Source organism: Lontra canadensis, unplaced genomic scaffold (assembly GCF_010015895.1).
Source record: "Lontra canadensis isolate GAN:19392208 unplaced genomic scaffold, GSC_riverotter_1.0 scaffold72, whole genome shotgun sequence".
NCBI classification, from domain to species: domain Eukaryota; kingdom Metazoa; phylum Chordata; class Mammalia; order Carnivora; family Mustelidae; genus Lontra; species Lontra canadensis.
Genome location: NW_022631066.1, coordinates 1966519 through 2254855, shown reverse-complemented (window position 1 = coordinate 2254855; position 288337 = coordinate 1966519). Strand labels below are relative to the sequence as shown.

Here is a 288337-nt window from a genome sequence, read left to right as displayed (position 1 = left end):
ACTTTATTAATACATATAAGAGAGAAATACAGAAAGAGAGATCAATAGGATAGAGGCTTCCAGAATAAAAAGTGCAATTACAGAAAAAAAATGCAATTATTTATTCCTTTAAGGATTAGGATGAGAGAGAAAACTTAATTGTTTGATGAGATGAGATTTTCATTATGCAGTTATTTTCTCTAGCCAAACGAAACAATAATAAAATAAAAAATAAAAAGGAAGCTAAGGATTGCCAGAGATGGACGTCACTGCCCCCACTCAGAAGTAATAATATGGAAATCACCCTAGCTGGCTTTAAGGATCAGCACAAAATTTAGCAAAAGGAAAGCCCTCTCCATGCTGGGAGCCACGATTACTAGCTACACAGACATTATTGGTGAGTTAAAAACATTTATAGGATAATTCAAATGCTCCCTTCTCGCTCATGTTCTTTACTAAATGAGTACCCTGGGACTCAGGATTGCCATGTGCCACTGCTACACCAACACATTCAGAGAATATGCTCATGAATATGAAATCCCATAGAAAGCCAATGAAGAAATGAGGAAGCCTTTGGTTTCTCTCTTAAATACCTACCATCTGATTCCTTTTATGCTTAGTTTTAGCTTCACCATTACATTATTGGCATAGTCCCGAAGGCCTGGGCTAGATTGGGAATGATGTCTGGCTGGGAATCTAGTCCAGAGCTATAAAGTAAATCACTCCAGGAAAGAAAGCAAGTCTTGCCTTCGGCCTGTCACTGGCCAAGCTTCAGAGCCTGGGAGAGGATGCTCAGAGAGTAGCTTCCCCAAAGACATGTTCTATTATCATTTTTCATGTACAGTTGGCATCTCTGTCAAAGACACCATGTAGAAAGAACACAACAACCTACAGAGGTCAGCTATGAACTAGAAATTTCCACAGGCAAGGTCAGAGTAGGTCGTTAGCAAGTGTTCCAAAGTGTTCTTTTAGCTCAGGTTTCAATGTCAAAGGTTAAGTGTGGATGTTAAGACATTAATCCAAGCAGAGATTTGCAAGTAACTGTTCTTCAAAGTTTTTTGAAAAAAAGAACCAAACTTTTTTTTTTTTTTAAGTAGGCTTTACAGCCAGCATGGGGCTTGAGCTCACAACCCCAAGATCATGAGTTGCATGGTCTGCCAACTGTGCCAGCCCAGCTTCCCCCCCCATCAATTTTTTTTAATGAGTGTATTCATTCCTATAAAAAGACAATTTAAAAATATATGAAATAAATTGTCTAAGAAACTTGAGATGCATGCTGCTCTGAATGCCTTGGTTGCAAGATGCCATTGGCTTTAAAATTTTGTTACTCCAGTTCCGTTGGCTGATGACAGGGTTCACACACTATTCCAAAATCTGGCAACTTGACAAAATTTTTAGCTGAAGGAATTTTAGAAATGCAAGGTACAGGAAGATTTCCCTGACTTTCCCTGCATCCCCCAAAACAGGATGCAGGGAATCCTCCACATGAGATCCTCATGTGAGAGGTGCCCTCTCTATGCCCAGAGCAAAGGAACAGCCCAACTCTGAGATTGAAGGGCTCTGAGAGGAATTTGAACGAGGAGGATTTGCTAAATTTCCTCCAACATTACAACAATTAACTCATATCTTTGTCCTCATGTGTTGTCCATGACTTTCACTTTTCATCAAACCTAGTATACAAACACACAGGTTTCACCTTTCTGGGGGGTCTTCATTTTCTTATGAAGGCTCCTGTGTCATGTAAAACTTATATTAAGTAAATTTGCATGCTTTTCTCTTGTTATGAGAATTTTGTCCATTCAATCTACGGAACTCCAGCCAGAGAACCTAAGAAGGTAGGTAGAAAAAGACCTTCTCTCCTCCCCTGCACTGAAGAGGACAGGCTTGAACTGGTTGGCCCAACTCCTTGTCTTTTTAGATTCATACCATTGAGATACTCAATCATTAAAATCCTTGGGCCTTGAGAATATTCAGACGATGAGTTCCCATTGGGCGCCAGTACCCGCTGGTATGCTAGTTCTATTCTTGGGACTTGGGTATGTGGTTTCCATAGAGAGTATATTTGTACTCTCCCTTTCCAAGCAATGGAATCACGCAGTCCCCAGTCTCCTAATTACGCATGTAAATTGTGAGCACACTATAATTAGCATAATGCCTAGAAAGGTATCTCATTATAATCTTTAAAACTTTTATGCACAGCTGTAAGCAAAATTTGAAATGACCATGGGCAAATACCATGGTGGGAGATTTGAGTCTGCTTATCAGGTGAAGGCCAGGTTCATAGCCTGGGTCAGCTACTCACTGAACGCAAGGTCTTGGGTGAGTGACTCTGGCTCTCACTTTCTTCACCCAGAAAATGGCAGTGACAATGCTCCCTTCTCATCGGGTTATTATGAGACTCGAACTGATGAATAAACGCAAAGCTGTTATAGATGGTGCCTGGCACAGAGAACGAATCCAGCAAATGTTCACTTTCCTAAGCCCATTCACACCACGTCCCGAGCCCCAGATTTTCAGACATGATCCACATAAAGGGGAATCTGGGGGTTGAAACAACCCATAGCCTCTTTCCATTTGATAAGGGTCACACTGGATGTAAGAACAGTGGAGCCAGCCACCTCCCTGACCACACCAGAAATCCTCTCTCCTCTCTCCCTGCGGTTTGGAAGAGTGAGTTGGGGTGAAGATAGCTCAGCCCTCCCACGTTTGCATCTAAAAACACAAGACCAGGAAAATCTGCCCGAATGGTTGCTGACAGCCCTAGAAGGATGATAAAAGGCTTCTTTTTTCTTAAAAGAAAAATCACTTTTAATCACTCAGTGTCAGGAGTCAGGACTTTTTGCTGTGAAACTTCCAGAGTTCCAGCTTCCTTTGCTCCCCCTGCAGAGCCAGGCGGGAGGCGGCAAGGGCATCCGGGCCAAGCCCTTGAAACTCAAGGGCAGGGAGGACTGGGGAAGTCCAGTGTTTCCTGATCTCCAGGGCTCCAGACAACAGCTGGGCTTTCCAGGAATTCGGTGCTGCAAAGCAGGGCGCGTCTTCATGTCTGTGCTTGAGACTCCCAGCGTGCTGTGTCGGCAGGTGCGCCCCGGCAAACCCTTTGGTGGCCAAGCCTGGCTTCCCAGCCCACTTTCCATCCTCTTTTCCCAACACACCCCACCCCCACAAGCCCCCACACACCCTCAGGCTTTTCAGAGCCCGCTCTCTGGTGGCCTATCAATTCCAAAGACTTCTTTCTAGAATGATGAACTCTTGCGAATCTGTATTTTAAAGATATAAACAACGGGAAGTTGAATTCATTAGTTTGTTTGTAAGAAATACATGCTTATTGCAGACAGTACAGAAAATAAGGCAAAGAAGTTTTCCAGGAACCACAGAGTATTTGTGTTTTGATAGATTTCTTTCCAGCCTCTTCATATGTACTTTTTTAAAAAACTTAATGACCTGCTAAGAAGCAGATTTTGTTCCTATCCAATGTGGATCACATTTATTTAGGAAGGATGCTGGGGGGAGAAGAGAAGATCAAGAGTGGAACAAGAGAGATCCTCCTGGCGTCCAGAAGTCATGCGACAGTCAGCAGCTCCCCTTTCTGGACACGTGCCACTGTCCCTCCCCTCGCTCAAGGGAAAGCCCAGCAATAAGCCAAGTGGGGAGAAAAGAACTTGGCCATGGTACATTTCCTACCTCCTCTTCCTGTGCTTGGAGTCCCTGGACCTTTCTCAAAGGCCTTGGCTTTGTGGAATAGCAGCCACAACCCGTGACAAGCCGGGTGATAAATAGGATATTGATGGGCAATTACCTGACACCAAATAGCTCCATAAATCAACGTGCTAGAAGCTGGTACCACAGTCAAGGGCAGCTCTCAGCAAATGCAGGCCCCACAGCCATGCAAGGTGAGGACGGGGAGCAGAGGCGGCCCCTCGGAGCACCATCAGAGAATAGGAGTTCTCCTAAGTGGGGAGCCACGCTGTGGCCGCCACAGTCCGGGTTTGTGGAGCCTCAGGAGGAGATGTAGCCCAAACGAGGTTGGTCTCTGGCTTTGATGCCTTCCTGTTATTATCAGCTCCGTGACACCTTGTGACCTCCTCCTGCATGGCGGGTGGGTGGGTTAAAATAGTGCTTTAGGATTCTGTGGGTAATACAGCCTCATTGTAGAGAGTTTTTTAAATGTTACGCAAACATATAAAGAGGCAGCTCTCACTCACAGTCCCAAAACCAGAGGTGACTAACCACTGTTAACATTTTGTCCCCTTTCTGGTGTAAAAAAAGGGCATACCCATAATCCCCGGTGCGGATAAAAGCGGTGCATTTTCATCCTCTGCCCCCATCATCACCCATTCAAGGACAGAGCTACCCTGCTCTTCACACCACCACTGGGGGGCCAGTTCGTCTTCCCCTCGTTCAAAAGACAGGGAGCTCAAATGATGGGCAACTGCTTACTTGTCAAAAGATGGTTCCAGAAGCTTCGAGCTGCCCTGATGCCTTACATGCCAAATCCTCCCTGCTCGGTCTGAATTCACACGCTACAAAGAGGTGTCCTCCCATCCACAAAATCTCAACCCAGACAGGAAAAATATCCCACTACAAAAACAAAAAACAAACAAAAAACAAAAAAACAACAACAACAAAAAAAAAAAACAAAAAAGCAATAAGGAAAACAAAACAAAAACCTTGGAAATCTGGTACACATTTTCGGCCTCCAAGCAGAACCATTTGCCCAAGAGCGTGGCTACCATCATCCTGAATGTCACCAGGGAAAACCTTCACAGACTTCTCTCCAGTGGGGCTCCTTCCTGGGAGGGAAGACCGAACAAAGGCTTGATTCCCTCACTCCTATGGGAGTCATTCTTAGAAATAATAAATGAAGTCAGATTGCGAGACTTAATAAAGTCCTCTAATACAGTTATTTTGCAGATAATGACTGAAGCTTTCTTTAAAGCCCCTTTGCAACATTTTAAATTCATACAAAGCAGGAATTGCTTTAAACGAACAGTCCTTGATTCCTCGTCCTCCAGCCAGCAGATGCAGCCCAGGACAGGGCGCAGATATTGTTTTTTTTTACTTGCTGTGGGGATATAGCTCATCTCTCATAAGGCTCCTTATCAATTACGTCCTACATGGAATTTGCCAGAAGCGTGTCTAAATGAAAAACACACCTTCTAGGGCCCTCTAACAAAATCAGTTCCTCAGCAGGAGAGTGAAAGCTTGTCTAGATCTTGCATTGAAATGCACATTTGCATGCTAATTACCCAGAAAGCTCCTCTAATTCGCTGAGGTGTTATGGAAATGCTAAATCAGAATTCTAGGAGCCCAGCAAGTGAGTGGCTTAGATGGAAACAACTGGAATACAATTTATGTTTAAAGTCATTTCTAGAATCCACTTGAGCTGGATTAGCCGTGTCCAGATTAACCAGAGAATGCTTTCTTGAAGTCCCTCGGACTGCGGATGGAAGCAAACTGATCGCTTTTTTTTTTTTTTTTTCTGTGCCATTTACAGCTGAAGGATGCCTTTTCACACAGGTTCGAAAGTCTGTGTGCCTGAATAGAGAAAATACAAACATCACAACTCCCAGACTCAATCTCAGCCCCCAAAGTTCCTAAAACGCGTTGTTTGCAAATAGGGTTATAATTGAAAAGAATTATTTCCCGATTGAATAAAATGAGGCTGCATCCATTCAGCAAAATCAGTCTGCGAATACAATTTGAAAACTGCTTTCTGCCACTGGAAACAACAAAGTATTCATACATATAAATGAAAAGCAAAAAGCTTTTTGGCTTTCTTAATGCTCTCCACTCTCCTTGGCTGCGGTACGTGGGAAACATTTTTCCCTTTCCCTTTGCAGAAAGATGCTCTGTTTCTTCTAGTTGGCCATTTTTCTCTTCTGCTTCTGAAAGGGTTTGAAGCCCCGAGAATGCCACGTAGAAATGGACATTTTTCTGAGTCTCCACTGTTCTAAGTCTTCGGTGGTGGTTTATGCTCAGGTTTCTTTTCCCACTTGGGCTGACCTTTCTCCTGAGTGTTCTCTAACATACCAGTGGTCAGTGGTTCTGTGCACCTCCGACCAGCTTTCCCCCATTACCAAAAACTCCTGAAGGGCAGGACCATTGTGTCTGCCTTCTTATCCCCATTGAATCCAGCCAGCCCTATCCCAGCCCCTAGAGCAGCCTGGATGTTGTCCTCTTAGTTCAAAATCACTCTCTCAAAACTGTTTGCATTTTTAAATCTTGGATTAAAATAGACCCAGAAGACTTGTTCTCCTTTTTGAACTGTTCTACAGACAGTAGCATTGAACCCCCAGAACCAAGGATCCTGAGTGTCCAGTGGGGTCAGAGCTGTAACGAAGAGGGAGGGGCTAGAAGCATGCGTTGCAGACAATGTGATAGGTGTCTATGCTGAGAAATTTACTTAGCACATTCCGAACACTAGTCAATAGTACCCAGGGTTATTAAAACTTCTTTCTGTGCAAAATGACGGGATTGTGAAAAATCCAAGAAATATTCCAGCAGAACTCTTTTCCTGGGAAACATCATGTAATGGCAGCTCTTTTCACGGAGACATAGATGGTGGACTCAGAAGTAGTTTCTCCCCATCTCATGTAATCCAAGATACCGAACTCCACTGCAAATCCTACATGATCCTCCCCTCCTCTATCATTTAATTTATTTGTAAAGTCACTATGAAGAACCCATTATCTGATAATTGTACTAAAAAATCACCTAAAAGGACTTTCACTATCCTAGATAATGGATTATTTGTTCCCACTGACCAAGATTCTCTCCTTGACCAAACTTTACGCAGTCTCCCCTGAGGTTCCTTTTCAACTAGGTCTCATCCTCGGACCTTGTCTTGGACCTGCCTCGTCCAGTTGTAGCAAAAATCCTGCCAAGTCAGTTTGGTAAGAATTCCCCCACCTTTACTATCTTGCCTCCAACGAGCATCCTGTTGTATGGGTTTAGCAAGAATCTCTTGTTAAAAACAAGACAACAGGTCCAAAATGGAGTTGCTTGTGCTAAGACCCAGGTCACCAAACCAAGACTTAACTACAGTTTTGGCTTTCCTGGAAATGGAATCTGAAACCGATCAGGAATTTCCTGACCAGCCCCAGTTGGGCAATCTGCCTGACAGATCCTTGTCATCCCCTGTAAGGAAAGTGAGCTTGCAATAACCACGTGCTTTTTTGCCTAGAACAACTTCCTTGTTCCTGCTCCCGTCTCCTTGGAGCTTCTTTCTGTCCGCTAGATTGGATGCTAGGTGATTCATGAATCATTGTGTAAAGCCAAAAAGACCTTTAAAATGTACTCAGTTGAATTTTGCTTTTTACCAACCCCCACCGTTGATGTCTCCACTTAGTGATTTTTTCATTGACCCTCCACTCTGCTCCTGGGCTATAAATTCCTAGCTGTCTTCTTCTTCTTCTTCCTCCTCCTCCTTCTCCTTCTCCTCCTCCTCCTCCTCCTCCTCCTCCTCCTCCTTCTTCTTTCTTCTTCTTCTTCTTCTTCTTCTTCTTCTTCTTCTTCTTCTTCTTCTTCTTCTTCAGATTTATTTATTTTAGAGAGAGAGAAAGCATGAGCAGGAAGGGCAGAGGGAGAGGAGAGAGAAATTCAGGAGACTCTGACCTAACTGTGGAGCCTGACATGGGGCTCGATCTCATGACCCTGAGATCAGAACCTGAACCAAAACCAAGAGTTGGGCTCTTAACTGACTGTGCCACCCAGGAGTCCCAATCCCTAGCTGTCTTTATTGCATTTGGAATTAAGCCTGATTCCTCTCCCCTACAGCAACAGGCAATCCAGCAATGCCTATTGCAATAGTCCTCAATACAGCCTTCCTTATCCCTCTAACAAATGTCAGAATAATTTTTCCTGGCACCCCAAAAATCCCACTACTTAAAACTTATTTAGAGCTTACCTATATGAATTGTCCACTGATATTTTGTTTTTACTTTTTCTTTCTTTAAAAAAAAAAGATTTTATTTAATCATTTGAGAGAAAGAGAATGCAAGCAGTAGAGGGAGAGGAAGAAGCAGGCTCCCTACTGAGCAGAGAGCCCAACATGGGACTCGATCCCAAGACCCTGGGATAGCAGCCTGAGCCCAAGGCAGACACTGAACCAAATGAGCCACCGAGGGCATCCCTGTTTTCACTTTTTCTGAAAGAACTTTTGTGTATTATCTTCCCTTTGCACAAATACCACCATTAAAGATGGAAAAGACAAGTCATAGCATGTTTAAGGCAGCCAAAGCATCCCGGAGAAAATGTGTATTTCAAATCTACAGTTAATAAAACAAAAGCGGCTGCCCTAGACTCAGTAATATTCTCAAAATAGTGATTTAAAGCTTAAAGAATTCCTAGAGACCCTCTTGTTCAACCTTCTTATTTTACAGCAGGGAAAAACTGAGACCCAGAGAAACCAAGTGATTGGCTCAGGGTTCTTAATCAGTTCCTGGCAACACTAGTTCTGAATACAGATCTCTGTACTCCCAGGGAATTTGTCTTTCCACTCCAGAAGGAGGTATAAAATGGGACCAGCTCGATCCTCAAAAGCAAAGAAAGTGACTTTTTTTCCGTGGCCTCCACTAGAGCCTGTCTCCACCTCCCTAGACCCCTCCCCCAAGAGTTAGCACAGCCCTGGGTGCCAAGGGAGTGTGGAATGCATCATGAGTACAGAGGTGAGTGCTGGGGCCAAGTGCAAGGGTGAGGCTCTGGGTTAAGCGTGATAGAGGATAAAAGGGCTGGACAGGACCGGGGCTTTCTGGTTGATTAAGCACTGCCACACGGGGGGACACGGGATGGCCACAGAGACCTGGGAGACAGCAGGTGCTGCTTATGCCCATACACACCCAGGAGAAGCCATGTTGGGGAGGCTGTCACCTGCCCTGTTTTTAGGTAATCACTGGTGCCAGGAGCACACCAGGAATCTAGAGGCAGCCCGAACTCCAAACCACTTGCTCCTTCCTCTGTCCCATGCCTCTGCCATTCGTGGTAATTCCAAACAGATGGTAGAGGACGAAGGGCAGGGCAAGGAGGAAGAGAGGAAGAAAAGGAAGTCAGATTTTTGGCTCTGTGCATACATACACATTTCTACATCTTTTTTCTAGGACGATTCATGGCAAACCCTCTTTATTTCATCATAGGTACAGTTAAAAAAATAATTCCTAGTGATCGTAGACTCCTGGTATTATGTTCACATTATAGATTTTCCCAAAGAGGTCAAATAATCCGGAAATCATGGCAGCCGACTCCTGGCCCTCAGCAGTAACCCCAGCACCCGACCTCGTCCTGGGACCCCACCTCCTCTACAACTTTGTTGGAATTCTCCCACAGTCTGGCCAAATCAGACACTGGCTAAGGAGCTCTCCTGACGTGGGGAAAGAGAGCAATTCCTCTCGGCCCGGAGTGTGTAAAACATGAACAACGTAGCATAGAGCAGCTCTTAAATCATTTATATTTTCCCTTTTTATGATGCCATTGCAAATTAGCTATTTTTTGCATTTGTAATTAGAGGCTGGAGCAGATGGGGAGGCCGTAGTTCAGGGAGATAAATTTGCAGGCGTGCCGTGGCTGCTCAGTGTCCCTCGCTGTAAGTCATCCAAATGCCTCCCGGGAAGCCAAGGCACCAGGACCGGGGCCATGTTCACACCCCCCACCTCCAGCAACCTTTTACCCATTTGGGAAGACTCCTGCTTGCCATTTAAAACTCCTTCCTAATTACCGAGGGGGGAAGGAAGCCTCAAGAGTAGAAACTACATTTCCCACAAATCCCTTCGGCCCTCAACGGTCTTGGGAACAAATCGCGAGAACTCTACCCAAGACACTTGAACCCTGGGCTTGGGTTTGAAAGTCACAAAACACTATGTTTTCAAACTAGATCTGATCCTAAGTCCAGCAGCACTGCGTGTGTAGGGAAGTAAGGAGTTCTGCTAATCATCAAACATCTCATTTTGCCTGCAAAACTATTTCCGAAGAAATAACTGACAAATGGGTCATGAGCTCCCAGCAGGATGTCCACCACTTGCTTAACAAATACTTGGGGATGGTGCCTAACTGGGGAGAATAAAATATACAGGAGCTGAGAAGTCATTTGGTTGTATGAGGCTCTTCCTGGAGAATCCAACCAGCCCCGGGATTCTTCCCGGTCGGGCGGAGCCTCTGGGCCCTGCAGGCGGCTGAGCTGGGACACAGAGGCAGGGCACGCAGTGTCTGGAAGGTTCCAGGTCTTGTTGCCCCAGCCAGCCTGTATGATGGACACCCTCCACTTTCCCAGAGCATCTCCACTGCTCTGAGAGCACACCCAGCTACAACCAAGACGTTGGAAGTCCTCAAAAAAAGAAAAAGAAGAAAAAAAAAAAGGAAAGAAAGAAAGAAAGATAAACTTGCCAAAGGGTTCAGCTCCTTTTTCATCCCCCAGGAAGAGGTTTACGGGTGGGGGGTATTGGATAGCCGTTGGGGCCCAGTTAGCACATCACTATGGCCACAAATCACCCCGTTGCCTTCTCAGATGACATTGGCCCAATAAACTCTGCGAGGCGCTGCTCTTTTGCTGAAATGTAAAACGAGGTGAGGAAACTGGATCCAGGACCTGGGCATGAGAATCGGGAACGGCTCTGAAATCCGCTCCGAGGCCTGCTTCTGTTCTCTCTGCCGTGAAAATACAGTTTCGGTTACATAACATCTGGATAATTCCGTGCGGCCCTCCCTTACAATTGTTCCTGTCCAACTTAACCCAGCCCGCAAAGAGCTGCTGACAGGCAACAGCTGAAGGAAGACATTTGAACTGGTCCTGGCCAGCAGATGTTGGTGTGCTGACGTCTCAGATGGGTCGTGGCATTTGAGGAGCTCTTTGTAAACGAAAACCTTAACATTTGTTACCATTTGAGAAAACAACATGATAAAGAATGAGGTTCTAAGGAAGAGCAAACCACGCTCAGGAACGGGTTTAAACTTTGCAAGAGCACTGGCCATAATACCCAGAGTGGTGAGGGAACCCCTTAGATGAGCCACTTGCCATTTGATGCTGCTTTGGGAGGGAGGGGGGGAGGTGACCCAGCATCTTTCAGGGGATGCTTGATGTGGCAGGTTTTCCTTGCGCATCGCCTCCCACCCCATTCCTCCCTGCGATGATGTCTGGGTGGGCAGAGGTCTGCAGAGCCCCACTGGGTCGGATAGACCATGGACGGAGAACCGCTGGTCCCTGACCTGGCTTTCAGGGAGGAGGGACCATTGTACTGACACCAAAGCCCCAGCCCTTTGTCTCTGGCCACAAATTCCACCTGTTCTCTGGCTTCTCTGTTCTAACACTGGGCTTCCATCAGGCCATTGACCCCTTTAAGCCTCTTTCCTGGAGCACACAGTAATTTCTAGATTCCCCACAAATGCTCTAAAGACTGGGGAAAGCCAGAAGCACTGAGTGCCATGACCACCAGCCCAGACACCTGTCCAACCTCTATGATCGCTCCCCTGCACAGTGTTAAGCAAAATGTAGGCATCTTGTGGAGGCTCACAGCCTCCCCCATGCTAACCCAGGAAAATGGGCCACTGGTTCCCGAAGTTCTCAGGTTTTCCAAAATCGACAGAATGTCTCTTGCCTTCCCCATCCGTATACTCAAGAACAAAGAAAGAACAAGAAGGTTGGCACCTGACTTTCTCAGCTTACTTCTTTTCTGACTCTCCACATTCCACCAGTAGAGGGAAAGGGCTTTTCTCTTACTATCACGTCCGCCTTCTTCCTTACTCCAGCCAGATGATGAGCTGGTGTATGACTTAGCTATTGCTGTGTAACAAACAACTATAAATCCTAGTGCCGTATAACTTTTAGCATTTATTTAGCTTACATGTTTGTGGGTATGCTAGAGATTGGCTGATCTAGGTGGGCCTTCACTGGGATGGTTCTGCTGCTTGTCTCTCATCCGCCTTCTCAGATCAGAGAGTCTGCCTAAGCCTGTTCTTCTCAGGGGAATGGCTAAAATCTCAACAGCAGAGGTGAAAACCCACTAGTCCCCTCAAGACCTGGGTTCAGAACTTGCACACTCACTTGTAGCCTGTTCTTTGGCCACAACAAGTCATGTGGCCAAGCACAAGGTCAAAGGGTTGGACAATATACTCTGCCCCTTTGGTGGGAAAAACTGCAAAGTCACAAGGAAAGAGGAGTGAATATAGAGAGGGGGAAAGATCTGGGGACAACGATATGCTCGATCACAGTATGTGTGCAGGGAGAGAGAGATTGGTTTGTTAATATGGAATATTTGGGAATTCACTAAAAAATAGTAGATCTATTATGTTCATCCCTATCCTGGTGCCAAAAGGCATGCTTACTTGCTCTAGTAGGTAGACGAATGGACCCTTGGGAAACCTGTTTGCTCTTTCCTCATCTTACGGGCAGGTAATGAGCAGGAATCTTCAGCAGCCTGCCAAGGGGTACGGATCGTTTATGGAAGGTGCTCCTACTCCCCTGGCATCATCCCTACTGAATGAACACCTTACAAAGAAGACGGCTTCTTTGTACAGTAGAGACCTCCTGCCCTCTGCTGCTTGCATCCCACACTTAGATGATTTCCAGCCTCCAGAGTTTGAAGAAAGCTGCTCAGAGAGCTATGGGCCAGATCAAGCTCCGCTAACTTGTCCATTTAATGCGCAGTGCATTCAGTGCCACCCAACTGCCAACCTCTTTCCTTTACCCAGAGATGATATATTATACTCTCACGGAAATGTAACAGATTAACAGTAGGAAGTTTTCTCTACCCAACCTGAGGATCCACAACACCTACATCTTTATCAGAATCTCTTAGTGTGGGAAGAAAACCACAAATGATAATAGATAGAATAGAAATCATGATTTTCTGAGATTGAACTATACCAGGATGGATGTTATCTCTGTCTCCAGAATTACCTGATTATTTAAGATTACACATGACAACATACAATAGATACTAAAGCCAAAGGGGACATATGATTGAATAAGGGATATAAACGGTACAAAAAATCATTCTAAATGGTAAGCATAATAACATTGAATACTTACTTTTCAGGTACTATTCAAAGTCTTTGCACACATTACTCATTTAATTATCTCTAATCCTTTGAAGATACAATTATTATTTTCCCTTTGAGCGATGAAACCTGAAGCTGGGAATTTGGATGACTTGCCCAAACCCAGGGTTCCTTGGATAATGAATGCTAGGGCCTTGATTCCATCTAGAAATATGTGGTCAAGAGTCCCTCCCTTTCCCCTCCAGGTCTGGGCTCAACTTTGAGGTATCCCACCCCGATTTTGTAGGAATTTTAAAATTGCTACAATTTAAGGTTACTGTTTTAGTTTCTGGAAGGCACAATGTCTGGCAGATATAGTCTTTCTAGCAGGCTAGAACAATGTATAAAAATACTCACAGTGGTTCTCTCTTAGGTGGTGGGTTTGCAGGTGGTTTTTGTTTGTTTTTAGAGAGAGGAGGAGTGCATGTGTGAGCTGTGGAGAAGGGCAGGGGGAGAGAGAGAATCTTAAGCAGGCTCCATGCTCAGCATGGAGCTCAATGTGGGACTCGATCTCACAACCCTGAGATCATGACCAGAGCTGAAATCAAGAGTTGGACACTTAACTGACTGAGCCCCCCCAGGTGCCCCTAAGGTGACTTTTGTTTTTTCTTTTCATCATGCTTTTCTGTATCAAATAATACCACATTTATATTGAGCAGAAAGTTGAAACCTCTTCTCCTCATTAATTTTTTTCTTATTTTGGAAAGTAGTTCTTTTTCATAAAAATGTATTGCTTGTTAACCTGGAATGGGTTTATTGCTGTGATTTTTAATGAATTAATAGATATTTAAATTTCTCAGTTTTCCTTTCTAATACAATCATAATAGATCTGTCCTACAGAAGCAATATTCTTCAGGGTCTTCAATAAGGGGTCCTGAGACAGAAGCATTTGAGAACAATGATGTAAGGCACACAACAGGATTTGAAGGTGGAGGTTCTGAATTCGAGTCCCAGTTTTGTCACTTAACTGAATCTTATTTTAGGAAGGACAATTAAGTGCAGTACAAGTCAGGCTGTCTGGGGCCACGATGTGGCCCCACTTTGTGCTGGCTGCGTGACTTTGGCCGAGTCATTTTACCTTGCTAAACAGAGACAACTAAAATACTCCTTCATCAGTGGCTGTGAGGATTAAACGGCTCGGGTCCTTTACACCTGTTCCTTGAGCATAGTAAGAGTGTTTACACTTGTTCCTCGAGCATAGTAAGAGCCCCAAACTATTTTTAGCCTGAAACATTTTGCAAGAGGACAAGCTCCTTCCTGTTTCATTATCTCCCAGTTCAAAATCGTCCATCACAACCACCTGGGAATTCTAAAAGGCCAGAAGCCATTACAAAACTGGCCTTCTCCGTCTTTGCCTCCTGTTTCCATCAGGCAGATCCTGAAGTTAAAATGGATCATTGCTGTTTTCCAGAAAGAGGATGTGAGGAAGACGCGGGACTCTAAAACAAGAGAAAAAATCATGGAGGTTGTGGTTGACACAGGGGACTGGGGGGACTTGAATGACCCAGACAGCCAGGCCCACAGGACGCCCACGACCTTCTGTGCCTGGAGACATTCTTCTCCCCCAATCAAGGCCAAACCAGGCTCCTTCCCTAACCCCACCACTGCCCCTCCATTTGCTCCGCAAAAACACCATATCCCAATGTCTCTGGAGCTCCCCAATCCCACAAAAAGCAGCCTCTCTTCCCTCTCCCTCCTGTCCTGCAACCCTCACCAGCTCACCAGTTACCACTTCCTTCTCCCTGGTCCCCCTCCTCACCCTCCCGTCCGGGGGCTGGCGGTGCTCTTCTCTGTCAAACCCATTAACGGACAGATGAAGGTCTTCCAGGAACAGTTCCAGAGCCTCCGGGAGTCGGAGGCATCCCAAGACCAGGGTTGGCCGCCTGCCCTCTGTGTGCCGAAAGGCGAGCTATTCTGAGGCGCCGGGCGCCCCCTAGCGACCCTTCCTCGCGTGCACAGCACAAACACCGTCCCCTCCTCATCCCCAGCGGGAAATGCCTGTTCCTCGGGAGGACGCCGGTTAGGAGGGTAATGAATGATTCTGTTCTAATGATACCGCAGCACCGTGGAGACCTTCTCAGCTCCCTCACTCTCCAAAAACGGCTTCCTAAGAAGACAGAAGGAGGAAAAAGAAAGCCGTGAAGCCAAGAGCTGCTGCACTCTGCCCCGATGTTGCCTGCGGCCCGAGCTCCCAGGGAGACCCTCCAACAGGAAAACAGAGCGAAACGCTGGGGGTAACCAGGGATGCTGAGATGCGACTGGAAGAAGCCAAGGGCTGGAGACATGTGGGTCCGGCAGTAGCTGAGGCTCGACCCGCGGGCACTTGGAGCCTGCTGGTTTCCACCCGAACGTAAGTGAAGTTCACGGGCTTGAATGCCCTTTGGGGCGCCGTGCAAGCAAGATGGGGCGTGTTGGCTCGGCCTCCCTCTTCTCTCCCTGCGGTCGCCCTCCGCAGCAGGCAGGAAGCGAGCCCCCCCACCTCCACTAATAGAGCACATTCCCCTGTTCTGAGCTTCACAGGGGTCCTTGGAAGAAGCACACTGTGCCAGGCTACTACCCGACTACCTTGGGAGGCCCTGAAGGACTCCCCCAGGCACAGATTCTGCTCCTTCCCGTGCCCAGACCCCATTCTCTTTCAAGAGCAGATGGTTCCAACTGAAAAATCTCTCCTATACACTTAGCCCAGGATGACAGCAGATGGCTCTAACTTGTAACTTTTCAAGTCAGATTGTCCTCACCTAGAACTCTGGGAAACATCATGGTGAAATCACAGAGCTTGTGTTTATCCAAGGGAGAGGTTCTTGTATCCATCATTTGTGCAACCCCATGCAAAGACAATTTTAACAGATGTTAGTTCATCTATAAGAAGGGAGAACGTCTCCATTCATAACTGTCTGCTTGTTCAGGAAGATTGGAGAGACCTTTCCTCAGCTATAGGCTCAAGTTCACGTTAGGCTGGGAATGGTATTTCCATTTAGGCATTTTTAGGGTAACGTTAGTAGTGACTTGGAAGTTCCTGACAAATGGCAGAACATAAATATATGGCCAGGGTGATTGGTTTTTTTTTACAGGGTTCATGCAGGCTGTGATTACTCCTCGGTCTTATTTGAGACGTGCTAATTCCTACCTTGTTCAAACGGATTTGATTTGAGGCCCCTGGGTATCATAGTGATACCTTAGTGAAGCCAAGAGGAGTAGTTCTTTCCTGAGAAAGAACAATTCCCACTTGTGTCCCAGAGGAAGAGCAGGACATGGTGGGGGTATGGTGGCGGTGGCTGCTTGAGGCAGAGAGAAACCGAGGACGCGTGGGCAGGGACTATTATATTCTGGCCCCAAATGATTTCCTTTGCAGTTGCCTATCTCATTAATCACAGGCAGCTCGAAGAAAGGGAAAGACTTTTTCTCGCTCAGGCTGAGTATACATTCTCTCTTGGCTATTTCTGGAGGTTAAGGTCCAGAAAGATCTATCAGGAATGCCAATGCCAGCAGTTCTCTTTTTAATTGTACACTCTGATATAAAGTTCTTGTCACAGTTTTATGGAAACCGTTGTAAAACGCAGAACTGGACATATATTTAAAATGAGGGCCATAGAAAAAAGGACATGGAAAAATAGGAGACAAGGATCAGTGATTCAAGGGCTAAAACACTTCTGTCTGAGGTATCTGTTCATTGCCGTTCAAGAAATAATGCACCCTGCAAAATATGGTCGTTTCTCTCTGATATGCCCTTGGTCAAGGTTGGGTAATCAGCTGTGGGCTGTGCAGGATCAAGCGTCTCTCCAGAAGATTGGAAGCTAACTACCCAATTTGTTGACATCATTGTCTAATTGTAAACAGTTAAGTAATTACACCATTAACTGAGGCTAAGCAGTTACGACCCCAAAGCCACAAGCCACTTTAAAAGAGAAGCTGTCCTTTTATGTTCCCTTCATTAACTCCTATGTTGCATTAGCTAAAGCAGGGTATACACTCTGATACAAGAAGCTGAAGTGTGTTCACTGCTCTCAGAGTGAGATTGTATTCAAGGCTTTGTTCTCACGCTAGATTGAGAGAGCAGTGGTCTCAAACTCCAGTGGGCATTAGAATCTCCTGTATTCTGCTCAGTACTGGGCCCCACTCTCAGAGGTCCTGATTCAGGAGGTCTGGGGTAACACCTGAGAATCCGCATGTGCAGCAAGCTCCCGGATTATCCTGACTCTGCTGGTCTGGGGCTACCCTTTGAGAACCACTGACCTAAAATCTGAAGAAATCTCCACTTAGGCTAGCTGTCCTTTCCCAGTGTTTGTGTACCAAGAAACATGGCAGATACGACTCCTTCCTGAAGAGGTAACCACCATCTTGGTTTATAACTAAAGGACATGGGCAGTTTCGAGAATTTCTAAAGTCTCTTCATTAATAAACTACAAAATTTCCATTTTAGCCTTCTTCATGCGCTAGAGAGGTTATCACTAGAAGTAAGGAAAGCACTACATTCAGAAATGGGTCAACCTCCAATAACAGCTGTCACCACCTTGAGGGTCTTTGGGCCCAAAAAAGTTACACTCGACTGTTTTTTTCTCTTACTGTGTACACTGAATATATTGGAAGTCAGCAGAATCTCTAAGATGTCTGGGACAAAGAATGAAAAGCAAAGAGTTAAGATCTAAATGCAATACTTCAAAAGCAAGGAAGGAGATTGCCCACCTGATAGCTCAGGATTTTTAAATTGGGAAAGAGAGAGCAAATTCCACCGTATCTTTATCAAAAGGACTCGCCATTGACTCACTGACCCCAAGCCCCGCAGATTTGTAGGTTGATAATACAAATGAGCTAATGTGTAATTATATGTGTAATTCATGTGTAATTATGTGCTCAGAGTACAGTTTTGGCTAAATCCTTTGTGCCAGAAAGATGCCATCCACCATGAACATCACAGTCTTGAAGATTTGACATCCTCAGCAAAGAGCTCAGCCCCAGTCCATGTTCATTCAGGGATTATTTTCCCTTGTCATAGTTCATGACAGTGATGAGAAAACAAGGACCAGCTCTATAGCTGCCTGAGTAGGACTCTCAGTGATGACACTGGTGAAAAAAAAAAAAAAAAAGACAGAATAAACACATCCAAATTCCATGGTAGGCTTGTAAATTTTCAGTTGTAAATTTCGGTGTCTTTTAAAAGTTGTGTCATGTGGTTTCTCAAGTAAACTTTACATGGTTCAGCATATTTAATTACATCATGTGCTTTATTTTTATTTTTTTTATTTTTTGAGAGAGAGAGTGTGTGAGCAGGGAGGGGTAGAGAGAGAGGGAGAGAGAGAATCTTAAGGCTCCATGACCAGTGCAGAGAGTGATTTGGAACTCGATCTCACAACCTTAAGATCAGGGGCTGAGCCAAAATCAAGAGTTGGACACCCGGGTGCCCGCATGTGCTTTATTTATACGTGATGGTGAGACTGGGGTTTTACAGAGTGATGGCCACGTTTTCCCTGAGTTTCAAGATTGTATGTGTCCTGGTCTAATGAGATTACGAAGTACGGGTGCAGATCTTCCGCACAGAGAGCAGGAAGAAGAAAGAATGAATTTTAGGATTCCAGGAAGGAGGAGGAGAAGGGAGCTCTGGGCTGCGCGTTCTCACTGAGCACAGACTGGGCGGGACCTGTGACCTGGGGCGGAACTGGGGGCAGAAGAATGGCCCGGCAAGGCAATCAGCAGACAAAGCAGCTGTAGGACCACGGGGCTTCCTTCCCCAAATAGGTTGGTTATTTGGCAAGTCCAAACTTACGCCTCTTCCGGGTGGGAATTTCTTCGGTATTAAAGACAAAGACACATGCTTCCCATGGGAACGTGAAGAACTTGAACCATCTCTTGGCAGCCCACATACGGCAGCCCTGTGCTCACGGCCCACCATAAAAAAAAAAAAAAAAAACAAAAAACCAGTTGTTATAATGAAATGTTTGTCAGGAACTCTTGCTTGAATGCTTTGCAATGTCCCTGTGTATACAGCTTGTTATTCGCCCAAGCAGAGGTAGAAAGACAGATCTAGTTAGGCGTTGTTGTGTAGAATGATGGTTCTGCCTCTGGAACCAGAAAGCCGTCGGATGTCACATACTTGCTTTTTTTGGTTTATATATTTATATCCCACCTTGTCCTACAAATAATTTGAAAAAGCTTATAATATATACGCCACTTTAAAATAAGGAAATGTGAGTTATAAGTCAGGGTGAGGAATTACACAGAGGGAATGGGAAAATAGGACCAGAAGTTCTCATGTGATTTCCAAAATTGGAGACCAGGCCAGGCTTTTCAGCATCCAAAGGAAAATAGGAGAAATGCAAAATTCATGTTGTCTAGCAAAGGAAAATATAGCAAGTCATCAAAAGAAAGGCTTTCCTCGATTTTTATCGATTTTCCTCGATTATCATCCTCTCCGGTTGAAAGAATTTTCCTGCACATCAGTTCCTATGGGAGATGGCCTGGCCATGTTGGATTCACCTCCACTCGAGCCCAACAGGAAAAGAATCCTGGAGTTGGAGTCACAAGACCTGTATTTGAATGGTGGTTCCGGTTAGATGATCTTGGGCTAGTCACTTGCTTATGAAAAGTAACAAAACAGGGGTGCCTGGGTGGCTAAGTCTGTTAAAGCATCTGACTTTGGGGTTTGGTTCAGGTCAGGATCTCAGGGTCATGAGATCGAGCCCTGTGTCATGTTCTCAGCTCAGGATGAAATCTGCTTAAGATTCTCTCTCTCTCCCTCTGCCCCTCCCCCTGCTCTCGTCCTCTCTCTCTTTCTCTCTCTAAAAATAAATAAATAAAATCTTTTTTTAAAAAGTAGCAAAACGTATTCCATAGCTGGCTTGAAAATTAAGATGAGAGAAACAAAGACTGCGAAGCGTTGTTCAAAGGTAGGGCATTTTAAAATCATGTTTTCTTTATTATTGCTTTAGCTCTCCTTCCCAGAAAGGTCATGCATGCCCTCCCACATGTCCTCCTGAATCTGTGGGTCCACAGGGACACTCAACATCTCATGTTCAAAACCAGCCTATGTCCTGGAGAGCTGATCGACCTCAGGATCTGACTCTCAGTTATCAGTAATTGTGAACAGTCCCCCAATTTATTCCAGGCTTTCTCTGGCCTTGATCAGCAAACAGAGATTAATCTGAAAAGCCCATTCATGTGTTCATCTGTCCCAATTTCTACTTCTTGCCCAGCTCACTCCAGCATCCTTCTTCTCCACCCCTTCTCTATGCACAGCCCAACATAAAACCCAGGAAGGTTTTGCACACCCAGCAAAGCCTAGGGAGGAGCTCTGGCAATGAATGTAATTTTATTTTGTATACTCATTTTTTAAAAAGTCATCATATTTCATTCCTAATGCCATGCAGAGAGGATATCAAGTGCTTATCTTAAAAGGTTCTGTATAATAAAAGAGTGTTTCTAATACCAAATACTAAAAAGTGTCACAAAGCCAAGGTGAAAATTTTAGCAAATGACCATCAAAAGCAGAGGTACAGATTTGTATTCTACATATTAACATGACAGGAATTTGTTGATTTTCACTCTGGTCTTGGTGGTGGGGACGGGGCTGCTTACATAGATCTTGTAATGAAAACAAAGGAACTCATACAAAACAAAAGAAGAATGGGTTATCCATCCTTTGTTCTGTAATTTTTTTTTTCTTTTTAAGTAGGCTCCACAATGCGGTATCTGAACTCACGTCCCTGAGACCGAGACCTGAGCTGAGATCAAGAGCTGGGCGCTGAGCCACCCAGGCGCCACTTTTGTCCTGTAGTTTTTCACTAGCTCTACTTCCTACTCTCGTGACACATGGGGACAAGTCTTCCAGGTGAGAGGTCTTCCTGGCTCAAGTTTGCTAGATATGTGAGTGCATTTCATTCTGAGGTCTCCATCTGGAAAAACTGCTATTCCAGTTAAGAATATAAGTGGGTCGCTGAGTGGGTTGAAGCCTCTGCCTTCAGCTCAGGTCATGATCCCAGGGTCCTGGGATCGAGCCCCACATCGGGCTCTCTGCTCAGCAGGGAGCCTTCTTCCCCCGTCTCTCTGCCTGCCTCTCTGCCTGCTTGTGATCTCTGTCTGTCAAATAAATAAATAAAATCTTTAAAAAAAAAGAATATAAGTGATATCTTCTTCATACTCAAAGAGATAAGATGTCTTCTATTTAAAGAATTCCTTCCACTAATGACAATATCCATCTCCGATTACAGTAATTTCCCTCCATTTTTTAAGACAATGGATGAAATAGGAAGTATACTAACACTTAATATATAATCTGAAAAAAAACCTAGCAACTCATAAATTAATTTTCTAGATAGCTTGCTTCTTTAAACTCTCAAACTTAGAAATAAAAACCCAGCCACCTTGGATGGTAATCTTTCTACAATGAACCAAATAGGTAACTGCTTTATCACAGAATTTCAATTCTTTAAGAATATAGATATTATTTTCCCCCAACCACAGCTTTCGGTGAGTCCCTTCTCCTAATGATAGCTCAGGCAGAATCCATAACTTCTGGTTACTTTCAATTATTAAAACATGGTCAACTCAATTCAAAGTTCCTTCTGTCCCTGATACAGGCTACGTTTGGGGGCCAAGGGCTTGGAGTGGGTTCTGGGTCATGGTTTGCACGTCCATTCTTTCTCCCATCCCAGCATGTTGGGTTTGGCTGGGGGCTGGAGAGAGCTGCGGTCCCCACTTTGCTGGAGCTCTGCTCTCTGCTGGGAATGGAGGGGAAGGATAGGCAAGTACCATTGTGGGGTTGTGCTTGGAGTACTGTGCTCACAGTACTGCCTATGTAGCCATTGTTATGATAATGAAATGCTTTCCAGGAACCGCTCTGACTGTCTTGCAGTAACTCTGCATGCCGCTGGATGTTCAAGTGCAAGGGAACAGATGAATTTGACACACTGTTTCATAGAGCTCAGAATGACAGCTCTCCTGCTTGCCTTGGGTGTGGTCTAATAGTGAGAGACCTGGGGGGGGGCGGGGGGTAGACTCCACGTAGGTGCTATTGTTCCCTTTGGTTGGGTGGTGTCTGGCTTCATCCCAACCTCCTCTGTCACCAGAGTCCCCTCAGAGCGATAATCTCATCTGTCCTCTCCGGCAGTCCACACTCCCAGCCTTCTTCCAGAATGGAGCACCCCGTCATTTGGCTTGGTGACCTCCTCGGAAGCCCCCCCAGCTCTTACCCTTTCTCTAGGCTTCATTCTCCTTTGTGTGGAGCCATCGGAATGATTAGATTACTTTTCCCATCTCTTGAGGAGTGCAGGGAAGTTGGTTGGGGTGGGACTGTACCCCATGTCTTCCCAGGCTACTCTCATGGTTCAAGACTGGCCAGTACAGAGCACCTGGCTGGACACCAGGCCAAAAATTGGCAACATCCCTCAGGGTCTTGCATGCCCCCAGTTGCAGACAATGCATGTTATGTGTTGCTGAGAAGTCTCTCACTGCTCTTTGTTCCTACTTGTTAAGGCTCCCATGAGGGGATCAGAGAGAAATCTTCGACGGGCATGGCAATTTCTATGAGTGATTATCTTAGAAAAAAAGGAGAAAATTAAGGTAAAGAAAATTGGGTGGGGAGCAGAATTTGCTTATGTCCAATTCTGGAAACTCAGCAAGAAGTGGAGTAGAACAAAAGCCCTCAGGGAAAGAACTAGTGGTGTTGTTTCACTTCTCTCAGAGTTAACTCCTAAAAAGTTCACTTGGAAGAAGAAAAGGAGACCCACTGGTACGGGGAACCTTCCAGATTTCCATTGTTTATGAGGGTGTAAGTGCTGTGGTTTTCTTTTTCATTGTTTGGGAACCTTGCTATCTCTTAGCTTATAAAAGAGAGTTCCTTATGCATCTTGTCCTACAACACAGGAAAATATTACTTCATGGTTCAAAGAGAACTTTCAACCAGCTTGACTTGTCAGGCATTAGTATGTTAAGATTGATGGAGTGTTCCTCGGGGAGAAATTAATGAATATGCATGCATGACTAGAGCTTTTCATTAGTGCTCCCTCTCCCTCTCTCTCCCTCTCTCTCTGTCTCTCTCTCTCTCTCTGTGGTGAGTTAAAAACTTTGACTTACATAGTTTGGTCAATGACTGAAGTCTAGTTAGAAAATTAAATAACAGAAATTTCCATTGGAGAGATAGCCTGACACATCAGAATTAATGCAAACATTTTCCATCAACTATTAAATGTAAATATTGGTTTAAGCACCATGTGGCGCCCAGAAAATGTTACTGACTTATTATTCATTACACGGATACTCTTATGGGGTACCCTTTCCAATAGAAAAAGTCTCCTTACTCTTGCCTATAATAAGTACTAGGAATATTTTGGTTCTATGAGTAAATATCCACAATTTTGAAGGATTAAAGCATTAACCAATCTGTTGTTGTTCAGAGACTAATTAAATACTGGTTTCTATGGTGATATTATGTGCTGAGAGTCTCATTATCCTCAGATACCCCTCTGAATGTTCAGAGTTAACACACACGCACGCACACACACACACACGACACATCTACAAAACATAGGTAGACATTCAGATGGCATCGCATCTCAGGGTTCACTTTTTACCATAATAGGATAAAGCTGAACAGCAGAGTCCTTTTAAAGGCAAATCAGACTCGGGCGGCAAGGCGTTCTGACATTTCAGCAGAAATGATTTTCAGCACCTATTATCTGAGATGTAAATCTGTACATGAAACTAGAAATGTAATGCCAGCCAAAGTACTTGTCACACAGCAGGTGACACCCCGGGACTCAGTGCGTGTTTTCCTTCAGACCTCTAACGCCCGTCACTCCTTCTGGTTGACTTCCTGAAAACCTGTTTCATGTCTCACCTCTCTGTGATCATGGTTAGAAGTTGAAAATGAGAAGCTCTAGTAATCACGGCTGTGACAAGAGTTTACCTACAATGAGAGAGTCATCTTCAAAGGATGCAGGTCACAGAGCAGGCTGAGGCTGGAGACCGCAGTGAGACCAATCCAAGGAAGCCCACTCTGAGTGGACACGGAAATAGAGTATTGAGTGGGCGTGAGTCTTTGCGGCCTTGTGGTTTGCAGGCCAAGGGAGAGCAGCAAGCCTGACGCTATTTGCAAAACACTCCACTGGAATCAGTCCCACAGTCTCACACAGTCGGTAAGAAGAGAGAAAAACCCTGGGCTGTGGTCAGCCCTGAGTCCCTCGTAGAAGGCGGATTGGAGTACAGGGGTGAGCTCCCAGGCCATGGGGACAGGCATCTGGATATCAGATTCTGCTACCTGATCCCTGACACTCTTGGCTGAGGTGACTGCCTTGCATCCCTTCCCCCTGGGAACTTCAATTTCCTTGTCTGTGAAAGAGGGGCAGGAACGATATCTATTTTCTACCGAAGTCAGTTGACAACCAAAGCCTTGTGGTTGGGGGAACTAGATAGGATCATGTGTGTCCAGGGATAGGTTGAGTGCCTGGATTTCAAGAAATGTCACACATTGTTGGTTCTTCACTCCCTCAACCACTGTAGTCCCCACAGATAGCCTCCTCCCTTTCTTTATTCCTGTTGGCTGAGCTAATCTCACTTTGGGTGCTTTATTCCCCCCCCCTCAGCTTCACAAATTCTCTTTCCATACGTACAATCATTCTCACATCTGTAACACTACCCCTAACTCACCCGGCTCAGCCACAAGGATCTTTCCATTCCTGTGGGTCAACATCTTGACTGCCCCGCTTGGTGAGAGGCATCATGAAGACGGAAATAATAGCATGTTCTTTATTTGATGGATTTTATAAGCCCCGACTGAATACTCATGGAATTAAGTCCCTACCTGAGAGAGCAGCTAAAACGCTGACAGGTTAGAGATGATGTCTCTTTTTTTTTTAAGATTTTATTTATTTATTTGACAGAGAACACAAGTGGGCAGAGAAGCAGGCAGAGAGGGGGGGGGGACCAAGCTCCTTGCTGAAGCAGAGAGCCCAATGCAGGGCTCGATCCCAGGACCCTGGGATCATGACCTGAGCCGAAGGCAGAGGCTTTAACCCGCTGAGCCACCCAGGCACCCTGAGATGTTGTCTCTTTAGATCATACTTTGAACCTACTAAAGTTCTGTAAAATAAGGAATAATAAATAATCGAGAAGCAAGTGATTTTTATTCAAGGGAAGATTATTTACAAAGGCACAAAAATAGGTGATAACCTGTGCAGAGAATTACTGGATTTATGTGAACTTGGTTTTCAGAGAAATGGTGTGTGATGCTGGGTTTTTCTTGTTGCAATCCAGTCATCCAAAAGCCCACGCAGATCTGGGTAAGTGAAGACAAGTGAGGTAAAATGTCATCGAAACAGGCTGCAACAGACTGCTTACTCAGCTGTTAAAACATGCAAACCGATACTTTGAAATAAAATATATGCACTTGTCATCACAAAAACAATATGTTTAATTAGAACATGGGCTCTAAAGAAGCAATGAACCAAGAATTAAGAAAGTTAGAATGCACCAATATATTCAAGATAAACCAGATAGGATCATTTTTGCTATTTCTGCTTCATCCGGGTCCTCCTACAGAGTTCTCCAGTGACTAGAATGGATTGAAAAACAGATCTATTAGGGACTAGGGAATTGGGACAAGGGAATCTCACATTTGTGTTGTGAAGCATAAAGAATCCCCGCTAATGGTTAGAAATGGTTCTGATCCTTTAGATGTGTGAAATCAAGGACAACATTAGACTCTCTGGACCTCACTTGGCTAAGATGAAAGTGAAGAGGTCAAACCTGGTGAAATTCCACTCTTACGCTCAACACAAACCTTGCACGATATTGGGATTCTGGTATGTGCTCAAGTTCTTACTTCCGAATGTTAAGATTATGGCATTGTCAAAACATTATTTCATGAACTGTAATGGGCTGACTACTCTCTAGCTGGGTGGCTGGGGTTGGATAGGTTTGAGAGTGGGATTTCACTTGGACCATGATTAAATTCAGAGTTTGGACCATAAACATCTTGCTATTTGCTTGGGATCAAGGCACTTTCCTAGACTAGAAAATTAATTGGAAGGTTCTGGGAAGTCAGGAAGCTTGAATTGGTTGGTATCCCTCAGCCTTGTCTAAGAAAAAAAGTGAGGGTTTTGTGACCACTCTTAAATAGTGAGAAATCAGAGTGTGTACATATGGACATGAACACGAAACTAGGAGGGGAAGAAAGGCAAGCAAGTTTCCCGCTAGCTCTGTTCAGCTCAGCTTTGTAAACCTAGATGTTTATACGCGCCTCATATACATCAGTCCCCCTCTGATTTCTCTTAAGTAAAATTCTAGTAGATGCAGATTTACTGGTGTATAAAACTTTTCTGTAGCTGCCAAAACTCCAGTTTGTGTATGAGCAAACCTCAAGTCAGTCCTATTAAAGAGAATTTGAAAAAGAAGGGATGGGATATAGAGAAGAGGAAAGAGGGGAAAAAGGGAAAAGGATTAGAAATCTTTCCAGTGCCACCTTAGGAAGATGAATGACCAAATGCAAATATAGTACTCCTTCCCCCAAATGTGAAGGTTTATATTTCTTTTTTTTTTTTCAAAGATTTTATTTATTTGACAGAGGGAGAGAGATCACAAGTAGGCAGAGAGGCAGGCAGAGAGAAAGGAAGGGAAGCAGGCTCCCTGCTGAGCAGAGAGCCCGATGCGGGGCTCGATCCCAGAACCCTGGGATCACGACCCGAGCCGAAGGGAGAGGCTTTAACCCACTGAGCCACCCAGGCGCCCCAAGGTTTATATTTCTAAAAACCCTTGAGCTGACTTTTGGTTCTGGTCCCGGTGAAGTAACAAGTACCAGAGTCACCTTCCTAACGTGAAAGCTATAAACCCAAACACAGTACGTGCAGCTGTTTTAGGCAGTGGAAAACGGACGCCACAAGGTTGTGATCTTTGAAAGAAAGGAAACTGTGCATTCACCCTGCGATCTGCCTGATGGCACTTTCCAAACTAGGATGCAGGAAATGGAGGCCCAAGAGACAAGGCTGAGGAAGCAGAGGTCAGGTTCAAGGGTGTTAAAGTGGAGGTAGGAGGATAAAATGTTATAGAAGGAGGAGCTTCACGGAGACGTAGCTCCAGAGACCTTGGATTTCCAATGGGTCCTCTTGAGTCTTCACAGTGGTCTAAGCTGTGCACGTGCAAGGTGAGACCTTGTGGGGCTGAGACCCTGTCTGAGCAGGACCGAGTCACCCTCGGCCATGCAGGGCTGGACAGTGTTGGAGTTCCCACCACCCAGGGGGAAGAGAACCTGTCAAACCCCTCAGGCACTGAGCTGAGAGCTCAGAAAGGCTACATCTAGAGCAAGGACAGACCGTCATCTGCCCTAGCAAAGCCTAGAACAGCTCTCAGCAGGAGCCAACTAGTCCCTCCATAAATCAACCGAGTGCCAGAAGCAAACCCAACACCTTTTAAAGAAAGACATCAAAATGCAGCACAAAGTAGCCTTTTCAAAGTATATAATAAAAAAAAAATTACTAGATGCGATGCAGCAGAGAAAAGTGACCCATCACTGGGAGGAATGAGAATGAATAGGAATAGATCCAAGGATGACACCTACTGGAATTATTAGAATAGATGTGAGAAATGGGCTCAAGGATTTAAAGGAAAAGATGAATATGAAATTCAGATATGGACTCTCAGCCTAGAAATGAAAAATATAATAAAAAGAAAATGAATGGAAATTATAGATCTGAAAAATAAAATATTTAAATTTAAATATAATGTAATTATATAAAATATAATATATTAATGTATAATAATATGATTTATAATATAAATTTTACTATATTGGTTTAATAGCAGATTACACACTGCATGACAAAAAGCCCATGACCTTGAATATAGGACAATAGAAACTTTCAAAGCAGAAGCACAGAGAGAAAAAAGGACTTTTTCAGTTAACTTTAACAGAGCCTCAGTGACCTGTGGGACTGCGTCAAGTAATCTAATCTACCCATAATAAGGGTCACAGAAGCAGAGGAGAGAGACAGATTGAGACCGGAAAAAAACATTTGAAGACATAATGGCTGAAACATTTCTGATCTTGTGGAAATATTTCGACCTGAAGATTCAAGAATCTCAACAAACCTCAAACAACACAGGATAAACACAGTGATAAAGACATCCAGGCATATCATAGTTGAAATGCTAAAAATTGAACCTTAAAAAGTCAGCTAGTGTGTATGCTATGCATGTGGTAAGATAAGGGTGTATATGGTAATCTCTAGGGCAACCACTGAAAAATAAAACAGAAGTGGGGCACCTGGCTGGCTCGGTCAGAGGAATATGTGATTCTTGATCTCAGGGTCGTGGGTTTGAGCCCCACGTTGGATGTAGAGATTACTTAAATAAATAAATCTTAAAAAAATAAAAACAGAGAGGTATAACCTAAAAAGCCTACTTAGGGAGAAAAATCAGATACCAAAGAAACAAAAAAAATGTTTTTAAAAAATCAGGGAAGGAGATTAAAAAAAGAAGCAAAAAGCACAGTTGGACAACTGGAAAACAAATAGCAAATAACTCCATATCCCCCTCCCCCAAACAAATGTTATGGTCCTAGGTAGGGGTAGCTCAGTTCCTGTGGGAAAAACCCTTACAAAGATTGTTATATTCACGAAATCATGTAAAGATGGACACAAAATCAAGAATAATACCTACTATAATTTACATATTCATATTAATTCTAATTAATTAATTCTAATATTAAATTAGTATGAGTGGGTTTTTAATAATCCCATTGACTCTCTTGTATGCCCCCCAAATTTTAGGACCTTCTTTCCTAGCAGTTTGAAGAAGCAGCTTGGGAATCTGCCTTGCCTCCAGTAAAATACATCTTAAGACTAAGATCTAGTTCCCCAGTGACCGAGGTATTTCTGATTCTGTGTCTGGGAGTTCCACTTTGTTTGCTAGAGACAAAAAGCTCTGGTTGTCACCTTTTACTTAAGTTGCTTGGCTTAATGATTCCGATGCTTTATCTGGCTGCAGGAGGTGATGGAAAGTATTAAACTCGGAGCCTACCGACCTGCCATTAGGGTGTCGAATAGTCCTCTAGATCACCCAGCAGCTGGGCTGCAGAGAAAGACAAAGAGCAGGTGCAAATGTCCTCAGCGGATGGGACAGAGTGACCTGAAGTTTGACAGATGGAGGGACTGAGGGACAGGTCATGGGTATTGTAGACACAAGTAACCCAAGCCTCAAAGCAGGAGGTTGTTTATGGTGGAAGGAGTTACAGAGGGCACACTGGAAGGGAAGCCGGGGGAAGAAGAGTTTGGGCACAGTGAAACCAGCTAGGGGAGAGAAGAAGCAAATGGAAGAACTTGATTCTGTTTGTTTTCTTTGACTTTCCTTCTGCACTGACTCCTGTTCTTTAGAAATTGACATTCGGCCTGGGCTCTGCTAAGAGGGAATCCAGTAGATTCTTCCATTGTTATTGTTGTTGGCAGCATAGGACACTGGACGTTGTCCGACGGGAGAGGATAGAGACCCAGGTGTGGACCCTCCCTATTCAGTCTGGAGATATCCTTCTACAGCTCTTCTCTGCTGACACAACAGAGGGCTCCGAGTTTCACGTATTAAGGCAAGTCCTTCCCTCACAGATAATGTCTTGGATTTAATTCCACCACTGCCATTGTAATGTGAACACAAGCAGTGTAACCTTCATGTACTTTGTTATCTTCATCTATAAACTGTGCAACGGGAGATTTACAATGCACCCAACTGGTGGGGAGTCTCCTGAGACAAAGTCATTACAGAGACTTTTATGTCATGTGTGATAAAATGGAATTAGGATTCCATTTCTCCAGCTTTTAAAAGCAATGTGTAATGAAGTCAATGCACCATTTTACAGTGACTAATAAAATCTAATTTAAATACAAACTTTAGTAATTTATAAAATAGAAAGAAATGCCAATGACTTACTGAGTTTTTTTTTACTTTATTCAAAACATATGAACACTAGTTTCTTGTTCTTTCATGACCTCTTGACAATCATGAAAGCCAAGATATTACCCACATCAAAAATGTTGTAAGTCTATTACAGATTTTGAAAGTGGTTATTCACTCCGCCATCTTGGTAGCACTTCTAACGAGGCATTGAGCACAAGGACTAGACTCTCATCTACTTGGTGACTGATTTCCTTGCTTTTCTAGCGGAATTTAGAAAGCTTTGCTTTTTAAACCTCACAGCGGCTACCAAAGGAAGGAAAAACGTTAACTCCTGATCTTTCTTGGGGTAGAAATTCCGTCCTAGAGTATAAATCGGACTCTCTTGGCTTGCGGGAGGTGGTGTCCAAGGCATTGAGATTTCCATTGTGGAGTTGTCCCAATAACGAGCTCTAGAGACATCTCGACTCAGATGGCCTCAGACCAATTAGGAGGCATAGGCCATTCCAGTTCTGTGATTATTTCCCAAATCCAGTGTTTCGATGCTTTCATTTTACTTTTAAATGTGGCCAAATCCAGACGTCTCTGAGCTCATGAGCAAAATTAAAACAGATACACACACTGGTGCAGAGCGGCAGACAGCCTCTCTCACAGTCAGACATAACACAACTCAATGAGACTCAGCTGTCTGCGTGGCAAGGGTCCGAAAAGAAAGGCTTCACACAAAGCTTCTGAGGTTGGGAAACCCAGGGCTATGCGGAATAATTTGTTCTTAGTTTGTTTTTTTCCTTCCCCCTGGTTCTGATTCTTTAAGTGTAGGGGATTACCCATTGCCTGTAGCTCATTAATCACAGGAGCTTTTGATTATGGAAAGTGGAATCCAAGAGATGGTACTTTGAGGACTTGGCAGTGAGGTTCTAAGCCTATCCCTTAAATGTGCCAGAACACCCTGCACTCTGCCAACTACGATTACACTTGGCATTAATTGAAGATGCCGAGAGCTATAAGCCTTCCTGAATTTCGCCACCTGGAGCAGATTAAAACCTGGGTCCTGCCGGTGAGGAGGTCTGAGGGATTGGGAATACAAGGCTGTTTTAATCTTTTCCAAGTCAGGCTGTTTAGAAATATCCATACATCAAATGTGCATGGATCTCATACAATTTCCTTCTCTGGGGAGAATTCAATTACCAGTAACATGAAGTGGGATTAGCTTGTTGTGGTGAGCCATCTGGAGAGAGGACATTCACCATCACTGGGAAATACGTTCAGAGATTTGCCACCATGATTTTGAAGGGGTTGCTGAAGGTGCTCTAAGGCACAGTGATGTTTCCTATGAAAGCCTTGCTCAGTTGACCCAGTGAAATTAAAATGCAATGAGAGGAAAATCTAGACCTCCCTCCGTGCTGAAATAGTCCTCTGCCCCAGGAGGGCGATATATGGGTTTTAAGGACTGGCTTGAGTCTTGTAAAGCTATGACCAAAAACAAACAAACAAACAAACAAACAAACAAAAAAACAACCACCAGGGAAAATTGTCCTGAAATTGTAACGTATAAAGATAAACAGAAAGGCTCATGAAAAGGAAAGGGAGTGAAGGGAGGGACTAACGGGGAAATCACTCTAAGTCAGAACTCCACTCTCTGGATCATTCTAGAATGTCAGATGATGGCTGACTCCCTTGAAGAGCATAGAAACAATTTAGATTAAGCAAAAAGCAGAAGACTCAGAGGAGCACAGAAGGCAAAGAAAGCCTTCATACTTTAAAGGAAAACCAATCAGTGTAGTGTACAGATAGAGACAAGATGGTGTGGGAGATCACAGGCCAACCCAAAGTTTCCTGGGCCAGTTCAGGTCAACTGAAATGATGTCAGTCTTCAGAACGGTATGTCAGTCCACTGGAGGGAGAACTGAACCTCAATGAAAAAGTAAGTGCCAGCCACACCAATCTGGCCAGAAAATGTCCGTGACAGAACCAGATAGATCAAGAAAATGACAACTTGTTTTAAACTTGATTTTATCAATTATTTACCATTCTCACAATTAAAATTAGTGACAAACTACACATCACATCTTCTTCAATTTGCAAATAAATTATGATAATCCAAATAAGGTGGAGCCATTAAAATTATGACTTAGCTACATCAATTAATTTTAAGCAGCAGACATAAAACCTCTAGACTCACTTGGTGAGACTAGCGTAAGATTGCATATTAAAACCAGCCAGTAGTACCATGAGGAAGGAAGACAACAAAGGAAACTCAATTTTAAATATAAATGTGAAAATCCTAAATAAAATATTGGCAAACTATCTGAAAAATGTGTAAAAAATAAATCGTGACCAAGTTGGGTTGATTTCAAAATTTCAACGATGGCTTACCAGTAGTAGAAAATCTATTACTCTAATGTACTACATTAACATAGTAAAAAAGAAAGGCCATATATGATCATGTCACTAGATACAAGAAAGCCAACAAATAAAAGTCTATACTCACTCATGACAAAAACTTCGTGTACTAGGAATAGAGAGGAATATCTCTATCCTAGTAAAGATTACCAAAAATTTACAACACACATCATGTATATTGGAGAAATGTTAGAAGCATTTCTGTTAAGAGTCAGAACAAAACAAAGTTTCCTGCTATCCATCTATCTGTTCAAGACCTACTTCAGGTCCAATAAGAAATTAAAGATATAAGGATTGGAAAGAAAAAAAATATAATTCAGCAATAAGATTGTTTTTATAGAAAATTCAAGAAACTCCTCAAGACAAACCACTGAATATAAGAAGACAGTTTGGAAAGACTATTAGATAAAATATCAATATGCCAAAATTGCATTCAGATACACAATAAATCAGAAATTGGAATATGTAATTAAACACACATAATAGCAACAAAAGTTACAAAGTTTCTATAAATAAATATAACAAAATATGGGCAACCCCACTGGAAAAATACAAAAGGAAAACTAAATAAATGAAGACCTACATTACCTTTATCAATATTATGAAAAATAGCAATTGTCTACCCCTTAGTTTATAAATTCAATGCAATTCCAACCAATGGCCCAATAAGAGTTATTTTCATGCAACTAAATATATGGAAGGTGCTTTTGTATTTAGGATGGATAAATGAAAAGCCAAGGATAGCCAATACATTTTTGAAGAAGGGAGATTTATATTTGTTAAGTATTAAAGCTTTATATAAAATTATAGCATTGAAACAGTGTGGTACTGGTACAGGGATAAACACATAGGGCAATGGAACAGAATAGACTCTTTGATAGATGGTTTAGTAAATAAGTAGTTCTGACAATTGGCTCTCCGTGTAGAAAAAGACAAAAGTAGACCCTTACCTCATACTATACACAAAAATTAATTTCAATTGGACTAAAAAAGTAAAATGTGTGAAATAAAACTAGAAGCTTTAGAAGGTAACATTAAAGAATGTCTATTACATAAGAGCCATTCAAATAAATTAGAGATTCTTTTAAATCCATACAGGTAAAATTTTAAAACAAAATATTAAGAAAAGCAAGCTGGAGAAGGGTACACACAGTCTGATGACAATAGTGTGTACTGTTTGTGGAATATGATACCCATCACATATGGGAATAAATAGTTAAAGAGCATAAACAGATTGTAAAGGTAAAGGTAGATAGATTTGACTATTTAAAGGTAAAAATTCCATACGAAAGATATCGAGAGCAAAGTAAAAATCCAATTCACATTATAGGAGATAGCAATTGAAACACGTATACTCACCAAAAAATTGATATGCGTAATAATAAAAAAATTCTAACAAGCTGTAAAACAAAGAGAAACAATCTAAAAGAAAAGGAGACAAGGAGAGCCTGGGTGGCTCAGTGGGTTAAAGTCTCTCCCTTCGGCTCAGGTCATGATCCCAGCGTTCTGGGCTCTCTGCTCAGCAGGGAGTCTGCTCCCTGTCCCCCCCTGCCTCTTTGCCTACTTGTGATCTCTGTCTGTCAAATAAATAAATAAAATCTTTAAAAGAAAAGGAGACAAGAATGCACACAATTCACAGACGGAAAACCTTACTTGGTAGTAAATGTCTGAAAAGGTTCTCAATCTCATTAACAATCAGGGAAATGAAAATTAGAGACCAACGAAACCCCATTTTGTATCATCGTATTGGTAAAAACTAGTGGATCTCATAACATGAAATACTGACAGTGTGGGGAAACAGGGAGTGGTGCATGTTGTTGGTACCACCACTTTGAAGAGAAATAAGAAAGGCCTGGGAAAGCTGAAGATGTTTATTTGTTTGTTTGATCTAACAGTTCCACTTCTAGAGGTGTACTCTAGAGAAATCCGGCATGAACAAGGTTTGTTTACAGTTACGCCTTCATAGCATGGTTTGCAAGAGCTGAACAATGAAAACGTCCCACTGTCTCTAAGTAGAATAATGAATATCTTCTGGCTTATCGCACCAACATAGTCCATACAGCAGTTAAACGAATGAATGAAATCTGTATTTGTCTATATATAAAATACTGAATGATAAAATCAAGTTGTAAAAAAGCATACCAACAGTATGATACCTCTTACGTGGGGCTTAAAAACACCCTAAACAATAGTTTAAAGTGTTTTAAGATACAGTTATTTGTATCCCATGATGGTACCCAACCGAGGGTGAATTTGCCCCCAAGGGACATTTGACAACATCACAACTGGAGGAGGATCCTCTCGGTGTCTAGTGGGTAGAGCCCAGGAATGCTGCTAGATACCCTACAGTGCATTCATTGTACAACAGCTTCCTTCCCTCCCTCCAACACACATCAAAGGATTATTTGTCCTCAAATGTCTAAAGTTCTGAGGTTGAGAAACCTTGCTCTAGATCCTTCCTACTCAAATCGCATAGCTGAGAATGGGGGTTGGGGGTGTGGTTACCTGGGTGGGGCAAGAGTTCATTCTTTAAAGAAAAATCAGAGTAGAGGTCAAGGAGAAGGGTAAGTATTTAAAACATATCAACCATAGTATATATGAAAAAGGCCTCAAGAAGATATCCCAAAAATAGGATCAGTTAAGGATTTTTGAGACAGAGCTCAAGAATTTTTTTGCATACTTCTACTTTCTGATTTATCCAAAGGGAACATGAGCATTTGTGAAATTTAAAAGAAAATACTTGGAAAGTACAAAAAATGTGTCTTTTCACCAAAAAATATTTTCTCCAAGATTTTATGCTTCAGAACAGATTAGTTTCACCCAGCACACATTTAGGTGTTTTCATTCTTGGTATTACCTATTTTGTTTTCGACTTTTCCCCTCGACATTAGTTCATATAGATCATTCCATAAATCCAAATAATCTTCATATTGGATGTTTTAATGGTTTTATAGTGCTTCACTGTATTACTATGGCAAGATTTACTTAGCCACTTCCCGTCTGTTAAAGATTTTAGATTCTTCCACCATTATGAAAGGCACAGCTATAAACATCTTTGCAAAAATTGGGCATTTCCTTTTACTGAGCTCTCTCCTTAGGATTTGCTCTCCAAAGCAGATTTGCCAAATCAAAGGATAGGGTGAGTTCATTGATCCTTTGGTATATATTGTCAGATTTCTTTCTAGAAAAATGAAGTTACCATTTCTACAATCAATGTATGAGTATATCTGTGTCCCCAAAGGTACTATTAACTCTGGTTAAAAAACTGTCATCAATAATTTAATATATATAAAACAGTATATTGGGCTATTTTAACTTGCAATTCTTTAATTATTAGGGAAGTTAAACATTTTCCCCAGCATTTGTTCTCTATTTGTATTTTCCCTTGTGCAAACCATCTACTCATACCCTTTTACCATCTGTCCACTCAGATCTGAGTTTGCCCATATAGATAATATTAATTTCCCTTATATTTTAATAGTAAATGTTTATACATTATTACAATGCTCCCCTGTTGTTTTCCTTTTTTCTTTTCCAATATGGGACTGTGGTGGTTCATTTTATGTGTCAGTCGGACTGGGCCATGGGATACCCAGATAACTAGTTAAACATTGTTTCTGGGTGTGTCTGTGAGGGCGACTCTAGGGGATTCATGTTTGAATTGGTGGGCTGAGTGAAGCTGGTGGCCCTCCCCAGCATGAGCCAGCATCCAATCACTGAAGACAGAGGAAGGTTGAATCACTCTCTGCTTGAAGGCTTGAAATGGGTCATCAGTCTCCTCCTGACCTCAACTCACTTGCTTCTGAACATTCCATCTCTCAGGACTTGAACTACAACCTGACTTCCTGGGTCTCCAGCTTGTAAACTTCTCAATCTCCGTAATCATGTGTGCCAACTCCTTACAATAAATTTCTCTATATTATATACACTTCCCATTGGTTCTGTGTCTCTGGCCAACCCTAATCAAGGACTAATCATTTTTTGTTCTGTATTTTGTGGTCAGCATGTATGCATTTTAACTTTCCTGAACCTGAACCTGTCCATCCTTGCATTGGTTCATGGCCAATTCCTTCTGCTGCTTCTGTTGCCCAAAAATCCTTTTTCTTTCCAAATGGGTTTGTGTAGCCTTGTTTTAGTGAGATTAGATAGGTACATATGTATACACACATATATATGACACTAAATTTAACTCAAAAATTACTACTTTCGCTTGATGTAAGTTATCACTCTAAGCCTTAGACTCTGAACTTACTTTCTTGTCTTGATAGTAACCTTCCCCCAAAACACACATTGAATGATTTTATCTCTCATTGTTTGTAGTAAATTAAATATATATTGATTTGGGGAATCTCTATTTGCCTCCCAGACCTGATTTTTGGTTAGCCCATTTTTGATAAATACTGTTTCCTGGGGCACCTGGGTGGCTCAGTCGTTAAGCAGCTGCCTTCGGCTCAGGTCATGATCCCAGGGTCCTGGGACTGAGCCCCACATCAGACTCCCTGCTCCTTGGAGAGCCTGCTTCTCTCTCTCCTACTCGCCCTGCTTGTGTTCCCTCTCTTGCTGTGTCTCTGTCAAATAAATAAATAAAAAGTCTTTTAAAAAATACTATTTTCTAATAATGAACTTAAATATATGGTATAGCCAGGATTATCTTTATTACAAAAGTATTCTTTTTTTCTGCACTTATTTTAGTTATTTTGTCAATTTTGATAAAGTAACTCATTGAAATTATAAATGATATTGCTTAAATCTATACATTAACTTGAATATTATTTTAATCTTCACTATTTCAGCTCTCTAGTCAGAAGAAGAGTATAACTCTCCATTTTTCACAAAAAGTCATGATTACAGACTTATGAGAGTTCAGATGTCATTTAATTTCTAGTTCTAGACCATCCCACTCTGTACTTACCCCATTTTACAGAAAATCAAACCAAGCCCCCCAAACCTATATCTGGTTAGGGAATATCTGAAAATAGACCTCTCTCATTTGGCACTTCTTCTATCACACCATTTTGTCTTCATTCACTTCTTTTAATGCTTTAACGATGTTGGGGTCCCCCGGTGGCTTGGTTGATTGAGCATCCAACTCTTGATTTCAGGTCAGGTCATGATCTCAGGGTCATGAGATTGAGCCCTGGGATGGGCCCATGACAGGCCCATGACAGACCCATGACAGGCCAACATTGGGCTCCAAGCACAGTGGGGAGACAGCTTGAGATTCTTTCCCTCTGCCCCTCGCTCCACAGGTCTCTCTTTCTCTATCTCTCTCTCAAAAAAAAATAAATCTTAAAAACATAAAATGTTTACAGATGTTAGGCATATCCCCGTTGGTTCATTTCTAGGACTTTTTTAGATTGCCATAGAAAATAAGAACATTGATACTGAACTTCAGGTATGTGCTTTCTTCGGTGGGGAGAAAATGCACACAGCTTCTTCTAAAAAATTTTTTTTTGGTTGGGAAAAGCTAAATAGATTTTGAACTGATCTCCCATTTTTTGGGTCACTCTTATCTTTTTAAGGATTTTATTATGAACAGTAGTTTCTTATGTACTACAGTCTGCAGGGAAGTATGTTAGATACACAAAGAGATAAAGTTACAGAATCTTGCCTTTCTGAGAGATTCTCACAATCAAATTCCAAACACTAGATATAGAGTATCAGTTTCAAACAAGAGAAAACTCCAAATAACAGTGCTTTAAAGAAAATACAGACTAGTCCACGTAATGAGAAATCTGAAGGTAGGCAATCCATTACATTGGTTACACAGTGTCATTAGAGACCCAGGCCAACTTCCTGACTTCTACTTTGATATCAGGGTGTGGGGCTCACGATCATGTATATCTGATGACTGCTAGTGCTCTAGCCATTGTGACTAATGTCCAGGGCCAAGAAAGAGCAATAGGCCAGTAACTAAGTAAGTCAGATCTTCCTTAACTTGTTTTCCTGGAAGCTTCTAGGTGATGTCTGCTTTTGTCATTGTCCAGAACTGTCTCAAATGACCATCACTAGCCACAAGGGAGCTGGTAGGTAGGTGAAACATGTTTAGCTAGCCACACTGTTACCCTCAATAAACTCAAAGCTCTCTTTGTAAATAAAGACAGGAGAATGGATATTGACGAGGCAGCTTACAGTCTCTATCACTCAGCATTGCAATAAAACATAAACAAGGGTTTTCTTTAGACCAAGACCAGTTGTTAATCAGAGATTGGCACATGGTCTTCATGGTTAAGTTGGACTTAGACAAATGGTGGTGGGCAATAGTTTAGGGATAAGGAAATTGACTATTTGGCCAAGATCATACATCTTATAAGATACCCTGAGTTGGGTCTTAGGCCAGACTCCATGGTTTTTCACAATGTCACAAGGTTAAATTTTTTTCTGGGGAATAAAGTTATTTATTGGGATTGGGAGAGATAAAGATGAGTGGGATACACTTCTGCTACTTCTTGATAGTTTTTAAAATCCAAAATTTAGGGGGACTCTACAAACTCTTCAACCAAGTAGCAGTGTGATCAAGGACAAGCCACTTAATCTGACTGGATCTGAATCAAATACGAAACCAGTCAGACATTACAAGAAAAGAATGCTACAGACTGCAATCCCTCATGAACCTGGATGCAAAAAATCTAACAAAATTTCTAATAAAATTAGAAGAATAAAAAATTTTAAAAGTGCAATCTAACTATATGTTCTGATCTAGCATACATATACATGTGTGTTTAGCTCTATGTCTTTATAAATCCTGGATTCATTCTTTTATTTATTTTTTATAACTTTTGAAGATCTGCCTAGGAGGTTCTCAATAGTGAGCTAAACACTATACATTGTTGAAGAAGAATGAGCAAGGTTGTAGCTTGCAGTATTGGGCTAGGGAAAATTAAAAAAAAACAAAACCCTTCAAGTACGTTTGTCTGGCTTCTTGGTTTTGCCACCATTTCTGAACTGAAATTGTGCAGCAAAAGCTAAAAAAAGATGCATAACTTTATTGGAAGCCTCATCTATCAAAATTCAAAAGAGGGGAAGGGGAAGTGGCAGGAGTGATCTCAGAGGCAGATACAAAAAGCTGTTACATTCAGAGTAAAGCACACATTAAACAGAACATCCAAATTCTGCAGGTATAAACTGGAGCATGGGAGATGCTTGGTGCCGAGTGTCCCTTCCAGAAGAGATGTTGTACCTTTCAAGTGGAAAGTGTAAGAAGTAGGAATTTTTGGCACTGGGAGAGGGCTGTGTGTGTGTGTGTGTGTGTGTGTGTGTGTGTGTGTGTTTATCTAGATCTGTATCAAGAGGGCACCTTGGTAGCTCAATGGGTTGAGCCTCTGTCTTCAGCTCAGGTCATGATCTCAGGGTCCTGGGATCGAGCCCCGCATCGGGCTTTCTGCTCAGCGGGGAGCCTACATCCCCCCCCCCACCACCCCTCCTCTCTGCCCACTTGTGATCTATGTCTGTCAAATAAATAAATAAAATCTTTAAAGGGGCACCTGGGTGGCTCAGTGGGTTAAAGCCTCTGCCTTCGGCTCCGGTCATGATCTCAGGGTCCTGGGATCGAGCCCCGCACCGGGCTTTCTGCTCAGCAGGGAGCCTTCTTCCTCCTCTCTCTCTCTCTCTGCCTGCCTCTCTGCCTACCTGAATCTCTGCTGTCGAATAAATAAATAAAATATTTTAAAAAAAATAAAAAAGTAAAAATAAATTAAAAAAGAAAGAAAGAAAGAAAATCTCAAGAACATCCTTCTGACTTCTCTTCTTGTCTTCTGCTTGGTGACACTTTCATTTATCTCTGTAAAAAAATAGTGTTGCCCTGGCTTTGGGAAGCCACACTTCTGATCCTGATTCCTGCATACTGGTTGGTTGTGTGATGTTGATAAACCACTAGCTACACTGACCCCATCTCCCCATGAACCACATAAAGTAGGTGAGCAAATGATCTTGCAGGTACCTTCTAGCTCTAAACAAAATGTATGGCTCAGGTAAGTGATCTCTGCCACTCCAATCCCAAGCACACAGCATGCTTAAGGTAATCCCACTATTTTAATATGAATTCTACACATACAACTTTAGGACATGGCATGCAAACACTGGAAAAATTACACCACCGGAATCATCCAAAATGAGGTTGATTACTTAACATTGCAGAGCTGTGACATCTTTGATAATACTATTTACCCAAGAGAAAAGGAAGCACATATGCATACAAAGATTTGTACAGGAATGTTCCTAGTAGCTTTATTTCTAATAAGGGAAAGTTGGAAATAATGTCGATCAATAGATGACTAGATACATACATTTGGTATATCCATAAATGGAATACTACTCAGCATGAACAAAGATTCCGTTTATATGTACCTCAAGAAAATGCAAAAATAATCTATAGTTCTACAATACATACAATTCTACCAACTGCTAACAAAGTAAAACAGATCAGTGTTTGGGCTGGGGCGGGGGGTGGGAAATGGAGTGGGGGGGGTGGTGGAGGGATGGGCGGAGGGAGAAGCCTGGGGAGGTGGTAGGCACGCCAGAGCACGCAGGTGGACAAGGGAGAGGGGCTAGGGAGGGTCAAGGGGAGGCCCGTAGGGGTAGGCGCGGGAAAGGGGTAGGAGGAGCTGGGTAGTGGCAGGACTTGGGAGAGGGGAGGCAGGGATCCTAGAAGCAGTGGGAGGAGAGAAGCAGGAAGAGAAGCAAGGGTAGGCGGGGCGCGCGGGGAGGTAGGCGGGGCGCGCGGGGAGGTAGGCGGGGCGCGCGGGGAGGGAGGCGGGGCGCGCGGGGAGGGAGGCGGGGCGCGCGGGTACGGCGTGCGTCCGCTCTGCGGGGCTCCCACGCGCGGCGTCATGGCGTTCTTGCTCCGTGTGCTCTGGGGTTTGCCCTTTCGAGGGGCGCCCCTGCGGGCCGTGAGGGGCCTAGCCGGCACTGGTGGCTCGGGGGCCGATCCCGAGGACCCAGGTAGGACGCAGACCGCGCAAGCCCCTCCGCCGCCTCCTGGCTTTCGATTTTACTTCACCTGTCTGGACTAAGGGGCCCGAGCGCTGGTTCCGCACCTGGCGCTTCCTTCTCTAGAAACTTCTTGGTGCGCCCGTGCCCGCCCCTCCTTGCCGTCCAGGACGGTGGGTTGTACATTTTGAGGGGTGTGGGTGGTTGTCACTGACTTCCATCCCCTGTAAAAATGTCGGGCTCAGGAGCCCCTGGTGTTTATACCCGGACTCCAGGCGAACAATCGCGGTGGTTAGGGCAGCGACCCGACACCGTGCGCTCCCTCCTGTAATGGCCCGTGGTCTCTTAACACTGTATTCCTCTTAAATTCTGCGTGCTTCTTTTCCCGGGTGAGAAGCAAGCAGTTCAGGGTTTGGATTCCTGTTGATTTGCTTCCTGCCCTTACGTTTCTATGGGTGTGTCCCGGCCCTAGGGAGACGTGTGGACTATTAACTGATAGTCTTAACGTAACTGATAGTCTTTGTTCGTCAATGGCTGAGACAGGGAAAAGTGTGTGTGTGTTTCTTCGAAATGCCTTTGGCTCCTATGTGGATTACATTTGCGTTTCACCTTTTAGTATGGAGTCGCCTGTGGACACCTGTATCAATGGCACTATGTTTCAGATACATTTCAGGATAATTTAGTGTTCCCTGTGCATTGGCTTCATGGGCAACTGCCCAGCTGTCCCATCTCTGAATCTGATTGTTATGTGTCCATTGAAGAAATTTAAAGATACCTATCTTCTCTGAAAATGTATCCAGTCAACTTAGAATTCTTTTCATCCCCTGAAGTTTTCAAAATGTAGTTTTAAATAAATAAAAGCACAGACAGTGTGTAGGAGTGGCTGATCCAACATAACTTCCAGTCATGGCCTTCAGCACCTCTTGGTGTCCTAGCCAGCCAACCTGATGATATTTGTTGCATACCTACTGTGTGTCTAGCATTGTTTTGTTTTGTTTCTGAGAACCACAGGCAAAGGAAACATCATACTTGTGGGCTGGAGCTCTCCTCATTCGCCTTTATAGGACAGTGGTTTCAGTGGAAGCTTGTCCTTTATGTTTGTACTGGTGTTGTCAGAAAAATCCTAATGAATTGCCTTAGGAACTTAAGTTCTTCAGCAGCATTTAAAATTCGGCCAGACTCTAATACATAACAGGAGCTGTATAACTTATCAGACACCCCCTCCCGGGAGGGTGTCTCCCTTCCTTATTCTAAGGAAATAATTCAAAAGAACAAAGCTATGTGTACAAAGATGTTTTTAACAGCACCACTCTTAAGAACCAGAAACTGTCTATAACCCAAATGTCTATCAGTTAAGGAATGCTTGAGTAAACCAGAAAAGTTCAATTCAGCAAACCATTAGGCACCCATTAAAAATTATAGATAGGTAATAGTTTGGTGGCTAAGGGCTTTGGTGTTGATAGTACCACTTCCTGGCTATATGTCTTTGGGCACGTCCTGAACTTGGTAAGCTTAAATCTGGTTTTTTTCTTCTATAGAATAAGGATAATGATAATAGTAGGGTTGTACAGAATACATGAAAAAAAATTAAAATGCTTCATCACAATGATTGGCATTTAGTAAGCACACAATAAATGTTAATTATAATTACATTAATAAATGGAAAGAACAAAAGTGTAGCTACATTTAGCCTATGTTATAGACTTAGGGAAGGTTGAGAGAGAAACGGGAAGATGTTGATAGTAATGGAGGACAGTTCTACAGCGCTAAGATTCCTGATATGCAAGAGGCATAACCTCTGTGATTTTGTTGTTGAGACTGACCAGAGCAAAGTCTCTCAGTTGAGACCGAAAGAGGAAAGTAAGTAAGAAGTATCGTGGAGAAAACTGTTGTTTCAGGAAAACACTCTAGAAATACTCTGCTAGGAAACCATCCTGAGCATTGCTTAAACCAGTTCAGTCATTGAGTTGGGAAAGAAAACTAGTCTGCAAATTAGAGTGGGCTGGGGATTCTCTCTGTACCAGTTGTAATAGATTCCCTTAGTCTCAGCAAGTATTTATTGAAACAAGGCTTGTTTGTTTGTGACATTTGGCAGTATAGCAGCTAGGTGACCATATGACCAAGAGAGGGTATTCTTTAAGATTTCTTGTATTTATTTGACAGAGAGAGAGATAGCGAGAGAGGGAATACAAGCAGGGGGAGTGAGAGAGGGAGAAGCAGGCTTCCCACTGAGCAGGGAGCCTGATGCAGGGCTTGATCCTGGGACCCTGGGATTGTGACCTGAGCTAAAGGCAGACACTTCTCCAAATGAGCCACCCAGGCGCCCCAAGAGGGTGTTCTTTAAAGATGAGAGAATATGTAAGCCCACCTCAGGAAATATATGACCAAGAAGACAGACAAACTATGCTAATCACAGCACAAAGAGAGAAAGGAACCCAGAAGAATCTGAATTTATCAAAACATAGTTCAAAGAAAAGCTGTATAGCTGTCCAGTACAATAGCGAGAGCAACCAAGTCTTTTCATAGTGAAGATAGCAAGAGGATACAGAGGGAATCTGGAGGACATCCTGCCCCAAAAGGACCAACTCAAGGTACAGGTGATGTGGGCTGAGGATGGAAAACACCCCAGTTGTACACAGAAGAATGCAAAGACCAATGCTGAGCGCTCTCTGGCTACTGGTGGCCAAGTGACCTTACTCACGTCTAAATTCTCACTTGTTGTATGTTGTATGTACAGGTACCAAATTGTTGATTGGTAAAACCATCAGAATTTACACATAATGCAATTTTCCTTCAGAATTTAGTTGTTTCCTAAAGCATAGTATGTTAGTCGGCTGGAACAGACACAACAAAATACCACAGGCTAAAAGGTTGAAACACAGACATTTTTTTCTTATCATTCTGGAGGCTGGAAGTTCAAGATCAAAGTACCAGCAGGGTTGGTTTCTCCTGCATTCTGTCTGGTTTGCAGTTGGCTGTTTCTCTGCTCATGCACCGCTAGAGTCTCTTCTTCTTCATATAAGGATACTGGTCAGATTGGGCCCATCCTTACACCCTCATGCTAACATAATCATCTCTTTAAAGGCCCCGTCTCCAAAATATAGCCATATAGATTAGGACCCACCCATGTGACCTCGTTTGACCTTACTTACCTCTCTAAAGGCCATGTCACCAAATATAGTTGCATTCTGAAGTACTGAGCATTGGGACTTCAACATATGAATTTTGGGAGGACGCAGTTCAACCCATAACACTGTGGTTACAGAACCCTCTGTAAATGCAGACCACATATACGCTGACCCGAGAGCCCCTAGCTGACCACAGGTCATTTTGCTATCAAGGCAGAGTTTCTCTTCTCTTGACAGAGTCTTCCAGGCTGGCAGATTTACAGTTAAATTTGCATAATTGGTGCTCCAAGAGCAACTAGTCTGGACATTGTTACCCACCTATGAAGCCTTTCATACACATCGTGTAAAAGGTACGTACTGATGAGGATTAGTGGAGCCATGAGAAATGTACTTTCTGATCTAAATGAAGGAGTGATTCTTCCATCTAACAATTTAAATATTAGTTTTAAATTTTAAGCTAAAAAAAAAGAGAAGGGTATCAAAAACTAGTCAGTCTAATACATGTAGTAAAATACAGAACAATTGGAAAGGGAGCTGGGGTTCATCTGGGACTCAGACTTTAGGTTAAAGCTGAAGTGTGGGAGTCCTGCTGAATTTCCCCCTTCTTGAATTCCCACTCTCTGCTGTCAACTATAGTACTGCATGTGGAAAGACACTAAGGACCAGGCTTCCAGGAGACAATCCTTTTTTTTTCTCTCTAATCCATTCTACTTTTTCCCCAAAAGGAGAAGGGAAGATAATAGCAGCTTTCCAGATTATAATTCCCAATCTTAGTACCAAGAGTCAGTTTTCCTCTTAGAAATCCGTAGAAATAATGCAAGATCTTTGCCAAAGCCAAGAGCAGCATGGCAGGACAGGCACTCGAAGGGTAAAGAAAGTGTTTTATCACGGTCCTCTGTTACTCCTTTTCCTTAACAGGTGTCACTGATAGCCAGGGTTCAGGTTACACACATTCCCTCAAGACCAGTTAGATTCTGGGAGGAGGAATCATATCCTATTTGCAAATCTTGCTCTTGCCTTCATTGTTTTTCCACTGTTTGAGGTGGCCTTTGTGTGACCAATCCCAGTTAGGTCATGCCGACACATTGGCACTGGCCACATTTTAGATCTTGCCCTTTGTCGAAGGCTTACAAAATATACACACATCTCTCTGTCTTTTAAACTTCCTAAAATGGAATGCCTTCCATTTCCCTTATGATTCAACACATAGTTACATCCATTAAAACAGTTCTAATCCTACTTGTCGTGGAGCCCAATGCAGGGCTTGATCTCACCACCCTGCAACTGAGACCCAGAGTCTGACCCACTGAGCCACCCAGGTGCCCCTCCCACTTGCTGTTAGAACAGTAAAAACACCTTTTCCTGATAAGCCAGCCAGAAAAGATTTCACAGTGTTTCCACCACTCAGTTGGTGGTTAAGCTGGCATTGCTTTGTAAAACTCTTTTATTGTTACCTTGAATAGTTATCTCAGACTTACACAGTCCATAAAATTTTTACAATTTAACTGGTCTCCCATATTTCATCTACCCAAGGTCAAGCTCAAGAACAGCTCCACAGCTCTCGCCTTTTTCTCCTAAATGATCAATTTATCCTCTTCTCGGGATCATTCCCAACAGCGTACTAGAATACTGTGAACTTTCTCATCCGAAAAAATGCTCTTGACCTCACTTCCCCTTCCAGCTACCTCCAGAACTCCTGAAAGGACTTACCTCTTTGCACTGTCTCCTTTTCTTCCTCCTATTCTATATCAAATCTATTGCAATCAGATTCATACACACATACACACACACACTCTCTCTCCTCCACCTAAACTGCTTTTTCAGGCCACTGCTGACCACTACATTGCTAAACCCAATAGCTACTTATTAGTCATCTTTGTCCAGGACACCACATTCTTGCAGTTTCCTTCCCACCTCTCTGTCTGCTTGTCCCCATCTCCTCAACCTGTGTATCTTGGAGTGTCTCCAAGTCCAGCCTGTGGGCCTCTTTGTTCTCTCAACAGTCACTGACTTGGGAATCTTCCAGGCTCATGGCTTTAAATAACACTTACGCCGAGGAGTCCCAGATTTACATTTCCACCTTGGACTTCTCCCCAGTTTCTAAATCTATATATCCAACTGCCTACTTGATATCTCCATTTGAATAATACTGATCCAAATATTGAATTTTGAAAATACTGAATTTTTATTAACAAGGCTCCAAACCTGTTCCTCCCATAGGCTTCCCCAGCTTTTACTGCTCAGACCAAGAAACTTGGAGTAGTGCCCCTTGACCGTGTTCTTTCTTGTACATCAGCAAATCCCCCAGCTCTGCTAGCAGAATACATCTGGTGTGTGACCCCTCTGACTACGGCCACCACCCTGACGTGGGACTCTTCCATCTCTCAACCATCTTATTAAAATGTCCTCTGTCCTGGGTGCCCTGCTGCAACCTTTGTCCTCCTTCAACTTCTTTTAGTGTATCAGCCAGTAATCCTTTTAAATACAGAAGGTCATGTCATTCCTCTGCTTGCCTTCCAATGACTTCTACACTCAGAGTAAAAGCGTAGCCTTCAAGACTCTCGTTGGTCTGCCCCCTTCCCATTAGCTTTCTGCTGTGAATTCTACTAACTTTCCTGCTCACTCCACCCATTCCCCCGGCTTTCCTGCTATTCACCAAACACGCCAAGCACCCCCAACTAGTTTTTTTCTCTTGCCTACATTCTCCTCTCCTAGGTATTCACATGGCATATTTTCTCATCTCAGTGTGACAGCACTGAACAGTTTGGGGCAGTGAGAAAAAAGAAGTGGTGCAAATAGGGGAGAGCATACAAATTAGGAGACTTTTGTGATCGTCAATACTGGAGAGAATAATGGTGGCCTGATCCATGGTAGTGTCAGAGGGGTGAGAAGGAGCAGATCCTGGAGTTACTTAGGAGGTAGAACCAACATGGCGTGGTGCAAGGAAAAGGGAAGAGTCTTGTGTTGATGGTCTGGCATTCTGGTTTGAAGCATGGGGTCAGTGAGCTAGAACACCTGAGAGGAGGGGCAGATTTGGGTTGGGGCAGGAGAGGTACACGAAGTCCTTCTGTGTGTGGTGTTTGAAATGGGACATCCTCGTTGAGATATCCAGGTATGTTTATAAATGGATCTGGAATTCTGCAGAGATCTAGAATGGAGGGTAAAAGAGATTAGGGAGTCTTATCATGTGGATGGTACTGTAAGCTACTCAATGGATAACATCACTCAAGGGGCAGGTGTGGTGTGGTGATAGAAGCAAGCCTAGGGCAATAGATTCATCTGAAGAACACCAGTGTTTGGAGATGGCTAGAGGGAGTGCGGCTGAGGGAGGATGCTGACAAGGAATAACAGGAGAGACAAGAGTATTGGGTGCCATGGAAGCCAAGGGAAATAAAAGCTACCACAGGAGAATTTCAAGTGTCAGTACTACAGAGAAATGAGAGAGAAGGACGCCGTGTTCTAGGTTTTACTGAGAAGTCCTCAGTGGGCTCTCTGAGAATGGCTGCAGTGCAGGGGTGCAGGACGGGGGGGGGTGCTTGTCTTCAGTGCGTCACACATGGAGGCACACGATGTTGGCTTGCCCGCTGTTGGTGATGCTAACGTGGCTTACTTGGTTAAGGTGATGACTTGTTCATTTTTCATTGTAAAGGTACCTTTTCTTCCTTTGCAATTAATATTTTGAAAACATGTAACTCTTCCATTCTTCAACAGTCTCCCACCCAGGGTTGTAGAATCCCCTAATGATTCTTACTTGTCTTAGTTATTATTTTAGTGATTATAAAGATTTTTTAAAAGGTTTATCATACCAGGCACCTGGGTAGCTCAGTAGGTTAAGCGTCTGCCTTTGGCTCAGGTCATGATCCCAGGGTCCTGAGATGGAGTCCCAAGTTGAGCTCTCTGCTTGGCGGGGAGCCTGCTTCTCCTGCACCCTCTGCCATTCCCCTCCCCCACCTTGTGCTCTCTGGCTCTCTCTTTCAAATAAATAAAACCTTCAAATAAAAATAAAAGATTTATCATTCCTTGTCCATTTATTACTTGGCATTCTGCCTGGTACCTCTGAAAGGGACTGAGCAGCAATAATTGTCACATAAATGCATTTTGCTTTGCTCCCTAAGAAATGAGTTCCAGAAAAATTGTGTGTACCCGAGCTATATTTTCATAGGCAATTTCAGAGGTGTATTTCTAGAGTAAACAAGAAATTCCCATAGCCTTGTAAGAAGTCCTTAAGAAAGGACAACTTTTAATATAGTTAACAGATTAAAAACCTTTTAATAAAATATAAACAACCATCAGCAATCAATAATATACAATACTGAAAATACCATATTGTATAGTATTATGAGCTAGCAGTGAAGAGAGAAGTTTTTTCTTACCTAAAAGATAATTTAGGACCTTCTCTTGGTAACCAAAAATGAATTTCAAATACAATTTTTCAGACACGTTTCATATTTCATGGTGATACCACAAGTGTCTAACCTTTCATCTTTGTTGCTGTGATCAGCTTACTAAGCCTCCAGCCCTCTTATTTTCTCATTTGTAAGTCGATGTGGACAGATTATAAAATCCTTTCCAATTTTTAGTGTTGGATGATTTGAAGCATTGATTCTATAAGTCAGGCTTCCCACTCCCCTTTGGCTAAAAAGAGTATTGTCCCAGTTGCTTTGTTCACACTCACTGGAGTAAGGGGAGTAAGATCGAGGCATTGGAATAGATTCTGGTCTGTCCCCATTTCCTTTTAGGGGCATCAGCTCTAGGAGTCTCCCCTTTGTTCCACACAAGAAGATTTTTTAATAAAGACCTCCGTCGACAAACAAAATCAGAGAGATTTTTCTAAACCGGCCAAGGAGAAGAGTTTAATATCCCACTAGCTCAGGGTTCTTTCCTCTCCATCACTCAGCTCCTCCCAGCCATATCCCGACAGGAAATACTCCTCTGAGCGCAGTAATAGAAGGAGGATCAATTTCTACCCCCGGGTACCTGAGGGGAATTTAGTCTGCATTATTCCATATTTCGACCGCCTCTTTAGCTTCTGGGCCCCAGCGGGACCGGAAACTGCCTGTCTGCTTGCTGCTTCTCTCTTGTGAAACTAATGATTCCATTGAAGCATTTTGTACTGGAGTTTTCTGGCCCCTGTGAACTGGGAGAGAAGGGCGCTGCCTTGTGCTGCCCATGGCCATGCATGTCAGGAGAGAAGCTAAAGAAAAAACGTCACTGTGTCTTTTTGTTTTAATTTTTAAAAATTCCTCTTGCATAACACAGGTTCTCTCACAAAGCATGAGCCGTCCCTCAGCAAGGGCGAATGGCGGAGGAAGCTGACTCCAGAGCAGTTCTATGTCACTCGAGAGAAAGGGACCGAACCGGTAAGCTCCCCGATGATAGTGTCGTGGCTGGGGGGGCTTGGAGGGGACCGGAGGGCGGGTTGGGATAGATGCAGCTGCAGAAGCCCACTCCCCTGCTTCCCCTCCTCCACTCTGGCCCTCCTGGTCTCCCTCTCAGGCACCGGGCTCCATCGCTTGTAGGAGACCCCGATGCCTCTTCTGCCTCCTCCGTAACCCTCCAGCTGCTCTGCTCCTCTCCCCTCTCGCTGTGGGGTGACCAAGGAGGGGCCCCTGGATGACTCAGGCAGTTCAGGGGTGAGGTGTTTGCCTTTGGCTCAGGTCATGATCCCGGGATCCTGGGCTCCCCCGTTTTGTGCCCTGTGTGCTCTCGCTCTCTCTTTCTCTCTTTCTGGGTCACGAAAGTAAAATCTTAGAAAAAAAAGGCAGAAGAGATCTAAAAAACACAAATCCAGCCACATCCCCCCATTGCTAACAATCCCTCAGGGGCTTCCCACACTTCCAAGGTAAAGAAGAAAGTTTACAAATGGCTTATTAGGCCCTGTAGGCTCTGCCCCCTGCCTTCTGCCCCTATCCTCAGTCTGGCTGTTTTTCTTTTTCTTCCCCACAGTTGGAGCATGCTGCCCTTCTTTCAGCTCTCAAACGCCCTGGGCTCCCTCCTCCCTAAGGCCCTCACCCCTGTGTCCTTCTTCTCTCCTCTCACCTCTCCCCTCAGTCCCAATCCCATGGGCTCAGGGAAGCCTTTTCTTGGCCCCGAGCTGGGCTTGCTTTTCCCAGCACTTTCCCTTCAGAGCACTTGCCGTTGCAGGGACGGCTCTGGCACCGCGCATGGTGCCCTGCTAGAGCCGGCGCGCAGAGAGGACGTTTCTGTGGATACTGAGTGAGGGCCGGCTGGGAGGCGCAAACGATATTTAAACGCCATTCAAGAAGCTCAGCTTCCGTTCCTTTCTAGAGGGAATTGCCCTGAGTGGTTCCTCATTTTAGTTCTGTTTTCCTAGCGCAGCTTCTTCACAAGTCATCTGTCTTAGACCCAAATATAACCATTGGAATGGAGCCGCTGAGCGCTGTTACTAGACGTTCTGCTTGGTGAAGCGGGCCCCATGCAGTGGGCCACAGCGGTTTGGCAAAGCTGTAGAGAATTTATCTTTTCTTTCGCAGTCCCCGCAAAGTTCAGACCGTGTGCACGTGGCCCTGTCATCACGGCGCACCCTCAGCTTCTCTGATGCTAACGTTAGGCCGGCAGATCCCCCAGATTCTTGAAAAGGACTGGTCTTTTTCCAAACCTCCCGTGGGTTGGATTTTCATGACGCTTCATAGGGAAAGAGACACAGTCACTACCGCAGGTGGTTGGGGGCCACGTGTGAGGCTCCGTGTGCAGTACACAGAGTACCCCCAGCAGATTTAAACCAGCCCCTTCCCAGGGACACAACCCGGCGGGGTTTGGTATATGTACAGAGCCTGGAGATGAGCTGACAGATGTTGAGGAGAATAAGTCTGTGGGATTCTCAAACAGATGGTGCAGTGCACTCTGCGTGTTTGCCATCTTACAGAATGAGCATCATCCGTTATTTTAAGTAATGTTATAATCCCTTTTCAGTTGGTCCGTGTCCACATGTAACTTTCTAGAATGGTGCCGAACCCACTGTAAGCCTGGCTACCATAAGGGGAGTAACACATCTCAGTTTTCTATTTGGTAACTCAACCTTGAGAATTCAGTTGCACACGTTTTGGTCAGGCAGCATGCGCACTCTGCTAGACACCACAAAGGCGTTTATAGCCTCGCTGCGCAACAGCTCAAAGTCACGTATCGGTAGAAGGCAGGTTTCCTGCAGGCCTTCCTCTGTGCGCCCCACAGATCTGCTCTCCACATGCTTCGCTCTGCTCTGGGCTCCGGGAAGAATAACATGCCCCCTTCCCTCTGACTACTGCTCGAGCTTGGCCAGAGGATGATGTTAGCACGGTCAGAGGACACGGCAGGGAAATTGGGACCCAGGGTCCTCTAGTGCAGGCTGTAGCTCCCGCCGGCCGACAGGCTCTGGTAACTGCCCCTCTCTTCGTCCCACGGGCCTCGTAGGTGGGTGTTCTCAGAGCCCCTGGCCCTCCCAGTGCTTCGTCCTCCCTTGCCCTGTCCGCACCTTTGTAAATCGTTCTGTATGAAATTATCTGCAAATCACCTCTTTGAGTGTACCGTCTGTTTCCAGCAGGTACGTTGTACTGACTGGGTCAGAGGAGGGAGAAGCCCCATTGGTCCAGGCAGACTGCCTTTGGGCCACTGTAGCCCGACGGAAGGGCTTAAACAGCAGACGTTTATGTATAACTACATACATATATTTCTCACAGTTCTGGAGGCTGAGAAGTCTAAAATTAAGGTGCTGGCCAGTTCACTTCTGGTTTCTCCCCCGACCTCTGTAACATTAGCTCCCAGACCAGCACTGGGTACGTACTAGGTTTTCAAGTAAATATGAGAATGAACAATTGAGATAGAAGTTGAGTTTGGCTCTAAACAAATGACAGGACTTCCACAGAACTGAGGGAGGAGGAGGGAGACATTAGGAAATTAGGAGGCCGTGAAAAGATGTCACTTCATGAAATTCCTCAGCTAAGGATTACTTTTTATTTATTTATTTTTTTACTGTGATACCTGTCGCCTATTACTTCCTCTGTCCGTCCGTCCCCTGCAATGACCAAATTATATTTTGAGTTTTGTCAGACTGTCTGCATCCTAGGAGTAGACTTTCCAGACCAGCTTCAGGACGGGTAGCCCTTTGACACATGAGTCCCGTTAGCCCAGGTTCCCACCTGGGAACTGGTGGAACTTTGTGGTGGATGCCGATTTGTGCCAAGGTTGGAAGGCGCCATCAAGGAAACAAGCCATAAAAAGACCAGCTTACACTGTTCAGATTTCTGCAGCTAAGTTTAGAGTCTTTAAAGAGGGAAAACGTCCAAGTGTGCCCAGATGGTAGGCTCAGTGGGTTATTTTGAAATTGTCCATTATACGGCTCACTGAAAATGTGCTGTTAATATTACCACAGGGAATGTGAATGTTTGACCTGTGAATCTGTTGAGTTGGGAAATCTAGAAAGGTCAGAAGAGTCCAGCTCATTCCTTAAGTCAGTTCTGTGACTTGGTGACCCATTCTGTGCCTTGGCTTCTCTTTCATCCCCTAAAATGGGATAGGGCTTGCCAGCAGGTTGTGGATCTTCTGTGGGTGGCTTGTATCAGAGGTTTGTTGCTGTTGAGGGGTTTTGTTTTTTTTTTCCTTTTAATTTACTTTAACAGAAGGAATTGGGCAAGAAGGTCTCTGTTTCTTTCTTTCTTTCTTTTTTTTTTTTTTTAACAATGAAATCCAGGGCGCCTGGGTGGCTCAGTGGGTTAAAGCCGCTGCCTTCGGCTCAGGTCATGATCTCAGGGTCCTGGGATCGAGCCCCGCATCAGACTCTCTGCTCAGCAGGAAGCCTGCTTCCCCCTCTCTCTCTGCCTGCCTCTCTGCCTACTTGTGATCGCTGCCTGTCAAATAAATAAAATAAAATAAATCTTAAAAAGAAAAAACAATGAAATCCAGTGTTCAGGATAGCATTTTGAAAGGTATTGACTTGGCAGATTCATTGCTTCAAGTCTCCTGTGTTTTTTGGGGAGACCTTTGAAAACTTACAAACTCTTTAAGCCACAGTTAATGAGATAATTTCATCTAAGTAGTAGCTTCAGTACTGGGATAATCTAACTAATTATTTAAACATTTATTAACTATGTCGTGGCACGTTAAAGGCACAACCGTGAGCCCACAGAGCTATCCATTTTATGTATTTATATTCTATCTTTAATTGGAGATTTCACAGTGTTTTAGACAGTGGACTGGATTCCTATTGTATTAACTCCTTTGAGATGAGGACTGAAATTTTACACAATCCAGAGGAGTGTTCTCTCACTTTTCCATGGACTTTGATGTTCTTGGATGAAAGGTGCTATATAAATGCAAAGCATTAGTAATGTCATAATTTGAATTTTTGGCCCCATAAAGGCTGGGTTGTGATAAGCCTGCAAGGCTGCTTCATTGGGCGGGTTATAATTTCCTCTCCAGTGATATTTGGACTTTGTCAAATTAGTACAAAAATTCCTTTATTTGGGGACCGAATCTTGGATTTAAATCTGCCGTATCATCTCCTGCTGGTGTTATGAGAAGCCTACACCTGATCTGTCTAATTTACTTTCAGCCTTTCAGTGGAGCCTATCTGAATAACAAGGAGTCAGGAATGTATCACTGTGTATGCTGTGACAGCCCACTCTTCAGGTAAGGCTCGAGAGAGGTACTGGAGGAGAAGAGACCTCCAGATTTCTTACAGCTCTGTCTCATTCAAAGCCTTGGATAAATACACACCCGTGTTATTTTTAATTGCCCTCCGCATTTGGCATGGTTGCTCTAAGGAGAGCTATTTCTATAAAGTTCTTGCCCCTCTTGATTATTTCCAGCATTTAGAGCAGTTGAGACTTCTTAGCCTATATTCTTTCTTCCTGTTTCCCCGAGAAATAGCAAACAAATAAAACTTCATAAGCACCTTAAGATAATGCTATTAGAATATTTTCCTGGGAAAGTATTTAAAGAAATCTAAACCATGATTGTATTTGCTTGGCCATGTGATTAAAACTATATCTCTCTGAGGGAAAATGGGTTTATAATTTAATTTGGGAAATGTAGAATTTTATGAGGATAGATTCCCCACAGTGCTTGACAGTAGTGAATACCATGCCCTCTTCTGTATAGCTAAAAGTAAATTTAATTGTCCCTTGATTTCAAAGCCTCTTTTAAGTCAATCAGGATCTGAAATCTCTCAACAAAGGCTTTTTTGTTTAGACATGCAGGAAACAGTCTAAAAAATGTAGATTCGATGAAGAAGAAAGGAAAACATCTTTGAAGTCCTGTTTTCAGAACTTCAAAGATATTTTCCTTTCTTCTGCATCAACTCTAAATTGGTTTAGAATAAAATATAAATCAAGCCAGCTCTGTGAATCTTCCATTAGGCAGTGCTTCATTATGTCCTCTGGGCTTTGAGCAGACCGGGCTTTCTTGGGCTGCTGGCCGCTAATGGAGGCCGAATTTGGAAAACCAGACCCCACCTGCAAGGATGGGAAACAATTAGGATTGATTTCCCCTCGTGCCTAAGGAAGGGCAGGTCTTTGGTCAGATTCATTCACTGTATCAGTGGCTGGTGTGGAGACATCTAAGATAGCTGTTGGCCCAGGATGGCCTGGGGAAAACTAAGAGAAGCAGCTTAATCTTAACATAGTAAAATGTGGGACACATATTTCTGAGACATTAGCTATTCCTTGGCCTTTGGTTCTGTTGAGGAGGAGAAACAGGACCTTGAGATGGCCAACCTGCTTTTTGTCAAAAAAAGGCGTATAATGTGAAGATGTAAAGGACCGCCTTGTCACACTGTGGTAACCAGACAGATGTTCTTTCCTATCTTTGGACTGTGAAAACAGAAGATGAGAAGTCATTCTTGTAAGAGCATCCTTCTACTTAGCATTCTTCATTTTTCCACGTCGTTGGTGTTCTGGTTTCTACACTGGCAAAGTTGAGACCTTTTCCTACCCAGTGCCCACCATCCCCTCACCACAGCGGCCAGTCATGGAATCACAGAATGTTGGAGCAGGGTGGGACCTGAGACCAGAGCACAAAGCTCTGTCCAGTGGAAATTTCTATGATCATGGAAATGTTCTATATCTGCTCTATCCAATATGGTAGCCACATGTGGCTCTTGAGCACTCAAAATGTTGCTTGAAGGTGAATCTTTAATTTTACCTAATTTTAACTAATTTGAACCCAAAAGCCCACATGTGACCAGTGGCTACTGTATTAGCACAAGGCTAGTCCAAAGTAAGGAAATTGAGTGACCATCCGCAGGTCACTGAGATAGTGAAGCAGTCAAGACTAACAGGAGAACCAGCCGATTCTCCAAAAGTCGACTAAAGACCGGTATACTGAGCTGCCAGTTCACCAGCCTTATTTGTTTCTTTTTTTAATCATTTAGTTTCAGTTGAAAAGTTTCTATTTTCTTTTCTTAGGGACTGTGGTATAAGTTTCTGTTCCATTTTCCTGCTGCTACTGCTGCTGCTCTGAGACTGGGAGATATAAGAATATATTTATAAGAATCTTCTATGTCCCAGAACAAACTCTTCTTAAAGATGCATTTGTTTATAGGACAGACAATATAGTAGAGTGGCTAGGGTGCTTGGGTGTACCTGGCCCCATTGCTGTGTGACCTTGGGCAAGTCTCTTAACCGGTCCATGACTTGATTTCCTCACCTGGAACGTGGCAGTATGGTAGCAGTACTGACTTCAGCAGGCTGTTGAGAGGATCAGCCAAGTTCTGAGGTAACACGTGCAGAAGCACCCGAGCCGGTCCTGGCACATGCCAAGCACTCAGTACATGAGAGCAACCATTCTTAGAGGGAGAGCCTTCTTTGGGCCATCTGTATGAATCAGTCTTTGATAATGAGGAATTCTTGCGAATATGTGCCAGTTAATGAGAATCTGTAAGTGGAGATTATATTCCTGAGCATGCTTCCCATTCAAGAGGGTAGTCTTAGGAATATTTTCCTGTTTTGCCTCTCATTTCCCATCCCCTCCCACCCATCCCCAGTGTCCAGCCTTAATAATAGCGAGCAGGGGTGGAAAAAAAAAATAAACATCCCTACAAATGCTTGTATAGGTAGAGTCAAAATGAGGCGAAAAGTTGGTCAACCAAGAGTCTAATAGATGTGGGACCACTGCCTCTGGGCTGTTAGGCCCCCTGCTGCGCCCAACGACGCTGCCTTCACAACAGGACCACCATGGTGCGTGTTCCGGGAGACACGCCTCCTCTCCACACCAGAGGCCTCTGAGCCAAGGTTTCAGGACAGGAACACTCGTAGGATGTCATCACTCCCCTGGGGACTCCAGACTGTTGCTTTACTAACCTTGGAATCATGTGGCTTTGCCCCTGCTTCCTGTGTTCCCCCTTTCTTCTCCCCCCCCCACCCCTGTATACCAGCTCTGGAAGTATTTATTAAAATCGACTGTGGGTCCACATCTTTCATGCTCCTGCCTGTCTTTAGAATAGAGGGGATCTGAGAGCCTGATGATGTTCCTCGCCTTTTACATAACCCCTGGCTGTCCCACATGTTATAAGAAACCAAGTAATATCGGTGAGAAACTTCTTCTGTGTTCCCATTCCTCCAAATGAATGGAAATTCTTCTAAGACGTTAGAGGTGTCAGGTCTCACCAGGTGCCTGTGTTGTTGGTTCAGGGGCTGTGGAATTTCCAGAAATGAAGCAAAACCAAAGCAAATAACCATAGAACAAACATGCAAACACATAACACAAATACACGTAACAAAAAAACTAAAAAAATACCTTTCTGAAAAGAGATGATGCAGTATGGTTTTAGTTTTTCAAGGGAGAGCCTTATAATCTGCTAATCATTTAAATATTTATATTAGAACTTCAAACTGGCCTGAAAGTTAGATCTCCACTCTTGAATTGTGTGATGGGCCTCTCATATTACCTGGTAAAATCTCCATATTCTGTATATTACATCAATAAAGATTTATTGTTTCCCATAAACATTTTAGATGACTTTTTATTAGTCTTAGATTCATTCATTAAAAAATTTATTCATAATTCTCCATCAAAATGCCTTTAATCATCACTAGCTACATGTAACATTAAGGGGTGGAAAGGCTGTGATTAAAAGATACTTAAAATGTTTTTCCCTGGGCTAGGGTGGCTCAGATGAATAGTTTTGAACTCTTTCAAAAAGGTTCCAAAAAAATTGGACCCACAGCTGCTCAAATTTCATGGATATCTGTTATTAATAGTAATGATTTTTTAAAAAAATGTAGCTACTGACTTACATACCATACGTCTGACACTGCTAAGTGTACCATACCTAGAAAGTTTGTCAGGTAATCCTCTGAGCAGACTTGTAAGGTAATAAGGCCATTAATGTTCTATCCATTAGCGCACTGAGGCTTTAAAAGATTAAATAACTTGCCCAGGTCACACGGATGTATCAGAGCCTGGAGTCATGCCCCAGCCTTTCAGAAGTCAAGGCCCTTACTCCTCCAAGTTCTAAAATCCTGGTCTGGGACCCCGGGAGTTCCTGGGACCTTTCTAGGGGATCTACAAGGCCCTCTCTTTTCTAAGTGGGTGCCTGTGAGGCCACGTCCTCTTTCTATACTTGAATCAAAATAAGATTGCAGCAGACTGAATGCAGAAGCACATATGAAGTCAGTTGTCTTTTCTTTTTTAAGCTAGGCGTTACAGAGATTTGCAGAATTGTAAAACAATGCAACTCTTCGTTTTGAAAAAAATAATTTACCAGGTAATGAATTTATTATTTTTTAAAAATAACAACATGGAAATATTTTTAAATTGTTATAATTTCTAATTTGTTAAGCATTGATCTACATAATTCATGTAAAGGAAAGAAGTCCTCAGTAATTTTTTTAGTGTACAGCAGTCTTGAGATGAAAATGTTTGAGAATGACTGCATCACACTAGACTTTCTGCTGGGATTTGTGCTCTAAATCAGGCTTTCTTCTGTGTTCTTAGCCTCTGGATTTGAGTATTTGCTACTCTTCCTTCTCTTTGCCCAGCTTTTTGGAGGTTTTTTTTGGGGGGGGTTGTTTTTTTGTTTTTGTTTTTGCAGAGTTTACAATGCATTTCTCTCCGTCTTCCTTAGAGAAAGAACTGTCTCCCTGCCATTAAAAAGCTTTCACTCTTTTTTCCTAGTGCCTTTTAAGGGAGCTCCCCTTCAGAGCACTTGGAGAGTAGGTCTGTGGCGAGTGGATTCGCTTGTTGCTCTTCCACTCCTCCTGTCGGCCCCCCTGGCCCTCTCCCACCTCAGCATCATGAGCTCCTGTGGGACTTGCCCAGAAGGGTCCCTGCACTGCCGCGACTGGCTCAGATGCCCCGGCTTCTTGACTAAGGATCATTGTGCACGTTCACGGGCACTTACCTTGTGCCCACAGAGTATCTCTGTAAATCCTCAAGACATCTCCCTAACATGGGTCCTTTCAGCCCCGTGCTACAGATGAGGCCTGGAGCGGATACAGAGCTTGCCCAGTGTCGCCCAGCTAAGAAAAGGCAGAGGCAGCTTTGGAATCCCCGCAGGCAGGCAGGTAGCCCGAAAGGCCCACTGCTGACAGGGGGCGTTTCATCAGGCCTCCCGCTGCTGGGCCCAGACCTTCATGCCCTCCTGTGACCACGAGTGTCACATTTCCGTTTCCCCCTTTCCTACGTGTGGAGCCCTTGGATTTGATCTGGGTTTCCTAACATGCATCACAGGTCACAAAGACCCTAGTGTTTCTCGGTCCCTGTCAGACATGGAGAGAGAAGCCTTCAGCATCAAAGGAACAAGAGGTCCTTTGACGACGGTGAAACGTGTTTGGTCGTGAAAGTGCAGTGGACACAGTTCCCATGAACGGACCGCTGCTGTGACTGGCCTGGAGACCTGGCAGAGGAGACAGGGGAGCAGACCCTGCTGGGTGGAAAAAGGAGCTGGGGCATAAAATGCTCTTTGTGTGTTAATCACGTCTCGGCAGCTGCAGGGTCCGAATGTCTTCCACAGTTCCGACCGCAAGTACTGCTCCGGCTCCGGGTGGCCTGCGTTTTCCGAGGCGCACGGGGCGTCTGGCTCTGATGAAAGGGACGCGAGCATCCTGAGGCGTGTGGACACCTCGTTAGGATTAACTCGCACCGAGGTTGTGTGCAAGCAGGTGGGGGTTTTTTGTGTTGTTTTGTCTGTTTGGTTTTTCCCAGTGCTGCCCCGGCCCAGGCGTCACAGAGAGCCTATGTGGTTAAAACATGGGAGTACCTTTGTCACTCCCAACACGCCGGGTTTCTGCGCTTGCTGCTTCTGACCCCTCTCTCCGTGATTCTGGGCACTGTCAGGAAGAGAAAGAACCTTCCGGAGCCACTGTGAGGTAGCCTCTCCCAGTTCTAGCCTAGGAATTGTATTAATGCTTTACATGCATCGTATCAAGGAATCATCACAACTGCTTTATTAAGTAGTGTAATTGTTAGTTCCCATGTTATAGATGAATAAATCAAGGCCTAAGTTAAATACCTTGCTCGCGTTCTCACTGATAGCTATTTACCGCTATCATGCCTTGAATTCTCTCACTTCTTTTTTTTAAAGATGTATTTATTTATTTGAGAGAGAGAATGTACACTCGCCTGACAGTGAGAGTGGAGAGAGGGAAAGAATCCCAAGCAGACTCACCACTGAGTGGGGAGCCGACGTGGGGCTTGGTCTTGGGACCCATGTGATCATGACCTGAGCCAGAACTGAGTTGGGCACTCAACCGACTGAGCCACCAGGCGCCCCTGCATTCTTTCCTTTCCTACGTGCATTCTGCTGGGATGGACTTTTCCCCACACAGACACCGGACTGGGGCGGCCACGTGGGGTTCACCTGTCTAGTTTCACATAAAGAACTTTGTCTTGGTGGAGAAATGACAGAGGCTTCTCTCCTTTGCAGTGCGAAGCCCACCTTGGCCACGTGTTTCCTGACGGACCTGGGCCTAATGGTCAGAGGTTTTGCATCAACAGTGTGGCCCTGAAGTTCAAACCAAGGAGACACTGACCGTCTCCAAGAATCCCTTTCTGTCACCACTGCTTCATTTACACCCTCAATTTTCAGTTTATGTTGAATGACTTGTTTTATTTACTACCAAAGTAGTAAATAAGCTGGCACCAAGCAAGTCCCCACTTCTGTAATTGATTAGCCTGGAATCAACCCAACCCCAATTTCAGCTTGGAGGGTGGAATTCCATAGAATGACCGAGGGGCATCCATTTCCATCCAGTTGACTTCTGTCGGCTTTGCCTGGGACCAAAGGGCATGACTCTTTGGGGACAGTAAGAAACTAATGGACTACAAACCAGAAATTCCTACAAAACTACCCAGAACTTTCCATGCGCTAAGTCCTTTGTGGACATATGTAGGTGAGGGATCAAGAGAAAAGAGGAAGGAAATACGGGATTAGAATAATCAACAATCCCAGCATTGAAAGAAGTACCGAGGACTCGGACTGTGGAAGAGCGGCATTTGGGAGGCATACATGGTGATCAATGGGATGCGTGGTTCTTCTTCAAAATTTTAGAATGTCTTGAACATTCTGATTCATCCTTTCTACTGGCAAATAAGTTCCAAGGAGAATTTGTTAGATTTCAGTGATAACAAGTAAAAGTAGCTACAAAGTTAAGCTTGAACATGTTCAAATAAAATATTTAGTAAAATTTTATGTGTGCTTTTTGTCTGAGTCTGTGAAGTTGCTCTTTTATAAAAACAACACTGTGGGGTGCCTGGGTGGCTCAGTTGGTTAAGTGTCTGCCTTCAGCTCAGGTCATGATCCTAGCATCCTAGGATCTAGTCCTGCATTGTTCTCCCTCTTTCTTTGCCCTGCTCCTGCTCACTCTATCTTGTTCTCTCTCAAATAAATAAAATCTTTTAAAACCTGGAATTTTTTTTTTAAGATTTTTATTTATTTGACAGAGATCACAAGTAGGCAGAGCGGCAGGCAGAGAGAGAGAGAGCAGGAAACAGGCTCCCTGCTGAGCAGAGGTCCTGATGCAGGGCTCGATCCCAGGACCTTGAGATCATGACCTGAGCTGAAGGCAGAGGCTTAACCCACTGAGCCACACAGGCACCCCAAAACCTGGAATATTTTTTAAAAATATAAAGCAAATACCAAAAAAAAAAAAATTAGATTACATGGCAGTAGGCATTTAGTTATACCAACACTAGTAAGAACTCAACTGTTTCACAGATTGAGAGTCTTGAATAATTTGTTATTGAAAGTGTCTAAATTATTTGAGACATAATAGAAAGGAAACTTAATTATTCCATTTTTTTCTCCTTACTAGCTTGTCATGCATTATGCAGCTCTTCTTTTAGTGGTTACCTTGGAAATAACAACATGCCTCCCAAACCTGTCACCGTCGTATAAAAATTATCACTTTTTGCTACTTCTCCAAAGATGCTAATCTCAGAACACTTTAACCCCATTAACAGCCTTCCATATTTTGTGTTACTATCCCTATGTATTTAATTTTACACATGTCTTAGTCCCCACAACTCATTATTAATTTATATGTCAATATTTATTTATATTTACCTACATTTTTGCCCTTTTTGTTCTTCCGTATTTCTTCCTGAAATCCTATGTTTCCCTGTGGGATTATTTTCTTCTGCTTGAAGAACTCCTTTTTGTTTTAGTTCATGATTCCTAGTGATGGATCTTCTGGTTTTTGTTGGCTGAGAAATATATTTATTCTCCTTTGAAATGTTTAACGCTTTGTTGAGGAAAAGTTGACATACAAAAAGTTGCACATATTTAATGTATACATTTTGATGAGTTTTGTCTCCTTTCATTTTAGAAGTGTTATTTTCCCTAGGTACAGAATTCTAACTTAGGGAACTTTTTTTTTTTTTTTTTTAAAGCAAAAATCAAACAAAGCTTCATTTCACGCCAAGCATCAAAATCAAACTGACCGGTCAGGGCTGTCTCTTATAACTTAGGAAACTTTTATTTCAGCATTTTTTTAAAGTTGTGTTCCATTGTCTTTGGCTTCTATCATTTTGTCTGAGAAATCAGTTCTAAGTGCTGTTGTTGCTCCTTTGAAAGCAGCTAAACCCAAACCCCAGCTATTTTTATGAATTTCTCTTTTGATTTTCAGCAGTTTACGTTGTGCCCTGTTGTGGTTGTCTTTATATTTATTGTGCTTGGGGTTCACAGAGTTCTTTGAATCTTAGCTTGATACGTTTCATTAGTTTTGGAAAATTCGATTATTCTCTCTTCACTGTTGCTTTTTCCCCTGACCTCAAATTATAGACCATTTATTGCATTCCCACATAGCTCTAAGATTCTTTACTGAATTTTCCCATTCTTTTAAATTTCTGTACTTCAGTTTGGATATTTTTTGTCAACATACTCTCTAACTTACCAGTCTTATCCTAGCAAAAACTCATCTAGTCTGCTTTCATTTATTATTTATTTATTTGTATTTGTTTGTTTGTTTGAGAGAGAGAGCCCATGAGTGGGGCAGGGGGATGTGAAGGGGAGAGGGAGAGAGAGAATTCCAAGTAGACTCCCTAGTACCGAGTGCAGAGCCTGACACGGAGCTTGATCGGATGACCCTGAGATCATGACCTGGACCAAAATCAAGAGTTAGACGCTCAAGCCACCCAGGTGCCCCATCTACTTTTAAACACATCTTATGAGGTCTTAATTTTAAGTGTTACACCTTTTTTAGTCCTAAAATAACAATTTCTTTTTTATGCATTCCAATTCTCTGTTGAAGTTCTTTGACTTCAACAGAGAAGAGTAGGTGTATTTCCCCCCATATTTTTAGTCTTTGTTCTTGAACACATTAAGCATAATTTTAAAAGCCCTTGTTAGTCAACTTCACTCTCTGGATCACTCATGGGTATATTCTTTTTCTTTGGATTTTTAGTCATATGTTCTTGCCTTTTGAAATGTCTGGTAGTGGGCTCTCATTCATCTCAGAATCAATCCTCCAGACTTAAGAGGGTGGAGAAAAGGGCCATTCAGAAATACTGACTAATCAGAAAGGTTCCTTTGTCCCATTTAGTGACCACCTCTATAGCAATTCTTGCCATGGTAGTATGCCTGATTTCAGGAGGGCTTGCCACAAAAGCCATTAAGTTTTCACTCTAACCATGTTTTCATTCAAGAAAGACCTCCACTTTCTGGAGGCTTCTGCCATTTCAACCAAGTACCAATTATGTAAGCACTCTTTCACTGAGGCACTGAAAATGCACATGGAGGAATAATAGGTATTTAATAGAATATGATTTTCATCTACTTTCCAAACATGGTTTTCTTTGGCCACAGAAGAGAATATTAATAATTTTTTACTGGATTGGCAATTTTATAGATTAACCTCATATGCTATAATTGTAGTTCTACCTCTCACCATCAAATTAGCACCCGTACACACAGGGTTAAAAAAAAAAAAAAGCTATAGTCAGAAGTTGAAACCAATGACTTGGTTGAGTAGAGTCATGGCTGATGAAATGATCACTAGATTATATGTTGGTGGGTTGCTTACACCTCTGTTCCTCTATCTTAGCGGCAACAAGAAAAAGCCCAGAACATTCCACAAGTGACTGGTTTGACTTACATCTTAAGATGGAAAGAATATCAAATTACTGGAGCAAAATGATTAAATTGTAGTCTTGTGTTAAAAAATGAAATATTAAGTAATGTATTAACTACAGCGCCACAATGCAATTCTGATGCTAACCACCCAGGGTGTGGGGCACAGTCCCCAACAAGGCTCCTCTTGTGCCCATTGTCAGCTGCAAGTTTAAGGGTCCCTAGGTTACTTGCACTTCTGACCAACTAGCTACAAATTCAGAGGTCTCCTATGACCTCCTTCAGGTTCAGTAATTCACTAAAATGACTCACAAAACTCAGGAAAGTGCTATACTTATTAGTACAGTTTTATTCTAAAGGATACAAATCAAGACCAGTCAGTGAAGAAACACCTAGCATGAGGTTCCAGCACGGAGATTCTGTGCCCTCTCCCTTGGAATCGGGTTGCATCACCCCCACAGCAAATGGATAGGCTCAGCAACCGGGATGCTCACCAGAGCTTCAGTGCTCAGTTTTTACTGGAATTTCATTACATTTGCAAGGTTGATTGAATCATGTGCATGAACTCAATTCCCATTCCTGCTTCCCTACCCAGAGGTAGGGAGGTCGGGATGATATCACAGGGCTCAAAGCCACAATCCTTTAATTGTGTGGTTGGTCTTACCATCATGGCCAGCCCCCATCCAGGTCATCTGCTTAGCATAAACTTGGGTATGATCCAGTGGTCCTTCACGAATAAGAAAGAGAGTCTTACCACTAAGGAGTGTCCAAGGGTTTAAAAGCACTATTTCAGAGACCCAGAATAAGAATGACAAATTCACTATTATATATGACATTTAAGAAATAACAATACATATCAAATAGTATAGGATATTGTTAATACTATATGCATAGCCTTAAATGCTTTTCTTTTTTATAAAAGAAAGTAAGTGAAGTAAAAGATTCATTAAAAGAAGTTAGACCTGGGTGGTTCAGTGGGTTAAAGCCTCAGCCTTCGGCTCAGGTCATGATCCCAGTGTCCTGGGATTGAGGCCCAAGTCGGGCTCTCCGCTCAGTGGGGAGCCTGCTTCCTCCTCTCTCTCTGCCTGCCTCTCTGCTTACTTGTGATCTCTGTTTGTCAAATAAATAAATAAAATCTTAAAAAAAAGAAGTTAGAAAAAAGAATAAGGTAATCTTAATAGATACCTTAACAGGATAAAGAAATGACAAATTAAGAGGAGATAATGAATTAGGAGAGAACTAAAACATCAGACAATAGAGTCTCTGAAAAACAACAATATAGAACAAACTTCTAGTAGCTTTAAACAAGAAGAAAGAATAATCCATCTGAACTAAAATAGAAATAACGGGTATAAAAACAGATACAGGAAATTTTTAAATTGTTAACATATGCTCTGTAGAGTTCAACTGAGAAATACAGATGAAACGTGTGGATTTTTTTTTTCATTGAAATATAGTTGATGTACACGATTAACATCACTTCAGGAATATAGCAGTGGTTTGACAATCGCATACGTTACAAAATGCTCACCAAGGTTAAGTGCAGTTACCATCTGCCACGATACAAAATTATTACAGTACTATTGACTATCTTCCCCACGCTGAACTTTCCATCCCTGTGACTGACTTATAAACGGAAATGTACAGTTCTTAATCCCCTTCACCTCTTATGCTCATCCTCCCATCCCCCTCTGCTCTGGCAACCCCCCACTTGTTCTCTATTTTTATGAGTCCGTTTCTGGTTTTTGCTTGTCTGTTCATTTGTTTTGTTTCTTAGATTCCACAGGTAAGTGAGACCATATGGTGTTTGTCTTTATCTGACTTACTTCATTTGGGCGTAATACCTTCTAGTTCCGTGCATGCTGTTGTGAATGACAAGATGCCATTCTTTTTTTATGGCTAAGTTATACTCCTGTGTGTGTGTGTGTGTGTGTGTGTGTGTGTGTGTCCCCACCACACCTTTATTCATTTATATGTCAGTGGACACTTGGGCTGCTTCCATATCTTGGCTATTGTAAATTATGCTGCAATAAACATAGGGGTGCATGTATTTTTTTAAAAAGATTTTATTTACTTATTTGACAGAGATCACAAGTAGTCAGAGAGGCAGGCGGGGGCGGGGTGGGGGGTAGCAGGCTCCCTGCTGAGCAGAGAGCCCGATGCGGGGCTTGATCCCAAGATCCCGAGATCATGACCTGAGCCAAAGGCAGAGGCTTTAACCCACTGAGCCACCCAGGTGCCCCGTATGTATCTTTTTAAATTAGTTTTTTTCATTTTCTTCAGGTAAATACCCAGAAATGGAATTACTGGATTGTATGATATTTCCATTTTTAACTTTTGAGCAACTTGCATACTGTTTTCCCTAGGGCTGCACCAATTTACATTCCTTTCAAGAGTGCACAAGGATTCCTTTTTCTCCACATCCTTCCCAACACTTGTCTTTTTGATACCAGCCATTCTGATTGGTGTGAGGTGGTATCTCATTGTGGTTTTGATTTGCATTTCCCTGATGATGAGTGATGAGTATCTTTTCATGTGTCTGTTGGCCATCTGGATGTCTTCTTTGGAAAAATGTCTATTTAGGTCCTCTGCCCATTTTTAATTGGATTATATATATTTTTGGTGTTGAGTTGTATGAGTTATTTATATATTTTGGATATTAATCCCTTATTTGGATAAATGATTTGCAAATATCTTCTCCCATTCATTAGGCTGCCTTTTTGTTGAAATGTATGATTTCTGTAGAAAATATTAAATTATCAAAATTGCTATAAGAAGATATTTTTTAAAAAATAATTTATTTTTAAAAGTAATCTCCACACCCAACATGGGGCTCAAACTTACAACTCTGAGATCAAGAGTTGCATGCTTTACTGACTGAGCCAGCCAGGCACCCCAAGAAGATCTTAGTATCTGAATAGACTAGTATGCATAGAGAAAATTAGAAATTATACATAGTTGCATCTCAAAAATAACTCTGGACCTGGGTTGTTGCATGAATGAATATGCCCTCAGATCTCCAACAATTCATAAGCCATATACATAGTAGATTTAGTATTTGCCAAACTAACACAACAGTGACATTAAATTCTGTCAAAGGTAGAGGATTACATAAAGGAAGGAAATATATAAACCAATTTCACCTAAGAAAATATATGGGGGGGTGCACCTGGGTGGCTCAGTGGGTTAAAGCCTCTGCTTTCGGCTCAGGTCATGATCTCAGGGTCCTAGGATCGAGCCCCGCATTAGGCTCTCTGCTCAGCAGGGAGCCTGCTTCCCCCTCTCTCTCTGCCTGCCTCTCTGCCTACTTGTGATCTCTGTCTGTCAAATAAAAAAAATATTAAAAAAATATATATGGAGGAACATTAAATTTCTACCAAAATGAATTTAATAGGATAGTAAAAGAATAAAATTTGGTTTTCACTTTCATCAGTATGAAAAATCAAATTCTTTGAAGGTCCCTCCAGTTCAAGACAAAACAGAACCTGCCTGAAACACACTGATTTTTTTTTTTAAGATTTTTCTTTATTCGACAGACAGAGATCACAAGTAGGCAGAGAGGCATGTCCGTGGGGGGAAGCAGGCTCCCTGCTGTGTGGAGAGCCCAATGCGGGGCTTGATCCAGGATCCTGAGATCATGACCTGAGCCGAAGGCAGAGGCTTTAACCCACTGAGACACCCAGGCGCCCTGAAACATACTGATTTTTTTAGTTACATTGCTAACCTACAAGACATAAGAAAAATCTTCAAGACATGTTGAGGGTGGTGAGGGCAGGACTCTAACAGGAAGGGAGGGCCCTAAGCATTCAGAAAAGCTAGGCTGCCCAGGTGTGGGGAGTCGTTAAGCCAGCATCACTCATCCGTTCAAATATTTAAGGGGTACTTGCTGTTTGCTGGGCTCTTTTCCAGGTACCACGGACATAACCATCAACAACACAGTGAAATCTCTGAGCTCCTGCCCTCATTTGGAGCTGTAAGAGTCTGTAGTAGAGGAGATAGGCAATAGGGTAAATCAATAAGTATAATAAAGTTTTAGGTGGTGCTAAGTGCTATGGAGAAAAATCATCCACCGAAGAGGACAGGGTATGTTGGATGGGCTATGATTTTAGCTCCGGTAGTTGGGGGAATGCCTCACTGAGAAGACTGGCAGAGGAGGAAAGAGCATTTGGGCAGAGAGAAACACACACTATGAAGTTCATGTGGAGGGAATATTCTTTATGAACAGGGAGGAGACCAGTATGGCTGGAGGAATAAGTGAGGAAAAGAATAATACACAGGGATCTCTGTTTTTCTCCAAAATGATGAATTAAATGTAGATATATTGAGAACAGCAAAATTTGGGGAAAATAATTAGAATCATAAAATAAAATTAAAATAATAATTAGAATTAGAAATTACAGTGAAGCCAAGGGAGCCGGGCTGCTTTTTGTAGGAAGAGCTCCTCCTCGCCCTTCTCTGATTTTCTGCTTAGTTTGTGTGTGTTCCTGTGAAGCATGTGTTCCTTCACGCTGATCAAAGAGTCTGAGCGGTTAGGTTGGCTGTAATGGTATTTAGGAGAGGAAAGAGATGCCTGGGTGGCTCAGTTGGTTGAACATCTCAGATCCTGAACCTGGGGTCCTGGGATCGAGCCCCTCATTGGGCTCCCTGCTCAGCGGGGAGTCTGCTTCTCCCTCAACTTCCTCTCCCTGCTTGTGTGGGCGCTCGCGTGCGCGCTCGCTCTCTCTGTTTCTCTCTCAAATAAATAAAAATTAAAAAGAAAGGAAAGGATGGAACAAACACATGGCACTTCGCCACCAGCACACACATCCTGTCCTGAATCATGAAGTTAGGGTTAACTTAAAAACAGAGTTGAGGGGCACCTGGGTGGCTCAGTGGGTTAAGCCTCTGCCTTCAGCTCAGGTCATGATCCCAGGGTCTTGGGATCGAGCCCCGCTTCGGGCTCCCTGCTCATCGGGGAGCCTGCTTCCTCCTCTCTCTCTCTCTGCCTGCCTCTCTGCCTACTTGTCAGCTCTCTCTCTCTCTCTCTGTCAAATAAATAAAACCTTATTTAAAAAAAAAAGAAAAAACGGAATTGAAAACGTGCCCAGGTAGGCACTCACACAATCACAAGGTGTAGAGATCAGTCTGAAGGCTGATGCCTCGGAAGGTGAGGGCAGTACACACTCACCAGTGGTCTAAGGGGTGTTAGCGGCCTGTTCCTTACAGTGTATTGAATCATATTGTATATCCAAAACTCATGTAATACTGTATATGAACTATACTTGGATTAAAAAAAAAGAAAGCCCAAGGATGTTTCTCAGAAGTTATCAGTTGTGGCTCGATCCCGCCCTGGCACAAGCCATAAACAGCATTATCCCTTCCGCCGTTGTAAGGGTGATTTGAACACATCACATTACCAGTGACCTCCAGAATCCCAGCTCTACTGACCCACTGGCATTGTAAGGTGGCCTGAGAGACACCCCCGGGGCTTGAGGACTTCAGGAAAAGACCATTTTCTCAAGACACCAGCAACTGAGGAATTCTTCAAAGACTGGGTCGTCCACTTGCTGGCTCCCTACATCTGTCCAGTCTCTTCTCCTCGTGCTCTCTGAGCTTTGTCCCATCTTAGGACGCCCTCACTGAGGCTGCTCCGGGGAGCAGGGGCCGGAGGGCAGCCCTTGTGGCCGGCCAGCTGCGAGGCTTCTGCTCACTTCACAGGTGAAGAGGGGGCATTCCTCGGGGCTGTGTGAGGGAGGGGGGATGGTAGCTGTGAGGTCATCCAAGACCAGGTCCTGGACTGTTGGAACAGGATATCCTCCTCCCAGAGAGTTCTGAACAAAAGAATAATTCCCGTTACATTTAGATGCCGATTATCAGGGGAGGGGGAGTGAGAGATGAGACAAGGGTGGAGGGAACATTCCTAGTAATCGGAGTATTTGGCTGATTGGTAACTGTTTACAGCTTGTTTCTTTCTAGTGCTTACCCCTTGAAATCATTTTCTTTGTAAATGTTAAAAGCCACAGGAAAAAAAAAAAACCTTGATTACTCTTCTTTGTATTTCAATCAGCAGCGTGTCAGCCTTTGAATAAACTGTAATTCCTTCACCGTGCCTGTTGAGAACATTTAGACCACATTTAAGGAAAAAAATACCTTGGTAGGGGTCTCAAGAACAATTAGCAATTAAAATAATCTATTTTCGACGCTTCCATATCAACACGGCCGCTTGATGGAATTCGCAATCTGAGCCTCGTCTTGCCAGATTCCGAGCTGCCGAATTCCCTGGAGGCATCTGACGTCTTGGGACACAGCACCCGGGGCTCCCAGATCTCTGAGTGTGTCCTTCTCTTCAACAGTTCGGATGTGATCCTGATTTCAGGCAGAGGAGTTCCCTCGAGGACTTCTCAAGGCCAAGATCAGGCCTGAGAGTCTGCGAGTTCCCGAAGATGGGGCAGGGCCCCATGCAAGTGGGTAGTCATCCTGCATGGCCTCCTTGCCGCCCTCCACAACCTTCCCGGAGCCGCGATGCCGAGGCCTGCAGCAGGGACAGCTGAGGGGGGACGGGCAGCACCTCACGGGTCAGGAGGCGCCGGCTGTCACCCCCACCGGCAGCTGAGGCTGAGATTTTGCAGCTCGAGTGCCTGTCTTGCCTGACCCTTGTCCCTGCAAGTACTCCAACCGGTGCAGGACCAGGGGCTGCCAATGGCAAGGGGCAGGGTGACCTGGGCCAGGGGACTGACCCTGAGAAGAATCAGCAAAACAAGGTGGAGCAGAGAAGAAACATCCCCAATGGGAACTAAGCCATTGCACCTGGGCCCTGGGCCCCGGGTCAGGATGGAAGAGACGGTCCCCTTGGAGAGCCCCTTGGGTGACCATTTCCACTTGCCTAAGACATTCGTTGTCCCTGGAGTCGAGGCTAAGCTGCCATTCCAGGATCAGAGCAATGACTGCATGGACAGAAGCCCTGCCCCCAGGGGCCTCCTCCCTTGGGCAATCTAGAAGCAGGCAGGACTGGGGGGAACAGACGGAGGCACCCCGTTGCCGACACACATCGAGCCATGGTTACCACAAGACCCTCTCCAAAATGTCTTCGGTGGGCTGGTGAGGCCTGGACTAAATTCAGGGACACTTCCAGAACGTCCGAGCTAAACCTCACCAGGCTTTGCCATGAACACAAGCCCTCAGAGCCCAGGGATCCCCCCAACCACCACCAATCAGGAAGCACTTACCGGAAGTGGCTCAGGGTCATTCTAAAATGAATAGGTTGATAGTTAATGACGCAGAATGACCAATTAATGAAACTGATAGTAAAAAAGCAATAAATAGCAAAAAACAAAAACAAAAACCACCAACAACCTTTTGTAAGCCTTTAAGCATTTTTTCACTTATATGATTTTTTTTTTAAATGTATGAATGCTTTGAAACAGGCTGAGGGTTGCTGGGGGAGCGGGGGTCGGGAGACAGTGGTGGGGTTATGGACATTGGGGAGGGTATGTGCTATGGTGAGTGCTGTGAAGTGTGTAAACCTGGCGATTCACAGACCTGTACCCCTGGGGATAAAAATACATTATATGTTTATAAAAATTTTTTAAAAAAATTAATTATAAAATGAATACATACAGTTAAAAAATGTATGAGTGCTTGCATGAGAATTGTAATATTTATGAGTCCTAGGACTATTTTATGAATTTATGTATTTTTTCTTTTTTTTAGAAAATTGTTTCCAAAGTGGGGCATTTTTTCCTGATTATTTCTATCATTATGCTTACTCTGCTTAACAGTGCTTTCTGTGAATTTAAAATTTCCTCTTTGGTTCTAAGTAAATCTCTGAAAGAATATTGATCAAAACTAATCTTTCCTGTCACTAGTCTCTGTACCATTAATGTGTGCACGCCAGGATTATTTGTGTATAAATGCATCTCATAATATTGTCCACTCCCTCGGTTCTTTTTGCCTTTTAAACTGACACGAGTTAATTTTCAGTGAGCAATTCCTGCTTCACTGTTATGAATATGAGTCAGCTAATTGGGCGTTCTGCCTGAGTGCCGGTGAGATGGGAGGTCATGGCCAGGGGAGGGGACATGGGGGGCTAAGCCAATGGGGGCCGTGTAACTCATGTTCCCGTACTTGCCTGCGCTCCTGGGTGGGGGGCTTCAACCATCCAGGGAAGGAACCATTTTCATGAACATCTCAGTAAGATTCTAGAAAAGCAGACTGAGCTCTGCAGGAGATTCTAGAAGAGAATGGCACAAGATGGGGGCCAGAGGATGGGAGACAGGATAGCACAGTGGTGGGGACAGCCACCACTTCAGACATCCTAGCCCCATCCTGCCACCTCCAGGGATGGTGGCTGGGCTGTGGTCCGTGCTGTTGCCCTCGTAGCCAGCACCCATCCAGAAACAGCGACATATCATGGCCGCCAGTAGGGACCCTTGCACTAGGAGAAGGGGGCCAGCACCCAGCTGTGGGGACTGCCACTGATAGCCTGGTTGGTGCTGCCTTCAAGGTCCCCTTTGGATACTCCCCCCAATAACCAGAGATATAGGGATTGCTACGTCCCCTTTAAAGTTATGTTTAGGGAACATCAAACTATTGTAATCTGGGCATTAAAAATGAATGGCGGGGGCGGGGTGCCTGGGTGGCTCAGTCAGTTAAGCATCTGTCTCTTGCTTTCAGCTCAGGTCATGATCTCAGGGTTGTGAGATCAAGCTCTGCATCAGGCTCCATGCTGGGTGTGGATCTGCTGAAGATTTTCTCTTTCCCTCTCCCTCTGCACCCTACCACCTTCTCTCTCCCTCTAAAAAAAAAAAAAGTGGGACTTCATATTGTAGCCACACGCTGGAAGCCTGGAAGTACCCTGGAAACCTATGATGATTGTAATGCTAAATTAAAGGGAAGATGAGCCAGACAAAACATTTCTTCCCTTTTTATTCTAATTTTGATAGTAAATACTGACCTTAAAAATTAATTCAGTTAGGGTTTCCTGGGTGGCTCAGTTGGTTAAGCGTCTGCCTTCAGCTTGGGTCATGATCCTGGGATCCTGGGATTGAGCCCCGCATTGAGCTCCCCACTCAGCTTCTCCCTCTCCCTCTGCGCTCACTTTTGCTCTCAAGTAAATGAATAAAATCTTCAAAAAAATTAATTCAGTGAAAACTCCACTGAGATATTTCTCACCTATGAAATTGGCAAAAGCCCAAAAATTTGCTGACATTCTCTGTTGGGGAATCAATGGAGAAACAGGTCTCCTGATACAGAACGCCACAACCAATTTAAGGGCAATTTGACAGTATCTACCAGAAAACCTACAGTCACCCTTTGGCCCGACCATGTCATTCCTAGGAATTGATCCCAAAGTTACATTGGCAAGACTGAGCAAGGGTGTTCGGACAGCACCATTAGTGAAAGCAAGGCTGGAAACAATCCACATCTTCATCAGCGGAGTGATGGTTGAATGAACTACACTCGGGCACACAGTGGAGTAGTACCCAATTGTAAAAAGAAACGAAGGGGCGCCTGGATGGCTCAGTGGGTTGAGCCTCTGCCTTGGGCTCAGGTCATGATCTCAGGGTCCTGGGATTGAGCCCTGCATCGGGCTCCTGCTCAGCAGGGAGCCTGCTTCCCGCTCTCTCTCTGCCTGCTGCTCTGCCTACTTGTGATCGCTCTCTCAAATAACGAAATAATATCTTAAAAAAAAATAAAAAGAAATGAAGACTATCTCTATGCGGTATTCTAGAGCGATCTTCAGGATATATTGTTAAGTGAGAAAAAGCACAGTGGAGAAAAGTGTGGGGAGTATCCTACTATTTGTCTAATAAAGAGGGAGACTTCTCCAAATGAGCCTTCCTTTGTAGATTTGCATTGGAAACCATGATAATATTTTACTTCATTCCAAAACAAATTAAATTTTTAAAAATTTTTTTTTAAGATTTTATTTATTTATTTGACAGATAGAGATTACAAGTAGGCAAGAGAGGCAGGCAGGGAGAGGAGGAAGCAGGCTCCCCACTGAGCACAGAGCCGGATTCCGGGCTCGATCCCAGGACCCTGGGATCATGATCTGAGCCAAAAGCAGAGGCTTTAACCCACTGAGCCACCCAGGTGCCCCCAAAACAAGTTAAATTTTAAAAAGCAATCCCTGGGGGCGCCTGCTTGGCTCAGTCAGTTAAGTGTCTGATTCTTGATTTCAGCTCAGGTCATAGTCTCGGGATCATGAGATCGAGTCCCATGTGGGGCTATGTGCTGGGTGTGGAGCCTGCTTGAGATTCTCTCTCTCCCTCTCCCACTGCCTCCCCCACCGCCTCCCCTCATCTCCCCACTTATGCACAAGTGTGCATTCACTCCCTCTTTCTCTCTTAATAAATAAATAACCAATCCCCAAATGATCAAGACCAAAGTGAAACAGTGCCCCCAACTGCATCATCTTAGTGGCATAACTACAGAAAGACAGTTTTAGGTAATTCTCAAACATGATAATTTGACGTATATTCATGATGGGCTATTCCTAGGATTAAAAAGAACCGTGAAAGAAAAAAATGAAACTATTTCCAGTTCGTATTTTTGGCATATGAGTACTTACGTTGGTGTCATTGGGAACTGGGATTTTCAGGATGGAAGAAAGGAGAAACCAATGTAAGACCCTATGGTTGGGTAAAGACCCTATGGTTCTCAATCTTTTGGGGAAATAGCAGCATGTAATCATAGTGAACTCATTACCTTTTTATCTTTATCCTAACTCAGTCTTTCTGGATAGAGTTAGGAAATTATTTTTTTATTTCCTAAATCGGCATGAAGAGGCCTAAAAACAAGGAGCATTCCTGGGGCAGGAAGCAGTTTGTGGTCCCTAAATATTTCCCACTGAAGGAACCCAGGCTTCTTGAAAAAGCAGATGACTCCAAAGTGTAAGACGAACCTGGAGTTCTTTGTCATAAGCGTATGGCAATGAGGCTTGCAAACACGAAGCCACGATCATGTCAAAAGCACTCAAGGCCCAGCTTGAGAGACCCACAGTCTGAAGATGGATAGTCCGAGGGTCAGTACGATTGGTGTCCACAAGAGAGTTAAACTCTTCAAGTATATGTAAATCTTGCGTTCCTAATGGTAAAAATAAAACATCCATTGGTCTGGGTGGCTCAGTTGATAAGCCTCTGCCTTCAGCTCAGGTCATGATCTCAGGGTCCTGGGATCGATCCCTGCATCTGGCTCCCCACTTTGCAGAAAGCCTGCTTCTCCCTCTCCCTCCGCCTCCACTCCCCCTGCTTATGCTCCCTCTCTGTGTGTCAAATAAATAAATGAAGTCTTAAAAAAAAAAATCCATCAGTCTGCTTTTGAAGGTATTAGGTAACCAAATAATTATTTTGAAAAGTGCCTGCTTTATAGCCAGAATGTTCGTGTCCTCCCAAAATTCAAGTGTTGGAACCTAGCGCCCACTGTGCTGGCATTTGGGGGCAGGGCCTTGGACAGTCCTTTCGCCGTGAGGGTGGAGCAATTATGTCCTGAATGGAACTGGTGCCCTTCTCAGAGACTCCAAGAAGCTCCCCTCCTGCTTCGCCAAGATGGCCGTCTGCCATCCAGAAATGGGCCTTCCCAGATGTGGAATCTTCCAGCACCTGGATCTTGGAATTCCCAGTCTCCAGCACCATGAGAAATACATTTCTGTTGTTCGTAAACTAGCCGGTGTACTGTATTCTGTTGTAGCAGTCCCCGTGGACTACGAGACCGGCAAGTAAAAGGAAGGTCTCAAGCACCAGTCCTGCCTTTCCTGTAGGACTGTATTTGGGGACAGTCAAATCCTTGATTTTGGAGAGGTTTGTTGTTAAAGAGGTGACCTGGGCGATCCACAGATAGATCACGCCACACTCCCATTTAGCAGTCCCCCAGGTCATCACCGTCCAAAAAAGAGAAACAAGCAGACATTTGAAGTAATCGCACCCCCAGATGGCACACTGAATCTGATGATGTTCTGACAGCTGACCTAGTGTCCTTGGTCCTGCCTCCGGGCAGAAGAGCGGTGGGGGTTCCTGTGCGCCCTCCTTCCAGGGTTTCTTAAGATGTGTAAGCCGAGCTAGAATGGCTGGTTGAAGGGTGTCCATATGTCAGCGTGCCAGGGTAACTTCCAAAGCGGTTTTGCTGACATACACCAAACCCCCCAGCCCCCCCCCCCCCCCCCCCCCCCCCCCCCCACCCCACCGCCAGCAGGAGATAAACGTCTCCACTTCCACGCTTCTCATCAGTGCTTGTATTGTCATTCTGCTTCTGTGGTTGCCAATCTAGTGGGCTAGAATCTGCCTTTCCCTCTGTTTCATTATCCTTCTTCCCGTGATCGCCTGTGAATCTAAGCCACGTGGTGTTCTGGGTAACTGCCCTGTGCACCTAATGTATCTTGAACACCTCCTCAACATACACACTCTCACACATAACTCAAAAGCATCGTGTTCTGTACGCTGATGCCGCTGTTTCTGTAGCAAATGGCCCATCGGACATTCACACTGAACATTCCCGAGTTTGCTGTTAGAAACGGCACCCAGGAGCCCTTCCTGCAGAGTAGTGGAGGGGGCAGTCTTCACAGTCAGACAAAACCTGACGTTGCCTCCGGGACCCACCATTTGCCAGTCATGCAGCCCTGAGCCCGTCCCTTGGAAGGAACCAGAGCACCACGGCCCCTCTCATAGCCCCAGCTACGGTCTCAATCACGAGTCTACCATTTACTAACTATGCACCAGGGAAAGTTCTCCCAACTCCTCTCTCCGTGCCTCAGTATCGTGTGTGTGAAATTGGACATGAGAGGAACAGGACCCAGCTCGGAGGGTCATGGAAGGAGGAGACGACATAATGGAGGGTGGTTTTAGCCCAGCTTGGCATATAAGAATATCAGCATTCTTGAGGTGCCCACGATTCAATCGAACTGGAATAAAATAGAATCGGCCCACAAAGGATCATCAAGGCCACATCTCATTTGCCCAGATGGAGACAGAAGCTCAGAGGAATTCGCGATTGGCCCAAGGTGGCACAGCGTGCTGCTGTCAGATCAATTTGTGGAAACACAAGGAGAGGGCGGCCCCCCGGGGTGCTTTCTCCGGCCCCTCAAGCGGAGTCACAAGAGGAAAGCCGGACTGCCAAGAGTCTGTAAGGTCTCATTCCTTCCACGTGTTCCCTCCGTGGAGTCCCAGGACGGCTCTCTGAGGGATGGCCCTGCGGCCACTCTGGGGCTGCAGATCGGCTCCAGGGCACAGCAAGGTGGGTTTAGTTAACCTGACCTTCTGAGCACCTTGTCACCAAGCCGGGGGACGCCGGAGCAGGGGAGGTACAAAGCTCCGTGTTCCGCTCACTGCCAGGAAACGGGAGCCTGATCAGGGACTGTGGCAACTAATAAATCAAAAGCTCTAATTATCTGTCAGAGAACCCCCCGGGGGAGTGGAGGGTGGGCACGGGCTAAGATACACAAGTTGCCGGGCAGCGTGTAATTCTTCACGACCTCAAACATCTTGTTGCTGTTCCTGTGATCTGTTCTCTCACCCAGAGCTGGCTGGGGCACATCTCCCCTCCTGGCTGCTCTGTCTGGGCCAGGCCAGACAGCAGGGGTGACAGGCAGGGGACCGGAGGGGGACACTGCCACATCCTGGACACCAAGAACCACAGCTGGAGGCCTTTACTCTCTCTCCCTCTCTCTTTCTCTGTCGCCTCCCAGAGTAAGTCGGGCTCGGATCACTGAAGTGCATGACAGGGACATTTCCAAAAAGCAATAAATACCATTTTTCCTTCCGGGGTAAATCACTTGGGTATCAAGATTATCCAAACGTAGGAATATGACCAACGAGATTTCTGGAGATTCTTTTCAATCCTACGTCTAGGATATCTAGGAAGGTGTTCTAAAACTTTCCAAACCACTAGACATCTCAGTCTCTGTCAGTGCTTTACTCCATGGTCACATGGACAAGCGCTGGGACTCTTACTTTGATTAAGTTGAAAAAGTCTCTCCCTTTCAGGATCCTTCTAGAAGAAAAAAGAATGTATACATATAGAATATATAATCAATTTTGTGTATAGATTCTATTATATATGTTTGTGTATATAGGTATGTATATTTATGTATGTATTTATCTAATTGTTTCATTAAAAACATCTCTGGATTCGAAAGCAACCTTATAATTCAGGGTGATTGCTAAAAATACATTAAAAACCGAAACACTTTTTGTGCCAACCCTTCAGTCTGTAATACTTTCTAAGATGGTCCAGTTGAGAGCTGCATCCCAAGCCACAGAGTAGGGAAGCTTGCAAACAGGGCAAGTGGCCATGGCGCTGGGGCCCAGTCCTGGGGAGGCCAGAGAGGACCTCGATGCAGAGGTCGGGGAGAGGCTGGCCCTGGTGAGGAGGAAGGAAGGAGCAAGGTGACCGTCCTATGGGAAGCTTGTCTCCAGGGACCAGGAGGCTAAAACAGCTAAGTCAATGACCTCAAATTTTCTTCCTGTAGAGACTGAGCTGCGTTCTGGCCCCTCTGCCCCATAGCTGTGTGAGGGAGAAGAAGGAAGCTTCCAGACACATGTGACCAGGCTTTGGGAAAGTACTGGGCAGTGCAGGAAAAAAATCCTCTGTTCCTTCTTCCACGCAGAGAGATTTTGATTGTCCCTCCAGTGGCTCTGAGCCGGCCTCAGTGACAGTGTGGCCCATGGAGTGTGGCACAGGTGACATCACATAACATCTGAGGGTCCATCAGAAGATGTGTGCCTCAGTGTTCTTGATGGCTCCGCTCTGGGGGACGCCAGCTGCTACAGGAGACATGCCACCCCCTGAGACTGCCACACTGGAGAGGCCCCACTGAGGGTCTCAACCATCCCCACCAAGGTACCAGCTAGATGGGTGAAGCCATGTGGGTCCCTCCAGACCATGTGGTGGTTACACCTACATGACTTTGGAGAGAACTGCCCCTCGAAGCTGGCCTGAATTCATGGCCCCCAAAATAGAAACAATAGAAGAGCCATTTCATAAACCACTAAGGTCGGTTTCACGTTGTTAAGCAGCCGTAGATCACCAGAACAAGTAATGCCATTAAGGCTAAACATACCCACATCCTAGCAGTTCCACTCCTGGAGAAATAGCTAACCACATCTACCTTGATTCACGCCACAAGACAAATACAAGAAGGTCAGAGCAGTCCCAACACAGTCCCAAACCAGAAAGAACCCAAAAAGGCAAGATGAGAATTACCCATCCGCTGGACCGGGCTGGATGGAGCCAGAAAGGAGCAAAGAGAAGCTGTGGCTGGGGAAGCCGGGGTGCGGGGCTGTGAGCTGAACAGGGGAACTCCAAGTTAGATACGTTTTATTTGTTCAGGTAAGCTCTACACCCAAGATGGGGCTTGAACTCACGACCCAGAGATCAACAAGAGTCACACGCTCTACCCACAGAGCCTGCCAGGAATTGAGCCACTGGACCAGGCACCCCTGCCTCCCCCATCACCACTTGTCTGCCAGCCCTTTGCAGAACCAAGTCCCTCTTCTTTACGTGTCTTCCTTCTCATTGTCACAGACTGGCAGGGTACAGGGCCTTGCACCTGATGATAGGACAGAAGAAAGGACAGAAACGGGTGCGGGGTGAGGGGAAGGAGGGAAAAAGGAATAACTAGAACTCTTTGATTTCAGAAACAGGCGTGTAAACAGAGAATGAGAACCCAGCCAGCCGGTAGGCGCTGCACTGTGCTGGCGGCTGTGCTTCACCTGCCTACACCACCCGTCTCCCACACCCCTACGGGGAAGAACTCCTCCCGGCCTGGGCTGCACGTTACTGACGTTTCCATTTCCACAGTGTCCAACGCAGGGCCTGGTGCCTAAAAGGAGCTTCGAACCGTTTTTTCAAAAACCAAAGAGGGGAAGTAAGCCAGAGCTGGTTGGGTTTCTGAGGCTCCCCATGAGGTCACAAGGAGCTGCGGTGAGCCCTCCTCCCAATCAGGTTAGAGGAGACGGGGCTGGGGCTGATGGAACTTGTGAGAAACTAGCCGCTGATGCGCTCTCCGGCCATGGACAGAAGCCGAGGTCTATGGACAGCCTTCAAAGACGGACGCCCCTTCCCCAGTGGCCCGTGCCTCTGCCACACTGATGAGCTCCAGGCCCAACAGGCCGGTCCAGTAATGCAGCATCATAAGAAGACAGGGGGTCAAGGGGGTCAAGGTGGAGTCTTGGAGGCTGAGGAAGGAGTTCAGTGGACCCCACAGGTAGAAGGAAATAGGCAGTAGATGGGTGGAGTCTTACTGGACCTATTACTGGGCCTGCTTTTGTGCTCGGGAGACAGGTCCTCTGGGCCCTAGCGAGCCAGGGCGCCCTGAGTCTGGGCAGAGCTGAGCTGGGAAGCCCCTCGTCTGCTTCCACGGCAAGGGCACACAAACCTGTGACCCCATCCCCCTGACCAGCTGTAATTTAGAAGAAATTGTGTGTGGTTTAGAAAGTGTATGTGTACACATACACACACAGACACACGCGTGAGCGCGGTTAATAGATGCAAATTGTTCCCTGGAATCATTGATCTTAATGATAATGAAGTGTCTTTTATTAGATAAAAGATTAGAAATTTAAAAAAATAGTTACAATTAGAAATGTGTAACATATCGTGTGTGTGATTTTGGAGGGGGTGGATCCTGTAACTTTCAAAGTCTCAGAAACCTAGCCTAGTGTCCGCGTAGACACTGAGAATTCCAAACGAAGAGGAAAAATTTCACGTGTGGGACTTCTCCATGCCAATAGAGGGCGCCCGTTACCCTTACAAGCGACGAACACTTTCGGTGTTTTTTGTTTTTTTGTTTTTGTTTTTGTTTTTCTGGAGAGGGTAGGCAAGACCCTGAATATTTAATGTTGTTTTGTTTTGCTTTGCTGTAGACTAGGGTATTGGGCGTGTGTGGGGGTGGTAACAAATGGATATTGCCAAAATGCCAAATCCCTTTTGGGTAAATAGAGTTTAATCAACTTTATCTCCCCACTTAATCCCTGGGTCTGCCTAGATTGACCTAAAGTCCTTAGGCCATTCTCCCACCCTTGGCACAGAGACAAGAGTTTAGGTTAAGACTGGGTCGTTGTATCTTTCCATTTTCCACACAAGTGTGCGTTTTTGTGACCCGCTAACACGCGAGGGAACCAGTAATTCTATAAATTCCCACTAGAGGGAGCCAAATGACTGCTTTAGAACCGTTCATGCAGGGTTCCTCTTTGGGGAAAGGGTTTGGTAACATCCATCGACCCTACCCTCCCTCCTCCTCTTCGCTTCCCTTCCTGGGACATTTAACAACTCAAAAGTAATCTTAGCACTAGGCATGCATATTCTGTATTTTGTTACTTAACAACTCACACACTTTAAACAAAAAAATAATTGCGCTGCGGTAAAGCATTTAACAGTTTGAAGATTCTCTGCCCTCTTAATAGGGAGTAGAATCATTAAAGAAATCTTCCCTTAGGAAGAAAATTAAATTTTGGATGCATAGTGAGGAATAAATCCAGTCAGGTATATTGGTGGGCTAGGGGTGGAGGGCGGATGGGAAAATGATTTATGATTATAAACAATTTACCCAAGTGAGTTGATCGCTTCTCATGTATTCTCAACTAAGAGCATTTTACACATCTGTTTTATTGTTTTATTATTGTTGTTGGGGTAGAGTTGGGATACAGCGTTGCATTAATATCAGGTGTACAACAGAGGTATTTGACAATTCTGTACATTACACTATGCCCACCACAGCTAAGTGTAGTCGGCATCTGTCACCAACAACGTTATTACGCTATTATTGACTATTGAAGCATCTGTTTTAGAGAGGACTTGACCGTGAATTTTTCTTCTTAGACTGCGATAAGGTTAGCTCTGCATTAGGAACCACCAAGACACATGCATCTTTCCACATCTGTCCTGCTTTAGACCTAGAAGACTGTCCTTTGAGATCAACAGCTTTCTCCCATTGGCATTGCCTGCAGCTGGGCACTCAGCATGCCAGGAATGGCTGGGAAATGGGGTATCTGAATACCAACCAAGTTCTTTTAAAATTGTCTCCCTCCTTCTTGGTACTGACCCTAACCTTTCTATCCAGAGCCTGGGGCTAATGGGTCCTTCTTCTGAGATCCCCACACACTGTTGCCTGTTGTGGCTCCAATTCCATTATGTAGTTATTTACATCTGACTTCCTTCTTAAGCTGTCAGCTCCCTCAGGAAAGAATCTGTTCTTGATTTTCTCCGTAGCACCAGAACCCAGCAGAGTGCAAAGCACCTCCTAGGACTTCATCAGTGTTTGTAGAATAAAAATACCTTTATGAACAGAGTTTAACATGATAACAAAGAGGAAATGGGTATTTACTGTGTTTTAGCCTGGGTCTAAGCATTAGATACATGTTAAGTCATTTAATCTCCAGAAATGCCTTATGAAATAGGTATTACTATTTTTTTTAAAGATTTTATTTATTTATTTTGAGAGAGAGAGAGAGAGGTAGTGAGAGACAGAGAGAGAGAGCCCAAGTGGGAAGGAGAAGCAGGCTTCCCACTGAGCAGGAAGTCGGAAGTGAGACTCGATCCCAGAACCCCAGGGACATGACCCAAGCCTGGCAGACACTTAACTGACTGAGCCACCCAGGCGCCCCACGGGTACTATTATCTGCATTTTAAAATTGAGAATACTGAGGTGATTGATGAAGATAAAGTAACTTGTCCAGGGTCATAAGTGGTATAAATTGTGGTTTGAACCCAGAAGGCCAATGTCAGAGCCAGCACGCTCCACCACAGTACCATAAAGAGCTATAGCCGGGAATGACAGAGAAGGTGGCCTCCCAGATCCTTCCCTGCTTCCTGCCCACACAGGAAGGGAGCTGATCAGATCACCATCACAAAAAACCTGGAGTAGAGCCACATGAAACTTACCGTAAGCCTTAGGTGGGGCTGAAGGCCATGGGGCTATAATGAGGTCCCCTTCCCTCAGAAGAAATACAATGGCTACAAGAGAAGAAAGCCATTTGTTTCTGACTCCTATAATAGTCTGGAATGAGTGTTCAGGGCCAGCGGGCAGCTCTACCCCATGTGGTCATCTAGAGACCAAGGCTCTTCTGTCCTGGGGCCCTGCCATTCCCAAAAGCCTTGTCTTCTGGGTGGCTGGGATGCAGCCACACTGCATCCAGGTCACACCCAGCAGAAAGGTGGAAGAGAGCATGGGGGAGGCACATTCCCTGTCTCAGATGCCCCATCTTTGGGGAGAACTTGGTCACAGAGCCACATGTAACAGCTGGGAAATGAGGTCTCCCTGGGCGGCCGTGCACATGACTCCCAGGCCATTACCATGGAGAAAGACAAGGGGGATCTTGGTCAGAATTTAGCTCTCGCTGTCACACTCAGTACTCAAGCCTTTGTTGGCCAACCTTATTCACTTTCATAAAGATAAACATTGCTCATTAAAGTAGAAGATAACAGTACATGGAAAAGAAAAATATATATATTGAATGACATGAGGATTTTCTTTTTTTTAATCCTAACTGTAGGCAATGGTTTCTTAGATATGACACCAAAACCATAAGCAACGCGATAAGGAAGAAAAACCTAGAGGGCGCCTGGGTGACTCAATTGGTTAAGCCTTCAGCTCAGGTCATGATCCCAGGATCCTGGGATCAAGTCCCACGTTGCGTTCCTTGCTCACCGGGGAGCCTGCTTCTCCCTCTGCCTGCTGTTCCCCCTGCTTGTGCTCTCTCTCTAATAAACAAAATCTAAAAATAAAATAAAAGATTTTTTAAAAACTGGGCATCATCAAAATTAAAAACTGTCCTCTTTCTGAGGACACCTTCAGGCAAGTGAAAAGAAAACCCATGGACTGGGAGAAAAATCTTTGCAAATTATACATCGGAAAAGGGACTTGCATCTAGAATATGCAAAGAATTACTACAGCTCCCGTACAAAAAGACAACCCCATTTTTTAAACGTGGCAATCTGATTAGTTATTTCTGTAAAGAAGACGTACAAATGGCCAATGAGCACATGAGAAGCGCCCACCTCATAAGTGACCATGTACTTGCAAATCAAAAAACCAAAACAAGATACGCAGCTCCATATCCGCTCGTACAGCTGTATTAGAAGATGGATAACAGAGAGCACTGGGGAGGATGTGGGGAAACTGGGAGCCTCGTACCCCGCTGGCGGCAAGGTCATATGGAACGGCCACTTTGGAAAACAGTGAGACACAGAGTTACCATATTCTACCTCAAGTATACAGCCAACAAGAATACGGACACAGGTCTACGCAAAAACCTGTGCACAAACGTTCACAGCAGGATTGCTCATCACGGCCAAAATGTGAAAACACCCCAAATGTCCATCCACTGACGTGTGATGCCTGTATAAGGGAATAGTATTTGGGAAGGGATAGGACTAAATTCGGGACACACCGCTGATATGCACGAACCTCAGAAACGTGATGCCCAGTGAAAGAAGCCGGTCACACTGGAGCACATATTGCACGAGACCAACTCTACGGCATGTCCAGCTCAGGGAAATCCATAGGGACAGAGAGTAGATTCGTGGGAGCCTGGAGCTGGATGATGGGGAAGTTGGAAGGAGAGAGCTAAGGGGTCTGGGGTCATTTGGGGGGATAATGGAAATGTTCACCATGGACGGTACCTTACTTGGGATGGCTCAACTTACAATTTGGGGACTTTCTGATGGTGCAAAAGCAATACACATTCAGTAGAAACTGCACTTTGCTTTTTGAATTCTGATTTTTTTTTCCTGGCTGGCGGTAGGCAGCGTGATCCTCTCCCATGATGCTGGGCAGCGAGTCCCAGCCCCGGGGGCCCGAGGCACAACCATTCTGCCACCACCCCGCCATTCTGTTTTTCACTCTCGGCACAGCATCCAATAAATTACATGAGATATTCAACACTTGGTTATAAAATAGGCCTTGGATTCGATGATTTTACCCAACTGTAAGCTAATGTACGTGTTCTGAGCCCATGTTAGGCGAAGCTACGATGTTAGGTGTATTAAATGCATTCTGGTTGACAATATTTTCAACTTATGATAGGTTTATTGAGATGTAACCACACTGTAAGTTGAGGGAGATCTGTGTACTGAACACCACTGAACCGTAAACTTTAAATAGGGGCCGTGTCTACGGAATATTCACAATTCCTCAATAAAGCTGTTAGCCATCAGAAGCAGCTGGAACAAAGGGCTTACACCAACAAGATGAAATTCATCATGGCTCCAAGTAACATCCAGCTCCTAGTCACTGAAAACCCACTGCACGAGGGCCAGGTGGAGGAGACGTGGCTTGACAGTGACCCCAGGGAAAGGGGGTCAAGGTTTCAGCAACTCCCAAGCTCATTTTGAACAAACAGCAGGAGAGAGTTGCCAGAACAGTTAGACATGCCTAGTTGAAGATGTCCCCCCCACCAGAACTTTCGGTGGCTGTCTGGAGCTTTAAGGCACAGGGTCCTCTGGAAAATGCAGTCAACAAAGACATTGTTCAGCTCTAAATTCACTATCGGGACAATTGCACATGAAAAACTGAAGTCTCAAAGGCAGTTACTTCCAAGGCTTTGATGTCCTTGGGGTCTCACTGTGTCCCTGATGGTGACTCCCGCCCCTGGCGTGCTTCCGTCAGGGTCTGAGTGAGGACGGGCTGTGCACACCTGCGTGGGGAAGTCCCACAGGTTGGGGCTGTTGGCTGGAGACAACATTGGCAGCCCCATTGCCAGGTTTCCTAATGAAAAAGGAATTGGGGGGGGCGCGTGGGCAGCAAGTCAGGAATCAAGTGTGTTTGCAAGAGGAAAATCGAAATTAGAACAGGTGTAGTGTTTTAAAAATATCTCCCAACTATGCTTTCTTAGCAGTAAATAAGTCAGCCTCTCACTCTGTCTTCTTCCCAAAATGTCAGCCTGACTTTTCTACGTTTGCACTCCACCCCTCCCCCCCAAATAATCTGAAGACAGAATGGAGAGTTTGAGCCACATTAAGGACTTAATTTCATTGTTCTGACTAGGTTTCCAATGTTCCTTTGGGCTCTCTGGCAGAAAGAAAACAAAATTACTCACATAGTCCCCATTTTCAGGAAGGAGAAAACATACCACATTTTCAAGATATAAAAGATTTACTGACACAATAGCAAAAGGAATTTTCTGACATGAATCTTGGTTTTAGAGGATAAAATGTAGGTAATGGAAAATCATTTTCAATAAAGCAGCATTTTATTGGATATGTGTTGCTCAGAAGTTACTGATCTTTCTATTATTTCTACCAGAGGTCCGCATATGTCAGAAATCCACTTAAATAGCTTAATTTCTGCTATAATCCAACCAAAAAATAAATAAACTAGCAGGTTTTGTTTTTTTTTTTAATGTACTTCGTATGTCTCAGTACTGGTGTGAGTGAAAGAAGAGAGAGAAAATAAGAATGGAATTTGCCTTCTAGAAACTTCTTCCAAAGGTAGCAATAACACACAAGAAATCATCTGAAACATGAAACACAAGGAACTCAGATACCAGGGTGGGTGGCGGCCAGGCACCTTACCTTTGTGGTGTAGGAATTCCAGAGGGGAGATCACCGAGAACCACAGCGATAAATAAAGCAGAGTCAGAATGACAGTCGAGAAACACAGTCTCAACCGTTCTTACCAGCTTTCTCCATAAAGAGGGCAGGAGGCTCTCACCCATGTAAGAAAGGCTGGTCCCATGCCAACGAGGCCAGGAAGCAGAGACGGCCACGCCATAGACCTCATTACAGGACAGCCATCCCTCACAACAGATGCGACCCCACCCAAACAAGAGAGTCTGGGGACAAAGGAGACCTAAATCCCTTGGCCACCCCCAACCCCCACGCCTCTCAACATCCCTGCAGCCTCAAAGGGGCCAGGTGGCACCGAGGGCAAGTCTGCCATCCGATCCTGGGAACTGGCATTTTTAATCCGTTCCATGAGAAATATAACGACTTCTTGCTTCCCTTCGCCAGGCTGGCAGAGAGAAGGTGCAGACAGCCAAGCGAGCTCCGTGTCTCTTAGCAGAAGCTGAGAAAGATTCAAATGAAAAGCAAACTCCTTCAGAACAACAAGGATTCACAAGTTAAAAAACAACAACAACAACAACAAAAAAAACCTGGATGTTCCCCACTCTTCTTCCTGGCCGTCCCTGCTTGATCATGACTGCAGGACTGTAATAGCCAGAGATGTGGGCTACATGGCTCTATTTCTCAACTCGGGTGTAGTAATCGATCATAGGTGTTTTTTTGCAAAGGTAAAGACAAGGCATATACAGTTCTTACGCCCGAGGTCTGACGCATAGAGGTGTCATTCTTGGCTGCTAGGACCCTGCTGATTTCTAATATTTTTGTCCCTCCATCTGGCATTTTTAGTCCCTCCACCCCTCAGGGCAACATTCCAACAGTAGGTCTCCAGGGATGCCAGGGAAGGAGGGTTCAACCACACCGCCCCTCAACCTAAGCAGGTGTCTCCGCGGCAAGTCAAGCGGTGGCCTGAAAATCCCCGGAAAAGGGACAGGGACGCTTCAGTAAACGCCAGGATTTCGCTTCCAGGATTGTGACGGGCAGTCACTTCGTCTACAGAGTCTGCTCACCTTCCCAGGCACCCGGCCTCCCCAGGAGAAAGCAGGGAGACAGCCGTTTGCTTACTTTGCCACTTCTACTCAGGGCCCCCTCTCCCTGTGCCGCCCCACGGTGCACTCATCGACTGCTCTGATTCAGAAGGTCTGAGGGAGGCTGAATAGTGGACTCACCCACAGTCCTTGGGACGTGCGATTATGCGAGGTTCCACAGCAAAGGGAATTAAGGGCGCAGGTGCGATTAGGGCTGCCAATCAGCTGATTGCAAAATAGATTATGCAGCATGACACCGGCGGGCTCTAAGTGACCATGGGATTCTTTTTTTTTTTTTTTAAGATTTTATTTATTTATTTGACAGAGAGAGATCACAAGTAGGCAGAGAGGCAGGCAGAGAGAGGGGGGAAGCAGGTTCCCTGCTGAGCAGAGAGCGTTGATGTGGGGCTCGATCCCAGGACCCTGAGATCATGACCTGAGCTGAAGGCAGAGACTTTAACCCACTGAGCCACCCAGGTGCCCCACCATGGGATTCTTAAAAGTGGAACAGGGAGGCCGAAGAAGAGAGGCAGAGTGGGGTGTGGCTACAGGAAAAAATGGTCAGAGAGATGGAAGGTTATGGTTTTGCAGATGGAAGAAGGAGGGCAGCACGCCAAGGAATGTGGGCAGCCTCCAAAAGCTGGAAAGGGCAAGGAGAGAGCTTCTCCCCTAGAGCCTCCAGAAAGGAACACATCCCTGCTGTTAGTCCACTGAGACCTGTGTCAGACTTTTAACCTGTAGACCACGAGACAATACATTATACGGTTGTAAGCCACGGAGTCTGTGGTAATTAGCTACAGAAACCATAGACAATGAATACAGGGTCTTTCTGTTCACCCTCCGGTAACCCCCATTCTGCTTCCCAAGGTGTATTTGTCAGAGAAGTGGCACGAGTCATCTCCGTGTCTTGTTCTTTCATCCTGGTATATAGGCTAGTTGAATTCTAAGTCCCGATGCCCCACAACTATGGGTGAATACGTCACACACCTGGGAACCCAGGGAGAGCCTGGCTTAGGAAGTACAGAGCGGCCAAGAAGGAGTTACTGGAGCCAGTAGTTGTGAGTGTGTTCAGAGGTGGCTCAAAGCACCCATGTTCTTCCTCCTAAACCCTTCAGTGCCAGCCAACCTCATCATCACCATGGGCCCCATGAGCCCCAACGTTTAAGAGATCATTCTTTTCTATTTTTATTCATCAGAGATACACATAACTTCCAACCAAAGCTTGTGATTAGCCTGAAACAGCCGGAGCTCTTGAAATGATTCAAAGCATTCCAGGCAAAAACAAAGCCAGGAAGCTTTAGAAATTCAATCCTCAGTAAATGTTTGAATTTTCTAATTTCAATTTAATATTTAAAATACTTGGTGAAGCCCCATTACCACCTCTACGTCTTCCTAAGGGCCTCAGATTGAGAACTACCGAAAATAATTCACTTGCGTGATGCATTTACTCCTCAGTATCGAACACTATTCAGGCAACTGTTGAATTTCTGGGTAACTCTCAGCTCCCTGGGTGGTGGGGTTCTCATCGTATTGGTAGATTCACTTCAAAGTCAGCTTGGATTCTGATCTGTCAAGTGTACAGCAATGGTGATATCCATTGTGAGCCTTGGGGACTCCATAATCTGATACTGAAGCTTGCTTCTGGCCCCATCTGTCCCCAGGGACACAAAGGGGCTGAAAAACAAATCCTCTACAATCCCCTTTTACGGGCCATAGACTCCCATTCCAAAACTAGTTAAAGCACGTGCTTCCTGTTTGGGGGAGCGTAAACTATTAGAGCCCCCGCTGAAAGGAGTTTGACATGATCTATCCACCGAAGTTAAAGACATGCATACCTTATCACCCAGAAATCCCACTTCAGGTTTATACGCAAAGAAATGTCTGCACATGCGCACTACGAGACATGTAGAAGAATGCTCAACGCAGCATGGTTTACGATGGCCCAAACTGGAAATTTCTAAGGGGGAATGCTACAGGGGTGTTCATATAGGCAATACTACACAGCAATGCGAGAACGTTGTTATATGCGGCAACATGGACATCTCTCTTTGTAGTATTGAATAAAAGAAAGCAGGTAGACAGTAATGTTCTGTGGTTCCATTTATACAACACTCAAAAAGCAGATGAAATCATTGTTTTTAAGGATTCAAACGTAGGAGACAGAATTCTAAAGAAAAAGAAGGAATTGGGGACCCTGGAAGGGGATGGTGATCGAGAGGGGGACGTGCGAGGGGCCCCTGGGGCACCCACCAGGGTGGGCACCTTCTTCATCTTGGTGGTGCTCATCTTGTAGTAAATCTTTGAGCTGTGTATTTGATACAGTTTTGATACAGTTTTCTGTCTGCGTGCTTTATTTCACACTTCTAAAAAGGCAGGTTAAAATTCTTATTGTAAATGATCTCTTTTAAAATGCATCACATCTGAAATATTCTTATTTTATGATTTCCCATTATAAAACATACATGTGAGCAAGAAAATTTGAAAACAATCAGAAAAGTGGGAAAAATTTCTTCTAATTCTTTCTCCCAAAGACAAACACTGTTAACCTTTGATATATTTCTTGCCCATCTTTTTTCTATAATTAGTTTTTGATGTGTTTATTTCTCATTGTAGATGGCCATATTTCTTCAAATCTATATTTTAATGTTTTTCACTTAACATTATCCTGTAAGCATTTTAAAAGTAATTGCAAACCCTCTGCATGATTATTTTAATGGCCATGTATTTTACTTAACAATGCATCATTAAATGACATATCAACTTAAACAACATTTGGGTCATCTCCTCTTTTTCTACTTACAAGTAGGGTCATGGTGAAACTTTTTGTGTACAGCCTTTCCATATTTCAAATTATTTCCTTAGAATTGTTCCCTAGAAATGGAGTTTCTAGAGCCAAAAATAGTATCTTTCTCAGGTGCAAAGCCTGTCCCTTTTCCAGAGCCAGAGTTCAGGGAACTTACCACGTCCAAAGAGGCTCATCTTCTCCTTAAAAAAAGATTTTATTTACTTATTTAATTGACAGAGAGAAAGACAGCAAGAGAGGGAACATAAGCAGGGGGAGTAGGAGAGGGAGAAGCAGGCTTTCCGCCGAGCATGGAGCCTGATGTGGGGCTCGATCTCAGGGTCCTGGGAGTGACCTGAGCCAAAGGCAGACGCTTAAGGACTATTTGCCACCCAGGCGCCCCCAAACGGGTTCATGTGAAGTCCATTTACTACAGCTCCTCCCAGAACTGGGTCAACAGGACTCTTGCTCTCTCCAAACTGGGCTTCAGTCCAGTGGCACCACTAAAACTGAAGTCACACCTCTTTCTCTCCCTTCTCACTGAGATGCACGGTCCAGGTGTACTGAGATCACCCAGTTAGATTCCTTAAAGGAGCAGAGCTATAAGCTCACCAGTCAATCTCTAAATGCTTAGCACAAGAATTCTGACAAAGTTTTAGAGTCCTCATTATGAAATGAGAATATCACTGCTGATTTTGGAGGAATGCCTGTGATCATAAAGAAGATAATGCGTGAAAAGTATTAAGTATAGTGTCCGCCACATAGCAGATTGTCTACAGATACGAGTGCTCTTGCTTCCATTTTTTTTTTTCCCTGAGAGTCATCTTTTCCCCCCAGTGGTGACAAGATCAAGGGGAAAAAAAAAAGACAAGAGAAATTTTCAGAAAAAAAAAAAAATACCACAAGAACTTGAACTTCCAAGTACATTTTATGAGGTGGCATCATTTATAAGATGTGATTAGAGAGGCCCCTCCCCCAAACCTTGAATTCACCGGGACGGCTACCCTACCTGCGAGTCTTATCATCTGAATCATTCTTACAAGCTAAGGAATTATCACCAGAAGTCTGAATCATTTACTTTGTCATAGCTTTGCACAGGGAAGTGTTTCTCCAAATGTCGTTATTAGACCATTTTAGAATCACCAGCTGTATTAGGGTGAGCAAAGCTGGGTGCTATAATGAACAGTCCACAAATCTCAGTAGCTTACAACACAGAACTGCATTACTGCTCATCTCATGGTTCACTGATGGGTTGCAAAGGATGGTCTTCCCATCTAGGGGCAGAGAGTCCCTCTACCTAATGTCTCTGCTATCATCCAGGGCCTCAGAGCCCTCAGCTAGAGTCTTTGTATCCAGCTGACAGATAATAAGAGGACAAAGAGTCAATGTTGAGAATTAGAGAGTGGTTTTAGGGGCCAGTGCTAGAAGTCACCTACATCATTTTTGCTTACATTCTACTGGTTAGGACTCAATTACACAGTAGATCTCTGTTTAGCTCTATTCAAGAAGCAAAGGAAACCATTTTGGTGGTCTCATTGTACACCTGGGGTGATTATAAATATATGAAATTCAGTATTCATATTTGTACTATACTTATAGATATATATTATCAGTGGGCCTGAAAAATCCTGAATCAAAATCTCTGGGGCCTAGGAATGTGACACTGAGACATGATTTTCATGGACACTAAGCCTGGAACTAGCGGGGGCTTTGATGACCCCAGCACAAGTGAAAGGGGCTGCCCTGTCATTGATCATATCCTTAGATACCAGCCTGCATACCCAGAGTATTTTTTGCAAATCTTTTAGAATTGGCAACAACTAGAACGTAAGGACTCCCAGCATGGCTTGCCCTCAACACTCAGATTCCAACGTTGCACCGAGAGTGGGTATGTCATTTGCCAGATTCTTTTCTCAGCAGTTTTATTCTTCTTCAGACAAAGGGAGTATTGTAGGGTGATACTGAGTAACAGCAATGGGACCAGCCCACATAACTCAAATCCATTTACTTTGAGGATATTGCTGGGGTCAGTGTTCAAGACACCATTTTACGGTGACACATGGAAGAAATTTCTCTCAGGTGTCAGTACCATAAATGTTTTTGTGTGAGAAAGCAGCTTATTTGTATTTTACACATCATAAATCATGACATTTATTGTGTTTCCTCTTTGTACTAACTTGTGGGAGGTCTGGAGTCAAAATTTTAGACCATCTTTTGCAAGTGCACAGAACTTAGTTCCCGTATATCTTATTTTCTTACTTTTAATTCAAATGTTTGTTTTATTAGTTTGTTAAAGCATACATTTTTGTGCATGATACTTGATTTCTAGTTTCAATGAGAAGGTCATAGAAATATATTTTAATTAACATATAGGATATTGTGACAGAAAAGTGAACAGAAATATTGGTCCAAGGTCTTTCAACCATGTTTTAACCCAAGAGAGATGACACGCATGAAGTCTTCATCATCCATTTAATCCAGCACCAACTGACTTTCCTCAGACACCTCAGAAGAGATCATTAATTAAAACCAGATGCACCTTTCCAAGATCACTCTGTCCCAGTCATTGTTTCTTTTTCTGAGCCAGAATCATCTTTTTCTGAGCCCAGAGATAGTACAGAACCTAAATACCATTAGGGAGTAGAATGTTGGGAGAACAGCTCTTGGTTTTGATAAGTTTTGCTCTCTACCCAAACTTATCCACAATAATGTTTAAATCCAATGACGAAAAGAAGGTCAGAAAAATTCATGTATTTTTAAGACATTCTAAGATCATTATTTAGTAAAAATTTTCCCACCCTGAATTTAATAGGTAAACTATGGAAGGGATTAAGAGAAAAGTACCCAAATATCCACTCAATTAACTAAAATTTCCTGGACACCTGTTTCTAGTTGTTCTAGTACTAGTTCTAGTACTAGTGGCTTTCACATTGTTTCCATTTTACACACATGCACACACACAAAACAAGCACACCCTCTGGAAGGGAGGGAAGTATTTAGAAGATGCAGCCAAATTTCTTTTGGCAGCTCCACTGGCCTTTGACTTGAGAGATGTTGCCTCCAAAAGCGTGGCCTTTACCTTCAGCACCAAGGCCAGCGCACCTGGCTCTTGGGGGCTCTCCTTACTCTCGGGAGCTCACAGGCCCAGAATTGCAGTAAAGAAATGTTCTTTGTCAACTAAACTTCTCTTCCTTATTCTTAAAAGCACTTCATAAATTGTTCTTTGGAGCAGTCACTGGTACCAGCAGGAAAGTTTCTGACAATGAGAGATGAAAATTTATTGAAAACCTGCCTCCTTCTGAACACAGGGGTGCATGACACACACACACACACACACACACACACACACTGCTAGATGGGCTGTACGTTGGTTGAGTTCTGCTCTCATCACTCCCAACACCTCTCAGCTCCGGAAAGTAGTGAGGAAGAGCGTTCCTTGCCTCCAGTCCCAACAAAAACTGACCCCCAACAAAAACTGCACAGAAGGTGAGAGAGGACTGCAAATGCTCAGGACTCTGGTTTTCTGAGATTTGTCCTTCTAAGAGCTTTTTCTCTCTTGGGTTTATGTATAACCCTTGACAATAACAATCTACCAAAAAGATTGCCATTCCCGACTAAAGTAATAAAAACGTTGTGAGGGAGACAAATCGGACAACTGGCCACATTATTCCCATTTCATGGATGAGGAAACCGAGTCCCAGACGTTAAACTACTTGCCCAAGGTAACACAGTGAGTCAGTGACAAAGACGAACCAAAAAGTCAGACTTCGTCTTCCTTTCTGCAGGTCTTTCATCAGCAAGATACATATAGTTACCAACTGTCTCCGGGAGCCCCAATTCTGTACCCCTCCCTCTGGCCCAATTATCTGAAAACCAAAAGAGTAGAAAATCGAAAATGAGATGGAGGTCGGCGGGGACGTGAGGCAGCGGATTGCTGCCGCTTCCTTGCTTCCTTTTTTAGAAGCTAAAATCGACTCTGCTCTTCCTCGTTGACAGTCCCTTGCCTGGGGCACGACTCCTGGCCTCGGCGGGGGTCCGCGCAATCTGGGCGCCTCCAGCTGTCCCTTCTCCACAAGTCGCCAGCGGCAGAGCTCAAGGCCAAACTGGGACGGAGCGAGGATGCCCGGGAACCCGTGCCTGTGGCCCTGCCGGAACCGCCTGGAGCTGCGCTGCCTGCTCTCGCTAGCCCTCGCTGCTTGTCCTGGAGGGCAGCGGGAGGCAGGGAGGCCGGTGGGCAGCCAGGGAGTCGGAGGGCTGAACCAGAGGCGCAGTCTGGGCGTGTGGAGCGTGGAACAACGGTCTCCCCCAGCCAGCTCCTTCCCGGGTTAGCACTCAGTGCCAGGGAGCAGCACGAGTCTTCCCCCTCCACACCATCACCACCCCCTCCCCAAGCGCACCCGGGCCAGCTTCCATCTGATTAGAATGTTTCTTCCATTTGATTAGAATGACAGTAGCTTTCAAGTCATTCATTATGAGAATTTTAGTCTTAAAAGAAAAAAGAGGGTCCCACTGTAATTGTGAGTTGTAATAAATGCAAACTTCTGGTGCCTTCCTCTGCAGTATGTAAGACAGTAAAAAATGTGTCTCGTCCAAGCGCACCCCCTCCCCAAGCCCATTGTGAAGTCAATCGCTAACAAAGGAGACGTGTGAATATTCAACACTGAGTCTTTCAGTTGTATTTTCCGGAATCCCTGAGTCGGCTCTTTTTTTTTTTTTTTTTTAATCGGCGAATACCTGTTTAAGTTTTAAAAGCACATGGAAAGAGCCCGCGAGCGACCATATAATTTGATTTGCCAGGCAATCTGCAGAGCGATCGCACATCATTTATAATGTTCATTGAGCATTTTGCCTAATTGTGTCTGTCTCTGAAAGGGCAGCGCACCCCCTCCCGACCGCGAGCAGCACAAGTGGCGACATTCCCATGGAGCGGCCGCGCGGCAGCTTGCCGCATTCAGTGCGGGCGGCCGGGCCGCGCGCTTCCCCGCCCCGGCGACCGCGAGCGCCTGACACTAATAGCTCGCGGCTCAGGTACGAGCGGGCGCCCGCTTGACTCCATTCAATTCACAACCGGCCGCGCTTGCAGGTGTCGCCTTTTGAAACCTCCATTCAGGCGGCCGCTGTTCACTTCTCGCTGCGCCGCGGGTTTTGTAGAAGCGCAAGAATGGGGCCGATTATTCCCTTGCCCACATGCCGCCCCCGCACGCCCCCACCCCGTCCGGCGCGAGGCTTCTCTTGGCCAAAAGCGGCGTTTAATTAGTTCTGGGGCCGCAGAGAGCCAGCATGGCCGACAAAGCCCGGCTCCCCAGGTAACCCCGGTTCCCTGCGGCCCCGGGAGAGGGCGCGCGGCGCCAGCGCACTAGCCTCGGGGCGCGCGCTGCTTACCGCGCCTCCGCGGTTTCACCCGCCGCTGGCCGGCTTTCCAGCGGAGGGAAGGCTCCCTCGCCGGGCTTGGGTGACCTCGGCCGGCGGCTCCCGCGGCCCCCCGGGCGCGGCTAGCCCTTGGCGCTGCTCCCCCTTCCCGCCTTTCTGTCCCCAAAGCCAGGACAGCCGGGGAGATGGAAGCTTAGTTGGCAAAAGACGGTGGCCTTAGTTGTCCTGCGCGTGGGTGTTCTCCCCGTTACGTGTCATTCTCCCCTCCCCTCTCTCGGGGAGACATTGGAACAACGTTTCGGGGAGACGCTTTCTCCCTTTATCCGCCTCTGCGGCTCTGCGCCGCGCGCGCCAAGCTCCAGGGCGCAAAGCAGGGCGTGGGAGATGGCGAACGTCTGCCTCACCGCCGAGGCCAGGGACGCTCCTTTCGCATCAGCGGCTCCGGCGCCTGCGATGGCCCAAAACACACACAGCTACTGGCCGCGCAAGCCGGGTCGCATTCCCCGGGCCGCCTGCGCCACAGGTACGACCACCCCCTCCCACCCTCACCAGCCCTCGGAGGGCTGCACGCGCCGGGGCTGCCCCCCGCCCCCGAGCCGGGTTCGCGCCCCGAGAGCTCGGCCTTTTGCGGCGGGCCGCGCACGCCCGCGGGGGAGAGGGGACGGAGGCGAGGCACTGTCTGGCCAGACACCTGCGCTGTACCTTTCAGGGCGGAGTGGGCGTCGGCCGCCAGGCTGGGGCGGGGGCCCCTCCCGCCTTATCATTTGATTTCCGCGAGCGTCTGAGGACGCCGGCACCCATTCGTTCCACTCGCTGCGCTCTGTGAACGAGCCCGGGGCGGGCGGAGGGGGCGGGCTGGGGGAGGGCCGGGTGGTCTCACTCCCCCGCCCGCCCAGCCGGCCGAGCTGGAGCACAAGTGTTGGGATTCCCACGGACCGGCGTGCTCTGCGGCTGGAGGCCCGGGCACCCGGGGCCCGGGAGACGTGGCGGACACAGAGGGGTTTGTAGACAGGGTGACCTCCGCGCTCCCTCTCTGAAAGGGCCTGAAAGAAGCCGTTTATGGTGCATTACCAGTCAAGGGCTCAGGTACCAGCGCCTTGTGTCGGGAAGCCCCGGCGGCCGCCCGTGCTGCAGGTGTCAACTATACAAACGCCCCGGGAAAGGGAGGGGGGGCTAGGAGAAGGGGGCAGGGGAGGGGCGCCCGGCAGCGCCAGCGCCCGCCGCTAGCTCGATTTAGTTTTTTCTCTTTGGCGAGAGCGGCCAGCCTGGGGTGCAGGCCCAGGTCCTAAGGGGCTGGTAGAGAAAGCAGCGGGGGCAGGGGACTACAGCGGGTCATCTATGGGCTTCATTTGATGGAGGGGGAGTCAGGGGAAGCTTTGGGCCTCTGCCTAGCCGCGACCCAGTTTCATGGCTGAGGGCAGGCAGAGGGAGGTCACAGGAGACGAGGACTTCTGAGCCAAGGCAAGGGGTGTGCCAGGAAAGAACCATTTGCCCATGCTCGGGTGTTTGGGCTCCCAAGGGCCTGCCAGATTTAATTTGAATTTTCCGAGTAGGTCCATTTTCTCCTTGTCGGTTTTCCTGTGCAAAGTAGGGCCTTATGTCGGGTGCACCTTTAACAAAGGTGAAAGCACTGACCTTCCCTTGCCTCTCCCCAGCTCCAGAGTACCTCCCTGCCCAGAAGAAACCAAGGAAGGAGCCATACCCTCAGTGGTAACCCCTGTGGGCCCCTCTGTTAATCCAGAGGCCCCTCAAGCCAAGAACTCAATCCCCTCAGGTTGGTTTCTATAAAGCAAAACCTGGAAATGGCATTTGCCTTAGGGAAGAGATTGTTAATGGAGTTTATTTCCTGCGTTGGCCCTCAGAAGCCTTCATGGAGCCAACATACTATAGAAAAATTGCACAAAACACTGCCATGATATTGAGATAATAAAACAAACAAACAAACAAACAAGTGGTATTTAATGATTTCAGGGACAACTTGAAAAAAAGAATGAGGTGGACACAAATTTAAGCGTGTCTGAATGAAACCTCTTGTGCTCCCAAAGGTTTTAGAGGTTGTCCGCCTTATTTCCTTATCTAATATTACCTGGAAATTTCCTTTTCCTTCTTGTGGCGCATCACCATAATTACTCTTATGGGAGTCGTCTATTACTACCGTTAGCTTTTGACTGAATAAAACGAAGAGATTTTCTTAAAGTAACTGAGAAACTGGACAGAATGGTGAAAAGGATGGAGATGGGTACGTGTCTGAAAAGAATAGAGAGGAGAATAAAGGGGAGAGGATAGATTTCTTACAAAGTGAAAGAAAGGCCTTCTCATCTAAAAAGCAAGGCACAAATCACCCCTACTTTCACTATCATCACATTCACAACTAAATTTCTTGAATAAGTTGCCCAAATGAGGTGTCTCGATCTCCTCACCTTTTTTCCGTCCTCTGCACATTCTATCCTGGCCCACATTCTCACACTGAAACTCTCTCTTTTTAAATTTTCAGCAGTAATGTCTATATCCCCAAATTTAAGGACAATTTCCAGACATTATCTTGCCTAAAATTGCAGCAAAGAGGCCCACCATTCATCCTGATACTAAGAGCAGAACCCCCACATCATTTCTGCTTCTCTCTTCCTAATAATCAGTAAGTCACCAGGTCCTAACATTCTCTCTAGGATATGTCTCCAATCTGCCCAGCCACTACCCAGCTCAGGCTTTCCTAATCTCTCAGCTGCTCTCCTGCCAGTCTTCTGATTTGTCTCCCTCCCTGTCTGTAAACTTGCTTTGTTCCAACCCATTTTCCAAACTGCAGCCTAAGCATTATTCCTGAAGGCCAAGTCAATCATGCTACCCCCTGCTTAAAACCCTCCCGGGCTCCCCCATTCCCTGCCTACTTAACTGTAAATTATAAACATGTGCTACTCTAGTGCTACTGGCCCAGTCAGTTACATACATTATCAAGAATAAGACACACGAGGGGCACCTGGCTGGCTCCGTCAGTTAGGCATCTGCCTTCGGCTCAGGTCATGATCCCAGGATCCTGGGATCGAGGCCCATGTCAGGCTCCTTGCTCAGCAAGTAGCCTGCTTCTCCCTCTCCTCCCTGTTTGTACACTATCTCTGTCTCTGTCTCTCTCTCCAATAAATAAATAAAATCTTTAAAAGAAGAATAAGACAGGGGCACCTGGGTAGCTCAGTGGGTTAAAGCCTCTGCCTTGGGCTCAGGTCATGATCCCAGGGTTCTGGGATGGAGCCCCACATCCGGCTCTCTGCTCAGCGGGGAGCTTGCTTCCCTCTCTCTCTCTGCCTGCCTAATAAATAAGTAAAATCTTTTTTTAAAAGATTTTATTTATTTATTTGACAGACAGAGATCACAGGTAGGCAGGGAGGCAGGCAGAGAGAGAGGGAAGCAGGCTCCCCACTGAGCAGAGAGCCGGATGTGGGGCTCGATCCCAGGACCCTGAGATCATGACCTGAGCTGAAGGCAGAGGCTTAACCCACTGAGCCACCCATGCGCCCCAATAAATAAAATCTTAAAAAAAAAAAGAAGACATACAATTTTAAAATGAGATAAAAATAAAATTGTAGTTCAATATTTTCTTCTCATACCCCAGTGGATCTTCTTATCCACTCTGGAAATGATTGGTCTGTATTAGGCTGAACTCCTTAATACAGCCTGCAAGGTCTTCTAGGCCCTGCCCACGTTTCCATTCTCATCACCTCTCTTTACTTCATCCCTAATAAAGTTCTTTTATTTTTTCAAATGCTGTGATAATCCTTCTCTGTTTGTCTCTGGTTCGCATTTATTTCAACCTCTGCTCTTTGTTTTCACTAGTCTGTAAGTGCCATGAAAAAAAAAAAAAAAAACAACTAACCTCTGTTTGATTTGTCACTTTGTCACTAGTGCTTCTCATGGTTCCCAGCACAGAATAGGTGTTCAATAAATGTTTATCGCACAAACAAACAGGATGCTTCTCAGAGGCAGCTGTGTTGGCCTTAAACAAGCTAGAAAGCAGAGAACACTGGTCCAGAGAAATAAGAATTAAGCAGAGGTTGCAGAGGGGAACAAAAAGAGACACAGGAAAGATGGAGATAGTGTCCTGGCATTTTTCTGGGCTGTGGTGCATTAACTGGGATACAAATTAGGCTGCTCTATAACAGGGTGTGAAAATATAGTGGATTAACTGAGACAGAAGTCTACTTCTCCCTCACAAGAACAAAACAAAACTGGATAGGTACTCCAGGCTTGGTGTGGGGTCTAAACGATGTGGGAGACTCAGACTCCTCCTGTCTACTCTTACCCATCCTCAACCCATAACTTTCATCTTATGGTTCCAAGCAGCTGCTCCAACCACTGCCATTGCACTGGCATTCCAACCAGTAGGAAGAGGGAAAAGGGCGACGTTGGACATGCTCTGCCCCAAAGACTGAGCCTCAAAAACGAGTATCACTTCTGCTCACATCCTATCAGTTAGACGTTAGTCTCATGTCACACTGAGCTACAAGGGTAACTAGAAAGTGTACTTTTTATCTTGGGTGCCTGTGTGCCCACCTAAAATTGTGGGTTTCTATCACCCATGGCAAAGGGAGAGAGTGGATATCGGAATTTTTAGTATCCGAGAATCTGGTACTTCTGCCTTCCCAAGGCCTAGCTAAATTCCTGCTCTTGGATCCTAGGACACTCCCTGTATCCCACGCCATAGCCCTCTTTGAGGGTTTCAAGTAGGTCAGGTTGGTTTCTGTGACTTGAAATCAGATTTTAAGCCAGTACACTGATTTATTGAGTATTTCTGCAGTGACGCCAGGTGAAGTGTCACAACCCAGCTATGTAAGATAAGCCAGGTTATGGCGCAGCAGCCACCCCAGATCTCGGTGACTGAACACAAGAAACTGTGTTTCTAGTCCAGGCTCCCTGTTCTAGACAGGTTTACGGGGAGGACCCGGCTCATCGCAGTCACTCAGGGTCCTTCTGTTCCAAAGTGTGTTTTCCACAGTCACCACAGAAGCAGCAAAGAGTAGCCTGGCTTTTATTTTATTTTAATTTTTTTAATTTATTTTCAGCGTAACAGTATTCATTGTTTTTGCACCACACCCAGTGCTCCATGCAATCCGTGCCCTCTCCAATACCCACCACCTGGTTCCCCCAACCTCCCACCCCCGCCCCTTCAAAACCCTCAGATTGTTTTTCAGAGTCCATAGTCTCTCATGGTTCACCTCCCCTTCCAATTTCCCTCAACTCCCTTCTGCTCTCCATCTCCCCTTGTCCTCCATGCTATTTGTTATGCTCCACAAATAAGTGAAACCATATGATAATTGACTCTCTCTGCTTGGCTTATTTCACTCAGCATCATCTCTTCCAGTCCCGTCCATGTTGCTACAAAAATTGGGTATTCATCCTTTCTGATGGAGGCATCATACTCCATAGTGTATATGGACCACATCTTCCTTATCCATTCGTCTGTTGAGGGCATCTTGGTTCTTTCCACAGTTTGGCGACCGTGGCCATTGCTGCTATAAACATTGCGGTACAGATGGCCCTTCTTTTCACTACGTCTGTATCTTTGGGGTAAATACCCAGTAGTGCAATGGCAGGGTCATAGGGAAGCTCTATTTTTAATGTCTTGAGGAATCTCCACACTGTTCTCCAAAGTGGCTGCTGAAACAATTCATGGAAACCAATGATAATGAAGACACTTCGGTCCCAAACCTATGGGATACAACAAAGGTGGTCCTAAGGGGGAAATACATAGCCATCCAAGCCTCCCTCAAAAAAAAATTGAAAAATCCAGAGCACACCAGCTGTCTCTACACCTTAAAGAACTGGAGAATCAACAACAAATCAAACCAATTCCACACATAAGAAGGGAAATAATCAAGATTAGAGCTGAGATCAATGAGGTAGAAACCAGATATACAGTAGAATGTATCAATGAAACTAGAAGCTGGTTTCTTGAAAGAATCAATAAGATCGATAAACCATTGGCCACACTAATCCAAAAGAAAAGAGAGAAAGCCCAAATTCATAAAATTATGAATGAAAAGGGAGAGATCACAACTAACACCAAGGAAGTAGAAATAATCATCAGAAGTTATTATCAACAGTTATATGCCAATAAGTTAAGCAAGCTAGATGAAATGGATGCATTCCTGGAAAACTATAAACTCCCAAAATTGAACCAGGAAGAAACTGACAACTTGAGTAGCCTGGCTTTTAAAGCCTCCTCCCAGAAATGCTATGTCCCATCTACTCATCACCCCAAATAAGGGATATGGCCACATCCCACCCCAAGGAGGGCAGGGAAGTACAAGCTTGCCCACCTCCTGGAAGAGCAGCCTGCCCTGTGAGCTCCCACAAGATGGCGGCCTACAGCCTACCTAACGGTGGAAGCTTCCGGGTTACCTCTCATTGTAAAACATAACACGATCCTCCCGTACCTTCCCCTCTTCTCTGCTCAAGTCAGCCCCGCTAGAGAGGAAAAGTGCTAACTGCTGGGGACCGCTAAAGCCAATGACAGCATAAATCTCTCCCCTCATCTGAAATCAGGGCCCACTCTGATATTGTGAAATGGCAGCTTTCATTCCACCCAGGACATCCTTAACACTCTCAGGCATCTCTGCACGTTCTCTGACTCTATCTTGGGTTTTTACAGTGGGTTTGTGCTCACATGTGGTAGGTTTCGTGCATCTGGAAAAAAAAAAATACACAAGGACCAGGAATGTGCGAGAAAGGAAGATGTTCTACCCTGAGGGAAATACAGGGAAATAGGCTTCCACAGCCAGCAAAGGGTCAATAAACGTGAGATTCAGGGGGCTTGAGGAGATCTCTTCGTGCTCCCAACATGCTGCAGTCAGGCCGCATTTTAAAGACTCATCCCTTTGATTTATGGCCTTACCTTTCAAGGGCACGCATAAAATGCCAGCGAGATGACTACTTGGTTGCTATGTGTTGCTCACACCTTAGCGGAGCAGATGTTCTCCTTTATGGCCTCTGGCTGAGATCAATGGCCCTGAAGTAATTGGCTTTTAAAGAGGGCAAAAAGGATAATTTGGAGCACTGGACATTCTTTGAAGACACGGGTCTTGGTGGGGCTCTATGTGGTCATCGCGAGGCCACTCTATGCCCGGGTAGAGGCGGGACTAAGCAGGGAGACACAAAAAGGCAAAGTGAAATGCTCTGGCCCTGGGCTTGCTGCAGACCGAGCCGGCCACATCCCATGGATCTGGGGGCACTTACTCCCCTAAAGCAGGGGAGCCCCTGGGTAATTGCCTGCCTTGGCCTTTCTTGTAAATAGATTCAACCTCCCAGCCACACATTTCTGTTCCTCCTCATGTGGTTAGACGCAGTCAAGACTCACCTCACTCAATGTCATTATCTTTATGAAGCTCTTGGGCTGAGCCCCTAACCCCCACAGCTGGCCTTATTACACTGGATTAAAATAACTGCTCCCCTCTCTGACTGCCCCAAGGATGTCTTCAGGCATAGAGACTGTAACTTGTTCATCTCTGTATCCCCCACATTGAACATGGGGATTGAACACAGTTGAGGCTCATCACTTGTTTTTAAAGGGATAAATTAAGGCTTAAAAGAGGGTATGTTTACATTTTTTCATTATTTCCACATTATTTGTAACATTCTATATGAAGATGAAAAAAACAAGACAATTTGGCTTTTTTAAAAAATATAATTGATTGTTTGGCATTATATAGACCAGTAGGAGTCTCCAAAATGAACGTGATGCTCCTTTGAGCTATAGGAAAAATTTTAGAACTTTGATTATGTTTTTTCTCATCTTCCTAAAATTTCTTTTTGTACGTATTTTAAATGTATGCAATATATATTTTGAAAATATTTTATTTATTTATTTGATAGACAGAGATCACAAGTAGGCAGAGAGGCAGGCAGAGAGAGAGGAGGAAGCAGGCTCCCTGCTGAGAAGAGAGCCCGATGCAGGGCTCAATCCAAGGACCCTGGGATCATGACCTGAGCCCAAGGCAGAGGCTTTAACCCACTGAGCCACCCAGGTGTCCCTAAATGTATGCAATATATTAATACAGTCTTATTTCTATATAATTTTAAATACATAAATATACATGAATTCACATTTAGACAGCATACTCAAACACGGTAATGATGAGGTATCGGGCACAGCTAATCCTCCTCCCATACACACACAGTATTTTTCTTTCCTTATTTGATAGCATTCCAAATTTTAATCAGGAACATGGCCACCCACTTAAGACCACATTTGTCAGCTTCCCTTGTAGCTACAGGTGGCCATGTGAGGGCTCAGACCAACTGAATGTCAGTAGCAGTGGATATGTGCCAACTTGGGTCATGTTCTTAAAAGGAAAGAAATGTGCCTTTCTTTTTCCTCCTTCTTGCTGGCTGGGATGCAGACCTGAGGGTAGGAGCTGGAGCAGCCCTCTTAGACCGGGGATTAGGCACCATGTTTCAGGAAGATAGAGCAGTAAGTCACAAAGGAGCCGGAACCTTCACCCATTTAACCACCATGTAAACTTCACATTGCTTATGCTTGGATTATTACGTGAGAGCAACCTAAATGTAACATTTTAATCACTCTTATCTTTCAGTATTTGTTAAAGTCAGACCTTTATCCAGAATCATGCAAAGTGTACAGTCAAAAAAAATTGGAGACAGTCAAGTCTTAAATCAATTCCTTTATATAGACAATCAGGCCTGGCTCAAGGTGAGAGATACCAATGGAAGAATTTTTTGTTTCTTTTTCTTTTTCTTCTTTTCCCTTAAGGCCTATGATATCACTTCTCATTCACACCTTCTCTTATTTCTTCTGTGCTTTATAGACATTAAATAAACACTTAGTCCTGTACTATATACTTGAAAGTTGCTATGAGAGTAGAGCTTCAATATTCTCACTATAATAACAAAATGGTCATTGTATGAGGTCCAAGATGTGTTAACTCACCATATTCTGGTAAACATTGCACCATATATAGTATATCAAGTCATTACCTAATATGCTCTAAACTTATATAGTATGATATGTCAGTTATATCTCAATCAAGTTGGGGTGGGGGAAAGAAAGAGAAAAACGGATTAATTAATCCACTGAGTATTGGGGTAAACAGGAGGGGAACTAGCATTCACAGTTTATACACAGCATTTCATTAACTTCCATCAACAACAGTCTGGGAAACCAAGGCTCGGCAAGATTAAATAACTTATCCAGGAATAAACAGCTGTAAAGTGTAGAGCGGAAATTTAAATTCGAATTTGGATCTATGTGAACCAAATGTCCACATTTTTCCATTTTCTACTCTTTCGTATTTTAAACTCTCCCTTTTTCAATTTGCAAACTCTCCCTTTTGCTTCTTTTCTCTCGTTTTGCTTCACTTCCTTTACCCTTTGCTCCCTTGTCCCCTTTCCTCTCCGCTTTCTAATCCTCTCACCTGGAGCCCAGCACAGCTAGTCTGGAATCACCTGGAGGAGCGTTTCTCAAACTAGACTTTGCTTGCCCTTTCTCTTTTTAGTGTGTGTGTGTGTGTGTGTGTGTGTGTGTGTGTGTGTTTAACTGAAATACGGTTAACACACAATGTTACATTAGTTTCAGGTGCATAGCACAGTGAGTTGACAAGTCTGTACTTTATGCTGTGCTCACCAACTTGACTTTTGATACGTGGATGTACTCATATGGATATACACACATGCATGCATGTTTGTGCTTATATATAAAAATCTCCACCCTTTTCATAGAAAAATGAAACAGCCACCAATAAAAGCTTTTATGGGTCCCCCAGTGCCAGCTTAAGTTATTATTAATATGAAATTGTTTAAATGTTTATAAATATAAATTAGCATAAACTCTACGTGTGTGCTGTTCTTTTAAAAGTTTGTTTATTTTGAGAGAGAGAGAGAGAGAGAGAGACGGAACACATATATATGTGAGCAGAGGCAGGAGCGGAGGGTGAGGGAAAAGAAGAGGGAAAGAATCTCATGCAGACTCCACACCCACTACAGAGCTGACATGGGGCTCGATCCCAGACCCTGAGATCATGACCTGAGCCAAAACCAAGAGTCAGCCACTTAACTAAATGAGCCACAGAGGCAGCCCTATATGTGCATTGTTCTTTAAAATTCTTTAAATGTATAAGTCAATAAAATTCAAACAAACCTCAATATGACAGATGATATGACTTTGCTCAGTGGGAAACAGAAGCCCTATTAATCAGATGGAAGTCATTCTTATTGGCTTTGCCAATGTCAACTCAATTTCCTAGATTGATAGTGGATGAATTTCAACAAAGATATCAACAAAATACTAAGTTTGATCTACTATGGACACTAGAAGATGCAGGTGTTCTCTACAGTGTGACATTGGCAAAGCCAATAAGAATGACTTCCATCTGATTAATAGGGCTTCTGTTTCCCACTGATGATATATACTTGTCCAGTCCACCAAAGTTTACTCAGCCTCTGCTACTGGTGGGTGACTTACTGAGCAACTACTACCGGGGCCTGCCACTGTGTATGTGTTTGTATTTAACTCACTTAACTCTCACAACAGGCGATACGGTCTTGTCTCATAGTACTATAATTCCCTTTTGCATATGCAGGAATGGGGTACCCGTGGATTAGGCAAATTGCCCAAAGAGCTGATTGGGAGCAGAGTCACTGGAATCAAGGCAGTTGTGTTCCAGAGCCCTCTCATGAACTCTGTGCTACCCAGCCTCTCTGGCTGGATGCCTGGGATTGCAGCGGAAGGTGGGCTGCTACTTTCCATGCTACAAAAATTGGCTTAAACCTCTAGAAGCATCCAACCTGAGAAGGGTCTTGTGCTGGTAAAACCCAAGGTATGGCAAGGCATATGCAGCGTGCTGGTTTCTTGGAACGTGCAGGCATGAACACTGTACTCCTGGACTTTGGGGGAAGCTTTCCCACATAACTGAGGTTTCTTGACCACTAGCAGGCACTTCCCTGCTTGAACTAGGCCTGGTCTGGCAAAAGCTTCTTCAAGCAAGGTTAACCCAGCTAAGGAAAAAGGTCATGATCTCAGGGTCCTGGAACTGAGTCTCTCATCGGGTTCCTTGCTCACCAGGGAGCCTGCTTCTCCCTCTGCCTGCCGCTCCCCCTGCTTGTGCTCTCTCTCTCTTTCTGACAAATACATAAAATCTTAAAAAAAAAAATGAACACAAAGGTATTCTAAGAGATGCAGGAAATATCTGAATTCTGAGCTCCCAGGAGTGAGTGGTGTGAGAGTGAAAACAAAATGATACGGAGAAAAGTCAGATGTTAAGCCACTGGGCCACCATGAGAGCCCCTCAGTCAAGATATGGGTAAATGATGATGAGATTTAGCCAAGGGAAAACGCAAGGTACAAAACTAGTAAGACAGGAAGAAAATAGACCAAAATGTTCATAGCGGTCACCTCTGGGCTGTGGTACTGGATGATGCAGACAACATGGTGGTATTAATGAGTCGTCATTATCAATTTCCTTTGTATTGTCGAATCCCTACAAACCTTGTTTGATAGGGATTTCATGCAGGGGATAGCATTTCATCCAGTGCCACGCCATTTCAACCGCACTGTGTGCAGGATGGGGACAGTAACAGAAGGAGCTCACTCGGGACCCAGCCCACGGGCAGGGCACGCCCTGGGCCTCCTTGCACCCCCCAACCCTCGTTTGCCCTATCTGCTAGAAGGGCTTGCCGATTTTTGAAGGCGGCACCAGATGATATCCGGTATCTCTGGAGGGCTCTTCCAGGGCTTACATGAAGAGATCATCTCCAGAACTTTTCTTAAAAAGTAAGTTCATTAATTTAAAAACATTTTTTACATGTATGTTCACATATATCAAAAATCCAAGGGCCCCAAAGCGTCCACGATGAAAAAATTCTATCCATTAGCCACTCAATGCCTTTCTCAATGCAACTGACGTCATCGGGTTCTTAGGTATCCATCTAGAGACATCTGAAGGCTGACGAACAGATGTACTCACACATACTCACTGTCCTCTCCTTCAAATGCAAGCGGGAGCATCCCAGGCACGCTCCGTTCATAGAATGGTGTGTCTTGGAGATCACTTCGCATCACTACACTGAAAGCATTCTCATTCTTTTGTATGGCTGCTGACTAAACCGCTCTATGAATGTGCCATAATTCACTCAAGGCCCTACAGACTGACATGAAGCCAGAAAATGCAGCTTTGAAAAGAGACAAACTGAAAAAAGCCCAAAGTTCCTGTTTCTATTAAATTCTTTTTTTTTTTTTTTTTTTTTTTTGGTCTTTTCGCTGCTCACTATGCAAGGCCAAGACGCAGCTGTCTGGTAATAATAATTTTTTGGTGTTTACCTTCCTAAAGGTCAAACAGCTTTCAGAATAACAAGACTGAAAGACAAAGTTCAGAAGCTTTGCTATTCATTGAGTAAACCTCGTCAGGAAGGAAAACACTTATTTGGATAATTATATCAGCATTTGGGTGTTTCTCCCTCAAAAGATTAATGTTTAACAATGGAAAATGTAAAGTCAAGAAGGAAGGCGGTGGGTGCTCAGGATTTGGATTTTCTATGTATTTGGGTGAGACTCAGGCCTCATGCCCTCATTCCCAAATGGGACATGGCCCTGCTGGGGTTTTTGTTGTTGTTGTTGTTGTTTAGGCCGAGAAGGCTCAGCGTGGAGAGTGTCTGATAGCAAAATCTGGCAAACGATGCCGACATCCCCTTCCTCCTTGGGCCTCCTTGTGGCTCTGTGGTGGCAGCTGTGGTGCTCCAGGAGAATTACTTAACCTTTCTGAATCTTCCTCTCTGCAGATAATGACGACACCTCAAGGTGATCTCACAGGGTGATGTTAGGAGCAAATCAATCGATCTGTGTGAAAATCCTAATCCATCCGCTACTTTAAGTGTCGAGACAGAGGAGGGGCAGAGAGACGCGTTGTGACATAAATGCGGTATCAAGCCAGACAAACCTGCTCTTGAATCCTCACCCGTTCTCTTACCGGCCATGCAACCACAGAATGAAGGCCAACCCTCACGTGTTCACCGGGTGAAGTGAGGACACACCCTCCAGGTTGCAGAGTGATGAGGACGAAAGATACACCTGTGTCAAAGTTCTCCAGAACGCGCCTGCTTTTTCTAGCATTCGTGTTACTCCTTCTGCCTACCTTAGGACAGAATAAATCTAAGGCCTTCAAAGCAACTCAAGGAACTCGGATCAGTGCAAAGGAAAGTAGGAGGAAAACGAAGAAAACCGGAGAGAAATCCTCAGGGCATTGGAAGAAATGGGATGTTAATTATGGATGCAATAAGGAGTACCCGAGGCATGGAGAGGTCAGCAGGGGCAGTTCAAGGAAGGCCTCATAAGCTGCGTCAAGGAGTTCAGCATCCTCTAGGCCCATCATTTCCAGGATGGAACAAAAATGTCAAATGATCCCACCTAGTGAGGCTTCTCAGTGGGAAAACCGTCCATAATCAATACAGTGTGACTTTGGGGCCAGAGGAAGTCCCATGGTCCCATATTTAATTTTGTATACTTTGTCTTATGCCAGGAATTGCACGATTCAGTGATTTCTTCCTCAGCACTCAGGAGGTGCTACCTTATCTGTGGTGCAGCCAGGACTCGAGGATTAGGGAGGCCAGAAAAGTGGTACTTGGTAGTCGGGACAGGCTTCGAATAGGGCCTAGGCTGGCTCTATTGCACATCGATATAAATATGCCCTTTGTGTGTGGGCAGGAGCTGGGCTGAGGTCACCTGCTGTGTGACCTTGGGGAAGTCACTGAACCTCTCTGGGCCTTGGAAACCTTTCATCATTAATCCATGATTCTATTTTTCAGATCCTTTCCTAAGAGTATAGGGATAAAGAATGGGTTTCTGAGGGCACTAGAGCGGAGAGAAGAAAGGTTTCACAGAACAGGGGAGGGAGAAGGAGGAGCAAAAAAATATATGGGAACAGATACAGGAGATGACAAACAACTGCCTGACATCACGCCTGTGTGTATTAGTGAGGAAGGGGACAATCTGACAATCTGAGTCAGGAGGAATCAACATGGACCCATTTTCAAGTGGGGACACAGACCAGGAGTCACAGACCAGGAGTCACATCCCGGAGGACCTGCTCACAAGCACACGAGGCAGAGAGTGTGGGATACCAGGGAAGGGGTGGGGGAGTCCAGACAGCTCCCCCTGGCTTCAGGGGGAGTTTGGGCTCCAGCAGGCGGGACATATGCCAAGCAGGCGTGGGACACTATGGGAATGTGTGCAGGGCAGGCCGAAGGATGGAGAGCCTGGAGGCCCGCTCTCCATTAGTGGCCTCTGCCTGAAATTCAGCCTGGAAGGAGCCTGAAACCTGGGCTCCAACCCTCTAGTCATTATTCCCCACAGCAAAGGCAAGATGCTAGAAGAGTCTGATGGGAAACAAACAAACAAGTGTTCAAGTCCTTGAGACACCTGGGACGGAGAGAACGGAGACCAGGGTAGGGGCACCTATGGGCACCATGGGGCCCGTGGGCGTGTCTTCAATGCCCAGTGGCCCTTGCCAGAAGTTCTCCTGGGACTGAGAACCTTGAAGGTAGTACGAGGCTCCTGGACAGGCCTGACAGAAGTGTGGCAGGAGTGCACCGGGACCAGGACAGCAGGTGGCACCGAGCGACTTTGGAAAGATTTGAAAAGAATCTCGAGGCCTCACCAGGATTAGGTACAAAAAAGATCCAACTGCCCCTGCCTATCTTGGGGGATGGATGTTATTTTATAAAGAGGCAGAGACTCCTTATAAGGTTAGGGGACATTTCTCCTGAGAACAAAAGGTGGGAAGAAAAAGCTGCTGGACCTCAGCAGAAGGTGGAGAGGCTGGCGGCTCTGGAGGCAGTTCTGTCCCTGTCTCCAGGAAGTACCTGGAATCTTTCGATTGGGTCCCCCTCCACGTTCACCCACTGCCCAGGGGATCCACGAAGTGTGGAGGGAGGGCCTGGAAGGAGACCTGGACCTCTAGCCGTTTCCTCAGCCCCTGGGTTGTTTCCAGAGACAGCAACCATCCACACTGTTGTGACCTCCAGTGACCCAGAGAAAATTTCCTTTATTAGTGGCGAAGTCTTTCTTCTTTTTATTAGAGAAAAGAACAATTATGTCTTACTTACATGCATGCCCACACCAGTACCCTAGGATCAGCGTCTGCAGGCCTAGCCCTTCTTCCCAATAGGACTGGTCTCCAGACGGTGGTTCTCTAAGGGGAAAATGGTGGGGGTGAGGAGGAAGAGGGTGAAGACGGTTATGTCTGAAACAAGTGAATACATTTTCTTTTCCTCATCCCCCCACCCCTGTGCTCATCCATGAAACCCTAAGAATTGCCCAGAATGTCCATGCTAGCTAGATCTGGTCAGCCTCATGGGGCAGACAGTTTTCCAGCACATGCCCCATTAGCTCACCTGGGTGCCCAGAGTAATTCTCTGTACTCTGCCACAAACTGGCTGAGCATATGTAAGGTGATTTTCTGTGAAGGCTAACTTAAAATTGCATTGGGTAAAAAGATAACCGTATACACACCTACTAACTCCCAAGACCTCCAGTTTCCCCCATCATAGCCATGACACACAGACTATCTCAAGAACCACCTCGCTCTATCAGAGAAGGCCTCTCAGCCTCTTGAAGACACGGCCTTTGTAGGCCTTTCCTTCCCTGAATGGTTAGCAAGATTTCGGATAAGGCTTTGAAGTCTGATCATTTCTTACCCTTCCAAAGTCCTTAGATCACTCCAAGAGCATGTTCCCACTTAATTTTAGTCTAATCAAGTGAGGGACGGGGATGAGGGCCATTCAAATGGATTGAGCCTTGGATGTATACCACCAGCTGGCTAGATCTGTGATCTTGACCCCACTGCCCCACAGTTTCCTTCTCTTTGAGGTGAGAAAGACAAATCTAGATGCAGGAAATTGCAGCTCCGGCTTGGACACTGGGTACTTGTCCACATTTTCCTCAGCTTAAGGATAAACCACCTCACTAGGAAGGGCATCCCCGGACACATGAAAGAACTTGGTGTAAAACAGTAAGTCTTTGGGTGGAAAATTGGGGTTTTTGACAGTTCAAGGTAGGGTCTTCTCTGGTCTCCTAATCTTACCTAATTTTTGCCCCTAACTTTCGGGTTTTAGAATTGAATTAAGAACAGTGTAATGTCTAAAACCAAGAAGCGTGTTGAAATTGCTCTTCTGAAAAGGCATGGCCTTGGATTTTGAGAGGCGCCTGAAACCCCCCCCCCCCCCCCCCCGCCCCAGAAGCCTCTAGTGAGACAAATGTCTGAAAAAGGAAGCGGCTGACCCACGAAACCCTTGGCTCTCAGTCCTCTATTCAGAGAACATGCGCCACTTTACTCTTACTTTACTCTCCCGGGGTGGAAGTTGGAGCTTGGCTTTCTACAGGAATTGCCCCGACCTTGATAGTTTCTTTGTTACTCTTAAGACGAAGAACTCGCGTTGCATTGCAGGCTGTGATAAAGCGTGTCAGGGGCCGAGCACATACGTTTGTGTTTGTGTAGGGGTGTGTGTGTGTGTGTGTGTGTGTGTGTGTGTGTGTTTTAAGGTCAAGAAAGAAAAAAATCATTCATGGACAATCCCGGTGGCCAGTCAGAAAGGTGAGGGACTGGGACTTTGAAAGGGTTCACACTCCGCGCTGTAACTTCCTTGCCTTCCCTCCGCACTGCTTCAGAGCAGACGGTTCATTTGACTTCTTTTGTATCAGGTTTTATTGCTCCGAACCCCTAGGGTCTCGATTTGCTCTCCGAAGAAACGTGCCCCACCGAGCCGCTCTCCGAGGCAGCCCCTCTGTGTCCCCGCTTCTTTCTCCGGGCGGGGTCAAGGCGGGGAGGCGAGGCAGGCCGGTGGCTCGCGCGTCCCGAGCCTCCGCCAAGGGTCTGGAACGCCTGGCACGTACGGCGTCGGCTCCCAACCCCACCGGCGCACTGCGCGCCAACTCTACAGGAGGCCTAGAAAGAAACTCTACAGGAGGCCTAGAAAGGTACCGCGAGGAGAGAAGACGGCGGAACTCGGGCGGGAGGCCGGCGCGCGCCGGGATCTGGGGTTGGCGAAGGCGCCCACCCGACTGCCCAGACTGCCGGCCGGGTCTGCGCCCGAGGAGGAGCGGACTCCGCTCGCAATCCTCTCCGCAGCCTGCGCCGGCGACGCGCCCCCACCGGGACATTGTGCGGCCGCGCGAAGACGCCCCGCGCCGCGCCCCAGCCGCCCGGCGAGAGGGCCGGGCTCTGCGCCGCGCGCGGGGACAGGGGGCGGGCGCGGAGGGCCGCAGGTGCCCCCGGAGCCCCGCACCCCGCAGGTACTCGTCAGAAGAGCGGACGCGAAGGGACGCGAGGGGCCCCGGGCCGCGCGGGCCCCGCCTCCTCCTCGCCCCAGGAGCTCCCACTGGGAGGAGAGCCTCCCCGGCCCCCGCGCCGCCGACGGCGCCTCCCGGCCCCCTCCCCGCCGGCACCCCGCACTCCGTGATTGGCTGGCGCCGCGGGTCCCTGGCACGCGCCTGTGGATGTAGTTATAAGAATCCTCGCGTGCCGGCCCACAGCTCCAGCAGGTCGGCCATAGCCCTCCCCGGCGCAGCGCGGGCGCCGGCCAGAGTCCAGCGGCCGCAAACACTCCAGGGAGGCCCGGGGCGCGAAGCGGGCGGCCAGGCTTCCCTGCCTCTCGCTCACCGCCACACCCCCGCCCCGGGAGGGAGAGGGCCTCCGTGCGAGCAAGAACCGCGCCGTCCAACTTCCAGACACCCCCCGGAGGCCCCTGGGCCCCTCAGGCCCGCGGCGGCGCGGAGCATGGACGCGGTGCTGCTAGAGCACTTCCCCGGGGGCCTGGACGCCTTCCCGTCTCCTTACTTTGACGAGGAGGACTTCTTCACCGACCAGTCCTCTCGGGACCCTCTGGAGGACGGCGATGAGCTGCTGGCGGACGAGCAGGCCGAGGTGGAGTTCCTCAGCCACCAGCTGCACGAGTACTGCTACCGCGACGGGGCGTGCCTGCTGCTGCAGCCCGCGCCTCCCGCGGCCCCGCACGCGCTCGCCCCGCCGCCCTCGGGGGGCCCGGGCGAGCCGGAGGACGGCGGCGGCGGCGGCTACTGCTGCGAGGCAGGGGCGCCCCCCGGCGGCTTCCCCTACTCGCCCGGCTCCCCGCCCTCGTGCCTGGCCTACCCGTGCGCAGGGGCGGCCGTGCTGTCCCCCGGGGCCCGGCTGCGCGGCCTGAGCGGGGCGGCGGCGGCGCGGCGGCGGCGGCGGGTGCGCTCCGAGGCGGAGCTGCAGCAGCTGCGGCAGGCGGCCAACGTGCGCGAGCGGCGGCGCATGCAGTCCATCAACGACGCCTTCGAAGGGCTTCGCTCGCACATCCCCACGCTACCCTACGAGAAGCGCCTCTCCAAGGTGGACACGCTGCGCCTGGCCATCGGCTACATCAACTTCCTCAGCGAGCTCGTGCAGGCCGACCTACCACTGCGCGGCGGCGGCGCGGGCGGCGGCGGGGGCCCGGGCGGCGGGGGGCGCCTGGGCGGGGACAGCCCGGGCAGCCAGGCCCAGAAGGTCATCATCTGCCATCGGGGCACCCGTAAGTGCGTCCGCAGTCCAGCTCAGGGAGACGGGGACGGGCACGGGAAGGTCCAGGAGGGGCTGGGTGCCTACTGACGGACGGATAGACTGTCCGTGGGCACTGGCGACCTTGAACACGCGTTGGCGTTTCGCAGGTTGTTTCCGCCCCTTGACCGCGGCTGGGAGGGCGTGGGTCCCCGACCGACTTGCAGCTCCCGGGATTCCGGGGAGGGGGCGCTGGGGGGCTGGGGGGTGGAGGAAGAGGGATCGGGGAGGGGGCGCTGGGGGGCTGGGGGGTGGAGGAAGAGGGTTCGTTCTAATGTCACTTAAGACGTCTGTTCTGTCGAGGCGCCCGGGGAGGGGGAGGATCCTAAAGGACCAGAGGACACCGCTGGGAATCGAGTTGGACGTTCACGGTCTGTTTTCTCTTATCACCTCCTCAGGGTCTCCCTCCCCTAGCGACCCGGATTATGGCCTCCCTCCCCTTGCAGGACACTCCCTCTCATGGACTGATGAAAAGCAACTCAAAGAACAAAATATTATCCGAACAGCTAAAGTGTGGACCCCAGAGGACCCCAGAAAACTCAACAGCAAATCTTCCTTCAACAACATAGAAAACGAACCGCCCTTTGAGTTTGTGTCCTGAGAAGTCCCAGACCCTCCCGAGGATCTGATTATGTCTCTGTGCATATTGTACATGTAAATATCTATAATGTAATTTAAGAATCACATTTTTCTAATGGCAATCAACTGTTTGTTATTTATCTATTTATTATCCTGTCGAGTTAATGAAATAGACGATCTCTTTTTAAGTATATAATTTATATAATTTATCCTGATTTTCTAAAAAGTATGCAATAGCCTATGATTCCCCCCGGCACCTTTGGCAGAACTCTGCGTTGTTGGAAGAACTCTGGCCAGAAAACGTCATGCTAATTTATTGCCAGATATGGTTTATTTCTAAGCGATGTTAATAAATGCTATTTACACCTTTTTCTAAAAGTTTTTTGCTTAATACATGATGGGGATAGCTGTTTTTTTTAATAGAAGAATTAACTTAGTCTGTAAAAGATAACTGAACCAGACGTGCAAAATGTAGCTATCTAGTAAGAAACCACATTTTAATTTTATTTATCTGAAAGTGGGTGGGTACGGCTTCTCTGCCTTTTGGCTAAGATCTAGTGAAAATGGGTGGGTTAGGGGGTTAGGCCCCACGTCTCGAAGAGCGCCCTTCATCTCCATTCCCTGCCCTAAATAGTAACTTTGGCCTGTATTTTTATCCTGTCCTCCAAACACCCTATAGAGGCAAATAAGTCATGGTGTATTTATTATTCCCATTTTTCAGAGGGAAAGCTTGGGCTCAGAGACGAATATTTGACTTATCCAAGGTCACCCCTACCCTCTCTAAGCATAGTGTTTGAGGTGAGTTGGTTGCAGTAGGAAGAGTTTCCGGGCTGGCCAAGGGAAGGGGGGTGGTCATCGTGCTTCCACGGACGGGTTGGAGAGAAAGAGCTGCTCTTGAGCTTGCCTTATGGCCCATCCCTTCTGCTAGTTTCAGCATCAGGTATGCGGGTCTCAGAGTAGTCCTCTCAAAGGAGATGGGGTAGAGGACTGTGCTGAGGCCGGGAGACCCTTCGGATGCCTCCCAACAAAAGCCAGGGTCCTCTCGGTAAGGCAAGGAGCCCCGCCGCTGTTTCGCCACTTGTGCAACGAAGTTATTTTTTAAATTGACTTCGTTTTGTCTACAACAGAATCTCGTCTTCCTTGGCAAGCAGCCTGGGAAGAAGGCGAGTCTCGCGAGGAGGGAGCAGGGCCGCCCCCTAGCGAAGGGGAGAGGCGCGAGGGCGCGGCCGGAGGCGCTCCCCCGGGAAGCCATGGAAACCCGGGCTGCCGCTGGTGTCCTACGAAGCTGCCCGACTGTGGCCCCGGGGCCCCGCGCGCGCTGGCAGCGCGCCCCTTCTAGCGGAGTCACGGCCCCCGCGCCGCGCAGGCCGGGCCAAGGCAAGAGGCCGGTTCGTCGCCCCGCGGCAGCGGTTTGGTTAGCCAAGGTACAGTCGCGAATCTCCCCCGGTACCCACGGCCCTGCCGCAGGACAATATGTCGGCAGCATGCTAATTGCTTTAACCTAGTTTCAGACCCACCGAGGGGTTCCTGGCGCGCCGCGGGTGCCATGGACCTCGTCCAAGTGCAATTAAAGCGAGGCCGCGAGCCCGACCCCGAAGCGCGGACTGGCCAAACACGCGGAGATTCTGGGTCGAGAAGCTCCCAGGCGGCCCTTGGCCATGGACACTCTCACCCCTTTCAGCCTTCGCAGCTTCTCCCGGCCCTCCCCCCTGAAAGATGGAGATTTCACACTGGAGACAGAATTTGGGAAGGAGAGAAAATAATTCGATTTTGTCCTGTAATAGAGCCCCATTAAACATGAAAGTTGCTTTGGCACAAATGCTTCTATCAGGCATGTAATCTCATTACACTCATTAGAAAGTCAAATGTTAGGCAGACTTCAACTTAATTATAACTTATGTAAGTATTGTACCGTATTCTTCGCCCGTGTAGACCCGCGTTTCAACTGGGTTGGGTAATGGGGCACTCTGCAGTTAAAACACTACAATCATTGTGATGTGGCACCTTTTATTTTGCGTGCCACTTTTTTTTTTTTTTTTTTTTTTGGTGATTCAATGACTCAACACATCCTTTAGTGCGGTGCAGATGAAGCGGAAGAGCCGGGCTGAGCGTGTAAAACACCAGGGTCTCTATCTTGTCACTCTTCTGTCCTGACTTGGCAAGTCCCTTTAAACACAACCTTCAAAGAGACTGACAGCTTCTTTTTATTTACTCATAATCCATTCATTCTAGTGTAGCAATTCTTAAAAAAAAAAAAAAACTGCAGCCTTAAAAGCTGAACAAACGTATCATTTCAGAGTCTCCTTTGGCCTCAGAGAGGCCCGAGCTGCGCTTGGTGCCGGAGTGGTTCTCCTTGTGGCAGGGCCAGACTGGAGAGCCTCTGGCCTGGGGCAGCTCTAGCCAGGAAATACAGCCTGGCACTGGAAAGATCAGTGTGGGGGCAGTCTGAGTGACAGTATCCAGCCGGCCTAAGTCCACACGTTTCTTCCAACTTAAAAAAAAAAAAAAAGGAAGAAAGAAAAGAAAAAGAGAAAGTTCTGTATGAAAATAATTGAATAAGCCAGACTCCTGGATGGCTATGCAGACACTTTGCTGGGCCTTGATCTTCTGAACACCCACCAGCCCCAGGTTGAATCCCAGCCTGAGACCACCAGGGGAAAGAGGTTCAAGTCCTCACTGGCTGCCTTGGTCCATTTAGCATAATAAAGAGGCTACAAACCCAGAACCTGGTACATTTTTGGATCTCTACTGGCGAGCTGGCTAAGTCTTTGCCCAGTGGTCTAGACTCCAGTGCGAGGGACTGCCTTGGGAGGAGGGAGTACTGGAGAGGGTTGGCTGAAGTCTTCTGAGAAGAGAATTTGGGTGAGGTGCCCTCCCTTCCCCCAGCACCTTGCCCCCTCCCACCAAATTTATATATTCAATGCCAGTCCATCCTGCTGGTCTTCTAGATTGCACGGCCACTAGGCCTCGGTGGCCTCAGAGTGCCAGGGGCCGTCCTCAGTAAAAGTCCCTTCCTGCTCATCCCTCTTTCTCCCCTACATTTCCAGTGGGCATTAGGTCAGAGTTCTCATTGCCTTAAAAGTTATTACACATCATGAAAAGATGGCTTTCTCTTTTCAGAGGCCGGAAGCCTGAGGCATCATACTTCTCCCCTTCCATTTCTCATCAGAAAATTCTTAGTTCTGACATGAGGTGGGGCAGGGTGGCTTCTGAGGGGAGGTCTAGGGAGACCAGTGGAGGAGAGGGGAGCCACTTCCCCATCCTGAGCCGGGTGGCCTCTGGGATGGAGCCCCCTTGTGGAGCTTCTTCCTTCCTTGTGGAGGAGACACTGTAGCTTAATGAAAAGCCCTCATAAAAAGTCGAATTCTGGAAACAGAAGGTCCTTTAAGACAGAAGAAGTAGGTGGGAAAGATAGCAAGTCTCCTATCCCGGGGTGGGAGCAGAGCGCACAAAGAGCCTGGTGGGAACTCCTGTGAAATCGGCTGTGGGTGATTCCCAGGACTGCTCATCTGCCAGTAACCGGGATTAACGCCCCTCCACAGAAAGGGTGTGAAGCCTCTTAAATCCATAAACTCATCCCATTTCCATTAATGGGCCTTTGCGGTGGCACCGAGTACCAGCTGCGAGGTAGAACAAACACCAGTTGAGCACTCTGGCGAACCTCTCTGGGAAGAGCCCTCGCCCTCCCTCCCACTGCCATTCCAAAGCCTCCTGCAGCCTGTGGGAATGGTCCTAAATAATTCCACAACCAATTGCGTTTTTGAGATCTGGAACCACTGGTAGGAAGCGATTCCCACGACGGGATGTGGGGTCTGGCCAACAGGTGTTCAGATTTGGCCCAGGGAGATGGGGAAACCCAGGGAGTGAGACGGGGCTGCCAGCAAGCAGGCTGCTCAGGGCCTCCCGGCTTTACAGGCCGTGGAAGCCGCAGACAATCGAAATGATATCTTTATTGCTAGGTTCATGTCCTGGGCTATAACATATCAATCCCTGTCGTGGTTTTCTAGGATGCACCTGGTATTTCAAACTTGTTCTTTTTGTGCTTCTGGGTCCTGGGCTGCAGCTGCCTAAAACAAGCAAAGAGAGAGGCCCTTACAATGTCTCCAAGACGTGTTGGCATGGTTTGCCTGTCTTTAATGTACCATTAACTATTGTCTTTACACAATATGGGAACTGTAAAGCATGGCATGTGTTATAATAAAACACATTTTCAATGATACACTTGGACTTGAGGCTGGGGTGCAGCAAACAAACAGGCCCAAATCTTGTTTTGTCTCCCTTGCTAAGCCTACTGGCAATTAAACTTAAGACCACTGTTTCCCCCCCTCCTGATCAGCCAATTAAATTTTATGTCTCCTAATTTTTCACATAGAAAAAAGTCTCTGGGCTGGCCCCTAAAGACATTGATTTTCTTGCTATCACCTGGCGCTCAGACCTTAGTTCCATTTATCAAGAAGGGAAACGTCAGGCCTTACATAAAGTGACTCTGTTACCATAAGGCTCTCACCATCCTGGCCTATTGTTTTCCCTTGTTAATAACTCATTACCAGGATTTAACAAATCAACCATTACATATGTTTTGTGTCTCCATATTTTGATCCGTACGATTAAGCAGATGTTACGATTGAAAATTGAAAAGTCCAAGGCTACTCTAGTCTGAAAGAAAGAGGGCAGCCTCAAACAACGAGCTAACAATGAGATTCAGAAGATCTTCAGAAAAACATTTACCACCAATAAACAGACTCCAACCTGCTCCATTTCAACCATTGTGTGCTTTGGGGGAATAATTAAGTTTAATAGGAATAGGTCTGGAGGGTTTTCAATGCCAAGACCACAGGTGCGGGGTGGCATGATGAATGATTTGCCTGATTTTTGCCAAGCTCAAGGGCTCTTCTCTTGGACTTTCAAGCAGATAGAAAATATTGTCATTTCTTTTAATTCACAGCATTACTTTCAAGCCGAACAAAGGCAGGGGCCGGGGGGAGGCGGGGGAAGGGCTCGGCTGTAATGAAGCGCCCCGGAGGCGGAGGTGCAGCCGAGGAGGCTGAGGCGGCGGCGGAGCGCGCTGCCGCGTTTGTGCGCAAGTGACTCTCCTGTGCCACACACAAAAGGCCTCCTTCTCCCCACCTTCTGCCGCCTTTCAGCCCTCGGGCCCCCGCCGAGCCGGCTCGCCGAACTCCGAGGTGCTCCTGGCTGCCTCCCCAGGGCAGCCCGGCCTTTGGGACGTCCGCCGCTGGCCAGGCAAACCTCGCCAAACTTTCCCCAAACTCGGCGGGCTGGGGAGGGACCCTGGCCGGAGGCGCGCATGCGCCCCGCCCGCTGCTCGGAGTTCCCAGGGTTCCGGAGAGCCGGGGTGGAGTCGGACGAGTGTCCCCGGAGGCCCGTCTAGCCCCTGCTCCCTGGGCAGTCGGGGCTCGGGTGCCGTCCGTCTTCCCTCGAGGCTGGAAGTGGCTGCCCGGCGCCGGGCTCTCCGCAGTTCGGCTATCTTTGCGCATGGAAGTCTCCAAGAGGGGCTCCAGGAAGCAGCGAGCAGAGAGGGGGGCGAACGGCCTGAAGGAGGGCAGGAGATAGGACGCAAGGCTTCTTTGGGGAGGCCCGGGGTAACTACGCCCCCTGGCTGGGCGGGAAGCCCGAGGGCGGCCGCCTGCAGAGGGCCCCACGGCCCGGGGCGCAGGCGGTGGCGAGCCGGTTTCGCGTCTGGGCGGAGGCGCCGGCGCTCGTAGCTACAGTGGCGGGGACGCGGGTTTCTAGCCCGCCCCTACTTTGGGGCCCCTGGGGACCTAAACCTGCCTCTCGCGGGGGGGGTCTTGGCCCTTGGCCGATCTCCGCAGCTTCACGCCAACCCTCTCCCTGGGGCTTCGGCACCTGTTCCAAATAACCTGTTGCGCCGACTTTGCTTTGGAAAGGCGCCCGCGTTCTGCTTGATGGTGGCGGGCCGTAGGGAGGCCCCCAGGCGCCAGGAGAGAGCTCAGGTTCCCTGCTAGTGAGAGGCAAACCCTCCCCACGTGCAGTGGCCTGCAGTGTGTTTCACCTCGGCCAATGTCCCGGGAACCCACGGCGTCCTGGGCACGCCCGCCTTCGGCCCACACTGGGGACTTCTTACGTAGCTCTTGGTAATTTGGGAGGAAGGACTAGACAAAGATCGGGATTAGAGACTCACCGCCGGCTAATTAAAGCCTCTCTTCTCCTCACCAACCCCCCCACCCCCAAACCTTGCAGCCAGATAGAAATCTTCAGTCTCCCACCCCCACCTTCAAGTGCTCCTAGAGAAAGCTGGTTACTTTTGCACCACTGCCTCAGACGAACTGGCACTGGGAGCAGTCTCACCCTGGAAGTGATTTTTTTTAAAAATTATTCCTAGTTTTACGACATCTTTGCAGTGATCGCACAGAAGCCCCTTTGGCTCCTTTCTTGTTTGGACCGCCCAGCGTCCCTCAAACAGCTAGGTAACCAGCTTCGGAGTGAAAGCCTTTGAAATTGGATTCTGGTGATAAGGCTAGCTGGGAGATGTTTCTGGAAGGAGTTTTCTTATGAAATCCAGTTGGGCAAGCCTTGGGAAATGGATGACAGCAGTTTGTTGACATTTGGATTTTCAAAAAGACATGGGGACTTCCATCGGGGCAACTCAGAAAAATTTTATGTCCTGACATGCTAAACACAGATGAAATTTTTAAGAGCCACTTCTAAATGAGGGCCACTTGGCTCTAGCCTCACACCCAGTTCTGGTGCATAAAATTAAGTATTCGGGTTTAAAAATCATCATTCTGGCAATAGCCAACGTGGGATGTCTTTAAGCACTTATTTGGAAGTTTTTGCATACTTTTGAAAACATACTTGACGCCTCATTTCTTCGATGGCTGCTCAATAGTCACCCGGAGAGGCTGGCTGAGCTGCCCCCTCCCCAGCTTTCCCCTTGCTTGCAACGCTTTCATCCAGGACTTGAATTGTGTTGTCAAAGTTTAGTAGACGAAAGAGGAGGGGGCATGAGAACGGGGGTGGGGGGTGTCTTGAAAAGTCTTGGAAATCGGTATATTTTGCAGGTGTAGAATGTGCCTAATAACCATGGCTAGTGCGCGCTCCCCAATGGCGAGGGTATGACAGGGACAGCTGGCTCAGTTTTCAGTGTGAAAACACCCCCTCGGTGGACCAAACACAACGACACTGACCTTTCTGCGGGGGGATCCAAGATGTGCCTTTGACTGAATTAGCCATAAAGACGTCTTGCTATGACTTTTGTTCCCCACGAAAGCAAAGAAATATTGCGTTTAATATGAGTGGTACTGTTCACAGCTTTTCTGTGCCCCTTAAGAAATATTACAGTGCTGATTTACTGGCCCTCTTCTACTGAGCTGGCTCCGAGGCCGAGGGTAGAGGGGTGGGCTGGGGTGGCCAGGACAGAGGAGGAAGGCGGTGGAGGTAGCCCTCTGAGCTGCCTGTTGCCAGTTTCCAAAGTTCTCTCTTTGCAGCGGCAAATTTATCAATCTTTTCATCTGACAATACTTAGAAATATATCATTGTCATCCAGAGTTGTTTGATAGATGATCTACTGGCACACCAGCCTTTTCCAAGGTCAAGTTGAAGATTCTTGTTTGCTGTTTAACTGGGTTGTTTAAAAACTCAGAACAATGCCTGCCTGTTAAATTTTCACTTGTTCTCATGGGGCATTCGAAAGCAAGTTTTCCTATTGACCAGGGTGGGGACGTTTCATCCTCTTGAGCTTCTGAATTCAGCAATCAGGGCTTGGCAATGAAATCAAGAGGAGAAGAAATGAGATTTAACCTTAGCTCTTGCAGACGCCAAAGAGATTAAGCCATCTTTCACATCTCCTCCAAGTGTATACTAATTTTTCTCTGCATGTCGCGGGCTGGTTAGAGCCACACGCATCTCATTCAGCTTTCTGCCTTTATTCTAGTGGGAAGCTGCAAATACCCTTCCCTAAAGTAGAAGCGCAATAACCATGTGGCCACTCTGGTCTTTGTCAGCCCACAACCTGTTGCTCTAAGGATGCTTTAAAATAAAGTCGGCCACTAAATCGTCATGTTTTATGGACATATTTATTTATGTTTTTAATGGAAACACTGGCTTCACAGTTTCTTCTATATCTGCGATGATTGATTTTTTTTATTCAGCCAACTTTTATTTACCTTGCAAAAATGTTCTCGACCAATGTGATAAATTACAGATATGCAAATTTCTTTGAATGGTGTTGTAAGTGTGTCTAGCTGGAGCTGAATAACTTCTTGCAAGTCAGTCTGTGCGCACTCAGGACCCCAGGGAGCTGATCAAAGCACCCATTCTCTTTCATCCCCGGTATTCTCCTCCAAACTATTTCGATACAATATGTTTCCATGATGCACTTAATGTGCTAGGGACATAGAACTCATTACAACCTAGCTAGTTCTGCCGACCTCTTTGTTCCGAGGCAGAAAGTCAAAGAAAAAAGGAAAAGCGTTGCCAGTTGCCAGCTTTCTGAAATGCTAAAGCATGCGTCATTTTTCACCAGGTCTCGTCTTGATATCCTCAAAAGACAAACTATGAAACCGGCCTCAGCCCTTTCTGGCATTAATTACACTGCTGTCCAGCCGATCTGTTTTTCCTATTATATGCATTTCTCAGCAGGGATTTTTTTTTTTTGCAAGACTAATGCAGCTGCAAGTTAAACTATGAATGCATTTTTTATCGCTATGGAAAAAAAATAAGTGAAAAGACTGCAAAACATACAACTAAACTTTTTAAGGGCTTCTGGTGGATAACAGATTAGTATTGAACTTGGGAGGTTTTAGCAATTTATGTAAACCCGAAACTGACTAAGAGCCTCAGGCGTTTCCAATGCGCTCTCCACCTTCTGGGGAGTACACTCCCTGTGCCATTTGATATTCTGCTTTGGTACTAGGATATATCTGGAAGGTGAAACCCTTCAAGTTTCCTGTTAAATTTTTGAAATGAAACCGTCTGTGATGCACCCAAGGAGGAGGCTGCTTCCAAGGAATATCTGTCCAGGCTAATAGTACAGAGAATATAAAGTTCTATTTCATTTCCCCTCGTTTCTCGTAGGGTTGATTGGTTGGTGGAAATGGCTGGCAGCCAGTTCTGGGAAAGATTCCAGACCTGACTCCGATTAACCCTCTCTGGTGAAACTCTGCTGGAAACCAACTCACCAGCAATTGCCATTAATCTACTTACTAATTAAGCCAATTCATTTCTAAAGGAGAAAAATTCCTTTCTTTAGCCAAACTGATGGGAGGAAATTTGAAAGAAGCGCCAAACTGTGTAACTGTAATTCAGCCAAGGACTGCTAAAACGAGGTGTTGATATATAGCAGCAGATTTAAAACAAGTTTCTAGGGCAACACTCCTTTGGAGACGGTGGCGTATAGAGCACAGTAGACGAAGCTCGAATAATGCTCTCCAGCGCCCCGCCACCCCATGTACTTGCGCTGAACCTAACGCGTCTCTCTCCGGTTAAAGCTGGTGCCTTTTACGCACAAATAAATCGCCTCTCCAGCGTTGTTTCACACCGGAGTAGGTCAGCTTTATGGGACAGCTACCGTAAATGTATTTCTTGAGACTTAATAAATCGCTTTAGAAATGTGTCCTCCAGAGTCTGCGTTTCTGAAACCGCGGCTGCAGGCAGGGCCTAACTCGTGGTTAGGGGAACCGAAAGGACGCGGCTGGACAGGACGCACGTGAGAAAGCAAACTGGCCTTTCAGCCAACGGTACCTGATATTCTGGAAAGAACAGTACGTGCGTGAATCTTGGCCCTGATACTTACCGGGAAGCAGAACTCCAAGGGGTTTCCCACTTCCTGGAGAATTGTTTACAGCTTTTAAGAGAAGGCTAAGAGCCCAGGACCGACCTAAAATAAGAGGGGACCGCGCTAGAGGAACTTTAAAATCCCCTTGGAGCAGGCCTTAAGGCTTCCCCTCATGGGGGTGAGTTGGTGGGCCAGGAGGCAGCAAATCAGTTTGCCTTTGTGTTACAGAGACACACTGGATGGAGAAGAAGAGGAGTGGAAGTTTAGTGCCCCACACTTTTTAATCGAAGTCTGTCCCTCCCCACCCTAAGGCTTTGGGGCACACTGCTGAGCCCAGGAAAGCGCCCCCGGGGATTTGCAGCCCCTCAGAGTCCGTGTGTGTCACGCTGGCTCACCCAGCATGAGCAAGGAGCTTGAGGAGCTTGGAAAGGTGCTCAGAGTGGGCGCACGTCGCGAGTGAGTCTGCGTTCTCGGGGGAGACGGAATGGCGAGGTTAGAAACGCCGGGAGGTAGTATCACGTGTCCGGGAAGCAGGCCTTCCGCTGGGAGCGGGAGGGCCAGCTCTGTGGTCCCGCTCGGTGCAGCCCAGGGCCGGGTCCCCTTACTCAGCAGCGTCCATATCGTTCACCGGGGTGTTCTGGGGTATCAAGGGCTTCTCCAAAGGCTCTTCCTCTGGCGTGTCCGACAACCTCTCTAAAAATGTGGCAAAACGAAAAGATGTGAATTTTGTTTTACTTGCTGTACACAAACCACTTCCCATTCGTCAGGCAGAGCTCTTTGCATGGTGCATAGTGGGTCTTCCCAGCTCTGGCCCCAGCTGGGGGCCCCTTCAGTGATCTGAAGGTGGGGGTGGGGGGTGGGGGAAGGGGAGGTCAGGCGGTCAGATGCTCCCTGGCCTTCAAAACAGCTTGTGTCAGCCAAGTTTTCCTCTGAGACGGTTTTCCTGCTGCCCTAGACTGTGGAAATGGTCTTAGGACCCTGTGACCAAGGCCAGTAAATGACCTTCTGCTGAGGGTCCCTTTTCTAGAATTAGGAGCAGTTATAAGAGAATTTTAAAAGGCCCAAGGATCTAAGATTTAAACTTCCACTTGCATGTTCAGTCTTTCCTCCCTAGGACATAGAAACTCTGCCTGAGAAGGAAAGGAAACCCTATTGTCAGGGAGGGGTTCTGAAGTTGGGGAGAAGGGAGGTTCCCTCCCCCAACATGGGCTGGGCTCTCTGCTCCGTAGGGAGGGACATTTACCTGGTGTGTAAATTGTGAGGAAAGCGTTGGGGGTCTGAGACAGGAAAGCCACAACATGGGATGTGATGTTCCCGCTTTGAAGGGGAACAAAGGCCCCCGAACTAATCCCAGTGAAAGCCGGGAGCGTGGACAAGGCAACAAAGAATTGCAGCCTGTGGTCACCGGTAGGTGTCAATGTGGACACTTAGAGCAGGGGCAGTGGGAGAGGGGGACACACAGACGGGCTGTCATTCCAGGGCTTAACATGAACAAAGATAAAAACGTGACAACCTCGCCTTTCAATGGTTCGGAGGTTCAAAGTGGAGTGCTAGGGAGTCTATCTGGGTCAAGTCTTTTCTGAAACAGGGCCTTTCTTTTTTTGAGTCAAGTATCAGCCGCGGAAATTCTGAGGCCCTTTTCCCAAGGTAACTTTTCGGAGGAAAAGTAGAATTCTTCAAAATAACCTCCAATTCCACCCACTCGCCTAAGGCGAAGAGATGGAACTTTCAAGATTCCTAGGGATGTATAGAAGGTGTTTTCTGCACCCCAGAGACTCAAGTGGCTGCTGTAAGCCTCTGTGAACTTGAACAGCTTACCTTAACCTTTTGGTTAAAGTTCGTATATTCTTTTTTCACATTTAATGAAAAGAAATAACATTTCCTTTGCTGAAACTGGGCATACGTGTAGATGAATCTAGGGGCGCCATAATTCAGAAACTATTCATCTGGCAAAGACATCTACCTAGGATACCATTGAAGGAGTAATGGACACCTGGTAGAGTGAGTACGCCCAGAGTTTCAGACTCACTATTGGAAATCCTCAGACAAGACATTTGCCAACAAACGGATCTCCTCTATAACCTGGGAAAGGTAATCAGGAACCTTCCGCTAATGCAAAGACTATCTAGGGAGAATTAATAAATGGAACTGACAACGAATGGCATTTATCCTAAGAGCTCAGAAACGCTGTTTTCTTTAAATGCTGCCATCAAAACCAAAAGACACGTTTAAAAATCATAATGGAATAAAATTGTGATTTTCTTCAGTTGGAATAAGTCTCCTAAATAATCAAAAAAAGGGATGTAAATATCCTTAAAAGACTAATGACATTTCACAGGTAATGCAATTTAGAAAGAAACACTTCCATGTTTTCTTTTCCAACAATGTGCATTTTTGTAAACTGCTATAAATTGCAATTCAAAAGCACTGATCTCGCCATCCCCAATCATTTTTTATACTGATCAAATGAATGCAGATACTCCCATTTGGGAGGGGCGACATGACATTTCACTTGGCAGTTCTAAACAGGTCACAGACCTTTCACAGACCCTAAGGCGGTGGGAGGGAGCTCTTTACTAAACCGTGTAACCAAATCAAACCAATGGTTACCCCTTTTCAAAACCATTGGAATGGTTTGCACAATGCTATTCACATAGCAGCACAGAAACTGAAAGGATGGTCATCCAATGGAAATTTCTTTCCTTTTGTTTAAACTTGCAGAGCTCAAAAAAGTCATACTTTGAAGGAAAACAATGACGTTTACTATGATAAAAATCATAGGCAATACACAAGCATGCTTATCGGCATAACGCGGCATAGCTGTAGACACCCATTGGTATGTATATATATGCACATGTATGTATGTATATGTATGTATATTTATTGGAGATGTTGCTTTGTTTGAAACCTTGGGCACAAAGACACAACATGGCTGCCCTGGAGATGACCTATTGCTTTCAAGTTGCTTGAACACATCAGAATTTCCATTGTTAAGGTTGATTAATTGAAACTGATAAGTTACCATGAATAAAGATTGTTTTTCTGTTTAATGTGGTGGGCCTGATTTGGTAAATGCCTCATTCATGTAGCTTTGCAGTGCAGCATATGGGCAAGAGTCATTCAGTATCACAAACATATACAATTTCTTATGCTTGTATGGGCACAGCCAAAAGGCCTTCTTATTTTAATGACAAAGTTTCAATGAAAAATTCCATTTAAAGAGTCACTAGTAACGTGAAGTGCGATTTTGTAATTTATACTCAGAGTTTCTATCTTTGAGTTGCCATGAGGAGTTTTTAAAATGTACTATTTAAATACAGTAAAAAAAAATGCGCATGTCCAACTTATACCATAAGTCATTGAGAACACAGCAAAATTTATCTTAAATTTAGCTGGTATATGAAGAGAAAGTATTTTATTATCTGATGCCACCTGTGTGCCATACGTCAATAAAGTTACCATAAATGTTTCACTGCGATGTCCCCAACAGTCATTCCCCCTGCCCCAGTTTTGCACAACAAAATGCAAAGGAGGTTGGTAAATAACAGGCCAGCTTCCTGACATCTTTTTTTTATCTTAATGAATACAATCAGGAGACGATATTTAAGAAACATTTAGGGATATCACATGAGATACCCATGGATTTATTAAGTTTTCCACAATTTAATTGCTGTTCTTAAAAGCTGGAGTCACTTTTTAAAGCATAAAGCCAAATAAAGACGCCAGGTAAGCTTTCTAATTCTTTCATAATGATGTTGCACAGAAACGTTTCTTCCTCTTTCTCATTTAGGCCGCTCATGTAATCACCAGAAGAGAACTCACAAAAAATATGAAAGACATGCAAATGAGCTAAAGGAATGACTATATCAAACCATCAAAGAGATAGTTACCATATACAGCTTTTAATGTCTTATCAAATAAATTCTCTGGTCATTCATGTCCATGAAACAGTTCAAGTTCACCCAACATTTCTCAATTAGATTAGATGGGTAATCTCAGTTCAGCTCTTTTGGAGAGTAATCAACCACATTGGTCACAGTTGACCACCGCTAGTATGTGTTTCATAAAGGACTGGATGTCCATTGGAAAGCTAATCAGTGCACCGTTCCTTGTAAAATTCCCTCCTGCATTTGGAAGTGATAATCTGTATCTAATTTTTAAAGAAAAATTTACTCTCCTTTCACTCTTCAGAGGCCAATTTCTTTTCTGGACCTGAATAGAGATCATTGGTGCAACAGTACCAAATAGCTTTGGTATGCATATAACAAAAACCCACCTCTTTGTAAAACATAACAAATTATGCAATGTTCACAGATGCGCTCGCCATTGTGCCTTTTGTGAGAAAATGAAGACCCAACTCTGTTCCCCACCCCCCTCTTTATGAAAGACTAGGCTGCCCACGCAATCTGTCCTAATCCTAGAGAAAAATAAATACATGTAATAGGGCAGCTTTGGGTAGTTATTTTTTAAAGTGGTTTTCATTTGGACTTTTGGTCTATGTAATTTGCACAAGCAGGAATCTGAGGTTCCAAACAGCTATTTATTCCAACAAACGGGCAACACAGCTGGGGGCCTAAGGATGAAAATGTTAACTGTTTTTCTCTCCCACCTCTGGAGTTTGGTCTTTTGTGGAAATGCTGTTTTTACACAATTTCCTGCTTAAATTTATAGGTTACCAAGGAAATTTAGTAAATCTTCAATGATAGTTTTTAAATCTACACACTAAAAAGATTTTACGTCTTGGGTCTGTATTTTGGCTTTGGTTTATCCTTCCCCCCGCCAGAATTTTTGGGCTGTAATTGATAGCTGGCCCCATGTAAGTTTATGGTAGATGGCATAGGGACTTGACTTAGATATATTGTAAAATGAGTACCGCGGTAAATTTAGCTAACATCCATCACCTCGTAGAGATTTTTTTTTTCAAAGGGCTTCTTCTTGTGATGAGAACTTTTAAGATCTACTCTCTTAAGAGCTTTCAAATATAGGGCACAGTGGTGTTAACCGCGGTCATTCTGTTCATTACATCCCCAGTGGTTTTTTGTCTCATAACTAGAGTTTGTGTCTTTTGATCAACTTCCTCCAAGCCTTACTTCACCTTTTGCTGGGGGGAAGCTATAAACAGAAAATTCTGAGTAATGAGGTAGCAATTTCTGTGATGTGCTAAGGAGCACAGAGAGGTGTTCTCAGGCCCAGCCTACCTAGCCTAGCCGCCTTAACTCCTGGTATTTCTTTTATTGTATGTCCTAGTATTTAAATGTCAGTCTTAGAGTACAAATTCCAAATACTAAGGAGACTCTGCATTCTGAATGTCTAGCCCAGGGCTTTGCTTATGGTGGGTGTTCATAACATCTGTGCAGTGGATTAATGAATGGAGCATCAAAGAGAATGTGAAAACCGGAAAGGTAAGCAGTATGGCTCCCTGTGTGTCCATGGCCTTTGCCATGGCCTTTGCAGTTCCCTGACATTGACTCTGGTCTTTGTCATCCCATTTGCTTTGACTAGTGGGACAGGAGCAACTATGGTGCCAACAGAGACTTAAATAGCCCCGTGCACTGGAACTGGCTCTCTTTTGCTGCTCTTGAGAACCCGAGACTGCCATGATCACAAGACTGGGTTTGCTTGTTCAGTGATGACAAATGCAAGATCTGGATACCCTGTTGCCCCAGCAGAAAGCCAGCATGAGGCCATCGACGGCCAACTAGCCATGGCGGATGAGTGCAGCAAGACCAGGCAAACGACCTGCCACCTAGGTGAAGGCATATATAAAGGCACAGAGGCATGGAATAGCATGAAATAGGAGCGAACAGCAAGTCGTTTGTTATGACTAGATTATAGAGCCCAAGTAGGGGAGAGGCAGCTATTATAAAAGGTCTTATACGCTAAACTGAAAAACCTGATTTAATCTTGAAAACCCTAGATATCTACTGAAGGATTAAGCAGGGGAAAACAAAGTGGGCAAAACAAAAACCAAAAATAAAATCTTTAGTGACTCCAACACGTAATACTTAGAGCATGGGCAGAATTGGGTAGCCAGGAGAGGCTGAGAAGGATGTTCTGGGAAGTAGGAGGAGAATGAGAACAGGTTGGTGACTTGGAGATCAAAAGGAGAACATCTTAAGACTTTTGGGAGGCTCATTAGTAACAACACGCTGTCTGTGTGTGCATGGGGGGGTGCAGTCAAGTGAGAGAAGTGGAAACCATTTTCACATTTGAATGATTCTGAGGACCTGGGTAAGAGCTGTGTCAGTGATATATGAAGCCAGAAGACAAGGGGAGTGACCTGGAGAAGGAGAGAGGAGAAGGAGAGAAAAAGACAGAGAAGGGGAGAGAGCAGGTTCTCATTGCTCTCTGGAAGATAATGGTTGAGGTAGAGGACCAGAGGCACTTGCTTGAAGAGGCAACAGTAAGAAAAGGAGGTATGGACAGGTTTATAGGAAGAGGGCACCGGGACTTGATGGGATCCTTTAGTCTGAGGACAAATTGAGATTCTGTGAGTTAGTAACTGAAGTTCATAACAGTAGAAGTCTGAGTGGTGTCAATTTCAGATTAACTTCTATTACACATTCCTGGGGCACCTGGGTGGCTCAGTGGGTTAAAACCTCTGCCTTCGGCTTAGGTCATGATCCCAGGGTCCTGGGATCGAGCTCCGCATTGGGCTCTCTGCTCAGCAGGGAGCCTCTTTCCTCCTCTCTCTGCCTGCCTCCCTGCCTACTTGTGATCTCTCTCTGTCAAATAAATAAATACAATCTTTAAAAAAAATAAAAAATAAACTTCTATTACACATTCCTTGATCACTTTCTGACGGCCAGGAAAGTGTCAGGCGAATTGATACACAATTTATACACAGGTCTTTTCATATTTGATTCCTTAATACGAGGATGTACTTTGAAGCTTGGAAGAAGTAACTTTTTAATCCATCAAGGGGAAATGTCTCCTTGATGGTCAAAATTAATAGGAGAACACGTAAAGTAAAGTGGAAACATAAGGCCACTGAACTCATTTGGGATAGTAACTGTCTGTCTATTTATTGTGGACAACATGGAAGTTATTAAGTTGTCCTTCTGTGTTAGCTTCCTACGGCTGGCATGACAAAGTAACGTAAAGTGGGATTTAATGCAATTCCTACCAAAATACCAATAGGATTTTTCACAGAACTAGAACTCACAATTCTAAACTTTTTTAAACCTTTTATTTAGTTAGTTGTCAGAGAGAATGAGCAAGCACAGCAAAGGCAGTGGCAGTCAGAAGGAGAAGCGGACTCCCCTGCGAGCAAGGAACCCTATGTGGGACTCAATCCCAGGACCCTGGGATTGTGACCTGAGCTGAAGGCAGTCGCTTAACTGACTGAGCCACCCAGGTATTCCCAAACAATTCTAAAATTTACAGGGAACCACAAAAGACATCAAAAGGCCAAAGTAATCTTGAAAAAGAAAAAGAAAACTGGAGGTATCGTAATTTCAGATTTTTAAGTTATATTACATAATGGTAGTAATTAAAACTGTATGATGCTGGCAAAAAAATAAACACAGAGATCAATGGAACAGAACAGGAAACCCAGAAATAAATCCACAGCTATATGATCAATTAATCTTCAACAAAGCAGGAAATGCTATTCAGTGGGAAAAAGACTCTTCAACAAATGGTGTTGGGAAAACTGGATAGCCACATGCAAAAGAATGGAACTGGGCCACTTTCTTTCACCATACACAAGAAGAAGCTTAAATAGGATTAAAGACCTAAATGTGAGACCTGAAACCATAAAAATCCTAAAAAAGAGCTCAGGCAATAATTTCTGTGACATTGGACATAGCAACATCTTTCTCGATATGCCTCCTGAGGCAAAGGAAACACAAGCAAAAATAAACTACTGGGGCTACAGCAAAATAAAAAGTCTCTTCCCAGCACAGGAAACAATCAAGAAAACTAAAAGGCAACCTCAGGAATGGGGGAAGATATTTGCAAATGACATATCTAATAAAGGGTTAGTAGCCAAAATACATAAAGACCTAATACAACTCAACATACAAAAAAAAAAAAAAAAAAATTAAAAATGGGCAGAAGACATGAACAGACATTTCTCCAAAGACTACAGATGTCCCACAAACACATGAAAAGATGTTCAACTTAACTGATTATCAGGGAAATGTAAATCAAAACTACAATGACATATCACCTCACACCTGTCAAAATGGCTAAAATTAACAACACAAGAAACAACAGGTGGTGGTAAGGATGTGGAGAAAGGGGAACTCTCTCCTACTCTCTTGGTGGAAATGCAGATGGGTGCAGCCACTGTGGAAAATAGTATAAAGTTTCCTCAAAAGCTAAAAAATAGAACTACCATATGAACCAGTAACTGCACTATTGTGTGTTTATCCCAGAAATACAAAAGCATGAATTCAAAAGGATACTGGCACCCCTATGTTTATCGCAGCATTATTTACAATAGGCAAACAGTGGAAGCAGCCCAAGTGTCACTGACTGATGGACGGATAAAGAAGAGGTGGTACGTGTATAACGGAATATTACTGAGCCATCAAAAGAATGAAATCTTGCCATCTGCAACAACATGGTTGGAGCTAGAGAGTAAAATGTTAAGTGAAATAAGTCAAAGACAAATAGCATATGATCTCACTCATATGTGGAGTTTTTTTTTTTTTTTAACCTGTTTTTTTTTTTTTTAACTTGTTTTTAAATGTAAGCTCTCCACCCAATGTGGGGCCCAAACTCATGATGTGAGATCAAGAGTCACAGGCTCTATATTCTCAGCCAGCCAGATGCCCCTCATATTTAAGAAAGAAAACAAAGGAGCAAAGGGAGGGGGGAAAAAGACAAACCAAGAAACAGATTCTTAAATATACAGAATAAACTGATGGTTACCAGAGGGGAGATCAGGGGGGGATAGGTGAAAGAGGGGATAGGGTTTACTTCCTTTTATTTTTATTTATTTATTTGAGAGAGAGAGAGAGAGAGAGAGAGAGGGAGGGAGGGAGAGAAAGAAAGGAAGAAAGAAAATAAGTCTGAAAACCAAAGTTCCAAAACACACAAAGGAGCAGAGTGCTTGTAAAGACAACAGCAAGATAAGCTATGAGAACATGAATTCACTCCAGGTAAATTTTAGTTGGTAAAAATAGTCTGACCAAAACATTGAAATATGTGCGTGTACCAAAGAAATAATTGATAGTATACATAAAAAAACACATTGTGACACAAAACAGGCCAGAATAAAATAAGAACTAGTGGCTCTGAAAAAGACTCAATTTAAAAAGTCATGAAAATGAGACACTAAAACATGGGACAAATTGGGCACAAAACTTGAAGAGAAAATTAGCAAATTATAAGGGTAGTACTAAGGAATCCATTCATATGCACAATAGAGAAATAAATATAAAAATTAGAAAGTTAGTTAGTTTAGATTAGATCCATAAAGAAGAGATAGGTGCTTTCAAAGAAAATAATGTAGAGAAGGTTGTATAAACAATATATGAAAAGATAGTAGCTGAGAAATGTCTAGACGTAAAGAAAGATACAAACCATCAGGTCCAGATTGTACTCTGAATACCGGTAAGCCATTTGCAACGACGTAGTTGGAACTAGAGGGTATTATGTGAAGCGAAGTAAGTCAGTCAGAGAAAGACAATTATCATACAATCTCACTGATATGTGGAATTTAAGAAACATGGCAGAGGATCACAGAGGAAGAGGGGAAAAAAATGAAACAAGAGGAAACCAGAGAGGGAGACAAACCATAAGAGAGACTCAACCATGGGAAACAAACTGAGGGCTGCTGGAGGGGAGAGAGTTGGGGGGATGGGGTAACGGGGTGATGGGAAGGGTATATGTTGTGGTGAGCACTGGAAATTATATAAGACTGACAAGTCACAGACCCGTATCCCTGAAACAAGTAATACATTTATATGTTAATTTAAAAAAAAGAGGGAAAAATAAATAAATACACCATTCAGTGTACTGTAATAAAACTACAGACCATCAAATATAAAGACTAAACTTTAAAAGCCACCATAAAAAGGGCACCTGGATGACGCAGTCAGTTAAGCATCCAACTCTTGGTATCAGCTCAGGTCATGATCTCAGCGTTGTAAGATCGAGCCCCACGTCAGGCTCTGCAGTCAGTGCAGAGTACGCTTCAGCTTCTCTCCCTCTCCTTTGCCCCTTCCCCACTCTCTCTTTCTCTCACTAAAATAAATAAATAAATAAATCCTTAAAAGTAAATAAATAAGGACACCCGATTGACTCAGCTGGTTAAGCGTCTGCCTTCAACTCAGGTCAGGATCCCGGGGTCCTGGGATGGAAACCCGTGTCGGGCTCCCTGCACCATGGGAAACCTGCTTCTCCCCCTCCTTCTGACTGCTGCTCCCCCTGATTGTGCTCTCTCTCTCTCACTGTCAAATAAATAAATAAAATCTTTAAAAATAAATAAATAGATGCTGCCAGGAAGAAAACATAAAATGATCACAAATGACTGACAAATTGAAAACAGACTTCACGTAACCCTGAGTAGAGATTCAAAGGCAATGGTATAAATAACAAAATGTGAAGGAAAAAATAATTGTCAACTTAGAATTTCATAACTCTCTCAACTATCATCAAGAGTGAGGTAAAAATTTAGGAAAACAGAATTTACCACCAATAGGGCTTCACTAAAGAAATTACTGAAATAATTTTTAACATACATACACAAAAATATACACATATACATAAATATACACACTAAAATAAAAGAAATGGAGCTTATAATTTTTTGGACATCAACCACAGAAATATTTTTCCAGATATGTCTCCTAAGGCAAGGGAAACCAGAGCAAAAATAAACTTTTGGGACTATACCAAATATAAAATCTTTTGCACAGCAAGGGAAACTAGCAATGAAAACAAAGGCAACCTACTGAATGGGAGAAGATACTGGCAAATGATATATCCAATTAGGGGTTAATATCCAAAATACATAAAGCACTTATATAATACAACACTAAAAAAAAATCTGATTAAAAATAGGCAAAGAACCTGAATACACATTTTTCCAAAGAAGACATACAAATGGCCAACTGACGCATGAAAATACATTCAACATCACTAATCTTCAGGGCAATGCAAATCAAAAGCACAGTGAGATATCATCTCACACATGTCAGTATGGCTAAAATCAAAATGACTAGAAATAAATATTAGTGAGGATGTGTAGAAAAAGGAACCTTGTGCGCAGTTGGCAGAAATTGTTGGTTCCTCAGAATATTAAAAATAAAACTACCATATGATCTAGTAAATCCACTACCAGGTCTCTTATTAAAGAAAATGAAAAGACTAATTAAAAAAGATACATGCACCCATTTATTGCAGCATTATTTATAAGACCCAAGATATGGAAGCAACCCAAGTGTCTATTGATAGGTGAATGAATAAAGGTGTGGTATACAGGGGCACCTGGGTGGCTCAGTCATTAAGCGCCTGCCTTGGGCTCAGGCCATGATCCTGGAGTCCAGGGACTGAGCCCTAGTATCAGGCTCCCTGTTCATGGGAAGCCTGCTTCTCCCTCTCCCACTGCCTCTGCTTGTGCTCCTTCTCTCGCTGTCTCTCTGTCAGATAAATAAATAAAATATTTTTAAAAATGTGGTATATATATATGCTGGAATATCACTCAATCATAAAAAAGAATGAGATCTTTCCATTTGTGACAACATGGATGGAGCTAGAAGGCGTTTTGCTAAGCGAAATAAGGCAGACAGAGAAAGATAAATAATATGATTTCACTTACATGTGGAATCTGAAAACCAAATTAAGGAAGAAACAGACAAAAAGCAAATCATACCTATAAATACAGAGAACAAAACTAATGGTTGCCAGAAGGGAGGGAGGTGGGGAAATGGACAAAATGAGTAAAGGGAAGTGAGAGAACCAGGCTTCCAGTTATGGAAAGAGTAAGACACAGAGATAAAAAGTACAGCACTGAGAATATAGTTAATGGTATTGTAATAGTGACACTTCAGAATTTGTCCTATGAAGCAAGAAACAAGAGGAGAGTACCACCGACTGCTCTATTCAATATCATAGTGACAATCCTAGCCAGTGTAATAAGAAAAGAAAAAATAAGTGGTATATAGATTAGAAGACAGAAGTTTTTAAAATTATAGATGATGTGATTATCTAAGTGATGAGACTTTCAGACAAACTATTAGGATCAGTAGAGTTCAGCAAATTTGTTGGAAACAAGATGAAAATAGAGAATCCCATACTCAACAGTGATAAACATTTAGATGCAGCATTCCAAATCACAAGGTTAGGGAGGCAGATGGTGGTGATAGGGTAATCTGCTATTCTGTTGCAACAAAAAAGCTGGGCTCCAAAATCATTCTACAAAAAAATTCTGCTGCTTTGAAGCACCCATGTATAAAAATCAAATTGGTAATATTTTTATTTTATTTTTTATACTTTCTTTTTATTATACTATGTTAGCCACCACACATCATTAGTTTTTGATGTAGTGTTCCATGATTCATTGTTTGTGCTCCATGCAATACGTGCCCTTCTTACTACCTATCACCAGGCTCACCCATCCCCCCACCCTTCCCCTCTAAAACCCTCAGTTTGATTCCTGGAGTCCATAATCCCTCATGGTTCATCTTCCCCTATGATTCCCCCCTTTCATTTTCTCCTTCCTTCTCTTAATGTCCTCCATGCTATTCCTTAAGTTCCACAAATAAGTGAAACCATATGATAATTGTATTTCTCTGACTTATTTCATTCAGCATAATCTCCTCCAGTTCCACCCATGTTGATACAAATTTTGGGTACTTATCCTTTCTGATGGCGAAGTAATATTTTTTAAAAAGATTTTATTTATTTGACAGAAAAAGACACAGCAAGAGGGAACACAGCAAATACAGCAAGGGGAGTGGAAGAGGGAGAAGCAGGCTTCCCACCGAGCAGGGAGCCCAATGTGGGGCTTGAACACAGGACCCTGGGATCATGACCTGAGCCAAAACAGACGCTTAACAACTGAGCCTCCCAGGCACCCTGGCTGAGTAATATTTCATTGTATATATGGACATCTTCTTGATCCATTTGTCTCTTAAAGGGCATCTTGGCTCCTTCCACAGTTTGGGTATTGTGGACATTGCTCCTATCAACACTGGGCTACATAGGGCCCTTCTTTTCACTACATCTGTATCTTCGGGGTCAATACCCCTACAGAAAACAAATGGGCAGAAGACATGAACAGACACTTCTCTGAAGAAGACATACAAATGGATAACAGACACATGAAAAAATTTGTAATATTTTTAGAAGACAATGTAGGGTTAGCTTTATAAATTGAGAGTAAGAAAAATTTTAAAAAATAGATAATAAAGAACAATTCATAAATTAAAAGACTAAAAAATAAAACTAAGTAAAACTTAAAAAACTTTGGTTCAACAATAGACATCAAAAACAAAGTTGAAAGACGTGCTACAGACAGTGACAAGATATTTGTGAAACATGTAACTGACAAAGGGCTAATATTCTGAATTTATAAAGACTCCTACTAATCAACCAAAAAAGGAAAAACCATGAAATAATATAAAAATGGTTAACCACTAAAAACAAGCAATTCACAGAAGAGGAAGCCAAAATGGTCAATACACACAAAAAAAATTATTCTCAGTGGTTATCAGGGAATTTCAAATTAAAAAATGGGAGATAACTTCACACCCATTAGATCAGCAAAAATTAAAAAGTATGGGAACCTCAAGTGTTAGTAAGAATATGAGACAATGCAAACCCATAAACTATTTGTAGGGATCGAAATTAACATAACTGCTTAGTAGCAGAGTTTGACAGCATCTAGTAAAGTTAGAGAGGCATATACGCTTCAATTCAGCAATTCCATTTCTAGGAATTTACTTGAGTGAAACTCTCCCCCTTATGACTATGAAAATGTACAGGGATGTTTATAGCAGTGATGTTTTCAATGGCAACAAGTTGAAAATCTTCTAAATTCCCATCTGTAGAAGAACGAATATATTGTAGGATAGCATACAATGGAATATATTAAAAAAGGTAAAATAAATGAACTCAAGATATAGCGAAGTACTGTAATTAGATTTTAAAAACCTAACATTCATGAGGAAAAAAGAATCTATACATTCTACTATCATTTATATAATCCTTGAAAACATGCCAAATGACATTATGTGTGTGTGTGTGTGTGTGTGTGCGCACGTGCGTGCACGCGCACGCATACGTGCATGCAGAAATATAAAATTTACAAAATCAGGGCAGTGGTTATATCTGGGAAGGGAAGGAGGGAGGGGAATATTTACCAGGGAGCTTCAACTCAATCTTCATTGTTTTATTTCTTTTATGAATCAAGCATGGCAAAATCTAACAGAGCCAGGTGTAATGCAATTTTATGTTTTCTATATCTGTAATATTTGAAATATTATAAAGTAAAACTTAAAATAGTTTCTACATTAGATATGTCTATGAAGAAATTAAGGCTTTCCTCAATTAGTTCTTACTGATAGGGAAACAAAAATAATAAAATTATTTTATCATTTTTTTGCTCACCTCTCGCTTACATTGTATGGAAATTAATAGCAGACAACACTCTTCTCCCTATGACCTACTTTTTTCTATGTGCTTGTTTCTTTTAAGATGAGAAAACTACATGAAAGTAGTCGTCCTAGCTAGGAACGTAATTAGCTGAGGACTGGAGTCCACTGCTATTTCTTTTCTTTTCTTTTTAAGATTTTATTTATTAATTTGAGAGAGACAGCCAGCATTGACAGAGCACTGACGAGCCAGGGGGAGGGGCTGCGGGAGAGGGAGAAGCAGACTCCCTGTTGAGCAGGGAGCCCTATATGGGGCTTGATCCCAGGACCCTGGGATCAACTCCCCTTTCGGAAGACAGATGCTCAACCAACAGCGCCTCTCCACTGATATGTCTATACACTGATGCAAATACCCGCCTTTTTAATCTTATTTATTCCCTCAGTTTCCAAACTTGGGGTTCCTCCAGTTGAAAGTAATATTCGTGTGGTACCTTTCTCACTCAAATGTGTCATTTCTAGCTCAGTAAGGGTGCATGTGATATGGCCACAAATTTGCATGAATCTATTCACAATAAGTTGTAACATTTTGTGATTTCTGTAACAGAACCATTCCTAAATTTAAAAATTAATACCCACCGTCTCTGCACTAATGAAACCCTTTCTCAGTATTTCGTTATCACCATAATGGCTTATATGATTTATAAGACCCCTTAACTAACAGGGCAGCAACCGGGCAACTAAGGTGTGGGATGAAATTAGTGGACAGGGGTTCCTGAGAGACTGCTGGCCTCCTCCCGTGGTCCAACAAGTGAATAACAATGGATACTAGAAACTGGTCTTGTCTCCTGCTTTACGCTTTAAGGAGCTCTCAGTACCATCTGGGGCACAATTAGGAATGTGTTTAGTGGCATTTATTAAATGAAACATTGCCCACAAATACTTAAAAGTATCACTAGACCAAATTAATACAAGACAGTCCTGATATCAAATTAAGAAAGTACTTTTTAAAATATGTATATGTCTTAACCCTCTTTTCGGCTCCATTTTTATGATCTTACAAATTCAATTTGCCTGCTTACTTGTTGAAACAAGTCTCTGAAGAGACTAATACTGTGTGTTCAAATGATAGATTACTTTTCATTTTCCTTTTTCACATTTTTCCATCCTCTCTGACCAACAGAAAGAGCCTCAGTTAGATAGAGAACCTCTGATTTTTGTGATTAATTTTCTAACCCAATTGGTCATCTTGACTCTTTTCTATGTTACTGAGAATTCACGGTATTTGGAAAGGTGTTTTAAGGGATGCGCTGCTGATACCCTAGGCTTTCATTACCATCGAATATCCTAAATCTCATGGCTTGAGGAGAAAATATCTCTAGAATATAGGTAGAAAGAGCAAGAAAATTTCCTAAGGATAGGTAGTTGAGAATCAGCCCAAATCTCAAAGACAAGGATGCCATATAGTAACTTAGAGATACACCATTTGAATAATAGGTAATTGATGACAATAGGGAAATCGTAGAGAAATTGGGACCAGTGATATTATCAACACTTACAGACTCCTTAATGTATTATGTTTAGTAAATCAGCTTACTCCTGGTACTTAACTCATATTTATGGATTAGTTCTTTCTTCTAACATTTTTAATAGTGATCAATTACATGCTAAATGATGTTATCATTTATGCATATATGCAGTATATGTGATAATATTATAAAATACACATTTGAATATGAATTTGAAAACATCACTAAATTACATTAATTACAGTAAAAATCTAGAAATGATATATAAAATGATGCTAACCCTATGCCTGAGATTTCTTCTGCATTTTATCTTTTATCTAAGTTCCAATTTCTTATGTGATTTTTAAAATTATTTTTGTGTTAGAAACAGGGGCCACTGAACTCCACTCTTAATACTTATGTTTACAAGTTGGTGGAAAACACATGTAGAAAACAATTACTTTTCAAGTCCAGAGCTTCAAAGGGTGCAAAGAAAGGTTTTGGACTTATTTCAAATATGTTCCGATTGTTCCACTACTTTTAAAAGCCTTTACAAATCACCTGTTCGATGTGTCTTCCCCCAACAGCTCAGAGAATGAACAAAACAATGTAATCTAGGTTTAAATTTGGGTTTCTCCTGCTCTTCAGATACTTATGTTTGAGCTTTCTCTTACTGACAAGCTACTTAAAGGGTCAGTGTTACTTTGAGGTTTTATCTATGAGGTTTCTGTCTTTGCGGCTCATTAAGAGCATTTCCAAAGATTACAATGTCAATAGCACCTAATTACTGGACTGTGAGAAAGGTCTTCTTGAGTACATAAAATCCGTGTCAGTGCCCCGCACACAATGGGCAGCTCAGATCCCAAATTTTATCACAGTTAAGTAGCAAACAAATTAATAATGTTACCTGGGCTCTCTTGGGATCATTACTACTGTGTCAAAACTGCTTTGAAATTTTGCAGATAGTACCATACCTCATTTTTTATTCCCTTATATTAACAAGGATATTTTTATCTCTCTCTCTCTCTTTTTAGCTATTTATCTCTTTTTCCACATTGCATGAGTGACTCCTTGTTGTTCTCTTTTGAAATTTTTGGATTCAAGCTTGAAATAACAAAGTCATTTTTAATCTGCTTAGAAAAGATGTATCCCCTGATAGGACATTGTTTGAAGACTCTATTTTACCTTTTATTTCACTGTTTTCAAAATACCTATTGCATATTTTGATAAGAATGATCAATTTATTCTTCTACATACGTTGGGAGAAAAATAATTACTGAAGAAGCAGAGGAGAGACCCGTTCTTTTAAATCACTAGACCCTCCTACTGCTGAGGACATTATGGCCCTTGTGTGGTGTGGGCTAAAAGGTAGGTCTGCGGGCTTTACTGGGGGGACTTGGGGGTAATAGGATCAATAGCTCAGAGGAAATAGGGGTTAGCTAGGCACATAACATACATCTCACGTAATCCTCCTCACAAAGCTACGAGGTGGGATCACCATCTCCATTTCCCCAGCGGACGGACTTGAAATAATATCAGTATGTGGGTAGAGCTGGGATGGGAAACGAAGTCTGCCAGTCTCCACGACCTCTCTGTTATGTCCTGTATTTTCCCCTTGCGTGTGGTTGAGAATGGGGCGATATGCCATGCATGAGTCTTGGGGGCAAGCCAACATAATCCAGTGGTGACCGGCCAGGGCTCTGGGGCCACACTGTCTGGGCTTGAACTCTGCTGTGTCACCCGTTTGTGGTTTTACCCTCGTAGCCCACTAACCCTCTCTGCATCCAACTGTCTCCTCCGCAGACCGGGCGAAAACAAGAGTGCCAACCCCCATGGGTTTTGTGACGATTAAGGCTAAAACATGGAAGACATTTACAGTAGTGCCTACATCCACTAAATGTTCTCTCTCTCACTAAATGTGAGTTGTAGAAGAATCTCGTAGTGTGAGAGAGAGAACAACCTCTCTTATATTCTTTGAGACAACACTAAGGATCCTGTTAGCAGAGAGACTATTCAGTAAGTACTTAAAATATTAATGTTCTATTTACATATCCTAAAAAATGGAACCGAAAACAATGGTGACTTTAAAGAGTTCGATTTGGGGTCCATCACCAAAGTGATCATAGTAATCCCCCGTGCTACAGAAAGAATAGATATTTGTCTATAAATCAGGTACACACTAACTTTGTGGCCAAATGCCTCTTTAATAATGTATTTATGAATTAGTGCTTGAAAATACTAATAATAAATTACACTATTTCCTAGGGGCCACAAGGGGGTACTCAAGCATGTGAGGTATCTAAGAAAGTTGGGGTGACTTGTTTCATGAAGATGATTTGGCCTTTGAATGTCTAGTGTGTAACCCATCCAGTAGCCATAACCCATGGGTTCATAAGATTCCCTTACTCCCCAAATTAGCACATGTGTAATTCTGTTTTCCTCCTGGCATTCGTGTATTCATTTCTCTTCATTAAAAACAGAAAATTTATTCCTAGTGAATTTTGAATGAACTAAAATCGACTTAACCAGAAACTTTTGTTCACTGGATTATTCCCTTGCAACACCGCCCCCCCCCCCCCGCCCCCCACCGGACACTACCTTTCTAGGGAACAACATGGTGTGTTGAAGTTGTATTAGAGATTTAGTAAAAGAAATTTCAGGGTTTTGCCCAGAGGCGTTGGGTGTGACCACCGTCACAGACATCTCCTCTACAAAGCAGATTAACATTAACAGATTAACAAAGCCCCCCAGATAGGGCTTTGTGGGGACTGCAAGATTATGGATCATGAAAAAGCATTTACATTTGCTTTTATTTCGTAAGGGGAAGGAGCAGACTAATGAACTATAGGATTTTCAGTAGACAGGGTAGAAATAACCATTTTTGGCATTTTCAGGGCGGAGGAAAGGGAGTGACGCTTGTTTTGGCGGCCGGGGTGGGGGGGGCTGTACCTCAGGTGACCATCAAGTTTCATCTGTCCTAGTTTGGACCTTTGAAAATGGTTTGCTCGGCTATGGAAAATCAATTCTGGATGCAAAACCCTCCACTGAATCTTTTGGAGTATGGAATGCTGCTGCTAATTAAACTCTCTCATTAAAATGTCAGCCCAACCATAGGTTCCAAATTCAACCTCTAGATATATTTTTTAAAGGTTTTATTTATTTATTTGACAGACAGAGATCACAAGTAGGCAGAGAGGCTGGCGGGGCGGGGGGGAAGCAGGCTCCCCGCCGAGTAGAGAGCCCAATGCAGGGCTAGATCCCAGGACCCTGAGATCATGACCTGAGCTGAAGGCAGAGGCTTTAACCCACTGAGCCACCCAGGGGCCCCAACCATCTAGATTTTGATGATAAATCATAAGAGTCTCTCTTCTCCTAATACATTACAGTGTTTTAGAAATCACTTACTGCCTAGGTTAGAATTTCCAACAACTCAACAGATCTAATCTTATTTCTCTACACTTATTTAACTGTTGATACCTTTAAAAGTTTCCAGAAAAATACTACCTATAATGTAAGCAGTGCAGAAAAAGCTTTTCTGTTGCATGGAAACCCAGAAGAAAGGTTTCTCTCTGCTGAAGCAGTCTAGCCTTTCAATTAGCCACGACCCATATTCAGAAATGCATATTAACGTTCTTGGATTCAGCATATCTGTGTATTGGTTTTATAAACTGGCTGAAAAAAAAAAAAAGCCATGCATTCATCCAGAATTCCAAATGCCTCAGGATAACAAAAAGAAGGAGCTGTCAATCTAGACCAAGCACCCATTCTGTGTGTGAACCATTTCTTCCAACAATAAAGATCCTTACCTTTTGATAAAGGGGAAAAAAATATCTGGTCACTGACTACATCCATGTCTTTGTCCATCTGCAGGCAAAGCAAGAAGTTTCATTACTGAGGATGGAGAGTAGCAACCAATTGAATGTTCAATAGCGAAAAAATAATCTACCTACCAAAGGCGTATGATCACTTCCAGAAGATGTAGAACCTGTTACCAAGTTTGTTTTAGACTGCACAAATAAAGGTTTTAATTTCTGAAAGACACAAAAGGTATGTACTGTGTTATCAAGGGGAGGTGATTATCAAATGGAACGGATGTAGGAGGTTCTCTGGTCCTTTATTAACCAAGATTTGAAAACTAAGCTCCTGATTTATTTGTTTAAATATGGCTAGGGAAATCCTTTTCTTGAAACCCTTGGAATAGACAGATCCCTTCTTTTTTGTGGCTACTCTGAGAGAAAATTCAAGAAAAATGTTCTCTTCAATGGCTGTTCTGACTCTACCTTTTTCTTTTCTTTTTATTTAAGTACCGTTGACACACAGTGTTGCATTAGTTTCATGTGTATAACTTAGTGATCTGACCAGTTTGCACATTATGCTATGCTCACCCCAAGTACAGCTACCCTCCATACCCTGATTCTACTTCCTGTTAATAATCTCCAGCCCGTTTGGGATTCACAACCCGTCACTGGCCAGGGATCACAGTGTTGTCCCCAACATCTCCTCGTTCCAGGAGGCTATGGCAGTAGTGGTCCTGATTCCCAGGAACTGAATGGTGAAAGCCCAGGACCATGTCTTCCAGGAGCCCCCGCATGCAAGAATTGTCCCCAGCATCATTTGTTGAAAAGTAAATGACAACAGTAAACATGTGCAGGTGAAAAGGAGGAAACGTACCCTAAGCATGTTTATCAGAAAGAGGCCTGAGGTCCGTGGATATACACTGGAGATTTAGGTGAAGTTTTCTGTCTGCAAGGCTTCCGTGTGTGCCTACACGCGTGCACACGGGGCTGTTTGCATGTATTTTTCTATTCTCCGTAGCCCACTCCCACTCTCTTTGTTACCACCCCAAGGAAACGATTTAAATATTTTATGTGTATCTTTAATTTGGATATGTTCCTGCAAAAATACATACTTTTGTGCCTGCCTTTTAATTTCCACTAGAGGCATTATGTGCTATCCCATTTGTTGATTCTCTAAAGCATAGCCTTCTGGTATTTTAACATCCTCTAAACTGGAATGCATTTCACAGTAGGTGGAGTGGCACAATGTAATTGGCAGCACTTCTCTCCTTTAGAGACTTAGAAAATCTTGAACCAGTGTTAAGCACATTTTAGATTCAAAGTGAAACCCAGTATGCCTTATGTGTTCCCACTTCTCTTGAAAAATACTAAGTACTATGTGTTTAAGCTCCATCCATTCTGCTATGTATGTAAAATCTAGTACTGCTCAGTACACAGTCACCTGAAGGTTAGGTAAGGTTTTAAGGCAGGAAAATATGAAGGTAAAAAGGAAAATATTATTAATTAAATTAACATCAGGATTGAGAACCTTTGTTTATGAAAAGATACCAAAACACCACCCAAGACAAAGAAGACATTTGCAACACCTATAACTGACAAAGGATGAGTTTCCAAACTATATAAAGAATTCCTTAAAAATTTTTTTATTCATAATAAACTTTTTTTAAGATTTTATTTATTTATTATGTTCAATTAGCCAGCATATTGTACATCATTAGTTTTTGATGATAGTGTTCAACGATTCATTAGTTGTGGAAGCTTGGTGTTTGATTGTTTAGATTCTACATATAAGAGAGATCACATGGTATTTGTCTTCCTCTGTCTGACTTATTCACTTAGCACAATGACCTCAAAGTTCATCCATGTTAATTCAAATGGCAATTTTTGTTCCCTTTTATGGCCAAAAAATATTCCTTTGTATATATACACCAAATTTTCTTTACCCATTCATCTATTGATGGGAACTTAGGTTGTTTCTATAACTTGGCTATTTTAAATAATACTACAGTGTCCATGGGGTATAAACATTTTTGAATTAGTGTTTTGGTTATATTCAGACAAGTACCCAGAATTGGAATTGCTGGATCATATGGTAGTTCTACTTTTAATCTCTTAAGGAACATAGTATTGTTTTCTGTATTGGTTGCACTAATTTACATTCCCCCAGTAATGCACAAGGATTCTCTTTTCTCCACATCCTCACCAACATTTATTTTTATTGCTTGTCTTTTTGGTAACAGTCATTCTCACAAATGTGAGTTGATATTTCATTATGGTTTTGATTTCCATTTCCCTGATGATTAATGATGTTGAGCATTTTTTAAAAAGATTTATTTATTTTAGGGACACCTGGGTGACTCAGTTTGTTAAGCATCTGCCTTCAGCTCAGTTCATGATCCCAGGGTCCTGGGCTAGAGTCCTTGCTTGGCAGGGAGCCTGCTTCTCCCTCTGTCTGACACTCTCTCTGCTTGTGCTCTCTCTCTCTCTGACAAATAAAGAAATAAAATCTTTTAAAAGATTTATTTCAGAGATAGAGCGTGTATAAGCAGGGGGAGGTGCAGAGGGAGAGGGAGACAATCTCAAGCAGACTTCCCGCTGAGCATGGAGCCCATCACTGATACCTTGTAGTTTGCAATATGCAGGTCTTTCACATACTTGGTCAAATTTATTCCTAAGCAGTTTATTCTTTTTGATGCAATCATAAATAGGATTGTTTTCTTAACTTCTCTTTCGATAGTTCATTATTAGTGTTAAGTAATGCAAGAAATTTTTGCGTGTAGATTTTGTATTACAATTTTTATTAGTTCTAACAGCTTTTTAAAAAAGATTTTATTTATTTATATGACAGAGAGAGACACAGTGAGAGAGGGAACACAAGCAGGAAGAGTGGGAGAGGCAGAAGCAGCCTCTCCGCTGAGCAAGGAGCCCAATGCGGGGCTCGATCCCAGGACCCTGGGATCGTGACCCGAGCTGAAGGCAGATACCCAACGATTGAGCTACCCAGGAACCCCCTAACAGCTTTTTTAAATAGAGTTTTTAGGGTCTTACAAATATATTATCAAGCCATCTGTAAATAGTGAGAGTTTTATTTCTTCCTCTCCAATTTGTTTGCCTTTTATTTCTTTTTCTTGCTTATTCCTTTCGTTAGGACTTGCAATACTGTGTTGAATAAAATGACAGGAGTGGACATCCTTGTCTTGTTCCTGATCTTAGAGAAAAAGATTTCAGCTTTTCACCATGGAGTATATTAGCTGAGGGCTTGTCATATATGCCTTTTATTATGTTGAGGTATATTCTTTCTATACCTGCTTTGTTGAGAGTTTTTAATCAAAAATGGTTGTTGATTTTCTTCAGAAAAAGGAATGTTTTTTCTGCATCTGTTGAGATGATCATATGAGCTTTATCCTTGTGATGTTATCAAACTGATTGATTTGAAGATGTCAAACCATCCTTGCATCCCTGGCATAAATCCCATTGATCATGGTGACTAATCCTTTTAATTACTGAACCTTGTTTGCTAATATTTGGGTGGGAGTTTTTGCATCTATGTTCACTAGGGATATTTGGCTTGTAATTTTCTTTTTTTTTATGGTATCTTTGTCTGATTTGGTATAAGGGTAATGCTGGCCTCATAAAATGTGTTTGGAAGAGTTCTTCTATTTTTTTGGAAGAGTTTGGGAAGGATTAGTATTGATTCTTCTTGGAATGTTTGGTAGAATTTACCAGTGAAGCCATCTGGTCCTGGGTTTTGTTGTTGTTGTTGGGAGGCTTTTGATTACTGATTCAATATCCTTGCTAGTAATCATTCTGTTCAGATTTTCTATTTTGTTATGATTCAGTCTTGACAGGTTACATATTTTTAGAAATTTATCTAGTTCTTATAGGATTTCTATGAATAAATAAGTAAAAGAGAACATAGTAGACACAAAAGGCTTAAACTTGAAGCACAAATTCAAAGAGAAAATCTGAATGGCTAATACACATATGAAAAGATGCATTTAGTAGTAGTGAGATAAATGGGTAAAAAAGTTATACCCCCCTCCAACAAAACAACAAGAAGAAACCATTACACAATCACAAGACAGACAAAAATTAAAGCCTGACCATATAAGTGGTAGAGACAATGAAGAAAGTAGAAACTTTCATCCATTCCTGGTTAGAGTGTTAATTAGCAAGAATAATTTGGAAAACGATCTGGCTTTACCTTCTATGGCAGAGACTGTTCATCATCTCTCAATACCTATTCTCCTTTATCCAATTCTGGCATTATTTTCATTGGGTATTTGGCTACCCCGTTTTCTCAGTCTTTTGCAGTTTGATCAGCCCAGTGGGACACGAGTGGAAGTGAGGTCCGCCAATTTGGTTCATATACTTAAGAACTAACATGCTTGCCCTGGACTTCCTCCTTCTGCCATGTATACCCACAGACATGGAGTTACCCAGCCTTCTTGGTGTGGATGGGGAAACATCCTAGGAAATGGCAGAGCAATGACTGAAGAAACCTGTGTATCATCATGACCGTGGAATACTTCTCACTACCCTGCCTGGGGGCTGCTCTTTTCCTCACTGACCTGAGAGAGAGGTAATCTTCGGTCTTATTTAAGGGAGCGTATTTTTGTTGTAGCAATCATATTCGTTCTTCCATAGACTTGAATATACCAATACTCTAGGACCAGCAATTCTATTATTACTATAAAGCCTGGAAAAACTGGGATGCCTGGGTTGCTCACTTGGTTAAGCATCTCACTCTTGATTTCAGCTCAAGTCATTGTTTCAGTGTCGTGAGATCGAGCTCTGCGTTGGGCTCCACGCTGAGTGTGGAGCCTGCCTAACATTCTCTCTCCTTTCTGCCCCCCCCACCTGCTCACACTCTCTTTCTCACTCTCTAAAAATAAACTAACAAAGCAAAACAAAACAAAAACCCTCGAAAAATTGCTACATACGCTTATCAGGTAAGAATAAAAGAATGTTTGGGGCAATGATGTTCATAATAGCAGAAAAGCGATATCTAACCCAAAGGCTGATCAGCAGCAGAGTGGGTAAATAAGTTGTGGTATAGTCAAGCATTAGAGTACTCTCAGTGGGTCAGCTACAACCACAAGCATCAACATGGATACATGGATGAGTATTAAAAGCATAACGTTCAAACAATGGAGCAAATCACTGAAGAATTTTTTTTTTTAAATTACATTCTTTCATTTATAAAAAGTTGAAAAACAGGCAAAAGTCAGCAGTATGTTGCTTAGGAAGACAAGCACAAATGACAAAACTCTCAAGAAGAACATCAGGACAGTGGTCTCTGGGAGGGAATGGAGACAAATGCAATGGGTGGACTTTTGCAGTTTTATTCTATTTACGGCTTGTGTCCTGGGAACTCAGGTATTCATATGATCATCATTCTTTAAGTTGCACACATGTATTTTCACTCATTCCCTTTGTGCACATGGTTATTTCACAGCAAATGAAGAAGAAGAAGAAGAAGAAGAAGAAGAAAAAGAAGAAGAAAGGAAAGAAAGAAAAGAAAACAAAAGAAAAGAAACCAAAACAATTCAGAGTAAAGACAAAATGGATTCTTTTTTTTAAAGATTTGTTCTTTTTTTTTTTTTTTTTAAAGATATTTATTTATTTATTTGACAGAGACAGAGATCACAAGTAGGCAGAGGCAGGCAGAGAGAGGAGGAAGCAGGCTCCTTGCTGAGCAGAAAGCCTGATGCAGGGCTCAATCCCAGAACCCCGGGATCATGACCCAAGCCGAAGGCAGAGGCTTGAATCCACTGAGCCACCCAGGCACCCCAAAATGGATTCTTTCATACTAAGCCTTGATCCCAAGTTAAGAGTGTAAGAGTATGGAAACTTACACTGGGGATAAACAGGCCAATATAAACAGATTTGCATATAATATGAATAGGTTGCTAACTACACAGTAACAAATTTAAAATCAGTATTTGAGATAATAATGATTAGACCCAACATGGTACACAATAGAATACTTATATAAAGTAATGGTTCCTAACCTTCAGGTTGTCATAGGACACAGAAAAATGGTATCACTCGCAGGGAGCCCTGGGGGAAATGGACAAGGTTGCTCCTGGACTCAGTTGGTGGGATCATCAGGCTACCTCAGTCATGGCCCCATCCCTTCCTAGGGGGCCAAGGAAAATCATGATCTCAGCATTCTTTTTTAAAATTATTATTATTTTTATTTTTTAAAGCAGATTTTATTTATTTATTTGAGAGAAAGAGAGAGATAGCAACAAGTGGGGAGGAGAGGGAGAAGCAGTATCCCTACTGAGCAGGGAGCCTGAGGCAGGGCTCCATCCCAGAACCCCAGGATCACAACCCAAGACTATCTCAGCACTCTTAAAATAAGTTTGGGAAATTCTGATGAGAGGTACAAACTGGAAGGGTTTCCTAAAAATGCCAAGGAAAAGAACAAAGAGAATAACATTACATTAAAAAGAATGTGTCAGTTATGGAGGACAGAAGACAGATTTTCAACCTATAATAGTGTTTCTGAAAAAGAAACAAAAACAATTAGAAATATAATAATCATTAGAAATATACATAAGAAACTTGTCTAAGTTGAAAAAAAAAGATTTAGATTTAGAGATGAGAGAGGTGCATTTTATTCAAGAGAAATTAATAAAATAATGTGATAAGTCATTTCCTGGTGACATCTTTAAATTTCAAGTTTCAAGACAATAGCTTATAAATATCCACTGGGGGAAGATAAGTCAGGTTAATTAACAAAAAACAGATACTAATCTGGCTTCAGTCAGGGTGAGGCATAGAGAAGTGAAGATACTGTTCCTTTCACTTAAAAAAAGAAAGATACTCAAAGACAAGATCCAATTTCTAAGAAATAAATCAAAATTGGGAACTAAAGAATGGTAAAAGTCATGATTTTTGAAGATTTTATTTATTTATTTGAAAGAGAGAGAGAGCCCAAGGGGTGGGGGATATATTGATGCAATTAAGGCTGAAATGGAACTTGGAGGAACAAAATCATTCAGAGCGGGTGAAGACTCAGACTTGTTTGGTTCATGTTGTTGTAACTGAACAACTGTAATTTGATTTTACATTAAAGTTTACTGTTACAATACAGATAAAGTAAGTAAAATGTGGTTCATAATACATAAGCCAGGAAACAAAGGAAAGAATAAGCAGTCACAAAATAAGGTGACAAAAGCCCCAAACATATCAACTTATGCTGATAAATGCATGTAGTTTCAGTTTTCATATTGAAAGTAAGTGAGCGTCAGGTTAGTTTTAAAGAACTAACATCCAATCTTTGTTATTTATAAGTTTGCAACTGAAGGCAAGTGACATAGCAGTATGCAGTTTGAGCAAAGCTAGCAGCAACATACAGAGAAGACGACGGTATGCGTAGCAGAAGTGATAACAGACATGTTAGAATTCAAAGCTAACAAGAACCTCACAGGCCACGGGTGGAAGGTGTAATCCGTAGCAAACACATGACAGTGAAAAGCCTCCCTGAGCTGAGAGAGAAAACATAGTAACACAGAATATAAAGGAAAAACTACAATCATGGTGGGCTTTTACCTGCTAACTGTATCTACTACCTTGCTATAAGGCATAGCCTCAAAATTTATTAAGAAACCTTTGTCATTTACATATTTAGATTAGATATTTGGTAGCTATGTGGCTCTTTGGATTCTGAAATAAACCACTGGCTAAAGAGATTCAATCAAAAACCTAGTGGATATTTTTTCAAAGATATTGATTTGCTGATGAAACTGAACACCCCAAAACGAAATAATCCAGTTAAAAAATGGGCAAAGACACGAATAGACATTTTTCTGAAGAAGATATATAAATAGCTAACAGATAACTGAGAAGATGCTCCACATCACTCATCGTTAGGGAAATACAAGTCAAAACAGTAATGAGATACCACCTCACACCTGTCAGAATAGTCAAAAAAAAAAAAAAAGGAAAGAAATAAAAAGAAAGAAAGGAAGAAATTGATTTGCTGATTCTAAAACATATATGGAGGTACTAAGGATACAGAGTTGCCAAGACAGGGCGCCTGGGTGGCTCAGTTGGTTAAGCATCTGCCTTCAGCTCGGGTCATGATCCCAGGGTCCTGGGATTGAGGCCTGCATCGGGGTCCCTGCTCAGTGGGGGTTTGCTGCTCCCTCCGCCCCTCACTCCACTTAGGTGCTCTCTCTCTCTAATAAATAAAATCTTAAAAAAAAAAACAATAGAATTGCCACGACAAGCTTGGAGACAAAGAATAAAATGGCAGAACTTACATAACCTGATTTCAAGACTTATTTAAAGCTACATTAATTAAGATAATATAGTATTGGATAAAGGACAGACAAATAGACCAATGAGATAAAATAGAGGGCTTAGGAACAGACTCCTATAAACATTGTCAATTCCATTAGAACAGAGGAACCACTGAGATGCGAAATTCAATGGGAAAAGAAAGATCAAAATCACATTGTAAGTTTATGAGGAATAGGAGATATAGTCCAGCCACAGAAAACACAATCTTCCACAGAACAAAAAAGGATCTTCCTTAAAATTAAAACTTTCCAAAAATTTTTTTTAATTTCTGTCCTTCAAAAGGCACTGCTCTGAAAATGGAAGGAAAAACTACAGAGTGAGAATAAATATTTGCAATATATATGTATGACAAAAGACTCCTATCCAGATTATATAACAAAATGCTATAACTCAATAATAATTAAAAACAGACAGAAATGGGAGGAAGGGGAATGGGGAGTTATTATTAAATGGGTATACAGTTTCATTTTATTTATTTATTTTAAAATAGTATTGGGGCACCTGGGTGGCTCAGTGGGTTAAAGCCTCTGCCTCCGCTCAGGTCATGATCTCAGGGTCCTGGGATCAAGCCCTGCATCGGGCTCTCTGCTCAGCAGGGAGCCTGCTTCCTCCTCTCTCTCTGCCTGCCTCTCTTCCTACTTGTGATCTCTATCTGATAAATAAATAAAATCCTAAAAAAAATAAAATAAAAGATTATTTATTTTAGTGAGGGGGGGTGGGGCAGTGGGAGAGGGAGAGTCTCGAGCAGATTCCTCACTGACAAAGAGCCTGACGTGGGGCTCCATCTCACAACCCTGAGATCATGACCTGAGCCAAAATCAAGAGTTGGATGCTTAACCACCCAAGAGGCCCTTAAGTTTCCTTTTTCTAAGATGAAATGAGTTCTGGAGGTTAGTTTCACAACAATATGAATGCACTTAACATTATTAAATTGCACAGTTGAAAACAGTTCAGATGGTAAATTCTAAGTTATATGTATACACCACAATTTATTAAAAAGACTTGGATAATCCCTTTTGGAAAGAAGATCTAAAATTAGCCAATAAGCAACAGCAAAAGATATTAACATCATTAATTACTACAGAATGCAATTTTTGAAAACTTCAGTGAGACATTATTTTAGGGTAGCCCACCTTTTTTTTTTTTTTAAATATTTTATTTATTTATTTGACAGAGAGATCACAAGTAGGCAGAGAGGCAGGCAGAGAGAGAGAGAGGGAAGCAGGCTCCCTGCTGAGAAGAGAGCCCAATGTAGGCTCGATCCCAGGATCATGGGATCATGACCTGAGCCGAAGGCAGAGGCTTTAACCCACTGAGCCACCCAGGCGCCCCAGGGTAGCCCACCTTTAAAAACTGACAATATCATGTCGGTATATGAATATCATGCCAGTGACAATATCATGTCAGGACATAGGAACTCTCTAGCATCTTTGGGGGTACAGTAATGGGATACAATCGCTTTGGAATATAAATTTAAACATTGATATTCCTGCGTCCCAGCTACTCCAATCCTATCTGAGAGTTATACAAACATATTTCTGGAAATAACTAGTACAAGAATGTTTGTAGCACGTTTTTTCCCCCCAAAAACAGTTCCTAACTGGAAACAGCCCAGGAGTCCATTAAGAGGAGAATGGAACAATAATTTGTCAATTATTGTTTATCCATACAATAGAATGTTATTCAGCAAAACAGAGAAACAGATGGTAGGTATTCACATAATAAGGGTCAACCATTTTTTAAAAAAAGATTTTATTTCTTTATTTATTTGACAGAGATCAGAAGTAGGCAGATAGTCAGGCAGAGAGAGAAGAAGGGAAGCAGGCTACCTGCTGAGCAGAGAGCCCGATGCAGTGCTCGATGGAGGACTTGATCCCAGAACCCTGAGATTATGACCTGCGCTGGAGGCAGAGGCTTAACCGCTGAGCCACCCAGGTGACCCAATAAGGGTCAATCTTAAAATACTATACTGAGTTAAGATAAGCCAGACATAAAAGAATGAATACTGTATGATTCCAACTGTGTAAGTTTTAAGAATAGGCAAAACTAATCTGCAGTCATAGAAATCAGAGCAGTATTTGTCTGGCATGAGGATGTGAGTAAGGTATTGTCTGGAAAGGGACACCAGAAAATTTCAGGGAGGATGGAAATGTTCTACCCTTTTATTTAGGTGATGGCTGCACAGGGCAAAACACTTCAAATGATACGCTTAATCATTTGTGAACATTCCCATACCCATACCCATATTACCTCAATAGTAAGAAAATACTAACCCTTTTCTTTCATAGCATTTATTCAAATACGTCATTTAAAGTTTGTGACGTTTCCTCATTAATATCTATTTTTTCTCCTCTGCAATTCAGGCACTACTCTAATCTCTGCAAGTAAAACAGTTGACAAGACAGACCAGTCCGTGCCCTCATGAAATTTATAGTCTGTAAAGGAAGGAGCCCTATTTGTCACGGGCACTATCTCACAAGCATGGTGCTTGGTGAATGTTTACACTCCGTAAATATTTGTGGAGTGGCATAGGGAACCAAGGAAAAATTAGTTACCTAAAACTCACTCACTCATCACTCTCCCTTTCCCTCCTCTCCACCTCCCACCCCCATCTATTTTTCTTCAATATTTGCTATCCAGTCTGACAAGGGTCTCGAGTGCCTATATACTTGTGGACGTATCGATAAGGGTCATGAGCCTGGGATCCCACAGAAGTAATGGCACATGGACATATTCTAGGCTGGACGGAGCACTAGCCCTCCTCCACGGGAAGACAGAGCAAGGGTGAGGCAGACATTTTTCTCAAGACAAGGACTAGATCTATTAATGTACCCGCACCGGGGTGAATTTTGAGATTTTAGAACTCTGTTTCATTAAACCTGGCCAGTTCACCTTTGGAACAGACAGTTTTATCAGGTAATCCTAAAAAAAAAAGCCTGATTTTTGAGTTAGCACAACATTCTCATGGGTCTAATAATATTTTATTTGTCCAGCTGATTAAATATCGGAAATGAGGATTACTCCCGTTGAAACTGTAACCTTCAGTCGGAAGAGGAAAAATCAAAAGGAGAAAAAAGACACTAGATAGTCTTATCTATGGAAACCAGTCTGGGGACATTTCAGGGGAGTCAAGTATTAAAAGTTCACTCAGCAAGGTTCAGATTACCAGGTAACTTCGTTAAAAATTAGAAATTATTTCTTGTTATCATACTAACATTTTTAAGTTCTTTCATCTCCTGCAGCAACTTAAAATTTAGAAAATTAAGTCAAAGTAAAAAATGTTGAAAAAAATTTTAAGAGTAATTTTAGATTGGAAGCTTCCTAAAGCAAGAGCCTGGATTTTGTATTTCTTGTGCTCTTTCCCGCAAACCTTGTCCCATAATATTTGGCATCATGACAGGAACTCAATGGCATGTATAGCACGTGATTTTTCTTAGTATTTGAGATTTCCTGGATATATTTCTCCACTGGATCTCATTTACCTTTACAATCACAGCTCCCAAATAGAAACATTAAGTAAACAGGTTAAAAAAAAATAGTCTATTTTAAAATTGGGCTTTCTCTACAAGTGACTTCTAGTATGAAAATGAATGGCTTGGTACTAGGAAAAGGTGCTTTTGCCTCCTTTTTCCCCTTTGAAAGTGACTGACACTTGGATCTTGAGCTTCGATATTTCCTTTTTATTCCATCCATGCCTACCAGTGGTCAGACTGACAAACGTCCCAGCTAGTGTCACCCCGCCTCTGAAATTTTCACTTTGCCTCTATTATAGCCCAACCACATTGCATTGAAAAGATTTGTTTATGCATCTCTATCTCATACCGGACTGAGCTCTTTGGGTTCAGGCGCTCAGACCCACGTCTTTAGCATCTAGCAGGATGACTGTCCCATACTATCTCCAGACAGTGGCTCAATAAATGTTAAATAAGAACAAAAAGACATGTACAAATAACGAAGAGACAAACAATATCGAAACATTACAGGTACTTACAATATAATTGAAGGACGTGTCAGCAAGCACGGCAAACTGACGAAACAACGTGTGCCTGGTAAACATCTCATCTTTAAGGACATGAAAGCTACAATAAAAGAAATGGTGAAATTAAAATGTATAGAGATCATAAGAGAAAGCAAATTAATATCATATTCATGTGGTTAGGAACTACAGTTTTCATTGTGAAAGGGATACAAGTAAAAAATTTGAAATATTATGAATTTGTTACTTTCAATTTTCGTTATTTTTTAAAGGCTTTATTTTTAAGCAAGCCCTACACCCAGCATGGGGCTTGAATGCACAACCTTGAGATCAAGATTGGTATGCTCTACTGACTGAGCCAGCCAGGCATCTCTGCTTTTTTCATTTTTAAAATGACATATTTCCCAGCCCTGAAAAGGCACAGAAGCAATGAATGACAACCCAGTATCAATGAGCATCTTGGACCCCAAACTGTGGTTTTGCTTTTTTTTTTTTTTTTTTTAATTTTTTCAAGATTTTATTTATTTACTTGAGAAAGAGAGAGAGAGAGACAGGAAGACAGAGAGAGAACGAGCAGGGGGAGCAGCAGAGAAGAGGGAGAGGGAGAAGCAGACTCCCTGCTGAGCTCCAAGCTAGATGCAGGGCTCCATCCCAGGACCCTGAGACCATGACCTGAGCTGAAGTCAGACGTTTAGCTGACTGAGCCACCCAGGTGTCCCCAAACTGTACTTTTAAAAATATTTCTTCCTAAAAGGAGTCAGGACATCTTTCAGAAATGGCTGTTTCTAGATCTAAGATGATACATGTCCAAGTTGAGCCTGGAACATTTTATTGTTAAGGGAGTCATCAAAGACTGTACCAAAAGAACACAGTAGTAAACCTTGAGCAATAAACCTTGAGGGAGAGGGCTCCCACTAACTTACAGTTGGAGAAATTGAGCATCAAAAATAATTATTATAATGTAGTGAAACACAACAAGTATGTTAAAAATTTGGGAAATTCTCAGCCTATCCAGATTGCAAATCTTGTTAAAAGTAGGAGATTCACTCTCAGAAAAGCATATTCTGAAGATAAAGTCAAGAGTATGCTGGACAACTTTTGGGTAGTCACTAGGAAGGAACAAAAAATATCCCAGTATTCTGTCACACGGAGGGTCTTAGAAGAGAGTGGGTGTGTCTCAGGGGCCAAAACCACAATGAGGTATCATTGCATAACTGCCAGCATGACTAAAACCAAAAAGACAGACAATAACAAGTGTTGGATAGAACACAGAGAAATGGGAGCCCTCATCCATTGGTTGTGTAATTGTAAAGTGGTGCAGCCACTTTGGAAAACAGTTTGGCAGTTCCTTGAAATGTTAAACATAGAATTATCATATGACTTAGCAATTTCTTCCAGTATATGCCTAAGAGAATTAAAAACATATGTTCCACACCAAAACCTGTACATGACTGTTAATAGCAGCATTATATACAGTAACCAAAAAGTGGAAGTAATTAAAATGTCTACACATGGAAGAATGGGTAAACAAAATGTAGTGTATCCCCCCACAATGGAGTATTATTTGGCAACCAAAAACAATGAACAGATCAACTTGAGAACATTATGCCAAGTGAAAGAAGCTAGTCACAAAAGGTCACATAGCATATGACTCTGTGTAGAAAAGGTCACATAGAGTATGATTCTGTGCATATGAAATGTCCAGAACAGGCAAAGTCATAGAGACAGAAAGTAGATTAGTTGCTAATGGCTGGCAGTGATGGCCATGGGGTGTGGCTGCTAATAGATATGGAATTCCTTTATGGGTTGATGACATGTCCTGATTTAGGGAGTGGTAATTGTTGTCCAACTCTGAATACACTAAAAACCATCCTTTAAAAGGGTGGTACATAAACCATAAGCCCATAAAGTGGTTATACAATAATTTACTATGTGTGCTTAAAAAAATGGAAACTTACAAATAAAGAAGAAAGAAAAAGGCAGAGCAATGATGACTTTAATATCGCTGTGATGAAGAAAACAGAGCAAAATATTGGTAAAAATAGATAAGAAGATGGCGAATTTCAGCACAGAATTGGAAGCCACTGAAAAAAATGACTAGTCATCTTAGAACTGAAACCATCATCTATGAAATTAAGAAGTCACTACATGGGCTGGATAGTAGGATGGATTCAGCAGAGCACAGACAGGATTATTCATCTCAAAGGCAGATCAATAAAAAATACATATATTCAAAGTGAAGCCTAGAGAGGAAAGAGTAGGAAGCCAGACGGAGTGTAAGAAACATGTGGGTTGGAGTCAAAAGGCACAACTTACATATAATTAGAATCCTAGAGGAGGAGACATGATAGATGGTAAGTCTCAGCATGCCTGGTAGAAGCCAGTACTCGATGCACTGACATCATGAACGGGCTGAGGGGAAAAAAAAACTACGAGCACAGAAAAAATTCTAAACTCAGAGAAGTTATTCTTCAATCATGAAGGTAAAATAAAGACATTTTCCCACCAAGGAAAGCTGACGGAATTAGTTGCTGGCAAACCTATACGAAAAGAAAAACTAAAGACAGCTATTGGGACAGGAGGAAGATGATCCCAGATGGAAACACAGTGAAAGCAGGAAGAAATAAAAAGCTCAAAGAGTAAAAATGTCAATGGAAGTGAATACTGACGATGCCTAGCAATAATTATAATGTTCGATGGTGTTAAACATTTGTATGGAATTAAAATGAACATGTGGGAGGAGGTTAAATGGAGCTAAAATATTCTAAGGTTCTGGAATTCTTTCTTTTTTTCTTTTTCATTGAAATATAATTGATTTGCACTATCCTGTTGGTTTCAGGTGTGCAACATGATGACTCTAAGGTTCTAGAATTCTTGAGGAAGTAGTAAATAGAAATTTGTAGAAGACTGTGGTAAGCAAAGAATGTGGGTTAAAATTTCAAAAAGAGAAAAGAATGAATAACTAACAAGCCCGTAGAAGAAAATATGGAATAAAAATACGTTGATTAGTCCCCAAAAAAAGTGAAAAGGAGAGAAGAAGAAACAGGTTGGCTAAATAGGAAAAAAAAAAATGTGTTATGTGGTAGATACAAACCCAGGGATACCAGTAATCTCACTAAAAGTAAATCAAGTAGGGCAATAAAATAAGTAAGGCAGGCAGGTCAGATGAAAAATCCAGCTCTACGCTTCTTACAAGAGACCCATTCAAATATAAAAACAAGATAGGTTGAAAGAAAAAATCTGGGGAAAAAGCACCATGCAGTCTGAATCAATGAAGAGTGATACAGCTATATTAACACCAGATGAAATAGACATTAAGCAGGAAGCATTTTACAGATAGAGAGGGATGGCTCATAATGATACGTACACATGATAGCTTCATAATAAGATACCAGGATTTCAATTTGTAGGTATCCAGCAATGAAGCCATAAAATATTTAAAGCAAAAATTGACAGAACTGAAAAAGAAATAGATAAATCTATAAGCACAGTGGAAAACTTAATACTCCTGTCTTAATAGTCGGAACTGTAGCAAAAATTTAAGGATTAAAAGATACAAAAAATACAATGGTTAAACTTAGCCTAATTGAAATATATAAAACACTGCACCCAGTGAAAGAATTCCTCTTCTTTCTAAGTGTACATGAATCATTTTTCCAAAATCAACAATATGCTGAGCAGAAAACAAGTATCAAAAATTTTAGCAGATTGAAATAATTCAGAGTAGGTTCTCTGAGCCCAGTAGACTTAATCTAGAAACACAATTAGGCAATCTTCAACGACCCGGAAATAAAACATATCACTTCTAAATAACCCATGGATCAAAGAGAAAATAAAATCAAATTTAGAAAATGTTTTCTACTGAACAATAGAATGTAACATGTTGCAATTTGTGAGATGCAACTGAAGCAGGGCTTAGAGGACAGTATATAGGCTGAAATGTTTGTAGTAGAAGAAAAAAATCTGAAAACCAATGATCTCAGCTTTCTTTTCAGGAATGATAACAAATCATACTCAAAGGAAGTAGAAGGAAGAAAACAATGAAGATAAGAACAGAAACTAACGAAAAGAAAACAAAAATATGAGAAAAATTCAACAAAGGAAAAATGATTTCTTTGAAATAAATAATAAATCTGTGACTGCACAGTTAGTATCCGTCCCACACTATGACACAGTACGCGGGATTACACACTGTCTCTGTTGTAGATCACCTTGAATGAGTGTTTGCTGATGCAACCACACGAGAGAGACGATGGGTTATGTCCCGGCATTATGTCCCAATTAGTCAATTAAGTGAGAAAAACATATAGAAAATAGGTAATCATACTTGCTGCTATTCCAAATGTTTAGATAACAATTTAAAGTCTGCCTAGACCAAAATGATGAAATGAACATAGACCATCTTGATGAACAGTAAATCAACTCGAAGTAAAACTGAGACATTCTTGTAAATGGTCATTGATATATGGGATGAATCCCACTGGGACAGAGGGAAGGGTAAACATTAAGGATCAGAGTGAACCCCACAGGGGCACCTCGGTGGCTCATTTGGTGTATCAAGCCCCAGAAAGAATCCTGCTACCGGCTCTCTGGCGGGGGTCTGCTTGTCGCAATCTCTCTCTCTCTGCCCACAACCCCCACCCCTGCTCATTCTCTCTCTCTCTCTTTCTCTCAAATAAATAAATAAAATCTTATAAAAAAAAAAACTGAACCCCACAGAAATAAGTCAGGGAAAGAGAATCCTAGTTTCAGAGAGAGTCCACAATCCATGTTTGGGGATATTAAATTCAGTGCCTGTTTAAGCCAGTTTCAGTCTCCCGTTTCTCACCTGTGTCTGTATTCTGCTCTTAGAGTACCTGTATGAGGTAGTTAGAGCAGGAATTAAGATGCACGTTTTTCAGAGCACAGAGCGTTACCAGCACAGACCTGAAGAACAAGCAAGAGTGCAAAGCAGGACATTTTACCAAAAGGAGGAGATCTTTTTCTCACCACCTGGTGGTACTCCTGCTAACACGAGGATTCTCCATGTCCCCCCTGGGATTACTTCAGGGTGATGTATGCAGCAACATATAGGATTTTATGTTTTTTCTCCCTCTCTCTCATATGCCCTCACGGTCATAGTGTATGCTTATGGGGTGCTGTGCAAATGTAAGGCATTATCGTCCCATGAAGTCCTGTGTGAGTCTCGTGCTTGAACTCTGACATCAGACCAACCCTGAATCCATCCTGTCCTGAATGCTCCTTGACTGGAAGAAAATCTTACAACGGAACTTCCAACGTGTGATAAAGAGAAGAGACTCTGGGAGACATTATGGCCAGAATATAGATGTTTTAAATTAACATGTTAGGACAAGGGGAAAAAAATAGGCATTTTCTCTACTTGGTGTTACTTTTAGCCTTTCCAGAATTTTACAGTAGTCACTTACTCCACTTTTAAAAAGACAAAGATGACATAGGGAAGATAAAATGATTATGTGAGCAAAGGACAGATCTGAGAATTTAAGGAATTGGTACTGTTTTGTCTGTGAAAGGATAGAGGATCCAGTATATAAAACAATTTTACAAAGAAGATCTAGACCAGTTAAATATTATCATGTGCAAATGAACAGAAAACTGTTTTAATAGCCCCATGAGGGAAGATGACTAGGTAGGTCTGATTAAGCCAGAAACCAAGAACAGGCTGTCTGTCCTGTTGATCCTTTAAAACTGAAATACAGAGTGGGGGGAATGAATAGAATCTTCCATCATTTTTTCTTTGAAGCGACTTTAAGCCAATTACTTTGCATTTCTTGTTAAAGGTGGATGCTGGCATTCCATATTAATTAATATGCACAGAAAAAATGCAAGGCTTCCAATCACCTTAAAAGATGATTAGCCACATTTTTATAAATAGAATTTATATATATCCCCACATACCTATTCCTGAGAATATAGAACTTCTTTTCCCAGTTTTTGTTTATCTGTTCTGATTCTTTCTTTAATCTGTAATAGATTTATAGATGGTTAAATGTTGTATTAGCCACACATGAACAATTATGCTTCATTATTACTAGTACCTTTCTGTCTTCTTTTTCTCATTTTCTAAATCAGCCTTTAGTATTTGTATTTGCTTCTCCAAAACACGTGTGTCTTCAGCCTTTCAATAGAAAATGCATCACCAAGTGAATGAAATGAATAATATATTGTTTCTCCATAAATCTGAAAAGCTATTTCTATTACATAGCATGCATAGACTACCTATCAAAAAGAATTTGAGGGAATAGTGAGTTACATTTACTTGCAAATCCCCATAAATTATAAGAATTAAAGATCCATCCTCCATGTCTTGTAAGTGATTCATTCAAAGGCAGCTGGTTCTAAACAATATTATAAAACAATCAAAACGTATCTTCATCATGCCTCCCCTTACCAGGTATCCCTTTTTCTAAATCTTGTTTTCCCTCTCTCACTGTGACCTCTCCGCTCATTAAAGGCAGGATCTGCTTCAGTTACTCTATTTATTTCCTTCCTTCCTTCCCTCCTTCCTCTCCTTTCTTTTTCTCTCCTTCCTTCCTTCCTTCCTTCCTTCCTTTTTACCAAAACTGTTCTCAGGAAAGGATCTGATCAAATCAATCCCATGAGAGCTTTATGTCATCCATTTCTCAGGACTGTTTATATTTTCCAAGGGGACAAAGTTTAGGAAAAGGAATGAATCTCTAACAGTGGAATTGGAGGCATATCATGAATGAGAGAGATTTCTTTGGATCCAATGGAGACGTACTCCAGAATCAGACTACAGTGGGAATCAGGTCCTTTGTCTCTTCATAAGACTGACTCTCAGTGTAGCTTTCAAAGTCATTGCCACTTTTGCAGTATAGCCAGCATCAATATAAACAGTAAGCATGCTAGTAGTAATGGTCATATTAGTCAATAATATACCTTAGCCACTGGCAATTTCACCTTTTCTTCTTGCACTGCAGCTGGTTTTGTGTGCTTCACCTGGTGTGAAAATAAACCAACGTAAATATAACATTTCAAATCAGTGCATAAAGATGTGGTTTTTCTGTAGCTTAGAGACAGGCAACTGAGCCTTAGAATATGCAAACCATAGTCCCACAGGGGTCTTCTCGGCCTTCTCTTGTACGAAGTCCAGGGCTTTTGTACATTGCCTTTGCAACTGTGTAATCACAGCCCATTAAGACCAACTACCATCTTTTCAAAGTACATTTCTCTGCACTCATATTGGCCAAATTTTACTATTATACTTTTTTTTTTTTTAATGAAGCGGTCAGTTATTATTCAGTGCAGTCAAAAGCTTTAAGAAGACTTTATTTTAAATGATGATTATAATGACTTTTCACCACAGTTATCTCTCTGATGATAGGAGCAGATGATGGTGAGAAAACATACTGAATATAAAAATCTGCTTGGTTAGCTATCTCTGGGTTCCTACACAAAAGACAGAAGAAGGGACTCCTTATTACTACCACTACCTCTCTGGTGGGTTCTGTGACCCAAAACACCTTGAATCTGTTGCCCGCCTTGGTGAGGTGGGCCCCACCCAGGAAGGTGTAGAGCCAGGTCCAGAACTAGAGAGTTCTGCAGAATAAAGTAAAAGGAACTTAGAGCTAGGTCCCCTTGAGTAATTAGAAAGACTGGAAAGAGAGGGAGAGAGAGACCAGGCAAGGCCACAAGGCTTGGTGGTGTTAGAACTTAGAGATCACTCCCCTTGAGTAATTAGAAGGACTGGGAAGAGAGAAAGAGAGAGAGAGAGGGAGGCCAGGCAAGGCCACAAGGCTTGGTGTGGTAACGTTGCCAGTAACCAGTTCCAGGGGTAATGGCCACTATTCAATTTGAAACGGCATCTTGCTGATGCCTGGTCTCTGTCCCCTCCCTTCTTCAATCTCCCCAAATTTACATATACAAAAAGGTCCTGAGAGTGGGTTTTTTTAGTAGACATCACAGAATTGGACGGAATTCAAGGTCTGATTAAACAAAATGGGAAGCAGAGCACAGTGAAACTTGGGAACTGACTTAGTTCTATGGAAGAAGGAGCCAGACATGGAGACAATCACCAGAAGATGCTATGGGCATCTGTGGAAAGCCTGGGACATGCTCTAGGCTGCCACAAAGCACAGAAGGTGGGTTTGAACCAATTTTATTTATATCTGAAGGAACAGAGGGAACACAGCTGACATCAACTGCCACAAATAAAGAAACAACAAGATTTGTAGTAACAGCCATAAAAGCTATAGTTTATTGAGTGTCGATTCTGTGCCAGGCACTTTGCATATATTATTGTTTATTTCTACACCACCCTATTGACTTCTTCATATTACTTTAGTTTATTTTAAAGATTTTATATATATATTTGAGAGAGAGCACGCTCATGCTCAAATGGAGGCAAGGAGCAGAGAGGGAGGAAGAGGGAGAGAATTTCAAGGATACTCCATGCTGGGCACGAGCCCCAGTAGTGGCTCAATCCTATGACCCTGATATCAGGACCTGAGCCGAAATCAAAAGTTTGCCTTCAACCAACTGAGCCATCCAGACGCCCCTTGTATTACTTTAGATTTTTTTGTAATAGATAATACATGCATTTTTTAAACAAACTGCAAATAGCGTTCACGAACCTGAAACTCTCACTTCCCAGAAGCTAAAGTTTTGTTTGCTCATTGTGTTTTGTTTTCATTTTTCTCATCATTATTATAAATAAATAACAGCCCTTATTGATTTGGGCTTCTCCACAAATAAAGATTAAGAATTTAAAGCATTCACATTACCTTCCACCTTCTGTATCTCCCTCAGATGCCTGTTTTTTTTTTTTAATTTGCAAATGTTTAGCTCATATCATAGTTGCCTTTATTATCATTTCAAAATATATAAACTTCTATATTTTGATTTATTAACTCCCTGCTGTGAAAGATGGGAAGTTTATTTAATCTTTTGTCCCCCCTAACACTCTTCTCTCTCAACCTCCCAGTTTTTGGAAGCCATGTTATTTTTACGTTGTTAATGTCTATAGGATTTTTCTTTTTTTTTTTTTAAGATTTTATTTATTTGAGAGAGAGAGAGAGAGAGTGAGAGAGAGCATGAGCGAGGAGACAGTCAGAGGGAGAAGCAGACTCCCCATGGAGCTGGGAGCCCGATGCGGGACTCAATCCCAGGACTCCGGGATCATGACCTGAGCTGAAGGCAGTTGCTTAATCAACTGAGCCACCCAGGTGCCCTATAGGATTTTTCTTAAACTATAATTAGGTACCCCACACTTTGTCTACAGCCTGATTCTAAAAAGTGAAATGTGTTTCTGCAGCTATTACTTACCATAGGACCAAGAAATATAATTGGCTCCACAAGGAAGACTGTAAGTGAACCTGTAACTAAGCTTTGCTACTGAAAGGAGGCTCTTCCCAGTGTGCTCTAATGTTACAACTTTTCATTTTCTAGCTCCCCTTCCTTCTGAGTCACACTGACTTTCTCCTTCCTCTTGCATCCTTATCATCCTGCATATTGGATTCTCTCTACGTTCTTGAATAATTTTTTTAAACAGGTTCCACGTATAGTAAACTTTTTGAATTTCACACATTCAAAAATATCTTTATTTCTCTTACATACTCAGTTGAGACTTTAGTTTGGATATAAGAATTAGGGTTCGAAATTTTTTTCCTTTTGAAAACTTTGTTTTATTTTCTTGTAGCAACCAGTGATGCCAATGAGAAAATTAGTTTCCTCGTTTGTGTTACAGATAAACTGTTTTTCTTTCTCTTCTTAATTCTTAGAGACCTAAAGTTTCACCAGGATGTACCTGATGTTTTCATCAATTCTAAGACATATTTTATGTCCCACTCAATGTTTTAACATTTTTGAAACTGAGATGCCTTATAACTGGTGTGTACATCATAATTTAATAGGCAATAGTTTTGCTCATGGTACCTAAAATAAGGATGTGCCTTACAACCACTGGCATCTGAGATTTAATGAAATACAACAGATTCTCTGCTTTTCTTTTTAATCCCAGTTAGCACTTAATGGGGCTTTCCCATCTGAACCTTAATGTTTCTTCGCTTTAGTTTATGGAAATTTTCTTTTATTTCTTTTATTGCTGTCTTACTTCCGTTGTACCTGTCTTGCTTCCTGAAAACTCTATTAGAAAGGTATTAGATCTCTTAGATTCATCCTCCATAGTTTAACTTTTCTCAAAATTTGTCTGCCATTTTACACCACGTTCTAAGAGACTTTGTTCACTTAACCTTCCAGATTATTTTTTTAAAGATTGATTGGCTGATTGATTTAAAAGAGAGAGAGCGTGGTGGAAAGGACAGAGGGAAAGGGAGAGAGAGAATCTTAAGCTGACTCGGTGCTAAGCAAGCAACCCAATGTGGAGTTCAATATCACAACCCTGAGATCATGACTGGGGCCAGAATCAAGAGTCAGACACTTAACCAACTGAGCCACCATTCTTCCAGATTATTATCTGGGTCTTCAGCTGTGTCAGTCTTATTATTCAGTCCTGCCCATTGCTGTTTCGTTGTTGTTATTACTTTCAAGAAATTATTCTTTTCCTTATACTATTCCTTTCCCATAGCTGCCTGTCCCTCCTTAATGGAGAAGTTTCTCATGAATGTTTCCCCAAATGTATTCATTTTAAAAATGCCTTTTTTGTTCATTCCCTGAATTAACCGTATTTCTTATGGAGCCAATGGCTGTTTGTTCTCTTTGTTCTTTCACTCACTAAATATTTGCTGAATTCTTACTTTGTGACAGGAAGCATTCCAGGAACTAAAGGTACAACAGAAAACAGGACAGGGTTGAAGCAGAAGGGACATATTTGAGAGGCATTTTGAAAGAGGCAGAACTTAGGGCACTCTGAGTGAGAAGGCACCTGCCTAGAATTTCTTATTTGGGCAACTAGATGGACAATAGTATCATTCACTAAGACAAGGAAAAAAAAAATAATCAAAGTAGAGACAATTTTGTATGCTAGCATTCTTTTCTTATTTGATGAAGAAGAATTTGGTAAGTTTGGATTCAGATACTTAGAATTTGAGAAACCCAGGGCACATTCAAATGATGACATATAATAGACAACAGACAAGGGCCTGAAATTTGGGAGCAGGGTTAATCCTAGACATAGAATTTGGAGTCACCAATATTTTAGTTGAAGCTGAACACTTAGAAAAGACCATTCATAAAATTTACAGAGAGAGAAAAGCAGAAGGTCAGGGATGAAGCCTGTGTCCAGGTGTGGCTGACCTACAGTTCTGATTTATCCTTGGCTGATAGGGAATTTTCAAACCTGGAACCCTAACCCATCGCTCTTACCTTAGTTCTCAAAACTCTAACTCCTATTCCATCGGTCCTCACAGTCCTGGAGAGCCCTTTGGGGCCCTAGAACTACCCAAATAAATGCTCCTTTACTTGTTGACATGCTATCTCAAACTCTCTAGAAGAAACCACCAACTACTGCTATAGACCATGACTCAGTCTTCCCGTGGCCCATGTGACAGGAAGCTAAACAAAAACAAAGCCTAAGATACAGGAACACTAACAAAAACCAAAAACTGAAAGTGTTTGTTATCATTAGCCTTCCATGGATTCAAAACCGTGAAGATGGCCAAAGTGAGAGGCGTGCACTTTTTAGAATCTTTCCACTTCTTTGTTCTCAAAGGGCACAATCCCCTGGAAACCCCTCTCTCCCTCAGGCACAAGGAGTACAGAGCTTGTTCACTGCCATTTGGTTAACAATGGATGGAGGAAATCACTGGGGTTAAGAATTCCAAGCTTTAGAGGGCACTTGCCAGTATGCTAATGGGGAAAAAATTAACCCAAATTTTAAAAAGTAATCCACAAAAAATTAGGAAAGCAATCTGGTAAAAGAAAATAAGTTCCCATGTAGAAAGACCTTTGTATTTATTTACTGCACTATATCCAAAGTCATATCCATAATTGAAAGTTTATCAAAAAGACTCTGTTTACATTCACGTATAGTAAAAACGAGTTCCAATTTTTCAAGGCTCCCTTTTCCTGCCTCTCACATAATGATCAACTCTTTAATAACTAAAGATAAGACTGTTGCTATACCATATCTTCTATAAAGCAAATAATTATTCAATCTCTCCAAAAGACAATACTCCTACAAGGACTAAGATAGCTTCTCTTTTCATTTAAAAAAAAAAAAAAAAAAGCACCACATGTAGACTAGAGTGTTTGCTCTCCAGTTTAAGTTGAACTTTCAACTCTACTAGAGCATGTTATATTGAATCCTGGCTCTGTGCACATTAAACCGTCATTTTGTTTTGTCAGCTGCTGACATTCCACTTTCTCTGGAATACGCATGCTAGTCTTTATGTGGCTGCTTCATTGACAGGTGCAAACATTGGACTGCTAAACAACAGATAGAGGTGAAAATGAATGGTAATATTAATAGAAAAGCAGATAACTTCCTAAGTAGGAAAATGTAAATTGAATAATTATAAAAATAACCAAAAATTGTGATTAGAAATAATTTGTTATAAGTGGTTCTCATTTTCTGTTGAATTTATATATATTATCAAAAAATCATAAAATTAAGAAATCAGGTTCATTTATAACAGAGATTATAATTCTTAAGTTTGTTCTTCATTTTTAGCACTGAAAACATGTTAAAAACATGCTAACTTTCTAAATTAGGAATCAACAGCAAGGTTTGTAATAACAGAAGATGTGAAATTCTGTTTATTAATCACCATTAGGTTAACCATATTTCTTATCAGATCCACTTTCTCCTTTTCTTGTCCATGAAGGAGTCATTACATTCTCTTCTTTCTCCTAATTTCCACAAACATCCCTCTTCTGAAACTTTGGCCATCCTTTGTGGGCTTTCCTGCCTCCTTGCCTCTATCTCCTTTAAGCCATTAAATATATTACTATCAAAACAATCTTTCTATCTCATCATGAAGAAAGATCATCTTCTGCCCCTAAAATTTCATTAATCTTGACTTTTACATTGACATTCCTTTTTTTTTTTTTTTAACCCAAACACCCATTTTTTTAAACATTAGTATGCCCCAGTGCATGCTGGTTGGTAGAGGAGTGGGGGGAATGACAAGCCCATGAAGAGAGGAGAACCTCTCTTCTGTGTGAGCAGAAGCACCTCTGTGCTTGTGAGCACACAGCACCTCTGTGTGCTCACAATTTGGAGAAAAAAAACTGGGGAATTAGAAATATTGAAATAAAATATGAGACTGTATGCAAGCTAGCATTAATCATTGAATAGGACAAAAGTAAAAATAAAACATTTATCTACATATATCACCAGTGAATTTTCTTCTAACAACATTGTTAAGCTAGGGAATTCTCTCAAAAATAGGACAAGTCTTCATTGGATGCAGCCCAAGGCCCATTTGATGTGCCTCAAGGGGCCACTTCCTGTCTGCCAGGGGGCTTTCAGACATCTTGGCAGATGATGGGGCTACAAAGCCCTACAGAATCCAGGCTGATCCAGGCTGTATGCAAATCTCAGGACAAAAGTTTATGTGGATGAGGCCTCCTCCCCTGGCTCTAGATCATCCTAGACTTTACATATAAACCTCCTATCAAACTAATCTTAAAAATTTGTACTCAAAACTCTTCCATGATGGAAATGTCTCAACTAAAGATGATGAAGCCCTTGATTATAATAGCCAAAGAATAGAAACAATATCTCTGGAAGGCCCTCTTAAATTGACAGAAGTTGGTTTAGTAAATTATGCAAGCTCCATGGAGTAAAATACCGTATAAAATTTATTATATACATTGAATGGTGTATGTGCAAATCTGCATCAAGATTTGTCTGAAAGGATGGTCACAAGGAGTTTTTAATAATTACCTCTGGGTGGCAGGATTCTTCTTTACTTTCTTCTTTGACATTTCTTTATTGAGAAAATTTGCTATAAGTATGAATATTTTATTTAAAAAAAAATTCAGACTTCTGGCATCCCACATAGGATGCCAAAAAAAAAAAAAAAAAAAGCCACTGCTATATAATTACTAGAAAAATCCCGATAGACTACAAAGTCTATCTGGGACCCATCAGAGAACCGAGGTCACAACCAGGCAACATGAATTCCAAAGAGGAGCAAGACCTTCCAATGGGAGATATGATGCATGGTCTCACCTACAGCAGAGGCAGCACCCACCAGTTGCAACACAAGCAGGTAAGAAAAATCAGCTAAAATGTATGGAACAACTGAAAAGCAAGAATGGGTTAACAGAGCGGTTTGAACTAGCTGGGGGGACATATTATAAGGGGAGTTCACACTCATCCTCAGCTTTTAATCCTGTCTCCTACCAGATGCTCAGGAGGGTTATTGAAGGCAGGGCAAAGACGTTTGTTAATGGTGCAGGCTTCAGGAAGGGACCAGCGGATGCTAAGGGAAAAGTACCTTCCCTGGGATAGAAGGAAAAGTCTTAAGTTCCTGGGAGAGGGGAAGCAAACTCTCTGGCCAATCAGACTCAAAGAAGGTGATCAGTGGAGAAGTGTAAGGCACCAAGTCCCACCCACTTCTCCCAGAGCTTTCCTTCCCAGGAAAGAAAAACTTTCAGCTGCTGGGGAGGGCAGCAAAGCTTCTTGTTTCCAGGGCATTGGCGAAGGCATATTATGGTAAGGGGAAAAAAACAAAAGCAACATTTTCCTTCCCTGGTAAGCAACTGTCTTGGGCCTTGGAGTCTGTAATAATACCAAGTGGAGGTTTCTACTGTTGCAGGAGGGACAGGAAACTCCTGCTCAAGGTCAGCTTCAGATACAGGCAGAGGTAGAGCACCACAGGCAGGAAGGGCAGGAGTCCTGAGAAAGCCCACCTCTGAGGCCCAGGAACACAGCACTCCCCAAAGGCTGGTCTGAATTAGAACAAGAGAGAACCCTCTTTTCCTCACTTACGGATTACCAAGGAAGAGCTGCCTACTACTGAGGGAGGGATAGGAACCTAGAGAAAGACTTCCTCTGTGGCACAAGTGGACAGATTCTGCAAAGTTGAGGGAGGAGCAGCTCACAGAGAAAAGCATTCTGTTCCTCTCACTCCCACTCCAAGCATATACCCACTGCAAAAGGAGTATCGTGGCCTCAGTCCTTTAAGAAGAACCACAGCAAACACCAAACTCAACTCAATTCAACTTGTAGCTAGATTGGCTCAACTCGTTACCATAACAATCTGATATAAAAAGAGGAATGCCCTTTCCAGATGTGAATACTATTTACTTCCATTTCTACTAGTCTACACAGGATGTTTGATATTTAATCAAAAATTATGAGACAGAAAAAAGGCAAGGAATAAAGAACCTGTTGTCAGGAGACAAAGCTATCAATGGAACCAGGTTCAAAGATGACCCAGATCTTGGAACTATCAAATGGGGACTTTAAAATAACTATAAATAACTATAATTAAAATGTTAAAAAAGCTGGGAGAAAAGGTTAACAACATGGATGATAATAAATAATGAATTTCAGAAGAATGATGAAAAAATATATAAAGATTTAAATGGAAATACTAGAAATGAAAAAGATAACACTAAAAATGAAGAATTTGGGCCCCTGGGTGTCTCAGATGGTTAAGCAGCTGCCTTTGGCTCAGGTCCTGGGATTGAGTCCTGCATCGGGCTCCCTGCTCCTTGGGGAGCCTGTTTCTCCCTCTGCCTCTGCCTCTCTTTTATGAATAAATAAATAAAATCTCTAAAAAATGAAAAAACAAATGAAGAATTTCTCTGATGACTCATCAATTTGAAGGTAGGACAAAAGAAATTCCCCTAACTAAAACATAAAGAGGAAAAAAATAGTTCAAAACTGAGGGACACCTGGGTGGCTCAGTGGGTTGAGCCTCTGCCTTCGGCTCAGGTCATGATCTCAGGGTCCTGGAATTGAGCCCTACACTGGGCTCTCTGCTCAGCGGGGAGCCTGTTTCCCCCTCTCTCTTTCTGCCTGCCTCTCTGCCTACTTATCATCTCTCTCTTTGTCAAATAAATAAATACAATCTTTTGAAAAAAATATTGATGAGCAGAACATCCAAGAGTTGTGGGACAGTATCAGTCTAACATATGCGTAACTGGAGTCTTAAGAGGAGAAGAGGGAGAGAATAGGGCAAAAGAGATAATTGGAGATAATGGTCAGAAGTTAAATGAAAGATATCAAATCACAAATTCAAGAAGCTCAGTCAAGGGACAGAGAGAGAAGGCATTGCTAGCAGACCTTCGCTCTAAGAGCTACAAAAGGAAGTTCTTCAGAAAGAGGGACTATGATACCAGATGGAAACTTAGATCACTTAGATCTACATTAAGAAATGAAAGCTCCAGGGGGATGCCTGACTGGCTCAGTTTGTAGAGCATGTGACTCTTGATCTCAGGGTTGTGAGTTCAGGCCACACATTGGGTGTGGAGCCTACTTAAAAAATGATTAAGAAACGAAAGGTCCAGAAATGATATAAGTGTCAAATCTCCTATTACAAATTATATGAAAATATATTAAACTTCAAAATTTTTAAAGGATACAACATGCGAGGAATTCCAAGGACTATATTTTTGATGGAAATATTAGAAAGGGTTATCCAGGGACATTTGAAGCAAGATGAATGGACAGTTAGGAGTTTCATAATGACTTTTTGGAGAGCGCTTAAGAAACACTATTTTTGCCACTGAGACTAAGCTATGTGGCAGGAAATTGTCAAAGGTTCCTAAAAATTTCAGTGACTTCTTATTGCTCTCCTATCAATCAGTTATTCAGGTGCTTCAGTCTGAAATCTTTTTGTTGTTGTTGCTTTCTTAATACTTATTGTCTTAGCTCTTCCAATGGCTGTACAAAAATCTAAAACTGTATGTTAAAGTCTTTCTAATCTTAACATAAGCAATTAACTTAAAAAATATGTTCATGCCTTATTTCATTTAAACCAGCAGAAATGTTATGTATCTTTTTTTTTAATAAAGATTTTATTTATTTATTTGACAGACAGAGATCACAAGTAGGCAGAGAGGCAGGCAGAGAGAGAGGAGGAAGCAGGCTCCCCGCTAAGCAGAGAACCCAATGTGGGGCTCGATCCCAGGACACAGTAATCATGACCTGAGCCAAAGGCAGAGGCTTTAACCCACTGAGCCACCCAGGTGCCCCAGAAATGTTACGTATCTTAACCAGAATTACAATCTAGGCTGTCCAGGCTCATGCCAATCAATTCTGTTGGCCGGAGGAGAGCGTGGATGGCTCAGCTGGTTAAGCAGCAACTCTTGGTTTCAGCTCAGGGCATGATCTTGGGGTTCTGGGATCGAGCCCCATGTCAGGCTCTGTGCTCAGTGGGAAGTCTGCTTGAGGATTCTCTCTCTCTTTCTCTCTGCCTGCCCCTACCCTGCTCATGCTCTCTCCCTTTCTCTAAAATAAATAAATAAATCTTTAAAAAAATTTCTGGTGGCATAAAACTGAATATTCACTCACCATATGTATAATTTAACCAATGGATTCACTAAACTCCATAACACTTCATGGCATTTGTTGTAGGTAACTACATATTGTATTATATTATATTATATTATATTATATTATATTATATTATTCATGTATACAAGTATACATGAATATGTATATATGTATATATGTGTGTATACATATATATATATATTCATATATCCAACAGAGGGATGGATCCCACATTGAAATTGGTGAGGAAGATCCTTTGCAAGATCTTTAAAACTCTAAATAAAATTGTACCTTGATTCCCTAATAAAATTGCATAACCTAACAATCCTTAAGAACTCTTTGGGTTTGACAGCGAATATCATCCTCAATGGGGAAAAGCTGACAGCCTTTCCTTTGAGATCAGGAACATGACAAGGATGTCCACTCTCACCACGTTGTTCAACATAGTACTGGAAGTCCTGGCAACAGCGATTAGACAACAAAAAGAAATAAAAGGTATTCAAATTGGCAAAGAAGAAGTCAAGCTCTCTCTCTTCGCATATGGCATGACACTTTATATGGAAAACCCAAAATACTCCACCCCCAAACTGCTAGAACTCGTACAGCAATTCAGTAATGTGGCAGGATACAAAATCAATGCACAGAAATCAGTTGCTTTCTTATACACTAACAATGACAATATAGAAAGGGAAATTAGAGAATTGATTCCATTTACTATAGCACCAAGAACCATAAGATAGCTGGGAATAAACCTAACCAAGAAGTAAAGGATCTGTACTCAAGTAACTACAGAACACTCGTGAAAGAAATTAAAGAAGACACAAAAAGATGGAAGGGCATTCCATGCTCATGGAATAAATAAATATTGGAAGAATAAACATTGTTAAAATGTCTACACTGCCTAGAACAATCTATACTTTCAATGCCATCCCAATCAAAATTCTACTGGCATTTTTCAAAGAGCTGGAACAAACAAACCTAAAATTTGTATGGAACCAGAAGAGACCCCAAATTGCTAAGGAGATGTTGAAAAAGAAAAACAAAACTGGGGACATCACGTTGCCTGATTTCAAGTTTACTATGAAGCTGTGATCACCAAGACAGCATGGTACTGCCACAAAAACAGACACAGAGGCCAGTGGAACAGAGTAGAGAGCCCAGATACAGACCCTCAACTCTATGGTCAAATAATCTTTGACAAAGCAGGAAAAAATATATAGTGGAAAAAAGACAGTCTCTTCAATAAATGGTGCTGGGGAAATTGGACAGCTATGTGTAGAAGAATGAAACTCGACCATTCTCTTATACCATACACAAAGATAAACTCGAAATGGATAAAAGACCTCAACGTGAGGTAGGAATCTATCAAAATCCTAGAGGAGAACATAGGCAGTAACCCCTTCGACATCAGCCACAGCAACTTCTTTCAAGACATGTCTCCAGAGGCAAAGGAAATAAAAGTGAAAATGAACTTTTGGGACTTCATCAAAGCTTCTGCACAGCAAAGGAAACAGTCAGCAAGACAAAGAGGCAACCCATGGAATGGGAGAAGATATTTGCAAATGACACTACAGACAAAGGGCTGATATCCAAGATCTATAAAGAACTCCTCAAACTCAACACTCACAACACAGATAATCATGTTAAAAAATGGACAGAAGACATGAACAGACACTTCTCCAAAGAAGACATACAGACATATGAAAAAATGTTCATCATCATTAGCCATCAGGGAGATTCAAATCAAAACCACATTGAGATACCACCTTACACCAGTTAGAATGGCCAAAATTAACAAGACAGTAAATAACAAGTGTTAGAGAGGATGTGGAGAAAGGGGAACCCTCTTACACTGTTGGTGGGAATGCAAGTTGGTGCAGCCACTTTGGAAAATAGTGTGGAGATTTCTTAAGAAATTAAAAACAGTGCTATCCTATGACCCTGCAATTGCACTACTGGGTATTTACCCCAAAGATACAGATGTAGTGAAAAGAAGGGCCACCTATACCCCAATGTTCATAGCAGCAATGACCGCAGTCACTAAACTGTGGAAAGAACCAAGATGCCCTTCAACGGACTAATGGATAAGGAATATGTGGTCCAAATACACTATGGAGTATTATGCGTCCATCAGAAAGCATGAATCAACATGGATGGGAATGGAGGAGATTATGCTGAGTGAAATATGTCAAGCAGAGAGAGTCAATTATCATATGGTTTCACTTACTTGTGGAGCATAAGGAATAACACAGAGGACATGGGGAGATGGAAAGGAGAAGTGAGTTGGGGGAAATCGGGGGTGGAGACAAACCATGAGAGACTGTGGACTCTAAGAAACAAGCTGAGGGTTTTGGAGGGGAGGGGTGTAAGGGGTTGGTTGAGCCTGGTGGTGGGTATTAAGGAGGGTATGTATTGCATGGAGCACTGGGTGTGGTGCATAAACAATGAGTTATGGATCACTGAAAAAACCCACAGCTGAAACCCAAGCAAATGGAAATAAAGCAACACCGTGCGGTGGGGTGACCCTGCAATTGCACTACTGGGTATTTACCTCAAAGATAAGTACCTGCTCTGTGGGCACCTAAATGTCACACTTCTGTTACCTGCTCTGTGGGCACCTGAATGTCACACTTCTGTTACCTCCAGGGTGATTTATTACATGTGGTCAGGACCTAGCAACTACCCCTGGCTGAGAGTAACTAGGGAAGAACAGAAATTGATGCCAATCTCAAATTTATCTTTTCCTGATTCCCACAACTCTATCTTAGGTCCTTAATTTATACTGAAGTATCAACAAACTACAAATAAAATGCTCTCACCGTTCCCCAAGAACACTACCAGAAGACAAAGCATAAAACCCATTATGTGATTCTTAAAAAAAAACATTTTTCATTTGTACAACAAATACTGAATATGACTTTCACTAAAATATTTTCACTTCCAAATACACTGAAAATATTTATCATCGAACTATCCAGAATAAGCTACTGTAGAAAGCAAAAGCCACCGTTCAGTTGACTTCTAAATATAATATCACTCAGCTTGCCAGTTTTGGTCTCTGAGAGCAGAATCTAAAGATGAATTATTTTTAGTGGTAAATGAAGAATTTGATTTTGAAATAAATAAGTAGAGTGTATGATTTTAATAATCTCTACATTTTAAAGTTATTTGATAAAAGAAAGATCTAGTACAGTAAGGAAAATTCTTCTGTGTCAACAAAATCTATCAAAACACAGTGAGTATCCTTTGGCAACCTCCAAGACCGTGCACATGTGCAGGAGATCATTTCTCTGTATTAAACAGCCACCCAGTGTGGCCAGATACACAACCAGCCAAATGCTGGCTTTCCCATACTGCTCTGCAGAACTCCTAACTGTCTGCTCTACCAAGCAAGGCCAGAGTTAAAAAGCACGAAATAATGAAACAATAAACAGATTTTATTATTTTCTCCCCTGATGATGTTCATTTTAAACTTCATGTGCAATTTAATCAAATAAGAGGATTGCCTAGGAGAGCAATGATCAATTTCAGGAATAAAGATTTTTTTTTCCTCACCTACCTAGCCTATAATACAAGAGATCTAGAACAATCATTCTCTATCCTATACTAACATTTTTTTATTAAGTTACTAGCTTGCAAGGTGAATAAGATAATTGCAAAACTATTGCAAAAAATATTTCAACTGACAATTTTTAAATGTTAAAAAGAAGAATCACGTTCTAGAGTTTTCACTGAAGTCTTATGCTGTACAAATTGCTTTGTATTAGCTGAACTTTAAGAATGGGAACATGATTGGCTTGTCCATGTCCCACTTCCCACACAGAGGGTCCTGATGCTTTCTGCAGATCTAACACACACCATATGTTCTGTCAGCATAGACCAGGTTACCCCGTGGAAGCCCAGAAGTTACTGGGTGCAACCTTAATTAACTAATTATCCAAGGAGGGGGAGGGGCAAAAGCCCTGGGAATCCAATCTAACCTTGTTATGTGAAACCTTAGTATCTGAAATGTTTCCCAGATATCAAAAAATAAACTTTACACAAAACACTGTACAAATACAAATTTCATGTTGTGAAATCTTTCATAAATAGAAATCAAACAGCGATGTTCCTAGCATGCTTTTCAGACTGGCTAAACACTCAGTTTATCACTGTGTACCCCACTGTGGGAAGCACGTGTGCCGTTCCCACCGAATGACACAGATTTCAAAAAATAAGTATGATTAATTAGATAAGATAAATGACTGATGTAAAAAGTTCCTTCGGCAAGCTCTCTGTTTGGTCATTTACATGCGATAATGTTACAAAGCCCTTTAAAGACAGTTTTTAAGAAGTCCAGTTACCTTGCTATAATGAAAGATGTAAAAGAGAAAAGGAGGAAAATTAAAGTCAATATGCATAATAGATCAGGTTAGTCTGCAGTGAGGACTGTACCACATGGAAATGTGAAACGGGATTCTTACCATCAAATTGTGAACTACAAAAGTTCATATGATAGTAATGGTAGTGAACTAGGAAAAGATATTTCACTTTAAAATCGAGTCAATTAATATAAATATGTAAACACCAGCTGACGTCACCTTCCCCCCCCCCCCACCCCTGGTCTAATTTTTACTTATGGTTACACATTAACTTTTGAGTCTCTCCAGCCAACAAGACATACTGTTAGGCTTTGGCAACATCAAAATAACAATCAGTACAGTTAGAAGGAGAGACTATGGCCCTGACATAGCACTGAACTGAGGCTCCTGGGTGATCCTGTCTGCCCACATCTCTCCTTCCCCGTGCATATTCTGTGGGGGAGAACAAGTGGTTATTTCCGCCCCTCATGCCTGTGAATTTGGAAGCTCCATCTCGACTGGAAATTGAGGACCCTGTTGTTTCTTATCTGCAACTGTAAGGTTTAGTTAGGGCCTTGGGCTTGCTGCAGGGACCAGGGCAGCTCCTCCTGCTGCTGCGGTCCTGGGGTTAGAGGTTCCTATCGACCCTGCTTGGCGGTCCTCCTGCCATCTTCTTGGAGCCTCAGACCACAGACTCTGCCCACCCCCCACCACCAAAGGACTTGATTTCATGGCAGTCAATGGAGCCTTCTGGAACAGGACACAGCCTCGGCCTCATGCTTCCTAAGTCCAAGGCTTAGACTAGAGCCCTTACCCAGTCTGTCTGATATATCCTCTCAGGTCAGCCGCCAACATTGCATACTCGGGCATGGAGCTGGGGTGTTTGTTTGCTTGTTTGTTTTTTGTGAGCAAAAAACAAAACAAAAAAACCAACTCCATAAACACAAAAAAACAAATAAATACAAACTTCCCAAGAACTGCATGCTAAACATCTCATTTCAGCAGTGTCCACACGCTATGCCGACACCGAGTTGAACAACACCAAACTATTTCTTAACGTGCTCTTTTATACAAACCAGTAGTACCGCCTTGGGTCCAGTAAAGGCAATTCTGATTATTTGGCGAGGGGGATGGTGGATTAGGAGAGTAACAGCACGTCATTCATGCACACCTGTCCCTGTTGGTGTGAGTTAATCCATTTGTCAACTTAGAATACTAGGAGCAAAAGGACTGTACAGCTGCATGGCCCTCAACACATTTTCAGTAAGCTTCGGACAGATATTGGGCAAGTACGGAGTTAGAAATTATATGCCCAAGACTGTGCTTGGAATGTGGCTTTTCTAGCTTGCTAATTTAATGGAGACCCACTGAGCCTTAGCAACTAAGCTAAATAAAGGACCATGTTGGGGATAATGGTGGCATCCTCTTGGGCAGTCAAGGGATCCAATGAGAACACAATGATGTAGAAAGAGCAGCCAGACCCTCCCGCCCAGAGTAGTAGGGAGCATCCTGTGTAGGAGACCATCAGCCTTGCTCATGTGGGACGTGAGCTTGCAACAGTGCTAAGAGAACAGTGAGTGGCCCCTGTGTGGATGCAGGTGTAGTCATAGGAGCCGTTCTTACCAAAGGCTGCTCTTCCTTTGCAGATTTCTTTGGAGTCTTAACTTTCTTGGTCTTCATAGTCACTGATGTACTGATGGTGGGTGAGTGTGGTCTTGAACTGGCTCTAGGTCTGGATGGAATCCTGGGCTGTGAGGGCCACGGGGACAGGGAAGTCTCTTTCCCCTTGACTAATTTCAGGCTCTGGCACACAAAATAGAAATGGCTTGGTGATTCTCACTTCATTCTTCAGATTTGTGTCCCTTTCTTTTCCTCCCGTGAACTAGCATTGCAGGGTCAAATTTTCAGTCCCAAAGGGCATGGATCTGGTCCTTTTCCCAGTCCCACACTCCCTTTTGGCCTGATTCAGTGTGCAGGCTGGGTCTGTTTTTCCTCTCCTCCCGCTGATGCCACTGCACCAAGAAAAACATACCAACAGATCAGTGTTTTCTGGAAGCACCTGGAAAGGTGGGAGTGTTGAGGAGTAGGGTAATGGGCCCGCTTGAGGTCTGTATCCTATTTGTAAGAAGCTAGGAGAATAGAAGGTGTGAGTGAAGGGACAGGAATCTGAAGAGATAGGGCATGAGCCTAAGGCTCCGTGTACCAGGACACTTTTCCCATTCCTTCAGCCACGTTTGCATTCTTGTTGGCTTATACGCCTTTCCCTGAGCTCAGCCATCAGGCTGCTGGGCTCCCATCCACACTTTAAAGCATGTTCTCCTTCAAACTCAGATCTTGGAAAGTGAGAAGTCTCAGTAGGGTATGTATACCTTCTGCAACGCAGATGTCAAAATAAGGCTCACACAGAATAAAAGAAGACAAAAGAATTTGAATTTAAATGCAAACCTTGCTGCCTACACTGCCCAACTTCTTCCTTGTTTCCATGTCCTCCTTCTGTTTATTAATCTATGAAATTGAAGGTGCATATCATTTGTTATCATTTGCAAAAATTAAAAAGAATTTTCTATAACACTTCCTCGAGCAATGAAAGAATAGAACTGTAAACCACTTAGCTGCTAACATTATTATGAGAACATAAGTTATAATGGTGCATATGAATTAGAAAAGTAATTTGTACCCAGAAAAAGCACTTAAAAGAGGTGAACAGAAAGAAAGCTGTAAATGTTTAAAGTCATTAGCATTTGTTCATTGCTTTAAGCATAATAGATATTATAGAGAAACACAGAATGTTTGCTTTTGTGTTAATAATTTGTTTCATATATTATTATGATAGCTATAAATACCCTATAAAAAGTTTTGGAAAAATTTCAGATAATTCAATATCCAGAATTCAATAATGTAATGATGAAATTTTGATTTAAAGAATCAATTCTAGTTTCCAGACATAAAAGGCTTTTTATCATATATATAATTGAGATATAACCAACATAGAATATTATATTAGTTTCAGGTCTATAACATAATAATTCAAAATTTATATATATTGCAAAATGATGGCCACAATGAATCTAGCTAATATCCACTACCACACAGTTATAATTTTTTCTTGTGGTAGAAACTTTGGAGATTTACTCTCTTAGCAACTTTCAAATGTATAAGGTATTATTAACTATGGTCATCATGTTGTACATTACATTCCTGTGACTTATTTATTTTATAGCTTGAAATTTGTACCTTTTGATCACCTTCACCCATTTCACCCACTTCCCATCCTACCTTTGGAAACCACCAATTCATTCTCTATAAGTTCATGTTTTCATTTTTTTACATTCCACATGTAAGTGAGATTATACAGTATTTGTCTTCCTCTGACTCACTTTACTTCGTATCATTTCCTTAAGATCCATCCATCTTGTCGCAAGAAGCAAAAAATGTATTATTAATGCATGCTTCAATATTATCAAGCTTTTTTTATCATGTGAATCTATGACTAATGCCAGGGATTCTAATTCTGGCTAATCTTATGCAATTAAACAATGATGAGATACACCTCTAATCATTAATCTCACTGGTATAACTATTTCAAAAATATCCCTCATCTACAGATAGAGCAGAATTCAATAGAAAGCAGGTCTGCCTCACCTCATGAAATCTTGAGGACTGTGGGGATAGTAACTGATGTCCATGAAGCATTGCATTTGAGAAGAACTGGACAGGTCTGTTAACATCAAGAAGAAGTGCGAAGCTTCTATTTTACTTTAAATGCAATGGAACACCAATGAATAATTTTAAGTGTTGGGGGGTATGTGTGCGACATAATATTTATTGTATGAAGTCATAATTTGAGGGGAGTCATGTTTCTGGTCATGGCTGAGTAGCTCCTATGAAACCTCCCACAGATAACAACTATAAACTCTGGAAAAAATCTATGTAAAACAAAATTTCCTGAAGACAATGGCTTTTAACTTAACAGCAGTGCCAAGACTGTCTAAAACTATGATGGAAAACCTGCAGCCTTTCAGAGTTGCTGAAGACACAGTTCAGGGCAATCATCGCCAATGAAAGTCCCAAGGCAAGGAAATCCCAAGGAAAGCCAGACTGCAGAGCCCCCAACTTTGTGTGCAAATTTTGCCCAAATCTCTGGCAGATGGCTGAATCATGCTTGGTGGTGAAAATAAAGCTCAAAGATTGAATTAAGATTTGAGCTGCCATCTACTGCATGTGAGGCAGGGCTTGCAGTCTGAATCCAAGTTAATTACCTGATTTTTTTTTTTTTTTAAGTAGGCTCCATGCCCAACATGGAACCCAATGCAGGGCTTGAACTCATGACCCTGAGATCAAGAGCCAGATTAACCAACTGAGCCACCTAAGCATCCTTAATTGGCTGATTTTTAAAAAATAACACACAATGTTCATAATGCCTGTAAAATCCAAAAATGCTCAAAATACAATTTTATGTTGCTGATCTATTCTTGTGCAAAAAGACTATTAACACGGACTGATGCTGAGATGGTAGCTCAAAAATAGTGGAATGAGGTCTCTGAAAAGTGCTGAAAGAAAAAAAGAAAAACAAACACTGTTAACTTGGAATTCTGTACCGATAGAATAATATTTTTCAAGATTGAAGTACCTGAAAGCTACTTTCAGATAAAGGAAAAACAGAAGTGTTGCATCCCTAGCAGTTCTGACCTACGAGAAACATTAAAGGAAGCTCCTCAGACTGAAGAAAAATGATCCCAGGGAGAACTTCCCAACTTTAGGAAGGAATGTAGAGCATCAGAAATGGTCAAGATGTAAGACTATATTGTCTTAATTTCTTTCAAATACATACAAATGCTTAAAGCAAAAAATGTAATATTGATGTAAATAAAACAACTTTAATTTGAAGAATGAAGAAATAAATCTATATAAACAAACATTTATTTTAATGTTTCTATATTTCAAGTGAAACTGCCGAAATTAACTCTAAGTAAACTACAAAAAGTTAAGGATGTAAATTATAATTGCTAGAGCAACCACGAAAAGATAGACAAAAAGCCAAAATAATAATAAATAAATTGGGGGCACCTGGGTGGCTCATTCAGTGGAGCATCTGTCTTTGGCTCAGGTCATGATCCTAGAGTCCTGGGATCAAGCCCCAGATCAGGCTCCCTGCTCAGTGGGAGTCTGCTTCTCCCTCTCCCTCCACTCCTCCCCCTGCTCCTTCTCTCTCTCTCTCTCACTCTCAAATAAATAAATAAAATATTTTTAAAAAGATAATAAAATATATTGGAATTCTAAAATATATTAAAAGGACAGCCAAAAAAAAAAAAAAAGAGAGAGAGAGAGAGAGAGAATGAGAATAGAGGAAGGAACAATGAAAAACCCAGAGGGGACATATAGAAAACAAATAAAAAAATGGCAGACCTAAATCTAACCCTATCGATAATAACCCCGAGTGTTGATAAAGTGAATAGACTAGATAAAATGCAGAAATAGGAAGAATGTATAAAACAGCAAGACCCAATTATTTACTGTCTATAACATAAGCACTTTAAGTATAAATACACAGAGAGGTTGAAAATACATGTATTGGAAAAAAATGCAATGTAAACATAAGAAGATTGGAGGTACTACATTTATACATAACATGTATAGTACATTTCAGGATCAGAGAATTACTAGAGATACAGAGGGACATTTTATAATGATTAAAGGGTCAATTCATGGGAAGACATAATACTTATAAATGCAAATGCACCTATTAACAGAGCTTTAAAACATATTGGGTGGGGCGCTTGGATGGCTCAGTGGGTTAAAGCCTCTGCCTTTGGCTCAGGTCATGATCTCAGGGTCCTAGGATTGAGCCCCGCATCCGGCTCTCTGCTCAGCAGGGAGCCTGCTTCCCCCTCTCTCTCTGCCGCCTCTCTGCCTACTTGTGATCTCTGTCAAATAAATAAATAAAATATTAAAAAAAAAAACTTTTGCATAAAGAAGACTCTAGGCTCAGAGAGTTTCAATGGTGAAATCTTCAAACATTTAAGAAAGAAATAACAGAAATCTTTTTACTAACACCACGAAAATTGTTTTCAGAAGATAGAGAAGACATATTTCTCAAGTCATTTAATGAAGCCAGCATAACACCAAAACCCAAAAAACAGACATACACCCAAAGAAAGAACATTTAGAGATCAATGTCCCTTATGAACATAGATTCAAAAGTCCTCAACATACTACTAACAAATTGAATGCAGCACCATATAAAATGTAGGAAAGGTCATAACAAAGAGGGTTTTATCTCAAGAATGCAAAACTGCTTCAACATTCACAAACCAAAGTATTTCACCAGATTACAGGATAAAGAGGAAAAAATATTGTCATTTCAATAGCTGCGGAAAAAAAGCATTTGACAAAATTCAACAGCCGTTCATGAAAGACGCTCTCAGAAAACTAGGAATAAAAGGAAACTTCCTCAACCTGACAGATGACTGCCATGAGAAACTTAGAGCCAAATCATACTTAATCATGACATACTAAAGTTTGCCCCCTCTAAGTCTAGGAAAGAGGCAAGAACGCCTCTTCTCACCACTTTGCATAACACTATATTGCAAGTCCTAAACATAGTTATAAAACATTAAAGAGGGTGTCTGGGTGGCTAGATCGGTTAAGCATCTGCCTTTGGCTCAGGTCATGATCTCGGGGTCCTAGAATTAAACCCCGCATCCCTTCTGCTTGTCCCTCTTTCTCTGCCCCTCCCTACAACTCATGCTCTTTCTCTCTCTCAGATAAATAAAATCTTAAAAAAAAAGCACTAAAAAGAAATAAGAGTTACAAAGATCAGAAACAAAGTAAAACTGTCTATTTACAGAAGACCTGATTGTTTACATATCAATAATCTACAGATTGTTTACATTTGAAGAAATCTATGAAATTACTATTGAAACTATTAAGTGAATCTAACAAGGTTGGAGAATACAAAGTTATTGCATGCGAGACAGAGCTTGCAGTTTGAATCCAAGTTAATTACCTGATTTTTTTTTTTTAAGTAGGCTCCATGCCCAACATGGAGCCCAGCACAGGGCTTGAACTCATGACCCTGAGATCAAGACCTAAGCTGAGATCTAGAGCCAGATGCTTAACTGACTGAGCCACCAGGGCATCCCTAATTGGCTAATTTTTAAGAATTATAAAATTGATTGTATTTTTATATACCAGTACCAAACAATTGGAAATAAAACCTAAAAACAACTCTATTTCAAATAGCATCAAAAATGATAAAATACGGGTGCCTGGGTGGCTCAGTGGGTTGAAGCCTCTGCCTTCGGCTCAGGTCATGATCCTGGGGTCCTGGGATTGAGCCCCGCATCGGGCTCTCTGCTCAGCGGGGATCCTGCTTCCTCCTCTCTCTCTGCCTGCCTCTCTGCCTACTTGTGATCTCTGTCAAATAAATAAAATCTTTAAAAAAATGAGAAAATACTTGGGAATAAATTTAACAAAAGATGTGCAAAAACATCTACATGGAAGAGGACAACATACTGCTAACAAAAACTAAGAAAAACCTCAACAGAGATGTGTACTATGCTCGTGGGTGGGATAATTCAGTCTAGTAGACGTTCATATGTCATGATCTCGGGGTCCTAGAATTAAACCTCACATCCCTTCTGCTTGTAATTCTCCTCAAATTTATCTGTAAATACATACCAGAATCCTAATCATAAGACACACTTACTTTTTTTTTAAGTGGACAAGTTTTTTTCTAAAATGTGTATGAAAATACAGAGAATTTAGAATTTTTGAAATGACTGAAAAAGAACAAAGGCAGAGGACTTACTGTTAACTTGTTTTCAAGACCTATTACAAAGCCACAGAAATTAACACAGTATAACATAGTGTAGTACTAGCTTAAGGATCAACAAATCATCACAACAGAATAGAGAGCCCCAGAATATATCTGGCTGATTTTCAACAAAGTTTCCAGAGCAATCAATCCGATGGAGGGAAAAAGTTTTCAATAAACATTGCTGGAACAAGTGGATATCTAACTGGGAAAAAATATGAAATTTGACCCTTATGCCACACCTTCCACCAAAACTGATTTAATATAGTTCATACACCTGGGGTGCCTGGGTGGCTCAGTTGGTTAAGGTGCCCACTCTTGATTTAGGCTCAGGTCATGATCTCAGGGTCCAGGGATGGAGCCCTGCCTCTGTCTCCTTGCTCAGCGGGAGTCGGCTTGAGGAGTCTCTTTCCCTCTCTGCCCCTCCCCACACTTGCTCTCTCTCTTTTTCTCTGTCTCAAATAAATAAATACATCTTTAAAAATGTACATAGATCATACATCTAAAGATGAGGTGTCTTGGGTTTGTTTTTTTTTTAAGAAGAAAACATACAAGAATATCTTCTTGACTTCAGGGTAGGCAAGGTTTCTAACCATACATAAAGCAATATCCATAAAGGAAAATAACTGATAAATTAGGCTTTAACACAAAAAAAATCTTTTCCCAACAAAACATACTGTTAAGCAAATGGACAGAAAAGCCATAACTGGGGAGAAAATATTTAAAAACATATATCTGGCAAAAGACTGGTATCCAAGATATAATTTCTGTAATGTATGTTTAGTTTTGAAGAACCTCTCTAGTTACCTAGTTTCTCTGCGCTTTCTCACTAATAATAGTAAAAAAAAACCCTCAATGTTTTAAAAGGGAATTTTACTTTGAAATACTTGGAGATTCTCATGCAATGAGCATGAGAATGCAGCAAGATTGTATAATACTCTTTACCTTCTTTCCCCTAATGTTAACATCTTACAAAACTGTAGTACACTATCACGACCAGGATATGGACATTGATACAACCCATTAATCTTACTGAGATTTCCCTAGTATGCATTTGTATGTGTCAGTCATAGCACCTGCGTAGGATTGTCTGTCCACCACCACAGTGAACATATAGCATCTTTGCCGTGATCTGCTGCCCTTTTGTAACACCCCAACTCCCTTACTGTGCCCCTCTCCTCATCCCCAACCCTGGCAACCACTAATTTGTTCTCCATTTCTAAAACGTTATCCTCTCAAAACTGTTATATAACTGTATTGTACACCTGTAACACTCTATGTTAAATATACTGGAATTTTTAAAAGAGTGTTCTAGAAATGAATCAAACGATGTGTAGCCTTTTGGAATCGCTTTTTTCATTCTGCATAATGCCTCTGAGATTCATTCAAGTTGGTGCTGTACCATTAGTTCATTCCTTTTTGTTGCTCAACAGTATTCTGAGTATGGGTACCCCACAGTTTAACCCTCCACACGTTTAAGGATACATAGGTTGCTTTCCAGTTTTGACTATTGTGAATAAAGCTATTTTGAACATTTGGGTGCAGCTTTTTTGGTTTGTGTTTTTATTTCTCTGGGAAAATGCCTAAGAGTGCAATTGCTGGGTTATATTGTAATTCCATGTTTAGTTTTTAAAGAAACCATCAAACTGCTTTCCTAGTTATCCAGTTTCTCTCCATCTTGCCGGGTTTTAGTGTTGTCACCACTTTTTAAAAATTTTAATCAGTCTGATAGGTCTATAGTGATATGTCAGAGTGGTTTTATTTTGTATTTCCCCTATGGTTCCTAATATTGAACATTTTTTCATGTGCCTCTTCAATAAAATGTCTGGTCATGTCCTTTGCTCTTTTTCTAGTTGTTTTTTTTTTTTTCTATTGTTGAGTTTTGAGAGGTCTTTATTTACCTAGGTGGTTAGTCTTTTGTGAGACATATGGTTTGCAAATCTTTTCTCTAAGTCTGTAGCTTGTCTTTCACCTGCTTCATGGTGCTTTCATGGAGAAAAGCTTTTAATTTTGATGAGGTGTCTTATGGACTGAATCTTTGTGTCCCTGCAAAATTCATATGAGGAATCCTCAATGTGATAGTCTTAGAAAGTGGAGCCTGTGGGAAGTGATTAAATTTAGGTTAGATCATAAGAGTATTACACCCTCATGATGGGATTGATCCCCTTATAAGAAGAGGGAGACAGTGAGCTAGATAGCTCTAACTCTTGCTCTCGGTCTCCCCCTCCTTCCCCACCTACTGAACACTTTACATGTACCACTGAAGAAAGGCCAAGCGAGTACACTGGGAGAAAATGTCTGTCCGCAATCCAGGAAGCAGGCTCTCACTAAACAGTTTAAATCTGCTGGCCTCTTGATCTTGAACTTCCCAGCCTCCAGAACTGAAAGAAATAAATGCTTGTTGCTTAAGCCACATGATCTGTGGTATTTTGTTATACCAGCCTGTGTATATTAAGATAGTGGACAGAGTCCAATCTATCAGTCTTTCCTTCTATGAATTGTGCTTTTGTATCAAGATGAAGAACTCTTTGCTTAACCTTAGATCCCAAAGATTTTCTCTCCTTTTTTCCCCCAATGTTTATGGTTTTATATTTTTCATTTAAGTCTATGATCCATTTTGAGTTATTCTTTGTGGTAGATGTAATGTTTACATGAGGTCCATTTTTGCAGGCTACAGATGTCCAATTACTCCTCCATCAAATGTTGAAAAAGGCTATCCCTCCACCAGTAGACTGCTTCTGCATTTACATAAAAAAAAATCAGTTGAACATATTTGTGTGGATCTACTTCTGGGTTCACTGTTCTGTTTCTTTCATGGGTCTAGACCTCTACAAATACCATAGGTCTTTGATTACTATAGCTATATAAGAAAACTTAGTATCAGGTAAAGTGAATCCTTAGAATTTATTCTTCTTTTTCAAGAGCGTTTTAGGTATTCTAGGACTTTACCTTTAGAATTAAATTGTCTATGTCAACAAAAAAAAAACTTAGCTGGGATTTTGATAGAATGCATTAAACTAGAACTCAATTTGGGGGAAAACTGACATCTTTACTACGTTGGGTTGTCCAATCCACGAACACAGTATGTCATTTATTTGAGTCTTTGATTTCTTTCATTAGCATTTTGTAATTACCAACATAAAGAACCTAAACATGTTTGGTTAGCTTTATATCTATTTATGTTTCCTTTGGAGCAAGCACAAATCACACTGTACTTTTAAATTTTGTTTTCATATGTTCATTCCTAACACACAGAAAGGCAGTTGATTTTTAGGAGGAAAATATTCAGTCTTTCATCGAGTCTGATGTAGGATAAAGGATATTTTTTGGCACATGCTCTCCATCAAGTTGAGGAAGTTCCTTTCTTTTCCTAGATTGCTGAGTTTTTTCATGAATGGGTGTTGGATTTTTTTCAAGTGGTTTTTCTCCATCAATTGACATGACAATGTGCTTGTCTTTATTAGCCTGTTCTTATGAATTTTATTGGTTTATTTTCAAAGGTTGAACTAGACTTTCACATCATGAGTAAATCCCAATTGGTCATAATATATAATTTTAATACATAGCAGGCCTCAATTTGTTAATATTTTTTGAGTATTTTTGCACCTAAAATCATGCAGGATATTGCTTTAGTTTTCTTTTTTGCCTTCTGTCTCTGTATGGTTTTGGTATCATGGTAATACTAGCCTCATATAATGCACTGGAAAGTGATTCTGCCTCTTCTAATTTTCTGAAATATATTGTGTAAAACTGGTGTTAATTCTTTAATGTCTGTAAGATTCTCTAGTGAAACTAGCTAGACATTCTGCAAATTCATTTTTCAGGAGCTTTTAAATTACAAATTCAATTTTTATGGTTTTATGACTTCTAAGATGATCTATTTCATCTTGATTGAATTTTGGTAGTTACTGGTTTTTGAGGAATTGCTCCATTTTTTTTTCCAGAGTTGTGAAATTCATGAGCATAAAGTTGTTTGTAGTTTTCCCAATTATTTTTTTCTTTTAATTTTATTTTTTCAGTGTTCCAAGATTCATTGTTTATGCACCACACCCAGTGGTCCATGCAATACGTGCCCTCCTTAATAATACCCACCATCAGGCCCTCCCAACCCCCACCCCCACCCCTCCAAAACCCTCAGTTTGTTTCTCAGAGTCCACAGTCTCTCATGGTTCTTTCCCCCTCTGATTTCCCCCAACTCACTTTTCTCCTTCACCCAATGTCTCCTTTGTTATTCCTTATGCTCCACAAGTAAGTGAAACCATATAATTGACTCTCTCTGCTTGACTTATTTCACTCAGCATAATCTCCTCCAGTCCGGTCTATGTCGATACAAAAGTTGGGTATTCATCCTTTCCAATTATTCTTTTAAAGATGACAAGTTCTATAGTGATATCTTATTTCATTCTTGAAGTTGGAGATTTGCATATTTTACCCATCTCTTTCGATATTTATTAGTCATGCTAGAGGTTTGTCAATTTTATTCTTTTATTTTCAAAAAACAGATTTTTGTTGATTTCCTTTGTTGTTTTCCTATTTTCGATTCCATTTATTTCTGTTATAATTGTTAGTATTCCCTTCCTTTCTGGTTGATTTGGGTTTACTTTGCTCTTCTGTTTCTAATTTCTTGAGGTAGAAACTTCGATTATTGATTTGAGACCTTCCTCTTCTCTCTTGTAAGCATTTGGAGCAGTATTTCCTTCTCAGCACTGATTTAGTTGTATCTCATATATTTGATATGTTTTATGTTTCAATCTGCTTTAGGTACTTAAAAAATTATACTGAGACTTCCCCTTAACTCTGCCTATTCCCAGTTTGCTGAGAGTTTTCATCATAAATATATATTGGACTTTCTCATGTTTTTCCTAAATCTATCTGCTCTCTCGCTCCAACATTTTACATTTTTCCCATATAAAAAATCCCCTTCTGCACCTTATTCTAGAAATTCTGTGGTTTTAGCTATTACATTTAGGTTTGTGGTCCATTTGAGTTAAATTTTACATGAGATGTGAGGTAAGAGTTGAGATTCATTTTTGGTTTATAACTATCCAAGAGTTCCAGTACCCTTTTTTGAAAAGATCATCCTTTCCTGCTTAAATTGGCTTGGTACCTTTGTCAGAAATCAATTCACCATATATGTTCCACTAGGTTTATTTCTGGGGTCTCTATTCCATTCCACCAATATATATGTTTATCCTTACGCCAACATCATTGTACCTTGACTACAATGCCTCTAGAATAAGTCTTGAGAGCAGTTTGTGTGAGTCCTTCAGCTTTGTTCTTTTTCAAAATTATTTTAGCTATGGAAGGTCCATGAATTTCCATATAAATTTTAGAGGAGGTTGTTGGTTCAAAAAACAAGCCTGCTAAGATTTTGACTGGGATTGTGTTGAACCTATAAATCATTCCGGAGATAACTGGGAGTTTATATCTTCTAAATAATGAACATGCTATGTTTCTCCTTCTATTTAAGTCTTTAATTTCCCTCAGGAGTATTTGTATGTTTTTGTACAGATTTTGTCAAATTTATCCATAAGCATTTCATATTTTTATGCTATTATAGTGGTGTTTTTAAACATTTTCATTTTTGATTGTTTATTGCTTGTATACAGAGAAACACTGTTTTTGTATCTTAATCTTTGTGACCTCGATAAATTCACTTATTAATTCTAGTGGCTTTTTTGTAGATTCTTTAGGATTTCCTATATAGATGATCAAGTCATCCAGGAGTAAAAATAGTTCTACTTCTTCCTTTCTAATCTGGATAACATTTATTTCTTTTTCTTACATTTTTATACTGGTTGAGATCTAAAATAATGTTGAATGGAGATGATAAGAGCAGAAATTCTTTTTTTAAATTATGTTCAGTTAGCCAACATGTAGTACATCATTAGTTTTTGATGTAGCGTTCAAAGATTCATTAGTTGTATATAATACTCAGAAGAGCAGAAATTCTTATCTCATTCCTAGCGTTAGCCTTCAGCCTTTTCCCATGAAACATGACAGTAGTTAAAATGTTTTGTAGATACTCATCATAATAAGCTCTATTCCTATTTCGCTGAGATTTTTTTTCTTTTTTTCCTTAAGTTGGGTCCACACACAATGTCTAGCCCAATATGGTGCCTGAACTCACGATCCTGAGATCAAGTCCTGGACGGAGATCAAGAGTGGGACTATTAACCAACTGCACCACCGAGGAGCTTCTCACTAAGAGTTTTATCACAAATGTATATTGGACTCTCTCAAATGCTTTTTCTACATTTATCTGCCTTCTGGCTCATACATTTTACACTTTTACCCATACGCAAAACACACTCATAATCACCCAAGCCTCCAAAAATCCCATTCTGTTACAGTGTCAGCTTGAAGCCAAGATCTCATTGTCTAAATCTGGTCCAGGTGCAGCTAACCCTCCTTGAGAACAGTCTATCTTGACCTGAAGACGCAGGAACTAAAGAGACAATTATCCAACCCCCACAGTCAACATACCATAGTGGGACATAGGATAACCTCTAGAGACCCTCTCCTTCCAAAAAAGGAGAGTGGGAGGCATATAACAATGACCAATCCATAGTATTTTTTGTTTCTCACACATGGTTCCTTATTTCCTGCTAAGTTACTTTTGGTTTACATTCACCCCACAGAAAAGGTCACTGGTTCTTAGCCTAGTATGGGAGTTCACTACTGACCACCTCTTCACACACACACACACACACACACACACACACACACACACTCTAGCATGCCCAGCACTGTGACTTCTGTTTCTGGTTTGCCCAGACTGGTGAATGCCCTAAGAGAAAACTCAGTTTGGAATGTTAAGTTCTCCCTAATATTTCTCCCTTGACATTTGATTTTACTTGGTAATCCCTCTCTTGTCAATTCTTTGGTGCTTTATGTATAAAGATGTTTATACTATTTCATCTAAATTTTTTTGTTCCCTTTATTCTGGGAGTTGGTTGGACTGCCTAGCTTATTTGCTAGTTTACCCCACTAATCAGTACCAGTGTGTGTAATGGAAAAAGTTTAGGCCCTCTTTCCCAAAGAGTTTGAGTTTTCTCTCAGAATCCTCTTACTACGTTGGAGTTGATACACAGAGTCATGTCGGCTCTTGGAGGAACTTTCAGGTTTCTAGCTACCAGAGGCCAACCATTCTGGTTTGCCTGACTGTGAGGTTTCTAGATACAAGACTCTCCGTGTTAAGCTTGGAGAAGTTCTGGTCATACCAGAGCAGGTCACCCTCTCAGCTATGACTCAGCTGTGACATCACTAAGTGTAGGTGTGAGTAACCCACTCTCTTTTCTCAGAGGAGGAAAGGAACCATCACACTTTCCAGTGGGAACAGATAATCCATGGCCCCACACCTCCTTAATCTATCCCCTGCCTGTTAGTTGACCAGTGAGATGGCTCAGCTGGACTGAAGTTCTCTGGGAGACTTGATACTGACGGCATTGGTGCCACTTCATTGAGCTCAAATCTGAGTGATCTTAAGAGGGCATTTCCCTGGCCAGGAAGCTTCTAGAACAAAGATGCACTAGATGGAACCGGTACCCTTTCCTACCTCCACAATAAATGTAAAACATGGTATGGAGCTCGGGGTTCTTCTCCTGCAGCACATTCCATGATTCATCCTGCCGGCCTAGGCCAACATCACCTTGCAGTGGAGGAATAAAAGACCAAGGCAGAGTGTCTTCTCTTCATTTTCTTCTTGTAAATTGTTCCTAGTGAACTTTATACATATACCATATATGCTAGTGGTACTTAAGGCTCTTTCCCCTGTACAACATCTAGGATTACTACAGCACAACACTGGGTATTCCCCACAGTGAACATTTACTGCAACTACTACTCGGTGACAGATAAATGACAATTTCCTCTAACAGAAATTTGGAGCTTTCTGCCTGAACTCAGCACTAATGGCTTGCGTTCATTGCAATGTATTAGTGTAACATTCTGACAGAGAGGTGTCAAGGGGGAGAATCAGGGACTAAATGAATTAAATAGAAACAAAGGAAATAGGATCAGGACTAGAAGAGAACAAAGATATTTCCCTTAGCCACATGTGGCTAAGAGTTTTTTCTTATTAAAGAGAGCAGCAGATCTCAGTGGATGGTGCAAGGATCCATAGGGTTCCCAAAATCTTTAGGGCTTTTGCAACATCATTATCATTTTCCTAACATGACAAAGATAATTTTTCACTCTCCTGTTCTCACCAGTACACAGTAGAGTTTTCCAGAGGCTCCGCGATATTTACCCTGATAGAACGAATGCAGAGGCAGATACAAGGATCCAGCTGTCTTCTAGACAGACATATTCAGGAAGTTTGCAAAAATGTAAGGCAATGCCACTCTTACTAAACCTTTGTTGTTTTGGAAAATATTTTTGTAGATAATATGCTATTTATTTTTAGCATGTAAGAGATTATTATTGTTATTTTCAAATGAGCTAATAAATAATTTGATTGTGTTTTAATTTCACAGGCAGTAAATATTAGCTGATAAAACCAATCTAAACCAAATTTCTTTAGAGGCCTCAATAATTTTTATAGTGGAAAGGGATCCGGAGACCAGAAAGTTTGAGAACCACTGGGACAAAACCTATAAATTAATACTGGAGAGTAAGTACACTGTAGTTAGTTCCTGTATTATGTAATTGTGTCACATGTGTATTAACAGTATTACCTGCTTATGAAACTATATGTGTAGTTCATGCCATAGTGTGGGTTAAGTCATTTTCAACCAACCGTTTTTAAAACTCATTCCTTCATTTGCTCCTAACAAATATTTGAGTTTCTACTCTGTGGCAGCCACCATGGTAGGTTTTGGGGGTACAACTGTGAACAAGATGCACTTCCTGATTTCAAGTAGCTCACCAGATGGAAATAGCAGATCAGTCAACAGGCCCTCTCCACAGAGCATGAGGAGAGCCACGAGAGGGGGACTGTGTGAGGGTGGGCAGCTTCTCCTGTCTAGGGGAGTAAGAGGGAGCAGTTCCCAGAGGTGTTATCTGACCTCTGACCTGAGGGACAAGCCAGAGCTAACCAAGGAAGGACACTTTAGGAAGAGGGAACCACACAGAAGAAACAGTGCTCTGAGACATCTGGTAATACACCTCTTGATTATAAGTGGACAGATGTGACAAATGTGCCTGCTGATTTCACTGGGGATGAATTGTGGCACAGGCCTGAAGGCTTCATTGTGGTAGATTTAGAGTGACATTGGCTCAAGGGAACTTTTCCTTTCACAAGGTTTGCCCTCTGTCCTGTGACTTAGAAGTAGATCGTGAAGGCTGAGCAGGGCGACCAGAAGTCCAGGACTGCGTGGAACAAACACATTTCCTGACTGGTGGGCAGGAACTTATGGACAGTGAGTCAGAAACTGCACGGATAGTAGAACGTGCTCTGTGGTCTGCCAAGTATATGGGGATGCAGTCACCTTGAGTCACTACTCAGGTCGCGCTCGTCTTCGATCACTGAAAGCATCCCCCAGGTTTCAAAGTAGTTCTCTATCCTATGGCAGCCACAGTTGGGAAACTGTAGATTCTACCTGTGGAACACACAACAGAACAGTAACGGTACCTGTGAGGGGAGCCTGGGTGGCTCAGTCATTTGGGCGTCTGACTCTCGACTTCAGCTCCGGTCATGATCTCAAGGTTGTGAGATCGAGCCCCTGTGGGGTGCACTGCTGGGCATGGAGCCTCCTTAAGATCTCTCTCTCCCTCTCCCCTTGCCCTTCCCCCCATTTGCATACTCTCTCTCTAAAAAAACAAAATTTAAAAATGGAGAACAGTGGTAATGAGAACTGATGTAATAACCTAAATTTTATCAAATACATAAGCCTATGCAAAGAAATTCAGTCAAATATTTTATTATAGTAAATATCTGGGCCACCAAAGTACTGGTTTGCTAGTTGAATGACCAACACTGCCACATTACCTGAAACAGGCCTAGACAGACCCGAGGCATGACTCCAAGGGAATTTGGGCAACAGGGAACCCAGTTATGGGATCAAGGCCAACTGCAGCAGTAACTCGGTGCTATGCCCCCAGAATGAGGGGTTACAGCAACCTTTGTAGCTCCTTCCCATCTTAATTCTAGATTGTCCCTAGAGCCAAATACACTGGGATGAAACAGATAAAAAATTAGTTAATAAAATTAAGAGTTCAGTTATAGTACTTTTCTGATGAGAACACTTTTTTTTTTTTTTAAACCAAGGAGGTGAATGATCTGTATACTGAAAACTACAAGCCACTGATGAAAGACATTGAAGAAGAATAATGGAAATAAATGGAAAGATATCTCATGTTCATGTACTGGAAGAATTAACATTGTTAAAAGGGCTGTACTACTCAAAGCCAATGCAATCCCTATTAAAATTCCACTTTTTACAGATGGTGCTTTTTACCAAGGTAGAAAAAATTCTAAAACTTATATGGAATCACAAAAGACCACCCCCCGCCAAACAAACAAACAACAACAAAAAAAAACAAGCAATCTGAGAAAGAAGAACAAATCCGAAGACATCACACTTCATGATTTCAAACTATATTATAAAGCTATAGTAATCAAAACAATATTAGCATAAAGACAGCTGGGGTACTAGCATAAAGACAGACACATAGGGGTGCCTGGGTGGCTCAGTGGGTTAAGCTGCTGCCTTCGGCTCAGGTCATGATCTCAGGGTCCTGGGATCGAGTCCCGCATTGGGCTCTCTGCTCAGCAGGGAGCCTGCTTCCCTCTCTCTCTCTGACTGCCTCTCTGCCTACTTGTGATCTCTGTCTGTCAAATAAATAAAATCTTTAAAAAAAAAAAAAGACAGACACATAGACCAAATGAATAGTCAACTAATATTTGACAAAGGAGCCAAGGATACTCAATAAAGAAGATAGTCTCTTCAATAAATGGTGCTGGGAAAATTGTACCTTCACATGTCAAAGAATAAAACTAGACCCCTATCTTATGTCACTCTTAAAAATTAACTCAAAATAAATTACAGACTTAAACATAAGACCTGAAGTCATAAAACTCCTTGAAGAAAACATAAGAGAAAAGCTGCTTGACATAGGGCTCAGCAGTGATTTTTTTGGATGTGACAACTAATGCACAAGTAACAAAATAAAAAATAAACAAGTGAGACTACATCACATTCAAGAACTTCCACACAGCGAAACAATAAACAAAACAAAACAACTTATGGAATGGCAGAAAACATTTGGAAATCATATATCTGGTAAGGGATTAATATTCAAAATATATAGAGATCTCATAAAACTCCATGGCCAAAAAAAATTAAAAACAACAACAACAAATAATCCAATTAAAAATCAGCAGATGATCGAGACACTGGGGTGGCTGGGTGGTTGAGTGTCTGACTCCTTGTTTCAGTAGGTCATGATCTCGGGGTTATGGGTTCGAGCCCCATGTCCAACTTCCTGCTCAGTCTAGAGTCTGTTTGTCCCTCCTTGCACTCATGTGCATATGTGGACATGTGTGTGCATGCTTTCTCTTTCTAATAAATAAGCAAAAATCTTTAAAAAAATGGGCAGATGATCTAAGTAGACATTTTTCAAAGAAGATATTCAAATGGCCAACCGGTACATGTAAAGCTATTCAGCATTGTTAATCATCAGGGAAATGCAAATCAAAACCATTGATGAGCTATCACCTTATGCTGGGCAGAATGGCTATCACTAAAGATAATAAGGGTGGGCAAAAATGTGGAGAAAATGGAGTGCTTGTGTCCTGCTGGTGGGAATGTCAATTGGCTCAGCCGCTATGGAAAACAGTATGGCGTTTCCTCAAAAAGATTAAAAATAGAATTACCATATGACCCAGCCATTCTACTTCTGACCATTTATCTGAAGGAAGCAAAATCACCATCTCAAAAAGCTCTCTACAGCCCCAAGATCACTGCAAGCATTGTTATTCACAATGGCCAACAGGAAACAACCTAAGTGTCCATTAACAGATGAATGGATGGAGAAAATGTGGTGTATCTATAATGGAATAGTACTTGGCCATAAAAAAGAAGGAAATCGTACGATTTGTGACAACATGGCTGGGTCTTGAGGACATTACGCTAAAATAAATCAAAGGAAGACAAATACCATACCATCACTCATATGTGGAATCTAAAAAACCGAACTTAAAACAACTGATTGGTGATTGCCAGGGGTGGGATGTGGAGTGAGGTCGGCAAAATGGATGAAGGTGATCACAACACATAAACTTCTCATCATAATAAATGTCCTAGGAATATAATACACAACATGGTGACTATAGTTAAGAATACTGTATTGTGTATTTGAGAAATTGCTAAGAGAGCAAATCTCAGACATTCTTATCACAAGAAAACAAATTTTGTAACTACACATAGTGAGGCATATTAACTAGATTTTCTGTGGTGATCACTTTACAGTATACGCATATATCAAATTATTTTGTTGTACACCTAGAGCCAATACAATGTTCTGGGCAATCACATCTGAATTTTTAAAACGGATAAATGAAAGCCACTACACATAGGAATCACAGGAAGATACAAAATTATTCCCTTCAAGCCAATCGCAGGATAGCATCACTCCAAATTTCATGGCTTACCTACACTTACTGAGACCAGAAAATAAACTGCATTGGAAAATAGTAATAGACAAGCATGAACAAAACCCCTTCCATGAGAAAGTTGTACATTTCTATGAAATGACTGCATCCACTCCCCCTAGTCTCTCCCACTTCTCCATCTAGGTGCAATCATCAGTCCAGAAACCTTCATTTCTGGAAAAAAGTACCATGGCAAGAAACAAAGAAAACCCAAGACAGCCGCAGAGCCAGCCTCCTCCCGAGTTAGCAACAGAATGCCTTGGTAGGAGGGAGGGGGCGCCCAATGGTGACCTTGCTGGGCCCAAAGGTCTGCCATGGAGAGTTGGTCATGAGAAGAAGCTTAAGCAGACTCCCTGTCGGGAAATCACGATCCCCTAAACCAATTCTGAGCATGCCCAAGGCTCCGTGCAGCAGGGCGGGTGGGAGGGGACAAGGTTTGTGATGCAAGATCTTGCTGCTTGGCAACAAGCAAGGTGCTCCACAAACTTCTAAACAACAAAATAAAACGTGTTTGGTTCCCCTGTGGGCAATGTAATAGTTAACAGTTAACAGCTTACGGTGTAAATAACAAGGCCAAGTAGGACTATCTCTCTGACGCTGTTAACAAAGTGACAATATGACATTTGCTTCCCATTCTATAAAAACATTTTCAATTTTAATGACAATGTGCACATTTAGTTTGTTCGGAGAAGCAATTCCTAGACTTCGGGAAAATGACAGAAGGGGGTGGGGAGAGACGAAATCGAACAACTATATACTCGAATAATGGAGGCGATTTTTATAGGTCTGGTATCTAAAAGTAAAGAGTTCAAAATAATGTTATTTTTCAGCACATGGTTTCTGTGAACAGCTAACAATATTTTTTTTCCTTGCCTGCATTCCCAAGTTGGTTTCATAGAAGGCTTTATTGTCGTCCCGGAGCATTGTCTTGCATTAATTTCTATGACAAGGAACCCAAAACACATGGTGCTGAGAGTAACAAAACAGAGTTAGGGAAACAGTCATGACTTGGCACAAAGTGTGACAAGCTGTAAAAAAGAGAATGTTTCAATATCTGAAGTGGTGTTGACTTCCTATGAACAACCTTTTCTCTTCTAAACAGTATCATATTCTTTTCAAGCACATTTGGAACGCAAGTCAAGCTGTGTTTTATTTTTGATTATAATAAACACAGTCAGTTTCCTGTAACAAAGACGTACTAGTGGTGACCAGTTGAAAGCCAAAGTACACCACCATAAGCTGGGCGGGGGGTGAGGTGGCGGGGCCTGGGGGGTGGGTAGTCAACAGATAAAATAAAAGAGCAGCCGTCTGGAAAGTTCTCTTAAAAGAACATAAAAAGGCAGTGTTTTCTTATGAGACTAACACAGAATGCCAAAATATCTAGCTGGGCTCTTTTTTTGTTGTTGTCACTTATGGCAATTTGTAACTAAAAATAGCAAATCCTTCAAAATAGTGGGCTCTCCTATTTGTGTGTGTGTGTGTGTGTGTGTGTGTTTTAATCGCCATTATAAAACTCAAAATCTCTGGACAGTGCTTTAAATGGTAACACGATTTCTTTTGGAAGACTCCTCTATGGAGCAGCTTACTACGTTTATCATAGTACTAATCAAACTGTTGTCTTACAATGATCATTTTAAAATGTTTATAGAAATAGGGGAAGGGGATGAAGAGGTACAAACTTCCAGTTTTAAAATAAATAAGTCACAGGGTTGCAAAGTACAGCATGGGAAATAGTGTCAATAATACCGTCCCGTCATACGGTGACCACACTTAGGATGGTGAGCATAGCTAAATGTATGGAATCATCCGCCGAATCACTATGTAGCGCAATTGAAACTAATATAACATCGTGTGTCAACTATGCTTCAATTTAAAAAGTTTATAAATAGGCATGCACTTAGATTGACCAAGGGGAAATCATGGTTTATAGATAAAGTTTATAAAGCTTTCATGATTAAATTGAATTCCTGATCTCAAATTCATTAGGAAATAATGTAAATCACCTTACCATTTCTTGAACTAATGCTTTTTCATAATCAAGCTCACACAGCAATCTGTCTCTACCATCAAACAGCTAAAAGAGAAGAATATTAGATTTTGATTAAAGGAAAGAACAGAACGCCTAAAATTCCTCCTCAGTAGAATTTAGCAACACATATTTTGATTTTAAACAGGAGAAAAGGGGATCCTAATACGATTTAGAAAACTTAAATGTCTGTAGATTATCATGTAACAATAATATATTATGATATAATTACTGTATTTTTACTAGAAAAGCAAACAATATACACACAGGAAATGCCAATTTATTTACAATCTTCCTCACACTACCCGAACAAAATGTGCATCGATATATATAATAAAGTAAGTAGAGACTGTCAAGAAGAGTAATTGTGCTTTTTCTTTATAGGACTCATTTCTTTTATTTTAGATTTTTGTGTTCTATTTCTGTGCACATCAGATTCTCTTCATGCCAGCTGAAAACAACCATCAAAGAGCAGACACTGTAGGGACACTCTACTCCTATGACTTGCCTCACTGTCTTCAATGATTATTTGCCATTTGTGTATATTTATATTACATTACATTATATACACTGATATAATATAACTGATATATATCATGATATGTATTATCATGATATATATCATATATTATGTATTACATATCAGTTATGTAATATATATGTGCATATATGTATATGACATATAATATATATCAGTGATTATTATATACATATATTGTATGTCAGTTATATATGCTGATAAACTTCAAACCTTGGCTCTGACATCCACTCAATTAATTAATATATTCATCATTTAATACACATGAACGGAACACCTTTTGGATGCCAGGAGGTCTGTGTTCGTCTACGGAGTTACAGAAATGAAGTAGAACAGAAACTGTCCTCTGGAGCATCTACAGTATGGTAGGAGAGCAACGTGAAAAATGACCATAATACATAAGAAAATATGTTAATAAGCCATATTTTCAGGTGGTTAAAAAGCATAAAGATCCACATATCCCAGCAACCACATTATAATCAGATCAAGTGACCAACCAGGTATAAAGTAGAAAGGAGAGAGTAGAGATTGACCCTCAATTTCTCATCTGTTCTTGGGATTGATGAACAATCAAAGTCATTCATTTAAGTGGGGGAAAACAGCAGAATCCAGATTCAAGGTGTAATGAGTTCAAGTTTTGACAGTGAGTTTGATGCATATGTAAGGAATTTTTCAGCAAACATTTTTTAAGTCTGATGATTAAGAATATAAACAAGACAGTTCCCGACCATAAGGGAGCAGAGAGTCCCAGGTACGCAGGGCCACAGAGAGAACTCCTAATTACCATAGGAAATGGATGGGGACTGTTGAAGTGTGTGTAACATTGAAATTAAAGATGAAAACAGAGTTGAAACTAGAGATGGGGTGTTCAGGGTAATCATGAAGCAGGAGAGGAAGTTTGGAAGTCACTGGTAAGCAAGCGTGCCAGTTATGGGAGAGGCTGACGTCAGCTAGAGAGAAAATGAGGAAGACCAAGGATAAACAGAGTTCCCAAGAATGGCATTCAAGTGGAAAATGGAGGAGAAGAAGCCACTGACAGATATTGCTTAGGAAGGAATGAAGAATCGTGTGACAAATCAGAAGTGAACATTGCTGCAGAAGAGTCTATGACACAGCCAGTAGTCCTGTCACATATGGCAGATAATTCGGGAAGAAAAAAAATCTAAGAAGGATCAAAGGTAATATGAATCTCACTGTGACCTTATCCACAGGAAAAACTAACATCGGGAGAATGAAAAGGGGGCTGGTAAACACAGATTTCTTTTAAATAGTATTTGAAGTACAGTAAATGGCAATGGGTTAGGTGTGATTAAGGTCAATGGATAGCACCAAGATGATGGTTTCACCATGTCTTAGGCTAGAGGGAAATTTTAAAAGGCATAAGAGTGAAAGGGGCTGATGAAGAAAGTTCCAGAAGAGAAGGAAGAGATGATTCAGGGAATAGATGGAAGGATAAGTCTGGGCAAAGAAGAATGATCCTGTTTGGATCAAAACAAGTAAAGGTAAGGCTAGGTAAGATAAGGCACAGAGGAAGAGAACGCAGAGGGGAAAAAAAAATCCAAGTGTTCACCATGTTTTCTGTGAATTGGAAAGTAGCATGGAGGATGGAATATGGAAATTGAGAAAAGTAGTGGTAAGATTAGAAGAGCTGTAGGGGATAGTAGGAGAGGGTGTTAATTAGATCCAAGTAAAATGATAGACAGAGAGAGGGTGCATCCACTCTGGGTTAAAACCCCATACACTTGGAAATGCCACCAGCAGGTAAGGATTGACCCATCTCTATGGAAGCAGGGCTCAAGAACAGTGGGGACTGGCTAGACAGGAGCCTCTGAAGGAACACAGCGGTATAGTTGATAAGGTGGGAGGGTCGATGGCAGGGTTAGGGGAAGTAATGGAATGAGGTGGAAAGAAAGGAAAAGATTCTATTTTGAATCATCATACCTTGGTCTGAAGAGTGTCACCAAATTTTCAGTGGGTGTCAAAGACCATTAACCCCAATCCTTCCTGCCTCTTAGATTACTCTTCTCAGTGACCTCTTCTGCTCTATGTCTCCACTCTCGTTCGTCTTTCCATTGGCATCATTCAAAAATATTCTAGTTTCTTCTTTAAAAAATTTCCTCCCTCAGCCTCACGTCCCTCTCCAACTACTCCCCTACTTCTCCCTGACCATCCACAGCCCAACTTCTAGAGAGCTGCCCACGCTCACTGTCTCCACTTCTGCATTCACCCAGCTTCTCACCTGCTCCTACAGTTCCAGGAAAATCACTCTCATTAATATCACGGGGGTCACTCTGTTGCCAGACTAATTGCCTAATCTTCCTTTTTGAGCCTTTAGCATGGCTGGTGGCAGGACACACGCAAAGGAAATTCCCCCTTGCTTTGCTTCCAGGGTGTCCCCTCTCTGGCTTTCCTCATTGCCTGTTCTCATCTTCACTCAAATGCTCACCAGCCTTAACTTCTCTTTTACCTCTCCTGCTTCAACCATATCAATGACCGTAGAGTTTACTGCCTAAACATCCCTAGAATTCATCCTTCCCAGTCATCCCCAGTGTCACTGTCCTCTTTCTGTTTCAGATTATACTTTCCCTGGTTTATCCAAGTAACCTCTTAACCGGTCTCTCTGGTTCTAGATTTTCCTTCCTCCCACTCATTTTCTTTCTGAGACATGAATCCAATCCTTCCCCAACATTTAAAGGTCCCCCATGGCCTCAGAAGGCAATGCAAATCCCTTGGCATGATTAATAATCCCTGCCACGAGCCCTGCTTCTTGCCACCCCTGACTCTCACATACCCTCAGCTGTAGGCAGTCACATGCACTTACTTCCCTTCTGCCTGTTTCTGACCCTTCCCACCTCCCATGTCCCCTTCCTGGCTTATTAGAACCGCTCTTCTGGGAGTCAGCTCAGACTCCTTCCTCCAACCTTCCTGGACCCCTTAAAATCCACGCTGGGCTCCCCCACGTGGCCCAGAGCAATCTGTACTCAGTCTACACTCCCTGCCTCCTGATGCTGACCACACCCCGGGCTGTCATCTCTGACTTCTGGCTGACTCCCTCCCAGAAGGATTCGTATTATGGCAATGGCTGGAATACAGATTCAGCTGTTATTAGATTATTGGAATTTTAACATGAAAGTTACTGTATCATAATAGACAGTGCTTTAAGCCCTGGTGGGTGGCAAGAGATCAGCTTAACCAGCTACAGGACATTTTCAACTTCGTTTTCACTGAATCCAGGGATAAACAAGACAAAGTGTGTCTTATCCAGAGGCTTCTGAGCTGCTCACCCCTTCCCCCTCTTCCTGCCCCAAGACAAATGCTCATACATAGTTCACTGGATTCCTACCTCATGCTTCAGCCATATCAAATCACAAAAAAGTCCACAAACACATCTCATACTTAGGCATTCACGCTCTGAACCCAGCACTTCTACCCTCTTACCTACCTGGAAAGATCATCTCCACTGAAGGAGTGTGAAATAGGTGTGGAACTGTGTGTGAAGCCTTTCTAGAACCTTCCAGGTAAAGCTAGACATCTTTTCTCTATGTACATACTTCCATTACAGTCCATGTCACACAGCCGTAGGATTTTTGTCTCTGGCTCTAGATTTAATCTGCTCTACAGCAGGGCTGTGTGTGTATGTGTGTGTGTGTGTGTGTGTGTGTGTGTGATTTTTGTATCTCAACAGTAGCTTAATGCCTGGCACTAAAAGGCATTTAATAAACATTACTGAATTAATTGATTTAGTGGAGGATATTGGAAACCAAACCAGTAAATATCAGCTCGCATTTGTTCAACAACTCCTGACGTGCTTTCCAATCGGCAAAGCACTTGGACACACATTATCTCATTCTACCCTCATAGTAAGCCTGTGAGAGACAGGAAGAAGGATAAGGCACTGGCCCAAGACCACAGTGGAGGAAATGGAAGAGGAAACCAAGGTTCAAGAGTCTTTCTGCTCAATATCAAATTGTGCCTGTATTCGATGTTTCTGTGGTGGTCCAGTACATATAAAGAAAAAAAGAAAAGAGAAAGGTTTTAAAAAATGATCATTCAGGCTAGGAATCTGCTATATTTGTCTAGAAGAGAGTTGTGAATTAAAAATATGGTATAAGATATATATATATATATACATATATGTATATATTTTGAATTTTATAGTAGCCTTGTTAAAAAAAGTAAGAGAAATTAATTTTAATAATATATTTTTATCCAAATACTCATTCAAAATATTATCATCTCAATGTGTAATAATCAATATTAAAAAGCATTGCTGAGATATTTCACTTAAATGCAGTCTTTGAAACCCAGTGTGTACTTCTCACATACAGCATATCTCAATGTGGGGACTAAAACTTCATCGGAAATACCCGATCTGTATTTAGATTGCATAACGTTTACAGAAAAAAAAGCAGATTCACATACCAAGTTATTTAAAATATACACAAAGGTTTCCCAATAAACTGAAACAAGTATCAGTTTTTAATAAATTTAAATTAAAAGTTAAAATGAAATACAATTAAAAACTGAGTTCTTCAGTTGCACCAGATACAATTCATATGTTCAACTAGCCACACGGGGCTACCACTGGCTGGTGCGGACCTAAGGAAGCTGAAGATGCATTTAACTGAAATCTTTACGCTCACACAGGGTATAACTCGTCATTCGAAGGGGTATGTTTCTTTCTAATTGGTGGTTTCCTGGTCAGATTTTTTGCTTTAATTTCTTGTGCTCCTTGCAGAGAATAGTAAGGTTCCACAACTCATCTCTACCAGTGACAGGATAGACTGAACACTTCTAGAAACATTTAAGCCTTCCTTGGAGGCTAAGTGACACCGGAAAGCCGGGACTACCTTTTCAGTTGTCGACATTGATGTCAAGAAGGCTAAACTTGACTGTCCACAGACTCTTGTTTTCTCTGCGAGGATGGGACTCCTGCTGTCTCCACTGCAAACAGGGGGAAGTGCAAGAAAATGAACTTGCTCCTCAAACCCCTGTGATGGGTCTGGTTTTCAGAGAAAACATTCCCCACCTCTGACCCTTCGGGGTAACCAAGTCTTTAAAAAATAGTTTGTGAGAGTAATTTTATTGAAAACCTAAGAATACCCTGAACTATAAAATCAGCTTGAAATTTGGACCCAAACTTAGGCACAGGTGGCTGTTCGCTGGAAACACGGCTAGTGCCTCTGCAGGACTGAATGTTTCATTAAAACTGAATGTTATCCAGTTTCAATTAATTTTCATTTTCAAACTGGCACTCGATTTGGTGAGAATACTGATGTTTATTTGGAATAAGTCAGGGATGTAAATACACATTTTCACCTGTAAATTTCCCGAGCTCTAAATGAATTCTCATTCTATGAATCACTCTGAGAGCATCTGCCCGTGTGCACCAAGCACTGTGCTCAGCACTGGGAATATTCCAGAATCGGAGATGTTACCATCTCTGCCCTCGTGAGGCTAGCAGTGCGGCAGGGAAGATGGCCCTTCACTGAAAATGTGCTGATAGCTAGGATGGGATGCTATCACAGAGAGTTAAGAAAGCCCAAAGCAGGGGAGCCTGACCTGTGCTGGAGGGCGGGACTGCTGTGGTCCTCCTGCCTTGGATGCCCTGGGAGATCTTGACCTTGCTGACACCAAAAGAAATCCTGTTCAAAATGCAGATTCCCTGCATAGCATAAGCCCAGTTCAAGTGCAAACACAAAAATGAACATGCAGCCCCATCTGGGCTGAAAATAAGATTGCTCGTTCTTAATAACAGAATTCTCCCACAAGCACATCTTCGGACCCCTGGTGTCATATAACTTTTCAGTTCCTTACAGTCAACAAGGTAGACACTCAGTTATCCCAAAGAAAAGAACTATCTGTACATTAATTCATTTTCAAGGCAGAATCCTTATTGATTACCAGAGACCTTACCCAAATCACGGGAGAGATTAAATACGGAAATGGACTTCACACCCCAAGACAAGCGGGACACAGTGTGATCTCACTCGTTGTGCCAGTATTTCAATGTAAAAAAGAGTCATTCGTCAATGTAAAAAGTTACAGTACCTTTTGAATAGTTCTATGATTCTTTTCTACCTTCTCTTTCAGAGTTATAATTTCATCTTCTGTAAACAAAAGGAAAGAGAGGCCAACCATGAAATTACAAGCTTACGGCCCTGTATTTAAGCTCCCTGCTTCAGGGCAGGCTGCACACTGCTGGCAGGCATGGTGGACGCAAGTCCTAGCAGGACTGTGACCTTCACAACTGCCCTTGACATTCACAGCCTTCTTCCTGCTGTTCAGAAGGCTGGTCAGATAGGGATTAAGAACTAAGTTCAAGATCCAAGTGTGGCTGAGGGCTGAAAGCTTTTGATCGATACTAGCAATGGACATTTTTGCTGTTAGCCACAGCCAATGCAAAGTGTTTTAGCAGGTGGCACTTTATGACTCAGAACTACCAAAGCCTGAAAAAGCGGTATCACACCACATTAGAAGGGAAATGAAACTACACCGGTATGGTATATTTTATAGTCAATGGATACTGTAATCTATCTGATTTCATCAATATTTTGCTGTTAAGTGTTTTTTTTTTAATTGCTTCTTCATTGCTTTTCATCCCTGCAGGTAAGGGGAACATCATGTAAGTAACAGAAATACAAAGATAACAGTAGGCGAAAAAAATACTTTAAAACACATGATTTAAATGGAACTTTTACCAAAGCTTATGGTATGTAAAAAAGGGGAGTATGAGGCATACGCATGACGATTTGTACTTTAATTTGTCCAAAATTGAAGATCATTCCATAGTAAATAGTGCCATATTTTCCTGAAGGGCCAACTCAGCTCCTCCACAAAGCATACCCCAATCTGTGTGCTTGAGTACTTAAAGGTTACAAATTTTAGATAATCAAGCAAGCATGTGAAACAGGAATCAGCAAAAGTTTCTTTCCTTTATAATATTTCTAAGTGAAATAGAGCACTGCTTAGTACATTTTTCAAAGGTCAGTGCTCAACTTGGGTGGGGGGGGAGTGGAAAAACACCTTGATTTAGAATGGCACAAGAATATAACCACAAATAAACCGTCTTTCCCAAGCAAGGAATGCCATCTTCAATGAAAACCAAAGATGGCTATCAAGCCGATCTTGTACACGTAAATAACCAAGCAAACGGATGTTCGGTGAAGATGACTGCCACCACGGACTTCATGAAGTGTCCAATGCGTAGGTTTTTCTCAAAACGACTGTAAAAGGTTACCTAGTACTGAATTTTCCTTTAGGTTGAGTCGGATTGCTTCTTCGAGCTCTGCAATGATCTGCAGCATTCTCTCGTTTGCCACTTTGTACTCCAGATTTTCCCTCTCTAGCATCGTCTCTCTGGCAAAAGCGTCCTGAAAGATGGGGAGATCCGCGTCTCTAAGCAGAGAGCCAAGCATTTAAATATGCAACACAAGACAATAGAGATGCAGAAGAGCTATCATATAATTTTCTGAATTCTATTACACACTTATAATATGAATAGTAAAAAGGAAGGAGATTAAATGGAGCTCGCTGGGAGAAAGGCTGCAGTACAGTCTGTACAAAGACCACAGCACATGGGGACATTTTATTGACAGGAATAATGCATATCATACTGTTTGTGTGCCCTCATCATTCAGGTCAATTCATTATGGAGGCTGCGCCCGGGGAGGCAGCTGGGGCCTCTCCACCCACACTTCCCTCTGTGTGTGTCTGAAGCGCTGTCCGCCTGTAACTAGGCAGGCTGGGGGGACCGGGACGGGCAGCGCCAGGGGGTGGCAAAGTGCGCGGCTAAGGAGGGGGGCTTGTTGCCTTTGTGGCATTTCCCAGTGTCGGCGCTGCCAGTGTCATGAGGAGCACATCACATGTCAAAGCGGTGACGTGTTCAGGCTGGGAGCCGCATGGAGCCCATCAGGCGCGCGGATATCCACACAGTTGGTTTTCGGCTTGGTAGAGGAGCCACCCAGAGGCAATTCATATTCTGAACATTAACGTGGCTTTGCATGCCTGTCACACTGGGGACTGTGCAGGCGTTTAATGCTATTGAAGACTTCGGTTTAAATCTCTATGCAAACAGCGATTACCTTGTAAGAAGGTTTCAGGATAACTTACAACAAAGGACTTTAAAGTTATAGTTTTAGTAAAGCAAACTCATTTACATTTTTATTATGTGTGTCTTTTGTTTAAATCTTGCCATGTCCATTATGGGAGAGGCTTTTTCTTACGCAATAGAAGCTTATTGGGACAGCTACTCTTCCTTTCTTCTTCTTCTTCTTGTCTGTTTCAAAGCTATTGAAAAACATCTGAATATACTCTCGCTTATGGCTGTCTGGATTTTACTGCCACACATTTTTTTTTTTTAAATTAAGATGTAATGGACTGGGGAAGCTGGTGCAGAACTTTTTACTTCCTGATGGTAAAATACTAAACGATCACGCGATCTCAAAATATTAAGGAGCATGCTAAAAAGTCATTATATTATTATGTTAAAAGAAATAGAAGGTTCTATATGCCTTGCTTCAGAATTCATATAGTTAACAGAAGTGCTTTCGAACTTTGAAGTAATCTTCAGACCAATTATAATGTATTCTTTTCGCAGCAATGCCATGATTGCCAATACACAAAAATAAGATCTCTGAAAAACAGAATCTTCACTCCCAATATACTGGGTTCCTTTCAGAATTGTATTTTTATTTAAATTTAGAGAGATCCAAAAGTAAATTATTAAAATGTTTTACTCTGTGATCATAATGGCTCAGAAGGAGAATGAGTGGCTACAATTTCTGCAGTACATTTAATAAAGCCAGTACCTTCAACAGAAAGCTGCCTACTGATGAAGTTAGTCATATCAGAGTTAATTTTTTAAATGACGCTAAGTTTTGCACTAAACCAATACAAATCTTCGAGATTTTGACCCACCACTTCATTTACATTATTTGAGCCCAACTCATTCTTAATTGATGAGAACTGACAGATCTAATAGTTAATAAACAGCACTGTTGGAATAAAGGAAGAACCCCAGTCATTAATTTCTAGTCCCACACAGTTCAATTTGAAACCATCACAGAATGTACTTATAGACTAAAAAGGGATTTTTAAACAAACGAACAAACAAACAAATAAACAAGCAATATTTGTCTCCAAAGTCTTAAGCATACATTTCCTAACTAACATAATAAGAATATCCTATGACAGGAGCCCTCATTATCATAAACTAAACAAGACCTATTTGAATTAATCACACGAAGCATAAAATGTGTAAGTGGTGGCAGCTAATTCCTCGGTGCGTTTTCTAAAACTCTCGTATAAAAGCAGGAAACAAGGAAAACACATTCAACTGGACGGTTTTCCTCTTCATATCCATCTACACAGACCCCGTCCTTGTGAGGCTCATCTTTAGCTCTGTCCCCACCATCTGTCAGCTGCAGGAACTGCACGTAATTAACTATTCAGACTCCCCCAGCAATGAGGACACTCATTAGCAAAATGAACAAAGGGATAGTTCTGGGCTGCCACGGTCATCTGTTACACTCTGAGTGGCAGGTTTTGTGGTGGTGTTCCTTCTACCATCTGCCCACACCACTAGTTTTTGGCTTATTTAAACCATGAGACTTCTCTAAAATAAACTGCGTTAATAAACCGAGGTTAAAAAGGAGGGAGATCATTAAAAGGTGGTTAACTACATGTAGCTATTTAAAGCGGCATTGTAACTGCAGAGAGATCGTGTGGGATCCAGATCGTTCTGGAATTTTAAATTTCTAAAGGAACCTGACAAAGTTTTCCTATCACGTTGTGAAAACGAGGATTTCTGGCGGTGGCTTCGGCGGCGTTCACCAGACGGGCACGATCCCTGTTCCCTGGTTTCGGAATCCTAAACAGGTCCCGAAAGAATCATTTTGGAACGCTTGGTTTACGGTAGAGCCTTGTTACTCAAAGTGTGGTCCACAGCCCCGGCCTCACCCAGGAGTTTATGGGAAACGCAGCATCTCAGGCCCCAGCCCAGACCTACTGTCAGAACCCGTGTCTTCTCCGCAGCGGCGGGGGATCCACAGGCACAATAAAGGGTGAGGAGCACTGTGCAGAGCCTGCATGTGCCTCTCAGCAGTCTCCCTTCTGCCTTATTGGTATCGCAATTCCGCAGGCTCCCCGGTGCTTGGACATCTCAATTTGCTGCTGGGGCGTGCAGTAGGCTTCTGATGCGTGCCCACGCTGCCTGACAGTCGTGGAGAGGAGCAGGTGCTCTCCCAGTGAGTGACAGCCAGGCAAGTGGCGCACTGGGGCGGTGCAGCCCTGCAGAGCCGCCACTCTTGACGGACAGCTCTGTTTCAGAGCTGTCAGCAGCGAGCAGTTACGTTCCCTTCTGGGGGGTGGGGCGGGGAGGAGGGTGATGATTGCCCAGGTCATTAATGGGAGGGTAAGGGGGGAAAAATGAAGTCTTTTCAAAACGGACAACTCCGATTGCTATTAAAATGCATGGGCACGTGTGCGGGCATAGACATGCACACGGGCGCATGCGATCTCACAGGCCAGCCTCCGGGAGCAAGCCTCCAGGGGACTGATCACCCGACAGCACCGCAACCAGAGAGCCACAGGGACAGGTAGGTATGTCACGATGGTTTCCTACAGAGCTGAACTGGAAACGACGCTCAGTCCTTGAGTGACGGTGCTCGGGAGGGATATTCGACATCAAGCCTGGAGAGATGAGGCTTCTATAACTTGAAGAGCTCCCTCTCCTGATTTCCATTTTGTTATAAATCTGATTTAAGCTCCCTATCTATTAAAGTTTTCCTTTGCGATCACATTCTCATCAGATTTTTCTCAAAAACCGTTCTAGAGAGAGATACTGTGACTACCTATTAACTGTAAAGCTATTCATGTAATCGGACTGTCGGTAAGAATGAACTAGAGTGTTTCCCTACTGCTTATTCAGCTTGCTTATTTCGAGTGGTTTCAAGTTCTCTCCACCGCAACTTTGAAGTTCTCCAATTCTTTCTCCGAATTGGGATTTCCAAATCTAATAGATGCTTGATGACGCAAGCGTTTTTTTTTTTTAACCACCAGAGGGAGCAGTTGTATAAGATGAAAATTCAAATTAAAAAAGATCTCTTCCAGAACCTCCATGGCGTGGAGCTTTAGGAAATCTTAGAGGATAAAAATAAATAAATAAATAAAAAATAAAATAAAAAAGTATCTTCCATAAGTTTACTTTGTATAACTCATGATCTGTTTTGTGGCCTTCATGTCCATGTTCCTGAAATGCACACCAGTCCCAGACCGCTCTACCTTGCCCTTAATCAAGGTGGGAGACTGGCACCATACATTTTTTTGGGGTCCCCTGGAGCTGGGAGAAATGGATACTCCTATTTAATCAGGAGCATCTCAACTCCCTCAGATCTTAGGGTGTTTACAGAAATTGTGATGTGGTCTCCCTGGGGAAAATTATAGTGGAATGACCAGGGTGTTCAGGACGCCCTCCTGAGCCAGGGAACACCCTACTGATATAAGAGCAGCGTGGAGCCCCCCACTTCCCTTGTCCTCGCGAAGCCACTACCCATCTTCATCCTCAGAGAGAGGATGTCAGAGAGAACAATGGCCAGGTTGAGGATACTTAGAGATATAAGCATTACAAGATGGACCTCATGGTTTAGTGTCGGGAGCTCAGTTACCCAATCAGGTTGGGCTGAACAGGTCCTGAGGTCTGAGGTCTGTTCAGAGCATTTCATGGAATGTAAACTAGACGGTCACAAGGACTTGTGTTATTTCCTCATAATGATAACTAGGATTTACATACTCAGCTTTCCTCAAAGAACTCAAAGCAATTCACATTCAGTACAACAGGTATCCTTCTCACAACTATCTCTTTTAGCTAGGTACCTGCGCACGTCACAAATGGGAAATAAATGGACCAACATCACCCTGCCCATCTGGGCTGGATATCTTTGACCAAGACAGGATTAAAAGCCAAAAACTATTATAGTTGTTTTAGTCCTTTCTATTAAATTATTGTCTCCAAAACATAAGGCTGAATTTAGACCCAGGAAAAGGTTAAAGTAAGCGTGAAAACTGGAAATGCCTCTTCCATAGCAATCAGAACATGTAAAAAGGATATTTAATTTTATTAGATCTATGCTACCAACACTTAATATTATATTACTTAGGAGATACTCCGGTTTTTTTAAGAACATAAATAATTCTAATAGATTATACAAAGTAAACACTTCTTTACCAATTAGTAAACAAAATCCTTCAGGATGAGACAAGTGAATTCCTTATCTCTTCTAAACTTGGAGTTGTAAATAAGATTACTAGTGTGAGGTTTAGGTAAACTGTTGATTGTTCTTAAAGGGACTGGCAACGTGTAAGTGTTTCCTCCTAGTGTTGACATTTGGATGTATAATTCTTCAGACCTTTTCTGTGCATATCTATGCATGTGTCAATATTTACATGGATATGTATATACCTATAATAATATAAGCATACATTATAATAGTATAATATTAGAGTCTATTTTATATATACCTACCAACTAGTTAATTTGGAAAATCACGACCTTGACATCTTATTGTAGAGCATAGAGCTCCACATCCTTTTGTGGGCTTCAGGTTTCAGCCAGGACCTGGTTCCCATGCGATCTTCACCATGTACTAGCTGTGTGACTGGGAAGAGTAACTTAATCACCCCGTCTCTGCTTCCTTCTCCGTGAACTGAGCCAGGAGATGAGAAGAGGTACCACTGATGAGGCATGTGGTGCTTGCCAGTTGGCATTCAAAAGACTGTTATTCCTCTGGCCTCTCTTCTAGCCTCTCCAACTCAATCAGCTTCTTGCTCTTAGAATCTAATAATAAAGACTCTTCTGTGGCTCTGAACTGTGGCTGGGCCACAGCCAGTGGCTCAAAGCTGACTTGAGATGAAAACAAATTCACTTTCAGCATCCACACTTTCCAGAGCCCTTAAAATTCTCCTCCTTGACAGGAGTTAAGCCTCTCCTTGCTCTCTCCTTCCATTTCTGTTCCCACCCGTCCTTTTGTCCAAGTAGTAAACCACCTTCTGGCTTCCTCTGAAGCAGGCAAACTAGGGGAAAACCCTTCAAGAATGTTCCTTAAAGGTCCTCCTGTTCTATGGCGTTTCCTGGAAGCCTCTGACATGGAGAGATCGCTAAACAGCAAAATGGGGCTGGAGTCTTCAAAATTAAAACAAAAGTCTACATGCTCTTCTAGAATAGGACTCTTCTAGAATAGTGGGAAATAGGTTATAATATGCTCTTCTAGAATAGTGGGAAATAGGTTATTTTATTTCTATTATAAATAAAAATTGAGAACAATCGTATGGCTCCTATTAATGATGATGGGTTTTCTGGACTATATCTTGAGGAGAAAAGGGTTGGACTGGCTGATGTTGTGGAGAGATACCCAAGATATACCACTTGTATTTCCTTTACTCTTGACCCAAACTTTTGGAAAGTTATAACTTTGTGTATATATATTAAAGTAAATTATTCATTGCTTTGAAACTTACACATTTTTGAAGTCTAGACTCTTCGTATTGATCTAGTTCTTCTCTTAATTCCTTAATAACTTCTTCTCTGTCCTTCAGTTTTTTTAACAAAACACTCATTTTGATGCTAGTTGATTCATGCACAAAAGCCTCTTCTTCCACCTCAAAGAATTGCTAGGGGGGGAAAGCAGGATTAAAAATCAGACACTAAGCAAGCACCATCAGAAACTAGTTCATGTTTTATTTAAGCAACAGTCTTGTAAGTTATTTGATTTTTGTAATTTGCACACAATTTTCAGGAAATAACTATATTTATATTGAATGATATGCTAAAGTGCCACAGAATATAGCACATTATGCTCCTATAAACACAAAGCACAATGGGGTACTCTAACTGCATGGGCCACGCAAGTAATCACAGTAAACCTTAACTGTAAATTCACAGCATGGTTGTGAATGTCCTACTTGGATCTTGCCCTAGAAAGGAAGATAACAAAAATTTGAATATGTAAAAACATAAGTAAGTTTCAATGGTGCAATTAATTCCCCCAGTGGTTTGGTATGGAGATGTGGAGACAAGTACCGTATCTTTCCTTTTTTCCACAGAAAAGCTTTGCAGACCATTAATCTAGACGGACTAGGCTTCACTTGAAAACTTAGGAAACTGAGACCAAAGCAGAGGAAGATGCATTAAAATAGAATTTTTTTTTTCCATGCAAAGTTTTGGATAATGAACCACTAGGTGTAAGAAAGTAATCTTCAGGGTCTATATGCATAACCATTCTAAAATAATGTAATTCTAACATATCATTCAGTTCTCTCCACATGAAAAAAAATGGTTATTTTTTTTCTTAAAAGAAATCAAATAAGCTGTTTTTTGATAACACTGATCAAATAGAAATTAAATAAAAAAAATACACTCTCAAATTGGTTTTAAATAAATTTGTATATTAGTTGATATTGCATATCACATAGGGTATTGCCTCTATTTTAATTCATTTCACATTTAATTCATTTGGCTCTGTCCGTTAAGCTATGACTCTTGGTTTCTATTGAATCATAATCTTAGGGTGGTGATATCGAGTCCCACATCAGGCTCTGTACAGGGCACAGAGCCTGCCTGGCATTCGTTCTCCCTCTTCCTCTGCCCCTCCCCTACTCACTCTCTCTCTCTCTTAAAAAAAGATTTAATTCATTTGACCTTATACCATTAGCATCCCCCATGTCATTAACATTTTACATAAGTGTAATTACTGATGGTTATACCACATTCTGCTCTATAGAAATGCCATTATATATATATATATATATATATATATATATATATATATACTTTTTTTTTAAGTTCTTCACCATACCGTGTCTTTATACCTACGCCTCTGTCCACATTTCTGATCTTTTTTCTTGGCATAGATCCTTAGAAGTAGAATTCCTGGCCGGACCATGCAAATGTTTTAATGGTCTTGATTCACTTTACGAATTTATTTTCGAAAAGATTGTGTGGTTTATATTCTACCTTGCGGATGAGGATGTTTGTTTTACTACATTCCCTGAATCACTGTATATTTTCTGAGTCTTACTATGACAATATATGAACACAGTATTTTCTTTTTGTTTTAATCAGCATGTTCACAGCCTTTTTAAATTTATTTTTTATTTTTAAAAAATTTTGTTTACTTACGTGAGACAGAGAAAGCAAGAGACAGAGCATGAGCCGGGGGGGCGGTGCGGGGTGCGGTGCAGAGGGAGAGGGAGAAGCACTCTCCCCGCTAAACCAGGGAGCCAGAAGAGGGGCTCCGTCCTGGGACCCTGGGATCATGACCTGAGCCAAAGACAGATGCTTGACCAATGTACCCAGCCAGGCACCCCTGAATCAGCATGTTTTGATCACCATTCAAAGTGATTTTTTTTCATATGATATTATTTATGCTATATGTTTTGAAAATACTCAATTCTAATTATATGCCCTTTTACTGAGAACTCAAAATAGTTTTAGAACTTCCATTGATCTCTTTAGTAGCTTTACAGATTAGCTTTCCTATTTCCATTTGCTACTGTAGAAGTGCTTCCCCATTTGCACTCAGTGCTCTGCAGAACCAGGTCACGACACCAGACAGGGAAGAAACGCTTCCAAAATGAATGCTGTTACTCACTTACTTCTGGCATATAAAACTCGTTTTCAACCCTAATGTGTAAAATCATATTGTCCATTTCGAACTCTTTTGAGAATTACAGCATGATTCTGGTTTTATGTGTTCACTGCTAACGTATTTGAGCACATGCATATACAAGGAATGTAGTAAAACCTAATCACATCTGCTAATACACCTAATATTCTATTTCAAAGTTAGAGTTACAAACTAAAATTGTTCCCTAATATATGATGAACACTGGTCAGCTGAGGAGAGTACGAGACCAAAGGAGAACTGAGAGTCAAGCTAGGAGCAGAACACTGATGGGCCTATGTTGCACTACTGTAAAAATCAGCATATGATTCTGCAGTACAGTGGGAAAGAGTGGAAGCAAAACAATCCACATGACAGTTCCAGCTTTTTAAATGGAGTGACGTCAAAGAACAGGGTTGACCGTGTAGAGCAGGATCGCTTGCGTCGGCAAACCAGCTCTCACTTAGTGCCCTGGGCCTCAGTCTTACTATCTGTAAAATGGGATTAATAGCAGTACCTAAAATGCTCTGAGAATTAAGTAAGACAATTCACCTAAACCATTTTGTGTCTACAACACAATCGGTTCCCTGTGTTAGCCTCTAGCATTTGACTTCTGTTCTGTTTTGTCGTTCAAACCCAGATGCCACTAGCCCTGGGAAGCCTTGGCACCCCATCTGCCCACCTGCCCTCCACTGCTGTGTTCTTTCTGTATCTTGTCAACATCCCTCATGGGTCACTTCATCTATTATTTGCTTATTTGTTCACTAATTTTTTATGTTCTGAAAATGATGGATTTTACCTTTTTTTATTTTTAAGATTTTATTTGACAGAGAGAGAGAGAGAGAGCTCACAAGTAGGCAGAGAGACAGGCAGAGAGAGAACAGAAAGCAGGCTCCCTGCTGAGCAGAGAGCCCCATGCGGGGCTCGATCCCAGGACTCTGGGATCATGACCTGAGCCGAAGAAGGCAGAGGCTTAACCCACTGAGCCACCCAGGCGCCCCAGATTTTACTTTTAAAGACTTATTTATTCACTTATTTTTAAAGAGAGAGAGTGGGAGGGGGAAGGGCAGAGAGAGAGGGAGGGAGAGAATCTCAAGCAGGCTCCTCGCTAGGCAGAGCCTCACACGGGATTCAGTCTCAGACCCTGAGATCATGACCTGAGCCGAAACCAAGAGTCAGAGGCTTAACCAACTGAGCCACCCAGGCGCCCCTATTTTACTTTTAAGAGTCACCAAAATAAAGATGCTTCCGACAAGCTGGCCAAGTCCTCCCCACTGTAACATGAGCGAGCCTGCCTTTAGGGAGGGCTCGGTCCCTCCAGACTTCAGGGCAGGGAGGGTCATGCCGTTCCTCGGAAGAACAAGAAGTTTTACTTCTGACATTTCATAAAATAACTGTAAGGCCCAAACACATTGGATTCATGTCTCTTCACCTCCAGGAATGTTTCTGATGTTCGACCAATGTTTATTGAATGAGCTGGACTCACGAGGGGATGAAGCGGAAGGCCCTTGTGTTTTTCTTCACCACCCCTCAAATCTGGTCTCCGTCTCATGTTTCTTACCTCTTACAAGAACCCTCAGGAAAATGCCACAGCTTCTTTTTTTTTTTTTTTTAACTCTTAAATAACAACAACAAAACTGGATAAAGGAAAGAAAGATAGGAAGAAAGCAAAAGCCATAAATGAAAGATTGAATAAATGAATGAATAAAATGCCCCATATCTCAGTCCAGCCTCCTCTTACACATAAAGATTCCTGTCCTCCCCAGCTGTGGCCTCCCTTGGACATGGCATCCTGTGATGGAGGAGAGGAGCTGAAACTGGCTTTCTTTCCAAGTACCCAGAAATTTGACCAAACACCAGTCCAGATGTTGCTGTGGAAGTATTTTTTTTCCCCCTTTGGTGAGATTATTAAAATCGATAGACCGAGTAAAGCAGATCACCCTCCATTACATTGATGGGCCTCATCCCATCACTTGAAGGTCTTTGGAGAAAGACTGAGGTCCGGGAGCGAGGGGGAATTTTGTCAGCAGACTGGTTCGGATTTGAGCTGCAACGTCAACGCTTCCCAAGATCTCTGGTCTGCTGGTCTACCTTGCAGATTTCAAGGTTGCCAGGCCCCCATCATGGTGTGAGCCAATGCCTTGAAATCAGTGTCTGTCTTTTCCTCTCTTCTGCTCTCTGTACACACTAGTTCTGTTTCTCTGGAGAATCCTGACTAATATAATATCTACATCTAAATACCATAAACTCATACTGACACCTCGAGTTCCAACCCAACACCATGACATTCATTACAGCCTCTCATCTCTCCATAGCATCATCCCCCTGGCAGCAGGGAAGCTGGCTCCCACAAGGCTTGACACGCTGATGTGTTTGCTCGGTTCTCCCATCATGGAACCCATTTCCTGACCACACTGTGCCACCAAGAGCTGCCTCTGATGCAGGCAATGGGACAGGAAAGGCAGAAGCACGTCTCTGGTCTCTTCATTCACAATGGCAAGAAAACTTTATTTTGAATTTTAATTCCTTCGGTCCCGTAAGAAGAATTAATATTTGTATTTTAATTTTTCCTTCAGTATTTGAAAGTCAGGAGGAGCTGGTATTCAAACTTCTGGCATAACCATTGGCTTTGTATTATTAGAATAATTTTATGATGCCATTTGGTCTCGCGGGCAAAACCTCTTGATCAATAATATTGAACAACACAGCTGGATATAATCTGGGGTGAGAAATAGACCAGAAAGTGAGTTCTTAGTATTAGATACAGAGTGACCTCGCTGTTGAAGGTAAATCATGCACTCCTCTAACCGGATGCCAATTCTCCCAAGGCACCAGCATCAGGATCCCCAGAGAAGTGCTAGGTATTGGGGGGCTGCATCATAAAGGTGGGAGCAGAGTTTTCTTCTCCCCAGGGTTCAGATACACAGCTAACTGATCATGGGCTAAATGATGAAGTTCAATATATTAAAAAAAAAAAAAGGCAGGAAAGAAAAATCTGGGAAATCTTGTTTCCTTTCATGTGAATTGACACCCTCCACTTAGTTCTGACCCTGGAAGAGGAAACCTGGTCACATTTGGGGCATCCCCATATTCCCCCCTTTCTCTTTGGGGCCAACACTGCAGGAATGCGTGCTCTGTCCTGGCAGGAAGAGACCCGCCCAGCCCAGTGCTGCCTCTGACGGAGTCAAGTCGGCTAAGCCCTGAGAGATAGCGCTAGGCAGGCAGCTTTCTCAGGAAAGCAGATGATCTCCATCTGCCGGCACGCTGACTTTCTTTTTCAACTTGTCCACAGCCTGGGTAGGGAAGAGCAGTATTATTTATCACGCATCATAAACACTGCAATAATATTTATCTTTCAAGGTGGCAAATCCATACATGTCACGAAAACTGCTGAGAATTCTACAATGATTCTTGGATGTCTTCAACGTAAAGTACTGATTCCTTGGGCTAACTTCCTGCATCACCTCTCACCACCCTCTCCAGTCCCCTGTCCTCCAGCCTCACCACACTACCTGCAGCTCCCCCACTGCCTTACCCCTGAATGCCTCTGTTCTGTAAAATGGGCCCGTCCCTGGTTCCTCTCATCCCTACCACCAAACTTGCCAAATAGTCACGGTCCTTCAAGGCTTAGCTCAGGAATCACCTCATCCCAAAAAGCTCTCTTAACTACTCCCTGAACTCCCCCAGAAGACTTGGGCACCCATCGGGGCAAACCTCAATTATGGATCATAATTGCTGAGTTTTCTTTCCTCTTTCTTCTTTTTCTTTTTTCCCTTTTTTTTCTTTTGCTTCCTTCCTTCCTTCCCTTTCCTTTCTTTTTCTCTCTCTCCCTCCCTCCTTCCCTTTCTTTTTTCCTTCCTTCCTCCCTCCCTTCCCTCCCCTTCGCCTTCCCTCTCTTTCTCCCTCTCTGTTTCTCTTTCTCTCTCTTTCCCTCTCCTTCCAAAGACTATATTTATTTATTTCAGTGGAAGAAATAGCTAGGGATAGAGAGAACACAAGCAGGGGGACGGGAGAGAGGAGAAGTGGACTCCCCGATGAGCAGGGAGCCTAAAGCCGGACTCAATCCCAGGACACTGGGATCCAGACCTGAGCCGAACGCAGGTGCTTAGAAGGCAGACGTTTAAGCAACTGAGCCACCCTAGCGCCCTTTTTCTTTCTTTCTAACCTCTTGTGGCCACTAGATTATGAACAACTTGAGTGCCAGGACTGCTTTTGTCTCTGCTACAAAATCAGACAATGCATAGATGACTCAGCAACTGAGTACAACAACAGTTCAAGTCCATGACATCATGCACTGCCATGTTCGAGGACCTTTCCACTAAGAACCATGATCTATCTCGAGTACGATGGCATAAATCAAGTTCTTCAGCACCTTTCTTGGTTATGTTCAGGCCCTCTATTCAGAGAATGTTCGTTGACTATCCATGATGCGTCAGGCTCTCTGCTAGGACCAGAGTACAAAGACGAATACAGCTTAGTCCCTGGTCCATGGGAACAAAGATTCTAGAGCACAGACCAATCCACAAGTGGGTAATTGTGATATAATTCAGCATGTTGATTCTCTGGGAAAGAAAGAGCATTCCAGCGAGAAGGAACCTTCTGGGAAAATTCCAGGGAGGTGACTAATAACTTGAGGCATGCAGAGGGAGGCAGGTGATAGCAAGTATTTCAGGATTGCTGGAGGGTAAATTTTTCACCAAGAAGTGGAAGGAGATAAGAGTGGAGAAATGCAAGGGCCTTTCTGGGCCCTGCTAAAGGCTTAGACATCATCCTACAGTTCTGGAAAAGGTGCTGAAAGGTTTCAAAAGGGGGCAGGATGTGAAGGGATTTATGTTTTTGAAGAACCAGTCACTTGACCGGGGAGACACAGAAGTACAGACACCAGATGGGAAGCAAGCTGACTGCCTGACCTAGTTCTTTCTGTGGAAGAACATAAAAAGAGATGGACTTGGGAAGTAAAAAAGTGGCAGAATTTGATGACTCACTGAAAACTAGGGTGTATTTTGTATCTATGCCTTGTCACAAACACACAGCTTTACCACAAACTTACTGGCTTAAAATGCACATGCATTCTCTTAGTCTTTGTGGGGCAGGAATCCAGGAACGGCTTGGGTGGGTTCCCCTGCTGCCATCCAAGTGTCCTTTGGGTCTTGGTGGAGGCTTAACTGGGAAAGGATTTTGCTTTCACGTTCACTCGGGTGGTTCACTCAGGATTCATGTCCTTGCGCCTGGAGGACCAAGGGCTTTAGTTTCCCACTGTCAGCCAGAGGCTGCCCTCCATTGGAGGCTGCCTGCCATTCTTTACCTCCAAATGTTGGGGCTCCCCAACATGACCTCTTGCTTCCCCAAGCCAGCAAAGGAGAGAGAGAGAGAGACTCAGCAAGACGGGAGCTACGCTCTTATGAGATAGAAACATCGGGCACCTTGGCTATAAGCTGTGGTTAGAGGCAAGGCCCACATCCCACCCACTCTCAAGGAGGTGAGGAGGGTGATGACACAGGTGTGAACCCCGGAGGCTGGACTGTGGCGTCCAGCACAAGGAGTGACTGCTAGCTTCCCAGACCAGCTGGACTGTGCTACCGACACCTGAGACCAGGAGACTCAGGGTACGGTGCGCGGGAGTGAGGGGGAAGCTACATTGTAAGCTTTGTGTAGTGGTTGAGTCTGCGGGGACTTATTTTGTAACTCATGTAACTCATAAACTTATTTTGTAACTCTTCATGTTAGTTTTTTTCCCATTTCACCAGACGGTTTTCTCTCCCACCCTCTCCTCAGCATAAAGCCTCCTTCAGGCCATTGACCATCCTCCAGAGAAAGACGTTCCTCCCTGTCTGAGGAGATGCACCCTGCCCTGGGCAGAGGCCCATCTTCGTTTCCTAAGTCAGAGTCCAGAGAATTTAATCCCCTCCAAATACTAAAATGTTGGTATTTCATTGCACAATACTGTTAGTAGGACCTTTAAAAAATCTGAAATGAGGGGTGCCTGGGTGGCTCAGTGGGTTAAAGTCTCTGCCTTAGGCTCAGGTCATGATCTCAGGGTTCTGGGATTGATCCCCATGTCAGGCTCTCTGCTCAGGGGGGAGCCTACTTCCCCCTCTCTCTCTGCCTGCCTCTCTGCCTACTTGTGATCTCTGTCTGTCAAATAAATAAATAAAATCTTAAAAAAAAATCTGAAATGAAAAATCACTTAACCACCAGATGGTATTTGCTGCATTAAAATTTGGGACCTAAAAGTAGTGCCCTCATTAGATAATGGCTCTTCGACACGTCTCCCATCTTCAAGAGCCGTTAAGAACACGCCAGTTGACAAAGCAAGGCTTCTATTGCAAGAATAAATGCTTTTCCAGTTCAAAGACTTTTAAAAACAATGTTAACATTTTATCATTTTAACAAATGCATATTTAACAACCTTGAAATGGGTTTGGGTAATTCTGCATCAAATCTTCATCTATATTTGACTAAGTAAAGAAGAGGACAAACCGGAGATGCTTTTCTTGGAACAAACACTTGCTATCCATAAAAGGCTTGCAGTCCTGCAAAACAAACAATGCACTGTTTGCAATGATCTCTTCTCAGTCAGCAAAGAAGAGATGTGATTATGTGATGGGGAAGTTAACTTACAACAGTTTTCCATTCACCCAGTTAAAGACAATCAGACAATTTACCTGGGAAGGTAGAAAACTTGGCACAGAAATTGTCTCTGACTTAAATGATGAAACAATTGACGCTTTTTTTTTTTTAAACATTGTGTTTTGTTTTTAAAGACTGATTACATATTCTTCTATCTTTTGTAGTATAGCTTATATTTTGAGCTACACATATTCTATCTGCTAGTAGTTTATTTTAAAGGTTTTATTTATTTATCTGAGAAAGAGAGAATGAGCATGAGAGAGAGAGAGAGAGAGAGAATAGAAGCAGGGGGAGAGGCAGAAGGAGAGGGAGAAGCAGACTCCCCACTGAGCAAGGAGACAGAAGTGGGGTTCGATCTCAGGACCCTGAGATCATGACCTGAGCTGAAGGCAGACACTCAACTGACTGAGTCACCCAGGTGCCCCTATGTTAGAACTATATTTTTAATGTTGACATTTTATGCATTTTTGTTTTTGTTGTTTTTCTTCAGGTTCATTACATGTGTATCTGAAATGTAGCATATATTTGGCTCACTACATAAGAAATGTCTATGAGTGGCGGCGGGGGGGGGGGCGGGGGAGTGGAGGAAGATGGTTAAAGGGCAGAAACTTCCAGCTGTAGGATAAATAAGCGCTGGGGATGTAATGTACAACGTGAGGACTGTAGTTAACACCACCATACGGTATATGTGGATGTTGCTAATAGATCCTAAAAGTTCTCATCACAAGGGAGAAAAAAGTTTATAACTACATGAGGAGATGTATGTTAATGAAACTTATCGTGGTAATTGATTTGAAATATACACAGGTCACACCTTAAACTCATGGAGAGCTGCAGGTCAATTACATCTCTGTAGAACTAGAAGACCTGTGACTTCTAAAATACCTTAAAATAAATACTAAAATAAATAAGTTAATTAAGTAAAATGGCATCCTTAGTATTTTATGGAAAACAAATATAAAAAAATGCGGAACCTGAGGTCTGCTTCAGGCCACCGTGGCCGGGCACGAGACTGAGGGGAACTAACTTCCTTTTGTGTTCCAGGGGGTTTGACTTTTCTCACAGTCCCCAGGGAAACACTCCTGGTGGTTCTCATTACATGTTTATTCTGCCTGTTATGAGGGGGCTAGGAAACTACAGAACAGTTTAAGGCAGTGAGCAGGACGCTGAGGAATCTGGAACTTTCTTCCTGTGAGGACCCATTAAGGAGTTCGGGGCTTAGCCCGAGTGGAGAAGGCGTGGATGTCAGTGTTTTCTCCAACCATGTGAGAACACGTGGAAGAGGAGCGTTCACTGCATTCACATTTCCTTCAGAAGGCCAGTGATAGCTGAACCGAGAAGGAAGTCACTGAAATAAAAGCTTAGATATAAAAGTTTCCATTTTTCTGTAATCCACTGGAATTAAACTTGTCTTTTTTGTCTTTCCAGAGAAATCAAATAAATCATGACGCAGCACAGGGAGCACTCTGCCCAGTGCCCAGCCCACAGCAGATCACTCAATACGTGATAACGGCTTTCATTATCATTAATTATCAGCCTAGAGAAAATGGGGACTTTCCCCAAGCATCTTCACATATGTTTCTGTAACTAACGCCCATCACCACCTAAGACAAAAGAATAACCATGGGCCCAGGCTACGTTAGGTTCCAGCAGAGCCCATCTATACAGAACGTGGCTCTCTCTACAGCCCTGGGTCCTTTTCTCAACATAAACATCTCTCCGTACCTCCCCCTCTCCTCCAACCCATCCCAGAAAACAGAAACCACATCCCATCACAGAAAACAACACTCATTAAGAAGGTAATGACTTCATTCCATAGCCCTCTGTTGGTAAAGGAAACAGTGGTGCATTGATTTGAAGAAAGGAAATTCTAATTATTATATTCCCAGCACTCTGAGGGTGTGAATGTGCCCAATGCTTTTGAATGACGGGAAGTGTTCTCTTCCCCTACCGTGTCACCCACAGAGCATCTTCTGCTTGAAGAACCCTGCGAGAACACACCAGCATTGATTCTGTACATACTTACAGGGCCTGCTGGGCTCAGTTCTGGGCTTCACAAATTTCCCCGTGTGTAAGAAAATCCTCAACGTCTTATGCAGATGGAGAAGAATAGAGCTTCATAGTCTCTAAAATTCTCTTTAAAAGACCTGGGAGACCATCATCTGAAAAGGCACCCGAATTCATGCAGTGAGGCCCAGGAAGTGAGCACATGCCAAACGGGAAAGCAAAATTAAATGATCTTCCACGCCAGAGAGTCTGAACTGAGAGTCGCCTCCACCGGGCTCTCAGTCTTCATTTGAACTTCACCCTGATGCTTTTTTGCAAAGAAGCCTTTTTTAGTCTGAGTCAGAGTCTTCAGCTTCAGAAAGGTCACAGGACTTTCCTCTTTGCCAGGAGCTACGTCCATCACATGGAGTATGAAGCTGGTTATTGGCTTCCTTGACGCATTCGTGCCAAAAGACTCTGTCCCCAACCCATTTCTCTTCTTGCAGTTTGCACTAACTCTTCCACTTGATGAGGCAAAGAAACAACTAGCCCTTCCCTACTCAGGGAAGAGGAACAGGCTCTATCCCATGCAGGCCTCTGTGAGGGGACCTGATTAGCCCAGGCAACACTGTGCTGGGGTCAGAGGGGAACCCAGCCTTAGGACTTAGTTCACCTGTTTCATTCAATCTAGCCTGATTTTTCTTATGTTAATCTCTGGAGCCCTGATCCCCATTTGTCTTGTGTACACCTAACATCCAACATCTAGTCCCTCTGGCTTTATTAACCCTTTACTGACCTACTTTTCTGATATAATTTTAGCCTTCCCCACAAGCATATATTCTATATTTATTTGCTCACCCTATACACTAACACTGTAGGCAATTACATTTCTAGCAACAGCCCATCTCAAAAGACTAATTAGTCTTACTCTCCTTCCATCCATCTGCTCCAAATTATTCCAAACAAAAAGCCATTATTATACTTAATTTTGAGTTACTGATGGATTTCTATCAAATTCAGTAATGACAAAAGAATGATCACTATCTTATTACTTAATATCATTCTGCAATGTCTGTCTAGTGTAAAAGACAGAGAGAGACGCCATTGAGAAATTAAGACATGAATATTGTCATTTTCTGTGAGTAGATATTTGTGCTTAGAGGATACAAATGAATCAACTAAGAACTATTAAAATGTCTGATCAAAGTTGAACTTAAGATTTGAAATCATAAAACTGTTAGAAGAAAATATAGGCAATAAGTTCCCTGACATTGGTCCTGGTGATGATGTTTTGGATTAACACGAAAGTAAAGGCAAAATTAAACAAATGAGAGTACAACAAACTAAAAAGCTTTTGAATAGCAAAGAAAACCATCAAATGAAATGAAAAGACAACATACTGAATGGGAGAAAATATTTGCAAATCATATATCTAATAAGGGATTGATACTATATATATATATATATATATATATATATATATATATAACTCATATAACTCAATAACAAAAAAATCCTATTAAAAAGTGGACAGAGGATGTCAATAGAAATTTTTCTAAAGAAGACATACAAATGGCCAACAGGTGCATGAAACATCATTAATCCTCAGGGAAATGTAAATCAAACCCAAACTATCAGCACACACCTGTTAGAATGGCTGGTATCAAAAAGATAAGAAATAACAAGTGTTGGTGAGGATGTGGAAGGAAAGGGAACACTTGCGCCCTGTTGGTGGGAATGCAAACTGGTGCAGACACTGTGGAAAACAGTATGGAGGTTCCTCAAAAAATTAAAATTAGAACTATAGCATGATCCAGCAATTCCGCTTCTGGGTATTTATGTGAAAGAAACAAAAATCATTCATTCAAAAAGATATCTGCACCCTAATATTCATTATAGCATTATATATAATAGCCAAGACATAGAAATAATTTAAGTGTCCATTGATACATGAATGGATAAAGAAAATGTGAGATATATATATATAACAAATACCATTATACAACATATAAATATATATTTATATTACATATAATAAATGCTATATATAGTATTATATGTTATATATATAATATATATAAAACAAAATACTATTCAGACGTGAAAAAAGAATAAAATCTTGCCATTTGCAAAAACATGGATGGACTTTGAGGGCATTATGGTTAATATAAAGAAAAAGAGAAAAACAAATATAAAAATAATATAAAGAAAAGAGAAAAATAAATTCCATGAGTTCACTTATATGTAGAATCTTAAAAACAAAGGAGGGGTGCCTGGCTGGCTTAGTTGGTAAAGCATGTGACTTTTAATCTTGGGGTTGTGGGCTCGAGCCCCACAGTGGGTGTGGAGATTACTTTAAAATAAAATGTTTAAAAAAAAAAGGCAAAGAGGGGTGCCTGTGTGGCTCAGTCATTAAATGCCTTCAGCTCCTCTCGTGATCCCAGTCTCCTGGAATGGAGTCCCGCATGGCATCATCACACCCCATCAGCCTCTGTGCTGGGGCGAGGGAGAGGGGACTGCTTCTCCCTCTGCCTGCCACTCCCCCTGCGTGTGCTCTCTCACTCTCTCTCCATCTCTGACAAATAAATAAATACAATCTTAAAAAGAAAAAAAAAAAAAAAGAAAGGCAAAGAAAACTGAACTCGTAGATACAGAGAATGGATTGGTGGTTGCCAGAGACAAGGTGTAGGGAATGGGTGAAATGGGTGAAGAGGGTCAAAAGATACAAACTTCCAGTTATAAAATAAATTAAGTCTTGAGGAAGTAAGGTACAGCATGGCGACTATAATACACAGTACTCTATTGTGTATTTGAAAGTTCCTAAGAGAAAAAAGTCTTATAAGTTCCCACAACAAGGAAAAAGTTCTAACTATGTGGTGATAGATGTTAACTAGACTTACTGAGGTGATCATTTCACAATACATGCAAATATTAAATCATGTTGTATACCTGAAACTAATATAATGTTATGCTGAGTATACTTCAATTAAAAAGAGAGAGAGAGAGAGATCTGATGATCCCACATTTGGAAATCTATCAACAAAGTGGTTGGATACAATATTTAAGGAAATCAAAAGTCTCACATCAAAAATTTTGGTGTGAAGAAATTAATCACAAAACAGCACAGATTGTACTCCCATTTCTGTGAAATGTTCAGAATAGGTACATCTGTAGGGACAGAAAGTAAACTAGCAGTTGCCAGGGGTTTGGATTGGGGGGCGGGGCAAAAGGGGAAGGGAAGAATCGGGAGGGACTGCTAATGGGTACAAGCTTTCTTTCGAAGGTAATGAAAAGGTTTTAAAATTAGATTATGGTGATGGCTGCACAACTCTGTAAATATAAACCAGTTAACTGTATGCTTTAAATGAGTGAATTTTATGCAATATAAATTATACCTTTAAAGCTGGCACCTGGCTGGCTCAGCAGAATAAGCTACTCTTGATCTCAGGGTCATAAGTTTGAGCCCCATGTTGGGTGTAGACATCACTTAAATAAATAAATAACTTAAAAAAAATCAAAGGATTCCATGTATACCAAAATACTCTTGAAATATGACAAAAAAGATTCCATATTCTAAGGACATAAAATATAATACTTAGGAATGACTTAGTTGTACGAAAAAGAAATATAACCCACATAAGTAAAATTATGAAACTTCATTGAGATATATAAAATACGATATAAGTGAATCAAGAGGTATTCTTGAATAGGAAGATGGAATATTATAAATATACAAATTTCTTTCAAAATTTATGAATAATTTTCCAATCCGTTCAATTTTAATAAAAATGCCAAAGGGGGCCTTTTTGAGGTGACAGTAAACAAAATTCTAAAGTTTACCTGGAAGAATAAAAAAGGAATGGAAAAACTGTTTGTTGATTCAAAAACTAGTGACAATCTCCTTGACTTTTTCAAAGATTTTATAAGCTCCTAAATCCCTTTATTGAATCTATCTGGGGGCGCCTGGGAGGCTCAGCCATTAAGCGTCTGCCTTCGGCTGAGTCATGATCCCAGGGTCCTGGGATCCAGCCCCGCATCATTGGGATCCTTGCTCGGCAGGAAGCCTGCTTCTCCCTCTCCCACTCCCCCTGCTTGTATTTTTCTTTCTCACTGTTTGCTGTTTCTCTCTGTCAAATAAATAAAATCTTAAAAAAAAAAAAATCCCTATGTGTTTGAAATACCTAGAGAAATTTGTTTTCTTACCTGAGTCTAAGCTCCCACATTTCTCAAACCAAACACAGCTAAATAAGATGTAAGTTTTAGAAAAATCTTTTCTTTTGTCTCAAATGAAGTACGATAATATCATGCAAGAGATTGTTTCAAAAGTTAGAGAGATTTAAAACGTGTTCCGTAGCTGAAAAGGGACTTGGTACCTGTATCCTCAATTGGCCTCCAGAGGGCAGCAGAGTCATTTATCCTTAACCAAAGCTACCTCTCAAAGCAAGTGTTTCTTTGGTTATTGTGGTTTGTTGTTTTGTTTTGTTTTGTTTTGTTTTGTTTTGTTTTGTTTTGTTTTGTTTTCAGCACTCTTTTGTGTTTTTTCTTAGGATGGAGCCCCACCACACTGGGTGGCCAGGATGAGGCAGGCTGTCTGAGGTTATGATCAAAGCAATGACAACAACCAAAGGGAAGATTCAAATAATCACTTTTATACCATTAAAGCAATTCTTTTATTATATAAACCAACTACCATTAACACACTGATGCCTAAGTATATTGAACCAGAATATGTTTATGAAAAACTGATGACTAGAATGCATTTAATCATTTCAGGGCTTTCTACTTTTAGAAGTATAAGGAGGATATATAAAGAGTGATAGTCATTTATTCTGCCACACTTTTTAAAGGTTTATTTATTTATTTTTAGTAATCTCTGTGCTCAACAAGGGGCTGGAACTCATGACCCCCAGGTCAAGAGTTGCATACTCTTCCAACTGATCCAGCCAGGCGCCCCATTCTGCCATATTTTTTGAGCATTTGATACACACTAGATGTATCTCAGTGTACCAGAAATTGTTGAAGACACAAAAGATTAGGAAAGCATGTTCAAAAAAAAAAAAAAAATCATGGGATTCTGCCTTAATCTTCCACTACGAACAACAAAAACTCTGGATAAGGTAGGTGAAATGCATCTTAGAAGCTGACAGAGAAAGGGGTACTTAGGCTCAAACCAAGTGAATGCAGAAATGCAGAGAGCTGTGCAGCACACTGAAGCTGGCCTTCCCCCGCAGGGCACTGCCAACCCAGGTACATGTGAACTTGGGTTTACATCTCTTTGTCCCACACAGAGAAGAGACATCCCCTCCAAACTCCTCAAAGTGGTAATTCTAATTCTAAATAATAGGAGCCCTCCTCATTAAGGTTGAGACACCAAAGGGCCACTCCTTCAATGTAAGAACAAACCAGAACTACCTTGAATTGTGCACCCCTCCCCCCCACTCCGAGTGAAACTCCCTTCTGTCTGCAAAGTTGGCTCTGACTACAGAGAGGGGAAAAGCATTTCTTCTGACTTTTATGAGCACAAGATGAAAGATGTCCTACACAGCTTCTGACCCAAAGTCATACATCTGGGTGGTCTAAACTGCCTCAAGCTAAAGTCAGATTAAAGTGGTCACAGATCCAGGCATCCCACAGAAGCAAACACAAATCTCTACAGAAACTGACTTCTGTTCTAGGCCTCAAGGAATTCCCACAGAAATATGAGTTCACAGTCAAAAATCATAAAACCCAAAAGTCTTTCACATGACTGACAGCCAGCACTTACCAGACACTCAGAGATGGAAATGGTGAAACACAGAATATAAATCAAGTATAGTTAAATATATTTATAGAAATAACAGGACTAAAATTATGAGCAATTAGCAAGAGCCATAAACAATAACCAATAACAGAGCATAGAATGTCAAATAGAATTTCTAGTCACAAAAAATACTACAAATAATATTCAAAAACTCAATGAAATGGATAAAATAGTAATAAAAAGTGGGTTTAAAAATATGGGATTATATTTTTTATATGAGAACAATGAGGGAAAGGGGCTGGAGAATGAGTTAATGCCAAATGACTTCTTCAGTCCCGCGCTATGAAACCTCTGTTGAAGACTAGAATGAGAGCTGTGGGCTGGTGAGCAGGACCAGAGAGCTGGAGAAGTCGGGAGGGGGCGGCACCTGGAGAGGTCATGGAAGCTTCGAGTCCCTGCCCTGTACCTTGTGTTAGCATCTGAAGGGGAGCAGAATTTTCCATCCCAAAATACATCTCTTCATCTCTTCGGCATAAGGATTATTTTAGGCCGATTACTTTCAAAAGAACAGCAGACACGGAAGAAGCTTTGAAAACTGAGAATTTACTCTTTTGTCAGAGACTTGTCAGAGACAAGAGACTGTTAGAGACACAAGACACAGAAGAGACTCCAATGGGGAAAATCTTCATTTGTAAGGGTGTCCCCTTCCCTGTACCAGAAAGAGGGTGACTAAAACTTGAGAAACGAGAAAGGAGAAATGCTTATCAATGGATAAGGCAAGGACTTCAATCTGCATAACAGTAAACATAACTTTGTTTACTGGGCTTTGCCTGGTGATTTCCCATAACTGACTCCTCCCCACCCAACATCTTCTTTTGTCTTTAGCTGGAGATGGTATTTAAGGGGGTGGCTTGGGCCAGTTTGTGGAGTTAGTGTTCCTGGGTCCTTCCCATGTATATGGTAGGTGTGAGTATTATTAAATTTGTTTTTTTTTTTTTTCTCCTGTTAATCTGTCATTTACTGGGGAGGAAGGTGGGGCTCAGCTAAAAACCTAGATGGGAAGAAGGAAAATAAGTTTTGCTCCCTTACACATCTCTTCTGTTTGGCTTTTTGGGTTGTATCCGTTGTAATGAACCCGTAGCAGTAATAAGTTGCTTTGTTGAGTTCTCGGGGTCCTAGGAAATCATCAAACCTTGGTGGGAGGGGGCCAGGTGGGGAATACCAAATTTATAGCCAGTTGGTCAGAAGTACTGAGACTTGAAACTGGCATCTGAAAAGGGGCAGTCTTGAGGGATGGAGCCCTTTACGTGGGGTGGCGGGGGAGTTGGGGGGCTGGTTTGCCTCAGCTATGCATTGTTGGTGCCAGAGTTGAATCAAATTTTTGGACAATCCAGAATATGCCACTTGGGCATGATAATTTCAAAGGCCACTGAGGAACAGGAGGGGCAGGAAAAGCCCTAAAAATAGCATAATACTCCTTTTGTAAAGGTAAATTACATTTATAAGGAAATTTTCCATTTGTAAAGGTGTCTCCCTCTTCCATATGTGGAGGAGGACTCTTAGCAGCTCTTATGAATGGAGAAGACACTGACTTGAATCTGTATAATGAATCTTACTGAACTTGTTGACCATACTTTCCCTAGTCACCTTCCTGTAACTTACCTCCCTAGCGCCCAAATAACTTTTCTTTTGTTTAGCCTCTTCTCCAACTCTGTTGCCCTCTGGGATGGCATTTAAGCCCCCAAATTCTGGCTGCCTCCTTAAACCACATTTCTTTGTGAACTTGAATGTATAGCACTTAATTAAATCTGTTTTTCTCTCCTGTTAATTTGTCTTTTATCAGTTTGATTTTTGCATTGCGCTCATTGAAACTTGTAGGATAGAGGAAAACGTGTTTCCTCCTCTATGACATCCTGTTGGAGTCAAGTAGCTAGAAAAGACTGTATATTTAGTGTTGGGAGGAAAAAAATTCTTAACTATAGGAAAATATGCATTTCCCCCCAAAATGGTCTATAGGTTTTAGTGCAAACCCAATACAATTTTCAGTGAGTTTATTTATACAGTATAGCACTAAATACATTATTTAGCGTATATGGAAGGACAAAAAGCAAAGATTATTCAGGCCATTTCTGTAGAAGAAAAGAAAATGAGATAGCTTATCTAATACCAAATACCTAAAATTACGTATCAGTTTCAATGGTATTTGTCCACAAGGCAGGGTAATCTAACTAATGAAACAGAACAAAATACCCCAAATCTGGCTACACACATGGAATCCTGACATGTGACAGATTATTTTCAATACATTATTTCAATACATTATTTTTTGACCTTTCAGTTATCCTTACGGGGAAAAATGAATCCTGGCTTTTCAGACCAATATTAAAAATCAACTCCAGTGGATCAAAGACCTGAGTGTAAAAGGCAATAATATAAAAATTTTAGAAGACTTTAAGATGTAGGAGCATTTAAAAAACAAAACATAGAATGTGAAAACAATGAGGAAAGGAGTAAAGACTGACTACATGATCATAAAAAAAATTGAGGGGGGGGTAGAATTTCATCAAAAACACCATAAAAAGAGTGGGAAGACAAAGAGCTGAGAAGACAACAAATAAAAGATGAGAACCCATAACATGTTTTTGTTTGTTTGTTTTAGAATTTATTTGTTTATTTGACAGACAGAGATCACAAGTAGGCAGAAAGGTAGGCAAAGAGAGAGAGAGGAGGAAGCAGGCTCCCCGCTGAGCAGAGAGTCCGATGAGGGACTCAATCCCAGGACCCTGAGATCACGACCTGAGCCGAAGGCAGAGGCTTAACCCACTGAGCCATCCAGGCGCCCTCATAACATGTTTTTTAAAAACTGAAAATTAATAAAGGGAAATCTCATAGAATGGTCAGGAGGTTGCTCAGGCAGCTCACACACACCACCATTGTGATCATCAATTGCAAATCCAAAAGGAAGAGGTAGACCTTGGAAGTGGATACTACTTCACTATCAGGCAGGAAGAAGGAAGGCTTCCTCCTCCTCCCTGTACCTGCCCCCCCAAAAAACAGCCTAGCCAATGACAGACAGTCACAACTCAGCCACTAAAAAGCCACTATACTTTGAACTCTCACTTTACTCCAATGGGCCTTTTGTTTATAAAAGCCTTCCCAACTTCCCAGTTTCCTCTATAAAAAAGCATTCCTCTCCTTTGTTGGGTGGATTTGCCTATGGTTTTCCCATAACTTGCTTGTCCCGGGTTGCCATTCTCTGCTATTCCCAAATAAACCCCATCTTTGTCTGGTAAAATAAGTGACAGTTTGATTTTTAAGTTTAACAAAACACTCTTATTAATTAGAGAAAACAAATAACAAAAAAAAGGAACCTAAACAGGCACTTCACAGAACAAGAAATCTGAATAATCAATACGCATAGGGAAAAGTCATTAATCTTATTAATAATCAAGGGAACTCATATTGAAAACACAACGAGATACAGTTTCATGTCCATTAAGATCAACAAAAACTAAAATGTCTGAAAAAATCAAGTCTCTGTGAAGAAGCAGAGTAACAAATATTTTTACATACTGCTGAAGGGAATGTCTTTTATTACACTCAGTTTAGAAGACTCTGGCATTTTCTAGTAAATAGGAAATTACAATTCTACTCTTAGGAATATACTTTAGAGCACTCTTGCACATGTACGCATGAGATGGTATAAGAACTTTAACAAATCAAAACTGCAATTACAGCAAATAGTACTACCGTGACAGATAAGAATATTGGGGAATAATAATGCAGTGACAATGAACAGAGGCTAGGTATACATATCAAGAAGGATGAGTCCCAGAAACGTAAATTCAGAACAAAAGTCAAGAAGAACACATACATGCAATATTATTTTGTATATATATTTATATATTTGTTATATAAATACATATATGAAAAGTTCAAAATGGAAGATTTGATAATTCATTTGGAATTATAAATTTAAGTGCAAATAAAAATGGAGGGATTACTAAGCACAAAATTCATGATTATGGTTCTCTTTGGGCATGGATGGCAGTAGAGATGGGTCTGGGGAAGGGTATACATAGGATATCAAAGACACTGGTAATGTCTTTTTCCTTAAATACAGCAGTTGTTACATGGGTATTTGGTTGTACCATGATTTCTTTTGCAATTATATTTTATAAATATTCTTCTGTTCCTATTAAAAATTTAATAAAGGAAATTTATTTAAAGATTTATTTATTTGAAAAAGAGAGAAAGAGAGCATGTATGAGCAGGGAGAGGGACAAAAGTAGAGGGAGACAGAATCCTGAAATAGACTCCCCCCTGAACATGAGGCCCGACACAGGGCTCCAGGGCTCGATTCCAGGACCCTGAGATCATGACCTGAGCTGAAATCTAGAGTCAGCCACTTAACAGACTGAGCAACCCAGGTGCCCCTAATAAAGGCAATTTAAAAATGATAAATTATTATATAGTCAGGTAGTTTACATCAAATTTTGCAAACTAGATATTTGTATGTAAGAAGTTAATGTCTGCCAGTTAAAAAAGACCCAACCATGTGTACAAAACAGATTTAAAACATCAAAACATAAAAATGTGGAATTTTTTTTTAATGCAGAATATTTTCCAATTTTCTCTTTTCTCTCTCTTACTTCTTCCACCTTCTTTCAGATTCAGCCTGTGGTCATGTCTCTGCCTTCATTAGGAAGACAGAAGCCAGCCTAGGGCTCATTGTCAAATCTTTAAGTTGCCTATAGCTATCTGTGTACTTCATTCTCCCTTCTTGGGTTGGTTTGCTAGAGCGGCTACAACACAGCTCCAAAGGCTGAGGGGCTTAACCAAAAGAAATTTTTCTCAAAATATTAGAGACTGAAAGTTTGAGATCAAGGTGTCAGCAGAGTTGGTTTCTGCTGAGTTCTCTCCATGGCTTGCAGATGGCCACCTTCTCCCTATGTCCTCACAGAATATTCCCTCTGTATGTGCCTGTGTCCCAATCTCCTGTTCTTATAAGGACACCAGTCAAACTGGAAAAGAGTCCACTTATATGACCTCACAGATCCACTCATGGTTTTCTCAAAGGCCTTACGTCCAAACACAGTCACATTCTGAGGTGTTGGAAGCTAGGACTTCAACTCTGAATTTTGGAGGGACACAATTCAGCTCATAACACTCCTTTTTTTAAAGATTTATTTATTTTAGGGGGAAGAGCAGAGGGAGAAGGAGAGAGAGAATCTCAAGCAAATTCCCCAATGAGCACAGAGCCTGATGTGGGGCCGAAACTCATGACCATGAGATCACGACCTGAGCTGAAATCAAGAGTAGGATGATTTACCAACTGAACCACTCAGGAGCTCCCAGCCCATACACTTCTGTACAATGATGGAGAATCCCTGTTGCCCTTAAGAACAATCCTTCCACTTATGCAGTGGATCCCCTCTGCTCTGGCCTTCTCCAGTACTCCCTCCTGCATCTTATTTTCCATCTTTTACATTATCGATTTATCCCCCAGTTCTGGACATTTCCCATCTGCATACATGCATTTTCTAGTATCCCTTCTTTTAAAAAAATGTCCCTTGAACCTAACTTCTCATTCTAGCCTTCCAGCCATGGCCCCATCCCTTTATTCCCTTTCTCAGTGTCCTCAGTCCGCATTGGATCTTCTACCCATTCCTACTGAATGTCCGCCCCTAACGCTCCACTATGATGTTCTTCCTGGGATCCGCAGTGATGCCAGTGTTAATATTGCCAATGTCAGTTTTTGACTCTCAGCTAACTCAAGTCTCAGTGTGTTTGATATCACTGACCATTCTTCTTGAAACCTTCTCTTCTCTTGATCTCTGTGACACCGCATTCCCCTGCTTTTTCTACTGCCTCTCCAACAACCCCTCATTTGTCCTAACCTCATATAAATACACTTCTTCCCTGGGTGATCTCATCTAGTCCTATGGCTTTAAATATATTACGGTGATGACTCTCAGACACATATCTCTAACCTGTTTCTCCATAGACCTCTAAACTCATACATTCAACTAATTGCCAGACATTACCACTAAGACATCTAATTCATTCATTTGTTCAGCAAATACTTCTAATTGCTGACTTTGTGTTGGTTAATATTGTAGGTGCTTGGGATACATAAGTGAAAGGTAGAAACCAAGAACTCTACTCTTGTGAAGCCTACTTTGAACAGGATCCACTCCCTGAGTTCAAAATACTCTTCTTCCACAAGACTCCTCCAATCACTAATGTGAACTGGGCTTCCAGCTGTTCAAGTCAAAAAACTAGGAGCTAATGGAACAAATAATCCCAAAATTTATATGGAACCAGAAAAGACCTCGAATAGCCAAAGGAATATTGAAAAAGAAAGCCAAAGTTGGTGGCATCACAATCCCGGACTTCAAGCTCTATTATGAAGCTGTCATCATCAAGACAGCGTGGTACTGGCACAAAAACAGACACATAGACCAATGGAACAGAATAGAGAGCTCAGAAATAGACCCTCAACTCTATGGTCAACTCATCTTTGACAAAGCAGGAAAGAATGTCCAATGGAAAAAAGACAGCCTCTTCAATAAATGGTGTTGGGAAAATTGGGCAGCCACATGCAGAAAAATGAAATTGGATCATTTCCTTACACCACACATGAAAATAGACTCAAAATGGATGAAGGACCTCAACGTGAGAAAGGAATCCATCAAAATCCTTGAGGAGAACACAGGCAGCAACCTCTTCGACCTCAGCCGCAGCAACATCTTCCTAGGAACATCGCCAAAGGCAAGGGAAGCAAGGGCAAAAATGAACTATTGGGATTTTATCAAGATCAAAAGCTTTTGCACAGCAAAGGAAACAGTTAACACAAACCAAAAGACAACTGACAGAATGGGAGAAGATATTTGCAAACGACATATCAGATAAAGGGCTAGTGTCCAAAATCTATAAAGAAATTAGCAAACTCAACACCCAAAGAACAAATAATCCAATCAAGAAATGGGCAGAGGACATGAACAGACATTTCTGCAAAGAAGACATCCAGATGGCCAACAGACACATGAAAAAGTGCTCCATATCACTCGGCATCAGGGAAATACAAATCAAAACCATGATGAGATATGACCTCACACCAGTCAGAATGGCTAAAATTAACAAGTCAGGAAATGACAGATGCTGGCGAGGATGTGGAGAAAGGGGAACCCTCCTACACTGTTGGTGGGAATGCAAGCTGGTGCAACCACTCTGGAAAACAGCATGGAGGTTCCTCAAAATGTTGAAAATAGAACTACCCTATGACCCAGCAATTGCACTGCTGGGTATTTACCCTAAAGATACAAACGTAGTGATCCAAAGGGGCACGTGCACCCGAATGTTTATAGCAGCAATGTCTACAATAGCCAAACTATGGAAAGAACCTAGATGTCCATCAACAGAGAAATGGATAAAGAAGATGTGGTATATATACACAATGGAATACTATGCAGCCATCAAAAGAAATGAAATCTTGCCATTTGCGACAACGTGGATGGAACTAGAGGGTATCATGCTTAGCGAATTCAGTCAATCAGAGAAAGACAATTTTCATATGATCTCCCTGATATGAGGGAGAGGAGATGCAACATGTGGGGTTAAGGGGGTAGGAGAAGAGTAAATGAAACAAGATGGGATTGGGAGGGAGGCAAACCATAAGTGACTCTTAATCTCACAAAACAAACTGAGGGTTGATGGGGGGAGGGGGGGTTGGGAGGGGGGGGGTTGGGGTTATGGACATTGGGGAGGGTATGTGCTATGGTGAGTGCTGTGAAATGTGTAAACCTGGCGATTCACAGACCTGTACCCCTGGGGATAAAAATATATTATATGTTTAAAAAAAATAAAATTAATTAATTAAAAAAAAAAAAGCTAGGAGCTACCTAGGATTTCTCCCCCCCTTTTTTTTTAAAGGTTTTATTTATTCACTTGACAGACAAAGATCATAAGTAAGCAGAGAGGCAGACAGAGAAAGAGGTAGAAGCAGGCTCCCCGCCCAGCAGAGAGCCCGATGAGGGGCTCAATCCCTGGACCTGGGATTATGACCTGAGCCGAAGGTAGAGGCTTTAACCCACTGAGCCACCCAAGCGCCCCATGGATTTCTCCCTTTTGTTCCTCTTCCACATTGGCAAACCTTATTGTTCTACCTCTAAAATATATCCCAAATTCATCCACTTCATTCTATTTCCATTGCTCCCATCCTATTCCAAACCACCACCATCACCTGATTGAAACAGCCTCCCACTGTTCTTATTCCCACTCTTGCCTTCTTGTCATGTATTCTCTTTACAGCAACCTTAGTAATCTTGAAAAATACATGTCAGACATAAACAGATACCTCTATACACTCACAAAGAGTTAAAATCTAAAAGAGCGATAGAACTAACGAAAAGTATGGAGCAGCTAGAACACTTCCATGTCTCTGAAGGGAGTCAAAATTGGTGTAACTTAGAAAAACAGTAGAAACCTTAGAAAACAGCATCCACTAACACCAAAAATGCTCTTACTCTGTGGTTTAGCAATTCTACTTAAGCATATGCCCCAAGAAATGCATACTTACGTGCAGTAAAAGATACATGGGGCGGCTGGGTGGCTCAGTTAGGTGAGCATCTAACTCTTGGTTTCAGGTTGGGTTTGATCTTGGGGTCATGAGATTGAGCTCCATGTCGGGCTCTGAGCTCAGTGGGAAGTCTGCTTGAGATTCTCTCTCCCTCTCCCTCTGCCCCTCCTGCTGATGCCCTCTCTCTATATACATACATACAGAATAAGAGATATGTACAAGAGGGGCACCTGGCTGGCTCAGTTGTAGAGCACATAACTCTTGATCTTGGAGTTATAAGCTTGAGCCCCATATTGGGTGTAGAGATTACGTAAAAAAAAAAAAAAAAAAAGAAACTTAAAAAAAAGATATGTACAAGAACATTTATATAACAGAATACTATACAGCAATGAGAAAGAACAAAGTATTGCCATGTACAAATACTGCTGTGTGCAACAATATGGATAAATCTTACAAATGTCATGTCCAACGATAAAAGTCAGACATAAAGAAGCAAGTGTTGTATGGCTTTATTTACATTAAAATCCAAACATAAGCAAAACAAACCCTCTGACAGAAGTCAGATCATGATAACCTTTGGAGAGGTAGAAGGTGCCATAATATCCTAATTCTTGATCTAAATAATGATTATTTGGGTATGTTCCTCTTTTTAAGAAAAATTTGAATTGTACATTTATAATCTGTGTACTTTTATGTGTGTAAATTACACTGCAAGTAGAAGTTTACTTTTTAAAAGCCCTGCCAATAAGCCATTCTTGTCAAGGTATAAATTTGAATTTGATTCTAATCACAATTTTAGAGTTAAATTCTAATTTATGAGAAATATGGAAAACAGAGGAACAAATGGCACATTCCCTTGAGGAAGCAAACTAACAGATACAGAATGGGTGACATTTTGAAAGAAAACTCCCTTAATTATTGTAAAAGTCAATGTCAAGGAAAAGAAAGAAAAAAGAGAAAGGGTAGGGGAAAAAAGAAATGTATTACAACTGAAATGATACTTCTTTTTACTACTAAGTGACACATGTTATAAAACAATGGAAGCATGACCGTTATAAAAGTACAAAAACTTTAAATTAAAGTGTTTCTTTTTCTCCCTCATTCTCCAGACATTCTGTATGATCTCCAATATTGTATTGTTCAGCCACATTTTTTTTTCAATTAAAATGTATCTTGGAAATGCCTTCATAGTAATACATATGAATTTACTTTAGTTTGAACGGGTATTTTCTATCATTTATGTCATTAAGTAGTATGATTCTATTATTTTCTATTAAAAACTAGTTAACAATGCTAGTCGTTGTATATGTATTTTTATCCCCTTAAATTGGGATTACTAGGTCAAAATAAATGCACACTTAAATTTTTTTTAGAATTTGCTAAATTTTCTCCCAGATGGATGGTACCAAATTATGCTTCCACAATATATGTGTTTACTCATTAACCCACACCTTGCCAAAAGTAGGTAATATCAATTTTAAATTCCTGCCAACTGGATAGATGAAAATAGTATTTTTTGCTTCATTTGCATTTGTTTGATTTTTAATAAGGTTAAACATTTTTTGTAAGTCTGTTGGCCATTTGGATATTTTTATTTATTTAGAGAGAGAGAGCATGAGGGAGAGGGAGGAGGAAAGAATCTCACGCAGATTCCCCGCTGAGCGCAGAGCCTGATGCAGGGCTCAAATTCTTACCACTGTGAGATCATGACCCAAGCTGAGATCACCAGTCAGATGCTTAACTGACTGAGCCACCTAGGTGCGCCTATTCAGCATTATCTTAATGATCGGTAGGAGCTCTCAATACATCAGGAATATTAATACATTATTTGCATATTTTATTTGCACAGATTTCCGAGTTCTTCATTTTTCTTCAAACTATTTTTACTTTCTTTTGTTGTACAAAAGTTTTTCATTTTATATCTATTTTTATTTTCCTTTATAGCTGTGGAAAGATTCATGCTCTGAAAGCCCTTCCCCATTAATTTGTTCCTGTGTTTATTGTCTCAACACAGGCTTATCCAGCCCCTGCTACGTGCCTCTAGGTATGAAGCCAAGATGGCGGCTCTCCCAAAGCAGAGAGTCTAGTGGGGTGAACCAGAACACTCAAAGGTAAATAAACATGAACAGGACAATCTTAGACAACTGCTCTGAAGGCCACAGAATGGGGTGATGGAATAGGGACAGACTGGCCTGCAAGGTCTGTCCTTGAGCGGTGGTGGTCACAGGAAGCCTGAGGAGGTGCACTTGAGCTGCAATATGAAGATGGAGACCAGAGGGTTCCAGGGATTAGCCCCAAGGCAGGAATGTATTTGGTAAGTTTGAGGGTCTGAAAGCTGCAGCAGAACCTGGGGAGCCAAGGGGGCCTGGGTCACCAAAGGGCAGGAAGGCATAGACCAAGCAAGAGAGCTCAGACTCCATCTTGAACTCTAAGAAAGAGGACTAAAGGACATTTTTCAAACATGTCTACTTTTTATGATGAAACATACACCAAAGTAGAGAAAATTATAATAGTCCATTACACAGTTATCAACCCATTCTGTGCTTGTGTATTTTTATGGGAATCCTAGACATCTTGTCTTTGACCCCTACATACTTACTTCCCAGTTAATCTCTAATAACTACGGGTTTCTTTATTTTCTCATGTAATCATATTGCCACCAACACATTAACAAAAACAACAGTTTCTTAATATCATTTAATATCTAGTCCATAGTAAAATTTTTCTAATTATCTCGAAACTTTTTTTTCCTAACAGTTCGTTTGCTCAAAGCAGGATCCTAACTAGCCCCACATAATGCATTTAGTGAGATGTCTCTTGAAATTCTTTTAATCTAGGGTGGAACATCATTCCTTTTGTCCCTCCCCTCCACTAGCCAACATTCTCCCTTCAACTACAGATAGTAGCTTATCTTCTTTCCTTTCCTCTTTCTCATTCTTTCTTCTATTTTTCTCCAATAAATATTTATTAAAATCCAAGCACTGCACTGGGCAACTGAGGAGACTCTCCATGGTTCCTGCCTTCCTAGAGGGAAATCTGTGTCTCCATTTCCCCAACGCATTTTAATGCCCTTACAGGAGTATCCACCTAGAAGGGTACAGAGGCACCTCTCTTTCTTTGGCTCAGAAAATTCAAGCATTTCCCATTTTCTGTGGAACAACTGTAGAGACACAGATGGGAACTGGACTCCCAGCTCTACCACCGACCAGCTCTGTGGCCTTGGGCAAGTTGCTTAATGTCACCTTGGCTCAGTTTCCTAAGTTAGCCAATGAGGATACTACTGCCCACCTCAAATGTTTACTTCATGGGGCTGAACCAGGCAAAAGATACTTGGACTTCATCTCTGGGTACCACATTCTGGATGAGCTGGATAGCATAGGCACTTCCATAGTGGCATTATTTACACCTTATAATTAGCAAGAGCACCAAGTAAGAATACACGGCTGTAACGTGGCTCTTGTTCTTACCACCACTCTCTGTGCCACATTAGAAATTGAGGAATTGTGGTGGGGTCCTGGTTCTTGCTACTTGCTCATGTGAAGACCAAATAAAACGATATATCTAAACTCCCTGCACAAAGAAAGCAGTCAATAAAGCATAGCTCTTTCACTTATTAGTAAAAGCATAAAGATAAAATAAAATCAAATGTACCTGTGCAAACTTTCATGAATTCTCCTAAGTTATTCAGTTTCACAGAATATTGCTGGGAAATCTATGGCTAATGCAACCCAGGAACTGAATTTTTAATTTAATCTCAACTTCAATTTTAATAGCCACCTATGGGTACTGGCTACCATGTGGGGCGGTGCAACAGTCAGCAATCTGACCATGTCCTATTTGTCTTTTCACATGCTATTGTAAGTGGGAAGCCAATTTGCCTAAAGTTTTGCCTATCCAACATCACTCCTTTAGGTACCCAAACCTCTCTTTTCCATATAGTTAAACACTCTCCTTGACATTATTTCCTGGGATGGGCATGTCACTCTGGCTTGGCTTGCAGTGGAGGGTGGGGGACCAAAGCTAGGCCAGATTGGTCAGGGTCAGTCTTGAGACTCTTGTAGGAACTATTCAGAAAGAGAAGCTCGCCTAAGGTTGTTCTCATGTGAAGAGAACCTGACTGGAAATCAAACCATCAGAGAAAGTAGAAGCAGGATATAGACAAGATAAGATTATTTGATAAGACTATTTGAGCACCTAGATCCAGCTTCTCCTGAAGTCATTACTATCACTATATGTTACAGTTACATGAACCAATACATTCTTTTAACTAATGTCCGTGTGAATTAGGTATCATTTGCCACTGAAAACATCCTGACTAACAGACACTATGCTGTCTACCTAGAATCCCTTTGTATTTCTTGTCTACCAACTGAGAATTTACTTTAAAGCGTAGCACAAATATCACCTTCTCTGTGAAGCCTTCCCAAAGCATGAAAGCAGACCTAACTGCTCCCTTTGTGGTGTTTCCATATCTTTTATATGTTTATCTCTGCAATAAACGAAGTACATCATGGCCAAGTTTGTAATTCACCCCTATTCATCTCTCATTCATCTTTGTAAGGTCAGTATTCACCGTATCTCAAGCACGCAGTACTCAATCAACATGTGTTCAGTTGAACTGAAGATGAATTTCTTCTACTTTAAGATATTACAGCCTAATATTTTATGTAGTTTGTTGCTGCCTTTATCTATTAAGTATGTTTACTATGTTGAAACATAGGAAATTGTTGATATTTCGCATTTTGGGAGACAAAAGTGGCAATTTCCTATGGTTCAACATAACAGATACAGGCGGTTATCACAGCTCTCTTAAGGGCACTTTCCCATACCTGCAGTCAGTGGTCAGAAAGCTACCGGTCTAAGTACTAAGAGAATTAAGGGAGCACAACAAATGACCAGTGCCAAGGAGCGTCACAACCATGTGAAATGTTCGTTGAGTTGGCAGACACTCAGACGGCACTTATCTTGTTGCAGGCACCACTGTAAGTGCTTCACAGGGATCGGTTCATTCCATCCTCATTCCACCCTCATAACAAGCCTGTGAGGGGGGCACTATAATGATCCTCATTTGACAGATGACAAAACTGAGGCAGAGAGGTTCAATCTTCCGCCTAAGGTCACATAACGATAAAGTGACCGAGCCAGGACTCTAACCCAAGTAGTCGGACTCCAGCCAGGGTCCTGGTTCTAAAGCACGCGTGATGGTAACTGTCGAACCCGGGTGCCATGGGGTCCTGGCAGAACTACTAGAGCGGTCATCTGTCCAACAATGGCAATGTTGCTTATTGATGTGAGTGCAAGGGAGCCGTGCCAGCTGTCTATTTACTGCTGCATGATACATCTCCCCAACCTTAGCGCCATAAAACCACAACTGTTTATCGTGCTCTTGAGCTCCGTGGGGCGAGGAATTAAGGCCAGCCCAAGGGGATGTCTTGTCTCTCCTCCGTAATGCCTGGGACCTCAGATGGAAAAAGAAAATGGCTGGGGGCTGGATGCCTTGAAAGCTGAGCTCAGCTGAGCCTCCGGACCTAGTACCCACAGGTAGATACTCCAAACAGCTTGAGCTTCTCACAACACAGCGGCTGGATTCAGAGAGGGTGAATCCAGACAGCAAAGGTTCCAAGAGGATGAGAATGAAGCTGCAAAGCTTCTTTAGACCTAGTATCTGAACGGGTGCAATGGCCCCTTCTATACCCAGGAGCAAGGCACCAAGGCCAGCCCCGATTCAAGGAGGGGGAATTAGGCTCCGCCTTGGTGTGGGAGAGGAGCGAGGTAATGTGGCAGGGGAGAAAGACAGGGTCACCGCCCTTGTGGGAACACATCTGGCACGGAGTCACAGAGATTGTTGTCACAGCAGTAGGTTCTGGAATATTTTCAGCTGGAAATCACTGAACCAGTGGCTTAAACATGAAGAAGGGTATTATCTCATGAAATGCAAGGGCCAGAGGCAGGACTGGGCCAGAGTTATTGAGTTGCTCAGTGATGTTCCTCAAGGACCCCGGTGCTTTCTATCTTTCCGCTCTGCCGCCTTTAGCACATCCGAAGTGCCTCAGTCCTTGGCTGCAGATTGGCTGCCGCAATTCCAAGCATCAGGAGACAACAATGTCAAACCAAGAAAGAAGGAGGATATTTCTTCCCGAAAGGCTTGTTAAATGACAAAGAATAACCTCCTCCGCAAACCTCAGAGCCAACTTAGTTTCAGGTCACACTGGTCAGGCACCTGACTTTGTCTATGTTCGCGCCGTATCTGGAAAGGAAGCGGGGGGGGCGGCTGGGTGGCTCAGTTGGTTCAGTGTCTGCCTTCGGCTCAGGTCCTCATCTGAGGGTCCCGGGATATAGCCCCACATAGAGCTCCCTACTTCTCCCTCTCCCACTCCCACAATTGCTAATTATGCATCAGACCCAGTGCAAAGAGGCAGGCAGAGCTGTGAATCAGACGGACAACATCCCTGCCCTCATAAGGCTTACAGCCTGGCATGGAACAGAACATGTAACTGGCAATTACATAACTAAATACAAATGGGATAAATGCTCTGAAAAGAAGTATGCAACCAATGAACACTTTGCCATAATAAAAAGTATTTCTGCCCAGAGGTTTAACAAAGTGAAAGGCAAGATTACAGTTATCAAAGGAAGCACTTGGTTCTACAAACCCTAAAAGGAAATCATTGAAAACTATGCATGTTCCCATTGTTTGGGAGAGTGAAGTGCCATGTCTGGCAGATAGACGTGTCCTCATCAGTAGAAAAGATACACCACCAAAGGTAAGAGACCTTTCATGGGGAGTTACAACAATCACAATGAACTCATGGGGACTATCTGATCTTCTATCCAACCGCATGCTCACCAAACAGACTTTGGATTACTTCCTCACTTACCCAGACACCAGACTGGAATTTTCCAGTCTCTGCAAATTGATACCTGTCACAATAAAGTGTTATTTTGGTCAATTTAATGTGAGTGTGAACAGTTTTAGGCCTGATCCCTTTTCAGTGACCTGAAAACTGGGCAGACAGATCTTCAAAACCAAAAACACAGACTGGGAACCTCCAGTGAGCCCCACTCTGCATTCACAGGGTGGGAAGCTGGCCTTACCCATGACAGCACCAAAAACCCACCTTGTACATTCCTTTGATAACAGCTATGGCATCAGCCAACTGCTGATTGTAGCATTTTCTTATGATGTCCTCATTCTGCAAACCAAAAATAAGTACAGTGAGCACCATACTGTATTTCCAGATATGATTTTCACACCCTACTGAGGGACCCCGTATAAAACCAAGATTCAGATCATCACAAATCTTGTGAAAAATCCAATTTGTAATCATTTCTCCTGCACTACAGCTATTACACTGCATTCAATCTTTTTTTAAAAAGATTTGTTGGGGCGCCTGGGTGGCTCAGTGGGTTAAGCCTCTGCTTTTGGCTCAGGTCATGATCTCAGGGTCCTGGGATCAAGCCCCGCATCGGGCTCTCTGCTCAGTGGGAAGCCTGCTTTCCCCTCTCTCTCTGCCTGCCTCTCTGCCTATTTGTGATCTCTCTCTCTCTCTCTGTGTCTAATAAAGAAATAAAACCTTTAAAAAAAAGATTTGTTAATTTATTTTTGAGAGAAAGAGCACACATGAGAGAGTGCACATGTGTGAGCAGGGGGAGGGGAAGAAGGAGAGAGAGACTCTCAAGCAGACTCTACACTGACCACAGAGCCCAATGCAGGACTCAATCTTGTGACCCTGAGATCATGACCTGAGCTGAAATCAAGAGCCAGCCACCCAACCGACTGAGCCAGCCAGGTGCCCCATGCTGCGTTCGATTTTTACTTATACTTAACTATAGGCAACAGAGAGCTCAAATGGATAAAATAAATACAGATAATTTGAGCATTTTATTTCACTTTATATATTTAAGCCTTTCTACTATCTTTCTAAAGGGGCTTTTAAAAATAGTAAAACCTATTTGTAATTCATATCCTCTCCTGGTCCTTGTACCTTTTGAATGGGATATGCTCATAAAAAGAAATCTAGGGGTGCCTGGGTGGCTCAGTGGGTTAAGCCTCTGCCTTCTGCTCAGGTCACGATCTCAAGGTCCTGGGATCGAGCCCAGCATGGAGTTCTCTGCTTGGCGGGGAGTCTGCTTCCTCCTCTCTCTCTGCCTGCCTCTCTGCCTACCTGTGATCTCTCTCTCTGTCAGAAAAATAAATAAAATCTTAAGGGAAAAAAAAAAATCTAGAGCCCCCTAGCCATAAACCAGAGTCATTTTCTGATTAATCTTATCAGTTGACCATTGTTTTGGATAAAAATGAAAGACAGTACATCAAAAAAACCCCACAAACCTTGATTCTGATTTCAGTTCTGATTCCAGCATGGACTGCAAACAATGATTAGGTTTTAGAGCCAGACAGAATTGGATTTCAATATCATTGTGCCACTTTCAATCTGCCTGACCTGAAGCAGGTTACTTAACCTTGGCATGTCAGTTTCCTTATCTGTAGATCAGGGATAACTGGATTTCATTTAAGCATTGTTGAGGGACTTATGGAGGAAACACATTTAAAAGGCTTAGTGTGGTTTCCAGAATGGGAGGGTCCATAGAAGAGGGGGGGTTTGTTTTGTTTTATAACTGAGGAAGAGCAGTAGTTGTTCTTAATGCCAGACAAATATGCTAACCTGACCAAAGACTTTAGGAAATTTCTTGAAGCAGCACAGTTTTCAAGCCTTGGGCTCGTACAGAGATAATAAACACAAATAATATCCTATAAAATTGTGCTTAAGAGCCAGATCTTAAGCATCAAACTGTCTGGCCAGGAAAATAAACTCTGTTGTTTCGCTGGTGGCCTTAAGCAAGTTAATTAAACTTCCTGGGCCTCAATTTCCTCATCTGTGAGAGAGGGATAATAATCGCACCTACTTCATGGGGTTAGTGTGAGGATTAGATGAAATTATATACAGAGTACTTATAAAGTTCCTGACACAAAGTAAAGCTACTAGATGGATTAGCTCTTATATGAGACACAACATATGCAAATTAGATTGCCCTCATGAGTTGCTAAGTTCAAAACTGTAGTACATACTGATCTAAGCACAAGATCAATCCACATATAGAACAAAGGAAATGAAAGAACGTGTACCTCTTGATAATGTTTTTCAATTGTTAGGATCCTGTCATGTAGAGCAGTGAAGAGATTAAAAGACTCTTCTTTAAGACGGTCCTCAAATTTCAACTGAAGCAATTCTTTGAGGAACCCAAAATCCACTTGAAGGGATCTAATAATCTGAAATTGGAAAAACGTACATTATTGAAGAGAGTAAGGGCAATCTGTGTGAAGGTTCTAGTACATTGCCTGGTTCTGGGTTTAGAGAAGCAAATTTTGCCACCCTAAGACATGTCTCTTTGGCATATTGATTATTTTAGACTGAGTATTTTTAAGAAACTGCAAACACAAGTGAAGCTCCAAAACTGAGTAGAAGTTACCCTCTCATAAGAGACATTTACATTTAGAAGGGAAATCTCCACTTGTAAAGGTGCCTCCCTACCTATACCTGCAAGAGGGGGATGACTTAAAATCTCTAGAAGCTCCTATGCTGATTTAAGTCTACATAACCATATGCATAAACAATAAACCTTGCTTATTGTGCTTTTCCTCAGAACCTCCCATAACTGCTCCCATCCTCCCCCAACATCTTCTTTTGTCTTTAGTTGAAAGTAGTAATTAAGGCCATTTCAGGGAGTTACACAGTTTTCCTCGGTCTCTCACGTGTATTCAGGAGGTATACATGTTACTAAGTTTTTTTCTCCTATTAATCTCTTGTCAATTTGATTCTTAGACCAGCTAGAAGAATGTGCAAAGGTAAAGAAAAATTTTTTCCTCCCCAACATGGGCCTATGACCTGAATGTAGTCCGGGACCTGCCCTGCCTTTTAAGAACACCTCTGAAATATGATGTACAATGGAGAATCCCAGTTAATCTGCTAAATTAACTTATGCTAATGGAGTAAGGGAAAGAAGGTTCCTGGTGGTTTCTTCCCATGTAGAATAAAATATCTGGGCTAACAACAACACTCTATCATACCTCAAAAGGTATAGTCTAAGATGTGGATATTATATCAGAATAGATAGGCAAAAATGAACATTTGTTGTGAATTTACTAGCCAAGCACTTTAATATATAACCAGCATGTTGACTAAAAATCATTTCTGATCACCAAAACATAACAATGTATTTTTGTCTTCTACCATCTATTTAAAATGTATTCACTAGGCAATCTTCCCCTGCCCTGAATGGGAACTTTAGTCAATTCCATGACTTTTCTGCTCATTCTTGGGAATATAAATCCCACTGTCACTCCAAACACAGCCTCAAAGTAGAATTTAGAATATTATTACCATGAGTTAAGCACATTCAAAATAAGACTGGGTGATCACTGCTACTCCTTCCTCAGGCCCTATGAATATAGAACTCTTTTTTTTCCTTCTTCCTACTGTTGGGGTCCTCTGTCCTTTTAGATCATTCTATTGGACAATGCCCAGAATGACCCCATGATGAGGCACTTTCTCTCTCTCTCTCTTCCTCTTTCATAGGCCACATGTTGTTACTGGGAAACAATCATACATTCCTCACCCCAACAACCCTGGAAATATAGAATGATCCCAACTTAGCCACTTCATCTTCTTAGTTTCTTTAAGTACAGGTCAGCACCAGGCCTCTATGTTTTCCAAAAGCAGCAAACATACTTCAGTTTCCATAAAGCCTGCTTTACTAACTTTGAGTTGAGAAGGATTGCTTCTGGTAACTCTTATATAAAGAGCAGAGCACTAATGCTTTCTTGATCACCTCAGTAATTTTTCCTCTTCACCTCCTGACTCCTTTATTTTGATTATCCTTGATCTATTTCAAAAGCCAAGAGTCATTGATCTAACGCAACATTCCTTTTGCAAATCCTGCAAATGGAATCTAACTCAAACTCACTTTGGAATTTGAGACCTGGTGTACTGGCATCCTGGAAAGAATCTCATTTTAGTATCCTGAAACTACAGCAAACCTTTTATTTTGCAGATGAGGGTAAGAAGACTTCCAGCGGTTAAGTGATTATCTAATCCAATATCATAGGACTAGAAATGGAAGGCCCAGGTTTGAATAGTTATGACTATTTTTTTATACCATGTGGTCAACTCATGAAGGGTACTATGTTTAGAAATTATTTTTAAAAATATTTGAAAACAAGTGAAATCTTAAGGAATTCCTTAATTTCCAGGAACAGGCAGAGATGACTTTGCCTTTAGAAGACCCAGTCATGTGTGGACTGCATGTTCTGAGGAACGGAGGCAGAGAAATCCTGTGTGGTCAAACAAACTCCACTGGAAGTGAGACTCCCACAGATCATTATAAACTCTAGATAAAATATGAGCAAAACACAATCATTATTCTGGAGAATAAACAGAAGCAGGAGATCCTGGAGGGGATTCAAAATTCGGAGGAAGGAAATGATGCAGGGTGAGATGCCTGCTTGGGCAGCTGAGTTGAATGACCTCACAAGGCAGCCAAACCTCAACTAGAAATCATTGGCCTTTATGGTCTGAGTAGTAAAAAGACAGAGCAATCACACATACTGAATGTAATTGTGTGGGGTTCCTAAAAAGAAAAGAACCAAAGAGAAGGAGTGAAAAGTCTGTATATAAACTCAGAACAAACCTCAACATAACCCCTAAAACACACATACATGGAAGAGACTGCAAGCAGCCCAATGAGATTTGGGCTGTCAACCAAGAAACATTTATGGTTGGAATCCAAACAAGTTTATTATGTGCTAAAACAAAGATATCAACAGTCTTCGGGGGAATATATACATAAATATCAGAAGTCAGGACATAACATTCACAGTACCCAAGGTTTAATTCAAAATATCTGATTAAAAAAAACAACAGGAAAATGTGATTCAGTCCCCCCAAAAAAGATCATTGAGATCAAAACCAATATTATCCAAATGTTGGAATTATTAGGCAATGATTTTAAAGCAGCTATTTTAACTATGCAGAATGAAGTCAAGAACATTTAAACTTATAACAAATGGGAAAAAATAGGCAGTATCAGCAGAGAAATAGAAACTACAATAAAGAAAACAAGCAGAAATTGAAAACTAAAATGTCTGAAGTTAAAAATTCACTGGAGCAGTTTAATAGAAGAATAAAGATGACAGGGGCGCCTGGGTGTCTCAGATGGTTAAGTGTTTGCCTTCAGCTCAGGTCATTGTCTCCAGGTCCTGGGATCGAGTCCTATGTCAGGCTCCCCACTCAGAGGGGAGTCTGCTTCTACCTCTGCCTCTCCCCACTGCTTATGCTCTCTCCCTCTGTCTCTCTCAAATAAATAAAATCTTAAAAAAAAGAATAACAATGACAAAGGGGAAGAGTGTGTGAACTTGAAGATAAATCAGTAGAACAAAAGAGAGAAAATAATTTCTAAAAATTTTAAAAGTGAACAGAAATTGGGGATATGTAAGTCCATAATCAGAGGTATTAACATGCAAGTAACTAGAGCTGCAGAAGGAGATGATATAAAAAGTAGGGTAGGAAAAAAATGCTTGAAGATATAATGCCAAAAAGCTCCCAAATATGATAAAAAAAACAAAGATTCAAGATGCTAAACAAACCTCATGCAAGATAAATACATATGAATCACACCTAGGTACATAATAATTCAACTGTTGAAAATCAAAGATAAAAAGAAAATCTTTTTTCTTCTTAAGTACGCCTACACAAAACATGGGGCTCAAACTCACGACCTCAAGAGCAAGAGTGGCATGCTTTAGTGACTGAGAAAACCAGGCACCCCCCCCAAAAGAAAATCTTGAAAGCAGTCAGGAAAGAAAACAAGTACATACAGGGGAATAACTTTTGGAATGATTAAACTTTTCTTATTAGAAACCAAGGAAGTCAGAAGAGCAATACTATAGCAAAAGGAAAAAAAACTACTTATCAATCTAGAATCCCATATCAATGTAACATTTTAAATAAGGAAAACTATGAGAACTCGTTGCCAAAATTGAGAATTGTTAAAGAATCAGACTAAAAAGAACTATTATAGACTGGAAACTTGGATTTTCAGAAAAACATGAGGAGCATTGGAAATAGTATATATCCAGGTAAAATACTGGTTTTTCTTCTTATTAGCGTAAGATGTATAAGAATGTTTAAAGCAAACATTATAAGCTGTGTGTATAATGTATGTAGATATGATACATACAATAACCATGGCGTAAGGGACAGGGGAGGGCGGTAAACAGATACATACAATTTCAAGGGTATTACATGTTATGTGAGGTTGTACAATACTAACACTAAGTAGACCATGCTCTGAAAGAAGAATCAAGGGATCTTTAGGAAGAACAAAAATTAAACTCAAAAGTAAAAGGAGATACAGGAAGTAATGGTGAGAAAGAAATTAGCAAATGTGAGCAAATCAAAACAAATATTAAGTGTATAAAATAATGATATGAATAGATAACTGCAAAAAATATTAGGAAAAAAGGCAGAATTGACATACTTGAGAATAATAACATGTAAGATGGGGGGTGATTACAGATAAAAGTAGTAAGTTTCTTGCATTGTTTGACAGAAATTAGAAATTCTGGCTACGTCCACACACTGTAAAACCAAGTGCACATGTTCAAACTGGAGGCAACCATTAAAAGAATAAAGATAACATGATTCAGCACATATTGCATGGAGCACTGGGTGTGGTGCATAAACAGTGACTCTTAGAACACTGAAAAAATAAAATTAAATTAAAAAAAATAGATAGATAACATGATTCACTTAATTCCCAATAGAGGAGAGAATCGGAACTAAAGAAAGTTGATAAATCCAAAGAAAAGTAGGGAGGGAGAAAAAAAGAAGTATTAAAGAAGAGAAATTACAAAATAAGTTGGCAGAAAAATAAAAACAGATTAGTAATCACAACTAATATTAAGAGAATAAACTAGCTATTGGAAAAGATTATAAGATTGGGTGCTTTTTAAACCTACTATCTATAATCTGTAAAGGATATACCAAGGATGCAACACAGAAATGAGGTCAGTGTATGGACAGGAAAGATTTGTCAGGCAAACACTATGCCAAAGAATGTTGGTATAAGGATATTAGTATCGAACAGAATGGCAAAATAAATACATTTACATACATATATATGAACATGTACACATATACACTTACACATATATACACTCTGAACTATTCGAATGAATGCAGATTATTTTTAATTTCCCATATCCAGGACACAATGACAAAGACTGACCTCACACAAAGCCTCAGTGTAAGTTGCAAACACCAAATAATTTGTCTCACAAAGAGTTTTCACCGACAACAAAAAACTGACTTTAAAAATCAACAACATAACTAAAAAGCATACTTGGAAAATGTTAGAGCATTTCAATATAATACTAATCAATATTAAAAGCAATAACTAATAAATATAATTAGTATTATGAATACTAACAAAATGCTACATTTCCAAATTTGTGGGGTGAAGGTAAAGAAGTATTTTGGGGGAAATACAAGACTGTAAATGCTTATAAAAGAAAAGAGGGGCCACAGAAATGATGCACTGTAGGCACTGGGAGCTGACACCCCACTATCCAAACCCATGATCCATTACACTGGTTCTTCCTTACTGAGAGGACTGGGACTTTGTCTGGACAGAACTACGTCTAACTAAATTGTTCACTACTCTAGAACTCCTTACTGTTGAGGTGGTCAAGTGATACAGTTTGGGCCAATGATCAATAAGCTGGGGTTTTCTATGGAAAGTTCCTGCTTTCCTACCATGGTCACCACCGACCCCCTTACTTCTCTCATAGTCTCCTTCCTGTGTGAAATGCAGATGGAGGCTGGGAGCAGAGCAGCCATCTTGCTACTCTGAGGTCAGAAAAATGAAAGCAAAAGCCACACACTAATAATGGAGATTTAGAAAGATAAAACAAGTCTGGCACATAGAGGACAACAGAGAGCTACTGCCCCAACTACAGATGCCTACTTCTAAGTGACTTCGTATTTGATTAGGCCAATATAGTTATATTTCTTAAAAATAGAATTGTATGACATCCTAATTGATACTGAGCTCCAACTCAAGGAATCAGAAAAAAAAGAAAACAAAGTGAAACCAAAATAGTAGAATAAATTAAAAAATAAAGATAGGAAATTTATGAACTAGAAATAAAGATATGAGTGAGGATTAATACATCTACATAGCATCAGTGTTCTAGGCACAGAAATAAGGAAAGGAAGTGAAGGAGGGAGGGAGCGAGGAAAGAAGGATGGGAGGAAGAGAGAAGAGAAGGAGGAAGTAAAGCAGCAGAAGGCAAGTGCACGTAAACCATTTCTTAAAGAAGGTTCTCCAAAGCTGCCACATAATATTTCCATCTAATTCTACTGCCCAGACTTAGCCATTTGGACATGACCAGCTGCAAGAAAATAAAGTTACAAAACTTTTCTGAAGGTATTATTAGAAAAGGCAACAAACTGGCAAGTATGTAAGAAAAGAGAAGCTTCCAGAAGTTACTGGTGGGGATGTAAATTGGTACAATCTCTGCACAGAGCAATTTGGCAATATCCCTCAAAATGACTAATGCATACATCCTCTGACTCAGAAATTCCACTTCTAAGTTTATGCCACAGACTGGATGGCCTCTGAGTATGTACAGAATTCTTTATCACAGTAGAAGATTTGAAACAACCAAAATGCCCATTAATAGGGAGAGGGCTAAATAAATGAAGCACATTTTATTATAGAATATACTCGTGAAAATGACAAGGAAACTACCAATACGGACTGATATTCAAGTTACACTGTTCAGTGAAGAAACAAACAAAGTACACAAGAGTATTTATAGTAGTATGCTATCCCATGTGACAGTTTTATTGATTAGGGGTTTTAATAACTCTTGATATCTGAGATATATGAAATGTTCTATTTCTTTACAGTCAAAAAATATCCAAAGGAAAAATGGTAGAAAGTCAAGATTTGACAAAGCTGTATGCTGGGCAACACAGTGATTCACTATATGACTCTCCACATTTTTCTACAATCCAAAAATATTTCATAATTTCTAAAGTACCATAAATAGAAAATGTTCACAGATATCAAAAAATTCCAAAGAGAGTAACAACATATTTCACTAAACCAGTTAATATATATAAGCATGATATAAATACAAGCAGTAGTTGATACAAATTATTTTTAAAAAACATGACTGTCATCCAATTCAGCTTGTGAATTTAAAAATTTTTAGTCATTTCAGTTCTGTGAAGGAAAGAGACATCAAGGCAAACAATACCCAAAATAATCTCAGAAATTTGAAAATAAATTCAGATTTACCCGTATTAGCTTTTCTGTAGATGAGCTCAACTCTTTTAAGGGCAGAATTTCGCTGGAATCTGTCTGCGTAGCATGGTCTGTGCAGAAAAAGCCAACCTTCAAATCATCTGAAATGGTAAGTCTGGAAAAAAAATGGAGAGTAAAAGTGCTTTATAGAATAGCCATTTCCTTTAAAATATGTGTTATTGCACATATTTTTGTGTAAATCATATTCTATTTAAAGATTCAAAGGGACTGGTAAAATGAGGAAAGCTTGAATTGGCCGCTCATGATTTGGGGTTTTCCCTGCCAATTCCCTGCCCTGGGGCATATTGCTCTGAAACTCATCTTATTTCCATTTTCTGAGATATGATCAATTTGAGCCTCCTTTTAATATCCTTCTACTGGTTTACCTGGGCTACTGCTCAGAGCCATTATAGGTTATGCATGGGCATATCAAGCAAAAATACTTTAAGGTAGTGGTTCTCAAAGTGTGGCCTGAGGACCCCTGGGGTTCCAGGATTCTCCTCCAGGGAACCCACAAGGTCAAAATTATTTTCATAACGGTATTAATATTTTATTTGCCTTTTCCACTATCGTGCTCTCACAAATGTTCAGGGCAATTTTCTAGGAGCGACAGGTTATGACATGAATGTAGAAGCAGATATGAGAATTCAGCTATCATGCATTAAGTCAGGCGTCATAAAGATGTACAAACATATAAAGCAATGACACTATACTCATTAGAGTTTTTGTTTTGAAAAATATACTTCACTTTCTTTTAAATGTTATTTACATTCACATAGAATTGGTTTACCATCTCTCTCTCTCTCTCTCAAATAAATAAAATCTTTTTTTTTAAAGATTTTATTTATTTATTTGACAGAGATCACAAGTAGGCAGAGAGGCAGGCAGAGAGAGGAGGAAGCAGGCTCCCTACTGAGCAGAGAGCCCGATGCGGGGCTCTATCCCAGGACCCTGAGATCATGACCTGAGCCGAAGGCAGAGGCTTCAACCTACTGAGCCACCCAGGCGCCCCTCAAATAAATAAAATCTTAAAAAAATAAAAAAGAATTAGCAGATTTTCAGTGCAGGCTCTGAAGACAGAGTGCGCTTCTGTCTTCCCTTGTCTGTTGACCAGCTGGACCAGACCCTGATGGGAGCACCCCATGCAACCCTTTCTCTCCTTTTTATTTGCTGGCAGAATCTCAGGTTTACGTCCCACAGAATTCAGGGCAGGGTGATCCTATTCCAAGTGCCAAGAGTAACTCTTGTCTGGTCTCAGCCCACCACAAAGATCCCACTCTTCTGGGTAGATTGTTTCAGCGGTGGGTATGGAACTTGGTTCTGGCAAGAATGGCATGAGGAAAGATCTTTTGGGGGGCTTGGGGTAAAGCTTTTCATGCTCCTACACCGGGGCACTGAAGGAGAGGTTTCCTCTGTGACTCTGAACATTGCCATGTGTGGAAGTGATGCCGGGAAGTGCCACAGCCATCTGGTGACCACAAGTGGGGCCAGCCAAAGGGCACAGCCAGTACATAGATGATGAGCTTTAAAACAAACAAAAATACAGAAATAATTTTGACTAACAACTTTGTTTAGCTATTGACTCAACTAGCCCTAAAACCTGTGATACCTCTGGCCTTCCTGCAATGTCATATAATAAATGCACCAACGTGAGAGCTTCTGTTGATCAGGGCTAAAAGCATGCTGATACCCTAGCTATGTGACATTATGTAAATTATGTAACCTCTCTGTGCCTTAGTTTCCTCCTGTGAAAAACAAGAGTCCCTATTTCATAGATATTGTCAGGATTATTGTGTTGATATCTAGAAGTACTTGGAATGATGCATGTCACATAGTAAGTCCTCAAGAAATGCTAACTTTTGTCGGTGCTGGGGAGGCAGTTGTCACTTTCAACTACTGTGTTCTGAAATATCATCATTTTTTCATCATGTTTGTAAAAAACTATTGAAGTATAGTCATATTCAACCAAGAAAGACTAAGTTTAAATTTATAAAAATGTTTAACACTTAATATAATGATTTTCGATTAGCCCCACTCAGTTTTCAACTAATCTTCTATACATTCGTCAATATCAACCCCTTAACAGATCTCATCAGTAGCGTTATCTAATGGGCAGGGAACAGCAGCAACGTTGTATAGCTCAGTTTCAACTAATATTTCTGGTGCTTTTCCACAGAAAATTCTATTTTAGATTTGCTCTAATTTCATTTTAGGAGCCTACATTGTTGTTGTTTTTTTTCTCACTATCAGACTACTGTTGGAAGAGGCAATCTCCTTGGACCTCAAGTGGCTCTGCACATTCCTTCTGCATATGCCAAGAATGCAAAATCCTGACCACTCTTTACACAGGCCATTCTCAGAATTGTGTTTGCATTGAGCAACCTTCAAGGATGAGGTAATGCCTTTCTACTGCCAAGAAGCAGGCTGGTACTCTTTACTATGAAAGTGGGGAGCTCTGGGATCCCATCCTTTAATGCAACACTCTGAGTGTATACGTATCCATGACGGGTCTTTGGTGTCACCCTCATGGCACTGAGAGGCATGGCAAATCAACACAAATGAATACAAAGGTCTAGATACTGTTTCTGCGATGATGATAAAGTCTTTTGTTTTTGACCCAGGAGTCTGGGGTCTTCTGCTAATGGCCATGAGACAAGCAAACTTGTTAGCTTTTATGTAGGGTAACATCTCACACACTACAGAGTCTTGACCCACAAAGTCCTCTCAATAAATTGTATTGAATTTTTAATTTTAATTTTTTTTTAAATTTTTTACTTATTTAAGTGATCTCTAATATGGGGCTCAAACTCACGACCCCAAGATCAAGAGCTGCTAGCTCTTCTAAACCAGCCAGGCACCCCCATATCGAATTTTTTTAAGACTAAGATATAGTAATTAACTAGAAAGATCGTCAACATTTAAAGCTTTGTCCATATAAGATTTGTAACCATTTTCAAAAATCATGTGTGAAAACTACCACTAAATTATAACTATTATGTTAAAAATAAGTATGATAATGGACTACACTATAGAAATGGATGAATCATATGACCAGTTATAATAAAAGTTTTAAAACATATGTTTTAAAGCAGTTTATAAGAAATAAGAGAAGACCAATTTGTAAGTGGTGATCACATAAAATTTCAGGGAAAATGTTTTTGATACTTTCAAAGGACGACAACTATTCTTTCTTTCTTTATTTATTTATTTGACAGACAGAGATCACAAGTAGGCAGAGAGGCAGGCAGAGGGAGAGCGGGAAGCAGGCTCCCCGCCTAGAAGAGAGCCTGACACAGGGCTCGATCCCAGGACCCTAGGATCATGACCCGAGCCAAAGGCAGAGTCTTCAACCCACTGAGCCACCGAGGCACCTAGGATGACAACTATTATTGATAACAAATTGTACATGTCGCAGGTTTTTTTCCTAGAACATGTTTTACAGAAATTCTTTTTATACATTTGGAAATCTTTTAAAACACAACATAAAAATCATTATATTTTCAAACAAGTATCCCACAAAATATAGACAATAAACATTTCCTAAAATTACTACAAGCCTCCAAATTTTTGTCTTTTTAATCTATCATTCCCATGGTCCCTAAAGGTATCTTACTAACATTCAGGTTGTTTTACTATCCTGCTATAAAGACTTTGATAGCCTTCCCTGTCCAAGACAACTAAATTCAGTCTGCTTATTCTGATCTCCAAAATATGGGTGCAAACTGCTTGTCTGAGCTTTACGCGTTTAACAAAGAATAACTGAGTATCTAACGTTTGCCAGGCACTGTTTCTGGCACCAAAGATAATAGGAGTGGACAAGTCCAAGTTTTTGTTCTCATGGAACTTACATTCTAAAGGGAGAGGCAACCAGTAAGCAAGTAAACAAAAATATGTTATATATTCGGAAGCAGGGGTAAACTCCCCTCTCATTACATAGGCCTGATGTACCATACTCACCTATTAAATGTTCTCAAAATATATCTATACCTGGGCAGTACCCTCAACCTAAGATATAGTCTCCCCATGGTTCCACTTATTAAAGTCACATGTAGGCACTTTCTTTTCCATCTTCCTATTCCGTCCTTGCCCTTCCCTTGCCAGAGTGGAGAAATCAACATGGGAGTCAATGACATGAGTGAATTTCTCCATGGTGAGAAAGGTTGGGAGCCATGAAGAGGAAAAGGCCAATGGGCCTAGTTGCCAAGAATGTTGTAGGGTAGTGTCACAAACAGGAGCAGTAGCACAGAGCCAGCATGACTGGGAGATGCGGTACATAAATGTAATAAATGTAAAAAAAAAAAATGAGGAAAATAGAGCTTCAGCATTTGGCAATCACCAGCAAGGTGACTCATTAAGGTGGGAGTCATTGGTGACAGGTAAGGCTGGTCAGTGGAATTTTGATTAAGAAAAGGAAACTTTTTCAAGAAATTAAAAATAGGATACTTTATATACTAGCAATCCCATTTCTGGGTATATATCCAAAGGAAATTAAGTCATTATCTCAATATTTACAACCCCAGGTTCATTGAAACATTATTCAAAATAGCCAAGGCAGGGGCACCAAGGTGGCTCAGTGGGTTAAAGCCTCTGCCTTTGGCTCAGGTCATGATCCCAGGGTCCTGGGATCGAGTCCCGCATCAGGCTCACTGCTCAGCAGGGACCCTGGTTCCCCCTCTCAGCCTGCCTCTCTGTCTACTTGTGATCTGTGTCAAATAAATAAATAAAATCCTTTAAAAAAATAGCCAAGGCATGGAAATAACCCAAGTGCTCATTAATGGATAAATGGGTAAAGAAAATGTAATGTTTATATACAATGGCATATTGTTCCACCTTAAAAAAAAGGAAGGAAATCCTGCCATTTGTGACAACATAGATGAACACTGAGGGCATTATACTAAGTAAAATAAGTTAGACAGAGGAAAACAAATATTGTATGTTCTCATTTATATAGAGAGTCTAAAAAACCCAAACTCACAAAAACAGAGAGTTGATTGGTGGTTGCAGAGGCTGAGAAGTGGGGAAATGCAGAGGTGTTGGTCAAAGGTTACTGGGAGCAACGTATAGCACGTTTGTGCGCGCTACTTCAACCCATTTTCCAAGCCACAGGTAAGGCTGCCAGTTTTTCTGGGAGCCTGGAATAAAAGAAATCTAGACTGTAGTACAAGCTGTTCTTTCACTTGGGCATTGTGATCCAGCAGATAATGGCACTATTTGTCTATGACAAATAGAGGAATTATCTGTGATCTTCTGGCAAGCGCCACCAAGAAAATCATAGCAGAGACGTCTAGGATTTTCGAGCAGATCTTCTGCCTTCTTGTATAGATCACTATCCTCCTTTTGAGAAACAGCCCTGGCTTGCTATTGAGCCTGCAAAAGACTGAATGCCTGAACGTGAGTCATCAGGCCTGAGTTTCCCATGATAAATAGGGTTTTATCTGACCCGCCAAATCATAAAATTGGGCATGAGCAGCTTTAGTCTCATAAGATGGAAGTGACATAAGACACCAGGCTCAAGCAGAAGGAAAGGCATTTCCAGGAGCCCTTAGCCCCTGCTCCATTGCCTCGTCCCCCTGAATCCATAGGTACAGCCTCATGGGAAGTTTCTGTCTGATAAGTTGACTGAGGAAGGAAAGACTCAGGCCTGGTTAACAGAAGGTGCTGCCGTCCGAAGGGGGCTACCTACAGTCCCACAGCCTCGCTCAGAAGTGACCTTGAAGGACAGCCGTGAAGGAAAATCCTTCCTCTGAAGAGAATTAAAGTGGTACATTCACCTGTTTACTTTTCTGAATGAGAGCTCGCCAGAATTGTGTCTCTGTATTAATTTATGCACTGTTGCTAAAATTTTAGGTGGATAATGGCCAGGAACTTGGAAGGAAGAAGACTGACAGACTGGTGACAAAGTCTGGGGAAGAGTTCTGCGGGGCACAGGTTAGGGGCGCCTGGGTGGCTCTGTTGAAGCGTCTAACTCAAGTTTTGGCTCAGGTCAAGATCTTAGGGTCCTGAGATTAAGCCCCATGTCGGGCTCTGGTGCTCAGTGCAGAGTCGGCTTGAGAGTCTTTCTCTCCCTTTGCCCCTCCCCCCACTCATGCTCTCTAAATAAATAAATAAAGTTTTTTAAAAAATAAAAGAACGGGCACAGGCTATAAAGATACTTGTGCTCCATTTGGATACTCACCACGGGGCATCCATCACAGAGAAAGTGTTCAGTGATGAAGCAGGTGAAATGACACACTCTGGATAGCGGTTAGTTTCCGCAACCATCCCAGGGCTCGCTCAGTGGCCCTTGAACGCAATGGCAATGGTGGCAGGGATGGAGTTCAACAATGTGGACTTCACCTTACTAAGTCTGGCCTGGCTGCGGCAAGCACTGAGACCAACAACAGAGATCAACAGTGAGTCCCTAATATGCCAGTATTAACCAGTGGGGATAGCCAGCCACCTGGTGGCCGCCTGGTAACACTGAACCTCTGTCATCAGCCTCCCCGGGGTAGACTACGTATTCTACGGCGATGTCTACATATGGATAGGACTAGCGATATGGATATGTATTCCCCGACCATAATGCATCTGCCAGAACCACCATCCATTGCAAAATGCCTCATCCACCATCATGACATCGTGCACATCTTCACTTCTGATAAAAGTGCTCATTTCATAGCAAAAGAAGTGCAGCAATGGGCTCATGCCCTTGGAAAGGATGGGTCTTATCACATATCCCATCACCCAGTACGGGCTGGCCCCTCAAAGCTTACTGAGGATTTGATTATGGCAGTTGTGAGACAGATCCATGAAAAGATGTGTTTCTGTCTTACAGGATGCAGTCTATGCTTTGAATCAGTATGGGCTGCTGTCTCTCCCATGGCTACAGGTCCATCCAGGAACCCAGAGACAGAAGTGGAGGCGGCTCCTCTCTCTCTCATACCTGATAACCAGCTCCCAGAAGTATCGCTTCCTGTCCCAGCAACTTTATGATCTGCTGGCTTGGAGGTCTCAGTTCTCAAAGGAAGAATGTTTTCATCCGGAAATACAATAGTTCCACTGAATTCGATGAGATTTAATTGAACTGATAGTTCCCCACCTGGTGGTCCTTTGGCCATTGAACCAGAAGGCAGAGAATGGGGTCTGGCTGAAGTGATTGATTCTGAGTACGAAGCAGCAAGTGGGTTGTTGGCATACAACAGAGTCAGCGAACTCTATGTCTGGAACCCAGGGGATTCTCTGGGTGCTTCTTTGCATTTCCATACTTGTCATAAGCACGCTGTGGAGACGCACACATGAGTTGTGTCTTTCCACAATGTCAGCGTTAGTCAATCGTAAAGCAAAGTTAAATCACAATTTTTTTAAAAAGATTTTATTTATTGATTTGACACACAGAGATCACAAGTAGGCAGAGAGGCAGGCAGAGAGAGAGAGGAGGAAGCAGGCTCTCTGCTGAACAGAGAGCCCGATGCCGGGCTCGATCTCAGGACCCTGAGATCATGACCTGAGCCGAAGGCAGAGGCTTAACCCACTCAGCCACCCCGTACCCTTAAATCACAATTATAAAGCAGGTTCAGGATTCTAGACTCAATGACATTTCACCCTGTGATCAAACTTGGCTGCCTACAGAGCACACAAAGCAGGACAGAAGACAAGCCACATGACAAACAGGATCAGAAAGGCTTAGGAAATTAAGGACCCAAACAGGAAGTCAGTCTATGGGCGCACGGTTGAGATGACGCACGGGTCTGGTCTGGGTCAGCTCCCGGCACTCACTGCCTCTGATGTTCAAGCAGGGAAGGTTCTCGGTTCTGTCTGGAGATCCATCAGGCACAGCCTTTGGCGGCAGTTACCTTTTTTAAGTGGTCGGACACAGAGGGGCCTGAAGAGTCCCAGGGTGTTCTGGCAGAATCCTTCCCCGCGTAAAGGGACTGAATTGGGTGTGGGTCTCCGCAGGCCTCTGGCGACAGCGGACGTGGGTCCTGGCGCTGTCTCCCAGCTGCACTACTTTGTCTGTCTGCGTCACTGCTTGACAGAGGCCTGCCTGACGTGAGAGACTCCATTTTGCTCTCTACATTGCCACAGGGGAGCAGAATTTGCCACCCTCAAATACACCTCTTTGGCAGAAGGACTGTCTTGAGGTAGGTATTTCAAAGGACCAGCAGGCATAGGAGAAGCTCTGAAAACACAGTAGAAGTCACCCTTTTGTAAGGGATGCGTACATTTATAAGGGGTATCTCCATGTGTAAGCCTGTCTCCCCCGCTGAACCAGGAAGAGAGGACCACTCCTTCTCCAGAAATTGAACAAGGACTTCAATGTGCATAACAACAGCGCCCTCCTTTTCCTGGGCTTTGCTTGACAACCTCCCATAATGGCTTCCCCCTCACCCTCCAACACTGTCTTTGCCTTTAGGTGGAGATGATATGAAAAGTGGTAGCTTGGGCCATTTCGGGGAGTTACTAAATGTTCCTAGGTATCTTGCATGTATACAGGAGGTATACATGTTATTAAACTTCTCTTTGTTTTTCTCCTGTTAATCTTTTATTACAGGGAGTCTCAGCCAAGAACCTGAAGGGTAGAGGGAACATTTTTAAATTTATTTTTAAAGATATTTTTAAAATTTATTTATTTGACAGACAGAGAGAACAAGTAGACAGAGAGGCAGACAGAGAGATAGGAGGAAGCAGGCTCCCTGCTGAGCAGAAAGCCCGATGATGCCCCAGGACCCTGGGATCATGACCCAAGCCAGAGGCAGAGGCCTTAACCCACTGAGCTACCCAGGCACCCCTAAAGATTTTATTTTTAAGTAATCTCTACACCTAACCTGGGGCTCAAACTCACAACCCCGAGATCAAGAGTTGCAGGCTCCACTGATGGAGTCAGCCAGGCGCCCGAGGAGGGTTAATTTTGAGAACACAGAACCTTCAGGAATGAAGATTTGGATCTCCCAGCTGGGTGAGGAACCTTAGTCTGCCTGTATCTTTCAGCCGCTCAATAAGCCACCCGGTGGCCCAGCTCGGGCCAGCACCCTCTGACAAGTTTCTCAGCCACCAGCCGAGTCCTCTCCCAAGACATCTTGATCTCTGCCTTGGGTGGCAGTGGGATCGAGGGGGAGTGAGGGTCTTCTGAGTTCTTACTTCCTTTCTTGTTTACTCTTCTCCTGCCTTGGGGATCACAGCTCCATTCTGCGTTTGCTATTACAAGACCGCACAGAGTCCTTTACTGCCTTTTACTAGTTAAAAATGCTTCTTCTTCTTCTTTGTTTTTTTCCCCAATACTTCTTAATATTTAATAAGGAACAGGAAATATTTCCCCATTCACATACTGGTGAGGTTTCTGGCTCCGGTCTAGATCCTGAGTGCTAGATCATCATAATAAATACAAATAGTCACTTAACCTGTTTCCTTATATTCTACAACACTGCACATTTAACAGACCTCACGCTTCATCCTCCTTGTCTACAAATGCAATCATTTAGCCTCCCCAATGCCAAGCAGCTCCTTTTAACTATACAACTTCATCTTTCTTTAAGCTTGAACACGTATGTTCTTTCTTTTCCATTTTAAGCAAAAAATCTATTGTGGGCAGTAAGGTTAGGGAATGTGGGTAGCTATTATGAATATATAATGTTACATGTCAATTACATATCAATAAAGCTGGAAAAAAATAAGTTACAAGTGTAAGAAAACCACCCCAAATACATATATTTTCAGGATATGATTTAAAACTTGGAATAATGTTTTTAGTTATTCCTAATATGGTATCCTAATATTATAACACTACAATACAATGCTTTAAAATCAAATCCAAAAATGTGATAGATACCTCCTACAGAGTTAATTATATTAAGCACTATTTATTGAGTGCTTAACTTGTCCCATGTGGTTTGTTAAGATATATGCACTAATACACGCATTTTCCCTTCAGGTCATCCTCCCAATAATCTCATAAGAGGGAGACTGACTTTCTTGTTTCAAAGATACAGAACTCGAGGTTTGAAGAGAGGAAAGAACTCTTCTAAAATCATAAGCCTGAAGGAACAGATCCCAATTCTCCATCCCTAGGGAGAAAAGGCTTATGGCTCTAAGTTCCCTTGAGTCTTAAATTTTGTATAGTTGACTCAGAAAGATCTGGCTCATTCAGAATCTAAGTGAGACATGAAGGTTCATTCTTCAGTTTCCCGTCAAATTCCAAATGTCTCTGATTTTAAATGGCAACCTCCTTGCCTAGAATGAAACCCACATCACAACAAATTAGCTAAGTGGCTCCTACACAGGCCTTATTTATAGTCCCGGCAATTCGATTTCTGAATAATGGCTTAGCTGTTATGCATAAAATACAGTCTTGGAAAGATGACAATTATGTTTTTTGAATAAACTAGATAGGAAATTAACATGTAAATTTAGCACAGAAAACAGACCCATGAATATTTATTAATAGAATGCAATGACACTTCTCACTGGATCCCAGAATAATCTATCCTAACAAATGCTTATTAATGAATTAGTCGGAGAAAATGATATTAGGTGTGCTAAACTTTCGCTATGGTGTACTGTTCAATTTTAAATAAGGAAAACACTGCTTCCCTCTTTTCCTCTTCGAAGAAGACACGTCTCTTTGTCACTCCCACTTCCTAGGTGATCTCACCAAGCCCTCCACCCCTACAACCTTCTTTGTGCTAATCACTCCCAAACTGATACAGCCAGTCTGGACCTCTCTTCTTGAACATCCGACTTGAAGGGTAGCAGAATATGGCACCCCAAAATATGCCTCTTTGGCACAAGGATTATTTTGAGCTAATTATTTTGAGAACTGCAGACACAGGAGAAGTTCTGCAAATAAGAAGTTACTCCTTTGGAAGAGAAATTTACATTAATGAAGGATAGCCCCATTTGTAAGTGTCTCCCTCTATACCAGGAAGAAAAGGATGAGTAAATCACAGGAGAATCTTATCAATAAAGAAGGCACCAATTAAAATCTGCATAACAGCCCTACTTCTGTTTACTGTGCTTTTCCTGGCAACTTTCCATAACTCACCCTCAACCCAATCCCCATCCTTTGTCTTTAGGTGATGGTATTTAATGGGGTGGCTTGGGCCATTTTGGGAGTTACTCTGTTTTCCTGGTTATCTCCTATGATTACAAGAGGCATACATGCTATTAAACTTCTATTTTATTCTTCTCCTATTAATCTGTCTTTTATAATGATGTTGATCTCATCCAAGAACCTACAAGGGCAAAGCAAAAATTATTTCTATCCCATCTCCTAACTGGTGTCCCTGTTTCTGCCCTTATCTTCATTATAACTTATTATCAAAACGGCAGCCAGAGTAATCCTGTTGAAAGATTCATTCTATCAAATCATTTGTCTGCACAATCCCCCCTCATGGCTTCCCATCTTTGATAGTATGATTTATAATAAGAAATAAATATTTTGGTCTTCATCCACAGTTCCTGCCTCAAAGCTCCCAAGAATCTTAGAATTTCCTAAGTGACCTGAGCAATGGGATCATCTCTTATTATATTTGGTATTTTGTCCTCAGTTCCTGAAATAGTCTCTGTGGAAAAAGGTGAACTGTGGGTCTTTTGTAATTCATAACATACTCCTTTGAACCAGGGCTGAGTCCATGTTAAATGGGGGCACTTTTGGAAAGCCCCTAAGGATGGAGTCTGGTTGCCAGGGAAACCAACCACAATTAGAGGGTGGGACCAGTCAGTCCCACTTCTACATCCACCTCTGGAGGGGAAGGAGGTTAGACCCAGTCACCAAAAGCCAATGATTTCATCAATTTGGCCTATGTAATGAAGCTTCCATAAAAATCTCTGAACTACAAGTTTCATCGAGCTTCTTGGTGGGTGAAGCAGAACACATCCGGGACCCAGGAGGGTGCCACACTCCAAACTCCATGGGGACAGAAGCTTCTGTGCTCCAGACCCTTCAAGACCGCACCCTAAGAATCTCTTTATCTGACCTTTCATTTGTATCCTTTAATATTCTTTGTAATAAGTCACCTGTAGGTAAATTGGTTTTCTGAGTTCTATGAGTGGCTCTAGGAAATTAACCGAACACACAGCAGGGGTTATAGGAACCTTTCACTTCAGGCCGAAAGGTCAGAAGCACAGGTAACAACCTTGACTTGCAATTGCCACCTTGCTGGGCCCTTCACCTGTGCTATGTGACGCCATCTCTAGGTAGCAGAGTGTCAGAACTGAGTTAAACTGTGGGACAGCCAGTCAGTGACATTGCCTGGCATGGTCCCCTTAATTCTCACCTCTCCTCTACTGTCCCCTTCTCCCTGGGCTCCAGCCACAGGGGGCTTCTTGCTGGGCCTGCGACACCCGGGCCCACCCCTTCCTGCTTCCTGTTCTTTGGCTAGAACACTTCGTTCCCTGATACATCAGAATGGCTCCTCCGTCAAGCCTGCAGGTCCTCACCCCAACATCATCTCTGAGAAGCTTTCCTGGGCCACAGTATCTAAAATTACAATCCACTTCCTGCCCGGCACACCAGTGCCTCTGCTCCCTCCCCGCTGTTCCTTCCTTAGCACGTACCACTAACTTCTTTATTACATGCTTTGCTTGCTTATCATTGGTTTCCTGACTGGAATATAAACTTGACAAAGGCGGGCCTTCAGAGGGTTTGTAGATCGCTGCTTGCCCAGTGCCAAACTCTGCCTGAAACCCAGGACTGCAGTCCCACTTCCTGCCTCTCCCGCCTCCCAGACACTAGCACAGCCCCCTGTAGCACTGTGGGGGAAGAGAAATTAACACTGGCATCAGTGGGTCCTTTGTTCAGGCACTGCGCATTAACTGAGCACCTGGCACCCTCATTCTGTTCACTGGGCGCAGCCGGTGTGTTTTGCTGCTGAGCTCCACACCAGGCAAGGCCCAGGAATCCAAGGCAGGAAGTCATTGCTATCAGCAAACAAGCAGAACAGGTTAGACACTGTGCCCCTGGTGTTAGTATGGGCCGCTGCCAATAATGTGCTTTCCACAACCACCAATCCTAGGTCTACCCTGATCTATTTTCACAAACGCACCCCCTTCCGCTGAGCGGGCAGCACGGACTCCCTGGGTCAGTCCCCACCACATGGCCAGTACCACCCTGGTCCTTTCTTCTCACTCTGGAGCCTCAGGGTGCCGGGTTTGCCTCCAAGCCAGCCTACCTGGCACCATGGAGCCCTTGACTTAGGGAATTTGAAGTGCTTGCACAGTAGCTGACCTAGTGCTGGCCACTTACTGATTTTAACAGGTTTCTGGAAGGAAAAACACATTTTCCCAGACCCATCAACTCTACATTATCCAAACAGACAAATGTGGGCAGAGGGGAGCAAAGGATGATGAGAGCAAGGAAATGTAAAGAAAGGATCAAGGGGCACCTGGGTGGCTCAGTGGGTTAAAGCCTTTGGCTCAGGTCATGATCCCAAGGTCCTGGGATCCCAAGCCCCACATCAGGCTCTCTGCTCAGCGGGGAGCCTGCTTCCGCCTCTCTCTCTGCCTGCCTCTCTGCCTACTTGTGATCTCTGTCAAATAAATAAAATCTGAAAGAAAGAAAGAAAGAAAGAAAGAAAGAAAGAAAGAGAAAGGAAGGATGGATGGATGGATGAAGGTGATGTTGGCCAACACCTAGAGGGTACTATGTGTACATACATATCGCGCTCTTGCAAACAAGTTACACGGATGCACTCATTTCAGGTTCTCTGAACTACGAAGTAGCACCGTCCACCGCCCTCACGGCTGTCTCCTCATGAGGTAACTGCGACAGAAGTTTTTAAGGCACTCGCCCGACTCAGGGGCCCTGGAGAGGGTCGCAGGATTTGAACCCAGGCACTGTGGCTCCAGAGTCCCCGTTCTCAGTTTATGTGAATACACTTAAGAAATCAAACCAGCCGGCCTGCGGGCCTGGAGCGCGGGAGGGAGTCGCGAGAAATGGGCGCGGGGCGCGCGGGGCCGCTGGGGGCGGGCGGACCCGAAGGAAGGGGAGGTGGCGCTGCGGGGGGCGCGGCGGCTGTCTCGGGTCACCTGGGGCTGAACCGGAATTGTTCAATAGTCGACTCGAGGGTTTCGAGGATCTTCCGGCACTCCCGGGTCTCGGGCGTGTCGTCCTCGCTCTCCATCGAAGCCGGGGGCTGGCGGCTGGGGCCGTGGACCTCCCGCGCAGCTGCGGGCTCGCGGGAGTTTGGGAGTCCAGAACCCGGCGTCCGTTGCCATGGCGACCTCGGGGGGAGGGGCGGGCGGAGCGCAGGACGCGGCGGGCGGCGGCTGCGGACAGGACGTGGCCAGCTCCCACGGCCCGCCGGCCTCCTCGCTGCCGGACGAGGCGCTCTCTGTCCCGGACGCCCATGGGCCAGGCCGCCGCTGAAATGTCCCCAAGAAAGCTGGACTCGTCTAGACACCCCTGCGAAGTCCCTCCTTGCCCCAGGCTCTCCTCACCTTGTGTTCTCTGGGGCTTCTGCGCTCAGCCTCCCGCCAGGCCCGAGCGCTCACTGGGTTCCTGAGCGTCTCCCTTTGCACGCGAGCACCCCTCCCCGCGCCGGGACCCTCGTCTTCCCGGCCTTGCGCCCCTAGCTGGAGGGCAGCCTCGGGGAGGAGGAGCGCCCCCTGGTTATAACCTTCCATGCTTAGGACATAATGAGCCTTCGCCCCAGAGCAATGCCAGACTAAGAAGGAAGCGGGCGCCCTGGCGAATTGCCTACACCTGCCCCTTGACCACAGACGTAGATGCTTCATGGACAAAAAAAAAAAAAAAAAAAAAAAAAAAAAAAATCTTTGCAGAGATTAAACGGCCTACATCTCTATTTAATATTGAAGGTCAGAACTCAGGCGTTAAGTTTAAAACTCTACAGGGTAGTGTGGAATTTATCTTTACAAAGTTTCTACAATAATAAACTGCGTAATAATGAAACGGTTGTTCAAATTATGTATCATGTATCTTTTCTAACATCATCGGTATGTCATTGCTGCATTTGCTGTTTTAGGGCTAAGTATACCCCCATTTCTACTTCAATATATGGCCTACAGGAAGAAAGAAGATTTTCTCTCATGCGAAAATGAAGTTAGTTTGATATTGGAAGCTCAGAATATAAAAAGAAAGTTACTGTAGCATTAACATAACTCTTATATTGAAAGACAAAATGAAGGCCCCAAACAAAACAAACAAACAAAAAAATGTAACCAATACCAACATAATCTTCTGTAAAGTTCTGTTTTCCTTTGAGAAGATGAAGAGAGAAGAAAAAGTTACTTTTACTCCACATAGATTTTTGTTTTCAAAACCTAACTTCTAAGTCTCTTGAGGGAAATTTTACCATATAATCAAAAAAGTATTTTAAAAGAGAGAAATGTATGAATCTATAATAAATTATCTTTTCTTAAGTGATTTTTTTCTTACCACAATGCATATAAAATTTTTAAAATAAAGAGATAAATTCCAAGGTTAAATTAAAAACCTAATTTGGTTAGGACCAGGCCAAGGTAGTAAAAAAACGGTGATAAGCTGTTGGCTGTTTCATTAATGCAGTTGGAAATGTATATTTTGAAACTGAAGAGGGAGGTCTCACCAAGATTTCATGAGTCATTGGTCAGCTCTGTGCTGCCTTTGTTGACTGATATAGACTGCATAGTTACACCATCCCACAAAAACATGAACTGAACAAAACCTCTTTGTTTGAAGCCTTGCTATAGCATATCACAGAGTTTCAGATTTCAGTGTCTAGGAGACCAAGTTATGAGCATGACTGTTGTTGAAACTATTAACTACGTAACACTTCCCATGTTGTCAGTTACCTACACTTACCTCTCAGGTGTTCTGTCTTATGAAATTGTTCATTTCAAATCATATTCTCGCCTATAACAACTGGGTTGGGCACTGTCGAACCATCTGTTGTACTAAATCCAGGCTCTTTGTATCCCATGATGAATTAATTGACAGTTTTTAGTGGAAAGCTCATGAGCTCTGGAGTAAACATTTAAAGAAAGAAAGACTCCCCTGAAATTTAGTTGCTTTAGAACATTGGGCAAGTTATTTAACATTTCAGAGCCTCTTTTTTCTCACCAGTAAAAACTGGATAATGAACTTTTCTCAGGGTGCTTGGCAGTAATCTATAATGGGGGAAAAGCACACAGCTCGTGTAAGACACAAGACAAATACTAACCAGGCCTTCAAGGAGTGTGTTCCTCCTTTCTAAACCACAACTAAGGAATACACCATTTAAAGTCTTCCATTTCTTAAAAGTTGAAAGTCTCATAAGCTAAAATAATTTTTACTTTTTAAATTAACAGGATTTATGGCACAATTTAAAATATTCAACTGCCCCTTTGAAACAAGTATAAATATAATGTATTTTTATATTGAAAAGATCACCTACCAATTATTAAAAGTGATAACATCTCAGATTAAATAGCATGAGGATTTGATTAGGAGTCAAGTGCTGACTCTGAACATAGTAATTTATATATTCCAGATGGATATTATCAGTCCTATAGTCCAATAAAAGCCAAGAGGTTTGAGGTTAGGTTTGTAATTTAAATTCTTTCTGGAGTCATCATATGTAAAGTGCTTATTTTTCTTTTATCACCAGCTGTAATCTATGATTATGTGGTGCAGGCTCTGTTAGGTAAACTTGTTTTATGTTCTGCTCCATCCATAACCAAAGTTCTTAAATAAAGGGTTGGGAAAGGAAATAGCAAGGTCTTTAGCCAGGACAATATTATGCGACTAAATCCTGTATGGAAAAACTCCTGAGACTAGAGCATTTTCATGTCTTAAATTTTGCTGCCATGACATAACATATCCACTCTCGTAAAAATCCATCAGTAAGTGTTTGTCACGTGGCTAAAGCCGAAAACCAAGATGGGAGGCACGGTGGGAGTCTGGGCAGGAGCAGTCTTGATGTGGAATTTGGATCTTGCTGTCAAATGTCCTTGAGCATTGCGGTAGAGGATATCTTCTATGTGGAGCTAGTCCAGATGTTTAAAAGGGAGATGAGTAAAAAATGTGAAGAAAATGGTAGCGCTTTGCCATCTGCAGAAGTGAGTCCCCCTATGAGAAGATTTGTGACCCTGCTGCTGAGGGAAATTCAGGAAATCTGTCTCGTCAACAGACTGTGGACAATCTGCATACTTGAAACATAACCTAGCAAGTCTGCAAGGCATGCATTGCAATAGGCAGTGAGTGGTTCGGGAAAGGTAGAGGCCTGATGGAGAGTAAGGAAAGGGCAATTACCATAGTTCATGCAATCTAAGATTTCACCCAAAGATGATAAAGATGTGGATCTTAGAATCAGTGACATAAATAATAAGAATTTATGAGACAAAGACCTCTACTGAGGGCTCCATTTCATCAGACCACGGAGGGATTTACTGTCATGAGGAGTAGAACATTCATCAGACTGCCATAAATTACCTACATAAGACCATGTAGTGCTCTGTTCTTTTTTCCAGGGCCACAAGATAATTCAGATTCTCGGGTACACGGATTCACAAAAAGGACTAAATGTAGACAGCGAACGTGTGGTTTTGGTTAGCGTGAGTATTCCCTATATCCTGACCTAAGTGAACTGATAAGATACAGTATTTAGACCTTCCACAGGAGGACTCGACTCATTTCCCCAAAACGAACCACCAGGTGAGGCTTTGCCTGGATGCTTAGCTTGGCTCTCCCACTAGTGCTCCTAGAATCACAACACTAACACCCCTCATTGTCTTTACGTTCAAACTCTATCTGAGAAATGTTGTAATTTCTAACATTCTAATTCTAATCTAACGTTTCTAACATTCTAATTTAGCAATTTTGAGGACTCCTGGGGATATAGGACATAGGCAAATATAGTACTGTGAAATTCGGGTTTGGTTTTGTTAGGCCTGTTTATTTACCTAGAAATGTTTCAGTGTGCCCTCAGAAGGACGTGTGTGACGTGGGTTCTGCTATACCAAGGTCCTGATCAAAAGTGCACAGTCAAGGGGTTTAGTCAGTTAAGCATATTGGCTTAGTCAGTTAAACCTCTGCCTTCTGCTCAGGTCATGATCTCAGGGTCCTGGGCTGGAGTCTCGCATTGGGCTCCCTGCTCAGCGGGGAGTCTGCTTCTCCCTCTCCCTGCTAATGCGTACTCTCTCTCAAATAAATAAATAAAATCTTAAAAAAAAAGTAAAAGGAGTGCACAGTCCAGGAATGGTACCCCCACTGTTGCTCAAGTCAGGAAGTCCACACTTCAGAAGGGACTACTGCAAGCTCTTCTGTTAACTGTTCTAGATCAACGAGCCACCACTATGCTTGTTAATGTACTGAATATCAGCAGAGGGTTTTTACTGGGGAATGGCGTGGCCTATTGACTAGTACAGTAGCTGTTAAAAGTGGGCTCGAATGGGTGAATTTAAAGATCTCCAAGATATGTAGATCAGCCAAAATAGTTCAGAATTCCTCCCACTTTCCAGGAACAGTCTGCAAGAGTCTTGTGGAAGCTGGAACTTAAACCCTGAGGGATGGGGCTTTGAGCTTGATCCCCTGCCAGCCTTCTGTCCAGCCTTTGCTTTTTGTAATGGCCTGATGCCTACTAACAGGACATGGGATCTCGCTTGAAGGGAATCATTCATGCTGCTGGTAGTTCACCTGAAAGTATAGAAAGGTAGGCTACTGGAGACCTCTACAAACAGGCTGCATAAAGTGTTTGGGGTCTGCTTGCACAGGAGGGATTTAAAAATAAATGTGGGAGACTGGCTTTCAGTATAAGCTGAGAGCAAGGTGTTGGGGACACAGCTAGTCTTTACCTTTGTCAAACTTCCTGGAAAAATACAGCATCAGTGCAAAGAATTGCCTGTGACCAAACTAGGTCAGTTATCTAGGAAGCCAGAAGAAAGAATAAAAGCTTGTTTAATGTAACTGATTTTGATATGTAAGATCTGTATCTGTTTAATTCAACCTTGTGTTCCCAGCCCAACCTAGGGCCACCCACGTAGTAAATGTTCAATACATATTTGTCAAATGAATCAGTGGTGGAGAAATTCTGAATAAGTTTCTTCAAAGAGTGATTCCTAAAACATTGTGCATCTCAGAGATGGGCATTAGAGAATTAGGCAGGAAAATACTGTTAGCTGCTATTTCCAGATGGGGAGAGATTAATTCAAGCTGCCAATCTTGATGGCTGCAGGAAATCCTACACCTCATGCTAGTGGGAGAAGATGTTTGGGCCAGAGAGACCTGCTAATCCACTGTGTCATTCTTTATGAAGAAGGAAACTCCCATGATAAATGTATAAATGAAGAGAAGGGAAGGTTTTCAAGGTAATTTCCCTCAGGAAATTCTAGGTCTAGGTTCAAGCCACCAATGGAAAACATTGACCCAATAAGGAAAGATTGTTCTTGACTATATGGCTAATTTTAAATGTCAACTTGGCTGGACCACAGTGCCCAGACATATGGTTAAATATTATTCTAGGTGTTTCTGTGGTGGTGTTTTTTGGATGAGAGTAATATTGAAATTGGTAGATTTTGAAAAAAAAACATATTATCCTCCATAATATGGTTGGGCCTCATCCAATCAGTTGAAGGCCTGACTAGAATGAAAGACTGCCTTCTCTTGAGCAAAAGGGATCCCGCAGCAGTTGCCCTTTGGACTTGAACAGCAGCATCAGCTCTTCCTTGGATCTCCAGCTTGCCTGCCCACCTTGAAGATTTTAGACTTGGCAGCCTCCATAATCGTGTGAACTAATTCCCTGAAATAAATCTATCTGTATATTATATACGGTCATCTTGCTTCTTCTGTTTCTCTGGAGAACTCTGACTAACACAGTGACCACTGAAAAATTCATAAATTAATCAAAAGATACCCTTATATTCTTTGCAGCACTTAATATTAATAATAGTGAAAGTGATGGTTAGTTTTACAAGTCAATTGGACTGGGCTAAGGGATGCTCCGATAGCTGGTAAAACATTATTTCTGGATATGTCTTTGCAGGTGTTTCTGGAAGAGATTAGCATTTGAATCAGTAGACCGAGTAAAGAAAATCCCAGTTACCAATGTGAGTCGATATCACCCCATCTGCGGAGGGCCTGTGTAGAACACAACGGTGGAGGAAGGGCTACTTTGCTTTCTGCTTGAGGTGGGACATATATCTTCTCCTGCTCTCAGACATTGATGCTTTTGGTTCCCTGGCCTTTGGACTTCGACAGAGACTTAGACCAGGGTCTCCTGGTTCTCAGACCTCCAGATGTGGGCTGGAACCACACCACTGGTTTTTCTGGGCCTCCAGCCTGCAAACAATAGGTTGTAAGACTTCTTAGTCTCCATCATCACATGAACCAATCCCTCATAATAAATCTTTCTTATCGATTCTGTTTCTCTGGAGAACCCTGACGAATACAGCAAATATATTTATTTATAAGACTGAGAAAAATAATCATCACAAGTCCAATATTTACTGAATGCTTGCTATGTGTCAGGAAATTTTCTAAGCATTTAACACATCACTTTAATGAGCTGTAATTTAAAAAGGAGAAGATGGAGACACCAAGAGGGTGATTTACTTGTCCAAGTTCACGGTTTGAAGGGGTGAAACTAGGATCTGAACACAGACAGTCTTGTTCCAGAACTTGCGTGCTTAATTGTTACGCTATACTGCCTCACGGAACTGTCACGAGGAACAAATTATTTCCATTCTTCACACAATGTTCATTCTTGCAATAGCCCACGAGGTACCTCTCAAGCTGTCAAGCACATATTAGCCACTTAATTATGTATCTGAGTTGTTGGGGTTGCTGTAGAGAATCAAACACATTAACCCCCTGTATTACTGGAGACCGGTTATAAGAGAAATTCCCCTTTGTGAGATATTCACGAGAACAGGAAATCAAGCAAAAGATATGTGTGTCTAAAGAGGCTACAAGGGACGCCTGGGTGGCTCAGTTGGTTAAGCAGCTGCCTTCAGCTCGGGTCATGATCCCGGCATCCTGGGATCGAGTCCCACATCGGGCTCCTTGCTTGGCAGGGAGCCTGCTTCTCCCTCTGCCTCTGCCTGCCACTCTGTCTGCCTGTGCTCACTCTCACTCCTCTCTCTCTGACAAATAAATAAATAAAATCTTAAAAAAAAAAAAAAAAAACTTAAAGAGGCTACAAAGTTCATGCCTAAATCTTAATTGCTTTACTCCTAGGAAAGCTTCTTAACCTGTTACTTAGACCCTATATAGCCTTATGTATAATTCTAACAGAGTTGGAAATCTGCTTTCTAGTTCTTCAGCCAATAAAAGTGGGGAAACAGGCTACTAAAGATGATCACCACGTTGACAGCTGACACAAGGGCATTGAACGTCTAAAAAATTTCACAGCAAAAATTCAGATAACATGAGAGGTTTAGGTCATTGTGAGGAGCAAATAGACCTCCACTTGTCACTGGCCCTGAGGATATCACTATAAAATAACTAAGGTTCACAGTAATGCCCATGAATCATTGATTATGTTTAATGCCACTATGCTGAACACACTCTCTCTAAAAGGCAGGTGTGTGCATAAAGCAGTGTTTCAATTCTAAAAGTTATTCTAGGGGCGCCTGGGTGGCTCAGTTGGTTAGGGGGCTGCCTTCGGCTCGGGTCATGATCCCAGGGTCCTGGCATTGAGCCCTGCATTGGGCTCCCTGCTCAGCAGGGAGCCTGCTTCTCTCTCTCCCTCTGCCTGCTGCTCTCCTTACTTGCGGTCTCTATCTCTCTGTCAAATAAATAAAATCCTTAAAAAAACAATAAAAGTCATTCTAGCTGAATTCATTCTCTGAGATGGTTGGATGTAAGTGAAATTTCATTTTATGCCTTAAACAAAAGGTGACATTTCTTTATAACTTGCATGAGATGCTGTGTGTTGTTGTAATGTCAGAGTTTTCAGAGCTGAAGGGACCTTAGAAATAGTAAACTTCAGTCCAGTCACTCAAGGGCATTTAGGTAGCTAGACTATATATATATAGCTCCATCTAGGATTTCATTTCCTTTTGGCTTTTTTTTTTTTAATTAAAAATTTTTTTCACTCATACTACCAACTCCACAGAGTTAGCAAGGAATTCTGCTCCACACCACTATGTAGGGATCCAGTTGATAGAAACTTCTTTTTATTGGGACATCTGGGTGGCTCGGTTAGTTGCTCATCCAACACTTGGTTTCAGCTCAGGTCATGATCTCAGGGTCCTGGGATCCAGGCCCACATGGGGCTCTGCACTCAGCATGGAGTCTGCTTGAGGATTCTCTTTCTTTCTCTGCCCTTCCCCTGTTTGCTCGCTCTCTTGCTCTCTCTAAAAACAAAACAAAACAAAACAACAACAACAACAAAACAACAATGAAGAGAAGGAAGGAGAAAGAATCAAGAGCTGACAATTAAACACATTGACCCCTTCCACCCGCTCCACTGATGAGAAAGAGTCACATAGCTCTATGGTCTGCAAAGAGGACTAGAAAAGCTATTCTTGCAAGCGCTCAGGAAGTGGAAGGAAACTGACATCAGTGAACACTAGTAATATCTACCAGTATTCTTTCCATGATATCACACTTCTTAAGCAATTTTGCAAGTTTCAAGGTAGTGATGGGGATAATAACACGGATGGGGACAATGGTAATGATAGCCGATATCTGCACAGGTCGTTAAGGTCCAGAGAATGCTTCTCTCATTTATATTATTAACTCAACCTTGTGCAATAACATAATCTTCCTTTTTCACATGAGAAAATCAGGCTCAAAGAAAGTCCAGTTGAATGGAACGATTTGCTTAGGAACATATACATGAGTCTTTAGGAGAGGAAATACTGCCAGTCTAGTCAGAGCGGAAGAAGACCTGTGAGAAAGGTGGGATTTCAATGTTAATCTCATTCTGTGGTAGTGTTTTTGGATGAGATTAACATTGAAATTTGTAGATTTTGAATAAAACATATTATTCTCCATAATATAGGTGGGCCTCATCCAATTAGTTGAAGGCCTGAATAGAACAAAAGACTGCCTTCTCTTGAGCAAAAGGGAATTCTAATCAATTAGGATTTTAGGAGCATAGGTCGCTAAATGAGAACAACAGATCCAATCACACAACAAGTATTTAGTATTAAGTTTTAAGTATTAGTATTAAGTTAGTCATAGGACACGGGTGGTTAAAAAATAAACTAATAAAAAGTCACAGGACAGAGGAAAGGTGTGATCTGGAAACATATACATTATTGAAAAAGACAAAACTAATATGTGTAAAATGATACATGTTCTTTTTTTTTTCTAAAGATTTTATTTATTTGTCAGAGAGAGAAAAAGAGAGAGAGGTAATGCTCACAAGCAAGGGGAGTTGTCAGGCAGACAGAGAAACCCAATGTGGGACTCGATCCCAGAGCCCCGGGATCATGACCTGCGCTGAAGGCAGATGCTTAACGAATTGAGCCACTCAGGTGTCCCATGATACATGTTCTTGTAAAATGGTCTATAACAAAGTGCTACTTTGTACAGTGAAGACTCCAAAAAATATAGGAAATGTGAAGAAAAGTAAATTCTAAGAAAGAAAAGAAGGAGGCATACTCAGTGCTCACTTCATGCAAAAGCTGATGTAGATTCAGGACGTAGAGCCCGAGTATAGTCTGGATAAGTGAACAGGAAAAGGGAGTCCATTATAGAAACATCATGAACAAAGGCTAAAGATATATTGTGCTCCCAGGAAAGTGGCATGGTGTGGCATGCCAATGAGTGTTATTATTAGTTGTGTAGACACCACCCTATCCCACTGGATTATTACATCTTCAGAAAAGGCCTTATTTTTCTTTATGTAAGTAGAATAAGCATTGCATTGGGCATCTAAACAGTGCTCATAACTGTTTAATTTGTATGGTTTAACATTGTTGCTTAGAATCACAGAAAAGGGGATTCACATAGGTTCTAAACTTTTCTTAAAGCTGTTTTTGCTGGTTTTAAAATGGAAGACTTTATTCCTAGTGGTTTTTTTCTCCGTTACTTTGAAAGACTCAAACTATAATGGGAAGACTGATGCCAAGTTGGTTTGTACCACGTGCAAAGTACTCAAGTAACAAACATGCTTCTTTGTTACTTTTTGTTATACCATTACCTGGGGAGAAAGCCTGAACTGTTGCCAAGACGCATTTCCTCATCCAGCTCTTTTCTTCTTGAATAATTCATTGGCAAAGTTCCTTTTACCTGCAAGAAGCCTAGAGTTTCTTATTGTGTCTTAATGAATTTTAATTAAAGCCCTCCTTATCTTGATGTCAACACGGTCTTATTTGTTATTATTTTTCTCTTCTAACAATCTGTTCACACTCTAAAGCTTGAAAGAGTTTGTAGTTTTTGTTTCTTGTTTCCACTGTTTTCTAGACTGCTTAGCTCAATTAACAAGCTAATGAAGCCAATGGTGTCTAAGATCATGAGCTTGGCTTGTCTCACACCTTCTCCCTTCCTTGGCCACAGACTGCTCCCTGACCTCCTGTGATATGATGATTTATAAGAAATACATATTTTAGACTTGCCCGGTTTCTGGTACAGAATTCCAAAAACCTTTGAAATTTCCCAAGAGAGAAGAGATAAAGGTGTCTCGTTATTCATAAGACATCCCTTTCAACCCACCAGTGTATGTTAATGAGGGAACTTTTGAATAGCCCAGGGATGGGGAGATCGCCAGCGGAACCAATCAGGATGAGGGGGTTAGAACTTTCTGCCTCAAATCCGTTATCCAGACAGGGAGGAGGAGCTGGAGGTTGAAGGAATCACCAAAGGCCAAGGATTTAATCTATCATGCCTATTGTGATGAAGGCTCTGTAAATACCCAAAAAAAGAAAGGTCTGGAGAGCTTCTGGACTGGTGAACACATGGAGATTCTGGGAGGATGGTGAGCCCAGAGAGGGCATGGAAGCTGTACCCTCTCTTTCCCCACACTGGCTTCATGCATCTCTTCCATCTGGCTCTTATATCCATTTATAATAAACCAGGAACCTGGTAACTCTACTGTTTTCCTGAGTTCTGTGAGCCCCGTTAGCAAATTAATTGATCCTGAGCGGGAAGATTGGGAGCCTCCAATTTATAGCTGGTCAGTCAGAAACCTAAATGGCAGGCTGGACTCGTGATTGGCATCTGAAGCGGGGAGGAGAGGGCAGTTTTGTGGGACTGAGCCCGTAGCCTGAGGGATCTGATGCATCTCCAGGTAGGATAGTGTCGGAATTGAGCTAAATGGTAGAACACCCAGCCCGTGTTACTGCTTGATGTGTAGAAACCCCCACATCTGAAGTCAAAAGCGCAGTGTGTAGTGAAGTCTTGAGAGTAGAAGACACACAATGAGTTTTTCTTTAGCTTCTTTAACCTCCATCTCTAAAGCGTACCTGCTTAATCATTCAGCTGACATGCTGGGTAGTTCAGGGGATAGAATGTAGCCATTGGATGCTCTAGTCTAAGGACTTGCCTTTCTGACAAATGGCCATGAGCCTTTAATTTGTCAAGGACAGCAATCATCAAGCTTCCAAGGCTCAGTTTCTCCTCCCTATAAAAAGAGGATGATGATTAATATGAATAATTATGAAGACTATGTACCACCACATAAAAGGGAGACATGGGTATTTGTGCCCTGTGAGTACAACCATTTAAAAAGGTTTGCAGCTATAATAGCCCAACAATGAAAGGGGAAAACAAAATAAAACCAAAAAGGAAAAACGATTATGTTTTACGGAGGTGGGATTATGAATGAACTTACTCTTTTCTCTGAATTTTCTCTGAACATTGTTATTATAAACAAACCAGATGTTCAAAACTCCTCTAGACACTGGGCTCTGACTTTCCTTTTATGTCCAAATAAAACGGCTTAATTATACATCCCAATGTTTTCCTGTAATTTTTTTTTTTTAAACTCCCAGCAGAGATGTAGCAGGGGTAGGGGGGGGATGCGGGGGAGGAGGCTTTCTTTTCTTTCCTTGCCCAGGCGCCCATGGCTATGGTCTGTTCTCAACACAGCTTCTCCCTCAGCAGAGACGGCCTCTTTCTCAATGCAAAAATCACAATGAACTCAAAGCTATTAACTCACTCTTATCTTGCAGACTCTTTGAGAAAAAGAAAGGATTATAGAACAGCACCTGACACAAAACAACCGGAAACTGGATGTTTCGTACCTCTTTACCCCACCACACATACCTAGCTAACCTCCCCCTGAAATACTGATCTTCCATCTCTGACCAGATCAAATGCTCCCTGTAAATATGATCTTGCCCATCTCTTCTAAACATTTAAGATTGTTAATGCTACTTTCACTTGCATCGGTACAGTAATTAATAACTTCCTCTCTCCCTGTATTTTAAGCTCCATGAGGCCAGGGTCTATTTTTTTGTTTGTTTGTTTTATTCACCGTTGTATTCCTAGCACCTAGCACAGCACCTTGCCCATAGTAAACATTAAATAAATATTGACTGAATAGGGGTGCCTGGGTGGCTCAGTGGGTTAAGCCTCTGCCTTTGGCTCAGGTCATGATCTCAGGGTCCTGGGATCTAGCCCCACATTGGGCTCTCTGCTCAGTGGGGAGCCTGCTTCCCCCCCGCCCCTGCCTCTCTGCCTACTTGTGATCTCTCTCTGTCAAATAAATAAATAAAATCTTTAAATAAATAAATATATACATATTCACTGAATAAAAACATAAAGATTGTTCCAACTTTTATATGCTAGATAAAACGTTGTTCTCAGTGCTTTACGGTAACATCTCATTTACTCTAACAAATCTGTGAGATGTTTATGGTTCTTACTCCTGTTGCACTTGTGACACAATGAAGGCACAGAGAAGTTACGTGATTGCCCAAGACCACACAGCTTAAGTGGAAGTTTTGCTGTGAGGGTGAAGCAGGCTAGAGGAACGGAGAATGAGGCAAACTGCAGCTGTTTCTGCTAGCGTGGTCAGAAAAGCCTTCTCCAGAAAAGTGATTTCCCACAGCTGAGGATTGTCAGACAGAGTACGCGTAGATGAATTGAAGAATGTTTTCCTATTAACAAATGATTCAATTAAAATGATATGAACAGATAAAATTCAGAGCAAACACTTATTAAAGCTTCTTGCAAGCCCAGACCTGGGGAAAGACAGCAAAATATCCAGGGAGGCCATTGTACACAGCATAGGAGTGGTTGTTCCAAAGTCCACCCGGAAGTACCCCTGCTCTTTCTTTGGCCCGTTTGCTGCATGGTCCTAGGCAGGGTCCTGGTGGGGAACAGCACTAATCAAAGCACACAATGTCACCGACGAAATGCACCTCTGACTCATTAAAAAAAAAAGAAAAATGGAATACAATCTTGGATGCATCCCCAGATCAGCCCAGGTGCCGGCATCCCTGTGACTTTGCAAGGGAACCACGTTTTTTTAAGCGTCTGGTGCTGAGGTCCACTGAGTGGGCACTTTGCCTGAAAGAACCATGCATTTCCTTCCCATGTTCGATTGACACCCCAGTGTAGGTGAAGCATTTAAACCATCTGACTCACTGTCGTGTAAGAGAAAAATCTAACCAGAACTTGTTACCAAATCCCTGTGAGAAAATGGACTGAGCGAGATCCACAGAACAAAGTTGTGGTAAAAATGATGAGGCATTTTGATTCCTGAAGCAAAGGAGTTCTGTTCTAAAAGAAAAAAAAAATCAAGTAGGTATTGGAGTGGCATCTACGATCACTAGAGTTTCTAAATAAGAACAAAATTCACCCATTGGCGCTTTGTATGTATTTACTAGGATCACTTCTCTCCACACCTTGTCTTTTTTTCTTTTCTTTCTTTCTTCCTTTTATAATTCATTCTGCAGCAGTACACAAACCAGCAAAGCCACATTCAGGACAGTTGGTTAACTGATACACCCTGAGCTTTTTGAAAACAAAGCAGCTGAACATTTCCTTTGTGTCAAATGAGAGGAAGTAGAGATTGGCTAGGGAGCTGGGTTCTATTAAGAAACCCATTTAGTCAGAATGCTTTTCTTACTGGGAGGTAAATTAGCCGTTTGGGCTTTCCCCTATTGATCTGCTCAAAGTCCCTTAAAATACAGATTATATCTCAGAAAACCAGCACAGCGATAGAAGTTAATTAAGCTAATATTTAATTAGCAAGGCAGCAGTAATGTCTAGAACCACTACCCCTATGAAGGCACCCCTGCTCCTGTCTTTGAGGTGACACTATTCACAGCTCTTACAATGTTGGTAAGATAAACTCCCAGACGTTGCTATTGAGATTGTTGAAGGTTAGTTCTTGAACTCTATGGTTTGACTTGAGGAGAAGGAAATGGTTGAGACCTTTTCTCCCTCAGCCTGGGTTTGGTACCTGTATCATTTAGACTTTCAGCTGCAGGTAACTGAACAACCCAATTAAACAACAAATGTATTGGCTCATGAATTTGGGAGTCGAGTGATAAGAGAAAAAGTTTTCCCAGGGATTGCCTCAGTCCAGTAGCTCCAAGTTCATGTCTGCAATTCTTCCAGCTTATTCTCAGGCCAGTAACAAGATGGCTGCAACCACTCCAAGCCTCAGTTAACACTGAGATGTAGGGGGAGAGGAGGTCATGTGCAAGCTCTCTCAAGAGCATGAACAGACAATCCACAAAAGGCGGCAGAATATTTGCAAATCATGTAGCTGATCAAGGTCTGGTATTCAGAATATATAAAGAACTCTGACAACTCAACAATTAGAAGACAAATAACCCCATTTAAAAATGGAAAAAGAATTTGAATAGACATTTCTCCAAAGATATACAAATGGCCAACAAGCACAGAAAAAGGTCAACACCATTAGTCATTAGGGGAATGCAAATTAAAATCATAATGAGATACTGCTTCACACACACTGGGAAAGTTGTATCCAAAAAGACAAACAATAGCAAACATTGGCGAAAATATGGAGAAATAGACTTTGCTGGTGGGGATGGAATATGGTCCAGTCACTTTGGAAAACCAGTCTGGCAGTTCCTCAAATAGTTAAATCTAAATTGACCATCCAATCCAGCAGTTCCAATCCTAGGTATCTTCCCCAAAGAACTGGAAACATATGAACACACAAAAACTTGGGCAAAAATAGCAGCGTTATTCATTATAGCCAAAAAGTGGAAAACAAAACAAAACAAAACAAAACCATCAACTGATGAATGACTAAACCAAATGTGGTTGGTATATCAGCACAATGGAATATTCCATCACAGAAAGGAATGAAGCATTGATACGCTCCTCAGTGTGGATGAACCTTGCACACATTATTTTCAGCAAAAGAAGCCGGACACAAAAAGCCCAGATTATATGATTCCACTTACATGAAATATTCAGAATCATCTAAAGGCACAGAGAGTAGGTTAAGGGAGGTAACTAGGTAACTAGGTTAAAGATTAGGTTAACAGTTAAAGAGAGTAGGTTAATGGTGGTAAGTAGGTTAAAGAGAGTAGGTTAATGGTTGCCAAGAGCTGCAGGGAGAGAAGAATGAGCATGAAGCTTCTCTTGGGGTGATGAGCATGTTCTGGAATTAGTGGTGATGTTTGCACAACTTTGTGAATATACTCAAACCACTGAAATGAGTATTATTGTGTGCAAATGATATCTCAATTAAAAGCAACAAAAGAGCATGAAAGATTGTTTCCCAAAGTTCTCAGAAGACCTCTGGATGGCCTGACCTGTGACACATCAACTCAGACCAGTGTCCCGGGGGATGACTTGCATCTAGTGCGAGGCCTATGGCTTCTGAGTGACTTGGGTTCCTCAACCCTCCTCCGCCCCCCAGTTGGGATCAGCCCTCTGACCTCTGACCTTACAACTGCTACTCCAAGAGAAAGAGGTGTGGAGGATGTCTGGCAAACACAATTTCCGCTCTTGTGCTTCTCTCCTGACGTCCCTTATCTTAGGCCTTTCTGTGTACCTGCTCTTACACTACTCTAATGTTTTATAATTGTCTTTTTTGCTGTCTCCACTATCAGATCACAAGTTCTTTGAAAGCAAATGCTTCCGAGTATCCCCAACAGCTACTGACATCTAGCCATGGAAAGTAATCAGTAAATATTTATTGAATAAGTAACTGATGTGAAACTTGGAAACATCCCCTATTCTGGCTGATGGCCAAATTCTTCAGTATCAGTTCATTGTTTCTATGAAGTCATGCCTTCGGATCCAGCCTCCTAAGCACTGAATCACTCACAGCCTTGTGTGAGTTTGTTTTATGACCTCCTCTCTGACCCAGGGAACAGAGCTAGCCCGAGCTTCCCAGAAATAGAAAAACTTGAAGGGGAGCATGTCTACCTGATCTTTTAGTTCGGAGTCAGCTTGCACGATGAAATCACGGCATATTGGGGGTTTCACTGGTGTTTAAAATATGAAATTCCAATTAATTAAGAAATACCAAAGCTGTTGGACCACAAGCACACATATACAATGTCATCCTCAGAAATAATTCGCTCCAGTTTCTGAAATGAGAAAGAAGCATTTTAACATGGGGAGAAGTAAATCTTAATTTAAAAGTTGGGTTTTTTAAAAAGATTTTATTTATTGATTTGTCAGAGAGAGAGAGAGAGAGAGAGCGAGCACAAGCAGGGGAAGCTGCAAGCAGAGGGAGAAGCAGACTCCCCACTGAATTGGTTGCCCGACTCGGGGCACAATCCCAGGACCTCCCGATCATGACCTGAGCCGAAGGCAGATGCTTAACTGACTGAGCCACCCAGGCGCCCCTAACTGTTATTTGAGATGATAAACAAGTATGGACAAAGCAGAAATGATAGAAATCATTTATGTTTTGTTTGAATCCCAGGATCCTCTAGTAAGGAGCTTTCTTTTCTTTCTTTCTTTCTTCTTCTTCTTCTTCCTCCCCTTCTCCTTCTCCTTCTCCTTCTCCTTCTCCTTCTTCTTCTTCTTCTTCTTCTACTACTTCTTCTTCTTCTTCTTCTTCTTCTTCTTCTTTAAGATTTTGTGCATTTATTTGAGACAGAGAGGGAGTGGAGGAAGAGGAGGAGAGACTCTGAAGCTGACTGAAGCTGAGCTCAGAGCTGGATCCTACGACCGACCTCGAGATCATGACCTGAGCCGAAACGAAGAGTCAGATGCTCAGCTGCCTGAACCCTCCAGGCGCCCCTGGTAAGGAGCTTTTGATGAGATCTATAAAGACCCCTTCAGCTCTGACTCCTTTTACTTGTGGGTTTCGTGACAGAATAGCTTGTTTTGGTAAGTGTTTAAAGAGAGGCCACAGAAGAACCACGAAAGATGCCAGGATCCCACATAATCTTGAGAAAGACAAACAAAGCCAGGTATCAGGCTTCCTGATTTCAAGCCATACTACAAGACTATAGCCATCAAAGCAGTATGATACTGGCATTAAAAATGGAGACATAAATCGATGGAACAAAATAGAGACTCCAGAAATAAACCCATGTGTATATAGTCAATTAATGTATGATGAGGGAGACAAGAATATCCAATGGGAAATTATGGTCTCTTCAATAAATGGTGTTGGGAAAACTGGACAGCCACATGCAAAGTATGAAACTAGGCCACTGTCTTACACCATAGACAAAAATAAACTCCTCCCTCTGAACTTCTCCCCTCTCGTGCTCTCTCTCTCTCAAATAAATAAACTAATTAATTATAAAATCTTTAAAAAAAATTGAGATGCCTGAGTGGCTCAGTTCGTTAAGCAATTGCCTTAGGCTCAGGTCATGACCTCAGGGTCCTGGGATCGAGCCCCACATCAGGCTCCCGACTCATCGGGGAGCCTGCTTCTCCCCTCCCTCCGCTGCTCCCCCTGGTAGTGCTCTCTCACTCTCTCTGTCAAATAAATAAGTAAAATCTTTTTTAAAAAATTAACTCAAACTGAATTAAAGACTTGAGTGTAAGACCTGAAACCATAAGACTCCCAGAAGAAAACATAGGTGGTAAACTCCTTAATACCCGTCTTACTGATTTTCTTTTTTTTTTTTTTAATTGGACTCTAGAAGCGAGGGCAACAAAAGAAAAAATAAACAGCTGGGACTACATCAAAGTGAAACGCTTTATGAAGGAAACCATCGACAAAATGAAAAGATAACCTACTGAACGGGAAAAATATTCACAAATCATATATCCAATAAGGGGTTAATATCCAGACCACAACATACAAGTCAATACAACTCAATAACAAAAGACCAAATA

At 42.4% G+C, this 288337-nt stretch overlaps 3 protein-coding genes across 4 annotated transcripts; 2 read left to right on the top strand and 1 right to left on the bottom strand.

The window, feature by feature from the left end:
* Window positions 1-41091: 41091 nt before the first annotated feature.
* Window positions 41092-60389, top strand: MSRB2 (methionine sulfoxide reductase B2). The gene is made up of 5 exons (XM_032880824.1): window positions 41092-41211; window positions 49587-49687; window positions 53875-53951; window positions 59275-59422; window positions 60187-60389. Exons 1-5 carry the CDS (start codon window positions 41100-41102, stop codon window positions 60289-60291), a joined length of 543 nt encoding a protein of 180 aa, XP_032736715.1. The 5' UTR covers window positions 41092-41099; the 3' UTR covers window positions 60292-60389.
* Window positions 60390-113300: 52911 nt separating this feature from the next.
* On the top strand, window positions 113301-115028 carry PTF1A (pancreas associated transcription factor 1a). The gene is made up of 2 exons (XM_032880823.1): window positions 113301-114087; window positions 114512-115028. Exons 1-2 carry the CDS (start codon window positions 113310-113312, stop codon window positions 114712-114714), a joined length of 981 nt encoding a protein of 326 aa, XP_032736714.1. The 5' UTR covers window positions 113301-113309; the 3' UTR covers window positions 114715-115028.
* A 9972-nt stretch (window positions 115029-125000) lies between these two features.
* On the bottom strand, window positions 125001-270966 carry CUNH10orf67 (chromosome unknown C10orf67 homolog). Of its 2 annotated transcripts, XM_032880820.1 has the most exons (17): window positions 270259-270386; window positions 256252-256372; window positions 249014-249157; window positions 247008-247082; window positions 214809-214961; window positions 208534-208666; window positions 207345-207403; window positions 200738-200803; window positions 180764-180823; window positions 179942-180121; window positions 163508-163567; window positions 162646-162725; window positions 162506-162571; window positions 156605-156692; window positions 144451-144531; window positions 144307-144364; window positions 125001-125139 (listed from the first exon to the last, which is right to left on the bottom strand). In XM_032880820.1, the coding sequence occupies exons 1-17, from the start codon at window positions 270351-270353 to the stop codon at window positions 125048-125050; spliced, it is 1611 nt and encodes a 536-aa protein (XP_032736711.1). In that variant the 5' UTR covers window positions 270354-270386; the 3' UTR covers window positions 125001-125047. The 2 variants fall into 2 exon arrangements, with proteins under 2 accessions (XP_032736711.1, XP_032736713.1); XM_032880822.1 differs by lacking the exons at window positions 256252-256372; window positions 270259-270386 and adding an exon at window positions 270670-270966.
* Window positions 270967-288337: the final 17371 nt, after the last annotated feature.

Coding starts and splice junctions, on each gene's coding strand:
- CUNH10orf67 (XM_032880822.1), bottom strand. CDS start 270,966: ATGAAGCATCTACGTCTGTGGTCAAGGGGCAGGTGTAGGCAATTCGCC. Junction 180,824..200,737: donor AAGCATTAGTTCAAGAAATG/GTAAGGTGATTT, acceptor TCAATTTCATAG/ATTAATAAACAGAAGGAGGA. Junction 144,365..144,450: donor GAAGTGATCATACGCCTTTG/GTAGGTAGATTA, acceptor CTTTGCCTGCAG/ATGGACAAAGACATGGATGT.
- PTF1A (XM_032880823.1), top strand. CDS start 113,310: ATGGACGCGGTGCTGCTAGAGCACTTCCCCGGGGGCCTGGACGCCTTC. Junction 114,088..114,511: donor CATCTGCCATCGGGGCACCC/GTAAGTGCGTCC, acceptor TCACCTCCTCAG/GGTCTCCCTCCCCTAGCGAC.
- MSRB2 (XM_032880824.1), top strand. CDS start 41,100: ATGGCGTTCTTGCTCCGTGTGCTCTGGGGTTTGCCCTTTCGAGGGGCG. Junction 41,212..49,586: donor GGCCGATCCCGAGGACCCAG/GTAGGACGCAGA, acceptor TGCATAACACAG/GTTCTCTCACAAAGCATGAG. Junction 59,423..60,186: donor CCGAGGTTGTGTGCAAGCAG/GTGGGGGTTTTT, acceptor TCTCCTTTGCAG/TGCGAAGCCCACCTTGGCCA.